The 286,704-nt window shown below is 38.2% G+C and overlaps 8 protein-coding genes and 2 long non-coding RNA genes across 16 annotated transcripts in view; 5 read left to right on the top strand and 5 right to left on the bottom strand.

Annotated features, from left to right (window-relative positions):
- Window positions 1–26,997, top strand: part of mef2ca (myocyte enhancer factor 2ca) — a 45,674-nt gene extending 18,677 nt beyond the window's left edge. For 4 of the 5 annotated variants that reach the window (XM_077243601.1, XM_077243603.1, XM_077243604.1 and 1 more), the window contains 9 exons: window positions 3,791–3,986; window positions 8,543–8,746; window positions 17,726–17,866; window positions 17,960–18,143; window positions 20,233–20,280; window positions 22,927–23,099; window positions 23,692–23,821; window positions 24,326–24,449; window positions 25,756–26,997. In XM_077243601.1, coding sequence (XP_077099716.1) covers window positions 3,933–3,986; window positions 8,543–8,746; window positions 17,726–17,866; window positions 17,960–18,143; window positions 20,233–20,280; window positions 22,927–23,099; window positions 23,692–23,821; window positions 24,326–24,449; window positions 25,756–26,110 — 1,413 coding nt within the window. In that variant the 5' untranslated portion in view covers window positions 3,791–3,932 and the 3' untranslated portion in view covers window positions 26,111–26,997. Of the gene's footprint in view, window positions 1–3,790; window positions 3,987–8,542; window positions 8,747–17,725; window positions 17,867–17,959; window positions 18,144–20,232; window positions 20,281–22,926; window positions 23,100–23,691; window positions 23,822–24,325; window positions 24,454–25,755 lie in introns of those variants that run through there. The other variant, XM_077243605.1, reaches the window with a different exon arrangement.
- A 3,894-nt stretch (window positions 26,998–30,891) lies between these two features.
- On the top strand, window positions 30,892–48,189 carry LOC143749602 (uncharacterized). Its single transcript, XR_013207046.1, has 3 exons — window positions 30,892–31,111; window positions 38,066–38,123; window positions 47,993–48,189. It is a non-coding gene; the product is annotated as an uncharacterized LOC143749602 (long non-coding RNA).
- Window positions 48,190–72,162: 23,973 nt separating this feature from the next.
- On the bottom strand, window positions 72,163–85,985 carry rasa1b (RAS p21 protein activator (GTPase activating protein) 1b). The gene is made up of 26 exons (XM_077243588.1): window positions 85,855–85,985; window positions 84,783–85,448; window positions 84,518–84,670; window positions 84,197–84,332; window positions 84,029–84,099; window positions 83,256–83,373; window positions 83,119–83,150; window positions 82,962–83,014; window positions 82,730–82,880; window positions 82,556–82,634; window positions 82,349–82,472; window positions 82,108–82,264; window positions 81,939–82,026; window positions 79,530–79,610; window positions 79,286–79,443; window positions 79,133–79,209; window positions 78,874–79,046; window positions 76,824–76,983; window positions 76,606–76,748; window positions 74,737–74,852; window positions 74,543–74,629; window positions 74,286–74,353; window positions 74,060–74,148; window positions 73,886–73,963; window positions 72,909–73,043; window positions 72,163–72,839 (listed from the first exon to the last, which is right to left on the bottom strand). Exons 2-26 carry the CDS (start codon window positions 85,265–85,267, stop codon window positions 72,756–72,758), a joined length of 3,096 nt encoding a protein of 1,031 aa, XP_077099703.1. The 5' UTR covers window positions 85,268–85,448; window positions 85,855–85,985; the 3' UTR covers window positions 72,163–72,755.
- A 1,029-nt stretch (window positions 85,986–87,014) lies between these two features.
- On the top strand, window positions 87,015–126,235 carry edil3b (EGF-like repeats and discoidin I-like domains 3b). The gene is made up of 11 exons (XM_077243600.1): window positions 87,015–87,240; window positions 89,618–89,692; window positions 92,135–92,164; window positions 92,587–92,715; window positions 111,508–111,621; window positions 113,784–113,965; window positions 117,784–117,939; window positions 118,988–119,132; window positions 119,217–119,401; window positions 123,669–123,824; window positions 125,479–126,235. The coding sequence occupies exons 1-11, from the start codon at window positions 87,174–87,176 to the stop codon at window positions 125,626–125,628; spliced, it is 1,389 nt and encodes a 462-aa protein (XP_077099715.1). The 5' UTR covers window positions 87,015–87,173; the 3' UTR covers window positions 125,629–126,235.
- LOC143750516 (uncharacterized) lies at window positions 113,845–124,149 on the bottom strand. Its single transcript, XR_013207171.1, has 3 exons — window positions 124,059–124,149; window positions 123,045–123,150; window positions 113,845–113,971 (listed from the first exon to the last, which is right to left on the bottom strand). It is a non-coding gene; the product is annotated as an uncharacterized LOC143750516 (long non-coding RNA).
- A 13,050-nt stretch (window positions 126,236–139,285) lies between the features above and the next one.
- Window positions 139,286–155,545, top strand: hapln1b (hyaluronan and proteoglycan link protein 1b). Of its 2 annotated transcripts, none has more exons than XM_077243555.1 (5): window positions 139,286–139,888; window positions 149,200–149,342; window positions 151,696–152,058; window positions 152,936–153,238; window positions 153,425–155,545. In XM_077243555.1, exons 2-5 carry the CDS (start codon window positions 149,237–149,239, stop codon window positions 153,712–153,714), a joined length of 1,062 nt encoding a protein of 353 aa, XP_077099670.1. In that variant the 5' UTR covers window positions 139,286–139,888; window positions 149,200–149,236; the 3' UTR covers window positions 153,715–155,545. The 2 variants fall into 2 exon arrangements, with proteins under 2 accessions (XP_077099670.1, XP_077099669.1); XM_077243554.1 differs by lacking the exon at window positions 139,286–139,888 and adding an exon at window positions 147,784–148,670.
- An 803-nt stretch (window positions 155,546–156,348) lies between these two features.
- On the bottom strand, window positions 156,349–188,292 carry vcanb (versican b). 2 transcript variants are annotated; one of them, XM_077243553.1, is made up of 16 exons: window positions 187,989–188,169; window positions 187,038–187,108; window positions 185,241–185,651; window positions 180,184–180,358; window positions 179,966–180,093; window positions 178,025–178,318; window positions 173,715–174,506; window positions 170,873–172,054; window positions 169,862–170,725; window positions 169,548–169,667; window positions 169,334–169,447; window positions 162,755–162,913; window positions 161,143–161,225; window positions 159,180–159,324; window positions 158,919–159,101; window positions 156,349–157,402 (listed from the first exon to the last, which is right to left on the bottom strand). In XM_077243553.1, exons 2-16 carry the CDS (start codon window positions 187,099–187,101, stop codon window positions 157,269–157,271), a joined length of 4,848 nt encoding a protein of 1,615 aa, XP_077099668.1. In that variant the 5' UTR covers window positions 187,102–187,108; window positions 187,989–188,169; the 3' UTR covers window positions 156,349–157,268. The 2 variants fall into 2 exon arrangements, with proteins under 2 accessions (XP_077099668.1, XP_077099667.1); XM_077243552.1 differs by having other exon boundaries at window positions 169,862–172,054; window positions 187,989–188,292.
- Window positions 188,293–190,438: 2,146 nt separating this feature from the next.
- Window positions 190,439–235,102, bottom strand: xrcc4 (X-ray repair complementing defective repair in Chinese hamster cells 4). Its single transcript, XM_077243549.1, has 8 exons — window positions 234,932–235,102; window positions 228,550–228,692; window positions 228,256–228,449; window positions 208,164–208,330; window positions 205,530–205,679; window positions 204,518–204,663; window positions 200,239–200,359; window positions 190,439–191,330 (listed from the first exon to the last, which is right to left on the bottom strand). Exons 1-8 carry the CDS (start codon window positions 234,934–234,936, stop codon window positions 191,216–191,218), a joined length of 1,041 nt encoding a protein of 346 aa, XP_077099664.1. The 5' UTR covers window positions 234,937–235,102; the 3' UTR covers window positions 190,439–191,215.
- tmem167a (transmembrane protein 167A) lies at window positions 235,057–245,687 on the top strand. The gene is made up of 4 exons (XM_077243551.1): window positions 235,057–235,139; window positions 236,301–236,410; window positions 243,339–243,373; window positions 243,470–245,687. Exons 1-4 carry the CDS (start codon window positions 235,137–235,139, stop codon window positions 243,538–243,540), a joined length of 219 nt encoding a protein of 72 aa, XP_077099666.1. The 5' UTR covers window positions 235,057–235,136; the 3' UTR covers window positions 243,541–245,687.
- A 16,747-nt stretch (window positions 245,688–262,434) lies between these two features.
- atg10 (ATG10 autophagy related 10 homolog (S. cerevisiae)) lies at window positions 262,435–283,229 on the bottom strand. The gene is made up of 7 exons (XM_077243550.1): window positions 283,142–283,229; window positions 280,045–280,167; window positions 278,574–278,696; window positions 272,324–272,456; window positions 271,832–271,929; window positions 266,436–266,533; window positions 262,435–263,254 (listed from the first exon to the last, which is right to left on the bottom strand). The coding sequence occupies exons 1-7, from the start codon at window positions 283,142–283,144 to the stop codon at window positions 263,155–263,157; spliced, it is 678 nt and encodes a 225-aa protein (XP_077099665.1). The 5' UTR covers window positions 283,145–283,229; the 3' UTR covers window positions 262,435–263,154.
- Window positions 283,230–286,704: the final 3,475 nt, after the last annotated feature.

The following is a 286,704-nucleotide window of genomic DNA, read 5'->3' as shown; positions in this document are numbered from 1 at the left end:
TCATACATGGTTGTTTAAGAAATGAAAAGCTACACACTCCATCAATTAGGGTTAGAAGAAATGTTGCCAAACATATAACATGATGGAAACATTAATCACTGAAATAATGATCCAATCATTGACTCTTAAGCATTTGCCTATTGAAATTCAAACAGCGACTTTGTTGTTGTTTTTTTGGCCGGGCGGGCAGTGTATCATGCTTTTGAAATGTGATATATAAGAGGTGGTGGCTTGCTATCAAACCCTGATAATGATAGTATAACTTGCATTTTATCACAGGAAGCCTACTCAGCCACTTCAGAACGTTGATCTTTGTTGGTACTTCCCATTTTCAATGCATTGTGAAGCGGTTTATGGGAAGAGGCATATTTTAATGTTTCTACTAAATGATGTCATTTCCTTACAAGGCCATCATGTCCATTTGCACGAGCTGCTGGGGGTTGTTTGCGAAGAGCCTCTTCCTTCTTCGAGTCAGAGTCAGCTGTCTGACACCTCTGGTCTGCCAAGAGCTCGGAGGATGTGCTTCGACGTGCTCCAACAAGTTCCTCTGCTGCCTGGCACATCTTCAGGCTTTCAGATGCCCTGAAAGATGGTGATAATGAAGTTGTACTGGCACCAATCTCAATCGTATTAACTGACATTAGCCAAGATACGCCAGAGGCTGCGTTATAAATGCTAGTTTGAGGAATTTCTTTTGTTTATTTCTACCTTTTTAATGTCTTTATTAGTGGTGCTTGCTAAGGCAAGCTTCACTATTATGATTGCTCATACTTTTGAGATCCCCTAACAACTTTAAGTACAATACTTAAAGCTCATTTCACATTGCTGCACCTCAAATCATGCAACTTCATTAGAAAAGGTGTGCAATTGTTTTTCGAATGAAAACTCATATGAGCTGTATTTAAGGCCTGTTCACACCAAGAACGATATCTATAAAGATAACTATACATCCACACCACCAAACAATATTGTTCTGTTTATTAGAAGCACACACTGCTTTGTCGTCTGCTGCTTTAAATGCTCAAGCTCTTTAAATCAAGATGGATTCTGATTGGCTGTCAATGTTTTTAGCATTCATCAGCTGGAAAAAAAACATCATGATTCCAATGATTGTTCCTCTCTGTCGTTCTCATTATAGTTGAGGATTTCCCTATTCTCATTCATTGTAGTTATTGTTTAAGTTTTTGGTGTGAACAAGCCTATAGGGATCAGAATATCACAGAAACTTTTTAAAACTACCAAAGAGAGTAAAGTATGATCTAGAACACTTTAATAACCACTTAGCAACATGCTAAAAAGTAAAAACACATTAGCATTGTGAAAGTGAGTTGTGAGTTATGAATGTGCAAGCACCACTCACTTTTTCTTTAGAAAATGTAAAAATCTTGTTGATTGGTGTTATAGTGATGGAATTAATGTAAAATGTGATTTAAATCTGCGAGGTTTGCAATGTATTGTGGTGAGCACGTGCGCTAACCGCTAATCTGCTTCTCTGAAAACACATTTTCATTGACTGTACAGTTACATACAGGATTTGTACTCAGGTTACCCTTTTACCCCAGCTAATTTGCAAAGGGTTTGCTAGGAGGCCTTTCTGCCCTTCTCTGGATGTTGTCCTGGGTCTAATGGCCCCTCAGGAGACTGTCTCAGTCATATCTAGGTGTTATCTCAGCGCTGTTTTATTTCGGTGGCACCATGCCGCTCTTCACAGGGCGAGGAGATATCTGTCCTCTCCTGCTACCCTCGGGAGAAGCAGAGAGCAGATTAACAAAGTGACTTAATGTTGCACATTACTCTCTGGAGATCCCTGCTCCTGGTTTCGTGGCACTGGGCCGCCCTCCCTCCTACTCAAGTAACACAGCAGCTCCTCCTACGCCTGTCTCTCTCTCCGTCTTTATCTTTCTGTCACATGGGTAAACACACTAGCATCTCTGACCTGTAAGCCATTTTGCCTCGACATGTCCTGTTCCTGTGGGGTTTTTTCCCAGTGCGTGTTCACAATTGTTTACCTGGCAATTACCTCTTTAAAAAATCTAGGGTTTCATCCAATATTGGAATCAGAATTTTATTTTATTTTATTTTACATTTTCTTAATTTTATTTTTTATTTTTCAATAATGATATCCATCTGATTAATTATTGCCATTGGTCTGATATTGGAAGCAGATTATGGTTTTAATTGAATTTTGTATATTATATAGAAGCAGTTTATATATATAAGCAATTTATATATTATACATAAGCAGACTGATCAGTTAGAGATGAGTGAGCTGGACATCATCGGCCCAGTGGCTAAAGGGAAATCTTTGAGTCTGGGTTTAATGGATTACATGTCCTGAACAGCTTAGTTACGTAAGGTGTTGCTCACTGAGTGACCCTCCATCATGCTGTAAGCTAAATTGGATAAGGTAGATGTAGATCTTGAGTACAGTGGTGTTTTTGCACAAATAACGGGATCCATAAAAGTCCAAATGAAATAGTGTTTTATTGGACTTTGAATGCAGTTTTTACCTCTGCCAAAAGACACTTAGTATTTGATCTCGCTGTCTTGAATTTACTGTAAATTTCCATTTTTGTTGGCGTACTCTCTTGTCTGAGCGGAGCTTGCCGAGACTTTTATAGTTTGGTATGCTTTTCAAATTCAAATGAAAAGCTGTCACAACATTCCTGTAACTTCCTCTTCTGATGTATCATCTGATTTTTCCATCTCTCCTCCACAAATCCTTCACATCTCTCTGGCTTTTATCAGTCGACTTGAAACATAATCAAAAGGTCACATCTTGAAGCATGCATTGCCAAGTTGTTGACCATGTTTAAGTCACGATTTTCAGTTTCTAAGCCAGCCACGTGTTTTTCCGTCCCTCTTTGTTGTGAGTGTGAACATTTCACCTCTCCCTCCCCAAAGCTCACTGCTTTATCTCATTTGCATTGTGGGTTGCCCTTGAGTTTTATTTCCTCTTGTACAACTTGCTCTGGTCTTCAACCAGGTACTTGTGCTCTTTGAGGTCAGAGGACATTGTAGGGCTCATGCCGAAAACCTATGCCATTTATAAGTAATAGTGCTTCCTAAACTACTTACTATTGCACGTACACTTTTCTAAGAGACCATAATACTTTTATCAAGTAAACCACCTAGAGACAACCCAAAACACCCCAGAAACCACATGGCAAAACCATGGCAACTACCTACTTTCTCTGTCATGATGGCAGTGAGTTTGCACATTCTAACGTCACTTAATTATTTTATTTTTTTCAGTAAAGATGTAGTTACTCTAAAAAAATAAACTAAATGTGAAAATTCTCAACAAATTATGTTTCATCAATATTTATCATTTTTTTAGATTCATATTTTACTATATAAATATGGCAGCAAGATTTGGACATACACATTTGCTCAATTTTGCTCAGACCATATAAGATAAGCTATTTATTATTATTTAATTTACATGAAAGCAAAACATCATTACATTTTTCCTTGTGTACAATATGCCAATAGTGTAAGAATCCTAATTACAGATATATTCTCTGGAAAAAAAAAAGTACATTTATTTATACAGTCAAAAGTTTGTAAACATTACTATTTTTAAATGTTTTTGAAAGAAGTCTCGTATGCTCATATAGATATAATATATTAAAGCACAGTTTTTTGCCGTGTGAAACATTTATAAATCAGTCCTGATTTTGTACGCTGTTAGCCAAAAATGCTTCTTTTCTTCCCCAATGCGAGCACTGAATGATATCAACGTCTGTCTGATCAAATCTGTATCTCTTTCTCTGTCTTGTCTGTTCAGGAACGGATGCCGGAGTCTTTGAAATAAGAGGAACAAGCGAAGAGGAAAGACTGCGTTGAGGATCGGACAGAGACAGCGAGAGAGGAAGGAAGACAAGTGTGTACAGTACTTTTGGAATAGGAAGGAATACCAGGCCGAAATAATGGGGAGAAAAAAGATTCAGATTGCACGGATAATGGATGAACGCAACAGACAGGTAAAAGAGATGTTATCTGGAAGGAAAGAATGGAGATGTGACGGTCATTTCACAGAAATGCAATAAATCTTTAGTGCATACTCTCTTTCTCTCTCTCACACACGCGCACACACACACACACACACACACACACACACACACACACACACACACACACACACACACACACACACACACACACACACACACACACACACACACACACACACACACACACACACACACACACACACACACACACAAACACACACACACACACACTTAAGGAAGTGCAAGCAGCTTCTGACGACAGCGTCACAAGACACTCACAAGCTGGATTCTCACTTCGGACTGCATGGCTGCTGTAGTTTTGCCCATGTGTGTTGCGTGTTTGTGTGTGAATATAGAATATAATTGTCCTAAATCATCATAATTGCCGTTTTTAATACTTCTGTAATTGGCGTATTAAATGCATTGCTCTTGCATTAGATGATAAGATGTGTAGAGTGTGAATAATTGAGGTTTGTAATGGAGTGGAGGAAACCGTGCCTCCACCAGCGGGTGAATCGTTCACCACAACGAGAGTTTCCAGCTTATTACTCACCCGGGCAATTAGAAAGGCAGGATCTGTAGCCACATCTGACAACACTTATGAAGCACACCAACCTCTTACCTTCCTGATTCAACCAGAATTTCTGTGTCCTGATGGAATAGGGGTTTTAACTTTCTGTTCACATGTTTTATTTCATTCAATAATGAAATTATTCTTCGTACATAAGGTTTAGTAGTACTTTTTTTTTGTATTTATCCTAACCGCATAAAAGCATATAAAGCTGGGCATGTGTTGTGGATGAACTCTAGCGCAGGGCCAAACGTGTGATCATGATTTGGAGCGGGAACTATTCAACGCTGATAGCTGCAGGTCATACCAGCAGAACGCTAGCTCTAAATGAGATAATAACCGTCACATATCCCTCAGAAATGAAGTGTGAACTCATTTAAACTCAAGTCAGAATGTGAATGGGAATGGCAGGAAAATTCAATACAGAAATTCAATACAGGTTCAAGTTCTTGAATCTTTCTAAACTGTTTATCCTCACAAACAAGGCTTTGTCTAGCCAGCATTCAGAGTTTGTCTTGAAGATTTGCTTTTTTGAGTTAAAAATATACATTTTCTGCATCGTGTTTGCTACCTCAATTCAGACTTCTCAATTTAATACAGAATAGCTATATTAGGTAAAAGCTTTGAACTTATCAACTCAGATCTACACTCACTACTGTTCAAAAGCTTGGGGTTGGTAACATTAAAAAAAAGATTTTTGAAAGTATTTTATGCTCACCAAAGCTGCGTTTATTTGATAAAAAATAATGTTATAGTGATGCAAAAGATTTCTATATCAAATAAATGCTGTTCTTTTGAAAGTTTTATTCATAAAAAAAATCCTGGAAAAAATAGATCACAGTTTCCTCAAAAATATTGAGCAGCACAACTGTTTTCAACTTTGAGAAATGTTTCTTGATCAGCAAATCAGCATATTATAATGATTTAAAACCGTTGTGCTGCTCAATTTTTTTAGGAAACTCTAATGACATTCTAAAAAAAAAAAAAGCTCATCTGAAGGGCCTATAATGTAACGTCAAAACCTTTAACCAACTCAGGAACTCTATATAGCAAAAAAATATATATATATACATATATATATATATATATTTAAGAACATCCATTCAAGAACCGTTATTTTTAAGTGTCCAGCCTGTTGCTTTACTTGTTGTCCTTTGCTTCTGAACAATGCTTTAGTGTTCAAGTGGACAACAGCTCAGGGCTCAGGATAAATGGCAGGCTGTCATCTAATTCCCCCCCTCCCCCCCCCCCCCCCCCCTCCCCTCCCACCTGTCTCCACCCCCTTCAGTGACCAGCATAAGGCCGGAAACCGAGGCAAAGCCATTGTGCAGGGGAAGCCATTGGACCCTTCCTGTTATGACAGGAAATGCACTCAAATGTGCTTCCTGACCCCAGTGCAGTGGCACGATTAGCCCCCCTCCACGCCCACCCTTTCCCGTGTGGTAGAGCTCTGAGGGGATGTTCTGTGTGACACGTCTTACCCCGCAGCACATTCTACGAAAGAAACGTGAATGATTCTCCACCGGGGCAGCATGTTCATATAAGTTTAGCTGATGCCTCAAAATACACTTTACAATCAGAAAGCTTGTAGGAAAATGTAAAAAAAAACAAGTCTTTGTGACTCAGACATCTAAGGTAAATCAAGACAGGCTGAACATGGCGCTGAACGCATGCAGCACGTGAAAGGCGAGCGTATGTGTGTGTGGGGGCGTCTCAGTGAGCATGTGTAAGACATCTGTCGCTCCCGGTGCATGTGCATGTGTGTGTGAGAGAGCGTAATCTAAATCATGTGGAGGTGAGAGCATCAGCGTGCTGAGCTGTAGGAGTGAGAAGATCACCCTGCTGGAGTTTGTTTGTGACAGGGCGCATGACGTCCGAACTCACGCACAGGGATCAGGAACACACAAACACCACCATCACCATGTGGATTAGGGCCTTCTCTCTTTGACAGAAATTAGATTAAATGGAAAACAAATAGTCTCCTGCTACTCAGATTTGTTAGAAAAAGACCCCAGAAATCTCTCATATGTCTCCTCTAGAGTTTAGGCAAATGACCTGAGCTATTTAATCATTTTGGATTTTTTTTATATCTATACTTTGTGTCTATTTGGTATTTTTATTTCTCTTGAGGAATTTTAAAAGAAACATTTTAGACAAATAGCTCTGGCTCAACCTGTAACGCATGGTGCTAGCAACACTAAAGGTTTGATTGTTGGGGAATGCATGAACTGATAAAGCTTATGCCTATGCTTATGTGTAAGTCGTAATTTGGATAAAAGTCATATGCCAAAAAATGCATCTAAATGAGACGTAATTGCATAATTGGGAATTCCAATGAGCCATTTGAGTTATGAAAGAGAAACTTCTGAGAAATGCATTTATGTGTGTCCTATTATATTTTTAAGAGAAGAAAATTGATACTTCCTTAAGACATAATTGAGAACCTCTTGAGATATTAAAAAGAGCGTCTCTGAGCAGTACACTATTACTAGTATTTCAGCAATTGTCTAATTTGGTTCTTCATTCATTCTTCCTCAGAAGGTTCCTAAGCTTTCAGAGAGCCAACTCTTAGCAATAACATTTCCTTTCTATCTTGTTTTGATGCCAGAATTTAATAATCCAGAGTTTGAATATTTCAGTCAGATGCCAAGAGAGTTCTTTGAGTTTTGTGCGGCTGTTTCTCGCTGAATTTCATTCTCATCACAGATGGAGAGTTTGTTCTGTGAGGGTTTAAATGGTGTCTTTGGGAAATTGTCCTTTCCAAATGGAATGTGTGCAACGCTGCCGGCGTGCCTAGGTGATGCTGGGTCATCATTAGCCAAAGCAATCCTATGAACCCTGCCACCCAGGGGCTGTCAATTTGTGAAGCGTGCTGGGCAGAATTTCACCTTGAACTCCCCAGTCTAAATTTAGCATGGCACGTAGAGCTCTGATAGCTCACTAACAGAGTACCCTGTCAAACAGTTTGGTTTTGGATGGATGGGACCCTTGTACACTCAAGCAATAAGTTTCATTTTGATGGGGCCTTTTACGCAAGTCATGCAAATGTCAATGAAATGAATTGCAAATGCATTTGAAGTACAAGTCAATGAAGTTCATATTTTATTCAGGACTGTCAATTTAACTCATTCATTTAATTAATTAGTCAAGGGGGAAATAACGTGTTAAAATTATTAACGCATTTGATATATCCTCCCCTCTCCAGACATATGTAGTTCATCTTACATTTTATACAGTTTTTTGGTGACGAGTTGAAGCAGGGCAACAACTCACTGCGTGATGGAGCCTATAGAATAAATGCCCCTAAAAAAGATATCAGGGCAAAAATGCCCCTGTACTAGTTTTTGTCTCATATGTATCATGATATATTTAAGCAATATCACAAAAGTGCTGTTTTTGTCCCGAATAGAAAATATTACCTATGTCTCCGAGCAACACACAAAGGTGTTTGATTTCGGAATGAATCTGCGTTTTGAGCAAATCAGTCGGTTGAACTAATGATTCAATGGCCCATTCATAAAGAGAGCCATTTACTTTGTTCCTGAAATAATCAAATGACTCAATGACTTACTCATTTAGAAATTTACCACCACCTACTGGCAGTTTTAGTTTCTTATTTAAAGTATATTTTCATTTGAAAATTTTAAACGCTTGACAGCCCTAATTTTATTGTGTCAGTTTACAAGTTGTGGGAAGTTTGTGTTTGAAAGTTATAAGCATTGCTTGGACAGAAATGCTAATTTCTTTGCTGCTTAAAAGATCTGCTGTCTGGTGAATCTGATGAGGAAATCTTGTGGGATAAGCTAGTTAAGAAGTCTACTGAGGACTATCAAGGATGTAAACTATTATGCTATCATTGCTAAACAAGGAGACGAATACGTTTTGTCTATGTCATCGAACGAGAGGTATCAAATCTATCCCAGTGTAACCCTCTCCTTGTTCTTTTGTCTATCAGGTTACGTTTACTAAGAGGAAGTTTGGACTAATGAAGAAGGCCTATGAGCTGAGCGTTCTGTGCGACTGTGAGATCGCTCTCATCATCTTCAACAGCACTAATAAACTGTTCCAGTACGCCAGCACCGACATGGACAAAGTTCTGCTTAAATACACTGAGTACAATGAGCCCCATGAGAGTCGGACGAATTCGGACATCGTGGAGGTGAGTTCGCATTGGCAGCATGCACAATTTAGACATTCCAATCCAATTGTTTGCCAAATAAATTCAGTATTATTCAAGCATTATTTGAATCATCAAGCATCAAGAAAGTTTGCTCTGTTTTCGACCAGCATTTATTTTCTGAAGAGTGAGCAAGTGATAGGATTTGACACCTAGCCCGTGTTTTGCTGGTGATTTGTTAGGAAACATGTTGTAATAGTCCTTGCAATATATGTTTGGCACATGCCGTTACAGTCTGTAAGAACAGATCAGGCTGAGCTAAAGGACAGGGACGAGGACTTTACTGTATCTCGTCAGGACCGCGTTACGCAACAGGTTTAGGAGGACACGGCAGGTGCCACTGTCCTGGCCAGGTGCTCTGCGCAGAGACTTAAGATCTTGCTTCCTCATCGCCACCACCTTTTGTGACACGCAAGCTCCTGAAAAGGTCACGGAGCACACGTGGCGTTACTTTAGGTGAGGGTTTCCTTGTCCACCAATATAAGACTTCAGCGTCTTCTGCTGAAATCATGACTGAAAGACCAAAGAGCAACTGTGAAACTGCTCTCAGCTCTTCCAAACCACCTGTCAAGCCTGAGTTTGGGAAGAGAGAACTTGAAGGTTCCCACCCCACATGCATGAAAGGCCATGGCGCTCCCAGTGGGAGCAGTGGGAAAAATATTTCCCCTGGAAAAGTCCCTTTCCCAGTAAAAACACCCGATTGATTTGCGTAGAGCCCTAGTGGTGCCACACAAACAAACTCTTCTCTTACTAAGTACGGGATGAAGAAAAACCCGCTGTAAGGATGAGGAATAACAGTATAGATGCTGAAAGGGGCGTTTATAAGAGCTCAATTGCGGTGAAGGATCTCTTTATCTCTGTGTGTTCGAGCATGAGCCGGTTATTGTTTCACAACTCACTTCACTTGCACATAACAAGCTGCAAATTCAAACTCTATTATTATACTTTGACTGTTCAGTCTAGTGTAACACCGTTCGACAGGCCATTTGCAACGTTGACACATGCATTACAAGCAAGGCCCTGGAGTCAGACTTAGCTAGGATTCTGCTGGTTTTTTATGAGGCTGAGAGGAAAAACAGCATGGCTTGCCTCATGAGAGGAGAAACATCACGTCTCCACGAGGCAAATCTCATGGACACCCTGCCAAGCCAGTAAGGAGCCAAGATAATCCCATTTCCTCGATTAGTGTAATCTGAAAATGCTCCTTTTAATCCTAAAAACTGACAGCGTGCACTATAACCCCATGTCGTCCCCCGCGAAACGCATGTTTTCCAGACCCCACACCTTAGAGTTCGCGCTCTGCTGAGAATTGTCAATGAGACCATTGGCGCAAGGAAGGAAAATGTTAATTATTTCCAAAGGTCGTGTTGTTAATGACTACATGGCCGGCTAATGAGATTGAGCAAAGCTCTGTGCGTATGGTAGTTGACCTCTTGTGTTTGGTCTTGTGCTAGAAGGCATTGGAGGTGACAACCTTCCCCTCCTCCAATTTCACCCACACAAACCTCTGAAAAAACATGCCTCCAGCGCTTGGCACATCAATATGACTTTAAATGTAACGAAGAAAACATAGTCAACCTACTTTTATAAACTGGCTCCATTTCAGGCACATTTGCCTCAAACATTTTTCTACTCTCCTAATTTAGATAATTTGTCTTCATGTAGTTGCATGCCAATGCATTCTTAAGCACTACTTTTTTGCATGCTCGGTTCACTCACTGTTCTCCATGTGAAAAGGATTGTCTAAAGTCATTGCTGCACAATCTAGTGTGCAATCTTTGATCAAATGATGATTAGAAGTTTTTTGATGTGATTGTTTGCTGGTTCTCTGGTGTATTTAGAGTTGTTGGGTGCATGCACGCATGATGGCTCTTGATCTTCGGTTGAACCTTGATGACGATTGACAGATTTAATCCGTGAATCAGATTTGAAAGGCTTATACTACTCTGTATTAACACTGTCACATTGCTGTCACAACATCAAGGGGATGCCTGGAACTCGAGCTTACTGCCATTACAGACCATTTCTGATCAACAATTTGATTAAATATGCATGTGTATATATTTAATTATTATGAATATGAATAGTATTAAAAATAAAAGTAATGATAAAGTTATGTAAATATATATATATATATTTTTCCCCCAAAAGAAATTTGTGCCACACTCTATCCCTTTAGGAATTTTACCAAAAGAGAGACATCTTTGTTTTGCATTCCTTCACCCCTCCTTTTTCACAAACGGTTTAACATGAGTATACTGCTTCACTTAGTAACAGCGTGTTGTATTTTGCGCTTTTGGCCTGAGACTCGTAGTTATTTATAAGATGGAGGACTTTCACATTCTTTACCCCGCTGCCCCCTTTCCGTCCTCTGTCCTGGGCAGAAAGAGGCTAAAGTTCTCATAGCGTTGGAAATAGGGAGCAGACGCCCAACTAGTGTGCCAGACCTCCTCCCCATTCCAACCCTTTGTGTTTTTACATGGTCCTTCCCCATTAAATGCCTGAAAACCGGTAGTTTCCTAAAAATAGAAAGCAGCACAGCTAAAAATAGCTCCGGCCCGGCAGTCGTGCCAAGGAAAATGGAGAAGAATAGGATTGGAGTGCCGGAGAGAGAGAGGACAACCACGCTTGTTTTTCCCCCACTCTATTTTCTCTCTGAGAAAAACTGACCACAGACAGCTGCGTACTTCACTAAAGCTTACATCAAACTTGTTAGGGTGGTATTTTCACACTTTTAAGAGAGGAAACGAAGAGTTCATTTGATTACTTGACTTCTCGTGGCATGCTCCTCTACACTTCCCAGGCGATTTCTGTCGGCTCATATCTACCATCTGTTCAGCTATGTAAACTTGAAAACACGGTGTGAAATTCGAGCGTGCAGTGAACTCAGCCCACATTTGGGTCATTGTTCTGATCCGCTCATGCTTAGAGTTAGAAACGCAGTATTTACTGCCCTGTTTTCTTCATCCTCGATTGAACGACATCAGAGGGCGGTTTTACATTCCACGATTAATCTGAACCTTGTTGCATGAGTCAGGTTTTCCAAGACCCAACGGCGAGCCAGCGCAGCACAAAACAGTTCGCTTTTACCAGGACTCTATTCTTTCTGAGAGTGCTAATTGTTAGCCGGCAACAATAATGTTTTTGAAGCCTATTTCCAGATTTGCTGCCCTTGATAAGGAGTTTAAAAAGACAAAAGCTGTTAATTGATGGTGAGAGAGGAATGCTTTATTTCTTTCTGGTGTTGCAACTGATTGTAGATGCCGTGGCAAGTTGAGTCGGGCCGTTATCGTGGCATGCCACATGTCAAATACAGTTCAGTCTGGTGACTGTGAATGATTGGGGCCCACAAGAGCCCATTATTGGGCTACAGTAAAGGGCTTTGTGTTCCAAATGGCTTGATCAGTCATAATTTAACATGAATAACCATACTGTCCTCCATAGATGCGGCAATGGAAAAAGCTTGCTTGGTCACATGACAAGGAATGTAAAGTGATGACATGCTTGTGTGTGATAATGTGTGATTATTTACAGAGAGGCCAAAGAGGGAATTCTTTAAAATTCATAAATGTGGGCCTGCTTTGGCCCGGTTATCCCAGGAATGATCCTGGTGAGGAATTCTTGCCTCGCGTCAGCTGCGAAGCATGAGAAGTCTGGAGGTGTCGTTTCCGAAGCCACCCAAGAACACCAGGGAGCATAGGACGTTCCCTTTTTTCCGGGCCCAACTCGGTTTCGGGACACTCTTCCACTTCCTTGCGGTTGGATTGGATATCCATTGGGCCGGTCACTGTCGTAATTATGCTCTCGAGTGCGTTTAATACCAAACACACGGCGCTAAACTCATGGCAGTAAAAGAGAGGGCCTTTGATTCGTTATTATAGGGTACTGAGAGCATCAAAGGAGGTAAATTACCCAGAAGTCCCCAGTGTGGCATTTTCCAAACGTTGCCCAGCTGCTGTGGTCAGAGCAGCTGGTGGAAAGAGCTCTGGAGGAGGGCCAGACAGTGCCACGCATTGGCCATGCGACCTGCCGCAGGAACGGGGGCGTCCCTACTGGCTCACCCGTACGCCGCTAATAGGATTTCGCCTCTTTACAGTCGGAATCAGTACGGCTTTCGTTTTTTCCACACAGATCCATCTGCTTTTAATAAACCGAGCTTGATTTACCAGTGTTTCGGCAACACAAATCCAGTCTTATTTGGATACTTTCTGTGCCTGTCAAACTGACAATTTGCCATTTCCTTTCGCTTCAACATGCTTTTGTGTTACCATAACTGCTGCTGCACTTGTCTGTGCGAAGTGTTGTGCTGCCAGTTTGTGAGTCACTGCGTAAATCAACAACTTTCCACACAGGCAAACATGACACACACACACACATGCACATCTGAAGAGGTGGAATAAGTTCTTAGTCGAATATCCCTACTGACACGAGACAATAAGACGACATTTCCTTGAACCGAGCTGCCTTTTTGTGGTCACATGCTCTCAGTTTGATTGCTTTTTTCTGGGCGTCTTGGATGTGGTCTGTGTTTATGTAGACGGGCAAAATGCAGTGCCACCTTGGTGTGCGTGTTCCTTAAAGGGAAGACAAGTCACACATGAGTTCTCTTCAATGTTTCGATTGTTTCTCCGAGACAGCAACGTGGCTAGAGATTTTCCTACTTCTCATGTCGTTCAGCTCTATACTCTTACTTTTTTTTAACAAATCTCATTTGTTTAAAATTTTATTACTCCTAAAGAAACATCTGATACTTAAATGAGACCTGACAGCTGAGAACAAGTCTCGTGTGCTATGAAAAAAAACTTATGAGCAATACACTCTTTGTCAAGAATTCTCTTATTTGTCTCTACACAGTAAAAAAATATATATGATCAATAAATTGACAACATATATTTTTTTATTGCTTTAACTCATCAAATTAGTTAAGTAATTTTCAACCTTTTTTATAAGTTATACATTTTTAAAGGTCCGTTTAATGTAATTTCATTTTAAATGTTTTAAACATCCAAGTTGATTTTACGCAAAAATGTAAGACTTTGTTTTACAGTGTAAAATGATTTTTATTTCTCCTTAGGCATTTTAGGAGAAATATCTGATTCTTAAATGAGACATAAGAACTCCTGAACTAAGTAACAATAACCTACAGTATGAGTGATACACTCTGACTTGGCCAGAATCATTTCATTTGTAAAACATATATACAGTTTTTATATTTTATATACTTTTATAGTTTTATATATATATTATATACATTAAATTTGTACATTCATATTTGTACAAATATACATTACATTTGAATATATCCAATAAAATTGAAACATCTGAGACAATGTTAATAAAAAAGTACACGTATATTAAACTGGGAAGGGTCAAAGCACTTGCATATTGTTGTCCTATTGTTAGTTTAACAGCTTCTACGGTTCTCATTTGTAAGTCGCTTTGGATAAAAGCATCTGCTAAATGAATAAATGTAAATGTAAATTTGTTTTTTGTTTTATTTATCATTAGGCATTTGAGGAGATACATCTGAGATGAAGTTGATGCTTAAATGAAACATAATTGAGAAATCTATTGTCTCCTGAGTTATGAAGGAGCAACCTCTGAACAAAACACGTTTATTTGTTTATATTTGAATATATCCTATAAAATTTTATAAGAAACATCTGAGACCATGATAATAACTTAATTAAGACTCTTGAGCTATAAAAGAGCAACCGATGAGAAATATAATCGTCAACAATATAATGTCAACAATTGTCTCATTCGTGTATATTTTTATTTCTCGTGCATTTGAGGAGAAACATAAACATCAAAGCTGAGAGGAAATGTGAATGAGAACTCCATCAAGTCTCCCGAGCAATGATTGAGCGATGAGTAATATAATTGTCCTCTGGGATAGTGTGTGGCCGTTTGACTCCCGTTTCTCAGATTTTGCCCTTGTTTAACGAGTCTCCTGACACAGTGGATTGTAATGAGCCTGGTTTGAGGTGAGGGGAGACCACCCATGTGGACCTCAGAAGAGGGTACAAGGTGACGTGACACACTCAGTCAGTCGGTTCGTCAGCTGCTGGCCAACAAACAGCATCGGTCAGCTGTCTCCACGCGTTACCACCTGCTAGTGCACGTACAACATCATTTCTCCGCTGAAGGTTACCGGATCGCACGCTATATAGGACGCCGTGTCTACGTACGGACGGACTGGGGCTGTGGATGCCGTGTGGGAGAGGGATGCAGTGCTGGTTTAATTAGGAGCAAGTCTCCATAGAGTTGAGAGGACTAGGAGCAGAAGGAGGCGCTGATGGCTGTGTCTCTCCTTTCTTCTCCTCTCTGCCCTCATGACAACACACTTCAACTTTAGTCATAGCTGAATTCTTTTTTTCTTTACTTGAAGCAAATGAATCGACAAACATTTATAAAGGACATCAATCTGGCTGTTTGCTTTCATAGCTCAGGAGGTTTTTCAGAAGTTTTATTTACATTGCATTGAAATGCAACAAAATGCCAGCATTTACATTCACATACAGACTTATTTCGGGTTTAAGAATCAATCAACTCTCAGATGTTTTTCCTTATAAGTCCTTTGGAAAAATTTTAATGGATATAAACTAGACTTTTTTTATGGCAATGGAATGCTGCTCTAATTCTGTTATGAATCTCACTTGGGGCATTTTGTAACAGCAAAATGTACAAGTATATGGGTTTAGATGCTCACTTAAGCCATGTTTTGGGTAACTTTGTCTCAGAGGTTTCTATTAAAGTTATTTTTACAAGTTAAATTATGCATAAATGAGTGAAGAGTTGGCATACACTAAAAATATAAAGATATAAAATTAATCTGGATGGTATAGGCCAGGTAATACAGATTTATAAAATAAATTTATGAGTTCATATTGAGACTCATTTTGACAAAGCACCATTTGAGTCGTTGCAGAGATCTTTTTGAAGAAACAGATCTGGTATTTTTCTAAGGGGCAAAATCTGACTTAAAGGCATAGTTCACCCAAAAATGATCAATTCTGTCATCGTTTACTCTGCCTCATGTCGTTCCAAACTTGACTGACTTGCTTCTGCAGAACACAAAATAAGATATTTTAAAAAACGCCTCAGTGTTTTTTTTCCATACCAGCTTATTATCATTAAAGTCCCCCTGTAGACAATCATTTTATCACTTAAAACTCATCTTCGATCACCAAAATTACATATTTAAATGTTTTTTCCTTGAAAAAAATCTTCATGCCTTAAAATAGCTTGAATGTAACTCTACACCCTTGCCTCATTTAGTATATGTGGTTCTATGAATATGCAAATTAGCCCCACCTCCACTCACTCCAGCTCACACGTTGACGTGATTGGTTACAAAGTAGTTTGTGGCGTCAGAAACACCAGTGATTTCAAACCGCATTTTTGAGACTGTCTGATTGACTGCAGTTTTAGGGAGAAAATACTCAGTAATGGTGTTGATTTATGAATTTACACATGGTTTGTCTTAAAGCATATTAAAAACACCACATATAGACATAAACAACATTAAAAGCTTGATTTTCACCACAGGGGGATAAGTTTGTTTATCCACTAAAATTACTTACTGAATTACTAAATAAAAACTAAAACTTACACTGAAAAATAAATTCAACTTAATAGTAATATTTAAAATAAAAAAAGTAATAAATTCAAGTAACCTGTTTGGTTTTCAGTGTTCTTCAAAATATCTTTTGTGACATAAAATGTGTGTACATTTTCTTTTTTATTATTTTAAGCAAGCATCTTCACTTGTTCTCCATTTAATCTATAAAAAATCGAGACATTAAAGTTCCGTCCCGCTCTCGTCGTTGTCCTGTCTTTGGTGTGTAATGAACTAAACAGGAATGCTCGGCTGAACACGACCCTCCCCCTGTTGGTCTGGAGCGGTTCGTGCCAGTCTGAATGTTTAGTCTGCTGATGTCAGGCTTTGGGATCCAGCCGTGCTGCTAAAAGCACTGAGCTGGGTCGGACTGTGAGCTGGAGGTGTCAGCGACCCACAGACGGCTGGTGTAGGGTTTCTGGGATGCTGCTGCTGGGTGGTACTGGGGCAAAAAATAGCCTTCTACGGCCATCCCCGGGGTTTGAGGTCGTGATTGGCTGCAGCCCCGGACCCTCCCCCTCCCCCTCCCCTTGAGCTGAGGAGATTTGTTGGACAGGTGCAAAGGCCCTGACAGGTGGAGATGTCTTGAATGAGTGGAATTGTTGTGGTCCAGCGATGTGGCCGCTTGCCACTGAGACCCGGCAGAAAGATAAGCCAAGCCACTCTATTTCACTTTAGATCAGTTTTTACCCTGAATTTAACTCACAAAAACACAGACGAAACACTCTGGAGGCGTCTTATTCTGACATGGGAAACATTTAAACCTAAAATCAAACATTCAGCATCTGGCATGAGTAATAATAATTGAGTTGTTTAGCGTAACAAGCACCGCTAATCACAGCAAAGTGATTACTGTAAAGTTTCTTTTCATTTTAAGTCAAAGTTTGATCAAACTAGACTCTTCAGATGAAAGGATCCGGCTCTTCAGAGGAATCACAGGCTCGTGTTTCACAAGCAGGAAAAGCTTGATTTGTTTTCAAATGTAGCCCTCGTGTGGTCAAACAGGAAAATGCTCTATATAAGTGATATTCGGGATTGAATGTTATATATAGCAGTTTAATGTAGTACTGACAATAAAACACTGAAACCAGAATTTTCTTCTCACACCGTAATTTTTATTTTGGGTGAAATACACAATACATATTGTCACTATCCACGATGCATATTATTGCATTTTTGTATTGCGATATATTGTGACACAATATATTGTTACACTCCTAATATATATATATATATATATATATATATATAATAATTTTCTGTGCTAGTGGACAGTATGCTAAATATATATCTTCACACGTTGACTGTAGCGTTTAAGTATTTTTGTGTATTTGTTTCAGACTCTGAGGAAGAAGGGTCTAAACGGCTGTGACAGTCCTGATATTGATGCCGAAGATTCAGGCCACAGTCCAGAATCTGAGGACAAATATCGCAAAATCAACGAGGACATTGACCTGATGATCAGCAGGCAGAGACTGTGTGTAAGTGCTGAAATGTTTCAGATGTCCTATTTGGAATGTCAAAACAGCCAAACATTGGCAGATTAATCAACCTTGCTGATAATTGGTTTACAGGCTATCCCCCAGTCTAATTACGACATGTCCGTCTCAATCCCGGTGAGCAACCACAACAGCCTGATGTACAGCCACCCAGGAGCGTCCCTGAACCCCAACCTGCTGCCGCTGGCCCACCCCTCCCTCCAGAGGAACAGCATGTCCCCTGGAGTGACCCACCGGCCCCCGAGTGCAGGCAACACAGGTACTGACCCCGCAACCGGGCTCTCCACTTTGCCAGAGACTCCGGACCGGAGTAATGTTCATTTACACATCATTAGAAAGCAGCTCTGCTAAAGGACCACCAACAGCTCCACTGAGGCTATGAAAACACACCTCGCATGTATTCAAACACCGCATACAGATCATTACATACACTCAAATATTTCTTTCAGCCATACTCAGCTGTGCCGGGCTGGGCCGATAATATAAACACTGTGTACTCAGCAGAACTCCTGAGGTTGTCCCAGAGCCCCAAAAAAAGTGTATGTCTCTATGGGAGTTTTGGCTGCTTATATAAAGGATCTCCCGGTTTTCAAGGGGCAAATAAAGATGACCATATTTTCCTTTTAACTCCCGGTCTGCCTTTTGAACAGTTTGCGTATGTGGCCTAGGTTTCATCAAGAGGAAGCTTGGTCAGTTTAGGATTTATCAAAACACATTATCCATACTCGGAGCACATGTGTTTCTTCAAATGTCGCAGAGATTGATTATTAAAAAAACATCCAGGTTTTAGATCTGGGATCAATTTAGATCTTTACATAAAAGAAAATGATTTGTTTTACCAGACCTAGACTATTAATCTGAAAATGTGAAAATCCATACTTTTTTTTATTCAATTAAAATATAATGAAAAATGTTTGAAATGAGAAAAATATATTTTATTGGTTATATTTATATATATTTGTATACATATTAGTCTTGTAAAATGTACTAATCACCACAGGGGATTTATTAATTTTTATTAATTGCTACATATATACTGTGTGTGTGTGTGTGTGTGTGTGTGTGTGTGTGTGTGTGTGTGTGTGTGTGTGTGTGTGTGTGTGTGTGTGTGTGTGTGTGTGTGTGTGTGTGTGTGTGTGTGTGTGTGTGTATATACACACACACACATATATATATGCATGTGATTAAAATAGATGCGATTAATCAATGTGACAGCACTAATATATATGCATATACCGGTATTTGTATATTTATGTAGTTTTAAATATATTTTCAAATCATATATTTAATTTTTAACTTGAAAATTAGTGAACTATAAAACTATTAAAATGTAATTAAAAATATAATTTATTAAGTTAGTAAATTTATTTGAAACTTCTATGAAGTATAAACTTCTACTTGAAATGTCTATTATAAACAAAAAGTATAATAAAATCAAAAATCAAAAAGATTTAGAAGTGATTTTAAATATTGAAATAAAAAATATATGGATAGCCTATAATTTAATGCTGCAATGAAACAGAAGTATAACTATAATATGCTTTAGATTAAATAAAAAAATTATATTTAATATATAATTAAATATAATATAATTAGATTTAGTTTTATTCCAAAAATGTTTAATTTCTACCACTGTCATTTCCACCACGGACAGATTTAATATGTGGTGAATATGACATTTGCTTCAGTCACAAAAAATTTGTAATTCTCCTGTGATGCACATGTATGTGCCATTGGATATTGTAAGTAGAAAAGTGCGACAGTGTGAAAAGTCTTAAAGGAGTTTCATTTCTAAAGGTCCACAGCGCCAAAAGTAACATCCAGATATGTGCGTTTAGAATGTATATAGAAAGACGGAGAAGAAGCAATGGGAAGAAAAATGAACAGAGTGGTAGAAAAAGACAGTCTGTGGTGGCATACGTGTGGGAAGTGTAATCCTTCTGTGGGCTTGTTATTATTGTCTAAAAGATCTATTTTGTGCTCTGGTCAGAGTCCTTCTGACCGCTGCGTCTGTCCTGTCATTATCCTTGGCTCTACTGGAACAATTTGCTTCGTATTACAGGAGCAAAACCAAATATGAGTCTTGGCATGGACCGCGACGTCTGAAACCGCGCAGACTTTTCAAAGGTTTTTCTTGGACGGTGACATCTTCTCCATAGGGCCGAACAGGGGTTTGTGGGTTCGGATAGACTTACAGACGGGAGTTCAAAAAAAAAAAAAATTATGCTGGCTTTCATGCATGTATCTTAATGAACGCTTGAATGTGTAACGGTCCGTCTGGAGGAGGCGGCAGTCAGGCGTGTTTGGTGTGTCAGTCTTGTTTAATGTCTTCTCTGTCCTATCCTCAGGTGGCCTTATGGGTCCAGACCTCAGCAGCGGAGTGGGCACCAGTTCTGGTAAGAGCGATGTACAGTATATTTACCATACGTGTATGTTTGCTGTCTCAATAGACAGACGGAGCCACTCGGTTTGATTCAAAGCTTCCTTGTGCTTGGCTAGTTCCTCCCCGGATATTTACCCAGCGCACCGCTGTAGGATGTTGCGGCGAAGCGCCTTAAATAGTATATTTAAAGAACCGTTTCATAAAAAAAAAAACATCAACACCTCCGTTTGGAAACATAACGTGTTATATTCATAGAATGTCAAGATTTGAGGATGTGATTCCACCACAAAAGGTCTAAAAAAGCTTAAATTATGTACCGTTTGTAGTTTCAGAGTCTGTGAACGCAGTTCATTCATGAAAAAGATTAAAAGCCACTAACGTTTGAGCCAATGCATGCATGAAAGAGTGTTAGTGAAGCCCCGAAGAAAATGGACTTTGCACATTGTCACGGCAGCGGGTTTAAACTCACTGGCTGTCAACACCATCACTGCTTTGGTGAGAAGACTCAAACGGGAGAATAATAAAATGCAAATGTTGAAAGTGTGTATGACAGGAGGACAACATGATGAGTAAAAGTCTAAATTGACTTTTGAAGGTGGTTAACACCTTACAAATGTAGATCTTTAGGAGAAAATAACAAAACATCTAAGATGTGATTATAAAACATCGGAGAAAATGTCAAAAAAGTAAACTTTTGGAAAGATGGTTACTGCTCTGCGTTTGACGTTTGCAATTTTCTTCTTCCATATATTCCATTTTTCCAATAGTTCTGTGGCGTTACTGTGACAGATGGCAACAATTTAGTGACAGCATCTTCAAAAAGACCACAGAACTAATATTGTAGCTGCCTTCTTAGAGAGCATGTGGAAACATAAAATATCCATGAAAATACGTTTTTTAAAATTTAGACAGATTTATCAAAAACTGTGACAGCCGTCAGATTCACCAATTTATTTTAAGGTTCAGCTGCCAATTTCTTTCTGACCTCCTCAAACAAGTAGCTCATACGTTTTTTCAGACTATTTTTAAAGATTTTTTTGACTTTTTTTCCAAGTAGGGAAAAGTGACTTGGATATAGAAAGGATAATCCACAGCTAGCTGTGCATTAAACTCATTCGATGCATGACGTGGAGGCAAAGAAGCACCCGACGAGAAGCGTTAAAGCTGTCACCGATGTTTGCAGCGCTAAATTTGATTGGAAGTGTTAAAATGATGTTAGTTCTAGCATTCTGCCCACTTCGAATCAGACTCAGAGATAAAGTAGTGCAGTAAGAGTACATTTGATTGAATTATAACAGTTGAATGAATAAGCCTATCGAGAGAGAGATTGTGTGTGTGTGTGTGTGTGTGTGTGTGTGTGTGTGTGTGTGTGTGTGTGTGTGTGTGGGTGGGTGTGTGTGTGTGTGTGTGTGTGTGTGTGTGTGTGTGTGTGTGTGTGTGTGTGTGTGTGTGTGTGTGTGTGTGTGTGTGTGTGTGTGTGTGTGTGTGTGTGAGAGAACATCTGTGTGTGTGTGTGTCTCTCTGTCTCTCTACTAGCAGTGAAGCTGTGAGTTGAATTACTAAAAAACAGCAGCGTTTCAGTTGCGAAGCGAGTTTATTATTAAAAGTCGTGAGCCAGCGTTGACAACAACTCTCTCCTGAATGTGTGTGCAGTGCAATCTCTGATCTCTTTGTACGTGTGTGTGAGTGTGTGCTTGAATGAAAGCAGCACATTAATATAGAACATTGATTAAACTGACTTGGAACTACCTGTGCTAAAAACGGTTTTGATGCACTCCTTCCAACCAATCAGAATCGAGTATTCAGAGAGACCATTGTACAGACCATCTTGTAAATGCAGGCAAATGGCCATGCTCAAAGTAATATAAACAAATATCAGTATAAAAGAAACAATAGGTAATTTTTTGACATTTATTTTATTAGATTTAAAGATATTGTTTCACCATGGAATCAAAAAATGTAAAAGATAATTGCGACTTTTTTTTTATGACAATTGAGTGCCATAAAGTCGCAATTGTGAGTTATATCACAATTCTGACTTCTTTTCTCAATTGGATATCATAAGTCGCAATTACCTTTTTTATGTTTTAATAAAGCTTCCATAAACATCACAAAAATGGCACCTTAAAAAATTAAATTATAATAAAAATGTTTTACATTTATATTGTATAATTATTTTTGTATTATTATTATTATTTATAAAATAATCCAGAAAAATAATGCAGAAAAAGGTAGTAACTGTTATAATAATAATTATTCTTACTATTAGTATTGTTGATGCTATTATAAATGAAATTGATTATAAATTATTTAGACAAAAGTGCTTTGAAATGTACATTTATGTGATTAAATGATAAATTATGCAAATGTGTGGACACATTTCATAATTTCTTGACATTTAAAGCTTTTATTTATTAAATTAGTTTTTCTATATAATTGATATATAATTGATATAATTGGTATAATTGATGAAAAAGAAATCCAGGGGATCTCCATCAATCTCCATCAGTGTTGTGATACGTCTATATTGTATTTGTGACGTGAAATTGCACTAGCATGTTTTTGCAGTTGCTGTGGACAGACACTCTATTACAGTATTGTGAAAGGGTTGTATGGTCATTGGTGTCAGACTGACTCGTCCTCTTTCACTGTCCCATAGGAAACGGGTATGGAAACCACCGCAACTCCCCTGGTCTGCTGGTCTCTCCGGGGAACATGAGTAAGAACATGCAGGCCAAGTCACCTCCGTCCATGAGCATGAACATGAGCAACCGCAAGCCGGACCTGCGTGTCCTGATCCCGCCCGGATCCAAGAACACCATGCCCTCCATCGTAAGTTCACATCACCATTGCCACACGCCAAAATATGATCACTGGCCGTCAAGTTCAGTCGCAATGAGGATTTAATGCTAAACATACCAGCATTGCCCATATAGAACCAGTTCAGACCATCAAATATATGCCATTAAGATGTTTCTTCAGTTTTACTAGAACTAATTAGAACTGTATTCTTTTAACTGCTCACCAGTCGGAGGATGTTGACATGTTGCTGGTAAGCATCATTGCACACTTTCAGTGAAACACGATTAACCGTCAAACAGATGCACAGACCAACAAACGAAAAAAAAACAAAAAGTTTTGTCAAATGCACACTGAAACAAAACAGTCTCATTCCTCTGTTGCCAAGGGGACTGCTTTAGTGGTTCCCATGGCAACAGTGAAGCTCCGGCAGTGATGGCTGGGTGTGAGATGATTGCAGGGTGATTACCTGTTATTGGTCACATGTATCTATAAATATCAATATATCATATATCTATTAAGCAGTTAGACAGAGCAGATATGATGCCACCTACACATTTACTGTTTGCCCAGCGCCATTTAATTATGTTGCTGTTGTTTAAAATATCATATTTCTTTCCCACAGAACCAGAGAATAAACAACTCTCAGTCCGCCCAGTCCCTGAGCACACCAGTGGTGTCTGTAGCCACACCCACTCTACCAGGACAGGGAATGGGCGGTTACCCATCAGCCCTCTCTACCTCATACGGTACAGGTGAGTGCTTCTCAAATAATAAAATATAATATAATAAATATAAACAACATAATATTATTATATTATATTATTGTTTGTATTAAAAAATATTCTGAAAGAAGTCTCTTCTGATCACCAAATCTGTTTATTTAATTTTAATAAAATAATATTGTGAAATATTATTACAATTTATAATAATTTTTGTAAGCATTTATTTGAAATCTTTTGTAACACTATAAATTTCTTTAATGTCACTTTTGATCAATGTAATTCATCCTTGCTGAATAAAATTAATTTCTTTAAAAAAATCTTACCGACCCCATATTTTTAAAAGATAGTGTATGTTCAAATTCTTTTAAATGTGCACACTATTGAATCTGAAAAGTTTGAAGAGTCTTAATTACACCACCAGGTGGCGTCATTGACTCAATATTCTTTCAGCATCTTCCTGTTGCAGTAACCAGGAGATCCAGTACAGTCTATATGAAGTGTGTGTTGAATAGAGATCTTTCTCTTCCCTTCTAGAATATTCTCTCAGCAGTGCAGACTTGTCCTCTCTGACCGGTTTTAACAGCTCGGCTTCTCTTCATCTGGGTTCCATGACCGGCTGGCAGCAAAACATGCAGCATTCTGGTCTAGGACATCTAGGGTGAGCATCTTCACCCCTGACCTGTGCACCCAAAACACACTGAAGATCAGCTGTGATACTCACTATAACGACAGACAAATCACTGTGGGCATGGGCAGCGCGTTATATCATAATGTAAGGGTTAGAAATATAGTGGGATCCAAAACGTTTTGATTTTCTTTTTAATTAAAATTCAACATTTTAAATTACAAATGTTAATATATTATAATATAATGTAATATAATATAATATTAATACATTGTTGAATTCATTGTATTTTATTATTTGAACTTTTCATTTAAATTGTTTTGCTGGTGATCTGCGATTTTAAATGTAATTAAAAATGTCAAACTAATAATATAATATAATATAATATAATATAATATAATAGTAAAATAATATAGTTTTTACTTAAATTGTTTTCCTAGGAATCGGAATTTTATTTTTATTGGAATTCAAATTTTTAAATTAAAATATAAAAATGCATTATAATATAATATAATACATTTTGAAATTCATGTTTTTTTTTTGTTCAGCTCAATTTTTTACCTAAATATTTTTGGTGGGAATCTGTATTTTTATATTTAATATAATATTCATATTTAATATTATATTTTATTAATATAATATTTAATATAATATACTTTTTTTTTTTTACTTTTTCAATTTAAAATTTTACTTAACTTTTTTCCTAGGAATCTGTATTTTATTTCTATTGGAATTCAAAATTTTAAATCAAAATATCAAAATGCATTATAAAATAATACATTTTTGATATTCATGTTTTTTTTGTTCGGTTCAATTTTTCACTTAAATTTAGCTGAGAATCTGGGATTTTATATTTAATATAATATTCATATTTAATATAATAAATATATTTAATATAATATTTAAAATTAATATAATATTTAAATTTAATATAATACATATATTCATATAATTTAATCAAATATAATATACATTCTAAAATTGAACAAATTTGAGAATGTATATTATATTTTATTATATTATATTAAGAAGTGCTATATATAACTCATTTTAACTTAAATTGTTTTGCTGATATTATAATGTCATAAAAATGTAACCAGCTATCTCAGATTTTTGGACTCTACAATTTTAAAAGCGCCGAAGATGCATTAAAACCTCAGTCTTAGAAAAGCGATAGTCTGCGTTAATCTCTCCGAAATTTTGGGAAATTCCTAATTTTTACCATTTATATCCTCAAACGGTCAAAACCGGAACCGTGACTATTTACCAGCACTGTAACATCAGTGAGTTGTAACGTTTGTCCTCGGCCTATAACCGCGTCTCCTCTCTCTCCCCACAGGAACTGCGGCAACACACAGTTATGTCAGAGCTCCACCCTCTCGCTGCCGTCCAATCAGAGCCTGCACATCAAGTCGGAACCCGTGTCTCCTCCCCGGGACCGTGCGGGAGGCACCCCGGGGGGCTACGCTCAGCCCCTGCCCCCTCCCCTGGCCCAGCAGGGTCACCTGCGTCAGGACTCGGGACGCTCCCCGGTGGACAGCCTGAGCAGCTGCGGCAGCTCGTACGACGGCAGCGACCGCGAGGAACACCGCTCCGACTTCCACTCGCCCCTGGGACTGCTGAGACCCTCTCAGGACGAGCGGCACAGCCCCTCCGTCAAGCGCATGCGTCTGTCCGAGGGCTGGGCCTCGTGATCCCGCTTCTCCATCTGGAGATTTCACTTTAGTATTATTATATTTGTTTCTGCGGAGTGTGAGTGCTACATCAAGTATTAAAATTGATATATGTATAAGATAAACAGGGGAGGGAGGGCGTTGTTTGTGATTTGGGGTTTGGGGCAAGGGACTTGCATCGCTTGTGCCACGTGTGGGGAAAACGACAAAAAAACAAATATATACATGTAATTTTACATACGTGTGTATGTATGTATACAAGCATACAGGATTAAAAAGAGAAGTCTGGTACTCTTGTTTGGTAAAGCTACTTTTTAGTTTCAGTAATATATTATGCATAATTAAACTATTAAAGGAGGCATTGACGTGTCTCAGGGCTTGTACAAGTAATATTCGGGGCCTTTACGCTCACGTCAATGCGCACTAACTTGCAAATGTATGTTATCACAGACGTTGTTGTGTTGCAGGTTCAACGTATTTATGTAAATAGAGAACGATGAGGCTTTTGGGTAAACTGACCTGCCAGGATTTGCAGGTTTATTTGCGATTAACGGAGTGATAGAGAAAGCCATCACGCACCATTTTAAGACTACACGGGCCCAGGGCTGAGGAATGGACGCGATTTACAATTATAAACGGAATCGGGAAGTGTTCCAAATACACAAATTCTCTTGTAAATGTTGTTGATATTTCAGAGCCGTGTTAACAACGTTAAAGTTCTCTGGGCCACGTATTGCCTGTCCCCGGTGGAAGAGATGTACAATACATTTTGCTTATATTTTCATAAAAATGCAGAGCATTTGTTGCTACCTGTTGACCACATGAGTCAGAATGTGATTTCAAGCTTTGCCGATGTTGAACAGAGAGGTAAAGCTGTGTGAGCTCCAAAAATAAAGCCATATAAACAATTTCACTTTTTTTTTTTTGGCTTGCTTGTTTCTTTAATTCATCAGGTCATTGCATTGATTTTGATCAGCATGAACAGACCATTTGTGTATTTTTTCTTCAGAGAAGGATGGTTTGCATATTATGAGTTTTGGTGAAAGACATCACCCAGATTTTTTTTTTTTTTTTTTTTTTTTTTTTGCTAGGCAGAGTATTTAAAATTCTTAAAAACTCTGAAGCATTACTCATCAAAACACTGCTGTATGACATTTTAGAGACTCACTGTAAAAAAAAGTTGTTGCCTTAAATTAAGTGCCTTAAATTAAGTACAATCAGCTAGGATATTTAAGTAATTTCAACAACTAAAAAAAATGTAATAGCTAAATTTATTTTTGATGAGTTAAAGCAATGTAAAAACATGTCATAATTTTTTTTTTTTTTACAGAGAACACAAAAATTATTGTTGGTTATTGAAGTCACCTGGTTGCCTTAAAAATTGAGTTCATTGAAATAAAATATTTGAGTTAATACAAAGAAGGAGATTGTTTAATCAACAGAAACTCAACATATTGTGCTATCTGAAGTTGATTTGACAAAAGAATTTTTTTTTGATAAATCATGAAATCTTCTGCCACAACTTAAAGGCATAAACTATGATTTAAACCATCATGGCTCAGATAAATGATTGTTAGTAAAATTCTCATTTCACAGCCTAAATTGGGATCTTCAACTTCATATTTAAAACATAAGTCTACAGTAAACTTATGAAATATTTACAGAAAACACACTTAGGAAAATAAAGGCTCATGATTGAAATTAGAAAATTCTGGTAAGCTGCATATGATTCTCATTGTTTGTCTTTTACGGATTGTTTGATGGAGCAATTCATGCCTTTATTTATAGCAACATATACTTTCAAATCATTTTGTAAGGTCATTGTCCGTAGTATGCTCACGTTTTACTAGACTGGACTGATAATCATCTTTATAGTTGTAAGGCTGGAAATGACATCCAACACCTTTAATGATGTAATGTGTCGTGATAAGCAATTCATCATAAGAGCAGAAAATACGAAAAGAGCAGGGCAGAATTTCTGCTTAAATCTATTAGTATTCTTTCAAGAATGTTTGATTCTATTATAAATATACCAGTTGTCACATGAAGAAATGTTTGTTGCATTTGAAGCAGTAAAATATTGCGTTTGTTTGAATTATAATAATAGTTGCTGAATCCTACTCTTTCCTTGTTACAAATTTCAGTCGCGTTTAGAAATATCGACATCTCAGTTCATAAGAGCAGAATACACCAAGACAAATCTTCCGTGAAATTAAAGTCGACGAAATTAGTTATCACACATCCTCTACGTGTGAGCTGAAATATTGAAAACCATATCGACAGGGCGAGGATATCATTTTTATTAGGCTATTATTAATTAAGCGGTAACACGTTCGTGCCTTTGAATATATATAGATCATTGTTTATTCCATTACAATTTTCATCAAAAACAACAAACCAAACTATAATTCCTTAAATGCGCAGTAAAAACATATTTCTGATCATTCGCAAATTTACAGTCAGCAATTGCTTCTATAATCTTTATTTTGAGGATATCAGATGAAGTACAGTATAAAACAATAAATTAGATTTAAAGCGTTAAAGATAGATAGATAGATAGATAGATAGATAGATAGATAGATAGATAGATAGATAGATAGATAGATAGATAGATAGATAGATAGATAGATAGATAATTTGTTTTTCAGCTGGTGCAAAATCTTTAGTTTATTAATGTCTAAAGAACTGAAGCGTAAAATATATTCAGGTGCTCTTTAATTTTTGGTGAAAATTAAGCTTTTACCTGTTCGAAAACTATGCTAAATGAAAGAACTGCATCATTGTATAACAACGATCATATGGAATTAATCTTCCAGGTTCATGATTATGAAATCCGCTGATGGAAGGCTGTCGCCAGGTGTCGCTGTAGTGCAATAACAGACGCGTTCATGCTTCCTGACAGAATGGACAACTGTCGAAATATAAAAAAGCTCAAGTCTGGGATAATGTATAATAATAATAACCTATTGTAAAACGCAAGAACTATTAATATATACATTTAAAAATATAGGCTACTATATTTTAAATAAATAAAGGCTAGCTAATAAGCACACTGAGCTTTCACATCCCCAATTATTCCATTATGATCAATGAGATTTCTTCGAGTTTATAAATTACTACAAAGATATTTATCACTGGAAATAGAAGATATAATCACAATCTACGTTTTAAAGTGGACATTTGCTCTGTAATTGCTGGTTTTAATATGAACAAAGCCATTGTGAGTGTGTGTAAGTTGAGTGTGAGTGTATGTGTGTGTGTGTGTGTGTGTGTGTGAGAGAGAGAGAGAGTAAGAGAGTGTTTTCTGCTATTTCCTTCCCTTTTATGTCCATGAACGTACAAAAAAAAAAGGATCCAATCTAAATGGTCTTATCTTTTTTAGATAGATATGCTTTAGGCTACACGTTATAGGCTGAATATTTATATGTTATATGTTTTATTTTAAATGCATTCTTAAAAACAGTATTTGCTTTGAGACAATAAAAACAACTTTTGATCAATATTGACCATATTGCAGTGTTTGTTTGTTTTAGGAAAATATAGGTTACATACAAGATGTTTGCGATTTTCTCTCGTCTTCTCTCGAGACATGCGTGTGAGAACTGAACATCTCTAACAGTCAGCAGAACTCAAGACTGAAACACACACATCTGACGCCTGGAGCTGCTGGGATCATGGACATTCGACGCAATAGCTTTTAAAATAAAATGTAAGTTTGGGATTTTTGTTAGTTAGTTAGTTACCTTGTGCGTTTAAACCGTTTTGATTCCTTTAGTCTTAATTCATAAATCTACAAACAAATGATTTGGTTGCAATGAACGTCAGCATCTAATATGCACAAAACTCGGCTGTTCTCTTAAAAAATAAACTATACAATCCAGACAAAAAATCTCTTTAATTTCAATTGACATGAAAACAATAATAATGGATGTTTAATATAGTAGCCTATTAAACAGCTAATTAAAAAAAAAACTCACCTGCTGAAGAAAGAAAAAACAACAACTTTGAAGGTGCTTTGAAATTCTCAAAGAATAAGAGCTTCTGTCGAGCAAATGCTGTTCTGCGTGACAAACACAAAGACACATCGAGCAGCTGATTATTATTACAGGCGATAATTTCTCACGTGCTCCCATTTCCTTCCTCCAACGACATTAACATCCACAATATCTGCTTGCTTAAGAAAAAACTCGTAGATCAAGCTCCCACCTAGAATATTACGATTTTATTTTAGCACGATACATTGTTTCGCCTCTATGGTGTATAGTCATAATGGCTTGATTTGCATATTGAGCATCACTAATTTCCTCGGTGTATCCAAATATGGCTGCGCGTAACAAACAAGACGACGTCATTGAACGTGACCCCCTCCAGTCCTGCATCAAATTACTGACAAAATAATACAAATATTAAAGACTAATAATAATAGAATTAAATAATAATAACAATTAGAAGAAAATGCCACTCTTAAAGAAAGGAAAATTATCCAAAATGTAGAAAATATCAATGGGTACGCATTAAAGACAACATTTGAGGATGAAGACATGTTGGAAAACGAAATACCGTCCTTTCCACTCATGAGGATTCAGGTAAGTCACACCTGGTCACGTCACTTAGACATTTTCTACCTCGTGCAACATAAACCCATACAGCACAAATTTTTGCAATTGAATAAAAATATTAATTTCCTCGCACGTATAATGCAGAGGTAGAAGGGGTGGGTCATAAATTGCCCCCCACCCCTCTCAAGCCCACCCAAAGTTGCAGGGCTCGCGCTGCACTTTCCATTCGCTCTCGCGCGCAGGAAACCATGTGATGAAGTTCTGCTCGTCCCTCACACCTTCTCATCCAGAGGATGGAATAAGATCGTGTCAGACGACGGCGCCTCGCGCTTCTCTAGCAAACTGGTCGTAGAAGGATTTCGAGGATGTGATTTCTAATCGAGGATGTTCGTTTATCCGCATTTCACATCCAGATGACCGCTTTTTGTTTTGTTTTTGGTGCCATGGGGAGTTCAAGGAGAATGTAAGTATATAGGCTACTTTATGCTTTAAAACAGGCCACGTGAAATCTGTAGCTTTAATAGCTATTGTGTAGAATTATTGCATTATTCATAAAAGGAAAAAAGTAATAGGCCTATTTCTGAACTTATGGGCCAGTGTTTTCTTAATTGTCCTTGTAAGAAAAAGTAAAATTGTTGATAAATTGAAAAATGCTAAATGTTCGATTATTTTCTAATGTAATGAAATATTGTTTGGCAACTATTTGCTTATGAATTATATATATATGTATATATATATATATATATATATATATATATATATATATATATATATATATATGTGTGTGTGTGTGTGTGTGTGTGTGTGTATGCAATTAGGTCTCATTTGTTAACATTAAAGTACAACTAAAACGAACTAACGAGTTATGAGCAATACATTTGTTAGTATCTATTTATCTTTGTTAATGTCAGTAAAACTGTTCATTGTTTGTTCAAGTTAGTTCACAGTGTATTAACCAATGTTAACAAATGCGACTTTTGATTTGAATAATGTATTAGTAAATGTTGAAATTAACACGAACTAAGATTAATAAATGCTGCAGAAGTAATGTTCATTCTTAGTTCATGTTAACTAAATAAGTTAACTAACTAAAGAAACCTTATTGTAAAGTGTTGTAAAGTCTAAACACACACTTTGACGTGCACATCGCTGTCTTTTGAGCACATGATAACAGATAAATAATTGTCCTCGCAGTGTGACGTCACGCTGGACACTCGATGTGGTTAATTGCTTCAGGGTGGTTAAATTAAGAGCTACTGTTAAAGATCACATAAAATGGCATTTTGCTTAAAAATATATTTGCTAAATATTTCATTAGTTTTAAGAATATACCATCTGATTGATTTTAGTAATTGTGAAGCCTTTAAATTCAAGCAAACCTTTGTTCTACTGAGAGAGAATAGAGGCTTTCACGTTCTTCATTCAGCTGCTTTATTTTCTCTCATTTAGACGTTTGAGGTAATCTTTACAAATGCATCTGTGCTTTCTATTAGGTTCGCAGGGGGAAAACGTGTTTGTATGTGCTCCCAATAAAATGACTAAATAAATATGTACCGATTAAAATGTATTTCGAAATATTTACATGGATCGCTTCAGTTAGTGGTGGAATAACGGTTAGATAATTTTGTGCATCCTTCCAGTGATAATATTTTAGGGTTATTTGTCATGTTAGCCTATATATTATATTTACTATGGGGTCATTTTAGTCTCCTGCTGCTGCAGAAACTGTTCATGATAATATTTGTATCATGTTGATCTGTTTACAGGCATGTTTACACATCTAAAGCAGATCTAAAATGTAAAAGACACTTCCACTCACAATTATTAATTAGAATTCATAATTGCAGTGCATGCCTTAAAAAATAACGCGCGAGCAGTTTCTGGGGCAAACTGACTTGGAGTTTCACTCTTGTAACTAAAACTAAACCACTGACATCTTGAAAAATGGAAAAGATGAGGGTCTACAGTACCAGAAATTAAGACTAGGGTGATTTTCATAGGCATTTTTACTTTTATGCATGCAAATATTTATTTACTAATAAAATAATATATTAGAATGTCCTAGAAATATATCAAATGTTAGAAACGCTGAGGAATTAGCCACTTAGGGGATTTTTTCCCCCTAAGCCCGGGTTAATTTCTGACCCTGGTCTATATTAGGCTAATTGCACACTGCAGAAATGGTGCAAACTGGTGCGCGTCGCCGCGTGCGTCTCCAACTGGACATTAAATTCGCCGTGACCTCGAGACCTCTGACCTTACGAGGTTTGTGCGCATTTTGGGCTCTAGAGATGAGTGCGTCAGTCCTGTCATCCCTGAGCACGTCATCCGTGTGCCATAAGCACGTCATGATGTTACCCTAAGCAAGAGGAGCGCAAATGCCTCCGGATCAAACCTGCGCGCATTTTACGCATGTTACGAGAGTGATATTTGAAGCCCAAACCCAAGTACGCATGTATTTTACCCACTTCTCGCTCTGTGCCCGATGCTGTCTTTATGCCTTGCGTTTTTTGCTGCGTGCCCGTTTATTCTCTTGCATGGATACGCAGGATTTCATGCGTACCGCACTGTAAATCCAGCCAAGCCGAGCTCCGCTTGGAATAAAAGCATCCTCGCTGCTATGGATGGACGTAGCAGGCTCGCGTCTTGTAGATTTATCTTCATCGTTCGAGTCAAGAATTAAGAAGTTCTACAATTACGCGTGGGAGCCAAGATTGGATCGACCTCATTTGGAAGGACAGCAGGCAGGCTGCGAGGAACTTTCTCCGGATTTTTTTTTTTTTTTTTTTTGCATGAAACTAATCACTCGCATCTGGTGTGTGAGTAATTGGGGCAAATGTGCTTTTTGCACTTGTTGTGGTGCGACGCATCATATGTTGGAGGCGTGTTGTTATCTTTGGTTATCTAGCTGTATGAGTGTGCTGGTCGTCATAAAGCTAGATAACCGAAAGTAAGGACCGCTTCTATCAGCATCTCAGCGTGGAGCATTAAATATATATATATCGGTTACTTTAGCTGTGTGCAATGAAGAAAATATAGGCGTTCGGCGTGTTTTTGCTCGTGCAGACGCTTCAGGGGGATTTGTTGATCATGCACATCATATAGGAATATTTATAAAGCTTTTGGATAAAAGAATGAATGCAAAGCACATAAGAGACAAGCAAGACAAAGGCGTAAGTTTGTTGTGGTTGTCAGCTCAATGGAACCCACGTGCGTCCCAGTATCGTTGACTCTGGACTTATTCAAGCTCCTCAAATGAAATAATTGGGACATAATGGGATAGAGGAAGGAATGGGGATGGATTGGCATAGAAACTCATCCTTAATTGATGCGGTCGAGCGCACGTGGGGGAGATGATGTGAACGCTCGTGGACCCCCATTCCCACGCTCGAGGGCAAGTGGGCAATGTCTTGTCTGGGGCAGAATATGACAGACAGCCCTGTGAGGGAGGGGGAGGGGGAAGGGGGGTCCAAGTGCACCCTGCTCATCTGCATCACTGTGGAGGGTGGAACAGCAGAGCTGGGGTGAATGGAGGATGCTGGAGAGCCTGTGTGTGACGGGAATGTGTAACGGGATGCTGTACTTAGACATACACACACCAATCAACTCGTAAACTATCCACGACTAGGCCACATAGAGGCCCAGAGCTGACAACAGATTTAGAGTCAGACATACACACACGCACGCACACACACACACCACATCAAGCAGCTGGCAACACATTAGGAGTATTTTGTACAAAAAAAACTATTACCATGTTTTTCTTCACTTTAGATTGACTTCTGTTTTTATGAGCGAAATATATTTTCTGTATTCAAAACCTAAACTTAACCTTAAACAAACACTGAATATTTATTCAATATCTTTACTATCATTTATTATTTTTATTGGTGTATGTATACTGTAAAAATGGTTAGTAATTTTGATCTAAAAATGAATATATATATATATATATATATATATATATATATATATATATATATATATATATATATATAATATATATATATATATATAGTTAACTCAAATAAAACAAAATATGCTTTTATTTATTTAACAAAGCAATACATCAATTGTTTTGTACAATTACTAAAGTAGCATTTACAGAATTTCCTGTGCAAACACATTTGTTTGAATTTTATTTAAAAAGGTACTTTTTCACATTTTAATATTTAATGTTTTTGTTTACTGCATAATAAAATTATTAAGGGAACAATATTAATTAAAAACGTTATTTTATTAGACAAATTCATTATGTGCCAGTGTCACCCTTCTCTCTGCTATAACATATAGCCCTTAGTGTTTGCAGGTGCAAGTGTCAAATATGTCACTGTATTGTGTATTTTGGCATATGGAATCAGTTTTGATGGTCAGAATGAACTTGAATTTGACCCAAAAGCACATGCTGAACCTTGAACTCTGAAACTTAGGGACATAGGGCATGAGAGGTCAGACAGGTCAGCACTGGGGTCAGACTAAATGCTGGAGCTCAGAATATACATTTTTACAATTATTCAAATGTATTTTACACCCATATTTTAAAACATATGCCTGAACAAAATATACATTATTAAAGAGATCATTTAAAAAAAAAAATGCATTTTGAAAGTAAATTAAATTGATCATATATTTAAGTAATTATTATTATTTATAATTTTGGGGTGGGGAGGATATAAAATGACATTTGTTACATAATATCCAAATGAATTAATATAAAATAATCACCGAAAATTTGATAGTGAGAGAGAAAAAAATCTGCTAATCAACCTGCAGTTATGATGTGCCCGCCCAATTTTGGCAGATCTGTCATGTGTGATGAGCTCTTGAGCTGATTGGGGTTTCCATGGAGATGATGAGGCGTGAGCTGGAGGTGCCAGTGTGTCTATAGCTGTTATAACTGTAATGAGAATCACCTTGTGTTGCTGTGCTTTAGTCACAGAAAACCGGTGTTCATTACACTGACATTTCTATCTTAGATCTTTCGAGAGCAATTTAAAATAAGAATACAATCTGTCATCAAGACTAAAGGATATTAATACTGAACCATATCAGTTATTAATAAACATAAGCTGCATAGGTGATCAGGCTAAAACAAGCTGATTATGTAGAATAAATGAATGGGCTACACAAATATACTAGAACTAAATTTCCAATACCGGTATCCTAATTGTGTTTCCATCCCCTAATATTTTCGACAACAGCTGCAAATGACTATGTACTTCATAAATGCTGAGCCGGCTCATTAATAGAACACGAATGCTAATTTGCTGAGACTTTAATGGAGAGGCATGAGGAGCCGCACGCATGCATTGATAGCAAGACAAAGTAAAACAGAATCGACTAGTGAATTGTCGCTAGTTTTTGACTGCAAATGGACTGTCCTTTAAAAAAAAAAAGACAATATTTCTGTATTCTGACAAAACCAATGTTCAAATGGGGAATCAAATATAATTGCTCCTGCTTTGAAAAGCACTGATTTACATGACGTTGAATGAAATCTGAGAAAATATATGACATACAACCCTTCTGATTAACCGCCAGCGGTTCATGGGCATCTCCAAACGTCACTGTCCACCGTGAAATTGATGCCTCCTGTTTGCCACCATCTTATGACTTTGGCAGTGGAGACTCGGAGGGCAATCCCAAAATGTCTGCTGACACACACACACACACACACACACACACACAAACGTCATGTGCTTTGCATATGTCACATAACAATAGCTGCCCGTTACCATGAATACCAATTTTCTAATTAGCACCATTTTCATTGGTTTAGCACCCTGAGCTCCAGCGTATGATTGGTGGTAATCACACCGCATGAAGATCCTCAGGAGAATCGCTTTTGATCAACGCTTGGCATCTTGTGTTTTGATTTGACGTTGCATGTATAAACTACTTAAAAAGACCATATGGATGAAGACGTGCAGGGATAAAAAATATGAATTCTTTAGCTTTGTATTTCTAGCTAAATGCATTTTAAGTGCATACAAATCATAATTAATTCTCCGTGCACACATTTCAATGTTCAATGTTTCATAGTAAAAATATACCAAAGAGAGGAATTTTGATCACTTTTAGGGAGTCATATCAGTGGCATGCATGCAATATAAGCAGAAGAAGAATAGATAGATGGCAGGCATGAGGAACACTGTTAATTATTCATTCACATTTAAGATATTGATGCAACATAGGTGCCGCTGATACTCATGCACTTGTGGATTGCGTGAACACATTTTGCTAATGGCCTTTATGCCTTTCTTTTTAACTTCAACCAAACACTGTCCATTAAAAGTTAATGCATAAAATAAAACGTTTTCTGCTTTACTCTTAAAAATAAAGGTTCTTTTTTCTTTTTTCTTTTTTAAGAGCGTATGTTGTAAATGTAGCTCTTAAAAAATAAATAAAGAATTCCGCTGCGAACAGTTTAAATAACCATCATGGACCAACCATGGAACCATCAATGCCAATAAAGAACCTTTATTTTTAAGAGTAAAGCAGAAAACATTGTAAATGTAGCTCAAACAATAGAATGAGGCACTAACAAAGTGGAGGTTATGGGTTCGATTCCCAGGGAATGCATGAACTAAATGTCTGGGAAATGTAGATTTTTCTTTAAATGTTCGGATTGTCACACTACACTTTCCATTCTATTGACTTCCATTCATACACTTGCGAATGCTGGAGAACAGAAACGCAAAGAAGTTTTTAATTTCGGCGCATTCTAAAGTTCAAGTTTAGTCTTACCCGCAAATTCCAACGCTCTCTCACGACCAATTCGTCCGAATTCGTACGAGTGAGTAAAATGTGACTGATTCGTACGAATTCCCACGACGTCTCTCGTACCAATTCGTACGATTTGTCTAAAGCTTTTTCAGAAAAAGCTAAACGATTTCATCCAACCTCTTGGCTGGATGAACTCGCATAACAAAAGAATGCAGTAAAGTGGAGTAGATTGTGTCTTTTTACTTTTTTGATTTATTATTATGTATTATATGTTGAATTTATGTTTATAAAAAAGATGCCATTACAAAAAGAGTGTGCCATAATATCACGACTGTTGTCGTTTCACACGCTCAAAGTCTAGTGACCAAAATGGTTCTTTTAATAACTGATCACTGAAAGGTTCTTTGGAGAACCAAAAACGGTGCACAAAAAACCCTGTTGAATGCTGTAAATGTAGCTCAAACATTAGAACGTGACACTAACAAAGTGAAGGTTATGGGTTCGATTCCCAGGGAATGCGTGAACTAATAAAATGTGTATCTTGAATAAATGTAGGTTGCTTTGGATAGAAATTATCTCCGTTATCTGTACCTCTAAATACGAGACATTCCGCTCACCCTTATATAGTAAAGCTAGACACAATGATGTGTCTTTATGTAACGTGAAATCTGTGTTTTTCTGTGTGTGTTAGAGGCAGCTGGAGCTCGGGGTCGCCTGCAGGAGGAAGTGTGAGGCTGATGCAACATGAGGTGAGTGAGAGCCAGAGGCCAGAAGAAGGGATGTAACATCCTCTGCTAACCCTTCAGAGACACATGCACATGTGCGGGTTTGCTCAACATGCTTGTAGCACGTTTGAGATTTGTTTTCCCATTGCATACAAATCCAAAAGAACAAAGATATGCATGCAAATGACCAAGACGGACTAGCTACAAGAGAAAGACGGGCGAAAAAAATGATATTGGTGGAGAGCATTAAAGGTGGGAGACACAACCTTACTGGCTGTAAATATTATTTTAAAGATATGTTGCAGTGTTAATCGGGAAATCATGACTTTGTTGCATTATACAAGAATTACCCAGTTAACAGGGAACGTTTTGGCAAAGTTATGAACAAACCTTGTTCCAGTGTCGTTTATGGAATGTTTGTTCAAAGTTATCTGTTATTCAATGATGTTCTCGAAATGTTAACACAAACACGTTATTTAGTTTTTTTTTTCTGAAACTTTATTTTAGTTCGGACGTTTGTCTAACATTTTTTAAATTGTTACGACTTGTTCCAGAACCTTCAGAGAACATTCAAAAGCAACGTTCCCATAATGTTGGCGAAATGATGAAATAGAATGTTCCCTTAAAGGGATAGTTCACCCAAAAATTTAAATTCTGTCATCATTTACTCATCTTCAAGTTGTTCCAAACCTGTATGAATTTCCTTCTTCTGCTGAACACAAACAAAGATATTTTGAAGAATGTAATCTTTTGGACTCCATTGACTTCCATTGTATGGGAAAACAATACTATGAATGCAATGGGGTCCATCAAATGTTTGGTTCATGACATTCTACTAAACATCTTCATTTGTGTTCAGCAGAAGAAACTCATACAGGTTTGGAACAACTTTAGGATAAGTAAATCATGATAGAATTTTAATTTTTGAGTGAACTATCCCTTCAACCAACGTTAGCAAAACATTCTTAGACTGTATTTTTGATAGCTGAGTATTTTGGTCAGAAGATGTTTATCGAGCCAGAAGACTTAATCACGGTGTGTGTGTGTGTGTGTGTCTGAATCAGGGTGGTTTAGAAAACCAGGCCGAAGGCAACATTAAACCCCTGACCTATTTCTTCAAATCAGGTCGGTCGTATTGGACCGTTACATTGGACTCCTATTGAAGTTCTCTGTGATAGCAGACGCTAATGATGTGATATTTCGATTGTAATTATGAAACGGCGAGTCTGTGTGAAGCTGAAAGCGTTTTGTGTGCGTGTCTGCACAGAAATAAGGCTAATAGAATTAAACAGCAAGCAAATATCAATAAGCAACAACAAAACAGTTCCATATTAAATATATTCATATTTTCTTCTGCGGTTAATTTGTTGATTGTTGCTAAACAAGCACCGCTATGCAAATATGAACAGCTCAGCTTTCATCAAAATCTTCGTGTTGTCCAAATGTAAATGTGTATTTTTGTGTGCGAGATGGATTTGCACGGGCTCCATCTCTCTCCTTTTTTTTTTTCTTGGTTCCCACCCAGGGAACAAAAGGCATGTGCATAATAAAATCATGCAAATGCATGCAAATTTCAAAGCCAAAATAGGGGTACGGACTTGGTGCTTTCCTTTGTGATGCAATCATCCCCCTCACTGTGTGCTTAAAGTGCTGGGTTAAGCAGGAGACAAAATGCTTTGAATGGAGCAGAAAAGAGAACAAAAAACGAAAAACAGGTGTCTTTTCCTGTGCGCTAATGTTTTTATGTACAATATACACAAAAAAGCATAGCTAATTATTGCTATTTTAAAAAAAAATTCATGCACACACACGCTGTACAAGAAAATGTATATATATATATATATTTATACACCCTTAAAAATAAAGTTTCCGAAAGGAGTTTTTACAGTGATGCCATTGAAGAACAAATTTTTCATTGAACAGTTCTTGAAAGAATTCTTCCAAGAATTTCTTAGTGTGAAGAAAATTTTAAGATCCTTTTGTGTGTTGGAAAGGTTCTATGAATGTTAAAGGTCCAATGATACCAATAAAGGACATTTATAAGAGCGTATTTATATTCATATTAATATTAATAAGTCACATTTAAAAAAAAAAATCTTACATTCTCAGATCAAATTTATGTTTGACTTTTAGTAGTAGGGATAAAAAAAGCACAAAATGCTTTCATATTTAGGCCACATGCTCTAAACATTTATCTGCCCATTCAGCTGCGTACAAACACAAAGTGGGTCTTCTTTCTTCAGACGAGAGGGGCTTCCCTCTCAGACACAATATGGCGAGATGTGCACAGGCCCAGCGTGCAGACAGACGCCTCACAAGCTTCTTATAATGCGTGTCGACATTAACATTCTTGCATGTCTAATGCCGGGCTCGCAGCAGACACACAGTGTCCTGAGAGCGTGTGAATTGGGCCGTTATAGACAGCGCGGTCTTAATGATTTATTAATCTGCGCGGGCCTCATCTGAATATCGGAGCCTGGATGCTGAGCATCTCTGCTGGGCAGATGGGCCGACTGCAGACGTTCAGTGCAGTGTGTGTGTGTGTGTGTGTGTGTGTGTGTGTGTGTGTGCATGTCGCAGTGCTGACGGCCATCCATGACCACAGAAACACACACACCGCAGAGCTGCATGCTATTTCAAAAGGCAAAGTGCCTTCACACAGACTGAAATTCAATTCATGTAATGGGTGTTTCCAGTGTTGTTTGCTAATCAATTGACACATTCATGCACTTGTAGTGTAATTTTGAGTAAATTAATAAACTGATATTATTAGAATATAGAGCGATGTGCATTAGAAATTAAATTTACAGGGTAAAGATGGGATGCAAAATTCTTTATTGACTGCATTTTAGAAGATGCATTGAGTTTTAGCCCAGGTTTTCTTTCCCTCTGTGTTAAAATGTTCCAATGTATTCCAGTGTGTGAAACTGGACCTAAATTGCCATGCTCTGTAATACCAGGATAACTTTAAACCCATTTTACCCAGGGATTTCATTTGAAATGTGTTAATAAAACATGGCTGCATGAATTATATGAACCAGTGTTAGTGAACGGAAACCATTTTGTGTATGTTCTGGTACAGTATAGCTACATGCAGCCCTTAGATTTGAATGATACATAAATTTCCATTGCTATAATGTATGCTGTGGGATACAGTATTCAAATATACTCTACAGCTCAAAAGTTAGGTCAGTAAAAAAAAAAAAGAAATTGATACTGAAGGACACATTAAAATTATCGAGTGAAAGAAAATTGTAATATTTTTCACAATATTTTTACTGTATTTTTGATCATAGCCTTGGTGAGCATAAAAGCCTTTTTTTCCCCGATAACATTAAAAAATCTTACGGACACCAAACTTTTAAATTGTATGCATTTGAATGATTTATATAGCAGTGCAACATATCTTTTGCCTTGGCAAATGGCAGTTCTACAAAATGAGCGGTGAAAGGGCCTGAACATTGTGAATTATAAACTATATTTAATGCATGAGGACGTAGTCAAACCTTTGTTAAATTGATGGATACTGTACTTCCTTTTACTCTGCTCATATTAGCAAGAATTTTGATGACAATTGAGCATGCTAATGCATATTTATCATTGTGTTGGTATGTGTAAAAATTGACAAAAAAGTAATTTGGCGTGCAAACACACACACAAATCCAAATGTGACAAGAAAAGCCATTTTCAGCTTTTAAACACTCTGCTAAACTTATATTAGATTACTAAAAAGCATTTTCACTTGATATTTCTCAGAAAACCTTTTACACTCGACAAATAAAATATGTACAGAGGATGTTTCAAACCAACGTTTTGAAGCACAAATTATTTTAGTCGTAATTTTAATGCTTAAATCATATTTTGGGATGCTTTTTTACAATACTAAAGTTGGAGTCCCTACGAGTCTTTTTCCAGACTTCTGTTAACGTCTCTCTGTTGAAGTGAGTGGCGATTAAGCAGCGATATTTCAGCCCTATGAGAGACGCTGCTCTCTCTCGGGTCCCATGATGGAGTTCTGTGTTAAGAGTGGCGATGGAGAAAAAAAGTGAAGGAGGGGAGGACAAATTGGAGGGGGCTTACGGTGGCCCAGTCAAAGGGTCCATTGTGCTGGGGCGAGGAGCAGAGTTAATCAGGAGACCCAACAGTAATCAACGGTAGAGTTTGGTTCGGACAACTGCTTGGGTAAACATCCATTGTTCTTGGGCTGAGGTACCAAACAATGCCAGCATTGTCCCCGGGTCTCTCATTAGGGTGTGCTGGGGGTTACAAGCTCTCGGCTCGGGCTGTTAAGAGCTTCGGAAGCGGATGGGAACCAGAGGGGTAAAGCCGAGTGGAGGGGGAGAGGAACAGGCCTCTCACAGTCCCTTCGCCACAAAACCTTTTGGCCATGGGCCGCACAAGCCGCAGGAAAAAGAGAAAGGCCAAGCTTGTCATGACATCTTCACGTCAAAATCTCACGGAAGGCTCTCGTTTGGGGGGGTTCACAACAGGAGAGGATGACATGAAAATCAATTAGAGAAAGGAAGTTATGGCCATCTATAACCAATATTAATAAAATACAGAGAGTCTTCGCTTAATATATCCCATTTTCAATGGGAATTTACCGGGAATTTGCATATTCATCCGTTCGTCATTTACGTCCATCTTGTCATGTAAATAAAGAAAAAAGATCCGGTTATAGCACATGTATGGTACGGTGGTGTAAAAGGTGGAGGATTTTTTGATGTCGCACACATACAGTAATTACCTAAACAATGTTCCTCCTCAAGTAACTTGCAGTATGGTTCAAACACTAGAGGAGTGTTACAGGGAACGTTGCACGAATTAACAATGTTCCTCCGGAAAGTAACTTGCAGTTGTACAGTATGGTTCAACCACTAGAGAAGTGTTACAGGTAATCTTACATAAATTTGCATTAACATAGAATGTTGTGTCGGCACCTACATATAGCGGTTGTTTTACATCGACTTTGAACATAGTTTTTAAATTTATTCGATTTATTTAACATGATAGTTTAACAAAGGTGGTGCAAAAGTAAAACTGAAAATCCAGGGGGGAAATCATGTTCAGTGAAATCAAGGTAAAGCTGTGATTTCTTATTAGAGTTTTCTCCATTTACTTTTCGTTTTCAACGTAACTGTCAAAACACACTCTTTTTACTTGCAGCATTTTGAGAGCACGTTTTTCATAACTCGAGACACTTCATATTTGTAATGAAGGTCCATTGAAGGGCTATAGAATGATGACTAACAAAACCATTAATGCTTAAATTGTGTGGAAACGTCCCAGATAGCATGAATTCGGCTGTAGGAATATTCACCATCCAAACCTTGTGACAGCATCCTATTATTTAATTATCTTCATTTTTTTTTTTACTTGCACATGAGGTTTTTAAATAGTGTTTCCTGTGTGTGTGTCTGTGTTTCACCACCTGATTTATGGACATTCTGAATTATGGATTCATCCTTTTGGATGGACGAATCCGGGTGCCAGCTGCACACTTTTGGCACACATTTACAGTAGATCCAATTCTGAGAGAGAGAGAGTAAGAGAGAGAGAGAGAGGGAGAGAGAGAGAGAGAGAGAGGGAGAGAGAGAGAGAGAGAGAGAGAGAGAGAGAGAGAGAGAGAGAGAGTAAGAGAGAGAGAGAGAGAGAGAGGGATAGAGAGAGAGAGAGAGAGAGGAGGAGGGGAGGGGGGAGTTCATGTAACACTGTTCCATGAAGAAAGCATGTTACTATAATTAGACATTGGGCGAGTTTGGCGCAAGGATAATTTTGCAAACCCCCCCCCCCCCAACCCAACCCTTTCATCTTCTAGTTCTCTCACCTACCTAATTTTACATAATAGTAAGACATGGTAGGCATAAAATCTCTCCTTAAGTCGTGACATGGCCTCTATATGTGTGCTTAATGAGTATGTGCCGAAAATGGGGGCCTTTTGTTCGTTTTAGAATCTGGGAAATTTCTGAGCACTGCGAACCATTTATCTACTATTTTGTGTGTGAGAAAATGGACGCACTTTCGTTCCATTGCTTCAGCCGGTGGTATCTCTGTTATCTCAGAAAGCACATTGGGTCGAAAACTCATCGTTCTTGTGGGGATAAAATTCGACTAGTGTGTGAAATGGGAAAAAGGAACTATCGTCCGAGCCATTAAACCAGCATTAAACTCAGAGAAAGGGAACGCGATGCTCTGGTTTGTGATTAGCTGTTTTTTTGGGAGACATTTTGAGGTTCGTTGGTCTCAGATAATATTCCCTAATGAGTTCACATGAGCTAAGCTGAACCTTGTGTACAGCGAGAGGTTATAGAGGTCTCACCAAATCCTGCATAATAGGTTACATTTTAAATGACTACATAAGGCCCAGTAAGTGTCATCATAACGAAGACATTCTTGCTAATTTCAAAGCTGTCGTATTTGATTGGACTGTGAAAAGTTCTTGTGATATTACACTTTTTTTGAATTCTCGAATTAACAATAAGTTCAGATCACTGAACAATTAGCTTCTTGTTCACATCAGATTTGAATTTCTTATTGATTTAAGCATGCGTTTAGGCACGTGTGTGCAAAAGAAATGGTATTTAGTCGTCTACAATTTGCATAATAACTAAATGCATATGGTTTGATGATCAAAACGGATGGGTTGATTCTCAGTGAAATTGTCAAGCTTTTCTAAACATTCTTTAATCGTGTGCCATCACATGCAAAATGATCCAGTTATCCAAATCGGTCAGACATGCATGTATATTCCATAAACATCTTAAATGCAATGTTTGTTATATCAGCTAAACTGGCGAATGGCCTGCTATTGTAATGAAATAGGAATCACAATCTTATCAATCAACCAATCAAGTTTGGAAGCATATGGAGTTTGCCCATCAGCACAATCACTATTTTTGAACATGGAGGAACGTCACAACCTTAAACATCAGCCGCTACAGCAGTAGTACGTTTTTATTTTTAGAAATGGGTTGCATAAACTGATAATTCACAGGAAGAGCTATAGGAAGATACAGTATGAAAGAATGAGAGAGTGTAAAAATAAACAAGCAACTGTGAATTTTCAGTTTACATGTTACACATTTCTACACAAATAAATGTACTGTATAAATAAAAATGTTCATTTTCTTTTTGTGTATACTACAGTATTGACTTTTCCTATAAATGTTTACCTAATGTTGAAGTCTGTATTTAAAAATCTCAGTGTGATACACATGAGCATTCAGACAGAGAACAGTTTAGAGAATGTTAAGACTGTTTTGAAAAATGTGGTAGAGCCTGGTCTATATAATGTGGCTTGTGCAATGAAAAAATCTGTCTGTGTGATGAATAAATGTATCACGCATGCGATGCGCATGCGCTACAAAACTTTCAACCTCTGTAGAACCAGTGCTATGTGCAAAAAAAGTGAACGTACAGCCCTGGCCAAAGCGATTGAGGAAAACTGTATTGATTCATTTGATTTTGTCCGCCTTGGTTAAATCAGCAGGAAAGGTGTCATAGGCACAACAAATATGAAAAATGATGAAATCTTGAATAATATGCACTGATGAATCACTTAGTTTTAAAATCAGTATGTTTAGTCTTCTTTGTTTTCATAAACTAAAAATACTGATTTTAAAACTAAGTGATTTGTCATTATGCGCTTTTGAAAAATCACTATTCTTTCCGTCTTTTGAGTAATTAACTGATTAAGATATTCAAAATAACTGTGAATAAAATCTAAATTTAAAAATTATAAATTACAAAGAATAATCAAATGAAATTCATTCTAAAATGCATGCACTTCATAATAATTATTTAGATAATCTTATGTCAATAAAATAATGTAACATTACCTAAATACCTATTATTTTTACATTATATTATGTTTTCATACAATATTACAAACCTCTAATTTCAAGACGTTAGAAGCCATTAAATATTACAACTTGTTTATATAAAAAAAGATACAATGTATATATATATATATATATATATATATATATATATATATGTTGGGCATGAGCGGAGAGATAAACATTAATTATGACATCACTTTCTCAAGCTGGCTCTGTTTTGACTGCTCTATGTAGTATTCAGACTTGAGAAAATGACATAAGCTAGCAAAGCACAATGAAAAGAAAGGTGTGTGTGTGTGTGTGTGTGTGTGTGTGTGTGTGGTGGTGTTACACTACACCAGTGTTGTATGCGTTATGCTGGATTAGAGTGGACAAAAGTATGCAAATATTGTTGCTCAGTTCTTCCAGGCTTTGTGAGACAGTCTGACAGAGAGTAAAAGGGGACGAGATGCATGTGAGCTTTTGTTGCCATCTGTGACGCTAACCTTGGGAAACTGTACCCTAATTAGCATAAGAATAATTGATACATTAAATCTTACAATGTCAAGGTTGTGTAAGGGTGGTGTACGGATGCAAACAAAGGGAAATAAAAAGAAAGTAAAACATTCAATGTGAACTACGATCAATTACATACATAAATCACAAAGGCTTTTAATTTTAAAACAATACGAGAATAAAAGAACCTGTGAAACCAACTAAAAACAAACTAAAACTTTTTGATTTAAAAAAGAGAAAACACTAAGGCTTGGTTTCACAGACAGGGCTTAGATTAAAGCCAGGAATAGGCTTTAGTTCAGTTAGATAGAATTGAATATTGTATAACATAAATGCCACTTTTTCTTTGTACAGTTATGCATCAGACAAATATGTGATGATCTGAGAATAATCAAGAGACCATTAGCACTTTATATTCACAATGTTTGAGATATTTGTGACTCAACTGCATCAAGACACACACACACACACACACACCAGTGAAAGGATGGCGGTGGTTAGGTGTGAAATCATGATGTGTTAACAAGACTGACTCCTTCTGTGAGCAGCACACACATTCTCAGATTCATAACCCTTAAAATAGCATTTGTACCTGTAAAAGCGTCTCATGTTGGCTTCAGCTAAGCAATATATTTCTCTGTCGCAATCCAGAGGCATTTCATTCATCTGACACAACACAGGGTCTGTTGAAATGAAAAAGCATGCAACATAATGAAAGTGAAACTTAAAAGTGATCGATTTGCCTCGTCATGATCAATGAAGGTCTATTTCATTTAGAGATGAATATTTCCGCATCTCATTCCCACGTCTAATGTAATGGCTTAACATGGCAAGTTCACCATAGCCAAAGGCCAAATGGACACAATTTTTCAGCATAGAAATAATTTTAAAGAAGGCAAACGTCAAGGGATAGTACTAGAAAATGAGTTTCTGCTGATCTGTCAAGCCCATATTTGTCTTCTGTGGAAGTGGATAGCAGTACATCAGGAATTCAGTTTCCTCTTCTAAACTTCCTCCTGAGTTAATTACAGTGTGTTCATCAATTATATGGAGCTGGATTTGAACATAATACAGTCTTTAACTAGAGCCACCACATGATGTTTCAGAGAAGACAGTGAGCGGGATCCAATTGCAAAAGTTTAAGAAAATAACAAAAGATAAATCCAGGTGAAGGGAGACGTAGGCAAAAAGTACAGGAAAAGCAGACAACAAAATATACACTGAATCCACAATGGGCTCACCAGACACTGAAACACTAGGGAGCAAATACACTGGATAATGAGAGGCTAAGAGGAAGAGGTGAGGGTAATCAATCACTATGGCAACAAACAAGGGTAACTGTAGAAACAAAGTAAAATAAAACGGAACTAAACAGGACGTGAACAATGGGAAAATAGTAACTGAAAATACACTTCAAAATTAAAGACCAAACAGCAAAAAACAAGAAACAAAAATGTCAAATGAAAAAAAATCAGGTTGCATGCATATACTTTGTCTCTGAAACAGTTTATGTTGCATTTATAACACATTATTATTTAATTTTTTTTGTCTTTCTAGGGTTGGAAGATAAATGAAGGATGGGAATCATGGGAAGGATCTGATCTGGATACTTTCGTATCACTTCAGTGATGGTGCAAGTAACATCAGTCAGAGCTCACAGATCATCTAATGAAGATGCTTCAATCACAAGGGGTAAAATATATAATATAAATAAAAATTATACATATAATGTATATTTTATATGTATGTCTGTAAAAATATTAGCAATTTTTTTTAATAAAAGTGATATTTTATCAAAATGTGTTCCTGTTTCCTTCTTTATGCCATTCTTCGGGGGGGGGGGGGGGGGGGGGGGTGGGAGATATCACAGATCATAAGAGCATGTCAGTTTTCATGAATGAATGATATGAATGTAGCCTTCATACTTCAGTACAAATTATATGTTACATAATGGAATGAAACTGAATGAATCCAAAGCTTTTAGTTTGCATTATAAGCAAGGAAAAATGTGTACTTTTTATTGCTCATCATAGGCAGGTGCTTTAGGGGGAGGGGCATTCTCATACTAGAGAGTGGTTGATTGGTCAAAAATTTGCATATGCCCCTGTGAAGTCATTAATATCAATATAAGATTATTATTAATAAGAGAAAATTTTGATATGCATATACCCGCTAAATGTTTTTGGGGCTCTTTAAGCTTTAAAAAATATATTTCAAATTGTGTGTGTGTGTGTGTGTGTGTGTGTGTGTGTGTGTGTGTGTGTGTGTGTGTGTGTGTGTGTGTGTGTGTGTGTGTGTGTGTGTGTGTGTGTGTGTGTGTGTGTGTGTGTGTGTGTGTGTGTGTGTGTGTGTGTGACTGAAATATGTTGGAAAACCATTAAAAGCTATTCAAATTGCTGACATTAAAACGAAAAGATAAAAATAGGCCCTACATAATTAACATAAGATTATGAATTATTAAGTAATCCCAGCATCATTGAGTTGAGAGGGGTGGTCACGCTCTAGTATCTGGTCAGTGAGTGGACACATGTCCTCATGAGCCTCCTCTCATCCTCTCAGGAGACTCTTGTTAGACGAGGTGCCACTGAAATTAATTAGCGTGATTCACAATCTACAGCCTGGAGGTGAGGAGGACTGCCATGTCTCTTTGTAAAGACTGTGCCTGTCCGTTTTTCTCATTAAACAATAAAACAAGCACAGTAGTGTTTAAATAACCAGCAGATGTTAACCATGCACTTCCAGTAATTAGTTTACAACTTTTAAAACTGGAGAAGCCAGCAGTGAGCAGCACATTAGCTGTCTCAGGACAATTCTGTGCATGTCTTGTCTTTCTGCACTATTGCAATAATTATGTTTTTGAACAGGTTTATCTGGTTAAAGTGCCCCTATTGTGCTTTTTCGGATATTACCTTTCATGCGGTGTGTAGCCTAATATAGCTGTTTGTGAATGTAAAATGTCTGCAAAGTTTTAAAGATGAAAGTGTATGAGAAATGACTATTTTCTCTCAAAAGAAACAGATTATGAACAGCCTGAAACGAGTCGTCAGTTCCACTCTTACTTCCTGCACAAACCTATGTAGATTTCACGTTCTCTGCATGAAATCTGTCTCTGACATGGTTTCTTCTTTTCACTAAATTCTGCATAAAAAGAAAACAAAAACCCATTAATTTGGCCTACTGTATCTAAATTACACAGAGTTGCATGTAGCTATAGTGTTAGTTAACGTTCTCGCGTTTTAATATTTACCATGCCATGGCTTTTTTGGAAAAAGATTATTGTGCCTTTAGTCTTTAAAACAAGAGATAAAGTAATTTTATCTATTTTATATTTATGCGGTGTGCGCTGCCGTTGAATAACACTAACATATCTATTCAGTCTGCTGAAGTTATGTAAACTAATCTAAAGTTACTGGCGACATACAATAGCTTGATCAGTCACACATGAAAGTAATCAGACAAACATACGGTGCGATATTTCAAAATATATAGGCTACTGTAATTGATTGTGTATACCATAAACAGTGACGGTCGAGGTGTCTCTCTCCCGTTTGAAAAACGCGGACCTGTGATTACACTTTGCGATTCTTAAGTCAAGCAGTGATTGACAGCGCTCTGATCCAATGGCGTTGGGCATTGTCAGGTTGACAGTAAATCTAGCCCAATGATGTCGGGGGGGCCAATCATATTCCAAGGGGGGGGCCGGTGCCAACCCGGTGCCACCCTGTGACACCCCCCCCCCCACCCCTAGACACGCCCCTGGCATGGGATATTCATTAGCTGCCCACAAACAATGTCTAATTTCATATTATGTGTGTGCTATAGTTGAAGCCGAGACTGGAGGAGTTTGGTTTGTGTTGTAGACATGTTGAGAAGACGCTGTTATCTTTGCTGGGAAACTAAATCCACTACATGTAATTCCAGAGGATGAGGACTCGCTCGAACTGATACAGTAAAGCCGACGCCATTGTTACTGTTTGTATCACTGTGCATCAATCAGAGCTGAGTAGACCAATCACAACAGACTGAGCCATCTGACCAATCAGAGCAGAGTAAACCAATGACAACAGACTGAGCCATCTGACCAATCAGAGCAGAGAAGACCAATGACAACAGACTGAGCCATCTGACCAATCAAAGCATAGTAGACCAAGCACAACTGACTGGGCCATCGGACCAATCAGAGCAGAGCAGGCTCTGTGAAAGGCGGGGTTTAGAGAGACCAAATTCTTCATCAAACCGTTTCAGACACTGTCAGAATAGAGCTGATGCTGCAGTGTATATTAAGAGAAAAGGATTTTTGGCCTTGGATGCATGTAAACCTACTGTGGGAGACTCCAAAACAAAATCAGGAACCTTTAAAATAGCATAATAGGGGCACATGAAAAGTTCTAAAAGTTTTTGTGTGAGCGAGGCAAAGTCCAAGCATTCTGCTTATTTATATTGGCTTGGTGTAAAATCTGACATGAACTGTCCAAATGTTACCGGTTGAGGGCTGTGTCCATCTTCTCCACACATGACCCTTATATGTATTCGTAAAGGGTCATGAAACCCTTCTATGTTGACACTGAACATTTACACTTCCAGTTTAAAAAATGTTGAAGAAATGTTATTGTCACAGGACAAAATACACTGATGATTTTTATACTGAAAGCCTGCCCATCACCCAGCATGCAAAGTATGTGAAACAAGTTTGGGGGAGAGTATATTTATAAGTGTCCTGGGAAGTTGGTGTTATCCTGGATGTTTGAACTTGGACTTATCCTGGACTTTCCATAGACATAAGGATTTTTATACTGCACAAACTGTATATTCAATCCCCTTACACTAACCCCACCCCTAAACCTACCTATCACAAAACTTCCTGCATTTGTACATTTTCAAAAAACATCACATAGTATGATTTATAAACTGTTTTCCACGTGGGGACCAAAAAATGTCCCAACAAGGAAAAGGGGGGATATACAATATACATAGTTTCACTTTTAGAATTTATTTTTGGAATATAAAATATTTTATAACATGATACAGATATATGTATTAAGATATATAAAGGCACCAAAACTAGGGTGATTGCAACAGATTTAAACAAACATTCACTATTTAAAATAAACAAAAAAGAGATTTTTGTGTGTATTATTTATAATAGGAATAAAAATGCACATGATAAGTTAAATTGGCAAGTGTATATAATTTATCTAAGCAAAAACTACAGAACCTGTCATATTTTCCCATGAGCTACGAGGAAGCTAAGCTATGGCTTAACATATCCAGAGAACATTAAAGTTAGACATCTCAATGGACCGAGGGTGGGACGGGCTGTCTGGTTGTGTGCAGGGGCTCCGTCGCGGTCTCAAAACCCCACTAGAGTCTCTCCCCGTTCTCAGAGTCAGACAAGGCTAAGAGGTTTCCACATTCACATCCACCTCATCTCGCTCCCCACTTCACCGCAGTAATGCATGATACCGGCTCACTTCAGCCCGGGGAGGAGGCCAGACTGCAGCTGCCCGTCTGGGGCCGCATGAAAGAACGGGCTGTTTTTCGGTTGGGGCGGAGAGGGAAGCTGTGAATGCCCTCCCAAAGAGAGATGAGGCATATTGAAAACTATATTAAATTACCCTGATTAACAATTTAGCCACGAATAGGAGAGGCAGGGAGGGATTCCATTGGCAGAGCCAAAGCCTATTCACCGGCAGAGCTGCGGGGTTGAAAGGTCCCCCAAGTTCACAGGCTCTGCGGCTTTGTTATGCTAACACACAATCTCAAATCAGCAGCCAAGTGGAGTGTGAAATAGAAATGATTCCTTGAGAACTTTCAGCGAGTTTGTCGTCCACACCAGCACCCCCTCCCCCAGTGCCAGAGGTCCGTCTGCTCCGACGCCTGTTAAAGACTTCTACGTCCATCCATGCAGAAAACAACTGCAAAATGTCAGAAGTAGCAATTTGATGATTAGTTTATTAAATAGCTTTTTGTCTCAAATTATATTTGCATGCTGTATTCATGACGAACAATTGTAAAAGGGTGTTTAACTTCAGAAACTAACTGATTTCATTGTTTTCTATTTGAAATATTATGGTCACATTAAAACTGTCTTGGAAACTTTTTTACCATGCCTTCATCAGTTCACTTCCTACTTTTAAAGTGATTTTTTATTGTTTTACTCTTGTTCCCAAACACATACTGTCAATCAGCATGTTTTTTTTTAACATATCATTTAATTTTTAATCATCTAAACAAAAGGTTCACTCATCATAAACCATTTCAATATTTTGGTGTCTGTCTGAAAATTGAAACACAAATTATGACTGTATCTCAGTTGTGACATAATTCCAATCACTGTTAGCAATTGTACTGCTAATAAAGTTTTTTCAAGCGTTCAAAAGCGGTTATCAAGTAAACGGTGTCAGTGAAGAGCAGGCTTGAGAAATGATTCAAGGTAAATATCGCTAATATTTGAATCAAGCTGCAGTTTTGACAAATTCTGACAAAGTCAATGTTTATTTTTGTTTTATTTTGGATACATAAAATGCTAGCCACAAAATTAGCTTCAACAAGAAAAAGGTGTCAGTTATTTTATCTAAAAAATGTTTAGACTTTCATTTCCACCACAAAATGTTGGGTGTATTTAAAATGTGGGAAATGTTCATGACAAAAATGATATATATATATATATATATATATATATATATATATATACACACACACACACACACACACACACAAACACAAACACACGGATATTGTTAGGAGACAAAATACATAAACTAAAAGTGTGTTTAAAAGGAGTTTCTTTTACACCGTTTATTTTTCCATGCATGTAGTTGAAGAGATACCCACAAATTATGGTTATATATTTATAAATTATAATCATTTTTAAGAGCGGATGTCAAGCAGATGAAATTTTAATGCTAAATGTTCAAGGATTCTCTGTCCCCTGGGAATCGTTTTGCGTCCTTGGGGAATCATAGAGCTGCTCCACACTACAAGTAAACGATGGGTCAACCATTGTTTAAATCCAGGTCAACATGGCTCGCCCTCATAGGTGATAATCAATGACCCTCTATGATCTTTAGTGGATTATGTCTCTCTTGGGTCTCATTGTAAGGCATTAATTGATAGCAGAAGGTGGATGTCAGTGTCAGCTATGGATCAAGGAGATGGATATCCACTGGCAACAATCCAGTATTGGATTTTAGTCATATTTAGAACAGTACTGCTGTATATCCAGTTCGCAAATTAATCTTTTGGATTAGCATTTTTCTGTGATTATTTTTCAGCCTTTTTTTTTAGTTTTGAGAGGTTTTTTGGGGATTAGCATTTGAGTGCTTGGGTTAGTATTGTTATTAGTACATTTTTGCGTTCTGATACTGTACACGTGTCTTAATGTTTGTTCACACCATGAACAATGCCTATAACGATAAAGATATAGTGTGGACTTTGCTATTCTTTTATATTTAGAATGATTTTTAGAACTATATAAAGTATAAAGATAATGGCACAGAGGAACAATATCGTTGGAATCACTTTCAGAAAAAAATTTTCACAGCTGATGAATGATAAAAACGTCTCTGGTTACTGGGGTATCTTATGTTCTCTGAATAGGGAACGAGACGCTGCGTAGCTTAGACGCAGTGGGAACGAAATACCAAACTCCCCAAGCTAAGTGCTGCCCTAACTAGTACAACGACTAGATAAAATACATGACTGGTTCAAGCAGACAAAACATTTTTTAGAGGGCCCCTCTAAAAAGTTCTTGAGAGGAAGCCACACTTCTGGTGGAATGTGCCCTGATGCTAAGAGGTGAAGGCAGACCGCGCACCTCATATGCCAGTGAAATAGTCTCTGTAACCCAGTGGGAAATTCTCTGCTTCGATGCGGCAAGCCCGCGGCGGCCAGCACCGAAACATACCAAGAGCTGACTAGATTTTCTCCAACTGCTAGAGCGATCTACATAGAACTTCAATGCTTGGACAGGGCAGAGTAAATGAAGTTTCCCGTCTTCCTCAGAAACAAAAGAAGGAGGATGGAAAGAGTGAAGGTTGACAACCTGAGAGCGAAACGATGTGGACAATACTTTGGGCACATATCCTGGCCTTGGTCTTAAAGTCACCTTGACCAGACCAGGAGCGAAGTCCATACATGTCTCGCTCACAGAAAAAGCCTGCAAATCCCCAACCCGCTTCAAAGAAGTCAAAGCTAATAAAAGAGTAACCTTGAGAGTCAGAATCCGCTCCGGAGCTGACTCCAAGGGCTCTAAGGGAGCCTCTGTTAAGCCCTCCAGGACGACTGAAAGGTCCCAAGAGGGAACTCCAGGGGTGCGTGCAGCGGCCGCTCCAGAAGCAAACTTCTCCTGTAGGAACTCCAGCACTGAACCCACCGGGCAGCTGACTGGATCCATAGCGTGTGTTGAACACCTTGACTCAAAAACCCTCCACTTCGAGGAATACAGCCTTCTCGTGGAAAGGGCTCTCGCATTCGCAATGGTCTCCTGGACGTCAGCGGGAAGGATGCCATATATCGCCCTGAAGCTGGGATAGTAGATCCTCCCTGACCGGAATCTCCCAGGGAGAGGATTCCAGAAGAGAAACCAGCTCCGAGAACCAAGGCTGGGAAGGCCAGAATGGGGCTACGAGTAGGAGACGGGTTCCTCTCTCCCTTACCCTGGACAGATCCGACCTGAGCTTCTGTCTCGACCGAAAATCCGCTGCGAGGTTCAAGATCCCGGGGACATGGACAGCCCTCAGTAAAAGGAACTTGTCCTGAGCCCACAGGAGGAGGTGGCGCGCATGCCTGTCTAGGGTCCGCGACCGTGAGCCCCCCTGCCGGTTTACATGGGACACTACCGCCATATTGTCTGTTCTGACAATGACATGGTGCCCTTCCAGAAAAGGGAGAAAGTGTAGAAGGGCCAGGGAAACAGCTCTCAACTCCAAGCTGTTTATGTGCCAAGAGAGAGTCTCCCCAGTCCAGACCCCGCATGCTGGCCTGCGGTCGAAAACCGCCCCCCAGCCTGTCAAGGAGGCATCCGTCGTAATCATTTGTCAACGGAAAACACTGCCCATGCTGACCCCCTTCTGAAGAAAGAGAGGGTCCCGACAGACTGAAAGGGCGCGGGAGCAACTGCGCGACACCTTCAACAGGCGAAGAGCTGGTCCTGTCGACCGGGCCCCTGAGAGCCTCATCCACCACAGAAAAGGTCTCATGTGGAGCAACCCTAGGGGTAGCACATGGGAGGCTGCGGCCATGAGACCCAGAAACCTGTGGCAAGTGCCCACAGAAACGCGATGGCCAAGCCTGAAGCGGGCCAAACATGTCACGAGACTGGAAATCCGGGCAGGAGCCAAACGGGCCTGCATCAGAACGGAATCCAGGCGCACCCCTAAGAAAACTGTGCGTTGAGCTGGGGTGAGAAAACTCTTCTCGGTTTTTAACCTCAAGCCGAGAGACTGAATGTGACGAAGGAAGTCCCTGTGATGGGTCACCAATTCCCTGGAGCTGGCTAAAAGGAGCCAATCGTCCAGGTAGTTGAGTATACGAATGCCCTGGAGCCGCAACGGGGCCAGAGCAGCATCCATACACTTTGTGAACCTTCTGGGCGCTAAAGCAAGACCAAAGGGAAGGACCCTGTACTGGTAAGCCTTTCCTCCAAAGGCGAATCTGAGGAACTACCTGAATATGGAAATATGCATCCTTCAGGTCTACTGTCACGAACCTGTCCCCCGCACGAATTTGAGATATGATAGCTTTTAGCATCACATCTTGAATTTCCCTTTGTAAAGGGAGAAATTCAACCGGCGGAGGCCTATTATAGGTCGCAGACCGCCGCCCTTCTTCGGAACCAGGAAGTAATGGCTGAAGAAGCCTTGCTTGACTTCTTTTGAGGGAACTTCTTCTATTGCTCCCTTGAGGAGAAGGGATGAAATCTCCTGCTGTAGTACAGAAGCCTCCGGGGCGCTGTCGACCACAGTTCAAAAAACCCAGTTGAAGCAAGGGGTTTGCGACAGAACTGAAGCGTGTAACCGAGCTGAACTGTGCGGAGGATCCAAGGCAATACCCCTGGCAGACGCCTCCATTCTTTAAAGAATTGAGATAGAGGAAGCGGAATGTTGCAATGCAGAGGACATACCTGAGTTAGGGTGTCGGGCTGAATCTTGTGGGGCTGCGTGGTCCACCGTGAAGGATAGCACCTGGCGTCCTGATACGGAGTGGGAGGCACCACAGCCTGGATCGGTACCGCAGGGTCAGCCTGCTCCTGAAGAAAACTGTCTCCGAGGATGCGAGTGGTAGGTATCAAACACATCAGGGGCGAGGGGAGAAAGTTTAACGCGTCTCCTTCCACCTGCACCGGAAGGTTTGAACAAGATTAAACAGAAACTGCACTTCGAAATGCGCTGGGCGGCGAAAGTGGCGGAAAAGGAGAGCAAGTGAGAGGTGGGCATAAACGCTTGCGTGGTCTGTCCCAACCCCGAAAGTCGAGGAAAGGTCTCCTTTTTCTGACCTGTGGATCAGGAGCGATTTGAGGGAGCTGGAGCGGACGTCCATGAGGAAAACCTTCTCCTTGTCACGGATCTCTGTGAGATTGAGCCACAGTTGACGCTCTGCAGCAACCTCACCCACCATAGACCGACCTATAGCACGCGGGGTGTGTTTGGTGGCTCTTAAGGCCAGATTTGTGGACTTAAGAAGCTCCTTGACAGCTTCTGGTGTTAGGCCAGTGCCCTCGTCCATCTCCTTTAGAACATCCGCTTGGTAGGCTTGGAGGATGGCCATAGTGTGAAGGGCCATGCCTGCCTGACCAGCTGCCATGTAGGACTTTCCAATAAGGGCGGAAGTAGTCCTGCATGGTTTAGAGGGAAGGAGGGGGCGAGATTTCCACGATGGAGCCAACCACAGAGAAAGGTTATAGCCAGCGTGTTCTCGACCGCTGGGATGGCAGAATACAGAACTGCTCCACAGAACCAACAAGGTTGGTGAAGTCAGCGGCTGCCGCATTAGTCAAACGGGCGAAAAAAGGCTGCTTGCAGAATCTGGAGATCTCATGATGCAGATCACTGAAGAAGGGCAGCTTTCTCCGCTCCGGCCTAGAATTAGGGCCACTTAAAAACCTTTCGTTGAGTTTAGACGACTGTAACTCATGGGGCTCGTCGGGCCAGTCAATAGCGAGCTTCACTGTAGCACAGAGAATTAAGCTCAATTAAGCATCATTAAGCTCTGTGTAGGACGCAGTAGGACGCGCTTCCTGGCCGCTAGGCGGGAGAACGCCATCAACTAAAGCAGGCCCGAAATCCTCAGAGTCGGACGCTGCAGTGTAAATCACATCCTCCAGCCCGAAAGAAACCGTCTCGTGCGCTTCCGGGCTAGGGCATGAATAATCTTGAGTAAACATGGCAGGTAAGACGCTGCACGCGCGCTCGGGAGAGAAAAGGCGAGGTCCTTCTGCTGATAGCTGATACTCCGAAACCCTCAAGCTCTACATCAGAACCCCAGCTTGCGGATCGCCACGAGGCCTCGGCGGTCTCGTAGGGAGCGCGACGAGCAGAGGTAGATGACTCTTTCTCAAATACCGCGAGCCGAGAGCGGAGGGTCTTGAGAAGTAAATTGTCACAAAATTTACATTTTGACAAACCTATAAAAGCCTCGAGCGCATGCGAAAAACCCAAACACTTAATACACTTACTGTGAGGGTCTTCACTCGCAATAAAGCGAGTGCATGGCGGCAGGCAACGACGAAATTCCATGGCACTTCACCGCAAGGAGAACTGAGTTACACTATTCACAGTCGCTGAAGTGCAGATGAAAAATGCTGATGCTAGAATCCGAATATTCGGGCCAGAAAAAACGAGTACGAAGGGCTACAATGGCCGCTTCATTAATATGACGACGTAAGAAAGTCGAGGCTGCACCTGCGCCATCAGCCAATGAATTGGCGTGATTCTATATGTGCTTCAGACAATCGGCACACCCAGAGGGCGTTCCTACTGCGTCTTAGCTATGCAGCGGTGAGTGAACCTATAAAAGAGAACATTGACAGCCAATCAGAATCCATCCTGCTTTAAAGAGCTCGAGAATTTAAAGTGACAGACAACATAAACTGCAGCCAGTGTGCGCTTATAATAAACAAAACAATATTGCTAGCTGGTATGAACACTAATATAGTTATCGTTATAGTTATTTATAATAATACTATTCTGATGTGAACGGGCCTTAAAGGATTAGTTCACTCCAGAATTAAAATATCGAAATAATTCACTCACCCCCATGTCATCCAATAGCCTATGTTCACGTCTTTCTTTCTTCAGTCGAAAATAAATTAAGGGTTTTGAGGAAAACATTCCAGGATTTTTCTCCATATAGTGGACTTCAACGGAGACCAATGGGTTGAAGGTCCAAATTGCAGTTTCAATACAGCTTCAGAGGGCTCTACACGATACCAGCCGAGAAATAAGGGTCTTATCTAGTGCAACCATCGGCCATTTTCTAATACATATATATATATATATATAAAATTATATATATATATATATATATATACTTTTTAACCACAAATGCTTGTCTTGCACTAGCTCTGCGATGCTTGTCCACGACTTCACGCATTACGTCACGTTGGAAAGGTCAGAGAAATATTATTTAAATCAGTAGGTCATTTTTTATGAATTGCAAAAAGTCATTTAATAATTAAAATAAAATTGCTTAGAATGGGAGAGCCCTAGTAGGCCTATTGATTTGCGTTGCTCGTTTACAGTGTAGACAGGGTGTTAGTTACCCCCCTTTTCCTTCTTACTTTCTCCTCTCTCTCTTTTTTGTGATAATTGCCAGAGAAAATTGCGCAGCAATTTCAGATTTATGTAGCACTTTGAATACATCCTCCCCCTCTCAAGTCTGATTGGTATCCAACCGCCTGTTACCATGGTAATGACAAGATCATTTTCCTGTAGCTCTTTGTGAGGTGGCCTTTCTCAGATGACAGGTTAAGCAGACATGCTTGACCTGTGGGGGCAGATCTATTGCCACCCTTACATTATTTTATCTTGCCAAGGAGACGAAATAAAGAGAACAAAATTACATCAAAAGTTCAAGTATTTACTCGTGATTCAGATTAAATTAAATATGCAGAGACAGTTCCTCTTAGATGTAGGCCTACAATAGAAATACCATGGTACCGGCTAGCAATACTGTGGTGTATCTTATATATACACACTGCTATTGTAGCTACTCCAAGTTCAAAGAATACCATGATACATGCCTAAAAATATGGTACTACCATTTTTGTTACTGTTGTGTGCAGTGTTATTTAAATATTATTTATATAGACCTACTGTTATAGCAATTATTAATATTTACATTTTTACAATTTCAGTTACAATTTCAGATACAGTTACATAATCAGATTACTTTTGTAACTTGTAAAGTGATGCATTACTTTTAAATTTACAACAAAATACTTACAAATAGTTACTTATTCAAATAAGTAACGCAAGTTGTCATTACCATGGTAACAGGCAGTTGGATACCAATCAGACTTGAGAGGGGGAGGATGTATTCAAAGTGCTACACAAATAAGTAACGCAAGTTTGTAGGCATTTATTGACTGACAGCTCTCCTGTCCCCATGTTGAGAGAAATCGAGAGTAAGTGTAGAGGTGTTGTGTGCGCTGTGTGAAAACATGATGGTTATTGTCTGACTACATGTGAGCATTTATTCATCTCACTTGCAAAAACAAAAAAACAAAAAAAAGATTCAGTATTCCTCAAAATTAATATAAACAGTGAAATGCAAATTCAGAATATTACGCAAACCTGCAATAATTAAATATGTTAAATAACACAAATATGCTTTATGTATTTAATCTCACTTTATTAACCAATGTCTTTGCTGCTGACCTTTGATGATTCAACTACTAAGCAAAAATGTCTTTAGATAAACATAACATTTGTGTTTCATTTTGTTGTTTTTTTTGCTTATTGCTTTATTGTGTCCGAAATTGTGTCCATACACTTAATTGGGGCACTATTTGAGGGGACAGCTATTTTTAATGGTGTCCTAAACCATAGTGGACGTTATCAGTGCACTCTTTCAATCCCATAATGCACCGCAAAAAAACGATTGTACAACCAATGTACACTCAACAGCTAAAGAATACCCATAATGCACTGTGAAGGTCGACCTGAATGAATTCCTGCATCTCGCCTGAAGATGCCACCGCAACTGCTTAATTGCGTAATTGCTTTTTGATTGATTATTAAATTGTTTAATCAAGGTTTATACATGCTAGTTTCCATGACAGAGTTCAAGATAAATGTTTTCATTACTACTGGAGCTGCCAGTTTGCTAAGTTTCAAATGATTATTAAACCGCAAGCACAAACTATGCGGAAGCATCAGCCCTTCCGGAGACTCAGTGTCTGAATCACTCACTCGTTTTTATTCACTCCTTCAAGTGGACTATAATGGACTAATGTAGGGAATAGTGAATGAGGGCCTTTACATTAGCCAAAAATAGCACTTTTGTTTCTTTTTTTGTTATTAAAAAACAAACAAGCAAGCCCGGCCCATGTGAGAAAAAGTAATGCAAAAGTTGCGTAACATTATTTTCCATAAAAAGTAACTAATTAATGCAATTAGTTACTTTTTGGGAGTAACACAATATTGTAATGCATTACTTTTAAAAGTAACTTTCTCCAACATTCATGTTGCTGGCTATATGTTACTCAATCTTTTGTTTATTTATATAATGGCAGGATGCACCATTTCTCCACTGGCTTTTACCATGGCAATGGAAGTAATCATTAGGGCATCAAAATGGGTAGTAGGAGGAGAGTGCTTGGCTTCTGGGATGCGACTACTACTAGTACAAATCAGCATGAAGTTTTAATATCTACTCTCATGTAATGGAAATCATATAAATGTAAAATATGTGTTTTTTTTCATGTTATATAATACAGCAGGTAACCATGGTTACTATGGTCAAACAAAACATTTAAATAGCACATTACCATGAGTAAACAACATCATAAAAAGGTTGATCTTGTTTTAATAAGACGTGGTGGGTTTAGCCATGCATGAGGAAAGTCACGGCTAGTCACCGTACGTGGTTTACAATCTCCGTAGCAACAACTGGATCTCTTACTGTTTAAAAGGGGCCCTTGGGCCCCCGCTGACTTAAACCCAAGCCTGGGGCCAATATAATGAGCCTGTGTTCGGCTCGTCAAACAAGAGCTCCATGCCCCATGAGCTCAAGAACACTGCAGTGAATCTACAGCCACTACACAATTAGAGCATATGTTTTACCAGTGGTTTAGCTGAAGCCAAACCAGTTGGTGACACATTAAAGAAAGAAAATGCAGCCTATTTGTACTTGTGTTCGATGTGATTTCTGAGAAGAATAACCCTCATGGATGTTCGTTGTATTCCAGCCAACCGGAATGGTTTGGAACAAAGCAATCGCTAACTGTGAGCAGTGTCACATGAGCACTAATATCCGCACTCCTGGGATGTCTCTGGCCTGTCAAAGACATGATATGTTGTCACAGGCCCTGTCGCGCAGGTCAGACGAGCGAATGAGCGCTTGAAGAGGTGAGAGGTGACGCGTCAAAGAAATTTTCAGCCTTCAATTAGCTGTGAGTAGAGTCAAGTCGCTTAACTCCCCTAATGTATCGAGATGTTGGCAACACCTCGGGGATCTAGATCGCAACTAAAGGACACTCGAGCGTCTGAGGGTGCTTGACGCCTGGCGGAAGTGACATGCGAGATGACGGGCTATTTTTGGTGTTAGGAGAATTTGAAGACAAGAACAGAGGTTGTGATGGTGTAATCTGAAGGTTTTAAAGGGTTTTGCTCATTGATGTTGCAAAACCTGTTCAAAGGAATAATTTTATCAAAAACACATTTAAGATTCTAATGCAGTATGCGACTTATACAATGTTTTTCTGAGGGGTCGACTTTTTTAAAGGAATTTTGGTAGGTAATTTTCAGTGAGCAATCTGTTGAGATTTCCCTCGAGCCTCCCTTGGTGCTCCCAGCACAGTTAGCTAACTTAAAGCTAATAGCTTTCCCTGATTTTTGGTAAATCTATAAAATGTAATTTAATAAAATGGTAAACGATGACATTAAGTTTCCGTGGTCATCCATTGATGACCCTAACAAAAAAATGCTTGAAGACTTACTGTATTTCAGACGAAAGAGAACATTGTGAATTTGTGGTTACTGAAATATTTGAATTATGTCAATATACACTCACCTAAAGGATTATTAGGAACACCATACTAATACTGTGTTTGACCCCCTTTCGCCTTCAGAACTGCCTTAATTCTACGTGGCATTGATTCAACAAGGTGCTGAAAGAATTCTTTAGAAATGTTGGCCCATATTGATAGGATAGCATCTTGCAGTTGATGGAGATTTGTTGGCTGCACATCCAGGGCACAAAGCTCCGGTTCCACCACATCCCAAAGATGCTCTATACGCTTATTTCACGCAGCCGTTATTTTGAAATCGAAAGCGAGGCTCCGGTGGGAAGAAAACCAGAAGTGTCGCCTTTAATCATAGGAGAGTTGCGAATGCGATGGCGTATTGTTGTGTTTAATGTAGAAATTAGTTATTCTAAAAATGTACATACATTTCTTTCATACTTTAGACTATATACAGTGAAATTCATTTATATATATATTTTTTTTCAGAAAGTAACATAAGAAGCAGGAACGAACTAAATCTACATATCCTATATTGGATATTAACATCCAATAGTGTAAATCGCGGCAGCAGCTTCAGGTTGGTAGTCCAAGGCATTGTTGTTTATCTTTACTTCCGGGGTTTCTTCCCACCGGAGCCTCGCTTTTGATTTCAAAATAACGGCTACTTTTAATAAGCGTATTGGGTTGAGATCTGGTGACTGTGGGGGCCATTTTAGTACAGTGAAATCATTATCATGTTCAAGAAACCAATTTGAAACGATTCAAGCTTTGTGACGGTGCATTATCCTGCTGGAAGTAGCTATCAGAGGATGGGTACATGGTGGCCATAAAGGGATGGACATGGTCAGAAACAATGCTCAGGTAGGCCGTGGCATTTAAACGATGCCCAATTGGCACTAAGGGGCCTAAAGTGTGCCAAGAAAACATCCCCCACACCATTACACCACCACCACCAGCCTGCACAGTGGTAACAAGGCATGATGGATCCATGTTCTCATTCGGTTTACGCCAAATTCTGACTCTACCATCTGAATGTCTCAACAGAAATCGAGACTCATCAGACCAGGCAACATTTTTCCAGTCTTCAACTGTCCAATTTTGGTGAGCTCTTGCAAATTGTAGCCTCTTTTTCCTATTTGTAGTGGAGATGAGTGATACCCGGTGGGGTCTTCTGCTGTTGTAGACCATCCGCCTCAAGGTTGTGCGTGTTGTGGCTTCACAAATGCTTTGCTGCATACCTCGGTTGTAATGAGTGGTTATTTCAGTCAAAGTTGCTCTTCTACCAGCTTGAATCAGTCGGCCCATTCTCCTCTGACTTCTAGCATCAACAAGGCATTTTCGGCCACAGGACTGCCGCATACTGGATGTTTTCCCTTTTCACACCATTCTTTGTAAACCCTAGAAATGGTTGTGCGTGAAAATCCCATCGGGCACCAACAACCATGCCACGCTAAAAAATTGCTTAAATCACCTTTCTTTCCCATTCTGACATTCAGTTTGGAGTTCAGGAGATTGTCTTGACCAGGACCACACCCCTAAATGCATTGAAGCAACTGCCATGTGATTGGTTGATTACATAATTTCATCAATGAGAAATTGAACAGGTGTTCCTAATAATCCTTTAGGTGAGTGTAAGCCTGGTTTCACAGACAGGGCTTAGATTAAGGATTAGGCCTTAGGCCAGGATTAGGCCTTAGTTCAATTAGGTAGCTTTTATAAATGTGCCTTAGAAAAAAACATTACGGGTGTGCTTCTTGAGACAAAACAATGGCACTGATATATTTTAATATATATCAGTGCAAGTTGCTTTCAGTTAAAGCAGCTCAAACATGCATTTTAGTCTGGGATTGTCTTAAGCCTCGTCTATGAAACCAGGGGCTAATGTTTTTATAAAATGTTTTTGCTCTGAAGTCAAATGATAGATTTGTGTGAGGAAGAGTAGTCTCGCATAGCCAGACCTTCAGACTAAAGGATTTCATTGCTCAAGGACCTCCCAAGAGAACGTCTGGCTGACATGTAAAGCAACCAATCACATGTTCTGCGTCATGTTTAGAGGCGTGAAAAGTCGATGTCCCAAGATAACAGGCCGGTGTGTGTCTAATAAAGTATTAATTTAAGAACGTTGTGTGCTGCAAACTTCACATGCTTTTGAAAATCCGGCGTTTAGTTGATCCTGATAAGCGCTCATTGTCACAGTTGTATAAAGACGGCTTTCTTCCATGAGGGGGTTTGGCGCCACTTTCAAAATAAACAAGAATCGGCACACTGCCACTTCTGCTCCAAAGGATTTATTCAAATGAACAACGTTTCGACCCAAAGGGTCTTCGTCAGGTTTGGCGTCACTATAATAGATACACATAATTTAGCGACCGTCCGGCATATTGGAATGGTAGAAGCCGGTCCGTGAACATTCGAACATGCAAGTATATTGCCACAAATGTGGCATCTACGTATACATATCTAGGTCATGGCGGATTTGCTGCCAGGCAGACCATTTAAGAATGCGACAAACACGTCTCCCAGAAATACTGTAGAATTCAACCTATCAAGTGACGACTTCGAAACTCCTGAAGTGTTTCCCATTTGTGTGCCATATACATCAGATGTTCAGCCAACGGTCCATGGGCGGCTCTACTGCAGCGCTCAAATCTCATTCACATATTCAAATGTGGTCTGTCTCGAACCATTTAACAAATTTTAGTTGCAATGAAGGGGATTTTTTTGTGTGTGTGTGCAAATAATGACTTGGCTAATACTAGTAATGTGTGATGAAAAGACTTCAAAGTCATTAAAAGTGTTATATGAAAATCCAACAGGCTTTAAACAACAATGATTTTAAGCATTGCTAAATAGTGCTAAACAATTCTGTATTTGACCAATGGACAAACGCATCTATGCACTGTTTAAGAGATTCAGATTTCAGGTTGAGAATCCACAAATCTGTGTGCCACCGGTGTTACTGATCTCCCAACGGGGGGTAACAGCCCTAGATCTGGAGGCCGGTTTCTGACAGCTTGTGCACATTCACTCAAAGTGCTGCTTCACAAAAGCTTCACCTCGGCGGCAGCTCTACAAACCTTATTGTTAAGAGCAGCCAGTCCTGAGAGCCGAGCCCAGTAATTATCACGGTCCAGTCTTTCTGCAGCAAAATCAGCACTGCTTCTCAGCTCCTTTGGTTTTTCGGACATCAAGTGGAGACACAACACGGCACTGAAATGTTTTTGTCGTACAAAACTGAACAAATGTTATTCAAGTCAAACATTGGTATTTATTAATATTACTTTGAACTCTTTAGACCCAAGTATGCAAAATTACTGAATTTTTAGTTTCTAAATGTCTCTTGATTAATTGCTTCATGCTCTCAGCCGCCGATTAATTCACTGCACAAAACACAATGTGGTCGGAAAGTTAACCTGCGTTTAACTCTGTGTCATATTCTGTTTTATTCATTGACTGCTGCAAAATATTGTAGCGTTTAATGAACACAGAATCTTTGTTCTCTTCTTCCTTTTAAAAGTTAATAAGTATAGTTATATTTCCATCCTAACCATGCTTGCCTTGATTATATGGTTAGTTTGGACTTTTTATGATTTCGTTTTTTCCCTGCTGACCGTGACCAACCAGTTGAGAACCACTTATCAATTTACCATTAAAATTCAAAAGTTTTTGGGTCAGTAAAAATATTTTTAAAAGAAGGCTCTTATGCTCACCAAGACTGCATTTATTTGATCAAAAATACAAGATTTTTTTATATATTGTGGAATATTATTACCATTTAAAATAACTGCTTTCCATTTCAATATATTTTAAAATGTAATTTATTTCTGGGATGCAAAGCTGATATTTCAGCATCATTACTCCAGTCTTCAGTGTCACATGATCCTTCAGAAATCATTTTGATTTGCTGCTCAAGAAACATTTCGTATTATCAATGTTGAACTTAGATGTGCTGCTTAATATTTCTGTGGGAAATAACCTATACATTTTTACAGGATTCTTTGATAAATAGAAGTTCAAAATAACAGCATTAATTTGAAACCGAAATTTTGTGTAACAAATTCTTTACTGTCACTTTTGATCAATTTAATGAATTCTTGCTGAATCATTTTTTTTTAGAACAATTAGTGTAACATGCATATGCACAGATGAAAAATAAAAAATATCAGTATAAATCTATAGGATTACCACCAGATCTTGCTGGATTAAAAGACAGAAAGAAGAGGCCCTTGACGGTGCCCCTTTACTCACGTCCCTCCAGCTGAACCTTAAGTTTTTTTTTTTTGTACATCAGAGACGGCTAAATACTAGCCTACAGCCCGGGTGTTTTCGTCGAACACAATGCATGATTGTAAATTGTGACATCAGCAGCCATTCCGCTACATGGTGCGACTGTCATAATATATAACAAAACGATCTGACGGCAAAGACTGATGAAAACTAGGCTGGAACTTTGCTAGAAACGCCTGTCAGATTTATTTCAAACATAAAGGGCTCGATTATTTCATTTCACCCAGCCCAGGCCTCATTCATCAGAGGCGCGTCTGAGCTCCAGGGAAAGGGGAGTGTGTAGCCGTTGACCCGCTGTCTCCGGGGACAGTTGCCAGGGTACGAGGGCCAAAACTATCTTTGCCGTCTGGCATCCCACCGCGTGACTCCTGGCATGATCTAGACAAGGTATGGCTGGAGGTATAAAGGCTGTCATTGGAAATGAATGCACTGGCCTCTCGTCTCGCCGGCGAGGACAAAGAGCAGGAAAAAGATCACGCAGTATAACTGTACTAATGTGTGTACAAGAGAGCGCGCCACGCAGACTTCTAATGCATTAGCGTAATGCAAAGAGGCTTTAAAAAGGCTGAGGCCTCGTCCATTAGACATTCACATCACACACGGTGAATCACGGCCCTCCGCCCCAACGTGCACGCTAATTAGCGCTTGGCTAATAAGCTAGCCGCATCCAGCACCCGAGCCTGAGGGTGATTAGCATTATGAGGTTCAGAGTTGTTTTTTTTTGTTTGTTTTTTCCATCTGACTGATTAAAATAAGTGTTTCCTGTCAGAGAGACTCCACTTCCGTCATTATATTCTGCTGTGCCTCGGAAAAGCTAACAGGGGACACTTGGAGAGCTTTCTCTCTCTTGGCCACGTCTTGTTCAGATGTGTGAAACGTTGCAGGCAAATACAGACCAAAAGAAAAGGGGTGTGAATTATGCAAGTATATTGAAAATTGGTCTTAGTTTGCATCTTGATAAATGGCTATGGGCATATTGTGCACATTATGATATGCATTATGGCTAAAAATCATGGTAACAGTAGGCTATAAATAATATATTTCTTTTGCTGGGAAAATTGTTCAAATTCATTTAATCTCATTCATGTTGTTTATCTCTCTTATCGCAAAAATCTAAAAATAAGATTATTCATAGCAAATGCAAAAAAAAAAATATCCATCCATTCATCCATCCACCGTTTTATGTCTATTGATTGATGGATCAATTGCTCGTTTGTTTGTTCATCCGATCCATCCGTCTATCTATCTATTGTTTGATCTGTCTATTGATTGATCAATCAATCGTTCGTTCCATCCATCCATCTATTGTATGATCTATCGATTGATCGATCAATCGTTTCATCCATCCATCCATTGATTGAACCATCTATAGTTCGTTTGTTCGTTCCATTCATCATCCATCCATTGTTTGATCTATCGATTGATCGATCAATCGTTCGTTCCATCCATCCATCTATTGTTTTATCTATCGTTCATTCCATCCATCCATATCCATCCATCCATCGAGCGATCAGTCGTTCGTTTGTTCCATCCATCCATCCATCCATCCATCCATCCATCCATCCATCGTTTGATTTATCTATCGAGCGATCAATCGTTCTATCTATCTATCTTTTTTACAAACTCTCGCTCCGATCTCCGCATGTCGTTCCCTCTCACACAAACACTCCATTGAAAACTCCTCGGCTCCAGTCGTGTGTTCCAGAAAAACCCCTTACAGACTCAGCAGGCCGGAAAATTGGCCCACGCTGTCACAGTTAGCTTAGCTGATCCTTATTATCCACGTTTCCAATGGAGCTATTGGTGGGTTTTTATCTAACGTACCAGGGAGACGCACCGCGACCCAGTGGCCGACTGCAGCAGCCCAAAAGGGAAGGTTCAAACATTAATGGCAGCTCTCGGCATGAGACAAAGAGCTTTACAGCGCGTGGGAAAAAGTGGTCCATCAGCTTCCTGGTACTGGGAGAGTTTGCACTGACCCAAAAGGTCAGCCAGCGACAATGCTTCATCCCAACAGGGCCGTCTGAGACAAAGCCTTTCTTTTACAACTATATTCATCACTCAGCGGCCGTTTCTGTTGCTGTCTGGCACACAGTCGCTAACACAAGAACATACACACACACAAACTATGGACATTTTTTTTTGATGATCGTGTTTAAAAATGTCTTTGAGTCACTGTTCGGTGTTCAAATCCAAGTATATTCACTTCTGCCTTTCAGATTTCAACCAATCATTTAATGCGAGGCAACAAGGGCCTATAAATGTGTGTTATCCATTTCCCCTCTGGCCCCAGGGACGCCTGGACAACACGCTTTTTGGCATGTCCATATGGAGAGACAATGAAACAGGTTAAGTGAGTGCTGGTGAGTGTCTTTATTTTGTTCCACAAAGTGAAGCGACCACTGCTCAAAGATGGTCATTGAAATCCACTTGGTCAACTATTAGTTTGACCTGCTGACCGGCCAGCCTTGTTCATGACCGTATGACAGACGTCGCACTACTGGTGCATAACTCTGTCTGTTAACCTCAATTACTAAAAACAAATGACAACAAGCATAAAATAATACAATGGCATTATACATATTTTAAATTGATTAGTCTATCAGAGATATATTTTGTGATCAAATGAAAGTTTAAACCATTGCAAATGTGAAAAAAAGATTTGTAAAATATTTGAAATATGTGCACTTTGATGAAAAAGTAAACAAAGATTTTTTTTTAAAGCATTAAAAGATTAAAATGTTACATCTTAAAGTACTGTATTTGTTTAATGTAAAATTAAGTGCTAAGTTAACAACATTTAAACAAATCAATTTACCCAATAGTATTAAAATTTGTTAAATTAAAAAATGTGCACATTTATTTTTTGTTTTTTTACCCAAATTTTTTTTTACTTTTTTATCAAAGCATTAAAAGAGTAATAAAATGAATCTGTTCAATTGAAAAGTTTTTTTTTCATGCAAAATAAAATGCATGTGCAGTCCAGCTAAGGTAACAAAATTTAAACAAATCATTTACCAAATAGTAAAATTTGTTAAATTAAAAGCGGTGCAATTTTTTTTATTATAATATGCTTTTGTTTTACAAAAAAATAAATAGACTAAACATTTAAAATATTTCTTTCATGCTCAATTAAATGCATGATTAATTAATCGTAAAGGTTAGTTGAGGTAGAATTTAAATTTAAAATGAAATAAAAATAAAAAATATTTGGCCAAATAGCTTTTTTTCCCTCTTTTTTTCCTTTTTGTTTATGTCAGCTAGAATTACAGACAATAAATGTGACTGAGACACAAGTGTCCCCCATGGCTGTCTCCCTAAAATGCAAATTTAAACATATTGTTAAAACCATCTGTGAGCAATAATTATGCACTGAGTGGCAATTGAATGGCTGACGTCAATGTCGCCATTATGTTCCCAGAGTCCTAAAATCCTTCTTGTTCTAAGGTACTTCCAGCTCTTGTGGGAAGTGTGCTCAAAAAATTAACCACAACCACAACCACACTTTACCCAGAGTACTACTTTATTTTGCCCACCATTTAAAATTGTTAAATTGCCAACAAAAAAGTTACCTAAAAATAGTTTGTATGTATATTTAACAATTTAAAGTGTCAATATACTGAGATAATATAACATATTATTTGAAGGTGCTTTTTTCCCCCCTTTTTTTTGCATGATAGAACAAATAGCCTGTAATTAAGTCAGTTCTGTCCTCCTTTGTGAAACATGCAGGAACAGACAGAGGGGTGTTGTAAACTCAGAACTCAATAACTAGTCCCCTGAAGTGGAGGGCAGGTCTGTTGGTTTTGACTTTAATGGATTAAGCAGGTTGTTAGTGCGTGGACTGAGAGGGCAGCTGCTCGCGGGACTCCGGTCATTCAGAGCGTATGGATTACAAGGTGGTAGTAGCGCTCGGCCCAGCGGTAGGCAGTCCAGCTGCCCTAAGGGAGGTCAGGGGTTAAATGGTTTGTGTTAGAGGGGCCGAAACCCATAATTGAAAATAGACCTTGCCCTCCTTTAGTTCACAAAACCAGTAGAGTGGTTAAGGGCATGAGGTCTGCTCATGGGGTGACATATGAAGTCCACAGGGCACGAGGTCATGGGCTAAAGATATTTATAGACGTTGCATTTCCACATTCCATCAATCATGATAGTTATTAATGCCACTTGTTTGTAGGCTATTTTTGTGCATATGATATTCCACAATCCTCTACGTGTAAACCTGCAGGTCCATTTCTGTCTGCTTAAGTTTTCATACTCAAACTGATAACACACAGGGGTGTAAATGCATCTACAACATATACCTTCCTGTCCAATGGAAATTAGTCTCCACTTTAAAATGATCCATGGATAATGTGTCCCGCTCATTTGTAACTTACACTGTCAGAACAGTATGTTGAAAACAACTCTATCTATGCTCTTTTCGTTTGATCTCGTGTTGATTTTGGTTGGTTGACATTGATTTAATCATTGCTGGGAAAAGATAAAACGTTAATCTTTTGTTCACTGGGTGAAAAGTAAGTAGGAAGACGTTCTTTCAGGTCTCTTTACTCAAACCTGCTGGGCTCTATTTTGGCCCTTTGAAAGAGGCAAATAATAAGAAAACTGAGGCAGGAATAGGGGGAATAGAGTCCCTTCTGCTGGCCAACTGTCCTGTCGGTGGGTGCTTGTAATCTCTATTGTGCCTCGTCACAGGACAATTAAATCACTCCACCAGAGTCCGGCAGCTTCAACGCAGGGCCTGTGGGTTTGGACGAGATGTCGGGATAGAGTTATTACAAAATGAAAAATAAGGTCATAGGCGTGTGTGTATGTGTGTGTGAATATATGCGTATATTATCTAGGTCTACTACACCTAACAATGGTTTCAAAACGTAATGTTCAGCCACGCTAAAACACCTAGACGACAAAAACTCACGGCGCAGCTCTCTCATATATGTTTACTATTAACCTTAACAAACCGGGTCTATACCTATCTTCTAACGGAAGGATTGTATAATTTGCTTTCGATTACATTTCAATAATGTTCTTATATTTTATAGTAAACATTTTACGACAGCAGAATTTACAACATAGTAGCCTACAGCTTTGAATTCCTTGTAAGGCACAGAGGACTCAATTTCGACAGATCATTCATCCTGAGAATGAAATGCTGCCATCTAGAGGTAAAATTGTTTTTTCTTACTGAAAAAAAAGAGAAAACTATAAATACAGAAATGGCAGGAAATTCATAGAAATAAAACTGACAAACAAATGACAAATCCTATGATTTATTTGCATATATATTAGAAAACAATTATTGTATTTTTACAAGAATGTATTAAATGAGTGCATGCATACCTGATAGTGTAATGTCACCCACATCTTTATGCATATTGTCATGAAATCATTTTAGAACAATTCAAAAGCAAAATGCATTTTTTTTTCAATTCCATGATTCCAAGTATGAAAATAGTTTTGATACAAAATAGCTTTTTTTGCACTTCTTGGTAGTTCCTATAGATATTTAAAATCAGATATAAAGAATGTTTTCTCTTGATGGTCTGCTTAAGCACAACACGTAAAAGGACAACAAACCAGTTCATAAAGCATATTTGGTCTTTCCAAGCATTTTTTTCTTATTTATCCACTTGTCAAGCATCAGACCTCTCAGTTAAATTTGATTTTTAGCTTGTTTTCGGAGCAAAAACTCTATAGTGTTTAACATCACTCTCCTAAGTGTTTAACATAAAAAACTCTCCTTTTTTATGACAGCTGTGGAAAGTTTCTCTTGCTTCATATATTTGAATCTCTTCATATGTCACAGAACAGACATGTAAAGGCTTTTAGAGTGTGTAGGACTGTAGTTTATCGGCTGCTGTTGGTCACTGCATACTGAGTTTGGGTCTGCTGCAGAAGTTCAGTGACTGCCAAGAGTTTTTTCAAGATGTGCTGTGAGAGAAACAACATGAGACACAAGTACAGGCTATCAGCATGAAATATGTCAAGTTCTAATGTTACCTGCTGCGTGCCCCTCTCATTACTGAGTATCCTCAGCTCATTTAAGTGTGTGACACAGAGCTGGTGTAGGGCGGCGAGGTCACGGGCCAGGTCCGTGTTAAAGTGCTCTGTAGGTTCAGGCAGCTCAGGGACGTTCTGAAAAGAGCAAACGTATGCAAATACTAAAGACACACTGGACATACTGCACAGGCCACGTGAATATGACTGTCGTTGTGCTTATCCACCTACTTTTATGCAATATTGAGATATTGAGATGAAAGCACCATGATGCACATTAATTCTAAAAATCTGCATAAAACAACGTGCTCAATTGAGGCAGATAATACTTTTATCCGATAAGACGAAATGCGCATAAACTTTGATGGAAATACATATACTGAATAAACATGACGGTGTTTATTGCGTTTTTCGTCTGTGCACTCTGAGACGCAAGTCATTTAAGATGTAGAAAAAAAAGAGCCACAATGGCTTCCTCGATTGCAGAAACTTCCATATTACAGATATTTTGCACCACTTTCCCAGGACATGGCGATTTTGTTCTCTTGAACACATAGGATAGAAACGGTGCTTTATTCGCAAATGTTTTATGATATATCCCAATTCTGTGCACAAGTTGAATGGAAACCGTTGTTGTGTATTTCCATGTTGATGAATGTGGATCATGGAGGATTTGCGCCCCCTGGAGGAAGTTACTTTGTTTCTTGAAAGAAGCGTTAAACAGCAACAAACAAAAAAAAATAGTTGTACATATAACAAATATTATTTTAGTACGTTTGACAAGAATTTTTTTTTTTAAGGCTTTCTACTTAATGTCATGTTTAATTCAATGTGCTACTTGCCGCTTCTCTGTAATTATTTGTGAAATTTACTAGCAATTTCTGAGTGACAATAATTTCAAAGTAAATCCTACACCATTTTTTTTCAATGTACTAGCAACATTTGCAGCAAATTAAGCAGATTTAGAGATGCTGACAAACCCCAAGCTTGTCCAAAAACATGATCATTCTGTGTTTGTTGCTCTTGATGAATGGATTCACTCCTTCCATGTATGGCTCCTAAGAGGGGGGGGGGATATTTGAAGAAAGCAACAATTATTGAGCCTGGAAAGTCTACAAAAACGATTGAAATCCACTTAAAGTTCTTGTGTTTACTTTGGCACCAAATTCCACCAGGTTGGCCAGATTCTGGACAGCTTTAGCCACTAAAGTGAGTGTCCGGGATGCGATAGGGGAAGGAGGGTCTGCAGAAATAAACATGCAATTTCTTTTTTACATTTAAAAGATTAAAAGACATCTCTTTAAAGCCTGCCAAAAATGTTGTTGATGCCTGTTTAATAAAAACAATTTAAACTATTTGAATTGGTCATTCACAGCTCACCAGCAATGATGTTAAAAATTCTTGGGTTGACAATAGCTGGACAGATCAATCTGAGGAAGACAAACCCACTGAAAGAAACAGAAAACTTTTTAAATGTATAGATTAAATTATATTATACAGTTGTTGATATATGTATACCAATTCATAAAATGATCTTAGTATAATTGTGTTTAACTCATTTATTAAATGTTTTGTTATTAAATTTAAATACATTTAAAAATGCAAGAAGTCCTTCAACAAAAAAGAAAATTCCATACCTTACAACTCTAGTTTTCATGTTTGTGTTTCTGGGCCACTTTTGCTGTACAGTTTTCTGTAAACATCCATAAATAAACCTGAGGGTTCTGCAAAAAAAAAAAGGCAACAATGTGCGTAAAACTCCATTCTCTCACATTATATCCTGATTGAAGAGTTTATTGGCTGAATTCCTTTAAAGTTATAACAGACTCACGGAGGCAGGATTTCAGCAGCCATGAATATTTTCTCCACCAGCTCAGACACGATGCTCAGGAGATTAGCGAGATTCACGTTCACATCCTCATGCTTCTCCAGTTTAGAGGGATTGAGCTAATTTATAGTGGAAACAAGGTTACGGAACATTTCTAATGACATTCACAAATGAACAAACTAGGGCACATCAGCTGCAAAAACAATTCATTCATTCAAGGATATTAGTAGTGTCATTTGACAGTCATAAAACATAATAGGTTATTTAAATATTTAAGTATAAAAAGATCCTGGGGTGAACTGGTCATTTAAAATAAATTGCAAATAATAAAACTAAAATTCAATATAGTTATAACTAATAAGTAAATTATTGTTTTTAATGCATCTTAACATCGGAGGGGAAAAAAAGAAGTGCTACAAGAGGAGGACATGGGGCCTTTCATAATGATTATCTATATGCTAGGAATGTCAAATAAAAATTCGGATTTCAAAAATTAATTGAATTAAAAATAATAATCCACATTCGAATGCTAAAAAAGGTACATTTCAATTTTAGGTGTAACGCAACCTTAAATGACGCCCGAGATGCAATGATGATGTAAGAGTTGTTGCGTGTTCATTTTTTTGTTAGAATGATGTGGCGCTGCTGCGTTGTTCATTCAAAACTTTGCAGAAATAGACAAGCTCAATGCGGAGAAGATCTTGGTTATGTCAAAACCGCAACCAAGCAATTCACACAGAACGCATTTTCTGCACTGCTTTTCCTTTGTGTTCTATGTCAACAAGTGCTAGACAGAGATCTTTGACCATTGCACTTGCGTCTCGCACAAGATATACCTGTTTAGAAAGCCATGTAAAGTTAAAAGAAGTTCAACTTTTAAAAAACAAAATGCAGTGCATCAATATTTAGCTCATTACCTCCTCTTGCGGCCTCAGGAGACAAACCAAAAGCTTCTCTCCATAACTGAAATTATGCCTTTTAAATTAAAATATTATTCCTATTTAAAGGGATAGTTCAACCAAAAATGAAAATTTGCCCATGATTTACTCACCCTGAAGTCATCCTAGGTGTATATGTCATTCTTTCAGACGAATACAATCAGAGTTATATAAAAAAAATGTCCAGGCTCTTCCAAGCTTTATAATGGGAGTCAATGGGTAAATTTTTTTGGAAGTCCATCAAATCGCATCAATCCATGACAAAAGTGCTCAAAGCGGCTCTGGCGGGTTAATAAAGGCCTTCTGAAGCGAAGCCATGCGTTCGTGTAAGAAAAATATCCATAATTAAAACTTTATCGACTAAAAGAACTAGCTTCCGGCAAACGGCCGTACGTATCGATTTGCGGCGAAAGAGTAACACTTGAACTTCATGCACAACGTAATGACGAACGCAGTTGCCCAGCCCTGTTTGTTTGAATTGCGAGAGCTTACGCTACTTCTACGTCATACATCGCCAAGTGTTACTCTTTTGGCGTAAGTCGATTTGTGTACGGCCGTCTGCCGAAAGCTAGTTATTTTAATCGATAAAGTTTTAAATATGTATATTTTTCTTACACGAACGCATCGCTTCGCTTCAGAAGGCCTTTATTAACCCGCCAGAGCCGTGTCGAGCACTTTTATCATGGATTGATGCGCTTTGATGGACTTCCAAAAATATATACCCATTGACTCCCATTATAAAGCTTGGAAGAGCCAGAACATTTTTTTTATATAACTCTGATTGTATTCGTCTGAAAGAAGAATGTCATATACACCTAGGATGACTTCAGTGTAAGTAAATCATGGGCAAATTTTCATTTTTGAGTGAACTATTCCTTTAAGTATAAAATTGTGACCTACTATATGCCACTTTAATTAACATAAAAACCAATACCTCACAGGACTGTCTAGACTCCATGATCTTCAGGATGGTGTCTTTAAGAGCGTGGTGAACGAATGGAGTGGCCGTGGCCTTCATGTACTGCTCCATTAGGGTACTGGCCAGAGTGGTGGCACGAAAAAGAGTTGTAGCTTCATCTGGAAAAACAAGCAACTGTTGTTAAATAATACTGAGAACCCAGCCATGCAACATATCAATAATAAAAGAAGCACCTTCAGCGCTGATCTCACGATCATTGAGCTCTCTTAACAGCTGGGCCTCCAGGTTCTCATGTCTGAATATCCTGAGCAGAACGCTGGCCAGGAGAGTGCGGTTCTGTCCGCACACGTGGGCCAAAGCGTTGATCACGTGCAACTCCTTCAGCAGAACCAGCTGTAAAGGATCAAATATCATATAAACCAGGGTATATTTGTTGTTAACTAAAACTAATTCAAACATTTCTGTTAATTGAAATATACACTGTCGGTTAAATGTTTGGAATAATAAAGACTTTTTAATCTTTTTGAAAGAAGCGTATTCTGCTCACCAAGGTTGCACTTATTTGATCAAAAATACAGTAAAAACAGTCATATTGTGAAATATTATTACATAACTGTTTTATATTTAATTTAAAAAAAAAATGCAATTTATTCCTGTGATGCAAAGCTACATTTTCACCATTATTACTCCAGTCTTCAGTGTCACATGATCCTTCAGAAATCATTCTAATATGCTGATTTGCTGCTCAAGAAACAGTTCTTATGATTATCAATGTTGAAAACAGTTGTGTTGCTTCATATTTTGTGGAAAACAAGATACACTACCATTTTAGTAAGATCTTTATAAAAATAGAAATTATTAATTTTATTCAACAAGGATGCATTAAGTTGATTCAAAGTAAATACATTTATAATGTTAAAAAAGATTTCTACCGGAGTAGTATTACTCCGCCGCCGGAAACGGAAATGGGGTTGTTTGTGTTATTTCTGTAGTCTTATGCAGTCGCGGTATTGTAGGCTACGCTATTCAAGCTTTAGGAAAAATAGGTCCACAGTTTTACAACGAATGGTAAAATACCTGTTGGAAAGCATCTTTTGCAGCAATTTTTGTGTGAGCTTATCAGTGAACACCCCAGACCACTCGGTGAGTTTCACGTCTTTGTAAACTTAAGTTTTTTAGGAATGATTGTTCCAGTGCACCTATGAAACTATTGTGGAGGTGGGGGGGGTGCTACCACAGAAACCGAAAATTCTCGGGCCAGCAGCATGTGTCCAAATTTCAATCTTAACCATTCCATTTCATCAGAAATGATCTTAAAACAGGGCTTTAAGTATAAAATACCAAACTTGTCCTTTAATAAGAACCATTATTAATAGACCACCAATAATAACTAATAATAATTGAGCAATAAATCAGCATATTAATATTATTTATGAAATAAAAACTAGAACTGAACTACAATTACAACTTAATTAAAAAATAACCTAAATAGTAATAACAAAAAAGCACATACAATTACAAAAAAAATTTAATAAAATTAAAATACAAAAATAAAAGCCAATTCAAAACATTAATAAAAACTAATAATAGTATATATATACTAAAAAAAAAAACACCATCGAATTCCATGAATATTTCTCTATTACTCTGTATTTTCTAACATTTCATTAACAAAGGATGCCACTTTCATCTGCAATGGTCAGACTAATGTTCTAACTTTGTGATTTAAATATGTTATTTGATAATAATATGTTTAATATTGCATGTTTAAATGCCATTTCCAAATGGCCAGTAACTGATTTTATCTATAAGGCCATGCTTGGTTTGTTGCCATCCTAAATCAGTAGTTTAATCACATGGAGAAGTGTTGGTTCTTATTCATTGCGATCAAATGATCACTTGATGCTCTTTGTTCCATTTGCCCGTACAGAACTGGAAAAAAGGGCTTTTGTTTACTCCGCTCCTTCTGCATGGAATTTTTTGCAAAAAGACTTGAAATTATCGAAACTTATTTCCTTAAATGCTTTTAAGTCCAGATTGAGAGAACCTGAAATGACCCGTTTAAATTGTAAATGTTTTTAATTATTAGTGTTGTAGAAACCTTTATAAATGTAATTGATTGTGTGTTTGCTGCCTCTTGGCCAGGACTCCCTTGAAAAGGTTTTTAACCTCAATGGGACTTTCCTGGTTAAAGAAAGGTTAAATAAAATAAAATAAAATATGTGGACCCTGTGTATATATATATATATATATATATATATATCAACAAATGTATGTTGTCACCTCTTTTAACTCATTGTACACCTCCACAGGCATGATCTTCTCCACAGAGTAGCGCACTCTCAGGCGGAGTGAGCTGGGCACCACGTTCTTCAGGGGCACGTGAGAGCTCAGGGGAAACCACTCGTCAATCATCTGACCCCTCTGAAGCCGACACAGTGGGCAGCACATGAACACTGCGGGAGAGTGCAAGAAGAGTACATTATTCCTTATACAGAACAGTATTGAAAGTCTGAGCATGAAGTAATAAGGAGGAACATACAAATATCATTCTCTTTGCTTTTTTTCGTCTTGTTGCTCAGGCTGATCTCAAACCTGTTGATTTCACTGGACAGGTCACTGGAGGAATATTGAGAAACACGTTAATAAAGATATTCAGTTTTATACAATTAATATCAACATCTGAGGTGCTTACTCAAAAATGAATTCCTCTGTCCACACAGGGTTCTGGCCCTCCCGCGGATGGGTCTTTGCTACCTGAATGCTGTTCAGGTAAATGTTGCAGCAAGCATTTGTGAAATGTTTACTGGGCAGTTTGTGAGCCTCCTCAACATTCAGAAATAAACTGCTGACCTGTAAAGATACATGTGAGTAACACACGAGGGGTAGCACTGTGAAATTCATCAACATTAGACGTCAAGAAGCAACTGAGAGTTTACCTGACGCAGGCGTTTGTTTGAGCATGGCTGGCTGGGTTTCTTCAAATTACTGCAAAAGGTTTGCAGACATTTCATCCAGTCCTACACAGTTTAGAAAGAATATATGAAGGGTGTAAGAAGAGAGCAAGAATACCTTTGACAATCATATTCACAGTTTTCTACAGAGCGACATAAGTCATTTAGATGATGCGAGATGACAATTTAAACAGCCAAACATCAAATACAGGGGTTGGACAATGAAACAAACACCTGGTTTTAGACCACAGTAGTGTGGGGTGTAGGACCTCCTTTTGGGGCCAAAACAACATCAGTTCGTCTTGGGAATGATAGCTACAAGTCCTGCACAGTATAGCCAGCGGGATTTGGAGCCATTCCTCTTGCAGAACTGTGGCCAGGTCAATATGTGATGCTGATGGAGGAAAGCGTTTCCAGGCTTGCTCCACCAAAACACCCCAAAGTGGCTCGATAATATTCAGATCTGGTGACTATGCAAGCCATGAGAGATGTTCAAGTTCAACTTCATTTTCACATTGATTAAACCACTCTGTCTTGCTGTGTGTATTGTTGCATTATCATGCTAAAACTCTTCATCCTCTTCAGGGTTCAATTTTTGAAGCATTAGGTGCACATGGTCTCCAGATTGGTTCGTTAGTCCTTGGCAGTGACGTTCCCATCAAGCACAGTCACAATGCCATGATATTGTAGCCCAAACCATCACTGATCCATCCGTGTTTCACTCTGGGCAGCAACAGGGTGTTAAAGGAGAACTCCGGTCAATTTTTTTTTGTAAATTTGGAGTGCTGTCAGTACAGAGAACAACGACAAAAATCAGTGTTGCCTACACCGTGTTATCCTCTTTTTAAAATTTGCACCCTGTTGACTTAAATGGGGCAAGTTCCTTGATGTGTCATTACAAGTGCACAGCCATGTGAGTGATTTTATTCAGAGTGAAAACGGTGAATCTGACTGCAGTAGATGTGAAAGATATGAATAAAAGTGATGTTAATTCAGCCAGCTCACATACCTGTATTTAGTCCACAGTAGTCAATTGTCGAGTGTGCGCGCGCGATCATTGGTGTTCAACATCTGATTCGGATGAACTATCCATTTGAGCTGATATCTCAGAACACCACACAGCACCGTCATCGGCTGACAGGTGACAGTCTGAGTCTCCACTGTTGCTTAGTTACCAATGATCGCGCTCGCGCACTCGACAATTGACTACTGTGGACTTCGACCGAAAACAGGAAGTAAATACAGGTATGTGAGCTGGCTGAATTAACATCACTTATTCATATCTTTCCCATCTACTGCAGTCAGATTCACCGTGTTCACTCTGAATAAAATCACTCACATGGCTGTGCACTTGTAATGACACATCAAGGATGTTAAGAGGCTAAAAGCAGGTTTAAAACTTGCCCCATTTAAGTCAACAGGGTGCAAATTTGAAAAAGAGGATAACACGGTGTAGGCAACACCGGATTTTTCGTTGTTCTCTGTACTGACAGCACTCCAAATTTACAAAAAAATGAGTTCAATGTTTAAATTGACCGGAGTTCTCCTTTAAGGCTCTTTGGGGCTTCTCTACACCGTAACTCTCTCGTATGGGGGAAAGACGGTGAAGATGGACTCATCAGAGAACAATACATGCTTCACATTGTCCACAGCCCAAGATTTGCACTGTTGGCACCAATGAAACCGACATCAGGCAGTGGCACGAGTGACCGAAGGTTTGGCTATAGCAGCCCGACTGTGAATATTAACCATGTGGAGCTCCCAAATTGTTTTGATGGAAACATGAGAGTTGAGGTGCGCGTGTAATTCTGCAGTAAGTTGGGCAGCTGTGGTTTTATGTTTTTTTTATACAATCCGGGTTAGTAGCTGGACATCTCTTTCAGACAGCTTTCTCTCGCATCCGCAGTTACTCCAGTTGGATGCGGTTTGTCCTATGTGGTGGAATGCCGACATTAACCAGAATATCATAGCTTTCGATACGCCACAAAGACTTACTGTCCTGCGCACCAACAATTTTTTTAACTGATATGTCTCCCATTATGCTGTGTGGAGTTCAATATTTTATGTCCAGCTGTGTTATTGCTCTGCTAATTCAACCTTCACACTCTGCTCTTACAGATGGAATGTGAAATCAGTGAAGGCCACGCATATATGGGCATTAATTCTCCAACACTATATTGGCCAGTGTTTCAGTGGTGTATGTGGAGATGGGTTTTGGACAAATGAAATTTCACTGTGAGACTGAAACCGACTGACTTACTAATGCATTATTTCTCATCCTAAACTCAAGACAAAAACTCTGATTAACATGGAAGATGTGTGATTTAACACTTGGAAACAATATTACTCTAATGAAAGTTTATTAGCCAGCTTTGCTAAAGAAAGAATCGTTACCTGAGCTTGTTCTGGTGTCTCGCCTGCAAAGTAAAAAATACACTGCTCCTCGCTAAAGTGCTGCACAACTATCTGGAAACAGTTTGGCCTGCAAAAAAAATACTTATTTGTAGTTCAAGTGAATTTCAAGTTGAACCACTATAAGCACATAATACAGTGAGAAACAAACCTGCCAAACATGCTGTCATGGACCTCATACACAGAACACACACTCAAATCAATTAAACCCTTTGGTTTAGTTGCTCGTTTCTCACTCTCGAAGTAGATCAGCTGGGAATCATTACCCTCAAGGATGAAATATAGATTTTTCCATCTTTTTCCTTTTCCTATAAAAGGCATAAGACAGTGTCTTAGTAAAATAATTTTGATAATGCCTTCAACGTAAATCTACTCTGAAGTGGTGGTGATACCTTTATTGAACAGGACATAACCTTTCTTCACAATGTTTTTATAGAAAGCATCCTTGGTCTTTCGACGGATGGTGTTGTAGATTTCTGTGCCTTCGACGGTGTCTGTCAGCACCTGCTCCTGGAGCTGATGAAATCACACATTTTAAAACACAATAACATCAAATGTTATTTATTTTTTTTCGTTTTCCAAATGGCTGTTGCACGTACTTGGACAGATAGAGCATCTTTAAGGTTGTGGCCCTCAACTATCTGTTCCTTCCTGTAGTGTGCAACGATGTCATCAATGCTGTTCAAACATAGACAAGAAAACACAAGCAATGTGTATCATGAAACTCAATTTATACGTTCCAAAAGCCTTGAAACACTTGCAAATTGCATTACCTGTTGTAGTAACGGCCTCCCATCATGAACTGGTTGCTGGGTGTGGGGCTGATTTTGAAGCGCTGAATGGTCTCGGTGGTGCGGAAGTACAACGAATAGTCCCCAGGTGTGCTGTCGGACGGCCGCACTAAAAAACTGCCCACTTGCCCAACTAGGGAGAGCGATTACAGAAGTTAAGCAGGAGCTATTTATTTCTTTTAAATGTTTTTTTCTTTTCTTTTTTCAGACAGACCTGTCATCAGTAGATTATAAGCCTCTTGCTTGTTGATCTTGCCATGAAACCAGCTAAAACAGACAGAAGTTTTAAATATTCCTATTAATTTTATGTTGTATATTGTTTGCAATGCATTACTACTTCTCAACTAGAAATCAAAACAAATTAAACTCACGCTTTCCCCTCATGTGGGTCTTCCTCACGTCCCTATGAAAGTGTCAATACAAGGACAACCTCTGTCAATATACTGTATCTTTTGATATTCTTCCAATAACTGACACATGATTTAAAATCGAAAGTGTTTCCACTCACCACTTCCTTCACTAGGTCCTCAACTATGAGTCCCTGCTCATCTGTTCGAACATTTGTCACCCACAACCAGCCATCCTCCAGTTCATTATGAACTATAAATGTGTCACCTTTGAAGAAACTGTGAGCAAAAGAAGTCAATTTAAGTAAACTTTAATCACAATGACATTTTTATTATTATTATTATACATATACATACATATTTTATTATTTAAAAAATAATAAAATTACTGACTAGAAATTAAAAACAAAAAACAAAAATTGAAATAAAACTAAAATAAAAATCAATGAACATAAATAGTAATAATAAAACACAATATAAACAAAATTACTAACAATTGTACTAAAATTAAAACTTAAAATATAAACATAATGCCTAAAAAAATAAAATATTAATACATTCTATAATAGTAAATAAAATCTGTCAGTAAGGAATTTTACTGGATATAGGATATATATATATGAGTGTTTGTATGTGTGTGTATATAAATATATATATTTTTTATTTATATTTTATTTATAAGTTTGGGGTTGGAAATATTTTTTGATACTTTTTTTTTTTTACATTACATTGATACTTTGTCTTTGATGAATAGAATGTTAAAAAAAGCAGTTGTAATAATATAAATGTCTCTACTGTCACTTTTGACCAAAATAAAGTCTCCTTGCTAAATATATGTTATTTTCTATAAAAAAAAATTCTTACTGACTCCAAACTTTTGAACGCTAGTGTATACACAGTATTTGAAAGAATATATTTAATAAAATCAAATGACCTGATCTCATCAGTTTCGGGCACTTTGGTGTATGGGAGAATTGCTCGGACCCTCCTGCGGTCTTCAACAGGCTTAGAAAACAAAACGGATAGTTTTTTATACATTATGGAAATGACAGTCAATTTTTCTGTTAATAAATAATACAAAACGTTAACATCACGTGTCTACCTCTGGAGGGGCAACTGGTGATATCAACGTCTCTCCTTTCAGCAGACAGGACACGTAACTGTAATAACCAATCAGATCTGACAGAGAGGAGAAACGACGGCCTCCAATGTAGTAATCGCCACACATGGCGATGATCCTGCAAACATTCATTACTCCGGTCACCACAGACACCATCTCATTATCAAGGCATAAAATCTTTTACATTAAAATGAAAGAAAAACAACAAAATTTGTCATGATCATTAGGGATGGCTCAATATAAAGATGTGGTTTGATTCGAATGATGCTGTGGAGAAAGATAAAGGGAATAAAAAATAAACACCTGAAATGGCTGACTGTGTTGGTCATGCTAAGGAAAGATAACACAAATGAGCCTGGTCTGCGGTCACTCTCCCTGATGAGGTAGCTACCCGTCACCCGGGACTGAAGCAAACGTTCCTCTGCAATCATCCGGTCCAGCTTCCCATGATACCACCTGTCGAGTTACAAACTCCATTATGTACTTGTCTAATGATCTTTTACTATTTTCATCACAGTTCAGAGTTATACACTCATAGGATGCAAAATGTCATATTACAGCGACTTACTGATTAGGAGGCGGTGCAGTGAGAGTTAAAACAACTTCCTCATCCTCTCCAATTTCTTGCACATCCAGAGCATCACCTTCTTCAACTGTACCCAGCGAGTGAAACGAAGGGGATGCCAGGCACACCTCGGGACTCAGGGATGTGGATGGTATTTGACCGACAGCACCTTCCTGTGTAGGATCTGACATCCCTCTCCCAACTCCTGAAAAAGACCCCAATATAACATGTCCAGCACTGATACCACCTCCCTTTGAGGCAAACATGACTGTTCCAGGTCTCGGATCCTTCCCAAAGACGGAATATGTGACCCCAGGAGGCTGTTTAGGTGGTAAAACCGCAGACAAAGTTGAGCTCAGGTCTGAGATCTGTATCCCCTGGCTGCAACAGGCTGGTAAATGGGTGGTACCGTCTCCTCCTGCCCCAGCCATCCGGGTCACCACCGAAAAGGGATCAGGCTCATCGCCACCACCATGGGTTGCCATCATTGTCACCCTGGGAAGTTGACAATGAAAGCTGACAAAGTTCAGGAGGGTTTCCCCTCCTGAAACCCACAACTACACCTGTATTCCCTTTTAGGAGACAGTTTCCCCTCTAATTCAATGTGTTAGTTTTGGTCTAACACAAGACAGATAGCTTCAAGTCTTCAATGTTTGATTTTCTCCTTATCTGAAAATAGGAAAGACATAGTAATTCAAAATACTGGAATACGACTTAAAAATAAAAAAGTTTAAACATGATGCTAGCACATTTTGCCTTTGTAATCACAAGATATAATTTATCTGGGAGTAAACATTAAAACTATTATGAGGAACTGTAAAACTGTATTTCAGCAAGAATAAGCATAAAGAGAAACAGAATAAAATCAAATGTGCATACAAATGACGGCTATGTGCGTTAGCTCGTTAGCTTAACGTTAGTTTGGTTCTGGCCAAGATTGACACCACAAAAGTCCAGCGTTTGAGGTTAGTTAAGCGCTTAGGCTTATTAACAGTCAGGCAGGAGTGTTAAAGATTGGGGAAGAAATGTTAAAAACGACGAAAAGGAAGGTTTTCGTTACTTTTGTATCACTCACTTTGGCTAGTTTCATGTTGAGAGCTGTGTTGTGATGTCTCGCGACTCGCGCAGCCCTCGCGCCCCTCAAACACTCCCACCACGCGTGAGCCCGCCCGCCGCGCTCATGACGCGTGCCCGTGCCTTACCAGCCTTCACAAAAAACAGCATGGTAACAATGGTTTCTGCCATACATAGTCACATAAAATGAAAGTTAATACTGTAAATCACAATAATAAATTATGAATATAGTTGTTGTTGTTTTTTACATTTTTATTAGCTAATTTATTTTTAAAGGCAGTGGTGGCAAGTAAACCCAGACAGCAACATAGTCTCGGCCCACATCTGGACCGTGTGGAATCCATGTGTACCAGATGTGGGCCGGATCTGGGCCGACACTATGTTGCTACCTGGGAAGTCATGTAGACTCATGTTTCTTTTGTTTTATAGAAACTATTTTCTCAGTTTTATTGCAACTTTATACGGTTTTAATAATTAAAGATGAGTATGATTATGGATAATCAGAATCGTTATTTTACTTAAAATTAGAGGCAGTTTATGCAAAATATGCATAACGTACTTAATCGGGTTAACATTATACATTAATTCGAAGATTCTTGAACAATAGGCCTACTATTTCGAATGCTGTTACTTACTCTTGTTGACCTACAGAGGGCGGCAAACACCCACAAAGACACACACACACACACACACACACACACACGAACACAACTTTGAGGTTACCATAAAGCTATAGGCTACTGTAAATGTATGAATGTGCAATGAAGAACATCAATACATGTGCAATAAATAAACAAACATGTTTGTAATCATAATGAGAACACACCATAAAACATGATTATCTTCGATGTAAGATGTTTTTATTTTTTTGTAAAACAGCCAATAAAGTATAGGCTTATGAGACATTATGACATTTTACATTTGCACGTGGGAATTTTAAGTTGCACATCAGGGAAAGCCTGGAGAGTCAAATCAAGTACGTGCCCTTATTTTTCTCTTTCATTTATTTCTTTGTTTTGTATTTGTTTTTATAGCCTATAGGCTAGCTACATTTAAATTCCCTGTATGCCATAGGTAAAAGTTTATTATTTGATGAACGGATGAATGGATCAGTGGGTGCGTCTTTACTGATGCTGTGAATGCTGCCAGTGTCGAGTCTCCATCATCATCTTCATCACTGCAGTAAGAAGATCAGCAGCAGCATCACTGCTCGGAGTCACAGCATCTCTCTGACATTATATCTGCACCATCACAGCTGAAACACGGGAAAGATCGAGGCTTTAACCGGAGAACCAGCGGACAAACACAAGTTTCCTCGCGATGCTTCCTTTATTTTTGTTCCTGGTCGCCCGCATTGCCGCGTCCATCCCACATCCGACATCCACGGGTGAGTTCACTGAACACAACTCTCCGTGTTTAACATACGCATTTGCACAAAACAAACCTAGATTAAGTTTATCACACACGTCAGAACTTCCAGACAACGTTTAATGCGTTTATTCACAGGTCGGATACCAGCAGCATCACTTCGGTGTTTTATTTAAACGTCCTCAGACATAATTCATGAGGGTGATGATAATGAGATGTCGGGTTATTTCGGGCGTATGATCACTTGATCAGCGCCCTCTAACAGACGTTCAGTTAAATCTATACATGCAGCTGCAGCTTGACACATAAAGATGGTAATGAATAGTCTGCAAACGCCTGCTTGTGCATGTTTCATTGCTCATAACGCTGTTATGATCTGTGATATTTGTTTGATATTACTTTGAGGTGATCCAAAGGTCATGTGCACAATAAATAGGCATAAAAAGACTATCTTCTGCAACCCTGAAACGTCACCTTGGTGTTTTTAATGGCTGAACTCAGTGTGATTGTTGTTAAATGTCATGTGCATCTCTTGCTGACCTTTACGAATGACTCAGTAATGGACTGTCACTGAGATGTCATTAGAAATCAACTGTAGTGTTGTTGTGATAGAGTTTCTGCGTAATATAACTTATTAGAGCTGGTTTTAGCTTTCTATTGTTTCTTCATACCTATAATTTATTAAAATGAATATTATCATTGTAACACTTACAACATATGTACAATGTGCATAGTTTCAACCAAAATACCATATTTACTACAATTTTTAGTTTACTTCAAACAGTATATTCCTTCAAAAAACATCATATATTGAAGCCTGTTGTGTTTTTTATTATTATTATTAATTATTATCTCAGATGCTTACAAAAATGTACTTATGAGCCATAGTTTCCACCAAAATACCATGTTTTTTACAGTAAAATATACAACCATATCATTTACCATGTAATAGGTTACAGTAAAAACTGTAATATTGTGAAATATTATTGCAATTATAAAATATCAGTTTTCTATTTCAAAGCCTATTTGAAAATAATAAATATGTAATTCATTCCTGTAATTCCAAGTAGAATTTTCAGCATCATTACTCCAGTCTTCAGTGTCACATGATCCTTCAGAAATCATTCTAATATGCTGATTTGCTGCTCAAGAATTTTTTTTTATTATTATTAATATTGGCATCAGTTGTGCTGCTTAATTTTTTTCTGGAAACCAAGATGCACTACCATAATCTTTTTAAAAATAGAAATTATTAATTTTATTCAACAAAGACGCATTAAGTATTAACAAAAGATTTCTATTTTATTTACATGTTGCTCATTGAAATTTCTATTCATCAGAGAATCCTGAAAAAAATCGATTACAGTTTCCATTTTTGTGGAAACTGTAATGTGTTTTTTTTCCCCAGGATTCTTTGATGAATAGAATATATTCATCAAAATAAATATCTTTTGTAACATTATACATGTCTTTACTGTCACTTCTGATCAATTTAATGCATCCTTAATTATTCATTTATATATATATATATATATATATATATATATATATATATATATATATATATATATATATATATAAAAATCATTTTTACTGACCCCAAAACTTTTGGTAGTGCTCTTCAAAACACATGTACAAAAACATGATATTGGCATGGTATCTGTCCCAACAACTACAGTATAACCATGATACCATTTTTTTTTGTGTGTGTGTGAAGTTACAGTACCACAGTTTTATCCCAGTGGCAATAACTAGGCTTACTTTTTGGTGGAAACTGTACTTACCTTGGTACATTTCGGTAGGGGGTTTATTAAAATAGAACTGTAAGCTTGGAAGAATCGTTCATTTCCTTTCCGATTTACTGTTATCCATAATCAAATTGCAGCAAATTTTCAGTGCCAGTGTTTTTGTATCAATGCACATAACATAACAAATGTTCCTGGCAGTGTGAAATTCATTGTACCGTGTGGATCGTGCTACTATAATCCACTCTGAGCTTTATGCCCTCAGGTTGTGTCGGGTCATTGTGAATCTAGACAGCTCCATCAGCCGTGTTTCTTTTTAAACACAAATGATTTTCTCCTATTTTAACCTTACACATATGTGAAGCACTGACATTTTGTCATCACCAAACATCTGCGCTCCATCTTTAAGAGTCAGCAAGTGTATTCCAAAGTTTAGCCGACACAGACACCTGTGTAAACACTCAACGCTCCACTCCAGATTCCTGTGGCTGAATAATTCAGGTGGAAATGACAGCGTGGCTAAGGATAGCATCACAAACTCATCAGTCTCCAACACACATTTCCAAGTTATAGAGTTGACTTGTCTTTGTAAAAGAAGATGTATTCATTTCCTGTTTATACAGTATGGTTACATGTTTACACGTTTTGTAGGTGAAGTATGTGAACCGGTTCCGTGTGAGAACGGTGCTGACTGTCCCAGTACACCAGCTGAAGAAAATGTTTCCTGTGAGTTTTTAAGCCACTTTTAATGTGTCCTTTTGGATTCGAGAAGCCTAAAGGCCCATGAGATATCATTTCTTGAAATTTTTCTCTGTAAGACAACATTTATGGAGTGATATGTCCCTCTGAGTTTACTATTTATCATCATCCGACAAACGTATCATGAGTTTGCAAGCTTTAAAGGCCTGTTCGCACAAAGAACGATAACTATAACGATAATGATAAGAATTTTAGTGTCCACACCATAGACTGTAAAAAATATGGACGTAGTATCCATGACGTCACCCGTAGGTTTCTGAAGAGCGTTTTTGAAGCCTAAAGTGGGCGGAGTCACTCGTCGCCATCTTGGAAGCGCGTCACAGTGCGTCACTCCCGGATAAGCGAAAATGGGCAAAAAGGCGGGACGTGGGTGGTGTTGAGGTGCCTGGATGCTGAAACTACGCCCGCCTAGCTCGACGTGATCGAGTTTGCTCAGGCTAAGCTAATGTGCTACTGGCCTCGCGCTAAAGTGACAGCTGACTTGAAGTAGACCTAAAGCCAATAGTTAAAGTTTATGTTTTTGCCCTTGGAAATACTATAATAGTTAAAAGACATAACTAACCATGAGACTAACGTGTATTGTGATGCATTATTATTCTCATGCAGTAACTTACAATATTTGCTCTGAGTGTGTGTGTGTGTGTGTGTGTGTGTGTGACAGTGATAAATGCGCATACATGTCAGTCAGCGCGGCAATGCACGTCAAGTTCGTAGAGAGCTTTATTCAGTCCATTTTAAATTCTGATAGATATTACCTAAGAAGTTCAAGTAATGCACTAGAAATCCGCGCTCATTTAAGGGACGAAAAGAAAGCACTGACACCTGCAGGATTTAATCTGACGGTAACGTTACTTTTTATTGAACACTAAAAGCATATTATAACATAGTCTATCTGCTCCGTAAGATCAACGGTAAGTTACAGCAGAACGAGTGTGGCCTCTATACCTTAGACGTTTTTAAATCTGAACTCCAAAAAGCAACGATATTGTCAGACATCCATGAGTGCATGTTCACAGAGGAAAACAACTGAAGAACAGCGCTGGTTGTTCTCTCGATACTCGACAACGACGGAATCCAACGGCGTGGGCGAAGGTATAAGGGCGGCGTGTAATAAACTGTATGAAATAATCCCGAAAAGAGTACAAACACGGCAGAGATGACAAGTTCAGCAGCTGGAATCAGCTGAGGTGACATGATGGCTAACAGAGAGCAGACAAACGGCTAGTAATAACAGCAGCGGCAATCCACCTGTCACTCAAGTGGCCACGCCCTTGATTATGCAGGAATTTAATGCTTAATATAATTTAAACGGATGAGTTATAAAAAAATTCACCCCCCTCACAGTTGTCATGAAGGGCAAAATTAGCTGTATAGACCAAAACAACTTAAGGCACCAGGCTGTAAACATAATTTTTTCGGCTGTAAAGTTGGGCATTTTAACATGGGGGAGATACAGATTTGGCTCACTTTTGCAGTCAGCCTCAAGCGGCCAGTCGATGAATTGCAGTTTAATTCACTTCCGTGTTGGTTTCAAGAGGGAGACGGGGAGGTTGCCGCTTGGTCCACACCAACACACAACATCGTTCTGTTTATTCTAAGCACACAATGAAATTTTATCGTCTGGCCCTTTAAATGCTAGAGCTCTTTAAAGCATTATGGATTCTGATTGGCTGTCAGTGTTTTTATCGTTTATCAGCTGAGGAAAAATCGTTCTGAAAGTGATTCCAACCATATCGTTTCTCTGTGCCTTTTTACCGTTAAAGTTGTAGTGTGGACTCTGCTATTCTTTTAAATTTAGAATGATTTTTACAACTATATCTTTATCATTATCTTTATAGTTATCGTTCTTGGTGTGAACGGGCCTAAAGTGATGTTTTATTTCTCCAAACTCATACAAACAAAGCTTCTCCAAAGATTCTTAGATTCAGCAAAGAACTCTTCTTATAAAGAATCAGTTTTGACTGTTCTTGTAGTTGCTATATGGTTCTACAGATCAGAATTTTGGCTTAAAAATTTAGAAAATATACTAAATTATTGTACATTACTCTTACAAATAAAAAGAAACAAAATTAGTTATACAAAATATAATCATATGTGGTGTCAGGCAGAGACTTATGGGAATGTCCTTTCAGTGTTTTTCACTGTAAATTATTGATACAAAATGTCATAGTTTTTATTTGACGGTATTTTACAATACAATAACATATAATAAACATGTACAGTGTGGTAAGTTAACCAAATAACAGGTTTTTACTGTAGCATTTTTACATTCTTTTCCTGTAAATGAATGAAAAGTTTGTAGTGGAACTTTAGAAAGATCTACTGTTTCATCTAATTGGAATCTTTATTTTTAATAGTGACAATAGAATATCAGAATTTCACAAACTGTAAATTCTGCTCTCTCAACAGCATCAGGCTGGGAAGAGCAATCTGAAATCGGTGAGTTGGTTTATTTGTAATCTCCTTTAATGGTCTGTTCTTGTTCAAAAGAGCTTCCTCATTGAGACTCCAGATATGAATGCCATATTAAGCAGATGGCTCATGTTCTGCTTATGAGCCGTGAACATAAATGATGTCAGCCTCGATTTCCATTCACTTGTTAATTCACATTTAAACATCTGCTTAGCGTTCATTAGGAAGTCACACTGTCTGGAATCGTCTTTTACAGCCAATGCAGTATTTAAAGTCTGATGTTCAGACTGAGCTGAAATGCATGAAATAATAATCACCTTGTGGGAATAGTGCGTGTGATCAAGCACACTGAACATCAAGTTCACTCATACATGAACCTTCGAGTATGACTTTAAATACCACTTCAAATGAATCCTGCAGATTTCAGATACTGTGTTTTTCTGATACAGGGCTCTGCCGCCCGAACCCGTGTCACAACGGAGGGGTGTGTGAACTCAATGAGACCTACCGCGGTGACACTTTTGTCGGATATTTGTGCAGATGTCCACTTGGCTTCGATGGTGTCCACTGCCAACACAGTAAGAAACATTGTCTTTTTTAGGCACATTAATATAGTCTCAGTAATAATATGGGAACTTATCAATATGAGTGTACCTTATTAGCAGATATGTTTCTGCATATATATATATATATGCAGAAACATATCTGCTAATAAGGTACACTCATATTGATAAGTTCCGCATATATATATATATATATATATATATATATATATATATATATATATAGTGTTGGGGTAAGTTACTTTTAAAAGTAATGTGTTACAAAGTAACTAATTATGTTACTTTCTGGAAAGTAATGCATTATGTTACTTTTCTCATCTAGCTGAGGCTCGCTTTCTTCCAGGCCATGCAGGTGTTTAAAGGGATAGAACACCCAAAAATTACAATTCTGTCAATATTTACTCATGTTGTTCCAACCCCGTAAGGAACACGAATTAAGATATTTTTGATTAAATCTGAGAGCTGGATCAGTCCTCCATAGACTTCTTAAGGGATTGACACTTGCCAGCCCCGAAAAGTTATTAAAGACATCGTTAAAATAGTCCAAGTGACTACAGTGGCTCAATCTTAAGTTTTTCAAGCGACGAGAATACTTTTTGTGCGCAAAAACAAACAAAAATAATGACTTTATTTCAACTATTCATTTCCTTCTCTGTGGACCTCTAGTCTGTTAACGTGTGATTAAGTAGAGCTACGTCACACGTAGGCTCACTATTGGCCGACGCTGGTCATGTGTGTGATGCGTGTGGCGTACAACAACAGAAGCTTACGCTATTACACTAGTGAACTGACTAGAGGCCCACGGAGAAGGAAATGAATAGTTGAAATAAAGTCGTTATTTTTGGGGTTTTTTGCGCACAAAAAGTATTCTCCTCGCTTGATAAACTTAAGATTGAGCCACTGTAGTCACTTGGACTATTTTAACAATGTCTTTAATAACTTTTCGGGGTTGGCAAGTTTCAATCCCTTAAGAAGCCTATGGAGGAGTGATCAAGCTCTCAGATTTAAACAAAAATATCTTAATTCGTTTTCCGAAGATGAACGAAGGTCTTACGGGGTTGGAACAACATGAGGGTGAGTAATTACTGACAGAATTTTCATTTTTGGGTGAACTATCCATTTAAGTGTTCTTTTTTTTTTTGCATGTGTATAAAGTCCTCCTGTGGGGAAATTCAGCCTTTAATGTTGTTTATATGTCTATGTGGTGTTTTTGATATGCTTTAAGACATATAAAATATCCAACTACGGCCCATTATAAGATTTCTAGCACAGACTGTCAGGTTTAGATTTTTTATCTGTTGGTATTTGATCGAATCCATGATGCCACGTATCTGAACAAGATCTCCAGGTCCTCTGGCAGAAAATTAGGCCTACGGCATTAAAGATACAGCAGAGTATTTCATTTTACACATGGGGTACTTTTTTATCCCTGTATGAACCAAACCCATATTAAGTGTTTGCTGCCAAAAAGCTCTTTTTTTGTTTCATCTGCCCACTTGTGTAGAAACACAATCTGTAATAAAGTGATTATCCATGTTTTTCTGCTTCATTTTATTAATAATTTTTTTGTCTGTTTGCTGTAAGAGCTTGCTATTATTATTATTTTGTCCCCATTCTCTTGTTTCTGTGGTTACCTCACACCTCCTGCATTTTTCATGGATTAGGAGAAGGAATATTGTGCTCTGGTCTACACTGCCTGCACAGCCGAATACGCATCGCACATGTGCATCAATGACCTTAATTTGCACTGTCTCCTGAATTGACTTTAAAGCCTAGTCTATAATTAATGCCAGAGTGAAAGTACAGCTGAGAAAGATAAGACACTGAAGCTTGGTTAGCGGCTGGAGGCTGGGCGAAAACAGACTGAGTAACGACTCTTTTTGGAGAATGACTTTTAGACTCATTATCTGCCCCAGTCCCCATGACCTGCTCAGTTTTTTCATTATAATTAGAATTCACAGCATTGGCCTCATGTATGATGTTTAGCTGAGTGTGACATGTACAAAACCATGGATGTCACTACACATAAATGACATCTGGTGCTTAAACCTTTAGCCCATTATAACGCAAAGCTTGCCCTATAGTGGAAAAAAACCTATACCAAAATGTATATTTATTTCACATTAAGTATACTACAAATCGTCTCGGTTACGTATGTAACCCTCGTTCCCTGAGTAGGGAACGGAGACGTTACGTCGGATGACGACGAATGGGGTTTCGCTTAGAAAGCCTATCAACTTCGAGTATTACAAAACGAGCCAATGGCAAAGAAATGCCATGGGTCTGCGGAATTTGCATGACGTAACTCCGCCCCACCTCGTGGGTATAAAAGGAGGACGCCAGCAACAGGCAGATATGTTTCTTCGCTGAGGAGCCAAGACTGAGCTCAGGCGATCCCCGCGGTACAGCGGAAAGTGGCAGGCAGACGTAACGTCTCCGTTCCCTACTCAGGGAACGAGGGTTACATACGTAACCGAGACGTTCCCTTTCGTTGTCACTCCGAGTTACGTCGGATGACGACGAATGGGGTTACCAGTCTAATCACGCCACCTTCTCAGCTGTCTTCCAGTGCCCTGCGTAAATCTGAGATCCCTGTCGTGAGACTGGCACGGACGAAGGACTCCTATTTAGCACAGGAATACCAAGGTACACTGGGGAGCATATCCCAAAGTTCAGGGGAAATATGCAATTACTGCCAACCCAGAGGGGGGGGGGACTTAGAGAATACACATATGACCCGAAGGAGACATATGGAGAACACTGGGGTGTCCAGCCGCAGGTGGAATATTTCAACCCCAGGGGTGGCAAGGTGGCTTGCCAAGGGAAAGACACACGCTCAGAGAGGCTTACAGTGGAAATACACATGTGGGGGTCGCTCAGAGGAGGGACCATGCACACGGGAGGCACCTAGCCGACGCACAGGCAATAGACACTGGCGCCAACGTCAGGAGTGCTGGAGGAACTCAGGGCTTTTTGGGGGGGCTCACCTGAGGAGAATATCGCACGTATCCAGTCCGTGGAGTGGAATGGCGAGCAAGCGAAGACACCTGAGCGGGTCCAGTACTAGCTGGTTGAAGCGAGTACATGAGAGGACACTGGCTCCACTCGGAGATTGTAGAATCTGGCGAATGTGTTAGGTGTCGCCCAGCCTGCAGCTCTGCAGATGTCTGTTAGCGAGGCGCCATGCGCTAGAGCCCAAGAGGATGCCACACTCCGGGTGGAGTGGGCGGTCACACCAAGGGGGCACGGTCGACCTTGCTGCTGGTATGCCAAGGCAATGGCGTCCACTATCCAGTGAGACAACCTTTGCTTGGAGAGAGCCTTTCCCTTCAGCTTCCCACCATAACAGACAAAGAGCTGGTCTGAGGTCCTGAAACACTGCGTCCTGTCTACATAGGCGCGGAGGGCGCGTACTGGACAGAGCAGTGCCAAGGCTGGGTCTGCCTCCTCCGGGGGCAGCGCTTGCAGGTTCACCACCTGGTCCCGGAAGGGAGTGGTAGGAACCTTGGGCACATATCCAGGCCGGGGTCTCAGGATCACGTGAGAGTAAGCCGGCCCAAATTCCAGGCACGCTTCGTCAACGGAGAATGCATGCAAGTCCCCCACCCTCTTGATGGAGGCCAATGCAACCAGGAGCGCTGTCTTCATAGACAGGAACTTAAGCTCCACTGATTGCAAGGCTCAAAGGGAGCACTCCGCAGGGCAGTTAGAACCACTGAGAGGTCCCAAGAGGGAACGAGAGGAGGACGAGGAGGATTCAGTCTCCTCGCTCCTCTCAGGAACCTGATGATCAGGTCGTGCCTTCCAACAGACTTACCTTCGACTGGGTCATGGTGTGCGGCAATGGCGGCAACATAGACTTTCAGGGTGGAGGGAGACAGCCTTCGCTCCAGCCTATCTTGAAGGAAGGAAAGCACGACACTAATCGAACATCTCCGGGGGTCTTCTAGAAGAGAAGAGCACCAGTTGACGAAGAGGTTCCACTTCAACGCGTAGACGTGTCTCGTGGACGACGCTCTAGCGGAAGTGATGGTAGCCGCCACCGTAGGTGGAAGGGTACTCAAACCTGCTTCGTCCCGTCCAGGAGCCACACGTGGAGGTTCCAAAGATCGGGACGAGGGTGCCATAGGGTGCCCCGTCCCTGAGAAAGGAGGTCCTTCCTCAGGGGAATCGGCCAGGGAGGTGCTGTCGCGAGGAGTACTAGTTCGGAGAACCAGGTCCGGGCGGGCCAGTATGGCGCGACCAGAATGACCTGCTCCTCGTCCTCCCTGACCTTGCGCAGGGTCTGCGCAAGAAGGCTCACTGGGGGAAACGCATATTTGCGGCCCCGCGGCCAGCTGTGCGCCAGTGCATCCGTGCCGAGCGTGCCCTCGGTCAGGGAATAGTACAGGGCGCAATGGGTCGAGTCGTGAGAGGCAAACAGATCTATCTGTGCGTCCCCGAACTGGTCCCAAATCAGCTGAACCGACTGGGGATGGAGTCGCCAATCTCCCGGGAGGGGCTGAAGCCGTGAGAGCTCGTCGGCTGCACAGTTCAGGGCTCCGGGGATGTAAATGGCATGAAGCGACCTCAGATGCTTCTGACTCCATATGAGGAGGTGGCGGGCGAGTTGCGACATACGGCGGGAGCGTAGACCACCTTGATGGTTGATGTACGCTACAGTGGCGGTATTGTCTGAACGGACTAGTACGTGTTGGTTCTTGAGCACGGCCCGGAAGCGGCGCAGAGCAAGACGTACGGCCAGCAACTCGAGGCAATTGATGTGCCAGAGGCGGCGGGGTCCTGTCCAGGAGCCCGCGGCGGCACGTCCATTGCACATGGCACCCCAGCCCGTGGAGGAGGCATCTGTCGTTACAACAACATGCCGCGAAGCTCGTTCCAGGGGCACTCCGGCCCGTAGAAAACTGAGGTCCGACCACGGGGTGAAGGTCTGACGGCAGGACGGAGTAACAGTTACTCGGAAGGTGCCGTGTTGCCATGCCCACCTCGGGACTCGGTCGCGAAGCCAAAGCTGAAGCGGTCTCATATGAAGCAATCCGAGCGGTGTTGCCACGGCTGCAGATGCCATATGCCCCAGGAGCCTCTGAAAGAGTTTCAGTGGAACCGCACTCTTGCCCTTGAACTGTCTCAGGCAAGTCAGCAGTGACTGCGCGCGCTCGCTCGTAAGCTGCGCGGACATGGCGACCGAGTCGATGTCCATACCGAGAAAAGAGATCCTCTGCACGGGGCAAAGTTTGCTCTTTTCCCAGTTGACCCGAAGGCCCAGACGAGCTAGGTGCCGGAGCACTAGGTCCCTGTGTTCGCATACCTGGTCTCGAGAGTGAGCTAGGATCAGCCAGTCGTCGATGTAGTTCAGGATACGAACCCCGTGTTCCCGAAGGGGAACAAGGGCAGCCTCGACGACCTTCGTGAAGACGCGAGGAGACAGGGCTAGCCCGAAAGGGAGAACCGCGTACTGGTATGCCTGCCCCTCGAAGGCAAACCGAAGGAACGGTCTGTGTCGAGGGAGAATGGAGACATGAAAGTAGGCGTCCTTCAGGTCGATTGCTGCAAACCAATCCTGGGGCCGCACACATCCGAGAATGTGTTTGGCAGTGAGCATCTTGAACGGCAGCCTGTGAAGGGAACGGTTCAGCACACGCAGGTCCAGGATTGGTCGTAACCCACCGGTTTTCTTGGGGACAATGAAGTACGGGCTGTAGAAGCCGGTCCTCATCTCGGCCGGAGGGACGGTCTCGATCGCACCCTTCGCCAGCAGGGTGGCGATCTCGGCTCTCATGATAGGGGCGTTGCCACCGACCAAAGTGGAGCGGACTCCCCTGAAGCGGGGAGGAGACCGCGCGAACTGAATCGCGTAGCCGAGCCTGATCGTCCGTGCGACCCAGCGGGACAGGAGGGGGAGCTCTAGCCAGGCTCCCAAAAACTGTACCAGCGGGGTCATACGGACCACAGACTTCCCACCGATGGTGCAGCAGGGCGGAATGACTGGCCCGGACGTGGACGGCATAGCGGCCCGGTGTGGGGGCACAGTCATTAACCGCGCCCTGACAGAGGAGACCAGGGAAGGAAGAACGTTCCACGGGGGTCTGCTCTGCCAGGGGGCTGGCGACAGAGGCGGAAGGGAGCGGCACGGTCCGGGGACGGCGCGCACTGCCAGCCGGCTCTGGGACAGAGGGGGACGAGGGGTGCACGGCTCGGAGGCGGCGCACCGTGTCGTCCGAGAACTCTGTGTGCTCAGGGATGGAAATGTTACTTCTTTCTTTAACCACATTAGGGTGCTGCCCACCCGTGGGTGAGCAGCGGGGAGTGGAGAACAAAAGATTCTCCCCCGGCCCTCCACCGGGGGAAGGAGTGGTCCTGCTACCATCTCCTGAGAAGTAATTTTCAACATCCCTGAGCAGCCCGTCTCAGGAGCGCCGCTTGGCCCGGCGTTTAGCGGGGGGCGGGGCTGGAGAGGGCTGGGGCGCCTTCTTACGGCTTCCTCCGCGACCGGGCCTGGATGGAGGCTGCTGCTTTGGCCGGGCGGGAGGGGCGGGAGCCGCAGGAGGGCGCCCTCGGCGGCGAACAGACTGAGGGATCTGCCCGGTCGGCTGGGTGGAGGCAGCAGCGGGCCGTCGGGGCAGAATGTGCCTAATGGCCTCAGTCTGTTTCTGGGCGGTGGAGAACTGTTGGGCGAAATCCTCCACCGCACCGCCGAATAGGCCGGCCTGGGACATGGGGGAGTCGAGCAGGCGAGAGCGCTCAGCGTCCCGCATGTCAGCCAGGTTCAGCCACAAGTGTCTCTCCTGGACCACAGCTGTGGACATCACCAGACCCAGGGAGCGTGCGGTCACCTTCGTCGCCCGGAGGGCGAGGTCGGTGGCGGCGCGCAGCTCATCGAAGAGCCCTGGGTCCGTCCTACCCTCGTGCATGTCCCTTAGCATCTGCGCCTGATAGACCTGCAGAGTGGCCATGGCATGCAAAGAGGCAGCCGCCTGTCCCGCCGCTCTGTAGGACTTCGCCACTAGGGTAGACGAGAACCTACAGGCCTTGGATGGGTGCTTAGGCTCGCCGCGAGAAGAGGCACTCTGAGGACACAACTGCATCGCAACAGAACGCTCAACCGGGGGGAGCCCAGTGTACCCACGGGCAGCTGCCCCATCGAGGGGAGGAAAGGCGGATGAAATCAACGAGCGGTCGCGGGAAGACATGGGAGTCTTCCAGGACTTCGAGATTTCATCATGCACGTCCGGGAAGAAAGGTATTGGGGCAGGCTGAGGACGGGAAGCCGCAGCTGCACCCAAAAACCAATCGTCCAGCCGCGAGCGCTCAGGACAGGGTGGAGGGTTCCACTCCAAACCGATGCTCGCGGCCGCCCGGGAAAGCATGGCCGTCATCTCTGGATCAGACTGAGCCACAGCCGTATTCACACCCGAGGGTGGCAGCTGTGACGAGTCGTCACTTCCAGACGAATCAGACCCGCCTAGTGATGCTGCGATCGACATCGCATCTTCCTCTGGAGCGCCAAAGGACACTCGCGGGACCTCAAAGGACGGTCCCGCGATGATCCCCTGAACACTCGCGGGTTGCAACACTGGAGAAGGTGCTGCGGGGCACGGACACATAGTCGGCGCTTTGTTCCACACAGTCACCCTCAGATCACCCTGGCCACCAGCCGAAGTAGAGCCTCTCGAGGAGGCGCTAGATCGGGGTGTGGATGAGGGGACTCTCACTCTTGCGAGATCCTTGAGTCTCGATCTAAGTGTTGCGATGGTCATGTTCCCACAGAAAGAACATGACTCATCCACGAGCGCTGCTTTAGCGTGATCAAAGCCCAAACACACCAAGCAGCGCTCGTGCCCATCAGAGTCAGACACCAGTCGACCGCAACCAGAAGTGCACGGGCGAGGCATCTTTAAAAAGACGTGCCGCGTGCAAGCTCTTTTTGTGAGAGAAACTCAGTGCTGAAGCGCCCGCGGAGAACACACTCGCTGGCAAACCACGCTCAGATAAGCAGGAAGTGTGCACTCGCCGGGAGATCGCCGTCACACCAACACTGGAGAGTTGCTCGTCTCGTAAGAAGCTGACAATCAGAGATAGCTTAAGGAGTGAAGAATTACACTTGGCTCCGAAGCGAAAACATATCTGCCTGTTGCTGGCGTCCTCCTTTTATACCCACGAGGTGGGGCGGAGTTACGTCATGCAAATTCCGCAGACCCATGGCATTTCTTTGCCATTGGCTCGTTTTGTAATACTCGAAGTTGATAGGCTTTCTAAGCGAAACCCCATTCGTCGTCATCCGACGTAACTCGGAGTGACAACGAAAGGGAACCATTATCATCATTATCCATTATCACCATTATCATTATCATATTTACTGACATATCGCTTGAGACTTACTAAATATTATAATTCAGCTTTATTTGGAGTACTTTATTGCACAATGCACATTTCTTAATTTTAAGCCTAAAATGTGTTTTAATATCACTATTAGTAAGGATATTATGATCACTGTATAATATCAGTCATTAAATGTAAGATATTTAAAGTGTACCTGAAGTATACTTGCAATAGTTCCATTTTAGCACAATTAAATATATTTATGTATATCTTTAGTTGGACCTCAGCACTATTTCTGGATAACTAAAGTGCATTAAGTACAAAATTAGTTGTTCCAATTTAGCAGACTTTAGGAATATTAGTTTAGTATACCAAAAGTACAATTTGCAGGGAATTAAGTACGTAGATGTATTTGTAGTATACTTAGCATGAAATAAATGTATTTCAGTGTATTTCTTTTTCAGTAGGGTGTGCAAAACGTGTAAAGAGTTCAATTAAGATTTGTTAGAAAAGATAAGAAAATTAAATTTGTGATGAATGAATAACAAAAAACTTAAAAGACACTCACTGGCTACTTTATTAATGTATAGCGCAGGGGGAATGTTACCTGCCAGATCATAATTTATTTTCAATAAGAGGTTCACAGGAGAATTGGTGCAATCCTTTGAAACTGTTGTAGAGGAGCCATAACGAAGTGAAGTACATGCGGGGAGTGCTGCCATCCTCATCTGTATCAGCTATCCCAGGATCTGACGCTGATTCTGACTTAGTGTTTATACTGTGTGAAGCACCACTGACTTCATTAACCTAGTTGCCTTGGCACAACTGAGCACAATGAATTTGCATTTCTTAAGAAATGGAATGCTGAATGTTCAACAATGGCACGAGTTCTGATCAGGAGAAGAGGCAACCAAAAGGAACTTGGGGATCTCAAAATGACATTTATTAGGTCAGAGGCTCTGTGTTTTACCAGGAAGTAGCGTACAGTACCACAAATCCAGCGTGACAGCTGACAAACCCCCCTCTGATCCTCACACCAATTTACTTGCTTGACTGCCTGGACGTTGGCCCCGCCACAGAGGGAATCCCTCCAATCAGGAAGAGTTTGTTCTATCGCAACTGACAGCGGTGCTTGGATGCACATGACTTGTATGAAGGCTGAATGCCAATGGTCATTCCCCACAATGAATGTGCCAAATGAGAAAAAAAAACAATGCTTTTGGTTGGGGGTCATATATTGTAAAGAGATTTCTTTTTCTTGAAATAAGAATTCAATAAATTACTACAAAGACTTACTGTTTCAAGAGTGTTTCAAAACATTTTCTCTTATTCATTTTCAGTCACTTATGCAACCAAGGCTGCATTTATTTGATCAAAAATACAGTGAAACAGTAATATTGTAAAATATAAAACTGTTTTGTATTTTAATATGTTAAAATTGTATTTATTCCTGTGATGGCAAATGCATTACTCCAGTCTTCAGTGTAACATGATTGTTCAGAAATCATTCTGATATGCTGATTTACTGCTCAAGAAACATTTTTTATTATTATCAATGTTGAAAATATTTAATGCTTGATATTTTTGTGGAAGCCCTGAAAGTTAAAAGATACACCTTTTATTTGAAATTTACATATTTTCTAACATTTTATAGGCCTAATGTCTTATGGCTTTTGATCAATTTAATGCATACCCGCTGAATTCAAGTATTACTCATTTCTTTCTTGCTACACTAAACTTTTAAACGGTTGTGTGTATGTGACATATTCTAATGTTCACAATGCAAAAATAAATTCTAAGGGCCAGATTTACTTTAACAGTTTTCGCCAACGCAAACCCTCTTTTGAAATTAAAAACAACTGTCAGGATAGTTGGATGACAGAATTTTCAGTACCAAACTGAACTACATCTGTGGGGTGATTGTGTCACCATTACTACTACTATTGCTCTACTTTCTGATAAAATTAGCAAAAAAAATCCTGTAGACTTACACTGAGAGGGGAATTGAGGCATATCTAGACCAGAATATCAGACTGATTTAGGCTAGTATAGCAACCGCATAGCAACATACTACTCTGAAAACATTTGCAGCAAAGTGCTGGAAACCTTCCAAAACACTTTAGCATCGTGACAAAGAGCAAGAGTATGTAAGGAACTGTTATCCCAAATTGAGATATGCATAGACCCCCTGCAATTTGCCTATCGGGCCAATAGGAGCACTGTGGATGCCTCTCTCACTCTTTTAAATAAGGTTCAAAATCATCTAGACAACTAAAATTCCTATGTTCGAATACTCTTTATGGATTTCTCATCCGCTTTTAATACTGTCCAACCTTATCTTCTCTTAAAGCGCCTTTATGAGTTAGGTGCTAGTAGTTGGATGATTTTATGGATTAAGGAGTTTTTAAAAGGTCGCCCTCAGCGAGTCTGTGTTAATAATAATGCTATGTTGGATTGCTTGGTTTTAGATACTGGGGTACCGTACCACAGGGATGTGTACTGTCTCCAATACTTTTTTCCGTATACATAAATGAACTGAAGTGCAATGACGATAACCTTACCCTTATAAAATATGCCGATGATATGGCATTGGTCTCATGTCAGAAAGAAATGAACTGCACCTCATATTTTAAGTACATTGACAGTATTATCTGTTGGTTTGAGAGCAGTTCTTTACATCTTAATATTGAAAAGACAAAAGGGTTATGTTTGAGAAATCAACCAAGAAGAGTAGATACCGCATTTGAATATAAATCAGTTGTCATAAAGGAAAAAACTGTAGAGCAGGTCTCGAATTTTAAATATTTGGGTACAATCATTGACGAGAAACTTAATTTTTAAAGTAATGTGGAGTACATTCATAAAAAATCACGACAACGCCTGGGTCTGCTTAGGAAATTAAGAAGCTTCAATATTAGTCAGCAGACCCTAACTATGTTATATCGATCAAAGATTGAGAGTATTCTCACATACAATATTGTTTCATGGTACAGCAATCTATCATTAAAACAAAAGAACAAACTCTCACAAATAATTAATCAAGCTAATAAGATTACTGGACAAAAACAAAAGCCACTTCAGAGCTTGTTCAATTATTCTATGGGAAAAATGGCAATTGCGATTTTTAAAGATAACACACACCCTCTTCACTCTGCTTTTGAATTGCTCCCATCTGGACGTAGACTAAAAAATTCCCTTGGCTAGAAAACATTTCTATAAAAGATCTTTTCTTCCAATGGCAGTGATTATCTTAAATCGTACTGTTACGATGTAGGCAGGAATGAAGCAGAGAGTGAATCCAAATGCAAGCACTAACAGGTAATCCAATGGAACTCAGGACAGGGACAGGAACAAGGAACTGGGAATAACACCATCAAACAACGACCGACAAACACCAACTGAAGAACAAGGGTATAAATACACAGGCAAACAAGCTAAACAAGATAACAAGGGGGCGTGGCTAATCAGAAACACACGGGGAGACTAATCAACAGAACGGGGAAAAGCTGAACATGTAAAGACAGGGAAACACATGACAGACAAGAACAAGGAACAAAACACAACGCCCACACCGTGACCCCCCCCCCCATGGCCGGCTCCCGACGCCCCTCGAAACAAAACACTAAAGTTCAGGAGGGTGGTGGAATGGAGGCGGTCTTGGGGGAGGGACGGAGGGCCAGGTTCGTGGAGTGAGGACGGACCTGGACCGTGGATGGAGCAGGCTGAGCAGGCGACCCCTCGGGCGGCCAGGGCGGTGAAGACCCCTCGGGCGGCCAGGGCGGTGAAGACCCCTCGGGCGGCCAGGGCGGTGAAGACCCCTCGGGCGGTGAAGACCCCTCGGGCGGCCAGGGCGGTGACGACCCCTCGGGCGGCCAGGGCGGTGCAGACACCGGCTCAGGAACAGCAGACACCGGCTCAGGAACAGCAGACAACACACACACTGGCTTGGGAACAGCAGACAACACACACACTGGCTCGGGAACAGCAGACAACACACAAACTAGCTCGGGAACAGCAGACAACACACACACTGGCTCGGGAACAGACATCACACACACTGGCTCGGGAACAGACATCACACACACTGGCTCGGGAACAGACATCACACACACTGGCTCGGGAACAGACATCACACACACTGGCTGGGGAACAGACATCACACACACTGGCTCGAGAACAGACATCACACACACTGGCTCGGGAACCGACAACACAAACACTGGCTCGGAGGCGGCCATCTTGTCCGTAGACACTGGCTCGGAGGAAGTGACATGAACAGTCTCTGGATCGGCAGACGTGACGTGAACAGTCTCTGGATCGGCAGACGTGACGTGAACAGTCTCTGGATCGGCAGACGTGACGTGAACAGTCTCTGGATCGGCAGACGTGACTTGAACAGTCTCTGGATCGGCAGACGTGACTTGAACAGTCTCTGGATCGGCAGACGTGACTTGAACAGTCTCTGGATCGGCAGACGTGACTTGAACAGTCTCTGGATCTGCAGACGTGACTTGAACAGTCTCTGGATCGGCAGACGTGACTTGAACAGTCGCTGGATCGGCAGACGTGACTTGAACAGTCTCTGGATCGGCAGACGTGACTTGAACAGTCTCTGGATCAGCAGACGTGACTTGAACAGTCGCTGGATCGGCAGACGTGACTTCAACAGTCGCTGGATCGGCAGACGTGACTTGAACAGTCGCTGGATCGGCAGACGTGACTTGAACAGTCTCTGGATCGGCAGGGACCAGCGGCGAGGACTCTGGGCTGACAGGAAGTACAGGAAGGACTTCCAGGCATTGCGGGACGCGGGAAGTCTTCTTCCTCCTCCGTCTCCGAGAGCGAGAGGGCGCTGGGCTGGACGGGACCAGCGGTGAGGGCGCTGGGTTGAACGGGACCAGCGGTGAAGGCTCTGTGCTGGACGGGACCAGTGTTGAAGGCTCTGGCTGGACGTGGCTGACGTGAAGCTCTGGCTGGACGTGGCTGACGTGAAGCTCTGGCTGTATGTGGCTGACGTGAAGCTCTGGCTGGACGTGAAAATCCAGCTGGGCGTGGAGGTCAGATGATGACCTGGCGTACCGTGGGAGGAAGCTCTCCAGACATCGGGAGAGTGCCTCTCTCCAGTCCAGACCAGAGATATTGGGAGAATTTAATTGCCTTGTCTCCGAGGGAGCACGAAGAAGCAAGAGGAATAAATCCCCACGTGAACTGAAATAAATCAGGGCTATCCAGGGCCAAGGCTGCGATCTGACCCGCGAATTCCCGGCTCATGATGGGGAGATAAGACGAGGTCCGTGCTGCTGGATTCATTTTGGTCGGTCGTTCTGTTACGATGTAGGCAGGAATGAAGCAGAGAGTGAATCCAAATGCAAGCACTTTAATCAAACTAACAGTTAATCCAATGGAACTCAGGACAGGGACAGGAACAAGGAACTGGGAATAACACACCATCAAACAATGACCGACAAATACCAACTGAAGAACAAGGGTATAAATACACAGGCAAACAAGCTAAACAAGATAACTAGGGGGCGTGGCTAATCAGAAACACATGGGGAGACTAATCAACAGAACGGGGAACAGCTGAACATGTAAAGACAGGGAAACACATGACAGACAAGAACAAGGAACAAAACACAACGCCTACACCGTGACACGTACAGTGTTTTAATTGAAACAATATAACGACTGTTAATATTTTTAAAATTTTCTTGTCTTTCTTACAGTATTTAAAGCTGCAGTAGGGAGTTTTGAGAAAATGTTGACTTAGCCTGAAAATTTGAACAAGCACAACTTACAGGTCCAACCCCCTTGCTCTCTGCTACACTACAGCCCTCCCTCCACAGCTCCTCCCCCACAGCGGAGCCTGCCGTGAACGCGCAGGCTAGTAAGCAGGGCCACCGATGATTATAAACGGATTATAAACAGTTATGGAACATTCACTAATAGGGACGAAACATCAACAATATGCTTTACATTGACTATGGCTTGCCCATACTTTGACTACAAACTTGGTCCTCAAATCATTATGTATTTTGGAATACATGTAACTTTATAAGGTTGCACTCTTTCTATAAGTTATAGCTACTAAGACAACGTTAAAGGATTAGTTCACTTTAAAAAAAAACTTTTGCTGATAATTTACTCACCCCCATGTCATCCAAGATGTTCATGTCTTTCTTTCTTCAGTCGAAAAGAAATTAAGTTTTTTGATGAAAACATTCCAGGCTTTTTCTCCATATAATGGACTTCAATAGGACACAAACGTTTTGAGGACCAAATGACAGTTTCAGCGCAGCTTCAAAGGGTTTTAAACGATACCAGACGATGACTAAGGGTCTTATCTAGTGAAACGATCGGTCATTTCAAAAATAAATAAAAAACTTTAAGTTTTATAAGCACAAATGCTCGCCTTGCTCTGTTCTGTGATGCATGTTCGTGATCCTGTTCGTACTCGTTCATCCAAATGAACAAATCTTTTTTCGAGTCATTCGTTCGTTGAATGAACGAAACGACTCCGAAAAAGACTCGTTCAAAATGAACATCTTTTTTCGAGTCATTTCGTTCGTTGAATGAACGAAATGACTCGAAATAAGATTCGTTCATTTGGATGAACGAGTTTGAACAGGAGAGTCACGAACGACGGTATGCGCTCGTGCTGTGCAAGAAAGCGGTGATCAGCGCGTACACGAGTGTGATTGAAACTGCTAAGACATTCCTCCTGGCTCTGATTGGTTGTTTCTGACCGGGAGCGGTGTATTTGCAGTAGGCAGTAGGACCACAGAGAGGAGCCAGAGGAGCTTGATTTTTTTCACAGATTATCTGTCTCATATTCTACTTTCAGGACATAATGAGACTTTTAACAAATATTTGTTTACAAAAGCTACCTACTGGAGCTTTAACTATTTTTTTATTTTTTATTATTTTTTTTTTTTATTTGTGCTGTTGATGTGTTACAGTGTCAAAGAAAAATTTCCGGACTGGACAATAAAGTTCAATCAAGACCCAGTCACACTTTCTTCTAAAAATGTAAACGTCGAGTTTTGAAATTTCAATGAGATTTTAAACGTCCTATTCTTTTAGCTTTTCTTTTTACTCTGACACCACCCCATCGGTGCAGTCTACCATCAGATCCTTAAATCCCATGTTTGTTCTTGAGGTTGTTGAGGTGACGCTGTTTAAGCTGTGGATTTGGTTGTTGCCCTCCAGTGTTCTTCTGCTGTGGAAACCCCAAAGGTGTGCTTTATCTCTGCCAGATACCTAACACAATTGAGCCTTGCTCTACCTTGCAGATCCCTGAATTTCTGCTCGGATGACCCCGCGTCATGCTGTCTGTAACGAGTCTCTTGAGTTCCTTTCGTTCTGCTTAAGAATCAAAGCCGAGATCAGTGCAGCATAAGTCTAAGATAGGACAACATGAGCTTTTCTGCCAGGAGTCTGTCACAAAGCCTGCTTGTGAAATTAACATCATGCCAACTTTCGTGGCAATTCGTAACTATTTTACGTTTTAGCAAATTGGTGGCAAATACAATCTTATGTGTACATTTCCCTAAAATCTGCTTAAGCTTGACATGAGACAAAGTAGATACTTCAATATCAAAATCTCCTATGGACAACATTTAAGCAATAATATTTCCCTCTCTGTATTTTGTTTATCTTAGCCAGTTTCGATGTCAATAATGATGAGAGATTTTTGATACTGTGGCAAATCAGCACAATATGAGAAACAATTAGGGGTGTAACAATACCCTCATGGCACAATTCGATACATATCACAATACTGAACTCACAATACGATATTATTGCAATACTCCAAGACATATTAAAAAGTTAACAAAAAATGTACTGTTGATTAAATTTGGAATTACATTGTGGGTGTAAATGAATAGGCTTGGACTTGGTGCTGGTAACCCAATTTACAGGACAATGGTGACACCAGAATAAAAATATTCAAGTATGCTTGCACTCTGTCACTATATACAGTATATATTAAAATAATGTAGGCCACTTTTTACTGGTAACATAAGACATTTGGCATTATCAAATGTATTCATCTATTGCATTATTATATCCTACATTATATTCAACATTATATACGGTATAGTAGTTTAATCGGCCGACTGATTCAAGCTGATAGAAGAGCAACTTTGACTGAAATAACCACTCGTTACAACCGAGGTATGCAGGAAAGCATTTGTGAAGCCACAACACGCACAACCTTGAGGCCGATGGGCTACAACAGCAGAAGACCCCACCGGGTACCACTCATCTCCACTACAAATAGGAAAAAGAGGCTACAATTTGCAAGAGCTCACCAAAATTGGACAGTTGAAGACTGGAAAAATGTTGCCTGGTCTGATGAGTCTCGATTGTTGTTGAGACATTCAGATGGTAGAGTCAGAATTTGGCGTAAACAGAATGAGAACATGGATCCATCATGCCTTGTTACCACTGTGCAGGCTGGTGGTGGTGGTGTAATGGTGTGGGCAGAGTCGGCGCCACAGCAGATCTACTGGAGGGGCATTGGGTCATCGGCGGGTGGGCACCGCCATTTGACGCAGTGGCGACATCATAGTCCAACACAGCAGAAATGCTATAAAAACATTTAATCATAGGCGTAATTTGAGGGTGGGTCATGTCCCCACCATTTTTTGCCATGGGTCGATATTGTCCCAGCCAGGGGCTTAGCCAGAATTTTATTTTTGGGGGGTCCTGTCTTTGAATGAGGGGGCTATATATATATACATATATATATAGTCAGAATTTTATATATATAGCCTATTCTGTTGTGTGCGGTGGCGACTCGTGTTTGTAAGGGTGGCGCTGCCAATAAAGCACCTAAAAGCTGTCACAAAGAACCGGCAAAAGTAATGTTATGAATATGTAAAATATAGCAAGGAGATATTTTAATTGTTTATTAATAAACAAGTGTTTTCTTTGCCAGTGTCGGCTAAGATGAAGTTGACGATGCTGACTCGCGATCTTCAGTAGGCTAGTGAACGCGCCAGAGAGAAATGCACATTTCATACGGATTACAAAAGCAGAGAGCAGTCTGTAGTCTGTTTTCTTTCGTTTTGAATTGTTCTGTTTATAAGTAGACATGTCTGTAAGGCAAGTAGGCTGGCTACCTTATACGCTGAGTTTCGGTTCATTTAGGCTGTGAGACGAGCTCCAGTTCACGCGCTGACGCCTCCGTTTCTTATCTATCGTCTGCTATATTTACTTCTTATTTATTAAATCCAGGTAATTGGTTGATGAAACATTGATTAAAATTAAGATACAAATAAAAACAAAACGAAATTCAGGTTAAAGAAAGGTTTTGTGCTTTCTGTTTGATGTCTCTGTGAAAGTTTTAAAGCATCTTTTAGTGGCGCTTTCAGAGCGCTCACGTCCCTAACGGAGAACACGTCTGTAACATTGTTTTTTCCTCATAAATGCGAACACGAAAAATAAAATAAAATGAATATTTTATGTACTGTGGAGACTGAGAGCCAACCCTTCTTACTTTGGTTTGCGCAGTGTAATTCACATAATCACTAAAAAATTATTTTGCCCCCTAAGTTATTATTATTTTATTTTTTAAGAAATCAGAAATCTGAGCTAGCCTACTTTTGAAACATCTTTCGCCACGGATGTAACAAATACTAATAAACAAATAATAGAAATAAATAAGACATCTCCAGTTAACTAGCAGAGCATTCATTTCGTCCGTTTGTTAAATAAGAGGCGATCTAGCACGCTGAAATGTGTTGTTTTTGAAATCAAGTGATCAAAGTGCTCGTTGCGCTGCAATTGGTCTGGATACAGACAGTGTTCTCTTGTGGCTTGTGCGGAGACTCTCTATTCGTTCCGGTGATATCACAAAGTAAAATGCACACAAACCTTGTTTGATATACAACCACTGATAAACATAATCGGTTTTAATAAGGAAAAAAAAAACTATTCGAGTGGGGATTAGAACCCAGAACCTCTGACAGTCTTGGCAAAAGTGCTACCACTGGACCATTGAAATACAAACAAAATGTAGTCGGATCGGATCTATTTATTTAAAAATGGCCCCCACAGTCACCAGATCTCAACCCAATAGAGCATCTTTGGGATGTGGTGGAACGGGAGCTTCGTGCCCTGGATGTGCATCCCACAAATCTCCATCAACTGCAAGACGCTATCCTATCAATATGGGCCAACATTTCTAAAGAATGCTTTAAGCACCTTGTTGAATCAATGCCATTTAGAATTAAGGCAGTTCTGAAGGCGAAAGGGGGACAAACACAGGATTAGTATGGTGTTCCTAATAATCCTTTAGGTGAGTGTATATTGTTGTCACTATCCAAGATACATATTGTTGCATTTTTGTATTGCAATATATTGTGACACGATATATTGTTACACCCCTATAAACAATATTTTACATTTTTGGATCCTTTTTCAAGTTGTCGCTTTTGATCATTTCCTGAGGTGTCCATGGATGTCTGCTTGTCTTTTCAGATGTTAACGAGTGCGAGAAAAATCCTTGCAAAAATGGAGGCAGCTGCACAGACCTGCGAGCGAACTACACCTGCCAATGTCCTGGCGAATACATGGGACGGAACTGTCAGTACAGTAAGTGAGAATCGACTTCATCACCTCATTTAATTAAACCCATGTACATAAATATTCAATATCATCTCTTGAGTAGAAAACTAAAACTAGATTGTGTGTCAACTTGGGGATGAGAGCCATCTGCTTTCCACAGCGTTTTAAGGAGAATCTGAGTGAATGAGGCCAATATGACATTGACAGAGTAGGGTACACTGCTCATGAAATCATTCTGTCATTTCAATGGATCCCGGTGGGGAACTGATTCTGTTTTGCTTATTTTTGTCCATGCAACATTTCCTAGACGTGTGTGTGCCTGAGCATGCTAGAAACGCCTCATAACTCACCGTACGCTCTAGGACTCTAGAAAATACCAACACTTACATAACCATGACTTATTTGTTGGTATTTTTTGTGCTGACTCAAAACAAGATATTCCCATCTGTAGCTTAACACATCTATGAATGCATAAAAGAATTAGCTGAAGATTACAGTCATGCACTCTTACTTAGCTAAACGGCTCTCACGGGAGTGTAGCCTATATAAAGTTACATCCCTCGATGAGTTTTGGTTTGCGATCATGCTGTCCAAACACAGCAGGCAAAGCTCCCTACGGACAAGTCTGAACAGCCTCCGGCTCCTTTTCGAATCTCCCCAGTCGGCGCGATCATTAAGTGGAGATGGTTCAAGTAGTCCGTTAATGTCCCAGCGAGCGAGCGCCATCTCCGCAGGTGGACGAACCGATGACAGCAATGACCCTAGGGAGGAAATCTTAGGCTTCGAGAGTGAAGACAGCATCTCTGTGTGTGAGAGCAAGGACACAACATCCATCGATGAATCCAAGGACGTTGCCTCCAAAAGTTCAGAGCTGACAGATGTTTTTGAGGACAAAACGGAGAAAGATGGCATTTCAGGGGCCGATACGGAGCCTGTGGCGGGAACCTACAAGAATGATATTATCATATTAGCGTTTGAGACCAAAGAACTCTGCGTTTGTGGTATTCCTTTGAAATGCTTAATCTTCCCTTATTATATTTATTCTTAAAGAAGAAAAAAACATTTTGTATTAATAGTTCAGGAGACGTTTCCAAATAAGATTATTTTGATAATAATTAGATTAAAATCAATTCTCACGTAAGTTAAGTTTTCAGACTTTTTAAATATATTTTTAAATAGAGTCAGGTGACATAAATGCAAATCTAATTATTGGTCTTAGCCAGGGTTAATTATAGTTAACTAAAATCATAAAAATACATTTTCGTTACTTCAAATAAAATTAACTTTAACTGAAATAAAAAAAATTGAAAAAAAATTCTCAGCTATTTTTTCTCGATTTAATCTCAGCTAGTTGCCAAGGAAATATTTCTCATTTTCATGGTTTAACTTGAATAATAAAACTAAAACTGAAATAAGTAAAAAAAAAAAACTTAAAAAAAACTATAAATACATATGAATAAAAATAAACCAAAAAACAAACTATACTAATTTGGCGCTGTATGCATTTGATTCAGTAAGAAGACGAGTCATTCGTTCAGTTTTCGAGCATAGACCTGAAAATAAAATTTCCACTTTAAACTGTCATAAATATTGAATGCATTGGAGCACATACTTCATTTTTTTCTTTTTAAAGAGATTATGGCTGAAGTGAAAAAAGTTTTAAAAAGTAAACTTGAAAAAAGTTTTTCAACAATTTTACATATATTGTTATGAAAAAATGCACAAAAATACAAATTTAAATTTTTATATGAAATATATATTTTCCAAAACACGTTTTACTCTAAAACTGTGAGAAACAAGCTGTGTTCCAAATTTGAGGTTGATATCTAAAAAAATGAGCTTTCAGTAAGACTTTGTTTGGGCGTAGTACCAAACTTTTCCAATAGATGAAATTCCTCTCCCATTCATTTCCAATAACAATACAAGTGTGACGTTTTTGTTCGGGACCATTTAACCATGTCTGTGATTTTTGTGTGTGTGTGTGTTCACACAGCAAGTGCCAAAACCTTTCCCAAGTTTGGTACCATTCCGATGAAGTAAAAAAAAAAACGAATATGACTGAACAGCTCCAGAGGGTTAAGCAAATTCCAGTTAAATGTCTATGAGAAGGAAACAACTGAATATTTTAAGATGAGAATATGTTATATGTGATTTTTTTTACCATCTCTTTTCTCAATCTATTTTCTCAGAATGTTCTGGGCCTTTAGGAATGGAGGGGGGGATAATTTCCAACCAGCAGGTAACAGCTTCCTCCACACATCGAGCTCTGTTCGGCCTGCAGAAGTGGTTCCCGTACTTCGCCCGACTCAACAAGAAGGGCCTGGTCAATGCCTGGAGCGCAGCCGAGGGCGATCGATATCCGTGGATTCAGGTAATCCTGGCACATTGACTGCATTAAAATCTGCTAATCTAACGTCACCATAAAGACTATTCATTTCTTAATACAGTACACATTCAAGTTTCATCTCATACTTTTTTTTAAAACTGAATATCAATTCATGAGCAAAAATTGAGCAACAGTAATAGTGGTGCTAGCCTTAGCAAAACCACTAGCTAACAACTATCTTAACATAACTTCAAAGCTATATACCAACCATCCAGCACAGTAACTGCTTTCAAAGAAAAGTATAAACACCCTACAGTAATTAGTTTATACTTGGAGGCAAATTACATCAGAGATTTTAGGACTTCTAAAGGCACAATTTCATTAGGAGACACAGAAAGCACATTGTGGGCGTTCACAGCCACAGTAATGACTTAAGTGGTAACCACACACTGCCACCAGCTATGCCCTCACAACACCAGCGTCCCTGGCCTTGTTCTGTTCGGCGTCCTGCGTCAGCCTGACTCAATTTTTGTGCTCTCAAGATTAAAGAAGGCTTTGATGCCAATATGCTTTTAAATAAGACCTCAATTTGTTGCAGGAAAACCGCATTACCTGTTTGTCTAGTAGTCCTAAGATGTTCTCATTGCTGCATCAGAGTTGGTTTTTGAAACCTTAAAAAAAGTGGCATCACTTTTTTTAAGGTCTCATTTGTTAATGTATTAACTAACATGAACTAACCATGAGCAAAACATTTGTTACTGCATTTGATACTCTTTGTTAACGTTAGTTAATAAAAATCCAGCTGTTCATTGTTTGTTCATGTTAGTTCACAGTGCATTAACTAATGTTAACAAATACAATTTTTGATTTTAAAAATGTAGTAAATTTTGAAAATAATATTAACAAAATGAATAAATGCTGTAGAAGTGCAGTTCATTATTAGTTCATTATATAACTAATGTAGTTAACTAATGTTAACTAAAGAAACCTTATAGTAAACTGTTACCAGTTTTAGTAATTAACAGCCACTATCGGAGTTTATTAGTTCCCGCAGTGGGAAGTTTCAGTGGTTGGTTCCGGAAGCATTTTTTCCATTTAGTCGGACTTAACGACTTTCCTGTTGGAAAGAACTACAATCCTATGTGGCATTGAAAATTACATAATTGAATTAAAAACTATGGTGAAAAAAACTATTCACTTAAAGTTGATGATAATATCTATAGAAACAATATATTTTAAATTTGTTGCAAAATATGCCGACTGGATTACGCCAGTCGTGGGCGGCGCTTCATTGGGACTGGGCAGTTCTTTTGGGGTGATTTGCTTGCCACTACTCTCTGATTAATGGAATTTTCTGTACAGCATCATGGGTAATGTAGTTTAGTAATTAATAATTAACAACCTCGCAACTCCCAACAGGTCTGTCTTGTAAGGTTTAAAAGCAGGGCCTAAAAATATCTTCTTTCCACACCTGCCAATGGCCAATATTTACCAGCCATAAATATTTTTTACCGACCATGAAAGTGTTTTTGCAAAAACAGGCAGTAATGACACCAGTGAAAATTCACAAATTTTCAGGTTCAGAAATTTAATAAAGTTAACAAATATAAAATAACATGGCTATTGTAAAAATGTCAAATGGCGGCATAATCTTCACTGTATAAATTAAACATAGACTAATCCTTATTAAAGTTAAAAAAGTTATTCAGACAAGAGCAGTAAGTGATTTTCTCTTTGTCTTTTGTTGTTGATTTCCATTAATGACACTGACAGGACTATTAGGCTGATGTCACTTAGACCTGTACGGATCCAATTTACTGATACTGTACACACATGCGTTTTCTTTCTCAACTATTTACGTTCACTTAAGACCTAACAACTATGTTTACTAGGATACTTCATGTGAGTTTGTCCTTTCAAATGCAAGAAGACACGAAAGAGAGCTCAATTCAGTATTCTGTCTGAAACGCGGCTTTCTGGGAGCGTGCTTCGAATTTTTGTACACAGAAAACTGCTGACAGTGAGTGAGTAATTAATTGAGTTCCCTATATCGCCTTTCCTGCGCTTGAATATTTAAATTGGCAAGGCTTAAACTTTCGTGACGATGCAGCACTGCCCCGTCAACTGTCCCGAGCATCGTTCACGTTTGTTCACGATTGTTCACGTTATTTTCTCACAACATTGCATTGTTACAATTCATAAACATGTTACCCGGCAACTGGTGATTGACACAGTTTCATATACTCACCAACGCTGATTTCTACTTGCATTTGGCGCTTGGCAAGTGTTGATTTTAGGCCCTGTTAAAGGGGCCGTATGTAAGATTGTGGCCAAAACTGGTACTGCAATCACTTTCAAATTACTGTAGAGCGGTGTATCCCCTTCCCCTCCTCATTGACTCGAGGCTGCTACAAGAAGCTTCCAATGGCAAGTGACGAGCCCTACACAGTAAGGTTTTTTTTTCTGTTAATTATGTTTATGCTTCAAATGAGAGATGTTTTGCAAAGTAATTATATATCGCAAAAGTTTACTAATGGTGATTAGCCAAATATAATCATAAAGATGTACGCTCGTATTTGACAGTACACTGTTAGAACAGTAGCTGTTAGTCTAACTTGTAACGGTAGGTATCTGTCATTAACGCAAGTACAAGCACAAGCCTCTGTCACTGTGTGTAACCGATATCAAAGATACAGCTATTCATACAGGTCAACTTGCAGCAAGTGTAGTCCACAATATACGCGAAGAATGAATGAGGAATCATTTTTACAGAGGTAACGTTAGGCTACTGTCTCAATTACGTTTCACATTGCCATAATGGGTGTGCTAATGTTGTTTTCCTCAGCGTCTCAGCATAATGACAGAGAAACTGGCTCTGATAATGCATTGCTAATGTTAGCAATGACGACTCGCCGTTTTTATTACCCAAACAATTCCTTACCTTTTCAAGTCGATGACCCACCTCCTCCATATGAGCTAACGTAACGTTACTTTGCACGAACATGCATAACTTTGTTCGACTGTCATGAATATTTGAAATGTCCATTTACCATCCATCAAGTACAAGTTAGCCAAACATAGATGAATCTCACCTGTCCAGGAGAAAATTAGCAACGTTGGCGTCTGTCTTCAAATTCTTCTCCCTTTTCAGCCGTCTCCATCTTTCAAAGGCATCTCCTATACAGATCCTTGTTTTATTTTGGACTTTGTCACGAAGTATTTCGGATTCATAACGAGTTTTTTTTGGTTTCGCAACATTACACATTTTTTTAATCCGATTCCGACACGTTTGTAGCTGCAGCTGTGGTAACTAGCAGAGCTGGCAACCCGGATGCCGCAACACTACTCACTTCGTGATTGGTAGATAGGTGGAGGGTGGCGCATCAGACCAAAACACAACATGACAACATCAACATCAGTTGAGGGCTGCAACTTCACTTTTTAAATGACAATATCCTGGCCGGACTACTGTTGTCAGTGATATAAGTATTTGAAATGAACATGATTTCTTAATGTCTAGTGACATATCAGGGCCATTTTATGATTAATTGAAATCAATTTCGTACATACAGCTCCTTTAATATGTATAAAAAAACATTTCCCTTTGGAAAAAAATAAATGCCGTTTTTTACTTCCAGAACCAGACTGTTGAACTCTATTTACAATTTAAATCAGATTTATTTGCTTTTTACAGTGCAAACTTTCATAGCAAACTTCCACACAGCCCCTCTCCAGATACACAGCCATTATTTTCTCTACCACAGCAATTTCTGATAGGGACAAATTATTACTCCACAGCCCACGAGGCTTCACTCGTTCATCTTGTAAGCCGAGGCCATCGATTTTGTGCTGTCCCCTCACAGATAAATCTACAGCGCAGGATGAGGGTGACCGGACTGATAACACAGGGTGCCAAGCGAATCGGAAGCCCCGAGTATGTGAAATCATATAAAGTGGCGTATAGCGAAGACGGGAAGGCCTGGAGCATGTTTAAAGTCAAGGACACAGATGAGGACATGGTAAGACGGGGCACGCCGTTCGTTCCAGATGAGATGAGAGAGCCCGAGGGGAATTTTTTTAAATTAAGAAACTGTCCGCTTAAGAACTTCTCCTGCCAACTCGCCCCTCTTTCCAGTTTTTATTTTTATCAGTCTGACTGAATTTTATATATCTGCAACAAATCTGCCTGAAAACTATTTTATCCCTTCAGTGTAGCATTTATCATCATTTAGGCCAGCTATATATGAATTATTGCTTTTATGATAATAATAAATAAATAAAAGTATATATTGATTTGACTTTAAATTATATAATTAAAATTATAATATCGTATTAAATAATTAAAATACACTATTGTTTAACATTTTGGGGTCAGTAAGATTTAAAAGAGCTGAAAAGTTTAATAAAAGAAGTATCTTATGCTCACCAAGGCTATTTATATATTAAATAATATTATATTAATAATATTTTTGAAATAAGTCATATTTTGAAATATTATTACAATTTAAAGTAACTGTTTTCTATTTAAATGCATTTTAAATGTAATTTACTTCTTCGGTGCAAAGCTGAATTTTCAGCATCATTACTCCACTCTTCAGTGTCACATGATCCTTTAGAAATCATTCTAATATGCTTAATTTGCTGCTCAAAAAATATTCCTTATTATCAATGTTGAAAACAGTTGTGCTGCTTAATATTTTAGTTGGAAACCGCGGCTCATTTGTTTAAGGATTTTTTGATTAATAGAAATTTCAAAAGAACAGCATTTATTTGGTATTTAAATGGAAATCTTTTGTAATATTATAAATGTTTTTACTGTCACTATTGATCAATTTATTACATCCTTGCAGAATATAAGTATTAATTTCTATTATTATTATTATCTTTAATCTTACTGACCTTTGAACAGTAGTGTATGTGGGTAAACTATTGATTTGATGGGTAAACTAACAGTGCAGTGTGATATGAGACACATGAAACTAACTTATTATATGATTTAGCATTATTGTACACGAATATTTGACCATGATTATTTTTGCTATTAATAGTTTTGTTATTTTAATGCAGATGTTTACAGGAAATACCGATAACAACGCCCCCTCTGCCAACTCCTTCAGCCCGCCGATTGAAGCGCAGTATATCCGCATTTACCCACAAGTCTGCAGGAAACACTGCACACTGCGAATGGAGCTCCTGGGCTGTGAGCTCACAGGTCTGTGTTTTGACACTATCGGCGCAGTGTTCGACACAGTCATGAGTCATGAAAATTATGTTCACTCTTGCAATTGTTTTTCAGGATGCTCAGAGCCCATGGGAATGAAAACCGGACACATCCAGGACTATCAAATAACCTCCTCCAGTGTGTTTCAGACCCTAAACATGGACATGTTCTCCTGGGAACCCTCTAAGGCCAGACTAGACAAACAGGGCAAGGTCAACGCATGGACATCAGCCCATAACGACCAATCACAGTGGCTGCAGGTCAGACTTTAGACTTTCATACTGTATTACACTATTACTGTATATACTGTACCAGCCACTTTATTAGGTACACCTTGCTAGTACCTGGTTGGACCCCCTTTTCCCTTAAAAACTGCCCTAATTCCTCGTGGCAAAGATTCAACAAGGTGCTGCTAACTTTCCTCAGAGATTTTGGTCCATATTGACATGAGAGCATCATGCAGAGGCTGCAGATCCATGATGCGAATCTCCCGTTCCAGCACATCCCAAACCTGCTCTATTGGATTGAGATCTGGTGACTAGAGGCCATTTAAGTTCAGTGAACTCACTGTCATGTTCAAGAAACCAGTTTGAGGTGATTTGAGCTTTGTGACATGGAGTGTTATACTACTGAAATTATCCATCAGAAGATGGTACACTATCTGTGGTCATAAAGAGATGGACATGGTCAGCAACAATACTCAGGCCGGCTGTGGCGTTTAAATGATACTAAGAGGTCCAAAGTGTGCCAAGAAAATATCCATTGCACCATTACAGCACCAGCAGCCTGAACCACTGTTACAAGGCAGGATGATCCATGCTTTCATGTAGTTTACGCCAAATTCTGACCCGATCATCTGAGTCTGTGTGAATTGTAGCCTCAATCTCCAGTTCTCAGCTGACAGGAGTGTCACCGGTGTGTGTGTTCTGCTGCTGGAGATCCTCTGCTTCAAGCTTTGAGGTGTTGTGTGTTCAGAGATGCTCTTCTGCACCTCGATTGTAACGAGAGCTTATTTGAGTTAATGTTGTCTTTCTATCAGCTCGTCTGGTCGCTCTCCGCTGACCTTTGGCATCAACAAGGCATTTTCTCCCACAGAACTGGCGCTCACTGGATATTTTCTCTTTTTCGGTCCATTCTCTGTAAAGCCTAGAGATGGTTGTGCGTGAATATCCCAGTAGATCAGCAGTTTCGGAAATACTCAGACCAGCCGTCTGACACCAACAAACATTTCCCGTTCAAAGTCTCTTAAATCCCTTTTCTTCCTCATTCTGATGCTCAGTTTGAACTTCAGCAGAACATCTTGATCATGTCTACATGCCTAAATGCATTGAGTTGCTGCCATGTGATTGGCTGATTAGATATTTGCGCCAAAGAACAGTACTTTTATTCAGGAAGGACACATTAAATTGATCAAAAGTGAAAAAAATATAGATTTTGCTCATTACGTAAAACGAAATAGATCAGCAAGCTATACAATATAAAGCTTTTCTCTTCTTGCTGTTTTTTTCATAATTTTTAAACTCATAGTTAAAAGCACTATATATTCTGGTTTATGAAGCCCTCTCTGGAATTGTGGTGCCAGAGCCGCTCAAATTTTATGCTGAGTTATTTAGCAACAGACAACCAATCATGAACTAAACAGTGTTTACTTCATTAAATATCCATGACTTTGTACAGGGAGTTAAAATGTCACACAGTGACAAGCACAAACTGGAGTGATAAATAGCTGGTATTATTTTTAAGACAACCAGAGAATATTTATGTGGTGATTTCAGCATTTCTAAGGAGGCACCAAATAGGATACCATATCACGAAAGTTATTTCAGCCAATGGGATCATTTAGAAATCCAAATGGGCTGAATTTTACACAGGGTGGTAAGATGTGGCATCAATCTATTTATACGATTTTAGCCAAAATTTTCCATGCCATATAAACATATTCATCCTCATGCAATCAATATTCTGCAGGATAATCTTTCAGTTCGTTCATAATCTTCCATGTACACTCAGGTCAGTTCGAGGTCAGCTACTGTACAACCAACATCACTAATCTAGCTAAACCGGTAGACTGTTCTCGTTATCAGTGTTTGCCCTGCCATTATGATGAACCGTAAATCTGCGCTCGGTCTCAGAACGGAGGGCCGTGATGTTTTTAAATGGCTGAGTCTGTATCCATTGAACTGAGATTGGGAAATTGGATCCGAGAGAACAGCCTAATGTATATATGATATGACACCGGCACGCTTGCAGAGCCGCTCAAAGCCTCCTCTGAGATTGCAGAGCTGCTATGAATGCCACTCACGTCAGGCCAGGTCAGGAAGCAGAACCTCAGTCCTCATGAAAAAATAATACAGAGGCAGGAGGAGAGAGAGAGAGAGAGAGAGAGAGAGAGAGAGAGAGAGAGAGAGAGAGAGAGAGAGAGAGAGAGAGAGAGAGAGAGTGAGATTGAGTGAGTGAGTGAGTGAGAGAGAGAGAGAGAGAGAGAGAGAGAGAGAGAGAGAGAGAGAGAGAGAGATTGAGTGAGTGAGTGAGTGAGAGAGAGAGAGAGAGAGAGAGAGATAGTGAGATTGAGTGAGTGAGTGAGTGAGAGAGAGAGAGAGAGAGAGAGAGAGAGAGAGAGAGAGAGATAGTGAGATTGAGTGAGTGAGTGAGTGAGAGAGAGAGAGAGAGAGAGAGAGAGAGAGAGAGAGTGAGATTGAGTGAGTGAGTGAGTGAGAGAGAGAGAGAGAGAGAGAGAGAGAGAGAGAGAGAGAGAGAGAGAGAGAGAGAGAGAGAGAGAGAGAGAGAGAGAGAGAGAGAAACTGACTGCACAGTTGTATCCCGTTCAGGATGTAGGAAACGGAATAGCTTATTCATATGACAGAAATATAACAGAAATATTAAATTAAATTTATAATTATTAAAATAGCAAGTTCAATATTTATTTAAAAATGTATATATTTAATATGACTGGGTAGACATTTCTCTAAACTAATTTTTAATACTGTAAAAACAATTAAGAATAGTTTTTTTTAAATATTTTAAAATAAATCAAATGAAATATAGAAAAGTGTGGTCTGGGATGTGAATTTATTAAATATAATGAAATAAGTACAAATGTGCTCATTGTTATAAGTACATTTGAACTTATTTCGTTTAATTACATTTTCATTTATAATTTAGTTTAATATGTTTTTTTCTCATCTGAATAGAGATATTTCTCTAAAATAATTTTTACTGTAAAAAGAATACTAAGAATAAAGGTATTATTTTAAAATAAAAAGAATAGAATATAAATGATGTGAATTTATTCAGTATAATGAAACAAGTACAAATGTCGTAACTTATTTTATTATATTTAATACATTTTCATTTCCTCAACATACCAATTATACTGAATCATGAGAATTGTTATGTCATTATTTTATAGAGCTATATAGAAAGAATATGGTGCTTTTATTTAAATTCTGCTTTGATGGTTGTATTAATTATTTTCACAATGAATGATTAAGTTCTTCAGCTGAGAAAAAGACATTAGTCTGCAAAATTTAGAGACCAAAATAATTACAATTATTATTAATCGTATTATAAAGTTATTTGACCTACACGATCCGGTATAAATGGTCTAAATTAGGTCATTTTTGTACGTTTGAAATACATGTGTATTTACATAAACACGCCCTGTGGGTGTGGCCAATTCAATTCAAACCTAACCATCCAGAAATGCATTTGATGTATTTCGAGAGAAGCACACTGTAGTTTCAGGCCTTTGGGCATCATGTCATCTTCACCTTCATGAGGCACGGCTTATTTTAATAAAAGCCAATTAAGTTCATTAATCAGGTCATGCTGTTTTAGCGAAAACAAGAAGCTTCATTACAGCAGCCCTGCAATCCTGTAATACCTCTAAAGTAATAGACTTACAAAAATCCAGCGGCCTGAAGATGTTCCTGCGGTGTCAGTGATTTACTCCGGTCCTCCGAAGGGAAACTCTGACGTCAATCATCCCGTGAAGGACACTCAATTCCAGCTGTTTTAAACAGATAACAGGTTGAGAGAGAATCATACCAAAGCAGGTGCGATTTGTTTGAACTTCAGACACCTTTCTAGTCATTTGCAGAGGTATAACCTACTTTACAAGACGTGTCTACATTGCAAGAGCGGACGCACCTTCGGTTGGATGCCTCGTTTCTATTTTTGCGCAGCTACTCCTGCTATTTTACTTTCCCCTTTTCATCATTTTATTGTCGCTGAAATCTACCTTTGAGCTCACAACACCATTTTCTCCATTGACTGGCATTCAAAATTAGCTGTGTATGCTGATGAAATAAAATACAATTTTCTACAACCAACATACAAATCGTACATATTTCATTGTATTATATGGTTTAGAAGTTTGTTTGTTTTTTACTGTAAAATGTGCTTCTTAAGTGATATACTGTATGTTGAAACTCAACACTCTCAGTTGAATCACTGCTCTCTCTCTCTCTCTCTCTCTCTCTCTCTCTCTCTCTCTCTCTCTCTCTCTCTCTCTCTCATTATCACCAGATGGATTTGCTGATTACAACCAAAATCACAGGGATTATCACCCAAGGAGCCAAAGATTTTGGGCATGTGCAGTTTGTTGGTTCCTTTAAATTGGCGTTCAGTAATGATGGAGAGAGATGGCTCATATATCAGGATGAGAAACAACAGAAGGATAAGGTAGGACGCTTGCTGTGTTCAACAGAGTATGTGAACGAACCCCCTACGTTTCATTTTGGGTATTTGATGCTATTCGAAATACATTTGATGCGAATCGAATGTCTTTTCTAAAAATCCCTCAGCTGATTGTAAGGAATAGATGGAGCCTCTCACACAAACTCAGTGAAGGACATGACTTTGGCATTAGCATTGAGAAATTTTGAAGCTCTCAGCATTTTTATGACAATCTCTCACCTCCAACTGAAGAATCACCTCCATGCTTCCCGTCCGGAGCGGCTGCAGCTGACAAGACTTTTTTCCAGGCTTTTCAAGCTTTTGTCAGACAATCAGTCAAGTTACATCAGTCAAGTTATATTTGTCTAATGAACGTTCATTAGACAAATATAACTTGACTGATGCCAGTGTTGCTATGTGATTGCTAAGGTGTTCGGAGTTCCTTGATTGATTGTTTATTTCTGTATTATTTTTAAACTAAATATTAATTATTAAATATTAAAATTGAATATTAATTAAATATGTTTAGATTTTTAGCTAGATTTAATATATAACTATATTATTTTCTAACAGCCACTGTAGCCAGGTAGATTGTTTAAAATAAGAACTAAAATGCAGTGAAAGTCTAGAAATAATCATGGCATGTTTTCCAGCGTTTTTAATTAAATAAACACAAAAAGACTTTTATACATACTATAATACTATATAAGCACACTACCATTCAAAAGTATGAGGTCATTAAGATAAAAAAAAATCTTTTTTCAGCAAGGACGCATTAAATTAATCTAATGTGACAGTAAGGATATTTATAATTTTACAAAATATTTAAGTTTAAAATAAAGGCTGTTCTTTGGAACATTTTGGAAACATGACTGTTTCCACTAAATATTAAGCAGCACAACTGTTTTCAAAAAAATAATTCGCATAATTAAATAGCAACCAGGTCTTTTAAATTAATAAATATTTCACAATATTTCAGTTTTTCCTGTATTTTTGATCAAATAAATGCAGCATGGTGAGCATACTGTAAGAGACTTCTATTGAAAAATCTTGCCGACTCTAAACTTTTGAATGGCCAATAATGTTATTTATTACTAAATAAATTTAATAAATGACTACCGAATGATGATGCAAATGAATCAGCACATTTTTCAAATTTGTATTGAGTCATACAGGTTTATTCATGAGGGTGAGTAATACTGACAGAATTTTTATTTTTAAGTGAACAACACATTTTTTCACATGATGTGATGTGTGATCTTTTCTCATCATAACCCTCTTCCTTCCCTCTGAATACACAGAGACAGAGTTTTTGCCCTCTGAATACACACACACACACACACACACACACACACACTGTAAGGTCATGAGTGTCATGGTTGGGGGTTGTTAGTGGTGGTGGCTGGGTAATCTATTCTGACAGCGCTGATAAGAGACGGTCTACTGGAATAGATTCTCTCTGAGGACTAATCTGTGAACGACGTCCTTTAGCGAGTGCTATTAAAAGAGCGCAGGTTAAGGGTGTATGAAAGCCAAACGTTTGCTTTATATATGGCCCATTTTACCACCTCATTATTGTGCACTTTTTAATGACATCCGAACTTGCTTTCAACTGATTCAGCATTTTTAATAATTCTTCGTCCTTCTGTGTCATTGGCAGATCTTCCAAGGAAACTTTGACAATGAAACACACAGAAAGAATGTGATAGACCCGCCGATCTACGCCCGATTCATCCGGATTCTTCCGTGGTCGTGGTACGGACGCATCACTATGAGGGCGGAGCTTCTGGGGTGTCCAGAGGAACAGTGAAAGTTCACCGCATTTATGACGGACTGTGTAAAAATAACTTTAAACATTTCTAATGGTGATCTTTCAAGGATGCTAATGAGACTTAACTGGTCTGATTTGAAAATGAAAGATCTTTTGATTACTGTCGATGATGATTGTGATGACTATGAATGGATTTTTTTTCTCTAAAAAAAAAAAATCACAACGCTTTTTAAATGTTACTGTCGCCGTACAACTGACTACTTTTATTTCAGAGTATAAACAGCTGAAATAGGTCAATTGAATCCACTCAGGTCAAAGGTCACCTGCTAGAATAGCACTTCGAGTTTATGATTTATGAAAATTAGAAGGAGGCTCTGAGAACTGTTGTTAACGTTCTTATGAATTTATGTATATTACCTATTGAATGGCGTCATTAATATTCAGTAAAAGCAAAATCAAAGAATGATAAGTAGGGAGAGTGGGGTAAACTGTGCCGCTTATTAAGATTTATTTGACACAAACACAAGACTAAAGGTGTTGTCACATTTACCATTGTATGGTGAATTTTTGCGGGTGAAATCTATGGAAGCTTATTTTCTACCAGGGAATTAAAAGATTAAAAAGGTACATGTGACTATCTCACAAATTTGGACTTTTTTTCCCCTCACAACTGCAATTCTGACTTTATAACTCACAATTACGAGTTTATATCTCACAATTCTGTTTATATGCCAAATTTAACTAATGTGACTGTACGTTAATATTTATCATCATACTGTATTTCAGGATGTCGACTGAAATGAGTGTCTATAATAGCCACAGTGGTTCAGTGACACAACTTGCCCCGTGTTTTAGGGGTAACCTGTGATCATGGGGTACATTGAATAATTGGGAAAATGTAAATATATATACTAATGCATAATCCCTTTCTAAAGTCTATATGTTGCTGCACGTAATTTTCATAACCCAGCCCAAAAGAAGGCTTAAATATTAAAATTAAAATATAAAATTAAAATAAAATTAAAATTTTACTGCTTAACACTTTTCTACAAAAATGACGCAGAGTTTGCTAGAATAAAGGGGTGACACATCTTACCCCACACTTTCTGCATACAGCTACAGGCAGAATTATTTCAACACAATATAGCGTTCAGTATTATATATATATATATATATATATATATATATATATATATATATATATATATATATATTCAAAGTAAAGTATCCATGAAATCAAAATTGAATTAGTTCCTTGGTGGGGGAAAAAATTATTTGTGTACCGTCGAATATCATGTTTCACAATATAGAAGTGAAATGGGTTGCAGGCTGCGTTTCATGTCGACTTGTAGCAAGCATACAATTTTTCATTTATTTATTTATTTTGTAGTGTTTTTAAAAATGTGTAAATATGATACAGTGTACCGCAAAAGCAGTTTGTTATAAGTATATCTATACTAGCTTTCTATTTCTTCATTGCAGTATTCACTGGACAGTTAGTGTACTGACCTAATTATAATGTAATACAGTATTACCGAACTGGTACTGTTCATTTTAAAAATAAAAATCTAACTATGAGACCGTTCCTGTACAGCTACATTTTTTCATCCACTGAGTCTGAATATGTATAAGGATGTTTAGTCGCTGGTCTATTACGTTTTCGCTGATGTTCTCACTTTGCATACTTCAATAAACACACACAGCCTGACCTTGAACACACAATCACTTTTATAAAATACAGTATGCTCAGGAAAGCTATTTGGTGAGGATTGGAGTATATTCTGTAACACACTTTAGATTTTTCAAAGACTTTGTATGTATCAGCTTAAGATGACCAAACCTGACAGGGGGTTTATTGCTGGTCCAAAGTGGTCTACCAGTTTGAAATCAGGTCCACCTGCTTCTAGTCCACATGACTTGCCATATAAACCAGCTTGGACCAATTAGAAGCCGTAAACCAGATACCACCTGTTTTAGCTGGATTTTCCTAGAAATAAGAATATTTGGATTACAAAAATGTAGGGTTTCATTGTTTTATGGGGACTTTCCATAGACATACTGATTTTTATACTGTACAAACTGTATATTATATCCCTTAAGTCTAAACCTACCCATCACAGAAAACTTTCTGCATTTTTACATTTTCAAAAAACATCATTTAGTTTGATTTATAGGCTGTTTTCAAAAAATGTCCCCACAAGTATAAGGATTTCAGATATTTCCGTCTTTGTGGGGACATTTTGACATTAATGTAGGGTTTACCAGGACACACACACACACACACACACACCTCAGTCTTCTGATAATCAAAGTGCAAATGTGCAAAGATGCAAATCGACTTCAAGCATGTTAAAAAGCTGAAAAGGAAGAAAAGTGTCAGACGTTAACACTTGAAGATGACAGGTTCATTCACCTGAACTGGCAGATGTGATAAACACATCTTTGACGTCATCTACATGAGCGATGCAACAGTGCAAAATTAAAACACACAAATGAGCAATGTGATCATAGAGAACGTGAGATTTCAGATTCCGGTGCTCAGCTGTATGGACGACATGAATTCAGAGGTTTTTGTAGCAATTAAACACGCTGTTATCTCACAGGCTCTTCCTCCGAGCTGAAACACATGAAAAATGCATGAGCCAATCTTCTTCTGCATCTCCTGATAATGTCAACACTAAGAAAACCCACCGCGGATCTCTGAGATACACTCAGAAAGATCACAAACATCTGATGCTTTGCTAAAACGGAGACTCAAAGACTTTAAAAACACTGAGATTATTTTCAACTCGGGTACTTCATTTTTTTTCAACCTATTTTTTTTTATTACCTTATAGATCACATATTGTGATAGTTTATTGCATAAATGGCTGTATAATGCTGCAGTAGCAGTGAGAATGTATTTATTCCTGGCTGTGGACAGTATTTTCTGATTTATGGAGTGATAAAAAAAGAGATCTCCAAAATCCCCTCTGTATAAAGCTTTGACCATAAGTAAACACACCCATGCTAAAGTTGACTAAAAAGAGGAATAAAAAAATCAAATCATCTAATGCCTTAATTTAAAAAAATGAGGAAAAATCCAACCTTTAAGGACACCAATTTTCTTTGTGAACGAATAATGTATCGTACATAAATAAATGTTATTCCTTAAAATACAGGAAAGTACACCCCTATGTTGAATTCCCACAGAGGCAGCAGATTTTTATTTTTAAAGGCCAGTTGTTTCATGGATCCAGGATACTATGCATCCTGATAAAGTTCCCTTGGCCTTTGTAAAATAAAATAGCCCACATCATCACATTCCCTTCACCATACCTAGAGATTGACATGGTTTTATTTCAGTTAGCCTAATAGCTGGTATGATTTGCATTGAGAGATGATCTTATGGAAAGTACCCCATGACAATCTCTAGGTATGATTAAGGGTATGTGATGATGTGGGGATATTTTAATGTAATAAATCAACTGGGGAAGTATGGTGATATGATATCTATAGTTTAAAGCTATACCGTGTCTTGCCTTAAAGCTCCAGTAGGTAGCTTTTGTAAACAAATTTTTGTTAAAACTGTCATTATGTCCTGAAAGTAGAATATGAGACAGATAATCTGTGAAAAAATCAAGCTCCTCTGGCTCCTGCCTGTGGTCCTACTGCCATTTGCAGTAATACACCGCTCCCGGTCAGAAACAACCAATCAGAGCCAGGAGGAATGTCTTAGCAGTGTCAATCACGCTCGTGTACGCGCTGATCACCCCTCTCTTGCACAGCGCGAGCGCGTACCGTCGTTCGTGACTCTCCTGTTCAAACTCGTTCATCCAAATGAACGAATCTTTTTTCAAGTCATTTCGTTCATTCAACGAATGAAATGACTCGAAAAAAGATTTGTTCATTTTGAACGAGTCTTTTTCGGAGTCATTTCGTTCATTCAACGAACGAAATGACTCGAAAAAAGATTTGTTCATTTGGATGAACGAGTTCGAACAGGAAGCACGAACGTGCATCACAGAACAGAGCAAGGCGAGCACTTGTGCTTATAAAACTTAAAGTTTTTTATTTATTTTTGAAATGACCGATCGTTTCACTAGATAAGACCCTTATTCATCGTCTGGTATCGTTTAAAACCCTTTGAAGCTGCGCTGAAACTGTCATTTGGTCCTCGAAACGTTTGTGTCCTATCGAAGTCCATTATATGGAGAAAAAGCCTGGAATGTTTTCATCAAAAACCTTCATTTCTTTTCAACTGAAGAAAGAAAGACATGGACATCTTAGATAACATAGGGGTGAGTAAATTATCAGCAAAAGTTTTTTTTAAAAAGTGAACTAATCCTTTAACGTTATCTTAGCAGCTATTTATAATTATAGAAAGAGTGCAACCTTATAAAGTTACATGTATTGCAAAATACATAATGATTTGAGGACCAAGTTTGTAGTCAAAGTATGGGCAAGCCATAGTCAATGTAAAGCATATTGTTGATGTTTCGTCCCTATTAGTGAATGTTCCATAACTGATATAATCCGCCGTCATCGGTGGTCCTGCTTACTAGTCTGCGCGTTCACGGCAGGCTCCGCTGTGGGGGAGGAGCTGTGGAGGGAGGGCTGTAGCGCAGCAGAGAGCAAGGGGGTTGGACCTGTAAGTTGTGCTTGTTCAAATTTTCAGGCTAAGTCAACATTTTCTCAAAACTCCCTACTGCAGCTTTAATATGAACATTTCTCATCAAATTCTTCCAAGACCAAATGATCTGAGCTGCTATTACAATCTGTTTGATAAAAAATGACCCCAGTGTCTGAGAAAAAAATCATGTGCAAATCCTGCCTGCATTGGTGGAGGACCGAGTACAAATTTTAGCCCGTAAATCCTGTGGAAAGAGGGCAGTTCCTCAGAGACGAGTCCTCTCTAACATCTCCATCACTGTCTGAGCCACATACACTGATCCACAGCAGCTCTAGAAATAATTCAGCAAAGCAAATGAAGTTTGTTAATGTACAGTAAATCATGAAGTTAAAGTAAGTCAAAAGTTAATAATGCTCTGATACAGTTTTAAAAAATGTTCCAAAATGGGTTTTCAAAGTGATGTCACACAGAACAACCAATTTCGGATCCCCAAACAATCTTTCATTGATCAGTTCTTAAAAGAACCGGGTTTTTTTCTTAGTTTGATGAACAGTGAAACAATCTAATGAACCTTCTTATACGATAAGAACCTTTTTTGCGATGGAAAGGTTCCATGGAGGTTAAAGGTGGAACCATTGATGCCAATAAAGAACCTTTAATTGTAAGTGTATAAAACCTACAGTATGCCTGTTTTGAAAGGGCGTTTAGGCCATACAACTGATATTTCAAAGACCATTTAATCATTAATACTTTCAATCTAACTATACAATCAACATTGTATAAACAGCAGTGATTGCAAGTAAAAAAAAAAAAATTAGGTTTTGTCTTTTCATACGAAGTTATTATGAATTAAGCTCAATTAAAACAATACTCATATAACAAAAAGCACAAAAAGTGCTGATATAGCTTTTAAAATGAGTATGCAATTGTAAGCCAAGGAGCAAGGAGTTTTACTTTTGATGTTAACTATTTATTGTAATTTTGAACAACTTTGGCATTTTGATTTATTAAAGCAAATAGTCACTTGCACTACTAGAATAATGACAAGCAGGATAGAAAAAAAAGTGCATTAATGTCGCCCTCTAGTGGCAATAGATGTCAATGGCAACAAAGAACACAACTGCCATCTAGTGGTAGTTTCAGGACAGTTTCATTACAGTGCATTAGTAGTGGTTACAGCAGCTCTATTATGACCTATTCTTTATATTAAAAAACAAAATAGCATGTTACATAAAAATATCAAAACCGTGGCCAAATGTAGTGTTTGAACACATTAACTCAAATTTCCTCACGTCTGCACACAGTCAGTCATAGACACGCAGGAAACAGTCATCTCTCTGTTAGCACAGATAGCCTTGGCTTCATTCATTCAGCTGTCAATCAGACAACAAACACCAGGCACCAACACTGGAGACAGGATGTGATGGACATTCATCTTGTGTCAACAGGAAGTACAGACAGAGGCTTCTGTGAAAACAAAGAGCCCCTTTGGTCTCTCCACCCATTGCAAGTCAAGAAAAGGACCCACTTCAAATGGCCCGCCTGACAATATCTGCACACAATAGATTCAGTGTGACATGTATTAGTTTAAAGATAAAGAACTGATAAAGAACAGACCAAACGCGATAAAAAAGAGGAAATCCGTGATCCTGGAATTTCTAAAGAATGAAACGTTTCAATTGCAAACTAACTTATCTAAAGTTATCATAAGCATTAATGTTTGAAGCAGACGTCATAACAAATGTCAGTAATCTGGGAAGATTTTAACGCTGCCTTCACGTGCTATCGGAATTATTGTAAATACGAGTTTCCTAGGTCAATATTGGATATAAAAGCCAGCACAAGTCGTATTTAATCCAATTTACCACTGGAAAGCTTGGGGATAATGTTGATACCCAAGTTCCAGAGATGGGCGTGACACACGAGAATGATCCTCATTGGTTCTCGCATACGAACATGCTTGAGCTTGTTTCCCACAACTGATGTGTGAGTTGATGAATGTTAATATGTGAATAAAAGCCTAAATTCAATCTGTTCATCATATAAACCGAAATTTTGAATAAACCACTCATTTCATATGGATACATTTTTATGATCTCCTCTTTATGAACTTTTTGAAGCATCAAAATGGTAGTTGTGTATAGCTCAGATTGCTTTAAAAGATCTTCATTTGTGTTCTAAAGATGAACGAAAGTCTTGCGGGTTTGGAGCGACATGAGGGTGAATAATTAATGTCAGACATTAAAAAAACTGTTAAAAATGACAAGAACAGAACAAAATTACTAAAAAAATTAAAATGAAAACAGAAAATATAATTTTTTTTAATAAAATTAATATGATTATCAAAATAATAAAAACTACAACAGTATCTTAATGATAATTCTATAATTACCCTGCAGCAAGCATCACTCATTTGTGATTCACACTGACTTTAAGATAATTTCCCTGTATACTAGCTTAGCTTGTTTCCTGAGGCGTAAAGTCTCCTAGCCGTGGATGTTTGCTGTGTGTCTCTTGTGGTTCTCGAACCCCCATGGAATTTTTCCTAACATGCGTTTGGCCAACTTTAGCGCAACACAGAAATCAGAACAAATAGGCTGTTCATGGCATCCAGCAGCAGAGTGTTGATTTTGGGGGCGTGTGTTAGCTTAGCCGTTTGACTGGGCTAGTTTTTGTGTAGTCTGTATTACTATGTGTGTCTGCTGGAAAACTGCTGACTACCGAAACCAATTAACTTGAACATCTGGAAAAATCAGCAGATGTGACGAAGTTCTGTGTAGTTCTACTTCCACTTCCAACAGTCAAAGAACAACAACGTCATCGCCAGGAGCTTGGTTGGAGCAGTTTACAACAATTCTGTTCTCTCTTTCACTAGTGTAAATGGATAAAAAACTAATAATGTTCTTTTTATTCGTACCTTTTTGTGACTCGGTGTCCAAATAAGCTCAAATATTCACTAAACAAAATGATTACGACACCAGCAGAAATCTCTACAGCTGGACAAGGGTGACAGATTGTCTGCTGTCTATCTCTATGGATGTGTGTTCACTGATAGACTCAAGAAAGAGCCTCTTCCTGGTTCATCCAAAGAACACACTATTTGACTGGGTGTTTCAGTGATTTTACCATGTTTAAGTGATGTAGTAACAACTTTGTATTAATAAAAGAAATCTTGAAAAATAATGTATCAGTTTCCACAAAAATATAAGAAGCACAACTGTTTTCAGCATTGATAATAATAATAAGAAATGTTTCTTGAGCAGCAAATCAGCTTATTAGGATCATTTCGAAGGATCATGTGACACTGAAGACTGGAGTAATGATAAGTGTATTTGAAAATACACAACCCGGCCAAAAAAAGTCGCTGTTTCGATTTAAATAGGCAAATGCTTAATAGTCAATGACTGGATCATTATTGCAGTGATTATTATGTGTAGCAACAGTTCTTCTAACCCTCATTGATGGAGTAGCTTTTCATTTCTTAAACAACCATGTAGAAACACACATCATGGCCATATTTCAGGATGACAATGTCCAGATTCATCAGGATCAGATTGTGAAAGAATGGTTGTGAGGAGCATGAAGAATCATTTTCACACATGAATCGTCTCCTCCGAGTCCAGAGCGCCTTAAATTCATTGAAAGTCTTTGGGATGTGCTGGAGGAGACCTTTGTTTTTGGCTGGGCAGTGTGTATTCAAATAGAAAATGCTTTGTTTCTTTTGTTTCAAAGTCTGATCATTCAGGAATTAAAACATCTCTTCAACAAGCCACACAATTTGATGAATCATGTTTGTAATACAAACGGACCAGAATGAGTGCAAGTAAAATATTGCATTAGTAGGCTACACTGATTGCTAATACTGACATAAGCCATTGTCGTTTGCTGTCTAATAGAATAAAAAGACAAAATGTGCTGGTGAAGACATGGGTCAGGGATCAACAGACACGAGTGACAGTAAATGCATAAAACAGTGTTTCATTCTCTCTTACTTTATGTCACTTCCTCTATGCCTTTAAGCCTTTAAACCTGACTGCTGTCATGGGACTGTCCTTGTGCTCCGTACTCATGCTAGTCACTGATTGAGAACTTTCTACAAGCCAACTAACTAACTTCCCACATGAGGGTTTGTCTTGTCGATCTCTAGATCTTGGCCAAGAAAGCCCTGAAGTCGACCAAGCTTTATGCAAGATTAGGTGATGTTATTTTTTTACCTCAATGTTTCGTCCTGAGTTTGTTGTTCACAGATTTCTGCCACTACCATAATAGAGATATTTAGAAAATGATCATATCATCTCAAACCACGAGCCTACAAAGGCCTCTGAGAGCTTCTTAAACTCCTTGTGCTCTGCCCCCCAGCAATTTCAGCAGGCGAAGAATAAAGTTAACCGCCGACCTCAGGGAGCTACGCTGTGAAATTCCTAGCAGCTCGGTTTTCTAAAATGAATCAAACCTTGTAGCCAACATACAGTACCTGCTTTCTAGGAGCAAATCTGCCTCTGAGAAACACAGAAAAAAGTGTTCAACGGGACGGAATGTGTTTCTTTCTGTGGGGTATGTATACTGCAGAAAGGTGTCTTTGTGTGTGCTGATTGTAAACAGCAGTAGTTCTCATTTGTGCATCCAGAAAACAGCACATGTGCAGTTCAGGTGTACATGGATATGAAATGTTTTTCTTTCTGCCCAACACTTTATGGAAGCAGAGTTGATGAACCCCATTGGATCTGCTTTGAATTATTCAGATGTGTTGTGATGTTTTGCTGAGGACAGCTCAGCCAAAAATAAAATAAAATCTGTCATCATTTACTCACCCTCATGTTGTTCCAAAGCTGTATGAGTTTCTTTCTTCTGTTGAACACAAAAGAAGATATTTTAAAGAATGTTGGTAACCAGATAGATGATGGTAGCCATTGACTTCTATAGTTTTTTTTTAACACGAGAATGAACCTCATTGGTTCTTGCTGAAGCTCAAACGTACTGCGTAACACGAGAATGAACCTCATTGGTTCTTGCTGAAACTCAAACGTGGTGCGTAACCTGAGAATGAACCTCATTGGTTCTTGCTGAAGCTCAAACGTGCTGCGTAACACGAGAATGAACCTCATTGGTTCTTGCTGAAACTCAAACGTGCTGCGTAACATGAGAATGAACCTCATTGGTTCTTGCAGAAGCTCAAATGTGCTGCGTAACACTAGAATGAACCTCATTGGTTCTTGCTGAAACTCAAACGAGCTGCGTAACACTAGAATGAACCTCTTGGTTCTTGCTGAAGCACAAACGTGCTGCGTAACACTAGAATGAACCTCATTGGTTCTTGCTGAAACTCAAACGTGCTGCGTAACACTAGAATGAACCTCATTGGTTCTTGCTGAAACTCAAACGTGCTGTGTAACACAAGAATGACCCTCATTGGTTCTTGCTGAAGCTCAAACGTGCTGCGTAACACGAGAATGAACCTCATTGGTTCTTGCAGAAGCTCAAATGTGCTGTGTAACACTAGAATGAACCTCATTGGTTCTTGCTGAAACTCAAACGTGCTGCGTAACACGAGAATGAACCTCATTGGTTCTTGCTGAAGCTCAAACGTTCTGCGTAACACGAGAATGAACCTCATTGGTCTTGCTGAAGCTCAAACGTGCTGCGTAACACAAGAATGAACCTCATTGGTTCTTGCTGAAGCTCAAACGTGCTGCGTAACACTAGAATGAACCTCATTGGTTCTTGCTGAAGCTCAAACGTGCTGCGTAACACAAGAATGAACCTCATTGGTTCTTGCTGAAACTCAAACGTGCTGCGTAACACAAGAACGAACCTCATTGGTTCTTGCTGAAACTCAAACGTGCTTCGTAACACAAGAATGAACCTCATTGGTTCTTGCTGAAACTCAAACGTGCTGCGTAACACAAGAATGAACCTCATTGGTTCTTGCTGAAACTCAAACGTGCTTCGTAACACAAGAATGAACCTCATTGGTTCTTGCTGAAGCTCAAACGTGCTGCGTAACACTAGAATGAACCTCATTGGTTCTTGCTGAAACTCAAACGTGCTGCGTAACACGAGAATGAACCTCATTGGTTCTTGCTGAAACTCAAACGTGCTGCGTAACACAAGAATGAACCTCATTGGTTCTTGCTGAAACTCAAACGTGCTGCGTAACACAAGAATGAACCTCATTGGTTCTTGCTGAAACTCAAACGTGCTGCGTAACACGAGAATGAACCTCATTGGTTCTTGCTGAAGCTCAAACGTTCTGCGTAACACGAGAATTAACCTCATTGGTTCTTGCTGAAGCTCAAATGTGCTGCGTAACACGAGAATTAACCTCATTGGTTCTTGCTGAAGCTCAAATGTGCTGCGTAACACAAGAATGAACCTCATTGGTTCTTGCTGAAACTCAAAAGTGCTGCGTAACACTAGAATGAACCTCATTGGTTCTTGCTGAAGCTCAAAAGTGCTGCGTAACACAAGAATGAACCTCATTGGTTCTTGCTGAAGCTCAAACGTGCTGCGTAACACTAGAATGAACCTCATTGGTTCTTGCTGAAGCTCAAACGTGCTGCGTAACACAAGAATGAACCTCATTGGTTCTTGCTGAAACTCAAACGTGCTTCGTAACACGAGAATGAACCTCATTGGTTCTTGCTGAAGCTCAAACGTGCTGCGTAACACTAGAATGAACCTCATTGGTTCTTGCTGAAACTCAAACGTGCTGTGTAACACGAGAATGAACCTAATTGGTTCTTGCAGAAGCTCAAACGTGCTGCGTAACACTAGAATGAACCTCATTGGTTCTTGCTGAAACTCAAACGTGCTGCTTAACACTAGAATGAACCTCATTGGTTCTTGCTGAAACTTAAACGTGCTGCGTAACATGAGAATGAACCTCATTGGTTCTTGCTGAAGCTCAAACGTGCTGCGTAACACTAGAATGAACCTCATTGGTTCTTGCTGAAGCTCAAACGTGCTGCGTAACACAAGAATGAACCTCATTGGTTCTTGCTGAAACTCAAACGTGCTTCGTAACATGAGAATGAACCTCATTGGTTCTTGCTGAAGCTCAAACGTGCTGCGTAACACAAGAATGAACCTCATTGGTTCTTGCTGAAGCTCAAACGTGCTGCGTAACACGAGAATGAACCTCATTGGTTCTTGCTGAAGCTCAAACGTTCTGCGTAACACGAGAATGAACCTCATTGGTTCTTGCTGAAGCTCAAACGTGCTGTGTAACACTAGAATGAACATCATTGGTTCTCACGCATCAAGCAAGCATTTACCAGAATTGACTGCTGAAAACACTGTTCGTTGATGAATAAAAGCCTAAATTAAATCTGTTAATTATATAATGTGCTCATTGTCTCTTCAGAAAACTTGAATTTAACCACTCGATTCATATGAATTTATGTTACGATCAATTTATGAACGTTTTGAAGTTTTGGTTACTTCAATGGAGGGACAGAAATATCTCAGATTTCATTAAAATATCTTCCTTTGTGTTGAACCGAAGTCTAATGGATTTGGAATGACAGAATAATTTTTTTGGTGAACTAACCTTTAAAATCTTTGGGTCTTTATACAAATGTAAAATTATAAAGATAGACAGATCTTGTAAGTACTCAACAAATCTATCAAGATTACCTCATTCCCAATGTGTCTGTAAACGATCTTAAAACTATGCAGATATAATAGGAAACAACTAGAGTTGCATGCTCATGCAAAAGTCACCTCCTCAAAGCAAAGCTGTTCTATTGGTTTGCGGTTGATTTGGGTGGTTGCAGTCAATAACTCAAGTTCTAAGTATATATATTAAGTCAAGCTCCGCTATTACAAATAACGATAATCTAAGCTGCCTAATACAGCCAATAAATATAACATTCCCCTACAAAAACTTAATGGAATGTCTTTGGATACAACATACAGTGGATTGAGGTATAAAGTAATTGGTTGCATGCCAGAATCAATAAACCCCACAGAGAAGTGGTTAGTTCATCTCTGTGAATTGAACTTTTACAGGCTCAGCGTTTGCATTCTCTCGTTTATACTGCCTTCCTCCTATGCCAACTTTTGGCTGTGCATGAGCACAGAAGAAAAGCTTTAAAATGAGCACAACATAACTTCAACTAAAACAACAATTCCCCTATAATTTTGCCTACAAAATAAGACATCTTGTATTTTGTACACAGAAGTGACGCAAGTGCCAAAACATCTAAGGAATGTCATATTCTACCCTTTGGTCAGAGATTCAGCTGTCTTGATGACATGTGTGGGATCTAGTCTCGCAGAGCCAGACTTTTGGCATCAAGCGTGGTCCACAGTGAATTCTGGCCAAAAACCGCCCACTTCTAGTTAACAATTTCATCATAGCTATATTAAATATACACTTTTCCTTATGCATTTATGTACATTTAAATATATTTGAATACAATCATAATACTGAAAAACAATTCATGCTTTGTATGCCATTTTGAAGAGTCTGAGAGTCTGAAAATGCCTTGTAAAACACAACAGTTGTATAGAAAGAACAGAAGATATATGTGGTATATGCACATAGACTTCATAAAAAGAATGTCTGTCTGTCCAAAAGTAATACATATTAAAATTTCAAGAATTTTACAGCTGTAAAGCTAAGACTGTTGGATCAAATACACAGATATGTGATCACTGTTAGACCTGTTACATTAGATCTGTCTTATATGTTCAGAGCGGAATTATTCTTCATTCATTATTGAGTGATGATTATGTTTTGTTTTGTAGTTACCTCAAACATTTACTGAAAGAAGGTTTCGTCATGTGGAAACTGGCTGGGCGAAAGTTTCCTTTTAAAGCTAAAAATGTCTTAAGGTGGAAAAGCGAATGAACTAATGCTTTCAGAAAAATCTAAGAAATCACCAAAAATGGATTTGTGACCCTATCTTTACACAATGAAGATATTCAAGACTGCTTTCTCTACATGAAACATGGGCATATTACAAATGATGTTTTAAGGGTTTTACCAAATAAGGCTGGAATTATAGTTGCATGCTTTCTAAATCCTATCTAAAGGAAAAGTTTTTCATTTATTCATTTTGACCATATCTGGTAACATGCAGAGAGGATAGGCTATGTATGTGGCTTCAGATGATTAAATGCTGAGCAAGGTGTTTATGAAAGATATTTAGAAAATAAATTATATAATATACTCACCATCATGTCCTTACAAACATATACACTTCTTTCTTCTGTGGAGAATAAAATAAGATATTTTAAGCCATTTAAAAACTTTGATGCAATATTGACTGACAACAAATCTGAATAATAAAGGAGATGACATGGTCTCTTCAAAAGTCCTACTGACAAGAAATATGTAATATTCAAATATAGTGCCGTTTGACACTATTAAAAATGGAAAAGTAAAGCAGGCTTTAAGATAGGCTAGGCTACGATATTTTATAATCGCCTACATTTTAGATAATGTAGGCTAAGTGTACACAAATATATGTATATATCCCTGTGGGATATATTAACCTTTGTTACGGGTTAGTGTAACTTTATAATATTCTTGATGACACACTACAGCGTCTCTACCGTGAGCGCGCGTGTTTTCCCGCGGGTTCTGCCTTGTTCTGTGACGTGTGTGAAAATCTGCGAGCAGTTCTGACGCCGGAGCCCATCAGAGATCATTCAGCAGGACCCACAGCTCTGCTTCACAAGGTAAGAGCCTATCACTTCACGTCCCTTCTTCATTTTACACCGAATGTTCAGTCACTTTACGAGTTGATTTGTGATTATAAATTCATGTACAGGCATTTTGTTTTTTGGTAAGACGCATCAGTTCCGTCGATACGAATAAAACACCTGTAGAACAGAAGATGTTAATGTTAGTGACCGTCTGCATAGTATTTACATGCATAAACGTCTTTAAACGGTTACATGGTTTTAACCTATTATGTGTTATTTTGGAAATACACTGAAACTTGTAGGCAAATCGTAAGAGCTCGTAAATATGTTTGTTGTCTCGGTAATGATGAGGCTGTCTGCTGAACGTGCTAAAGAAAAAAAAACTCTTTCATATAAAAAAAAAATATATATTTTTGTATAAATAGCCTACTTTAGAATTAGCCTTTATTATTGTTACTTAAAAACAGAAAAGCTTTTGTGTTTTAAATTTTAAAATATGAATTAAAAAAACAAGTCAGTGTCATGCATTAAGCCATTTTGCTGTCATGCGATAATCAAGTAAGCCTATTCCAAGGAAAATATTTAGTGCTCTTTGCTTGAAGATTAAACCAAAATTTTTTGAAGTAAATCTTTTTTTTTCTTTAACCAGCCAATGTAAACTTGTTTTTCGATATTGTGTACAGATTAACAATATTGTTTTTCAGTATTATGATTTGGCAATCTTTTGAGGTTTAATCAGAGCTGTAATTGCATTGTTGACATGCAAGATGCATTCATAATGGATAAATCCCTGTCTCAATCTCTCCCTCAAGTCAATTTGTTTTATCCTCATGGCTTCCTAAAGCTGTTTAGTGGTTTACCAGCAGTTGAGGCAATTCATGAATACTCCTATTAACATTAACACAAACAACTTCCCCTTGTTATTTCTCAATGAATATTGAGACAGCCTGGCTCCAAAGAGACCAACAAGAGTAGCCCACATTCTGCAGAGTAAAAAGCCTGCTTGTTGAGTCCATGCATTGACAGAATGTTCTTACGGGGCAAAATAGGCACATACAGAGGGTCCACTTCAATACAGGCAAAAGTCCTAAGAAGGAACAGCTGGTTAAACAAATATTAGGGGCCAAGAGTGTGTAAATGTATAGATTATTAATGCATGGCTTTATTTGACACATGAATGAAGCACTCTGTATTGCATGGAGGGCAGATTTTGCCATCTATCGGTTTGGAGCAACCTTTAATCTTGAGCTTCAGTAAGCCACTATAGGGACATTTTACCTAATTTTCTTACCCCAGTTATATATAGACAGACCTGGAGCTGTAGCTGAAACAACTACTCATGAAAAGAAGCTATATACAAATGCACTCTCATATATTCATACCATGCAACTGCATAGTTTCTTTTCAGTCTGTCTGGTCTTTAAGGTGGTAACACCATTGTTTCAGCAGACATAGGGTTCTTTAACTAAAGCTGGTCAATGCAATGGTTAGCAGTGGTTAATCAGATCTGTCTGGAGGCTGTTCAGCTGTATCTCAAGGTCAAGTCGCCAGCTTTCTTAAAGATACGCCTATTAGGGGTTTGTGATGAACATGGTTGAACTCTGACCTTTTCCTTCCATGGTTGCCAGAGCACATTAAACCAGCCGATTTTCCAAATGACCTTTCGTCCTTATTCTCATCAGTGTTGTGATGTATATGAGGGTGGCCTGGGGTGATGCAATTCATTTCACCCCTGGTCTCCTGCAGGTTAATGTCTTGCATAGCTTCACAGTCTGTTTTATCTCATTAAACATGGCTCATTTCATGCTTAGATCGGTGTTGTTAATAAGTTTTGAATGGAGATCTACTCAGAAGATCAAATTGTTCTTCATTGGTTATTTGCTGCACTTTAGGTTTAGCTAAGAACATCTTGTTATGAAGAACCATTTTCATTGTATTTCGGGATCTTGAGTTGGTGTGCTCTTTTATTATAAATTATTATACATTATTATAAAAGCTCCTGATGTAACTTCATGAATGAAAAAATTCTCCTATTACATCAAGCTATAAAACTCTTTTAGTTTTAATTGTGACCTTCTAGGGAATGTGTTGCCTTTCAAAAGATCAAAAGGCACTTTGTAGCCCAGCCCTGTTTACACCAGGTATTAAGATGTGTTTTGGTCGATCCAATCACAATTGGACGACACTAAATACCGGTGTAAACAGGGTCTAAAATGTTTTGAGCCAGGTCTGATTTGAAGACGAAAAACATACCAAACACAATGTTCTCTCCCCATTCCTGATTTCTAACACACTCACATTGTTCGGCTGGTCTTGCGGCTGTCAGAACAGAAAGTAAAGCTGCTGCTTTTCATATTGTTTTTCCGCCGTCACCGGTCGTGTTTATATGTAAATTGAGTGAGCTTATTTCGTCCATTCGAAAGATCTGAAAAGGTCTACATTTACACTCTCCTCAAAGAAATCAGAACAGAAGTGGTCGAAAGCAGACAAAAGAGACAGATTAAAACACAAGGTTTAAATGTGTCCTCACTGACTTGTGATTTAATCGAGCAAAACACATCTTAATAAAATATGTAAACAGGGCCTGGACTACAATACAACAGTATTGGTAGACTGTCTGCTTAATATCTGCTAACACTTTATTTCGATGGTCCCCCAACAGACATTTTACTGACTAACTTTGCAAGTACATGCCAACGTATTCTACTAACCTACAGTGACAGTCTGCTAATAATCTAATAAGAGATGTAGTTGCAAATTAATAAGGGTTCATTGACATGTAGTTGCAAAGTTACTTATAGTCAGTAGAATGTCTAATGTGGACCATCAAAATAAAGTGTAACCCAACACTGAGATTGAAAAATGCCATTTGGACTGAGAAAATTAGCTGACCTTTGTTGGGGACACTTACAACTGCATATTTGAGTTTTAATGAATGTTTCAAAATGCTTCATTCCCTGTAAAGGGAACAAACACCGCCTATTGTTTATAGTAACTAGATAGTATTTTCTCTTTTTGTTTTCTATTCATAAACTTTCATTTATGGTGTAAATCTGGAGATGCAGATAGCAGGTCTAACTCTAGGGTGTGGGAGAGTATCCGGGGTTGTCGAAGCAATGTGTGGATTGGGTGAAGATGCGGTAGAGAGATGGTTTTAGTTTATGCATCAGCACTGAGGACTCTTTGTGTGTACTAAGGTGGTGCAAGGGTGACGTCAAAACCCACAGAACTCTAATGAGATGCCGGGGCGGCTGGATTGGCATGAACTCGCCCCATGTAGCACTAGGAGAAAATATTCTTTTTTTTAACTAACAGTTTATTTGTGGTACGGAATATTTAGCTTTCAAATAAATAGACTCAGTAACAGGCTCTGTTTTTTGCCTTCTAAGTAATTAGCTGTTGATTTCAAGAATGCTACCTGCTTCTGCTGCCCGCTCAAGAAGTCCATCTGCTGTCCACCAGTGACGCCTCAAGATTCCATTTTTGGAGTCAGTATGAGCACCCCTGTTAACACGCCCAGGTTGTGCCGCCAAGTCAAAGGCTCTTTATACACTGAGCACAGAGACCTTCCTCAAGCTGGAGTCTATGAATAGGAGGTACATTGTCTTAAACGAACATGGAACATACTATAAAAACAGTGTGGAGCAGGTACAAGCTGAATGAAAGGCTATATTTACACAACTGACCCCCCCCCCCCCCCCCCCCCCCCTTTTTTAAGCTTTTCCACTTAAAGCATTTTATCTAATACTTGACAAAAAATGTTTAGAAATGTAGCTGCAATCAGAAAATACTTAATTCATATCCAAATTAATTCACAGTACAGCAGATTTACTAATTTTAGGATAGTCATCCCATTTTGTGTACTTTTTTTTCATCAATTCTATTTCCAAAGTTTACAATATGAAAAAAATGACTGCATCAGGAGTGACACAAATTAGGGTAAGAAATCAATCAATGTTGTACAACAGGTTTGAAAAACTGAAAACAAATGTAATTATTAAAATTATAGAAATTGATAAAATACTAGTTACACACCAGTTTTATTAGTGTATGTGGATCTTAGACAGCCTCTTTGTATTATCCCGAACAGAGTCTCTTTATTGTTCATAATGAATGGATGAACTGTTTTCTGACCTGTGCATATTGTTTCTTAAATAATGTGAAATATTAGAATATTTTAATATAAGAAGGAATCCCATTTAAGTAATCTATAATTCAGTCCAATTCCAATTCCAATCATACAGGTTTGGAACAACATGAGGATGATTAAATGATAAATGAATTTTTATTTGTTTGGGTCAATTAGCCTATTTATTTAATTCACAGAATGCAAAAAAAAAAAGAGGCTACAAACCATGTCCTTATGTAGTAATAAACTTTTAATGACAAAAATGCTGCGTATGACACCTGTAACAAATGGATTTGACTTAAGAACAGAGTCCATGAAATGAACTCACTTTAAAGTGCTTGCAGAGAGTGGAGGTCAAACAAACGCATGACCTCTAGAGAAAACACATGGAAAAATTTTAAATGTTGTGACATGTCTTCTAAGTTTTGGAAGTGTGGTGCTTTGGATACCGAAGTATGCGTAATGACCCGTCAATGGGGCCAGTCTTATCCATGTTGGTGTGCTAAATCTCCAGAAGTCTCAGTGGGTCTTTCCATACTGTTTAGACTAGAATTGAAATGCACAAGGTGAAGCAGAAAATTCAATCAATGTTGCCTGAAAGCAACAGATCTACACAGTATTTAATTACAATTTAAAATTGTTTAGAGGGTAAAGAATTTCAAACAGAGTGAATCATGTCTCCAAAACAATTTTTGGCAGAGCAAACAAACAGAGCCCAACTTAATGTGGCTCTAATGCCAGGTTCAGATTACACAATATCACCCCGATTTTAACACGATCCCTTTGACGTAGGGTGTTGTGTTTAATTGCATACGGCAATGTGCGTCGGGCACAAGAACCAATGTTTTATAGTGTGTCATAGTAGACGACAACTGATGCAGCGTGTGCAACGTTTCACTACGTCCCGACAGAAAAACTAGCATGTTTAATTTTTTCCCGGTCCTCTAAGACGAGTTCCATCACATCTGTGGCATTGACCAATAGGAGCATAGAAGCTCTTCCATATACAGCTTTCAAACATGGTGAAACGAAAGAGACAACGGTATTGGTGCTGCTATAGGTGGAATTATGCAATGGATGAGAGGTTCATGGAGCTATAGCAACAATACTCCTGTTTTTATGGCTACGATCAAACTGTTAGTCCAAATCCGATTTTTGTGCATATCCCATTGAAGTACGATCAGATATAGCAGGTGTGAACGGCCACAGACTTTTTTTCGTTTCAGAAACAAGGTTATGTTATTGCAAAGTGCAGAACGAGCAGAATATGAAAATATAACGGAGACATGTTTTGAAACCGGCGGAGACAACGGCACAGAATAAAGCCGCTCATACCAGCCTCCTACGTTTCTGCCACTGCCTCAGAAGACGCAGTAGTCCAGCGCGGCAGCTACACATTGTCATGTTGTAAATATGACAACATCTATATTGCAAACCCCTCCATTTTGTTTTTGTTGTTGTTGATGTTTTTTGGCATTCATTTCTATAAAAACCAATACAGATATTCCGGAAAACTAAAAAGCGGCATGACACAAAAATGAGTAACCCACTTCTAGCCAAAATAACCTTGAATTTGGTTACACTGTATGTAATTTTTGCCAAATGTATGATATTCCATCATGTAAGCAAAGTCAACAGCGATTACAAGGTGTTTGGTTTCATTTCTGTGACATGTTCTATGCGTAGCATCTGCGTCTATTCTTGGGCTATGGTTAGACATCTGTTAAATTATGGATGGCTTTTAGACGTCTTTAAAACGCAAAATTCCTTGCTGGGTTGTTCAGACAAAAATATTGTGTAGTCTGAACCCGAAATAAGACAGACATTTTACTATAACTAAATGTAACTTAATAGTAGGACATGTTGAGTAAATTAAACAAGATGTTTCTGAGAAAAATCTGAGTGAGTGACATACATTGAAAATAAGCCTGATTTCGATGTAAATGAGAGATTTAAGGATTCCATTCATACACTGTCATCGGTCTAATGTCTGGTGCAGAGAGATTGTGTGGCCTTCAAAGACAGCGAGTCGTTTGAAGGGCGAAAACAGTCCTCTTATTGATGTTATGGAGATTAAGGGTTAAGATGCACTTTGTAGAATCAAACGTAAGCTTTAAGCATGAGTCATTGAAATCACAGGTTTACACTGCATCTATTTGTGTTGACCTGTTTCTGTATTCACCTGAAAATCCCCACTGCCATCTGCACAGGTCTACTGTGGACTCAGCAGGTTTACTGCCTTAAGCCGTTCAATTATGTCTGCCTTTCCCCGCAAGAATAATGAACTCATTTAACAAACACATTACAATCAAAATCTTAATCTAACATGCGCATATATTCATCTCACGTTGAAATTAGAGCATACTCTCTATTTCTGCTATCAGGTGTTATTAGGATTGCTAAAGGACATCTCTGTGCTGTAAATTTTTAAAATTAAATTCTTAATTAAAATGGCCAAATGTTGACTGATTAATCAGTATGGATTATATATAATGGTCCATTACTAGTAAAAATGTATTACATGTCTTTCACAAACTGCAATTATACTTTGCAATGCTTTCTGAAAGAACACATTGCTTGAAATCAGGTTGACTAACATAATGCAGGATCACTGAAAGTTACATTTTCTATATTTGTCTGGCACTCAATAAATTAAAGTGAAAAAAACTCAACCACTATCACTTCTCGAGATTTACTGCCAAATGAAGAAAGGAATAGCCCTCATAGTATTGTAAAGTGATCAGCGACGACTACTCAAATCAACCACTTAAGGGATTATGTTTTGGCATATTAGGGAATGGGGTCAAAGGGGAATGATAAATAATCCATAATCACCCTGAGTTTTACAGCTGCTCAGAAACCAGTAGGATTTGTTGGGGAGTGACATAATGAAATGCCCCCCCCCAAGTTGTCTCAATGGCCACTGTGTAGTCAAACTTTGTATACAGTCAAGTCGTGCATTTAGTCTCCAAACCTTGACTTGTCTAGCAGAATATTTTCTTGCACTAACAAAATACTTTTTTAACAAAAGTTCTAAGTAAAGACTGTAAATATTTAGTTCTATTCAGAAACACAAATCTTTTCTTATCTTTGAAATCAGGTTTATTATAAGTCATACCCAATGCATTAAAAAGTACTATTTACATGAGAATACATGGGAAAGTTAATTTCAGAGCCATTGCTATCAAACATCACTTTAAACTGACACTAATAGGCATGTGCTTAAAAGCCCAGTTAACTAAACACTTTACATCATTCCCTTAACAAGTATAACAAAAGAAAGGTTTGGGTCTTGCAAAAGAGATTTCCAAATGAGGATTGGAAAGTTCTACAGAAACCATCTGGGACAATCTGTGCTAGAGTTAAACAAGCATGTTTAATCAGGACCGATCCCAGACCTCAGATTGTTGACAAGTTATTTATTTTCTTCACAGATGATACCATGGTTTTCTGCTTATTCCACTGCAGCAAGAGTTTGCAAGTGACCTGGTCAAAGACCTTGAGCATGATTCATGAAAAATTGGCATTGTGGTTAAACAATAAATTAAGCTGGCAATGCTTTTTCAAAGATCAGGATTTAACAGCAACCTGGCTTAAACTTACAAAAACAAGAGGAGTTCAAGGTAAAGTATCAGAGTATTGAGTCACTTTTTAAACCGGGCTGTCTTACAACAAATTCACCAATCAGATTTGTTTTCTGGCAGCAAGTGATTTCAACAAGAGACTTTTCCCCCCAATTGGAGAATCTGTGCCTCTTCCCAGAAGATAAGTTCTCAAGTTGTGCAAGACTAAGATTCTTGTGATGCTTATGTGAATTAGCTGGTGGTCTGGCACTGTTTCTCCTGTTTCTAAACCATTGCTGTTTTCTGATCAACTGCAGTTTAGGACGTTTACCCACATTTAAAAACTCAAGGCATGGACTGTTTTCCCTATGCTTGACCTCACTGTATACAATGGAGTGTCACAAAGGAATGTGGTTGGTAACAGTGTTCTCTGTCAACAGCACAGTTAGTGTGGATAAGTTAAAGGTCCGTGTTTGGTTAACCGTCAGCATGCAAAACAGAGCATGTTTGACAGTCGTTACACTAAAAAGGTCTTAGGGTCATTTGGGCGAGAACAAATTCTTTTAACAGTAATAGTTGTGCCGTAAAATGGCCTCGTAGGGTAATTCAGCACAGCAGACCCATGTGGCGTCCTCCAAGCCCCTACCCAATGCAGGGTATTACTTGTTTTTTAAACAATGCCTAGAGCTCCTTTACATTGTTTTTGTCTCTTTTTTTTTTGCAACAGAGGACTTTGTATCCTTCTCCTACAATGAACCCAAATGATTTTACCTTGTCACAGTTGAGCATACTCTCTGTACCGAGGTAACTTATCTGTCACAGGAGAGGGCACTGCATCTGTGAGTCCTCACTGTTATCAGATGTGGCTTCCTGGTATGCGTAATGACTGTTTGCAGGCTGGGTTTGGGGGGGTTGGCTATTCTGCAGAGCAGTTCTGCTGACTGCAGTAGAGAGGAACTACCTCAGTGCGTCAGCACTCTGAAATGAATGAAGAAAAAAACGAATCAATCAGAGTGACTGCAGAGAGAGAGAGAGAGAAGAGTCTACACACTTTCTAAACCTGATCTTTTGTGTAACCGTCCTTAAATGCGCTAGTGGCTGGGAGCACGCGCTCCGTAAGATGGTAAGTCCTTTCTGAGCTTGGTGTCTGTAGGGAAACGAAGTGTTGTAGAAGTGTGCCTGCAAAGTTTTGTGCTAGTTTGTGCCGTAGTGAGCATCTTGACTGCACTTTTCTCACACTTCAGTGCCTTTTAAGGTGAAGGGTACAGGAGGCAGTCCTGCAGCACTGTCGGATTGCACTGTTATTAATTGTGATTTATGCATGCGTGAAAAGTTTAACAGTCATGGTCATTTATTTCTGTAGCTGTCCTTTTTGTGTCAGTGTCTTTCTGAGCGATGTGGTGAAAAGGACACTGTGTGCGCTTGTGTCTGTGTGACAGCACTGCACTGGGGAGCTACTGCAGATGGAAATGTGCATGCAATCTGGTGCAAGTCACAAAATACTGAACTCTCTCACAAACTCCATAAAGACTAAAAATATAACTGTAAAGAATGTCTCCTTCATATGGGAACTAGTTGGGATATACAGTAGATAAATGGTTTTGTAAAATGCACACTGTCTGACAGCCGTTTTTCTTGTGTTCTCTATGTAGTGAAGTACCCCCCAACCCCCCGGTGCTATAAATCAAGATGGCCTTCCTGATTCTCTTTCTCTTGGTCCTCTCCGAGAGCCGAGCTGACAACTTTGATGAGGCATACAGTGACCTGGAACACTACAGGACAATATACATATCAGGTAAGAGATGGGAAAAGGTGTGTTTGTGTGTGAAAGTAAATTGTAGAAAGAGAGTGTAGAGAGATAGAGAGGGGGTTGTACTGCCCATCCCCTAAATGGTGCTCCCCCTCCAGCATTTCTTAACAGGGGCACTCACCGTAATTATCTCATTGAGTGTTGGCTTAGCCTTAGGTGATTCAAAGCCCTCTGGCTCCCATCACAGGACGCAAAGTGGCTGGAATTACTTACTACAAGTGTTAAATAATTGATACGCTCCATATTTACTCATGCTGAGATATTATAGTAGTATCAGCCTCCCCTTCCTGACCGCATATGCAAAATAACCAAGGATAACCTTAGTTAAATAACCTTAGTTTGTGAGAACAACAATATATTAAGTATAAGTATAAAAAACATAATGTGTCGGCAAGAAAAGATGCAACGACAAGTGATTACAACTATCTCTGTAAAATATTGACCCAAACAACCACATCAAATGCCCAACAAGTCTTGGTAGCTTGGGTTCAATTTCTTTTTTGAATCATGCAAAGTAGCCACCAGTGAAATCTAGAGGTGTGCAAAAAAATCGATTCACATTTGTATCACGATTCAAGCTTTACCTATTCAAAATCGATTCATAGAATTCCAAAAATCGATTCATATATTTTTTTTTTCATTTTGTAATGGCATGTATACTATTGTCCTGAAATCAGTTTAGCTCGCCATTCCCATAGATGGCGCTGCGTCGAATTCACACTGACGCCTGCACACTCTTGTCATAACGAAAAGAAGAAGTGCAGCAGAATTCGGCGCAAACAATGGGAAACCTCACTGAAAGAATTATTCAACCTGCTCCATCCTCATCGAATGCGAGAGTTTGGGCACATTCCGGCTTTTAAAACCTCGAGGGAAAGACGAAACTTGATAGGAATCATGCTATATGCAGGCTTTGCAAAGCGAAATTTAAGTATTTTGGAAACACCACAAACGTGAGAAATCACATGGTACGCCATCACCAAGAGATTAACATTAAAGATGTGGATGGACAACAACCTAAAGTAACTAACTTGCCAGTCAACCAACGCACTCTCTTTCAATGCTCTAAACTCCCACCGAACTCTGAACGGGCAAAGAAAATAACTCTATCCATAGCCTATTGCATTTCAAAAGATTTGCGCCCCTACAGCATGGTAGACAATAAAGGTTTTCGATACGTTCACATTTCAACAGTCAACCTGGTAGCTGAAGTACTCCTTAAACCACATTTAGCAGTATTGTTTGTTTGATCTGACTACAGCACTTTAAAGCTAAATGTAAAAAAAATTTTATTTAAGTTTTATTTTAAACTTGAATTAAATGTATTTGAAAAATGGGCAAAGCTTGGCACTTTGCACTTTTTCGTTTTTATTTTTGTATGAAGACATATAAAGTAATATCAAACTACATTTAATTTGTTGCGTTTCTTTTCTTTTAAATTGTATGTCTAGTGCAGTCAATCACTACATTTACATACTGTGAATCGTTTTTTGAATCGAGAATCGTTTTTGAATCGAAAATCGATTTTGAATCAAATCTTGAGCCTAAAAATCGATATCGAATCGTGACATTTTCCGAATCGTGCACCCCTAGTGAAATCCCATTTGTTCAAAAAACGGAAATCATGTGGCACTTACCTTCCAACATTTTCAAAGACGAAAACTTGTTGCATCGCACCTAGTTAGGACACTGTGTCAGTGCCTGTATTTTAAAGCATGGTTGACGTTTTGACAGAGAAGCATTCCCTTAGCAGAAGCTGAATTCATCTGCAGTTTAGCTGCAGTGTGTCCTTGCTGACCGGATAACTTGCAGGTTTTCATCAGATCCAACAGGGTGTTGCTGAGAACTTTTTTGTGACAGTCTAACTCAGAACCTTATCTGACACCCTGTCCATGGGGAAGAGTATGGGAGAGTTTTATTTTGATATACAAATCCTCTAACAGTTATTTACAAATGAAAACTGTCAGGCATTTCTATAGTTATATGTGCACTAAAATGGTTGCAAGAGTAGCAACACCTACTGGAGTGTCTTCATTGGAAGAACATGCACAGTTTCTGTCATAAACATGTAGGGGAGTTTTATTCTTAAAAAATGTAGCAAACATGATGATTCATGTATTTGCATAACCACAACAGCATGTAGCAATAAGACAAAGATTGAGTCACAATATCATCTTTGTGAAACGCCTTATTGTTTTTGGACACCAACCAATGCAACAGGGACAAAAAGAATTAGAGCCATGGCTATTAAATCAGTTGCAATCTGCATTAATATTGTATCTATTTCTTTACTTACTACTTGAATGAATATCTGAATATCACTTTCTTTGATTTTTAGAAAATGGCCCCCGACTCTCAGTTGACACAGCACAACCCAAAGTAATCTCACAACGTGGAGGCAACGCAACATTGCCATGCAAGTTCAACCGGGATCCCTCATCTGCCCCAAATCCCAAACTGAGGATTAAATGGACTAAACTGACTTCAGACTATCTTAAGGAAATCGATGTTTTCGTAGCTTTGGGCTTTCACAAAAAGAGCTACGGTCAATTCCATGGCCGTGTGCACCTTCAGGCTGCCAGCGAGAATGATGCCTCACTGGTTATCACTGAGATCATGCTGGAGGATTATGGGAAATACAAGTGTGAAGTCATCGATGGCTTGGAGGATGATACAGCAGTTGTATCCCTTGACCTGCAAGGTAAAGCATAGAATCATGTTATCTTGATGGCTTTTCCAACACAGTCTCAAGGAAATGTTCCTCTGGCAACATTTAGCCTAGTCACACAACACCAGGTCTTTAATATACTGTAGTTTTAGTTTTGTTTAAGAAGATTTTGTTAAGTCTCACCTTGGTAAAAAGGCGATGCTTGAAGTTTTGCTGGTGAACAACATGGCTAGCAGGTCTACCATGTTGGCCAGCACCAAACAATAATCCTTCCTAAAAATATGTATTTTTAAAAAATCTTTGAAAGTTGTCATTCGGTTGTGTTAATGCAAGTATTATTGTGTTAATACATTATCATTAACCAAATTATTTTCTATCTATAAACTGTACATCTTCTGCATCTTTTCAAACATGGTAACCTCTGAAGTGGGCACATTTTGTTGGTGCATGTAAACATGTTGCTACAGCAACATTACCATTGTGACACTGGGCTGGATTTTTTTGAATATTACACAATACTACACACAGTTTATGCAACATCCTTGGCTGTTCCTCAAGCCAATTAGATATGAGATAGCATTGTGCTGACTCTCTTCACACTGTGTGCAAGGTAAACGCTATTTAATAGTCTTATAATGCAGACTAGAACAACTTTTAAATCTGGACCATCAGCAAGATCCTGACACAAGAGCTATCAGGGCCAAATAATGGGACATTTATTTGGTCCTTGCTGTCTGCATTCTTGGCATTACTTTAGCTGCATGCAATAGATAAAAATTTAGATGGTCCATTGGGAAAAAAACTGATTTAGCAATCAGGAATTTGATTATTGCCAGATTACACAAATAGAAGGACTTCTATTATGAAATTATGCAATTTCATACCTTTTCTGGTCTTCGGATTTCTACAGGCATTGTGTTTCCATATTTTCCTCGACTGGGTCGTTACAACCTGAACTTCCCTGATGCTGAGAAAGCTTGCAGAGACCAGGATGCCATTGTGGCATCTTTCGACCAGCTGTACGATGCCTGGAGAGACGGGTTGGATTGGTGTAATGCAGGGTGGCTCAGTGACGGATCGGTGCAATACCCCATCACCAAGCCCAGAGAGCCATGTGGAGGCAAAAACACCATTCCCGGTGTGAGGAATTATGGGATGCGTGACAAGCAAAAAGAAAGATATGATGTCTTCTGTTTCACCTCTAACTACAAAGGTTGGTCCTTTCCAACTGTTTGATAAAAGACATTTAAAATAGGCTAGCAACTCCAAAAAATGTAAAGCAACTGATCTGATACTTAATGTATGTCAATAAAAAACTAATTGAGTTCAGCCATGCAAAGAATCTCTAATGACAATTATTGTCTTTGTGAATAAACACTTTCCCTTTTCTTTTTTCCAGGACGTTTCTATTATTTGATACACCCTTCCAAGCTTACATATAATGAAGCAGTGCAGGCATGTCAAAAGGATGGTGCTCAGATTGCCAAAGTCGGGCAGATGTACGCAGCATGGAAGCTGCTGGGCTACGACCGCTGCGACGCAGGCTGGCTGGCAGATGGTAGTGTACGGTACCCGATCTCAAGACCACGCAGACGGTGCAGTCCCACAGAGGCCGCCGTACGCTTCTCTGGATTCCCAGACAAGAAGCACAAACTCTACGGTGTCTACTGTTACAAGAGTGACAACTGAGCATACAAACCATACAACTCACGAACTAAATGTAATAATGTAAGGCGTTAGTTCGAGTGCATTAAAACTGTGACAAAGTCTCTAGATACTGTAATACAGAAGGATTTGAGGATAAAGTAACTGGTGTTTGTTTGAAGGAAAGATTCTGTAGGATTAGGCACCTTAGGCACCCTCTTCCCTCAAAATCAGGAATTCACTACAAGATGGCAACAGGACAGGAATAGTATTCATAGGATGCCACAGAAATTATAGCTTTGTGTTTCAGGTCTGAACTATCATATACAGAAGTGCTGAAGGAAGAGATATTTGACAAGATTGCAGTAGAAATTCACACTGTACTCTTCCATTTAGCATGCAGTAGCTTGAAGGATGTTCTAGAACCGAATGACAAAAAAGCTTAATAACTTCCAACTGATACCTTTGGGCAATTAGTTTGTCATTCAAGAACATCATATCCCATATAAACAGCATGATGGAAAATATATTTTCTGTTGATAGGAAAACAAATTCAACAAAAGTGCTAAATACCATACAGAACAGTTATGGCACAATGAACACGATTTTTCCTTTTGCCATCCTTACAGGGTGCTAAATTGTATTATTTCTTATAAACATACCTTTTTTAATTTAGTTCAAGAACAGTTTATGTGTGGACCAAACCATGTTGAGTCATATGTCGCATTAAGAAACAAAACATTGTTCTGTGATTTTTTTAACTATTGAAATATACAAGTAGAGTGTTTATAAATGTATGTTAATTATCTTTTTCTTGAAACAATGTGTTTATAAGATGTTTCGCCTACGTCACAATGTAAGAACTTCAGAGCTCCACTGTATCGACCTCGTCACTGTCAAACTTTTTTTTTTGTCTCCAGGATGATGAAGAAATTTGTTGTTCATACCACAGACATCATTACAAAAACAACGTGTTTCAAAAGTAAATCAATTGTTTTAAGTATTTCTGTTCTGTTCTATTTCAGACCTGAAATTTATCAATTCACAAAACCATAGAAAACCTATCCTCAAACATAGCCCATAGCGATGGTGCCAAAAGTTAATACAAATTAGTTTGCTAGGGGAAGTCGTGCAAAAGAGAGCACACGGCTCAGTTTCTAGCCCATCTGATGAGTAGTTTTAGTCTTTGCATGTTACCGTTTACAAATAGCAAGACTGAGGTGGTCAAAAAGATGACAGTGCTAATGACCATGTTGTGTTACTTAGTAAAAGAAAAACAGCACAATGAAATGTATCTTCTATTGTAGAAAAAAATAGACCTTGCAGGTAAAGGTTTACTCAAAGACGAAGCAAAAAAATAATGTCACAACAGAAAAGTGCATAGTTAGCATGTTGCATTCAGTCTTGTCTATGAAGCAGAAGACCTTGAGAAAAACATGTCAAGCCAAGGCATTTGGAAACAAATAATTAAAACAGACTGCCATGCTAAGACAAAAACACTTAATATTGTTTTATTCTTGTTATCATTACTATTAGAGTCAACACAGCCAGTTTAGAACTGATGGTCATGAGTTTTAGCCGCTACACTAAATTACCAGTTCCACAAAATATTTCTAAATCTTAAAGGTTTCAAAATAATTGCATATGTATTCACATTCATTTCATTTTGTTTTGACTCTGGCAACTGTTCATGTGCCTTGTTTACAAGACTTCAGAATACATTTTAGAACTGGATGCTTAGATATGTCTTTATAGGCAGCGTTAACATTTTTCACCATTGTTTTGTGTACATAAAGTATAATTAAACAGATGATTTGACTGTATCAATGTAAAAAAAAAACATTGACCCAAAAAAATAAACAATCAGTCAAATACATATTTGGTGTGGTTGTTTTCTCATTGCCAAAAGACAAAAGAAATGAAAAAAAAAAGGCAAGGAAGAGAAATTGCAAATATTTCATTATATTTGTTTTGCCGGTTCTTTCACATTTTTGTCTCAGCTGATTGGCTCAATAAAGAAAGAAATTAAATAAATAGCCTACAAATCAAAACCCCCAAAACATTTGGCAGGGAGGAGGCTGATATATCTCAAAACTGTACATGTTAGGCCTATATTTTAATCATATTATTCGAACCTGCAAAATTTAACAACAATGGATTCATCAACATTGCCAATATAGCACATATAGTAGGCTAAGATGGCTTAATGCCATGAAGCTATTTGTTATGGGTCTTTAACTAAAGATGGTTGTGGTAACTGTGTATTTTCACTTTAGTTTTTTTTTTAAGGTCAGGTGTCAATTAAACTGAAACCATAATTCTGGTCTCAATACCCTGATGACATATTTAGGTCCCGAGTACCGATGGTGTGAGGTCAGAGAGAGGACCCTCTTGGAATTCTCCATTTATTATCAGATGTAATCTCAAAAGAACATTGAGCAGAGTTCATGTTTAACGGCCATCCACATCCTTACCTTGTCAACGTTACCATGTCGGAAGGCGCTGAGAAGAAAGTCGTCAAAACAGAGGCTGTTCATTCCCGTCACGCGTCAACTTCAAGATTGCGCGGGAAAATCTCCATTACTGTTACATCGCCCTCTTTTGGTCAACATCAGCCATAACAACTTTCTATCACAATTAACGTGGGATTTTTATGCAATTACGCAGTCAAACACAGGGTTTAAACGTGTTCATAATATACTAATAGCGCTTTATTATTTAAAATCTCACAGTTCATTCATTGTTATAGGCCTACGTATCTTCAGCAATAAATTAAACTTCTATGGCTTCGTGTAACATTTGTAATAATATTTGACAAAACTGCTAGTTCATTCAACCACACATACAGTATTCATTTTTCATATTTTACCACGACATTCATTTAAAAAAGTAAAAATGATTACAAACCCACATATTAAAAAAAAACTAAAATATAGCCTATATTTTCGATGCCATATGAGAAAATTATTATGAGAGTGTACAATAGTTTGGTGTAATCGGAGTAATCCTCACTACTAGAGAGGATACTGCCGAGGAAGATGACGATGAAGATTTGTTTTCCAGTCATGAGTTGCAGTCCTTTCAGCATTGTTTGTCCTCCAGCCCCGTGACATCCCTTTTTAACCCCCCTTACCACAATGTGAAACAATATAATGCCTATTGTTCTTTTACTCCTCGTACGTGTGTACTGTAATTGTTTTGTTTATACTCTGCTCGTACCATAGTGCTTTTTTATTGAGCCAGAGAAAAAAGGAAATCCCATTCTTCGTAAGAAAATGTTACGGATGACTTTTCTAACAAATTACAGTCACCATTCACAGCTGTTTTTACTTGTTCATTATCTCTACTATATACATTTCACCCAGAAACCCCCTCCCCATGTCAAAACATTAAGACATTATTACAATATGCGATGTACACTATTGCATAGTCAAAGATTAAGTACACTCTCAGTGGGTGTGTGATGGAGTTTTTTTTTGCAGTCCCTCAGGGTATTCACTTCGGCTCTAAAACATTCATCAGGCACATAGTTTGGCTTCGCCCCTTTCGACTGAAGACCTTCTCTGTGGATGTAAAGCATCTGTAGGTCTGGATGGAGATCAGTGTAAGGAGTCCTCAGCTGTTTTTAACCAGCGATGATGGTACTGAACCGACTCACTGTTGCGTCTCTTACTGTTGTTGTAATAGTTATTGTTTTGATATTTGTGTGCATACGTCTTCTGGTAGGTAGATGCTGCAGATTAAAAGGCAAAGATATGTTAACTTTTACCCAAAAATCAATTTTTACAAAAAAATAAATATTTTAGAAAGTTGTTATTTTTTGAGTATTTACTTAAAGGGTTAGTTCACCCAAAAATGAAAATTCTGTAAGTACTTACTCACCCTCATGTTGTTCCAACCCCGTAAGACCTTCGTTCATCTTCGGAACACTAGTTAAGATATTTTTAATGAAATCTGAGAGCTGGATCACTCCTCCATACTCCTCCATAGGCTTCAAAAGGAATGAAACTTGCTGGCCTCGAAAAGTTATTAAAGACATCGTTAAAATAGTCCAAGTGACTACAGTGGCTCAATCTTAAGTTTATCAAACGACGAGAATACTTTTTGTGTGCAAAAAAACAAAAATAACGTCTTCATTTCAACTATTCATGTCCTTCTCTGTGGGCCTCTAGTCAGTTCACTAGTGTAAAAGCGTAGAGTTCTTGTTGTTGTACGTCACACGCATCACCCACATGACCAGCTTGGGCCAATAGTGAGCCTATGTGTGACGTAGCACTGCGCTATTACACTAAGTTTACTGACTAGAGGCCCACAGAGAAGGAAATGTATAGTTGAAATAAAGTCGTTATTTTTTTGTTTTTTTGCGCACAAAAAGTATTCTCATCGCTTGATAAACTTAAGATTGAGCCACTGTAGTTACTTGGACTATTTTAACGATGTCTTTAATAACTTTTCGAGGCTGGCCAGTTTCAATCCTTAAGAAGCCTATGGAGGAGTGATCCAGCTCTCAGATTTAATCAAAAATATCTTAATTCGTGTTCCGAAGATGAACGAAGGTCTTATACGGGGCTGGAACAACATGAGGGTGAGTAAATACTGACAGAATTTTCATTTTTGGGTGACCTATCCCTTTAAATAGCAAATATGTTTTTGTGTGACTGGTTTCAGTTAATAATATTTTTTTAATAAAAAGCTTAAACTTGAAAACCTAAAAATGTACTTATAAATTGTAGTCGGTCACTGATTCCAAGTTACAAGACAAAAATTTTAGTAAGTAACATAATCCATTACATTACACATTTAAGTTAATTTGATCTGACTACTTTTTGATTACTTTTGACCTGAATCAATGACCAATGAATTATGAATAATTTACTACCATTGTGAGAACAACATGTAATCATGTAATCAAAATGTATTTTAAAACATAATATAATGTAATTACAAGTACTTATTTTTTGGAATCTGATTACGTAATCCATATTACATGTAATCGTTTACTACCCACATATATATATATATATATATATATATATATATATATATATATATATATATATGGTGCTTGGTAGTAACTGATTACATGTAATCTAATGTAATATATGTATTAAGTTTAAAAACATGACCAAAAAATTACTAAAACTAAAAATTTAATGAAAATGACAACTGAAAATATAAAAATAAAAACAAATTCAAAACTTTAATAATATATAAATAATAATAAAACAGCACTATAATCAGAGACTTACGATTCAAGCATGTGATCTTGGGCTTGTCCCAGTGGCCATCTTCTCGGCATCTGATTGTTGGAACGTGTCTTTGGATGAAGCCGTCCTTGCAGTGGTACCTGACCAGAGAGTTGATTTCATAACGTGGCTTCATGCTGCCATAGATATGGGCGTCTTTTATGACAGGAGGCTGACCACAGGACACTGGGACAGAGGAAAAAGAAGGTCAAAGACAATGAACTCACAGTAAGTAACACTGCAGACTAGCTGAGGAGGTCTCACCAGTGCCCTTCTTGCAGGTGAAGGTCAGGTGGTAATTGCACGGCACATCATTCCACTGGCCGTTCACATGCCAGATCATCACCACGCAGTCCTCACCCGTGGAGAAGAAGCTGTCCGGCTGTCCCTGTCTCCAGTTCTCAAATTGCTAGTGCACAGGAAAACAAGTAGAGTGTGTTATTCTATTCGTGCAACACTGCATGTGCCCACACGAGGGTGCAAATATCACATGTAAGAATTAAAATAGAATGAATTTTATACACATCTGGAAGGGCTACATGGGACTTTCCTTGATAGAAATGGGAAAAGGGATGATGCGTTATCCAAACAAAATGTACTGCTGCATTCAATTTGCATGGGATGAATACAAACACACAAGCCCCATTTCATGCGTAAAAGAAAAAAGGCAGAAAAAAACATAAAATAAATAACAAAACAAAACAAAAAAACAGAATGACGCAAGGTCATTACAAAATTTATATTTATAATATATATATATATCATTTTAATATATGCATATAAATACATACATACACACAAACAAACAAACACATTTTCATGTTTCATGGGGACTTTCCATAGACATAAGGATTTTTATACTGTATAAACTGTATAATATATTCTATCCTCAAACCCTAAAACTTGCATTTTCAAACAACATCACTTAATATGATTTATATGTTGTTTTCCTCATGGGGGACCAAACATTTTAACCGCACGGACAAGGATTTTGGATATTGCGATCTTTGTCAGGACATTTTGTCCCCATGGTTTACCAGCTTTTATGTTGTAATGACTTTCAGACAGTCACAATAACATACTACTTAATATAAAATAAAAAAGCTACAACTATTTTTGCAGTATGTTGTAGCTATGTGTCCACCTTATTTTTAATGTAAGAGCAGGTGCAGCAATTATTATTGTAATCATAAACAAAAAGTTTTACTGTTTACTGAACTTTTGATATTCTTCCAGTTATTTACCCATTGTCATTAATAAATCAGAAGTTTCACACATTTACAGGAAATAGCTACTTCTGTGTTGCAAAATAAGATGTATACACTGTAGACAGTATGCAAATTTTCAGTATGCATGGAATACCCAGATAACATAGAAATTAGCCAAAATATGCATTATACAACCAAAGCACACTACTGTATGTAGAATACTGTATCCCACAATGCAATGCACTCTTCCTATTTTCTGCATGAGAAATTAACTACAAACAACATCAACATTTTTAAAACCTACAGCAATAATTTAATGAATTGTCAAAAGTCAAAACATTCTTAAAACTCAAAACACCCATATTTTTAAGATGATAACTGGACTTCACTTGCTGAATTTAACATGGAACATTCAACTTTTGCAAAATGTGCAGTTTTGCATTCGGATTAGTATGTTTTTTTGGTTACACTTTATTTTAAGGTGTCATTGTTACAGTGTAATTATATATTTAAGTACTGAGTAATTTTAAGCAACTACATGTAATTACTGTAGGGTTAGGGTAGGATTAGGATTTGGATGAGGGCTAGTTGCAAGTAATTATGCATAATTTACTCCTATTACTATGGTAAGTACGTGTAACATATGTAACAAGGACACTGTAAAATAAAGTAATACCGGTATTTTAAAATTGATTAATTATTGTTGAGTGTGGTTCTCATCTTTTTTACCGCTTCTGTTACAGGATTATAGAAATGCTAAAGCAAGAACTTTCCCATTAGCATTAGCATCATCTCATGGTTTATTGTAGAGAAACAGTGAGGCTACACTTGGGTGGCACAATTTTATACTTGGTTTTTAATTCTAATTTCAGGATTAAACAACATCATTTAATCACTTTCAAAAAAAAAGAAGAAAAAAGAAGAATGACTCATATCTCTGCAATCCTGGACACATGGAACACAGAAGTGCATCTAATAAACAGACATTTTTAGGATCAAAATAATGAATCCCATCTTACCATAGGGTGTCCATCAGTCCAGCGGAAATCATTGTTAAACATTTTATCATTCAGCCCGATCCACTGATAGTCATGGCCCAAACCTACAAGACAATTACACATCTCTGTCAAGTACATGCAAACAATCATATAACTTTAGAAGACTTAAGATTTAGTGCACAAGTTGTATAGATTTCTGTTTTATGCTACTGGTTGTCTGTTTCATTCTGCTGCTTTTGGTGGGAAAAATGGATAGTTCCCGCTTCAAACTGCTGTGTCAGACTGGTCGGGGAACTCAAATAAACAGAGCAATGTTTTGATAGCACCACATGCTTATACTTTTGGGGATAATAAGCCCAGTTATAGTTGTCTCTGCATATTAAACTAGGAAATGAGAACATATTTTAACATAGAAAAAACATCTTTAAGCTACTAATCTTTTTGTGTGAGGACCTTTGCAAAATTCTTTGACATCTTTAATAGACTACCTGGCTGAAGTGAAAATAGCAGGAAATCAGTTATAACAAACCACTCATCAAATGACAAATAAATGGAGCAAATGGAGCAGCCAAGATGAAGTTTGTTTAGTTTGGAGTCAACAGCGTGGTCAAGCACTTTTAATATGACATATGCTTTGTTTAATCATTGGAGGGTCATTTGGTCCTGAATATCTGCCCCCTATTTAAAACTTACAGAAATAAAACTAGATTTTATACATTTGATGAAAATGTAGACTATCTGTCAAAACTTGCCACCACAATGTTAGGCTGCTGTGGGTGTTTGCCAAAACTATTGCTATACAGTTGCTGAAATGTTCTTTTGGTTTTTACAGCAATTCTTTAGATTGATGCAGATGATGTATTTTTGTAGGGCAAAACACGGAAACGAGTTAGTATATATGCACTTTCAGTCCCACAGTCCTAAAGTCAAAGGTTTTTTTTGGTTAAATGCCTGACACTCAAGATATTTTCACATTTTATTCTAATCAAATGATTACATATTAAATACATCAATAATACCCCCTTTGGATTTTTTAAAGCTCTTTCTTGACGTGAAAAAGCTGGTTGCTAACAAGTGCCTAAATTGGACTACTGAGGTTGCCTGGGACATTACTCACTAGTCCACTTTCACAGCCTCATTGTGTTTATAATCGCACTCTTGCAATCTATTTTACCTCAAACTTTCAGGGAAAATGTTTTTACATAAAGACATAAGATTTGGGGGAAGCGTAAAGGTGGTGACGACTGTGGTGAAGTTCTTTTATCGCCTACGTTTAGCTTTTGACTACTGACGATTGTATTTAGGCATCAAAAAGTTGTGGTCATTTGTGAAGGTTGATTAACAAAACGTGTAAGAATCATAAACTTTTGTTGGTTCCAGAACTTATTTTCTGCAATAATCCAAAAGCCAATTGAAAAATTCTATTGGGTTTTTGTGGAGGGAACCAGTGTGATTTGAATTTTTGGGTTGGCCTGCAAAAATACGTCATCATCATTGCAGCTCTCTATATACAATACTAAAAGAGTTAAGGGTTTGTTCAAGCCCTATGCAACTATCAATGCAATACGGATGTCTGCTTTGGCAAATACCATTCGTAAATTCAATAGTACACAGTTCATGAAAAAGAACTTACGATTTACAAAGAGCTGCTCCTCGTGGGACAGGACGCTGGTGAGGTGACCGCCCTGCAGACGACACTCTCTTTCCGCTGCTTCCCATGTCCGTCGGTGTGTGAAGTATTTATAGCAGTGGCTCTGAAACTTGTGCCAGCCAAAGTCACAAACCTCTATATCTGAAAGTTTGAATAACAGACTTTTAATCATGAGAAACAGAGGAAGAGTAAAACAGACAATGCATATTGGATAGCTTCCATAATATCATCCATATCAATGCACCCCTATTCAAATTGCAAATGCTTTTGTAATTCATTATGCAGCTACAGCAAGCATCATAGTGCCCATAGTTTATCAAAGAAAAGACGTCTCATGATGGGCATTTTCTTTAGCGTTAGCCATGAACAAGTCTGTCTTTCAGATCATGTATGGTTATGGTCCAGAATGGACACAGAACTGCATCTGTTTTGACGAGTACTGCCATCAACTGGGTTAACCTAGTGCAAAGCACTTTTTATTCTATGCCATACAATGGAGATCATCAACATTTTACTTGGACTGAAACCCCCTAATGACCACAGCGCTCAGTGTGAAAGCTAAATGCAAACAATGACATCTAATGAGGCTGGAAAGAAAACTAGTATATGAGGCCAAGTAAATCATCTCAGACCCAAGGCCCATAGTGCTGTTTTCTTTAACTGATTACACACCATTACAAGCTCACTTCGTCCTTTGCCTTGAATGTCCAAACTGCTGTCATAGCATAGTGCATGTACTATATATTAGAAAATCTATTATAATTGCTACAATAATATACAAATCTCAAATTTACTTGAGAATATATATTGTTCCCTCCAGTGTCAGTTGTGGATTTTAAATTGCCTACTTTTTTCGGGAGACCTACAGTAGAACTAATACAGACAATGGATCAAATCAGTACAAATACTGTAACCACCAGTCAGTAACTAGAAACTGGCTGTTGCATGCAACTTTAGCTCTTTAGGGGCTTTCACACTGGAGGAACCTTTTCATAGTTCCTAGAACTATTGGCAGAAGTAACCGGATTTTGGCGTGTTCGCACTGCAGGAACTAGGAACGATTTCAGTATAGGAACTCCTTTTGGAGAAACTAATTTAGATCTTACTTCTTAGTAGGGTCTAAACCAGCACTATAGGAACTACCAGTGACGTTAGTGCACGCTGATTGGCCGAACGCACGCGAAACACCAGGACCCGCCATTTTAAAAAAAAGATGTGTAAACACATATTTTACTCCAGAAACTAACTCTACAAACATGGAAAACAGTGATAGATGGGCCTCTTAACCTTTATGCTGAGGAGAAAATCCAACGCAACTTTGAGGGGACCAAGCCAAAACCGATTATGTATTTCTGCTCAGTAACACTGGACATCAACCACATGGCATATGCTAATACCTTTGCAAATACTGTCTACTTTCTATGTATAACAGTTCTATCTAATAACTTATTAGACAGATCGTAAACTAATGAAGGTCTGCTACACCATCAAAATAAAAGTCACAACAACAAGCGTGGCTTACGTCACTTCAGAGTTCCTACTGGTGGTGCGAACACAACCAGGAAAATGTTCCTAAGGGAACCATTAGTTCTCGGGGAACCACCCTGGTGCCTAGTTCCTCGAACTACCCGGTACAAAAGCCCCGTTTGTCAGAACAAAATGGAGAGCTTTTGTACTTTTTCTTGGCAAGGCATCTTGGTCACGACAAGGACTCTTTTTTACCCAAAGTTCTGTCAAATGCTATTTCAAATTTTGGCTAAAATATTGCATTTATCGCAATATCACAAAGTTTAACGCAGCAGCTATGAATTAATTGTTTTCAACTGTCAACAAAGGTCCAAATTCAGCTTCACTGATTAAAAAGAACTGTATTTAAAAAAAGTGTCTTTTTTTATTTCTCATGGAACGCAAGAGTTCGGCTTTTTACTTTCTCCCCTGATCTTTAGCTAAAAAGCCTGAGAAAACAGATGTCCTCAGAGGTGATGTGTTTGCATGGAGAAGATTAGCTCTGCTGACTAATGGCAGCAATATTTTGTATGAAGCTGGAACCAATCCATTGGGGGACCAACGCCCAACACGACCGCCAAGCCTGTGCAAGTGAGTGAAATGTCAAGTCCTGAGAAGGTTAATAGCTCTCTTCAAAGTTAAGACATTCTCTCATTCATAAGTCGACTGATTATTTTCATAGTGTAAAACTAAAGGGATAGCCCTAGACAAGACTTAGGGAGGTGTTTGAGGGTTTCTATACTGTGGCTTGTCCCCAACATAACTCAAAGGGGTCTCCATGAGCCTCTTGGACAAACAACGATTCATTAACTGATTCCAGCTGCTTTTGCAGTACAGACCCATATGCCAATTGCAATCGCCTTGCCAGAATCCTAAGGGGTCTCACCTTTAAAGTGAGGGAACAGAAAAGAAGGGCCAAGAAACCCTTGTCCCAACCCTGCTTCATGTCATTGGAGGAGAATGGCTTGATTTCATCATCCTCAAACATTAAACACTGTCCACAGCCACGTTGAAAAGAGATTCAATATTTTTTTTTCTATGAGTTGTTTGTCATAGTGAAAACCACAACAGACACCCCAAAAGGGATGTTCTCATATTAAGTGCATCACTGAACATTTCGATGGTAATGGGAGCTAACTGTAAAAAAGGCTCTCACTGCACACCAACAAGACACTCTTTGTATGCCAAAGTGATTTGTACCAATTTTATCTTCATTTCATGCATATCAAAGCCTGACCCCTTATCAGAACAATGCCAAACCAATGGCCAGACTAAGTTATCAGCGTGCCAGCAGATTTAGCACCTACAGATAAAATGCTTTGTTACCCGTTCAAGCCTCATGTGATGGTTTAGAGACAACATGTCACGAAGACCTGGTATCACACACAATAAGTTTATATTATACTAACATTAGTTAAATCAATGACACAAAAGAAGAATAAACAATGAAAAATACTTTTAAAGCATCTTTTAAACTTGGTTATAGTTAATTTCTACATACAGTATAATGCTATTCTCACTTCACTGACAAATGCTGATGAACGCGGGCAATCACACGATTACAATGTCAATTAGACATTATACAACTTTACAAACACAGATTCAACAATCTGAGTAAACAAGCATCGACCAATGCCAACAGAAGCCGACACTGATCCGACAATACCAGATGAACTTGTCCGTTGCAGTTGGTCAGCGTCTGTCAGTCCCATGTGAAATGGCGTTAAAATATTTAGATCTAAGTCAGTCTTTTGACTTAGATCTGCTATTGCCATAGCAAACACTACTAATAATATTGGTAAAGAAATGAAATAATTAAAGGATTAAAAGCGATTTAAGGGAATAAAGAAGAAATAAGAACGGTAAAATAAGTTCTAGGTCTAATTATAGCCAATATAGTTGTGAAGTAATTCATTTAAACTATTTGCAAATAACATTTTATTTAAAAATATGCACTTGTTTGTCTAATATGTCAAAAAAACAACAAAAAAAGTTTTGTTTCGTTACACTACACATGAAGGACACTAAATATTTTTTTAATATTTAAAATATACACAAAATACACAAAATATATTTTTAGGTCATGTTCCAAGAATATTCAAGCTGGCAGTAATAAAACCTCTTATTAAGAAACCACAATTAGATCCAAATAACCTAGCAAATTACAGACCCATTTCAAATCTTCCATTTATGTCTAAAATACTAGAAAACGTTGTGTCCGCTCAATTGCGCTCTTTCTTGCAAGAAAATGATATCTATGAAAAATTACAGTCAGGATTTAGACCTCATCATAGCACAGAAGCTGCGCTAGTTAAAATTACAAATGATTATTTTTAGCTTCTCACCAAGGCTGTATCTCAATACTAGTTCAACTCGATCTTAGCGCTGCGTTCGACACTATAGATCATAAAATACTCTTGGATCGACTACAAAACTACACTGGTGTTAAGGGACAGGCTTTAAGCTGGTTTAGATTGTACTTATCAGACCGTTACCATTTTGTCTGTTTAAATGGGGAAAAATCTAAGATAACGTCAGTAGACTATGGAGTGCCGCAAGGATCGGTGTTCCCTCGTTCCATCTATAGGCCCTCTGCTATTGGTAATATTCAGGTTTGTGCAGGTTGCTGAAGACGAGGACACGGGAACTTCAATGTAATTAATTTATTTACAAACTAAGCTTCCAGAAACATACAGGAACAAAGGAAAGAACTCCAGGAATTCAGTACACACAACCATACATGGACGACGACCAACAAACACTGAGGGAAAACACAGGGCTTAAATGTACTGGGGCTAACGGGATAATTAACAAGACACAGGTGATGGGAATTTCTAATTAAACAGACAGGGAAAAACTAACAGGACTAAACCAAAAATTACAAAGACAGGGGGAAACAAGATCACAGAACTGAACTGAACACATCAAAACCGTGACAGTAATATTATAAGAAAACATGGAATTAATTTCCACTGTTATGCTGATGACACTCAATTATATATTTCATCAAGACCAGATGAAAACACTAACTCATCTAAATTGACAGAGTGTCTTAAAGATATAAAATGCTGGATGTCATGTAATTTCCTGCTATTAAATTCAGATACAACGGAGGTATTACTTATTGGTCCAAAAAATCTACCCACAAAACCTCGTACAATACAACTTTAATTTAGAAGGATGTCCTGTTACTTTATCCACTACAGTAAAAGACCTGGGTTTTATACTCGACAACAACTTTTTCCACCTAAGAAACAAAAGCTACGGAACATGCTATCTGTTTCTGATGCAGAAAAGTTAGTTCATGCATTCATGACCTCGAGACTAGATTACTGTAATGCTTTATTAGCTGGCTGTCCTGCATCCTCAATAAACAAGCTACAGTTAGTGCAAAATGCAGCTGCTAGAGTTCTTACTAGGTCAAGAAAATATGATCATATAACACCAATTTTATCATCTCTACACTGGTTACCTATTAAGTTAAGTATCATTTACAAAGTATTACTACTGACCTATAAAGCCCTAAATGGGCTAGCTCCTGTGTATTTAATGGACCTTCTATCGCCCTACAATCCATCGCGTTCTTTAAGATCACAAATTCAAGGCTTCTGGTCATTCCTAGGATATCTAAGTCCACTAAAGGAGGGAGGACATACTCACATTTAGCCTCTAAACTCTGGGATAGCCTTCCTGATATTGTTCGAGGCTCAGACTCGCTGTCCCAGTTTAAAACTAGATTAAAGACGCATCTCTTTAGCCAAGCATTCACATAATGCTTTATACTACTGTTGAATCAGATCGAATGCATTAATATTACGGACAGCAGCTATGCTAATTATTTCCCATCTGCTTTTCTGCCGTTATCTCGGGACGCTAGTTCCGAGGTAAATATCGTTCGTCAGCTCCAGCTTGTATCCAGCCTCTCACGGAGACTTCAGATGCCCCAACACCTGCGATGAGATGACTAAACGCCTGTGAAGAGACGACTCGACGCCGGCGATATGTTATGCCCTAAATTAATACATGATTAACTAACTGTATTTTTCAATGTACATTTCTGAAATGCACTTTCTGTAAAACTGTAGTTTGCATCACTATATGTTTCTGTTGGTCAGCCTAAAAATTAAAAAAATTAATCTATCTGCCATCTTAACAATAAACAGAGCAGTGCGTAATGGAGAGAAATGGGGGGGGGGGGGGGGGGCTTCCCCTCAGTGCATATGGTGGTTACACCTTGCGCTGAAAGGCGAAAGGCCACATTATAAAGTTCAGTGCGTTGCAAACGTCATTTCATGCAGGCTTTAATTAGTTTCCGAAGCCTTCTAAGAGTCACAGCCTATGCTTGGGACCTACCAAGTCATGCTTTTGTGGTGGACAAGTATGACGAGGCGACCAAAGGAAAATACACTCATCATTTACGTAGCCACTCTAATGTGCCAGGGACCATGCCAAGTAAGGCAGTTGGCTCAGAAAAAGCTCAGCGGATTGCTAATTTGTGAGAAGTGTGGTGGGTTTAAAGGACAAGGCTGTACTGTCGCTGACTGGCTGACCTATTCTCTGAGCCCTATTGTTGGCACAAATCTGTTTACATCCCTCTGGACACCATACCGCAGACCTTCTGGAGGATCAGGCCTGCCAGATGTGATGAACTGTGTGGTTTGGTTTGTCCATTGCTAAAAGTTTGGACTGACCACCATATTCAATTCGCTTCAGTGGAATTATTAAACAGACACTATTCACTATTTAGAAAATAGCCCCATAAAATCATAACATATTCCATTCACCAGCTCCTTCAAATATAAAACGAGTTATAGAAAATTTTCACTTATCGGAAACTTAGCTGGCACTCATCATGTTTAATCATCTTGTTTCAGGAAAAAACTACAACATTTATACATTAGGCATTGCGTGTAAAATGATGTTATAGAATCGCATAGCAACTTAGCATGCCACAGATACAGTCCACATTTAGTTGCAAAAACACAAAAAAATAACCTTTAAGAATTTATTTTAGTAGCTTAATTAAAACAATTGTATAGCATCATGTTTTTATACCTTGCTCACAGTGGGCTCCTGAATAGCTGGGCAGACAGACACAACTGAAAGAGTTCAACCCATCAATGCATGTAGCTCCATTGCGACAAGGGTTCGACTGGCATTCATCAATGTCTACAAGAATTAGGATATGAAAATATATTACTAATCTTACAGAAACTCTAAAAAAGTTAATTAAAAGTGAATAAAACTGAAAGAATTAAAGGGTTCAAACCATTTTCACAATGTTCCCCACCGAATCCAGGCATGCAGACACAAATATTTCCTTTTCCATTAGAATAGCATGTTCCACCATTTTCACACAAATTGACATTGACCGAGCAAAGTGTGAGACCTGAAATAACAAGTACACATCTATTAGTGGATGGACATATCCGCTATGGACAAATGAACTACGAAGCAAATAAAGTAATTACATTAGTTGTAAACCTCAAGATAGAAATTTTGGAAATTATCTATTCACAACTATACAAGATAAGCAAGATAATTTATGAGATACAAAATAATATATATTATGTGAAACTGTACCTTGCAAATCCAGCATATCATGGCTCTCAACAGTGTAGCTGGATTCCGTCCAGACCTCTGGTTTTCTTGTGGTGAACTCTTCCCTGGATGGTGGTTGTCCTTCAACAATTGAAGGACCTGCCAGATCTTCATAATCTGAGGCATTTGCTTCAAATGCCACAGTACTTGTAGCTTCGGTTGTGGTGAGAATGTCTTCTGTAGCAGAAGTAGTGCCTCTATCCGAGACCTGAACTAGCTCTTGCTCATTTAATTCTGTAGCAACACTGGTGGAGGGATGACTGGAAACTGGAGTAGATGAAGTGAGAGGCTTCTCCGTTGAGAATCCAGGTGGAGAATGTGATATTTCTTGTGTTGTCTCCTCTAAAGTCTCAGGTGTCTGCACTGAGGTGCTTGTGTCTTCTGAAGATGCTTTTTGGATTAAAACTTGATTTCCAAGATTTTCTTGGGAGGAAGACATCACTGCTCTAAGACCATCAGTGGGCAGAATGGTGGTCTCTGAACTTTGGATTGTGGATTTTGTTTGAGTTTGGACACTGGTAAAACTCCACGGTGTTGTGTCTTCTGCAGAACCTTGATTTCCCAGATTTTCTTGGGAGGAGGACATTACTGCTCTAAGACCATCAGTAGGCAGAATGGTGGTCTCTGAACTTTGGATTGTGGATTTTGTTTGAGTTTGGACACTGGTAAAACTCCACGGTGTTGTGTCTTCTGCAGAACCTTGATTTCCCAGATTTTCTTGGGAGGAGGACATTACTGCTGTAAGACCATCAGTGGGCAGAATGGTGGTTTCTGAACTTTGGGTTGTGGATTTTGTTTGAGTTTGGACACTGGTAAAACTCGACGGTGTTGTGTCTTCTGCAGAACCTTGATTTCCCAGATTTTCTTGGGAGGAAGACATTACTGCTCTAAGACCATCAGTGGGCAGAATGGTGGTTTCTGAACTTTGGATTTTGACTTTTGTTTGAGTTTGGACACTGGTAAAACTCAATGGTGTTGTGTCTTCTGCAGAACCTTCAAATACTTTAGTATTTGAAATGCTCATTTCTTCAGTTTGTTGAATGAAAAGGGATGGAACAATAGTTGTAGTGAAAAGTTGATTTGAGAATGGTTCAGTTGGCTGATCACCAGAGCTGATGTCCTCAGAGATGGGGAAGACTGTGTCAACACCTTGTTCAATCTCAGGGACCAACAAGGGACTCTCAGTTGTACTTCTGTTTTGGTTTTTCTCATAATGTTTAATATAAGCAGTGCTTTCCCCTGAGATTGCCCCTGTTTGAAAAGTTGAGACCACCTGAATCATAGGCTCTGTACTGGACAAAGACAAACTAGCAGGCTGCCTTGGCTCTTTGGGATGAGTACTTGTTAAGGAACTTATAGAGATGTGAGAAGAAACAGTGAAAGATGGAGATAAAGTTGAATGTTTTGGTTCTTCTCCTGAATATATATCTTGTCCCGAGCCTTCTTCTTCAGCGGAGGTGGAGCCCTCAAAATCTTCTGTTTCTGGCTTCATTTCTTCTTCTACAGTTCTGGATTCTGGAGTTGTAACAAATGGTCCTTTGGAGGAGCAATCCAGCCCAAATGTCTGTGCAGTCTTCTCTGTTTCAGCTATTTCAGTCTCATCAGTAACTACCATATCCGGGTCATTAGATGCCGTTGTTGGCAGCGTGTCATCTGCAGAACCTTCCATTGGTGTCAATTCCTCTTCATCATCTGTTGGGCGCATCCCAGAACCTTCTTCGAACTTCGGTGTGCGAAATGATATGGCTTGTGAGGCCATCTCCTGGCTTGGAGACTTAGTTGCAAACTTGGGAAACTCGGTCGTGGTTATACTTCCCGAGGTCTTTGTTGTGAAATGGGGCTGAATTGGGGTTTCCGTCGTTGAGCCAGATTCATTTGTCTCAGGGGAAGAAGTGATGCCTTCAGCCTCCACCATCAGTATTTTTCTCTCATCATCAGGGGTGGTTTCTTCTGTTGGTGGGATAGCAGTATCAAACTGGTCTCCTCTGGCTTCCAGAGTTTGTTCAGTGTCTGGTTTCAGAGTCAACTCGTGTTTTCCGTTAATGAAACTTAGTTCTGGGGTGATGGTAACAGGAGTCGAGGGATATATATCAGGGTATCCACTGCCCAAAGGTGGCTCAGTTTCACCAATTAGGGTTTGAGTGTTGTGCCCAAGGAATTTCAGAACAGCATCAACTACAAACAAAACGGAAAAGACATTACACAAGTTTGTTGTAAGCGAGTTAGTTTATAGTTGATACTGATTTAACCAACATCTTTTTTCAGCTTTGAAGTGAAGTGACGTGAAGGCCAAAGTATGGCAACTCATACTCAGAATTTGTCCGCTGCATCCAAGTAAGTGCACACACATTAGGAGCATTGAGTAGTGAACAGACACACACACACACACACACACACACACACACACACACACGCACACAGAGCAGTGGGCAGCCATTCATTGCGGCGGCGCCTGGGGAGCAATTGGAGGTTAGATGCCTTGCTCAAGGGCACCTCATTTTCTCGTTTCCTGTCGATATTTAGTCCGACACTCTAACCATTATGCCGCAACCGCCCCCCTAGACCATCTATGATGATCATCTATGATGATCTACTGTAAAGCCTGCTTCCATATTCAGTTTCAACTTTATGTTTCCAAGTTACTTTACAGACATCTTAGAAACTGGCACTGCATGTATATTTCACTTAAAGGCTAGAGTCTCACTTGAGGCGAATAAAATGCTCAAGCCAATTATGATTTTGGCTGTCAAGATATGACTTATTATTGTTCCTACATAAGAAGCTCTACTTAAATACAGTAGAATGAATTGCTTATTATACATTTCATACAGAAATATGTCCCGGTGAGACCCTAAAGTCACTATATTGGAAATCACAGGGCCCACTTCTTGTTCAAAATTAAACAAAGTGATTCCAGCTACTGTTACATTACAAATTAAACTGGGTGAAATATAGCCAGAAATTTGACTCCATCCTGAAAGGCCTCAATAACATACATATCCCTTTCCCTTGATGGTCATACCAGCAGCCATACACGGTAACCTGATCTGTAGACTGGACGAAGTAAGGGAAAGTAATTAGCTTGCGGTGATTACTTTGCTGATTGATGTTTTAAGAGGCTTTGCCATTTAACCCAAGAGACATTTGTCTGTGGCTTTAAGAGCTACTCTTTCTCACACTCAACACCTCTGTCTCTCTCTGATGTTTTACTAGAGTAGATGCCCCTTTAACAATCTCAAATGGTATAAATGGGTCGACTGATTAATGTCGACCCACAGGACCTACAAGACAGGAACACTGGCTACAGTTCATTTACAGATGTTTATCAACCTCATCACTCTTTCCAGCAACACTGGAAGTCAATTAAGGTCATGGGAAGGCATGGAAGAACTTTTTCCTTTTCCACTATTTACGCATGTAGGCAGCACCACTGTTTTAGCTTTACTTTTGGATGAGTTAAAGATTTAACACAAAACCAACTACTAAAGCAACTGCATAAAGTTCCATAAGTCCAGATGTTGTTTGCGAGACAGCAGTAGGCATCACGACAGAGCCAAATGTGTCCTCTCTCTAGCCAAGATCTACATTCATTTTGCATCTCAATGTTTCCTAACCCAGTCACTCATTTACAACATGCTGCTTTGGACTAGCAACAATCACAGAAAAACAATGCTGCACCAATAAATGAAAGGATAAGCAAAATTGGTTCATGTGAACAAGAAGTCAATGTATTGAATGATCATTCTTTCTCTGGAAAATCAGATTCAATATGATTGTTTTTTATGCATGGACGAAATTTTATAAAGAGTCATCTAAAAACTTCTATCTGACCTACCTGACTGATTTTGGCCTGCAACGTTGACTATAAGCATATTGACGCCAAGTGGAAAGTCACCGTCCTTCATGGATTCAATCTGCTGGCTGTGCACAACCTCTTCACTTAAAAGCGGGGTTAACATGGTGGACTCACCAACGGCTGAACCTTCTTCGGTCATGTTTGCAGTGGTTTGGTTCTCTTTGTATACAATTTTTGGCTTGTCTGAGTCTCCTTGGAGTGTCGTAACCAAAACATGCGAAGTAGGAATAACATTCTCGCGAGTATCCGTGACACCACTGATGCTACCATCATTATCACTGTATTCTTCATGTGAAATATCCAACACAGGGTGGCTGCTCCCTGCGATGGGCTGACCGGGTAGCTGGATAGAGAAAAAAGAATCTAAATAATAGGGCATTTCAGTTGGGGTGGGGACTGAGAATAGCTGAGGAGAGTATGTATTTGCAACAGGGGGTTCCACTTGCACCAAGGATTTGTCCTCGTCTTCATAGTCATTAAATGTGTTTGTGGTTGCCATATCTGAAATTGTCTCGGCTTCAGTTGGTACAACAACTGTGGCTTTAGCAGAAGAATATGCTTCAGGAGTGGCTCTGCCGCGTGGAGCCATGCTCGCAGAAAACATGGATGGTGGTTCTTCTGTGGTGCCATGAGCTGGTGTAGAAGACATTGCTTTAAGGGAAGAGACTTGAAGGCTGTCTGAGAGAATTGGAGATGTTGCAGGTCCAGCTGTGGGTACAGTCATGGGTACAGTCGTGGGTACAGTCGTGGGTACAGTCGTGGGATCCCATCCTGAGAACAGAACAGAGGGAAGAGGAAGTAATTTTGACAAAGCATTTGAAAATACCTTTAAAGGTGAAATGTGTAATTTTGGTGCATCCTATAATGGCACCAAATTAAATTTCAAAATGAATGGCTTGTTTCAAAACCAATTTTCCAAACACTTGCCCATCTTCCATTGTTTAGCTAGTCCGCCCATATTCACACCATTTATTGACAACAGCTGACCACTAAGACTGCCCAAAAAAACGTTCAAACAAAAGAAATGTTGAAAGTGCCATAGTGCCAACCTACGAAATGGATTTTTTACAATATATTTGTCTATACATATTAAATTTACTTATTAACACTGACCAAGTATGCACAATCACTGTCAAGATGTTTTTTAAGCATTTCTAAAAACAGCAACAACAGCAGAATCATCTAAGCATGAAAGGATTTTTTGGCTGGTAAAGAGTTATTTTGGGAAAATGACTTGCTATGACAGGGTAGAATTTGACAGTTTATATTTATTTTGAAATTCTAGCTTCCTTTCCAAAATGTTTTTGGCTAGGTTGCATATTGCCTAACCACTTATTTTGACTCAGACCAGTAGGTAAATAGTCTTGAATAACTGCAGTTGGAATGCTTTATAATATAAGTGCCAGAGTGGTTTCATTTCTCACAACAGATTCATCAAACCGTACTGCTCTCTACGTGCATGTTAACTCTGACACACTTTCACAGATGTGAAATGTGGCCAAGTTAACTACACTATAATGTTCACTCTTGTCTGTTCATACACATATAACTGTGCTCATGACATGATGGCAGGCCTCCAAAAGTTTTTTTTTACGCAGACTGTAAAAATGTTCATGCTTAGCAAGAGGTTTAAACAGAGAGGCAAACCCATTCATGACAACATGTGTTGCAGTCGCCCATCTGGCTGTATACAGTCTGAAAAAGTCTGAAAGTACAAGTGAAAATGCCTCTATTTTCCTAAATTTAAAAATATACATATATTTCAGAATGTCTTAGTAAGTAGTGTGTCTCCTTTTGCTTTAATCACAGCAGCATATGAGCATGAACAAAACCCAACAACCCATGTTATCCAGCGTGATTTGAGAAAGTGAGATCGTGTGACATTGAAGACATTGAGGAAAAAGTCACAGGAATAAATTACATTTGAATATTAAAATAGAAAACAGTTATTTGACATTGTAATAATTTCACAATATTACTGTTTTTACTGTATTGTGATCAAATAAAGCATTGGTGAACATAAGTAACTTATTTCAAAACATAAAAAAATCTTCAATATGTTGAACTCTACAAAATTAGACATTTAGTTGTGACTTAGGACTTTAAGACAGTACAACTTATTGAACAAACATCTATCCTATATTTGCAAATGTATATGACGCCTACACTGATTTATATTTATTGCATGAGGGATTTCACTAACAATATGTTCTGACTTATGAGACAAAACACTTGATTTCAATAGTAACCACCAATTGTTCTTCTTTCAGCATTTACTGCGTTTGATAATTTATGTTGTTTTGAGTCTGCATAACTTCAGCATTATGCTGGTGATATAAAATCATTGCTGTGTGTGGACAAAGGCCCACACCCATCTCTCCTACTTCAGTCCCTTCATCTGTCAGTCTTCATCTTAAGCCTACACACACGTCACAACCAGGCCAGACAGAATATAAAATACCTGAATACTGATGAAAAACATCATGTTAATCAGGATTCAAAAACATAAGAAGATAACAACATGAGGGGGAGTAAATGATAGAATGATGGCAAAAATTCATTTTTGGGTGAAGCCACCTACTTTTGCTCATGACAAGGCTACGACAGTACAACATCTCACTGCTTCTTTGTCTCAGTCTCAGAGTGTGGACACACAGCCAGCTGTTAGACGTTAGGGACGTGTCCTCTTTTCTGTGCATTCCCTCTGATGTAAAACATCAGGCATCTTTTTCCTTTATAAAACAGCAGTGATCTTGAAACAGCACAGGAGGAAGCCACATCCCCCACTAGCGCTTGTTTATATATTATAGTGGGGCGCTCTTGCCCTCCACGCTCTTTCCCGGCCTACCCAGAGTTCTTATGTTTGTTTTGCGGTACTCTGCGGTAGAAGCCCATTTAAGAGAAGTGCTTCAAGACCGGTTACATGAAACAAACCACAGCTAAAAGGAAAGCCACAAAATCCCTGGAGGTAGGGGGTGAAAAGTAGATACCCGATGTAAAATTGGATTAAATGCATGTTAAGCTCTGATTTTGTGTGGCCTGTTTCCATTTTCCCTCTGAAGTGACGACTGAGGTTGTACAGACAGAGTTTAAACAACCCCCCAGCAGGACAGTTGCAGGGTTCAAAGGTCAGAGTCATTCTGGGCAGCGGAACTGACCTGAAAACAGGTCAGTTAGTTTGCCGTTTTAAGGCACATATTTAAGCTAGGGTTAGGACAGACGTTTAACAGATGAAATGTGAGGCCGACCCTGGAGAGAACAAATTATTCTGCTTCCATCCAGCTAGCAGAGAGAGAGAGAGAGAGAGAGAGAGAGAGAGAGGAAAGGTCGGCTCGGAGTCACAGCTGTTATGATATCACAGCAAAACAGACGCCTCCCTATCAAAACAATAGTTGTGTCAAGTGTGTATATGTATATATACTGTATATGTATATGCCGGAGTAGACTTTACAGAGTGCTCGACTGTTGCATTGCCAATAAAAGATTTTGACCAAAAATTGATGTACCTCTTGATGGAAATAACATCACAACATTTATTTCCATGAAGAGGTGCATACATTTTTGGTCAAGATCTTGTATTCATGTGTGAAAATGATTCTTCATGCTCCTCACAACCATTCTTTCACAGTTTGAGCCTGATGAATCTTGACATTGTCATCCTGGAATATGGCCATGATGTGTGTCATACATGGTTGTTTTAAGAAATGTAAAGCTACACACTCCATCAATTAGGGTTAGAAGAAATGTTGCCAAACATATAACACGCTAGAAACATAATAATCACTGATTTAATGATGTATAACTTATTTTTGGACCAAGGAGTGTATTTGTTGCATAATAATAATAATTTGTGACATTTATATAGCGCTTTTCTGGGTACTCAAAGCGCTTCACATATGGAAGGGGGAATAGTCCTAAAAAGAGGCTTATTTTTATTTATGAAAACATCATTTAAATACATTACACTCACACACATAATGTGTGTGTGAATATAAATTTGATATATAATGCCCTTTTTTCTATATTTTATATTATTGGAATTTATTATTATATAAAATAAATATAATAATAATAAATGTTGTTGATATTTTGTTACCATGTAAAGCATTTTGGTCAACGTGTTGTTGTTGTTTTTTTTTTAAATGTGCAATATTAAACATAGGCAAATTTGTTATTTACATTATTTCTTGTTTTGTTTTGTTTTATTTCAGGATGGCATGTTTCCGTGAAATTCACCCAATACATTTTAACGTTCGTTTTTCCCCCCTGAGCCTTTCATGAAGACCTACCTTTGAAACAGAACGCTCCTAGCTTCTCGCTCGGTAAAGGAAATCCCGTCTGGTTGCGGTAGCGGTACATAGTCCTCACACCCAGCTGTCCTTTGCCGCACTGAGTTCTGGGTACAGAGATGGGGTAGCGGGCGCTGCCGTCAGACAGCCAGCCGAAGTCGCAGCGGTCCAAGCCGTCTCTCCAGGCTGCGTGCAGGTGACCTGGAGATGCTAAAACCGTGTCCTGTCTTTCACACACCGCCCTGGCCTCATCCAGAGTCATCTTAGCATCCGCAGGAGAGAACAACACCTCACCTGAGGTCAGACACACACAATAACACATTCACTTTATACATATTACACAGTCTGTTTCAAAGCCTAGTAAGCTGCCTATCTAGACAGCATTAGGCATCATAGACATACAGCCGACACAAATGCTAACCCAAATACAGCAAAATTAAGATCAATTTGGCCAAAATCTAAGGCACCACTGGATTTACTTAAAGCAATAGTTCACCCATAAATTTAAATTCTACCATAATTCGTAGGTGTATATGACTTTCTTCTTTCAGCCGAACACAATCAGAGTTATATTAAAAATATCCTGGCTCTTCCCAGCTTTTCAATGGCATTTAATAGCACCCGAGTTTTTTAAGCTCCAAAATGCACATCCATCCATCATAAAAGTAATCCATCCGACTCCAGTGGGTTAATAAATGCCTTCTGAAGTGAAGCGATGGGTAAAGATTTTATAAACTATAAATACCTGCTTCCAGCAACGTATGCGTGTTTGCAAGAAAGTCGAGATCCGGCAGAAGGGTGACCTCTGACCCAACGTATGAAAGAGAAGCTCCTCTTCTCTTATATCGAAATCCTCTACATTTTTTTTAAAACTTCAAATTTTTGCTCTATCCTCTGTTCTTCCGTGTTCGTCAATTCTCACCTAAGCTTACGCTACGCCTACGTCATACGTCGGGTCAGAGGTCACTCTTCCACCGGAACTCGACTCTCTCGTGAACTGGAAGCCAGTGATTATAGTTTATGAAGTTGTATGAAAAATGTATGTTTTTCTTACAAAAACACATCACTTCGCTTCAGAAGGCATTTATTAACCCAGTCGTATAGAATACTTTTATGATGGATGGATGCTTCAAAAACTCGGACACTATGCAATGCCATTGAAAAGCTGGGAAGAGCCAGGATATTATTTAATATAACTCCAATTGTGTAACACCTACAAATTATGGGATAATTTAAATTTTTTGGGTGAAGTGTTCCTTTAACAAATAAGGCAACTCTAAAATGCACTGCTACGGAAAAGGATATTTGGACCATTAAGAATGTTTCCCTTCAAATTGAGACATTTGCTCTCTAAGTTTTAATAATATGAAATTCGAATTATATTCAATGAAAATAAAATAAAAACATTTCCTTTTTTATTTAAAGAAAAAAAGATGAAATAATGAATTTGTACATGGTAATATGTGTTGTATTTTTATTTCAGAAATTTTTGGGATAACACGTTTCTGTAAAGTTCACCAAGTAAGTTTTAGGGGCTTTTTTTTTCTTAATATTTTTCTTTTACAAGAGAATATTGAAGTAAATTGAAGATGTGATTAAATGTTTTGCTGTCATTACCATTAAAGCCGCACATGGATATTGTATTTGTATATCTATTTCTATTGATTGAAAAAAATTTTTTTTTAAAAACTAAAATGTAATATTTGTGGATATTAGGATTTTTACAAAATGACATTTTTCATCCATCAGACATTTTACCTTCAAATTCTCATTACTGCAATAAGGAAAAAAAAACGTTTTGGTGTTTTTTGCCATAGAAACAGGAAATTTCTGAGTTTGAGCATGTGAACAGCTCTGAGCAGAATCTCCATACTCTCATCTCATAATTATAGTAATTCCGACAAGACGTGAACGCAGCATGAGTCTGATTTCTAAACTTACCCTGAAGTTTTCCAACGTAGCAGTACACATCATACATTTCGGAGGAATTTCTGAATCCGTATGTTCTGACTCCTGGCTTCAGTATCATATCGCCATGGCAACCTTCCCGTGGCTTTGTTATCGGGTATCTGTGGAGAACAACCCCAGATGTGGTTGTGGTATCAGCAATATTCAAATGTAGATAACATGATTTCATAGTGTGGAGCTAAAGAAATCACCTGACGGTTTGGTCTGCCAGCCATCCGGCGTCGCACTGGTCGAATCCGTCCTCGTAGGCTGAATAAAGCTGCTCAGCGGTGGCGATGGTTGCATCCACATCAATGCAGACCTGTTTGGCGTGTTCGAAATCTAAACTGTAGCGACTGCTGTTGGCGCGGTAATGAAACACAACACCTATGAAAAAACATAAAGCAAGGTCATGTGCCAAAAGCAAGAACAAAACGTATTTGATCAAATTTTATGTATAGCAATATTGTTTGTTTTTTGTGATACACTAATATATTTGTGTATCCTTGACAAGAACACCATCTAAACTAGTAGAGTGGCATGATTCGGCATAAATTGAGAAACACAATTTCTTTTGTTTCAAATAAAGATTGTGATTCTACCACGATTCTGAACGGACAACGAAACAAAGTAACATTTAACTTACTAGAGGTTCTAATGAAATGTTAATTGTTGCAGCTTATTTAAAAGTGTTTAATTAATTTGAATGAATTATTTGTAAAAAATCGTGTTGAATGAATGATTCAATGACAAATACATTTTTTAACAGTCACTTGTCGCCACCTACTGGCGTAACAATGTAATTGATGCAATCGTTATTTGTAGCGGCAAGTTTATTTGTTTTGATCACTTCCTAAGACATCAGTGTTTATTTTTTGTAATTTTTTGTTATTTAGGAATAAGATTGTGTGGGTGTTTGAATCGAGATCACAATCTTTTAGCGATTAATCGTGCAGCTCTATACACTGCTATTCAAAAGTTTGAGGTCAATACGTTTTTCGTTCAAATTTTGAACAGTAGTGTATATCTTCAACAAAAAAAGATTCTTTCCAGTCACATGGTCATATGGTCAGTGTAATGCATATTTGACTTCATTTAACAACAAAAGTGATCAAATAGGCTGCTTTTCTGAGAAATTGCTAGATTCGAAGAGGGCCGCCTTTGTACTGAACCCTGGAGGTTTCAGCCACAACGACAAGCAGTTGTCTGGCAAAAATCAAGAATCCTTTTGTTGTTCAGCTATTTAGGAACCTGCCGTGTCAAATACTGAACATGATCTGAATAGTAATCACAGCATTACACAGCATCAAAGCATCAAAACCATCCATATCACCATTACCCACTATTTTTGCTGTACAGTATCCCTATGTTACTCTGAATAGTGCATGATGCAACACAATGACTAAAGACGTAAATTAATGTGTATAAATAAAATTGTCCAACAGCTAAAACTTGCAAATAAAATAAAATAAAATAAAATAAATAAAATAAAAAAAACACTTAAGGGCCGTTCACACCAAGAACAATAACTATAAAGATAACTATAATGATAACAATTAGCATCCATGCCAAGATGGGATATCTTTCTATTTGTTATAAGCATGCGCTGCAGTTTTGTCGTCTGCCAGTCAAGCTCTTTAAAGCAGGATGGATTCTGATTGGCTGTCAATGTTTTTATCGTTATCAGCAGGAAAAGTCATTTGAAAGTGATTACAACCATATTGTTTCTCGTTATAGTTGGGGTGTGGAATCTGCTATTCTTTCATATTTAGAAAGATATTTTTTTTTAGAACTTTTCATCCTTGGTGCAAACGTGCCATTATTGTTCCTAAATCACTTAGACGTTTCCTTTTTTTTTTCCAAGAGGGTTCCAACCTGTCAAACAGCTAAAAATATATAAATTAAAAATAAAGTAAAACAGCAAAAAGCAAGAAAATAAAATAAAATAAAACATATATATAAAGACTTCTTATTCTTAACCACAGGGATTTGTTAACCATTTTTCACTTAGACTTAGAAAGTGAATGAATTTATGGATGCAACTTTTCCAAAAGAGGGGTTTACTGTCCAAAATGTCTAACAGCTATGGTATGTAAATTAATAAATACATAAATAAATAAAAGAAGACTTTTGGTTCCTAAATCACTGGGATATGTTCCCTAGACAAACCACACAATTTGAGTTTAGCACAAACATGCTTGAGTTTCATGTTTAATACTTCAGCACATAAGCAAAAACTACTGATATTGCTTTAGCAAACACTACTAATCAGGCTCTCGGAACAGGCCATGCAGTCAGACTCTGTAATTTGTCCTTATATGGGCTTTTCTAGTCTTTTTTGGGTGCATTAGCAAAACTGCTGGCTGACCAGGCCAGGTTCTGAATGCGCTTTCCTCAGAAGGATGGCAGTGTTGGCTTTTTTTGGGCAAGCGCTACCTTTGAGTGGCAATCAGCGCTGCGCGGGCCTCAACGGAGGGCATTGAGTGTATTTGGCAGGAAGACACACAGCTCTCTACGGGCCTACAAACACTCCAATACCACCGTCTCACCTGAGCCAGATGTGCTCATGTTTTACTGCACACAACTGGGCATCGTAATGCGGTAAACAAATAAAGTGTTGTTTGTCACCTAAGAAAATCTTTAGCATGGTTTCTTTCACGTCTTCTATTAAAGGAATGTTCCAGGTTCAGTACAATGCATGTATAATGTTTAAAGGGATAGTTCACCCAAAAATGCAAATTCTGTCATTAATTACTCAACCTCATGTCATTCCAAAGACTTTCGTTCATCTTCGGAACACAAATTAAATGTTCATTTTTGGGTGAACTATCCCTTTAAGTGTACAGTGTATATTTTCATACACTTTACAAGAGTAGAGCATGGCTCTAGCAATGCCAAGGTCATGTGTTTGATTCCCAGGTAATGAATGAACTGATTTGAGAGAAAAAAAAAAGCATCCGTTACAGATTCTGTCGATTTGTCTTGAATTGAAACCAGCATTCATTTAAAGGTCCAGTAAGTGATTTCTGAGAAATGTTGTTGACAATTTAAATCAACACCTAAACAAACAATTTTGTGAATTTTGATAGATGTTTGATATGTGTGCCGAAAAAGAAAAACATTGTGTTTGTTCACAGTCCTGGCAAGTGTAAATAGGAGAAAAAAACAAGTGGATCGGATCAATCCACGGAGCACCATAGAGCCAATCAGCAATAAGGGGCGGAGAGAGAGTGAGCAAGCGGGATATTTGTAGAAAGACTGTAGAAAGAGAGATAGCTGATATAAAGAGGGAAAAAAGCAGAAGGAATACAATCAGGCAAGAGCTTTAGAACCCACGTTAATATTAGAAAAGCTTTCCAAAGCTGGAGAGACCTAAGTGGGAAGGCCTGAAAACGGACGCAGAGAAGGCTTTGTTTCTGCTCGATACGCGAGTAACATTGGTTTTGCAATGTTTCACAGATCGAAGATATGCTGTTGTATGCTATTGTCATTGTTGAATCGCAGGTGATTCACCCACACTTGCACTAGCTGTATGATGCACCAGCAGTTGCATGTGTTGCATAGCATGTTCCTTATTTTGGGGGCGGAGAAATGAAGGGAGGGGTGTGGTTGTTTTGGGTGTCGATTTCAAATATCAACAGTGTTTCTCAGAAATCGCTTACTGCACCTTTAATATCTGACTCCATCTGCAAAGTAAAGTGATACAGATTGACATAATCTTAACCAAGGTCTCATTTTACAACAGTTAGGAATCTTTTTAGCTTTAACTATTTCCTAGATGATTTTTCAGACATTTGTTCATAATGCAGTCATTCAGCAAACCCAAAAAAAAAAGAATAAACAACATTATCTTGCGTTGGTTAAAACACAAATCGTTCACCCATCATTTATATTATTTAGAAACACAATAGGGCCTTGTCAAGATTCAAGGTAAAACCAGACTCTGAAAGTGATTTTTCCAGACTCTAAAGCAAAATAATATTTCCGCCCTTGTCTCCTGACAGGAACGCTGTTCCATTTTGGCTTTCGATGACTAATTACATCATCACATGTGCTTACAAGAGTAAAAAAGTGCAGCACATCTGAGAGCCATTGCTGAACGGGTTTGCCAATGGAAACCGTGCAAGATGGAGGAAGCTAAAGAAACACCATTTTACTGAAAGTGATTTTTAACGAAATAGTTCCTCTGTGTCGTTATCGTTATCGTTGTGGTGTGGACTCAGATGGCGGAAGTCTAATTTGCCGTTTGGTTCCTTCGAGAATTTTCTATGGGGTTTTAGAATGGAGTTTTTCAATTTATGTGTAAAATTAAGTCTGTGGTAAACATAACTTGACGATAGTTTGATGTTTTGTTCTTCAACGTAAATTACACACACCCATAGCGAATACACGATTTTTAAAGCAGTTGTGTTTTTTTTTTAAATGTAAGTTTTTAAATCTTTCCCCGCCATTGAAGGAATTTTCCGGTTTCCGTGTTTTCACGGTTATGTGGGATATGGCGCTATAAAACATTTTATGAAAGAGTAAACACAGGCGAAAAAGAAGCCGAAACAAGTGATATCATATGTAATCAGAATCAATCGATGTCATCGTTGAATCCCATCCAGATGTACTCTTTGACAAAAACGTGATTTTCTCAGCTTTTTGCTTGAACTGAAACTTAAGCACATTCAAGTGTTGATAAAAATAAAAAGAATGCATTCCAAAGCTAGAATAAAACGTTTCTCTGTTGTTGTTTAAAATCAGAGGCTCTGTTCTTTCTTTTGATATATTGCATGTTCATATACTCCAACAACAAAATATTCTGGGGCCCATGAAACTTTTGTGAAGATAATCAAAAATGCAGGCGCGGGCTTTGGCAACTTTAAAAAAAGAAAAAGAAAAAAAACGCTGGCATGGAAAGAGTTAATAAGTAACTAAGACAGTTTGGGGTGTGAGTGTGTGCAGTGTACGTTGTAGAACAAAACATCAAAGTATCGTCAACTCAAGTTGTGTTTACCACAGGCTTTATTTCCCACAAATCGAAGAAAATTTAATTCTCGAAGGAACCCGCGGCGAATTAGACTTCCGGGTTCTGACGTCATTCCAGCACCACTCAATTTAGAACGATTTCTAGACCTATATCTTTATCATTATCGTCCTTGGTGTGAACTGGCCTTAAGATGTCTTGGTGACGTCAAACGAAAAAAGGAAGTCATTAGCAATTATACGATTGAAATTTGACCAGGAACATGCGTTACTTTCAAAATTAGCATAAGGAATCACTGACCACTGACGTCCAGGGAGACTGTATCTTGAGTGTCTTCAATGCCGTGCATAACCTCGCAGCGGTAGACGCCCGCATCACTGGCCCTGAGCCTCATGACGGTCAGAGACGCGTCGCCCTGGTTCTCGGGGAGGCTGGGCACATACACCCTGTCTTTAAACCCCTGGCCGATCTTGATGAAGCCGTTCTGTGCCACCATCACTATGCTTTCCTCATCGCCCTCCAGTTTAGTCCACTTGATGCGCAGATGGTCCGGGTTGGCGCTGGAGACCGGGGCAGCAGCAGCAGCAGCGGTGGGTGTGCTGGTGCCAGTCGGCGGGGGAAGGATGGAGAAATGGCAGGGCAAGACCACCTGCTCCGCCAGAGACCCTCGGACCGGAGGACTCCTCTGCACCTTCATCCTACGGGCCGAGTCTGGAAACAATAGGCAGATGGAGGAGAGGAACTCAGGACCAGACGCATCATATCATCTTCTAGAAGTTTCTACTAACACACACTCTGACTACAAACTCAAACACTCTGTTTCCAGAGAGACTCAGTATTTTCACCTTAATTAAGGGATTTAAAGAAACATTCATTAATCTATGTTTTAAACATGTAATAGTTTCATAAACCAAAAACGCTGCAGTTCATCCTTCATGCATCATACAGCAGAGCAGGTTATTAACGTTAATAAAATTGACCTCAAATAAAAATATAAAAACATTCCAACATTTTTCAATTTTGTTTAGTTTAAGTTGAAATAATAAAGTAAATAAAACTAAATAAACTAAAACTTCATGAAAACTATATAGACATAGCCTATACTATAATAAAGATGTAATAAAAATAAAATCTATTTCAAAATATTAACAAAAACAATAACAGAGTACCCAATAGTGTAGTCATTTAACACACAGGGAGTGTTGAGAAATTTAAGATTGCATTACAATGATTACTAGGGATGCATGATACATCATCATAACTGTCAATGGGCGATATTTCAGATTTTGTAATATATCGGATTGGTTCATTTCTCCTCATTTTAATTGTAGTTTCCTTTATTGTCATCTATTACTCACTTAACATAAATCTTTAAAAACGATAATATTTTAATAGCACTAACTAAGTTTAATCTTTAAAAAATCTCTAAATTCATATTTTATACAAGTGAATATTGGATTAAAATATGTATTATTAGAATATGAAAAATATTCATATTATTTATTAAATATATATGAGAAGTAAAAATATGATTATATATTATAATTAAATATGTATATACATTTTTATAATTAGGTATAAATATAATTATTATAATAAATAAAATGATTATTTTGTTGAAAATATTTTTAATTTAATAATTGAATAAACTGGTTTAAAAAATAAACAAAACAAGCTAATTTAGGTATAACAACATAATGTACAATATGAAAAATAGTCACACTGTTTAATAAAATATAAATGTAATTATTAAAATAAATATGTAATAAATAATATTTACAATATATATTTATATGTAATTGTATCATTTATTTTTTTTTACTTTAAAGATTAAAAATGTATATACATAAAAGTATTTTATTTTTAATTTATTTATACAAACTAGTATAAAATGTTTATATTTGCCATTTATTGATATCAGCCATTAAATTAAAATGATTATTGGCTAATAGTATTGGCACACATTTTAATATCAGTGCATCCTTTATCTATATTAAAGCTTTGGAGAGTCAAAGTGAATGTAAAAAGGAAACGTTTATAATAATGTGGAAAAAGTAAAAATGCCACACACACACACACACACACTCATAAACTCACCATCTTGGGTTACAGCGCTGCAGGCACAGACCAACCAGAGGATGTGCTTAACGTCCAATAACATCTCAAATCTGGAAATAAAGAAAGCTTTTCATTTCGTAAAAGTCGTTTTGCATTTGCAGCTACAGATTAGCTAGGTCTAATGGTTGATTGTCAAACTGTTTCTGTTTCATGTCTGTCTATGTCTTTGTTCCAGTTCCAATAGGTCTTTAAAAACCCACTCTCTGTTTGCTTTCTTGTCTCACTTTATCAATTTAATATAGGTTTAGCAGTCAAACAGAGAACGAGTTTATGAAAGCTTCATTCATAGTTAGCGGTAAAAAAAAGGCTGTAGCACATGTGAATTCTTAATAGTCCTACTCAGAAATATACGGATCATCATCCTGTGACAGCTGTGGTGTCCAAAACCCAGGACAGTCAAAATGTATCACACACGCCCTATATTACATCAGACACTAGAGAGCGACATATAAAGCATCTTTACGCATCGCCCTCTAACAATTAACATCGCCGTGGAAATCTGAGCGCGCGCTAAAGCCAGTCTATAATGAAGACAGACAGATCAATCAAAATCAGACGAAATCAAATCCAAAAGCTTATCTGAAAGCAATCCAAAGCTTATCTGAACCCCAGCACCACTGATATCACACACACTCTCAGCTGTCCGCATTAAAGCAGAACTGGCATTAAAATGATAAGATAATGTAAAGTGGACCTCCATTGAGATGATGCCAAGCGCGAACAAAGCTTCGGGGTGACAGACAATCAAATGAGAAACAAAGAGATGCACTGAGGCCAATATGCTCTAATATAAAAACAAAGGTGAGCAGAGGAGAGCATGGTAAAAATTAAAATGCGATTGAACTAAAGCAATTAGGCTACTTGTTAATGTGCAGTAATATTAATCAAGTAGTTATCAACATTGTAAATAATAATAACAATAATACTTACTTATTTTTCCCAGTAGACAATATTGACTAGCTATTCCTGATTCTCCAAATGCAGTCCAAATGTATCTGATGCTCCAACACCGAGCCGCTGAAGTCAGTGCTCTTTCTTCCCCTGATGCCCACGAAAAGACTGGAGACATGAGCCGGTAGCAAGTTCAAATTCTATGTCCACCCATGATTTCGTCAGTTTCCAGAGGAGGGGCAGAGAGTGCCCACCCAAAACGAATCTGATCCATCCTGGTGACTGAAGAGGAACAGAGATGTTCTGCGCTCTTAATCTTGCTGCAAGCTCGATTTTGAATCACCGATTAATCTAGTCTGAACATATAACTTGGCACATAAATAAGATTGCATTGCATTGATGCATTGCGCACAATCTTGGAGCTGCCGAGAAAACTTCCGCGCAAAGTCCAAAGCATGTCCATCTGCTCGTAAAGTGCCTGAAACAGCTAAAATAGTGACAGTCTTCGCAAATTAAATCAACATTCATTCTGTAGATTATATGCACAGAACACTCGCACTCCTAACCGTTAAGCAGCTCTCAGTATTACGCGGTGTCGCGCGTAAAAGCGCATCTGCAGGTCTAACAGGGTAGCCCTAATGGTAATCAGACATGCTGAAGGTGCTGATGGGGTAACTGGGTTATTAAGGGGTGTGAAAGAGACCAAATTGCTCTTGTGAGCTGATGTGAACTGCTCTACTCCGCTTTTAGAAGCTCTTAGGAGCTTGCCTGAGCTTTCCACACGGGGGAGAGAAGATACCGTTACCTATGCTAGAAATAACCAGCACCATTCATTAGATTTAGCGATTGCAAGATTATTAGTAAAAGTCCAAATAGCAGTCAAATGTTTGGAGTCGGTAGGACTTGCTCACCAAGGCTGCATTAATTTGATCAAAAATAGTAAAAACATTAATATTGTGATATATATATATATATATATTTATAAGTATTCCTGTTGCCGAATTTTCAGCATCATTACTCCAGTCTTCAGTATCACAGGATCCTTCAGAAAGCATTCTAATATGCTGATTTGCTGCACAAAACATTTCTTATTAACGAATGTTGAAAATGGTTGTGCCGCTTAATAATTTTGTGGAAACCATGAAACCATTTATTTTCAGGATACAAAGTTAAAATAAACAGAAAATTATTTGAAATAGAATTAATTTGTAAAACAAAAGTCAGTATTGACATTTGATCAATTTAATGCTGGATAAAAAAATATTTATTTAAAAAAAAAATCTAACTGGCCTTTAAACAGAAGTGTATGTGAGGAGTTATTGTACACAATTCATACACGATATGCACCATTCCATTTTATTATAAGGGAAACTGTATGTTCATATGTTTTATCCATTGTTAATCAAATTTGAGCTTCACTACACAAACTACAAAATAGACATGTAATAATAAAAGACTGTCAAATTTTCTAAAGAACATGATTGGTGCTTACCTGTCTTGATAATAGGGTGTTGTCAGTGGTTTCCAATCTGAATCATAGGTATAATATACTGTACATAGATGCCTCATTAGCGGCTGTTCTATGGGGCGGTCCGTGAACAATCGAGAGCAAGTTGACTGAGTGTCTGCAACCGTAGTTAGACTTATGATTATCTATATAGACTTCAGCAGATGATTTTGCTAAACTAACACAACAAGACAACATTAAAAATGTACCCAAAACATGAAATATTGAGTTAATACTATAGATACAAAAACATTCTCACCAGTGACAGGTTATCCCATTTCTTCTGGAATTTAAATCTTGGCGGTTTCACAACCAGAATGCTGGGCTTCATTGATTCTTATTGTGAGTGAAGACACACTGAACATTGCAAGATGGCAGGAGGGCCAACGTACTTGAGCGCTCGAATGTGGTATCTACGTATACATATCTATGTTTGAGTAGTTTCAGCATGTTGCTATGCAGTTGCTAAGATGTTCTCATCGATTGGGGGTTGCTTAGTTGTCTAAAGTGTTCACTCACACCAGTCTATAACATTCTGATGTCTATGGGTTGGGATCTTTCTTCAATGCAACTTTTTGTTTTGGATTTTCTCTCACTTTATCTCTCACAGGGTGAAAATCATCAGCTTGTTTAGAAAAGTAACAGTATACCATCTATTCAACAAGCTGCATGCATCATTCGTCCCAGCTGGAAAAAACAGGCATACGGGTAAACCAGTCAAAGCTGGTTTGCTGGTCTTAGCTGGTTTAACGAAGCTCTATCCAGCTGATCCAATTAAAAAAAGTGCCCAAAACCTCTTTAAAACCAGCTAACAGTCCTGTCTGAAGACCAAAAGATCAGCTTAGGCTGGTTTAAGATGTCTTTTTTTTAAGCAGAGATGTCCATAACACCAATAGTGCAGCATAACTAATGCAACAATTTATGCAAGTTGAGAATGTAGGGTTGGGGTTAAATGCATTACAAAAGGAAGATCACTAGGGAATGAGGAAAAACAAATCTTTATTCACATTTATTATATTTATCACATCTTAGTTAAAAATTGATTAATTACTTATTATTAAAAAATCATATTTATTTTTTTAAACTTTCATTGTTTAATATTGTAGCATTGAAGCTGGTTTCCGCCTCATATCCAATTTAAACTCTTATTCTGAAATTTTTTTCCAGAATAGTGAGACATAAAATTGGGATTGCGAGAAAAAAAGTCCGAATTTTGAGATATAAACTCACAATAATAATAATAAACAGGTAATTGTGGCTTGTATCTAACAATTCTAACTTTTTTCTCACGATTGCTGTTCATATCTCATGATTCAGACTTTTTTCCCCCCAGAATCGAAATAAAAAATTGGAAATGCGAGAAAAAAGTCAGAATTGTGAACGAAACAAAAAGGTAATAGCACCTTTTATCAAGTGATTCTGTTTTTTTTTTCAGAATTTTGAAATAATTGGAATTGCTAGAAAAAAAGTCAGAATTGTGAGATGTAAACTCAATTTAAAAAAGTAATTGCGGCTTTTTATCTCGTGATTCTGACTTTTTTTCTCACAATTGAGACTTTCCCCCTCCGAACTGATATAAACTCACAACAGCAAGAAGAAAAAAATTATTCCATGGAGGAAACAAGCTTCTAAATTGTAGAGCCAATTCACTGTAAAAAAAAAAAAACCTTTAAAAATGCATACTTTTATTGCGCATATAGTTTAAAAACAGTACAAAAGTCATGCTTGAAAAGTGGTGCTCATTAGACCCCAAAGAGGGTCATAAATCATCGAACAGGTCGTCTGGATCAAGGTTCGCAGCAGCGGTTGCTGGTTTTACTTGGACTTTTGACGTTTTGCTCGTTTCGGCTTTGGCATCTTCCGTCGGCTTCTCTCTAAAATTACAAAGTGAAGGAACAACCGTCAGCAGAAGGTGGAGGTAAAATGCATAGCAGAAGCTGGTATAAGTCATGAAACTGGAGTAAAGCCTTACTGCCACAGGGTCAAGTCTAAACGCTGTACAGTTCATCCTGTATAATCAGGCACATACCATGTGTTTTTAGTGTCACTGGATGCTAATAAAAGTTTGAAAGTCACTGATCATGTACTCCGTCACTCAAAGTGGATCTGACACTGATGTACAAGGTGACATTTATGTCTCAAAGTCACTGCAGAACTAACTTTTGTTAACGGTAACTTGCTTTCATTACTACATTGTGACAAAATTAGCATGTAAAAATGCTCCTTCAGCATTAAAACAAGAAATAAAGGTTAAGCTGCAGAATATCCCAAAGGATTCTGTCTATAAGGACGACGGAGAGCTTTTCAAAGCGCTAGAAGAAATCAGGTCACAGGGAGGCAAAATAAATGAGATTTATAGTCCCGTAAGCCTGTTAATTTCAGGATGTGCCGGGGATCATGTAGCCTTTTAAGCAAAGCTTGTCCTGTGGTGTACCAGAAGACACATGGACAACACAACTGGAAGTTTAAACATACACAAATGAGAGAAAGTTAGTCGGATTACATCACATTTAGCAAAAAAGTTACATGGACAAAATGAATGTAAACTATAAAGGTTCTTCAATGGTTCAGCAAAGAACCATTTTTGCAGTTTGTAGCATTCTTGAGTTGAGCAAAATGGGTCCTTGGAGATCTTTTGCTTCTTCAAGTTACATTACAGGTTCTTCAGATCAATCCAATAAATATTTTTATACATACACAGTATTTTTTCAATCATGACAATCTCAGAATATTTTTTGTTATTGAATATGGCAATGTAAATGTATTTGTTTTAGACGGACTAGATGTGCAACGCTGCTGCTGCATAAATAGACATATATAAATCCAGGTGGAGCTGGGGGAGGTGGAGGGTCAAAGAGGAACTATATATATATATATATGAATACCTGGTGATCCTGATGCAGTAATATAAATAAGTAAATCATTTTAATTCATATAGATAATAATTAAATCTAAGAGCCATTTTGAATGCATTAAGAATACAATGCATTAAATATACAATGCACCAGGAATCACATTCAGAATGAATTCTGTTTTGTCTCATGCATATAATATTTGTGAGCTTTAATAAGCCTCAACGTGGGGGAAATGGGGTTCATTAAAAGTTTACAGCTTCCACGTAAAGCATTCACAAACTCTTAAAGAGCCTGTCCCTGGAAACGAACTCTTCCTTATTAGAAACAGGTTTGCATCCAGCAGTGTCTCGTCATAATGCAGCTGCAGGAATCAGGTGAATTAGACGCCATTTTAACGGATCATGCTGAGGAGCTTCCAGAAACTTTTTAGTATCCTGCTGAAATAGTAAGAGCTGCTCCATAAAATACCACCATAATAACAATCAGGAAAAATACAAATGAAATATTCAACTGCAATGAAGCTTATTTCCTCAACGAGCAATTTTGAAATGTTCAAGGGTAAAAATGAACATAAAACAGTGAAAGAATATTAAAAGAAGTTGAGAGGAATAATAAGAACGCTGTCGTCTAAAATTGATGACAATGTAAAGGTTCACCACAATGTAGTCGTGTTACTGCCACATACAGTTGGGTCAAAAATTCTGCAACCACATGGAATATATGCTTATCACATAAATATAAAAAAGACATGAATATTAAATGAAGAAATATATCATATTCTGATCTATTTCGAGGTTGCATGCTAATTGTAAATGCAACAAAGATGCATTTTCACAAGTGGAATCAGACTTTAGGCCCCCGATGTACAAGCAACAGGGCCTTAAATTATAAAACAGATTGTGTTTCCAGGTTCATGATCCCTGTAAAATCAGATTTAAGGTCTCATCTTGCCACAAGTGCAGTTCACAACTCAAATACTTGCTTCTGAGACATGCAATTAAAGAGCTGTCTAGCAAAAAGGAAGCAAGTGTTAGGCGAGGTCCACAGGGATTGACGCAATAGAACGCAGTGGAAGTCTTTAAAAACGCTTCAAAAACAGATGCCACATTCTGTTGCTTCAAATACATCTATTTATTAGTAATATTTTGAGTGTCTATGAAATAGCATGCTTCATCGATAAATAGTCTTGCAGGCCATTTGGTTGATATGAAAGATAAAAAACCCTGAAAGTCACCATGATTTTAAAATTCTTTTAAAGAGTTTAAACTCTTATTTTTTATGGAACATTGCAGTATTTATTATAAATGATTTATGCGTTCACATCATTTTTTTTTAAAATTCAAGTGCTCTCATAATCTTTCATCAAAATAACTTTCTCTCTGATGATTTGTTTACAGGCGTGAGGGCGGGGCGACCTGTCACTCACATGAGATCCACCAATAGCAAACCACATCCATCCAATCAATTCCTGATGGACATAATCAAGTCCCGCCCTACATTTTTTTCACGTTCAAGAAGCCGTTTCACTCAATATGGGGAAGAAAAAACAATCGAAACTTCGGTTTAATGCAGACTTTAAAGTAAAAAACGTCTCCTGCTTGCATATATTTGTCATCAAAAATACAATGAAACAAATGAGAAAAGTCTGTAATTGTTCTTTTCTTGACCAAAGAGCTTTTATATGGTGCGTTGGTAGTGGTACCAAACAAACACGGAGAGGCTCAAAGATTTTGATCTTTTCTAACATGTAAACACTAAAATGGAATCAGCTGATTAGTTCATTCTCATTTGACTCAAAAACCACATTTTATTGAACTTAGTAAATCAAGCATCAGAAATGCATCTTTAAAAAGCAAACCCCCAACGTTCATCTGTGAAACGATGCTTAGTCAGCGCAATCTCGGACAATCTGAGTGTAAACAGTGCATTTGCATTTCTGCACATGTAAATATGGTGGTTTGATCAAGGGGTTCCCCTGTGCGGCTCGCATCTGGAAGCCATTTTCACGCAACTAAACTCTCCTGTAAGGGTAGCTTTGATGATGAACAGAAAGAGTTGCTTTCCTACTGCCTTGTGGGAGGAAATCCGTAGGTACGGGCATTGATAACGGGAGAGCACATACGTAGATCACGTATATATTTGCTGTCATGATTCACTGGGAACAAGCTGGGAATTTTCTGCAGGTTGGGGAAAAAGGTCTTATGTTTCTTTTAAAATATTATTACGAGAAGCACTGGATCTGGTTAAGAGAATGTAACGGAGCCCAGAAAGGGGGAGAGATGTTACGGTATGATTTCTAATAGAGACCACAGACATATGAGACATAAGAGTAAATAATGTAAATGGGTAAATCTATATCCACATATCATGAAGTAAACCCATGGATGATTTAATTAGAATGATGAAAAACAGGTTTTTTTAACACACTGAACTCAAGTAAAATAAAGAACCAGCAATGAAAAGTCTTACAGGTTGTCTGAAACGCCACCACTGGTCTTTTTTAGAAGTTATTACATCAAGTGTAAATAATTCTTAACAGAGGCAACACAAGGGTGAATCTTGTGAAGGGTGAGGAAACTTACTTGGGCAAGTACGAGGGCTATAATTATATTACTAAATGCATTAGTACACACACTCATATATATATATATATATATATATATATATATATATATATGTTGTATATAATATAGTTATATATAACTATATTGTATACGGTGTATATATATATTGTATACAGTATAGTTATATACTTAATTATCATTATTAAATTATTATTTAATTTTATATATATATATATATATATATATATATATATATATATATATATATATATATATATATATATATATATATATATATATATATATATATATAAAATTAAATAATAATTTAATAATGATAATTAAGTATATAATCCAATCCATATATATATAGTCATATATATATATATATGTTTCCTTTTGATTATGGAGTAAAACATGACCTGGACATTTCTTTGGGAGACCCACAAACTAAGCAAACTGCAGCAAACACACATGCTGAGCGCTGTATTAATGCGGTGTAACTGGGCTGATTGTTGTCTGTTGTCATGCTCAGATTCATCTCTAGGCAGGTGCTGGGAGACTGTAGAACCGCACTGTTTCAGCCAGAGCCCAAATCAATCCACGTCTGTCTGCGTTCTCTCGCTCTCTCCTCTTCCTCTTCTTCATCTTCTAATAAAATGACTATTTAAGTTCTGATGCACCTCTGAATCCTCTAACACAGTTTCGACTTCCTTCTCTTCGACCTGGGAAGGAGATACTTTACAGTTAACTTTACTGTCTCAATGACTTATGTCTTTTTTGCTTGTCTGGGCAATCTTTCATCAAAACATTCTAACTTTGCTTTTCACAATCCAATCAATTTACGATAGATAGTATTAAGTCCCGCCCTGCATTACAAAAAGATTTTCACTGCATATACATTTAAATATAAAGCACCCCAAATGAAGCTGGCCTGATCTGAACATGCGGTTCTGTAGCTGAATAAACAAATCATGTCTGCTGGGTGATTCTTTTCATCCTTTGGAGGAGAAATGCTTTTAAACATGGTCTTTATTAGAGCAGATGCCATGGCACAGAGTCTCGCCATCTGTGGACAGCACCGATTGTGCGGTTTGTTTGTGGGGAAAAAAACCTGTGGGACTGATTCTTGTCTCTATCCAATGACTTGTATTTTGCCTGCTGGGAAGCTGCTACTGGCGAATGTCTTGATGCCCATACAAGGCTTTTAAACCTACAATAACAGGCCATTTGCTTTTCGATTCCTCTAGAGATGTTGGCAGAGTGATAAAAGACACTGGCATGGAACAGTACTGTGTTCAAAATCTTCACTCATTGGTGAACTTACTTTGATATCTGCTTTATTTACACTAACATTAAAAAGTTTCAGGTCAATAACTTTTATTTTTTGTTATTAACTAGAAATTAATACTATAAATAATCTATTAAGTAAGGAGACATTACATTGATCAAGTATGACAGCAAGTCATTTATAATGTAATAAAAGATTTCAAATCAATTGTGTTCTTTTGAACTTTATAGTCATCAAAGAATCCTGGAAAAACATTTTAAAATGTAATAGTATTTTTCAATATGACAGTTAGAGACGGTCTCAACAACAGTACTGCCTTTTTGATCAAATAAATGCAACCTTTGCAATAAAAGAAAACCATTAATTTTTTCTGTGAACACAAAAATTGAGTTTTCTGTTATTCATACAATAAAAGTAGGCAAAAATCAGGGCCTGTCAAGCTCCAAAAACAACAAAAATATAACAACATATTCCATAAAATCACATAAAGTAGTCTTGTGTTGCATTTCATCTTCTGAAGCAATATGAAAAACATATTTGCGTAAAAAAACCCCAGCATAAACACCACCTTATATATTCAATAAATGTAATTATTTGACATTTTTGGTGCTTGACAGACTCAGTCCCCATTATCTTCACTGTATGGAAAACAACATGAATATTCTTCAAAACATCTGCTTTTGTGTGGAGAGAGAAAGTCATACAGGTTTGAAACAAGATGAGGGTGAGTAAATGATGACAGAATATTTGGGTGATCTATCCCTTTAAAGCTGCCTGCCACATAAAACGCACATTCATTTATGATACACCACCACTAATTTGTGTCACGTTCTAGAAAAGCGTTCCAGCTCTCAAATTGTGCGTAATTAGCCGAGGCATTCAAAGCCACACGTCTGTTTAAAAACCTCACTCCAGGAACAGTATGAGAGACTCCAGCTGGATTTCTCCACTGGTGAGATATTCTCTAAAGATGTTAGAGCCAGATCTCCATGCCATGGAACTCTATTAATGTTTGGAAAGTCTTACACTTACACACAGTGGCAGAACCCGCTTCGTAATGGCGGGATGCAGAAGGAGAAAGAAAGTCCAATACAAATTCTCAGTGTTCCTCAACACCTGACATGCGAACACACGCACTAAACATCTGGCGCTGAGGCATCATTCTGTCATGGACCACCGCGGCCACGGTCCGCCAGGGCCTGCGAACGTCACCGCTTTAAGTGTTTGCTGACAGGGGGAGCAGTCGGCGACACTGGGAGACTAGAAACACTTTTAAACATTTACTCTGCCTGCAGAGCCACACAAACACTCTTGTTTTTACCAAGTTTTAAAAGACCCTCAATAAACATTAATCTCTCCATATCCCAGCATAACGTCAATACAATATGAAGCCAAAGCGTCTTTCGTATATGTCTGCCAATTTGAGAAACTATCTTTCTGTACATGTCTGCCAACTCAAAAAAACACGGGCTCTGTTCCAAATGCTAGTTAGCTGCCTTTCTACCTACTGTCGACTTTAGCAGCTCCCGTTTAAGGTGGCATCCAAACTAAACTGATTGGAAATGTGTAACGACTCAGTTAACAAATCAATCACGCCACACACACACGCTCCTCACGTAAAGTGCGTAAGACATTAATCTAGTGTTCGTAGTTGACCACATTAGCCTAGATTTTGGCATGTTGCTAAGCTAACAAGCCTGAATGGATGGACATTTGAAATACTTTAGAAAGATGGACAGACAGACATAACGATGGATATTTAGACAGACAGATTTTTGAAATACGATGGATGGATGGATGGTTTTTTTTAAGAGATGATGGATGGATGAATGCATGTTTGAAATATGATGGATTTTTGAAATACGATGGATGGATAGGAGATAGATAGATAGATAGTGTAAGGCCGTCTTATTTGATCCAATGACGGTATTCAAATTAGCGGTGAAGGTCTCACGCACGCGTGTTCCGTCTTTTCTCATGGCAAAGGGATTTTTGGTTGAATGCAATACATTTTCTCATATGTATTTTCTCATTATTTCATCTGACTCCATAAATGAAAAGGGTTTTAATGATATCTGTGCATCATTAAATGTGAGCGAATGTTTTACTATTCTTTTAAACTCTTGCATGAAAATAATGTCAAAGCCAATTAGAATAATCAAATATCACAATTTAATATGTCAGGTAAATGTATCCTTATAATTTCATAGTCAATGCAAAACATCAAATGCTCTAGATCAAAGAGGAAAAATGTTTACCCGACAAAGACATACATGAATGCTGAGTCTCGGCGTCTCTCAGCATTCACGGGCTGATCTGAGATAGAGAAAGAGTCCCGAGCTCTCGCTGCGTTTCATTATATACCCAGACCTCATTTCAAATCTAAACATCATTCACAGTGGAAGTTTACCTGTAAGTCACCATTTGCTAGCAGTGGAAAATTAGCATTCAGTCAAATGGTCAGAAGGTGTTGACTCAAAGACACACCCTCCAGTGTGGAAGATATTTCTAAACTTCCTAAGAACTTTATTACCTTTTGGTTTACTTCTTTGGGAATGAGACATTTGTACCAGTCGCACCGAGACATTTCAAATAATACCAAACATGTATAAAACTCGATGATAATCATTCACATTAAACAATTTCGATTCTTGTGTGAGTTTGGGAGATCTCTGCCAGGATGAAGAATGGGGGAGAGAAATGTAGATTAGGATGAGGGAGGTGAGACCTTCGTCTCAATAGTGCATGAGGGGGAGTTCAAATGTTAATTTCCTTTGTTTTCTCAGAGAGTGGCCCTCTCCTAAAGTCCTTCCAGTTTTTCCAGTCTTACAATAGAAAGATAGATAGATAGATAGATAGATGAATAGATGGATAGATCTTTTTACGAGATGATGGATGGATGTATATGCATGTTTGAAATATGATGGATTTTTGAAATAAGATGATGGATGGATGGATGGATGGATGGATGGATGGATGGATGGATGGATGGATGGATGGATGGATGGATGGATGGATGGATGGATGGATGGATGGATGGATGGATGGATGGATGGATGGATAGTTAGATAGATAGATAGATAGATAGTTAGATAGATAGATAGATAGATAGATTGACGGATAGATAGATCTTTTTAAGAGATGATGGATGGATGGATGGATGGATGGATGGATGGATGGATGGATGGATGGATGGATAGTTAGATAGATAGATAGATAGATAGATAGATAGATAGATAGATAGATAGATAGATAGATAGTTAGATAGATAGATAGATTGACGGATAGATAGATCTTTTTAAGAGATGATGGATGGATGGATGGATGGATGGATGGATGGATGGATGGATGGATGGACATTTGAAATACTATAGAAAGATGGATGGAAAGACAGACAGATAAACAGATTTTTTAAAATACTATAGAAAGGTGGATGGATAGCTATATGGATAGAATCACCTAGGAATAATACTAGAATAATAACTCAGAAATAATAATTAATGCCAAATAATCTCCAAAACAATGTGACTATTTTAGGATAAACGCAATGCGTTTTCTCAGGATCGGCGTCCCTCAGGTGCCATCAAGTCTGAAGAAGTTGCTCAATGCAAATCTAAACCATTCATGGGATTTTTATTGTACAATTATGGAAGCCACTGAGGTACTGGCAAAGGAGAAGATGGAATTATACACATTTTCCTATTAATAAGTAAAAAGGGCTGGAGAGAGAAGCACCCAGGGGGGCCTGCACTGAGAAAAATACAAGTTGCTGGCAAAAGACCAATGTTTTCCACCCGTACGGCGGAAGAGTGTTCTGGGAAAGCCGCTTCTGTCTGCTCGACTGGCTGCAGGCGCGGAGAGAAAGGTTGAATGAAGTGGACACCAGAGAGTAAGACAACCGGAATTATCACTGACGTTTTTATGGCCGCAGTCGCATGGGTTTATGGGTATCATATGCAACATATGATGACAGGCCTCCAGGAGTCTGGGTGCGTTACGAGCCGATCGACCACAATAAAACGAGTAGTTAGATGGAGGTTATGTGTAAATCTGAGGATGTGAGTGATGCTACCTGGATCTCCGTTTGGGATGAGTCTCCGGCGGCTGAAGATGACGGTGGCGACGCTTGCGGCAGGGGGCCACATCTGTGATGTCGTTTAGGCTGTCGTCCATCGGGCTGCTTTCCGGCATCTCTGTTAGATAAAACAAGTGTTAAAGTTCATTCACTGTTCATTTTTACCATTTTTTTCAGTTGTAGTCTTTGTCTTTTGATGACAATGTACTTCATATTTGGACAATATTTCATTATGCCATATTCATGAATTGTACTTAATGAAATGGTATACATAACTAATTGTAAATGCTATGACTAAGTATTTCAGCAGAAAATATTTTTTAAAATGTATCATTTCAATATATAAAAATTGTACATTTTAACATTATAATGTGTAGAAGTAACTGTGCATCGATCAGACCAAATAATAAACAAGTTTGGGAAAATAACTATATTTTAATTTACATTGACTCACACCCACATCGGATCAATCCCAAACATACTATGACTGAATATTATTTATATATTATTAAAAACCTTAGAGTTGAGGCTTGATATATTGAAGGTACAGGTAAATATGACGTTTATTATAATGGGTTTATGTGAAGATTGTTTTAAGTTCACTTAAATTAAAAGTTGCTATATATATATATATATATATATATATATATATATATATATATATAATGGCTAAAATTTAGGGGAAAAACAATTTCATAGAGACATCAGTATTGGTATCAGTAATGCCTTCATTCATAAAAAGATGCCATTAAACAAATATTTAAAATTTACGGTCTTTCTGTGGTTTCAACATTAATTTGGAGTTTAAATGTGAAATTATTACAATATAAAAATAAATTGAGAACTTATCCTAACAAACCATACATCAATGGAAAGCTTATTTATTCAGCTTTTATATGATGTATAAATCTCAATTTTAAAAGAATTACCCATAAGACTTCTATTCTCTTCTATTCTAATTGTTGGTGCACTGTTAATGTCTTAAATTGTTTATTTTATTAACAGCATGTAATAAAAAATGTGTTTGTCTTCGTTATAATTGATTAAAAACAAACAAACAGACAAACAAACTATTAAAACAATTAACTAAATGATTTGACAAACATTTAATTTCATTTTCAAACACATTTCATTTAAAGCTGAAATATTCAGCCAACCTGATCGATTATTACCATTTCTAAATATGAGAGCTACACAGCCATCTGCTGCCAATTTAATAATTTCAATTATTTTAAAAAAGGACAAGATGAGTCATTATTTGTGAATGTTTGCATCTATAATAGCTCTGAACAGGATTAATAGAGGTTCTCACAGCAAGTATTCAGGCAGCCGGCCAAGATGTGACTCCGGTAACACAATCAACATCATAAACGCATTAAAAGCATGCTGAACATCAACATCAACATTAAAGCACTGTACATGCAGCTTGACTGCAATAAACACAGCAGGAGAACATCTGTCTCATGTGATATGACAGTGTAGCACAGTGGGAGATTGTTCAAGACGGCGAAGAATCAAATAGCACCTATTCTATAAGCCATTCTCATGTGTCATTGACTTTTTGCATTGCCAGACATATTTCCATGCTTGTTTCTGGCAGTTGTTTACATCTACATGAGTTTAATTTACACTGGTGGACAGATATTACTATGAAACTGGGAGGGTTTGACTTGCGTTATTTGGTGCAACAAACATCCTAACCACATTAAAGACTCTTTCAATTATGCTTCATGTACTGCACCCTGATAAACTTTATAGTGAAGAAAAAAGACTGAAGCTACAACTCCTACTCTTTAAGTACAAAAACATTACCAAGCACACACTCTGAAACATAAACCATTGCATCATGCTTGATGAGAAAGGGAAAGGACAATAATTGAAGCCCAAAGAGCTCCGTCTGAGGAACCAAGCCACAGAAACTCAAACCTAGCAACCATACATTACAATTCAGCTTGTTTACAGGGTCACATGACCTTAAGAAGGGGGTTTCTAGCTTTTCACTTTTACTCCGCAGAGCTTACACAGGGGGAAAAACAGAGAAATTGAGCAACTCGCAGACTAAATCATGTGTGACTCCACCTCATTTCCCTTCTCGTGCCTCAAAACTCTGACTCAACGGCCTGAAGCCCCCAAATACGGTCTTTGAGTAGCCCGATGTCGAAATCCCCCAAAAGCAGACAGTGTTGCCAAGGAACAACTATTCTACAAGATGATGTCATAGCTTGGTAAGTATTGACTGACAAATGCAAAGGAGGGTTAAGGGAACGAACAACCTGTATGCGATCTTAGTTCTGGCTCAAAGGTTTAATATGCTGCTTCAGCCCACCTTTACATTACACTGTAATATTTCTATACTGGTAGAAATACTGCAATAAGTAGTGTTGTTACTAACTGTGGCTACAGTATGTCCGAAATCACCAACTATACCCTCATCGACTATTCCCTACATTATGAATCGGACACTGAGTGCGCCGGAAGGGCTGCCGCTTTTGCATAGTTTGTGCTTGCGGTCTAATAATCATTGGAAACTTAGCAAATCGGCAGCTCCAGTAGTAAGATGAAAATAAACTATGTATAAACCGAGATTAAACAAATTAATTATTAAAAAGGAATTTATACCTGTATGATATTACGCTGTACCCACATTGGACCAGCGGTTTGTAAAATGGATGGATGGTTCAGCTGCGGCGCCATCTTCTGGTCAGACGGGGGAATTCAATCGGCACGCGACTCTAGCAGTGCATTATGGGTTTTCTCTAGCCATTGAGCATAAATCGGTTGTGCACTCGTTATTGCAGTGCATTATGGGATTGAATCGAGTGCACTCGATAACGTCCACTATGGTTTCGGACACCACTACAAATAGCTGTTCCCACAAATAGCCCTATTTAAGGGTATAGGGGATGATTTCGGACAGTCTGTATCTGTAATAGAGCTAATTTTTTAACAAAAAGGGGTTAATTAACCATGCAGTGATGCCTATATAGGATAATCCGGTGAATTTAGTTCTTAACAAATGAAAAATACACCATTTTATTTGATTATTTTCTCAACCTGATGGATGCAACCCAAAGATAAGATTATTTATAAGTGAACAAGACTGATATCAGTTTAAGAACAGCTCCTTCACATCGTATAACACAAACAGAAAAGACCTACAAGAGTAATAATAACAACACCTTAAAAAGCCAATATACAAATCGTAAATTGTACAACATTTGATATACACAACCCTGAATCGCTCACAAGTTGAACTCCACATTAATGCACCAATTTGAGATTTTGCTTGGCTAGTTCTGTCTCGATGACATTGCTGAATTCTTTCATGTTGTTTTTTTTTGTCGATTTCTACCATTGCATGGTATTGTCATTCTGTCCAGCTCTACGTCAAGATGTTGATGCTAAGCTTTCATGTGCTTGCCAGAGTCACTATAGATCAAATCAGTATCATGTTGTCATTCGTCAACCTGAACTTTCTTGGACGAAATTCCACTAAATTCTCTACACGTTGCTAAACTATATTAAAATATGAGTTTCAGTTGATGTTCTGGGCATACATTCAGTTGTAGGCTCATCTAGTTTGACTTCAAACTTTGTTAACTTTGCAAACATGCCCAATGAACACAATATTGCAGAGCCTTGAGAACAAATCAACTCAGAATGAGTCAACTAAGCTGAAGAATGAGAATTTCCACAAATCCACACAAACTAATCACAGACTTTGTTAAAAGCAGACAGAGAAAATCTCAGCAGTAATTTGCATTTAAACAAACACTGTTTGAGGCACATGCATCTGAAATTGTGGCTGTCTGAAAACTTTAAAGGAGTAGATCACTGAAGAACATCAACCTGAAAATGACAACCTAACCTATATGCTTTTGTTTTGTTTGTTTGTTTGTTTGTTTGTTTTAGTGAAAGAATAGAAAAAAAGGTTTGGAAGGACAATGATTTTTTTATTCTTATAAGTTAAGGGACCCACACCCTACAAGATAATCAGGCCGAATTTGCGCCCAATTCTCCCCTTTGGGCAATCCTAAGTAAAGTCAAGCAAATTTTCTGTAAAAAGCAGTCCGAACAATTTTATTGCCATTTCTTCTCTACATTTTTGTCGAGAGATTTTGCAAGATTTCCTGTGTTCACAGTAGTGACTTTGGTTGTTTGTGAATGGGTGTGTGTCTTGCGCAGCACTCCACACACTGGAGGAACAAAACCATTAAATCTATGATTTTTGTGGTCTCTCACATTTGAAATGTGTGCCAGCCTTTAGAAGAATCACCTTGTGTAAGAGGCTTTGGGTCAGGGCGTCTGGGTTCTGCCTCCTGTTCGTCTTCTGTACTCCCTCCGTAATCGGTCTCTTCTCCAGGACTCTTATCTGCCACAGTCTCGATCGCCTCGTGGTCTTCACTCTCTGCATTTTTCTTTCTAAGAGTAAACAGTAGGTACAACATGTTAACAAGACATGTGCATTGAATAAGGCAAGAACTAATGAAATTTTGCTATGTTCTGCACTAGGTTGGAAGTTTCCGTGATTTGTTTTAATATTCAAAATCATTCAAAAGTTTGGTGTCAGTAAGTTATGCTTAAATGTTGCTCTTTTGAAGTTTCTATTCATCCTGAAAAAAATGTATCACGGTTTCCACAAAAATATTATGTAGCAAAAAAGACTAGCAGAGTTCACACCACAACTGTGGCTATAGCCTAATGGCACAGAGAAACCATATATTTGAAATCACTTTCAGAACGATTTTATCCAGCTGATGAACGATAAAAACATTGACAGCCAATCAGAATCCATCCTGCTTTAAAGAGCTCAAGCATTTAAAGTGACAGACAAGCACGAGCTTAGAATAAACAGAACGTTATCGTCCGCTGGGCCGGACACTAATATAGTCTTTATAGTTATCGTTCTTGGTGTAAACGGGCCTTCAGGCTCTACTCCTTTAATTATTATTTAAGAGTCTTAATCAAGAGCGCAGTGCTGATGGACTGAACCTTCTTGGGTTTGTACCTAAACGGTTTAAGGTTTCTATTACGCTAAAGGACAGAGCTCGTTGCTGTCATTTTAAGTTTTGTTTTACACCAAAACATTCTAATTATAAGCGCAGCAAGGAAATGTGCTCGACACAAAACTGGAAGTGATTTTCATCAATGTAATATCATAACGGGATTACCTAATGAAACAGGGATTTCATAAAAAGGGAAGGAAAAAGTTAAAACTGAAAAAATGCTTGATCAAACGTTGCTTAATGTGAGGTCGTATCATAATGAAATGTGGCACACATCTTTACCTCAGTCGATTCTCTTCTATAGATTCTTCTAGCTCTCTGACTCTCTCCTGCAGGGCTCGGAGTTTGGCTTTCTTCTCATTTAGGACCAGCACAAAGCGACTGTACAGGTCTCTCTCCAACGTCTCCTTTCCCTGGACGTATCTTTCCATCCTGTGGAGAGGGTAAAGACCAATGAGACACACCCAAACAGTCTCCCCCTGGTCACACAGACATCCGATCGCGTGGAAATGTTTCATTATGAGAGTGTTTTTATTACTCACTATTTTTTTGTGTGTGGTATAAACACTCTATTACTTAATATGGAAAACTTTAAGAGCGTCTTTGAACTCAGTCACCTGCGGCAATTGTTTGCAAAGTACACACACACGCCAATGAAGTGCCGTCAGTGTTGGGAAGCAATACTAATTCCCTATAATTCTGGTTTCGGGAGATTTTAGAAAGTGTGGCAGCACAGTCTAGTCAGTGATGTCACTGCTGTTGTTTCTCAGAGAGGAAAGACTGAAGCACATGGGGAACAAGAGAAACATGGATATCACAGCAAAACCAAAATAAAACCATCTTGTGTATTTTGGACTTCCTTAGTAACGTTTAAAAAATGCAAACAAGATGCTCTTTCATTCTGAATCATGGGAGATCATGAGGAGGGGAAAGGGTAATACATGAGGAAGATGTAATCATGAACAGGTGAAGGGATTGTATAATCACACTAATGTGTTTGAAATTAGTTTTGGACCTAAACAAAAAAAGGTTGTGGATGTTCCCAGAAATGAAGAAACAAACCGAGAGCATATTCCTCATGTTTTGTAGTCCACTTACAAGATAGTCGAGGTTTCAAGCGACAGAACATAATTATTTAGTTTTAAATAACAGTTTTAAAACCTAAAAATCATTAGAATATATATGTTAATCCTGATTAATTACAGAAAAAAATGTAGCTAATTAGTTATTTTTTTTAATTGATGCGTAAGAAATTAGTCCTACAGCGTTTAAATGACAAAAACTTGACAAATGTCTTGAAATACATCATCTGAACAATGTTTCGAGGTGTGGTAAGTTATAGTATAAACGGAATAATTGACTTTGGGCCATTGAATTATTAGAAAAATAATGCACACCCGAGGTGTCACTCCTGTTCTCGTCGTGACCGCATTACCATCTCGGGTGTGCATTATTTTTCTAATAATTCAATGGCCTGTCATAAATTATTCCTTACATATAAATGTGCTGTCAATCAATTAATCACACATTTTTCTGTAATTAATCATGATTAACCACACTTAACATTAAAGGTTTTAATATATTTATATTGTAAAAATGTCACATTTAATCTCCAAATTAACATAGAAACAACAAAGACAGGAGTAGCCTATATTTTAAATTCTTTTTTAATGGCATCTTTTTATGCTTTTTATCATCTTAAACGATACAAATACTGCTACTGATGTCTCAATGAATCCCAACCCCCCCCCCCCCCCTCAATTTTAGCCATTAATTATAGCCGTTCAGCATTAGTGTAAAAGAAAGCTATGCATTTTAACATTTATTAGGCTTTAAAGGGGTCATCGAATGCCCATTTTCCATAAGTTGGTATGATTCTTTAGGGTCTTCGTGTAAAGTTTGTAATATACTTTGGTTAAAATTTCTCAATGGTTGTGTAAAACAACACCCTTTTTACCTCCTCAAAAACAGCTCTGTTCACAGTGACCCGTTTCGGTGCATGTCTCTTTAAATGATAATGACCAACTGCTCACCCCACCCCTCTCTTCCATGGGGCGTGTAAAGTGCTGCCATGGCAACCTGCTGGCCGAAAGTATACTAATGGCTGAGGGCGGAAATATGCTAATACGGGACAGTCCGTCATCGGTCGTGGGCGGAGCATGAGCAATATGACATCATATTGCTCAGAAAATCCAAACGGCTTGATTATTGAGTGTGTTTAGGCTTTTTGAGGATAAAAAAAGGAGTGAAGGGATTTTTTTCATTGTATGGTGGTTGTGTCCACACACTGCACAGACACATTTATATGCAAACACCATTTAAAATTGAATTTTGCAAATTATATATAGATAAATCCCTATCTACAAAAGTTATTCAGTCAAGAACAGTGAGTAATTTTCTCTTTTTCTTTTGTTCTTTGATTATCCTTAATGACAAACAGCAGTGGGTTTAATTGGCTGCTGTCACTTTAAGACCTGTCGCACATGATGTGGATCTGAAACGCATCCCATTTTCATTTAAGACTTAATTTAACTCATTCAAGACTGTGCTTGCGTGGATGAACAAAACGGGCATTTTGGCATAATTTTGTTTGTTTTTGTCCGTGCAAGCACTGTCTGAAGTGGCGTTCTGTGCTTACGAATCATGTGTGTGTCACACAGACAGGAGATTCACAGATGAACACCAGTTCTCTTTTGTGTCTTGTCGCACTGGTTTAAAAGCATTTGCATGAATAACATTAATTTGGCTTTGCCTCACAAGAATAAATTATTCTTTAAAATAAATAGAAACAGTTATTTTAAATTGTAATAATGAACAGCTCCATTTTACATATACGTTTATTTATTCCAAACATCAGTTTGCACAGTATTGTGAGAGTTAAATGAGTTTGGAAGTATTGTTATGGTTTAGACCTACTCTTTGGTGATGTGTTCCTGTTCTCTCCTCAGCTTCTGGTTCTCCTCAAGCAGCTGCTGGTTTTTGGCCCGTAGACGTGCGCTCTGCTCCAGGCCGTGACTAATGAGCTCCCTTATGACTTCAGTGGACTCAGGCACGGCCTGGAGCTCCACCACTCCAAGCCTGAACTGAGAAATAAAGAGAGAGCAAGATTAATAACAGAACACCTTGTGCAAACTGGCACCTGGAGGAGACACCTGCCCATCAGCTATTAGCATTAGCATCCTGGCTGTAGACACAAGGGAGATTGACTACGAGAGAACTGTGCCCACAGACAGCGAGATTGTTTTGTTGAGTTGGAAGTTAATAATTAAATTAATAAACAGTAGAGTAAATTAATAATTAGAAAAAAATGATATAAAAATAAGTATATAAAATAAAGTTAGAATAAATACAATTATTAATTAAATGAAAAGTAAGATAAAAAATATACATTTTTAATTAAGTATAAGACATAAAAAATATAAAAGGTATATTAAATATTATAAATATAATTCTTTAATAATTACTCATAATAATACATAGAATGGGTATATTCACTGCAAAAAAAAAAAAAAAGACAAATTACTGCAAGTAATTATGTATGGCACAGTGCTATTTCAGCACAGACAGCACCTTAAAGTAAAATGTGGGTGGATAGTGAATATAATGCTTTTGAATTATACAATTGAAGAACTCAATTCACGCTATAGGAATTTACTGCCCAACTCTGTCAACCACCTGGACAAACACAGAGACTTCCAGCCAGGACTCTTGTACCAATAAGACAAGCCAACTGCTGTGGTGAGAGCCAATGAGCGACAGCGAGTCTCTGATCCTCAAATAGATGAACTCTGACAGCATACATGAGGGACGGGCGCTCGCCTCTAAGTGTGTGCCAGTCTGTGAACGATAAGGGTGACTGCTTCAAGACAAGAGCGCTGAAGATAACAGACCTCACAGACACCTGAGAACACAATGAAGTTTCTGCCGTAAACCTACTGAGACTGACTGTTAATCAAACGCTTTTGTACTATAAATGATTCTTGATCTTGACAGCTCTAAGCAAAAGACAGTGGGAACTATCAAGCACATCTTTATGACCTTGTTGTGCACGACTCTAGTACTGTATGTAGTCATTAAGCACACACTTTATCTAAATTGACTTATAAAGCACTTGCAGGAGCAATCATCTTGGAGAAATGGGAAGTTAAGAGTCTTGACTAAAGGCACAATAGGTCATTGATTGTTCCTTGAGAACATTTCAGGTACGATTTCACACCCAAAAATGAACATTCGTCACTCCATAATTTACTCACCCTCATTCAAAACCTGTAATACTTTCTTTCTTCCATTGAACATTAAAGGAGAAGTTTAGAAGGATTTCCTGGAAGCTCACGTACAATGAAAGCGGATGGGGATGGATGCTGTCAGGCTCAAAAAAGGGGAAAGAAATGCTACGTGTGAGGAACAGATTAAAAGTTACACCTTATCAAATCTCCTTAATTTATTTTTTTACTACCAAATTGCTCCAGGAAACTTTTAGATTCCAACACACAAGTCATTTGGACTCCTTTTATGGTGTTTTTGTACATTTTTCCACTGAAGAAAGTGAAATGGATTTGGAAAGACATGCATTGGGTGAATAAATGACGAAACGTTTTTAATATCGGAAGAGAGGAATAAGAGCAAACACCAGATGTGATGCAACTGTCACATTTACCAAGCAGAAAACCAGATATTCAACATGGAACCTTTTCCAGCCAGAATCTGACGTACCAGCGACCAACACGCACGGAGGCCTTTAAATGATGAGCTAAGAACTTCCATGTCTCAGAGAGCTTGTTTGGACAGTTCTGTGTACCGAACCTGGAGAGAACTGATTCATCTGATCTCACATTGAGAAGCCAAATTCTGGAGACACAGATATAAGTTGTATTGCTATTAAAACTCTTATGACAAAGAAGTGGTATATATAAATATATATCCATATATTTTTTATATATATATATATATATAAAAGCAATTTGTCTAGTTGAATGATGTTTTATTTATATCACACAATACATGAGAAGGCATCCAAACTTTAGAGCTGAAGTCAAGAGTAATACTTTTTGGTTTAATATTATTAATTAGGGCTGTGCGATATTGAAGAAAAATGCGATATGCGGTAACTCATTAAATAATGCGATATTTGATATGCGATACGATAATGCTTAAAGTGTGTCAAATAAACTTAAAGTATCTATTATATAACCTACATGCGTGTTTCACATTCTTTTTGTGACAAGAAAACATCCCTATAACTTCTGAACGTGAACAGCAGTGTTTTAATGTAGCATAAGAAGTAAGTAGTAAGTATTTTTACATCAGTGTAAACCACTTGGTTTAGGGTTTCAGGTAGGCCTACATTAGGTTTATTTAACAACAGAAACTGAATAATCAAATGTAAAAATAAAACACGGCTTATTTTTTACTCTATGAATTAAATATATATATATATTGATTCTTATTAAAACTACAAAAGTTATTCAGCCAAGAGCAGTGAGTGATTTTCTCTTTGTCTTTTGTTCATGACCCCAATTATTGCAAGCGATATGCATATCGCGATATATACAATTGTGATATTTCGATAATTTCGATATATTGTGCCGCCCTATTATTAATACAAATAGATAGATATTAATATTATCTATTAATACTCTACTAGAATAGGTTTTCATGCTTGAATGTTCAAAAAACGCATTCTTTTTTACATATTTGACATTGTTGCAGCTCCTCTCTTTCCAGTCTGTCAGTAACGCTTTGTTTAGTTCCTGTCTTTATGAAGCCCCTCCTTCTGAAAAGAGCAGTGTACTCTGATTGGTTGGCTTTTTTTTTTTGTCGTTTGCCTTGGGCTGGAATTATTTTAATGCGTAATATTGTGACACGTTTGTTCCTGGAGAAAACTCAAGACTACAATCTAGGTGTTTCAGGGAATTAAAAAAGGCTGAAAAAGAAGCAGAGTAGAACACACCCCCTTTAAATGAGGAATACTGGTGGGTTTGATGACGGACGTGAGGTAAACATGACCATAATCCAGCGGAGTTAAGGAAACGAAATGTTCCCCCAAAAGAGTGACTAAGAGTGACCTCTCAACAGAGCCAGCATTGTTTCTGAACATGGCTGGAGGGTCTGGAAAGTATTAGACAGTTTCATCTCTGCAATCAGTCAAGTGGCCGGCAGAACCCAGAGCAGATGCCATCATATCCCCACGAGGACGCTGGGAACCGATCTCCGTTTGTCCCTGTGGGAACACTCGTTTTCTAGGTGCCACAAACACACTACCACACACAGAGTGCTGCGGACCTCCCAAAGTTTCACATACAAAATGTGCATCACTCAACTTCCAGTGAAACTATGAGCAAAGACGGCTTTGCAGGACACTTTTGGTTCAGCAGTAGATAAAATAGAGATTTCATATTTCATTTTTAACGGCATATATTAAATTGCACATTAATATATCAGGGGTGTTTCCTCAGGGGAGGTGAGGATGGCAGTGTCTCCTCAAAGAATTGGATGAGAAAATAATCCATATTACAAAAATACAAAAAAGCTCAAATGTTACAAAATTTGACGTTAAAAAGTGTACGAATCATTTTTCTAAAGTAACACTGTCCAACAGCGACACCTGCAGGTAAAGTTAGGGTCGGATCACACACTTTTCTTGTTCCACAACACAAACAGCAAAAAAGCGTGACGCAGGTCAGTGGAACAAAAAAAGCGCCAGGTCTAGAAAACTCGTTTTTTTATTTTAAAGTTTAACTCATTTTAACTATAGCATTTAAGAATGCAGTGTCATGCGCTAAGGCTGCAAAAGATGCGAGCGCAACTGTTAAAGATGTCTGTCTAGTGTGCGTTTATTGAAAAACAAAGGAAAAGTAGGGCAGAAAAACGCGTTCTGTGTGAATGGCTAAAGAGTGCGGTGGGTTTAGTGGGGGGTAATTGAGAATGAATGGGGGAAAGTCACGTGAGAGGAGGCTATGCCTCCATTTCGCTCTTGTTTTCGTGTGTGATCGAGAATGAACAAAATGATGAGGTTGATGGGAAAACTAATTTAAAAGTATGTAAACATCTCAGCTACTTAGATATCACCGCCTTATGTCATGCCAAAATCAAACTTGAAATGGCCTGAAAACATGATAACTGTGGGGGTTTTATGATCAATCAGCTCGGTGAAGTTAAACGTACATCTCCGTGTCTGTGACCAGTGTTTACCGAGATTGATGACTGATGATCCGAAAATAAATTGACCTTAAAAAGGACAGCTGAACATCAGTTCACAAATAAAATATCTTGTTTAAATTGTTTCTGCCTTTAGGTATTATTTTGGAATAAATGTCAAAATGCCTAAAAAAACTACTTGATTAGATTTGTACTTGGTTTTAATAAATAGAAAATTAATTAAATTGTTAAAAGTAAAATTGTATTTGGTTTCTTTTATTTATTTTTTGATGTAATGTAAAGTAATGTATATTTAACCAGGAAAAGGTGACAACATTAAGTGTAGGTATAACTGGGACATGAATGTACATGATTTATACACACACACACACACACACACACACACACACACAAAGAGGAATTTGCCTACTCATTTCAGAACACCACTGCATGCATATATACATATAAATACAGTATGTATAGTGAAATTTAATTATTTTAAATACAGGTACATTAGAAAATTATACATACTATTATCAAGAAATGGACTAATAAACACTTTTTTTTATAAGCAATTCTCAACGGTGTCACTCTGAAGAGAACAGTTTACTTGATGACGGCTCAGTTTAAACATCCACATGTGTGGGATGAGAGTTTGTGCAGCCCAGCTCAGGGATGCAGAGCATCAGTGTCAAGCTAGTTTACAGCTGTGATCTTCCACGAGCAGCCAGGAGCGCTTCCACATGTGCCACAAAAAGACTCGCTTCAGCGTCAACACATGAGAAGTGCTAAACAATTAACAGCGAAGGGAACAAGAGCAAAAAAAGCAGGGGTTTTTTCTCTCAAGATCCCCCTTAACATGGGTCTGATAGCAATTACAGCATTTACAAAGATGTGGAGGCATTGAGACCCAACCCATGGCAACGATTTAAAATCCCTCATGTTTGCTGTTTACTTGCTGGATTATTTGAGTAAACCGGATCATATCATTTTTAATTTGGCACTAGTATCCGTCTGAGAAACCACGAGAAACTCCAAACATCAAATACTTCGGAGTACAGATGTAAGCATGTAAGAACAGGGTTGTTCAATTTAAACCAATCAGATCCTTATTTCCTCACCAACCTCACCTCATGCCACCTCGGAGCGGCCGTGTGCCCTATCACGGCACAATAAGAGCTACAGGACGTTAGGAAAATGTGCTCCTGGCAGTGGCCATGGGAACTGGTGTCCTTTCATCAAAGCGTTTACATCACTGCACATCTGTTTTTAGCCGAAAAAGGCAATGTTTTGTAATAAATTTCTATAACACTAATAAACCGATTTTTTTAAAATAAATTATAAAAAAGCAGAATATAAATATATTATATAAGCGAATTATGTTGTATATTAGTAATTATATAACTGTGTTGTTGTTATACATCTCATTAGAATGATTTCTGAAAGATCATGTGACTGGAGACTGGAGTATTGATGCTGAAAATTCAGCTTTGCATCACAAGAATAAATAATTTTTTTAAATAAATTGAAACAGTAAACAGTTATTTTAAATTGTAATAATATTTCACAATATAACTGTTTTTACTGTATTTTTGATCAAATAAATGCAGCCCTGGTGAGCATAAGAGACTTCTTGATTATTTCATCTTGATTATTCCAAACTTTTGAACGTCAGTTTGTGTGTGTAGTAACTTTCTTTAACACTAATAAACATTATTTTTATAAATTATATATGGTTAAATATATATTTTTATATTTAAAATAGTTATATATTTTATTAAAATATTTATATTTGTAAATTAATATTTTATGTAATATATATATATATATATATATATATATATATATATATATATATATATATATATATATAAAATATTACAAACACTTTTATAAAATTAAAAATATTAATTAAAATTATCAAATTATAATTAAACAAAATCAAATTTTACGGTTACCATTTTTAATCATCTGTATAGTTATATATGTCTTATAGTAATGAGCTCATGATTTTGATTACAATGATTTTTGTTCCATATTTCAGCTTATTTTTCAGAGTGTAGATTTGGTTGTTATTGTTAAAGTCTAGTATATTCTATATTATGTATAGTATATTGAACTATTTAAAAAGAGCGATAAAAACAGTTTACCATGATATGGCCCTTTAATGATTTATTAGACATTTAGCATATTTTTTTCTCCCAAATCTGGCCAACCATTACTAGTGAAATGTGTAATATCCTTTTGACATTGTAGGAATACCACTATGTCATCATGACGTGCAACCTCGGCTGTTCAAGAAAATGCCTGTTTTCAGCCCACCTGTAAGGAATATCGGTGAAGGAGTAATATATGCTTTAGGAAACAGAAGTCAGGCTGTCCGTAAGTCTTTAGAGGGTTACTGACTGTAATGAAAGTGCCGTCTTCAAACGCTTGTGTCAGAGCTGTCCTGGCAGGCCAAACACCTGCTTTTCCAAACCTCAACCCGACCATTTGCACGGGACTCTTTAAGGGTTTTCTGTCAGCTGTTGCACTGAAGAACACTACAGCTGTGTCTTACCACCACACTGCAAGCTTGAAGAAAACCACAAACAAATAACAGTCTGTCCTTACTTAGAAAGTAACTTCCCTTCAGGAGCAACAAGCTGCAAGATTTGACGAATCATTCATGTCTGTAGTACAAAAAAGTTTAATACTTATATTAGGGGTTTGCTCGCCTTAGAAAGTACGGCTAAAAATAAAAACTTGGTTGATGACTTTTAAAAGCACCGCCATGATAAAAGCAGTTCGATATGGTCATATTTAATATCAAACAGAACGCTTGTGTCTCAGCAGTCCATTAATTACCTCAAATATTTACTAAATCCTAACACTGGCACAATAACACTTACATAAGAGCGCTGGTTCGGATTTTTAAGGCGTATTTGGAGCCAAGGAAGCAGGCGGAGAACCTTCAAATGTCCAAAACAGCTTTACTCAAGAGCATAATAATGGATAAACTAAAGCGTGGGAGCTCAGACATGCTTGTGGGAAGCTACAGAAGCCCTAAACACACTCAAAAGTCAAGAAGAGGACAGCTGGAGCTTTCTGTTAATTCATAACCACAGTTCAGTGCATTAAACATAATACACTACAGTTCAAAAGTTTGGGGTCGGTAAGAGTGTTTAATGTTAATGTTTTTAACGAACTTTTGATCTATTTGATCAGTAAAAATATTATTACAATTGAAAATAACTGTTGTAGATTTTAATATATTTCAAAACGTAATTTATTCCTGTGATTCAAAGCTCCAGTCTTCAGTGTCACATGATCCTTCAGAAATCATTTTAATATGCTGATAATATGAACAGTTTTTTTGTGGACACCACAATACAGTTCAGGATTCGCAGATGAATAGAAGGTTCGAAAGAACAGAATTTATTTGATATAGTTTTTTTGTGTCACTTTTGTAACAATAATACTGCTATCATTACTGCAGGTTGTTATAATATTAAGCAATATTCAATGTTACAGAAGTCCACACAAATGTCAGCAAGCAACCTAATGACGACTCTTTCATACTAAATTACGCATGTGGCCAAACTTCCCTCTCCTGCCGAGGGTCAGTTTCCCTTTTTCCAAAACAGACACATGCCATTTTCATTTAGTCACCTCTGCTGTGACAGCAAAAACGAAAAAGAAAAGAGAAATAACTTAATGTTGAAAATGACAAGATTACGTCTGTCGAGTTGAGCAATAAGGTGTTAGTGAAATGTAAGAAAATAACAGATAATTTAACAATTTTACCAGATTTTCAAGCCTACAAAACAACTTACACTACATAGTGCAGCAGATTAATGGCATATTTCAAGAGAATCGTTCAAATTGGTATAGAAGCATGAAATTTGGCACAGATACTCTCCAAGGGTCATTTTTTGGGAAAAAGGCGTGGCCACCCAAAAATTCAATATGGCGGCCATTTTTTCAAGATGGCCGCTATTTCTGTCAAATGCTCATCGTCAATTGTTCTAACAGTGGTATCATGTAGGCATAACATTTTGTGAAAATACTCTCTTCAGAATGTTGTTTTGGAAAACAGTGCTTGTCCCTCAAAAATTCAAGATGGCAACCATTTTTCGAGATGGCCGCCATTTTTCTTGAATACTTACATATTTTTTTTCAAATGGTGATGCTATCATGAAATTTGGAACAAATATTCTTCAAGGAACATTATCATGGAAAAAGGCGTGTGCCACTCAAAAATTCAAGATGGCGACCATTTTCAAGATGGCCATAGAATGTACATTTCCAGAAGAAAATGTGAGTGGGTGCTTGCAGTGGCAAAATTCGCCACTCGGTTGCTAGGGTGTGGTACATGATTGCATACGAGCCAACAAACATGTCTGTACGATGTTCTGGTGCCGAGATATGGCTTATTCATGTGTTCAGGTGGTTGCTAGGTGGTTGCTAGAGTGTTCTGGGTCGTTGCTATGGTATTGGTAGGCGGTTGCTAGGGTATTCTGGGTGGTTGCTATGGTGTTGGTAGGTGGTTAGTAGTTGTCACAGATGGTCACTATTGGAGTTCTTAGCATTTTCTTGGCATGATCTAGCACTTACTTAATCGCTATTAGCATGTAGCTGTTCACAGCTAGCATGTGTAGCATGTTGGAACTCCTGTTTGCTAGCATGAGTCAAAAGAGCCAACCCCCATCTCCATACGATGTTCTGATGCAGAGATATGCTGCCGTGCAAACGCAAAAGACCGTAACTTCGTTTTTGGTTGAAAATGAGTTATTGATATTTTTTGCACATTTTTGGCCTGTGTACTTACAGCTGCCATCAGTCCCTGTAACTTCTGATGTCCTCAGAGCCTTGTCCTGCACTAATGCGGTCAGATAGTATGCTCTTAACCCGCTCCATCGACAAACGTGTGATATCGATCGCGAAGGATATATGCAGAGTTGACAGAAAAGTGTTACACATGCCATAGCAGGTGAATACAACAAAGAACTAAAGCCCCGCCTCACCCAGTTCGGTTACCGGATCTGGTTGAAACATTAATGCATCTAGCTGGCAGAGAGCCAAAACTTCGCCGGCACTTTCAGCACCGCCCTGAACACGGTCGAGCCGACGCAGGACAAATACATCACAGGGAGTGATAATAATGAAGCAACAAGGGTATATTGGTGCATACAACATAATGAAGCAAGTGCTGGTGCATACAACATCAGACCAGCTCAGCTGTTACAAGCAGGTTATACAATCACAGCGTCCGGAATGAATCCGCGGGACGAGCGAAGTCCACAAGCACAATAATAGGGCAGACAGGCAGCTGAAACCACCGCATACTGAAAAGACGCAGAACACAGAAGGTTGTGCTATAAATGCATTAGTTGTCTAGGTAGTCCAGAACGCGCTCCCTACTGAGTCTCAAGGGGGAAAGCACTGCATAGGCTACTTTTCGTGAACGGATGAGGAGCGTGACAACTTGAACACGAATCTCGGTAAGCGTCTGTGAAAGTATGCGTCTTTCAGATCCATCGCTATAATCCAGTCTCCGGGTTGAATGTGCGCGAGGATCTGTTTTATCGTGATCATTTTGAACGCGTGTTTAGAAAGTCTTATGCCATTCAGTACCACTTGAAGATAGCCTATACTCTTTACCGCTACGGAAGTATTTTGTCATGTCTAATGAATTAATAGGGCCACCAGAATGCAACCAAAGCACAATAAGTAGATGGCTATAAGTAATTGTAAATCATTCAAAATAAATGCCATGATCACTAGATTTTAAACAAGTGTTACTATAATGATTTTGTTAATGGTGATCACTAACCAAATATTGATAATGTGGAAGTCACTGTCTTTTGCCTTGGCATGACTTCTCACTTTTTGCTGACAATACAAAGGCAGAGTACAGTAACTTTAAAATAGTGGTCAAAAGTCAAGTTTGAGCTCAAGATTTTTTTATGTAGATAATGTTTATTACTTAAACATCTAATTGCCAAATTTCCAGTGTCCTACCTATAATTAATTTGGCGGGACAACTACAAATCTTTGAAGTCATTTTTCTTAGTTCCACACTCTAGCGAGTTAAGGTCTTTTGCCTTTGTAGGGCAGTATATGTCTTGCAAAATGTTAGCTAGGGTACTCTCTTTGGTTGCTAGGGTGTGGCTTGGCAGCTGCCAATCATGAAACGTTAAAGGCTGCGTGTCACTATGAATGATATAAACCAACTCCTATGTCTCTATGACATTCAGAATAGAAGATATACCTCTTTGGATTTTGGTTGCTAAGGTGCTCAACAATGGTTGCTAGGGACCGGCTAGAAGTGTTCAGGTAATTCATGATTGAATGTTTGCTGCCCCGGGTAAAACGAGACCACACTCATGTTTCTATGATACTTCTATCCCTTTTATCTCTTTCAGTGGAATGGAACTTGTTGCTAAGGTGCTGTAAATGGTTGCTAGGGCGTGGCTTAATAGCTTCACAATGATCCTGAGAGACTGATTGGTCGTCTGATTAAAATGAGCCCGTCCCCTTGTCTCTATGACACTGTGATCCAGAGCTATGTTCAATACAAAATCCCTATGCAATGTGTATGACTACCCATTTCTGTCAGGGTTCTGTCACTTCTGTCTGGTCTTATCTTAGTTGGTGACAGAGGTCTGACATTCCTGGTTTGTCATGTTCTTGTGTTCTAGTTCTGTTTATTGTGAGCACATGGCTTGTCATGTGTTTCCTTTGTGCCATGTGCTCTCCTGTCTTTTGTCAGCCCCTCCCATCTCGTTACCTGTTAATTGTATTATCTCCCTCACCTGTCTTGCTTGTTACCGCTCTCATCACGTCTGCCGATCCAGGGACCGCTCGCGTCACGTCTGCCAATCCAGGGACCGCTCGCGTCACGTCTGCCGATCCAGTGCCTCCGGAAAAGATGGCCGCCACCGAGCCTGTGTCTGTTCCTGTGCCTGTGCCGGTGTCTGTTCCTGAGCCGATGTCTGTTCCTGTGCCTGAGCTTGTGTCTGTTCCTGAGCCTGAGCCAGGGTCTGTTCCTGTTCCTCCGCCATGGCCGCCCGATGGACTGTCGTCTCCGCCCTGGCCGCCCGATGGACTGTCGTCTCCGCCCTGGCTGCCCGATGGGTCATCTGCTTCGCCCTGGCCGCCCGATGGGTAGTCTGCTTTGCCCTGGCCACCCAATGGACTATCTGCTTCGCTATGGCTTCTGTCATTTGTTCCCTATTTAGTCTCCTTGTGTTTGCAGTCCTGTGTTGGTTCGTTATTATCTGTTTCCCTTGTGTTTCCTGTGTCTCAGTTTTGGTTTTCAGTTTTCATGTTGTTTTGTAGTCATTTAATTAAACTTACCTTCCTGCACTTGAATCCTCATCTTCCTTATTTTCTTCATCACGTGACAATTTCATGGGCCGTCCTACAGCATATTAAGTCAATGGGGCAACTTTGGGCAGCTCCTGCCCCCCAGGGGTGCAACTTTTACCCCGTTGTGAGGTATGTTCTTACAGAGCCTGCCAGCCTCTTCAAATGTGGTAAACCACACGTTTCTGCGAAATCCTCGCTCGGAGCTATGAATCGTCAAAGTTTGTCGCAATGTTAAGTCTATGGGATTTTTTTCGGCCGCTTTTTCGCCCCTAGTGCGAACATCGTACCCCCGATCACTTATAAAAGTCATAGCACACCATTTCCGAATAATCCGAACGATTTGATGCCTCATTCGTGGGTCTGTGACAAAAGCTGCGGGAGGAGATGCGGGTTGGGGACAAAAGTTGGGGCTTTGCCTTTGGCAATGGCGGCCATCTTGAAAATTGGCCGCCACATTGAATTTTTGAGTGGCCAACGCCTTTTTCCAAAATAGTGGCCCTTAGAGAGTATCTGTGCCAAATTTCATGCTTCTATACCAAAGTGAACGATTTTTTTTACTAATCTGCTGCACTAACAACACTTTTGCTCTCTTTATATATCAGTTCTTAACTGGAGGGTCACGAACCAAAAATGGGCCACAACTCTGTTCTGTGAGGGACAGGACAGAAATACCTTTTTGCATAGTAATAATGTTTAACCCTAACCTATGTTTCACAAAATCACTGTTTTTACTGTATTTTTACCAAATAAATGCAGACTTTGTGAACATGAGAGGCTTCTTTGAAAAAATGTACCAACCCCAAAAGTTTGAACAGTTGCGTATAAGAAATGTAAGGAAATGGCATGTAGATGCTATAGATAAGGATAAAGTGCAAATGATTATGTATTTACTGGCAAATGAATGTGAATAGCCAGGGTGTTAGGGTTTCTTTCTGTACTTCAGCACAAGTCACAGGAGCTTCCCATGTGTCTATGATATTTCTCTATCAGGGCTCCAGACTAATATTTGAGAGCAGTAGCACTACAGATGGTGGCGCCAGCACCTGATTCGGTGGCGCTGGGGGGGATTTTTAATCATAAAGGTAATTTAACAAGAAAATGACTATTATTTTGCATTAATAAGAGCAGTAACTTTTAATATTACATGTTTATTAGAACATCTGACAATAAAGCACTGAGCTTGAGTTGAGATGCAGATATAAATGAACGGTAACATGTAAAAATCTTTTAAATAAATTTTTAAAAAAAATTTTTTTTTTGGTCATTACGTTAAAAATAGCATTCAAAATAACATTTTTTGCTTGAATTTCACCCTCAAAAGGTTGCATGAACCCTGAAATGAATAATGTAAAAGCATTTGACTATTTCTTCCACAATACCATGACTACAATTAGCGTTGCAACGCTAAATCCATGGTGAATGATGGTGATTTGTCGATTGAAAAGCCTTCTATAACCCGTTTACTCATAGCACACAGTGTTTCTCCTGTTTTTCATGTCAGCGCCGTATGATATGATATATCATCTATGGTTTATTAACGAAGAATTTTGCACCGAATTTGAATGCTTCTCACTAGTTCTCGCAGCAATATTATTATTAATGCTGCGAATTTAAATGCTTCTGGATCCACCGCACTGGATCTCTCAGCGCTGTGTAGTAACGGTGTCGCATGATCAAGATTGGCCCGGGAGTAAACCTGTTCTGAGTTTGCGTAGGTCTGACTCTGTGCTAATAAATGGTCTGCGCAGCTTAAACGAGAAGCGCGGTTTCGTTCCACTTTCATTTCGTTTTGTGTTTTTCATATGCAACAGAAATGGCAAAACTTATCAGTAGGTCACCGTGTTGGTGGCACGAGTGTGACCTCTAACAAAATGTTGTCACACCGGCAAGAAAAAAGTTCACAGTCTATAGCACTGTCTATCCATTTATATATGTATATATATATAGAGAGCATCTGTCCATCTCCAATACTTGAAAACATCTCATGTTAAAGAGACTCCCCCACTTAATCCATTAATAATGAGCATGCAAAATTGGCTTCAATTTAAGACAGGTCTGAATTCGAAACGAGGCGTTCAGAGTGAAGGAATTCTCTCCTGAGACACGTTTCAGACAAAGCAAACCTTATGTCAGATTCATCTTTCTCCAGGCTTCAATAATTACACTCTTGCACTACAAACAGACCGTTTCTGCTACATTCACACTACACAGATGGAAATGATGGATGAATTTAACATTAACAAATGCAGCAGTGTAAAAAAAACATACTTGGATCCGGTTCGTGATCTATGTATTGACGTTAGAGAGAGTTTAGCGAAGACTTCCCAGACACTGGAGTTCCTCGGCACCCTTGAGCTTGGCAAGAGATCAAACGAGGGGAACCTCCTTTAAAGCTCGACATAAAGAGGAGTAGTTCTCTGGCAATGGTTAAGTGTTGAGAGTGATTTTGGCCAATCACGAGTGCAGTAGAGCCTCAAGCAAGCTGAGACCGTGCAGTCCTTCTCTCATCCATAAAACAGATGTGTTCCCATAGAGGAACGAGACAGATGGAGGAGAGGGATGTAGGAATGAATGAACGAACAAGAGCATGAACAAGCAAAAGAATGGAAAATTGATTGACAGAATCAGAACAGACAGAATCAACAGATGTGCTCATGAAGATGACGACAGAACAAACAAGCAAAAAAAAAAAAAAAAAAAGTTCTCAAACAATTTGTACATCTTATGTGTATAAAAAATATCTATCTATCATCCATCCATCCATGTAGGGCTGGGCGATATGGCCATAAAATCATATCTCGGTATTTTTTGGTTTAATGGCGATATACGATATATATTTCAGTACTTTTTTCTACGTTTTTCTATTTGGATAAAGAAAATGTATTTATTTTAAAAAAAAAAATTATTTAACATCCTGCTCAATGATATCCAAACAATGATATTGACGGATATGGAAACAAATAGGGAATGTAATGTAGGCTATGCAATATATTATGTGCAAAAAGGTGGTTAAAATCACATTACATTCTAACTGTGTAACATTACAAACTAAAAACAAAAATAATGCTTTTGTTTTTAAAAATGACTAAAGGCTAAACTAAAAATGAAAATAAAAACAAAAGCACAAACTAATTATATTAGCCTGCATTTGATTACCCCATTATAATGGTCACTTTCATAAAAATATACTTGTAGGTTTAAAATACCACATATGGCACATTTATTGTCTCCAACAACAAATATTTTAGTAATATGTATTTTAGTCAGAATTATTGCGCTACTCTTCTATTGTGCTCGTCTGTTTGGTGCGCATGCGCGCGGCGGCGCTCATTCACGGAAGCTTGAATTTTAGCGGAGATTCATTTGCAGAAGCTCGTCCTCTCCTGACAGTGAAATGGACATATTTGTTTGAACATTTACAGATGGAGAATACACCTGTGAAATGTAAGTTAAGCACTGAGGAAAGCACCACGTCTCCAACGCATTAAACAGCGCCAGTATTTATCTTTCAGTCACTAACAGTAGGCTATCTGTCCGAGCATCTGACAGGGCAAGCTGCTTTAAACTTGTTAACTATCTTACCAGTTATTTTGAAGCGCTTAATAAGCTTGTGTCATGTTTAGGACAAATTGTACTGTTCTTTCACTGCAGGAGCTCACACTGCGTACTCCACTATTTTTCAGATGTGCTCGTATCAAACTACTGTATCGATATAAACGATATTGCCTCATTCCATATCGTGGGGAAAAAAATATCGATATATTGTACAAACTCGATATACCGCCCAGCCCTACATCCATGTATCTATCTATCTATCTGTCTGTCTATTCCCATCTGTCTTTTTATCCATCCATCTAAAATTATAAATAAATACATTTAAAAAATACATATAAATGTTATACATAAATAAATGTATACATATAAATACATATAAATGTTTTTAATAGATAGATATATACATACACTCACCTAAAGGATTATTAGGAACACCATACTAATACTGTGTTTGACCCCCTTTCGCCTTCAGAACTGCCTTAATTCTACGTGGCATTGATTCAACAAGGTGCTGAAAGCATTCTTTAGAAATGTTGGCCCATATTGATAGGATAGCATCTTGCAGTTGATGGAGATTTGTGGGATGCACATCCAGGGCACGAAGCTCCCGTTCCACCACATCCCAAAAATGCTCTATTGGGTTGAGATCTGGTGACTGTGGGGAACTCACTGTCATGTTCAAGAAACCAATTTGAAATGATTCGAGCTTTGTGACATGGTGCATTATCCTGCTGGAAGTAGCCATCAGAGGATGGGTACATGGTGGCCATAAATACCCCTTTTCCACCAACAAGAACCGGGTGCTGGTTCAGAGCCAGAGCCAAAGCTGGTTCAGAGTGGGTTCGACTGACGAGCTTAATAAGAACCGATTTGCCTTTCCACTGGCTAGAGAGCCACAACAGAGCCAGATCTTACGTCACTGTATACGTCTCATGTTGCCCAGCAACGCTAGTGCGGTAGCGCCAAACAGTACGCCAGGTTTGTTCGAGAGGCATCGGCTTCTCGCAGATCGATCTCCGCATGACATCAAAGCACTGCGATAGCGATCTAAAAGCACAAGGAGTCGTATGTTCTCCAAACACTCCCGCAGCTCCGATCGGTCCGCGCCGCTCCGATGCATCTCGAACAAGCCATCAACAATAACGGACGTTGCAATACTATGGATGCTCATGGGTTTACAAAAAAATCGGAGTCCAACGCGTTTGTGCAGCTCGCCGTAACTTACATAGACGGATATTTATAATCGAGCTGCTATTAGCTCGACTAGCTGCTATTTAAAAATGGCGGTCACAAGTTTCTATTCGTCTTGTTGGTCACGGTAACCCCGCCCCCAGCCCCTGACGCAAGTGGTTCTTACTTGGCTCTGTTCTAGACCAGCAATGATTTGGTGCTACTTAAGAACCACTTTTCCTGGTTCGGAGCTGGTGCTTTGCGTGTGGAAAACCAAAGAACCGAATTGAAACTAGGCTCTGGCTCCGAACCAGCACCAGCTCTGCCTTGGTGGAAAAGGGGTAAAAGAGATGGACATGGTCAGAAACAATGCTCAGGTAGGCTGTGGCATTTAAACGATGCCCAATTGGCACTAAGGGGCCTAAAGTGTGCCAAGAAAACATACCCCACACATTACACCACGACCACCAGCCTGCACAGTGGTAACAAGGCATGATGGATCCATGTTCTCATTCTGTTTACGCCAGTGGTCTCAAACTCAATTCCTGGAGGGCCAGAGCTCTGCACAGTTTTGCTCCAACCTTAATCAAACCCACCTGATCCAGCTAATCAAGGTCTTCAGGATTGCTAGAAACTTCCTTGCAGGTGTGAGTTTGAGCTGGTTGGAGCTAAACTGTGGAGAGCTGTGGCCGTCCAGGAATTGAGTTTGAGGCCACTGGTTTACGCCAAATTCTGACTCTACCATCTGACGTCTCAACAGAAATCGAGACTCATCAGACCAGGCAACATTTTACAAGTCTTCAACTGTCCAATTTTGGTGAGCTCTTGCAAATTGTAGCCTCTTTTTCCTATTTGTAGTGGAGATGAGTGGTACCCGGTGGGGTCTTCTGCTGTTGTAGCCATAGGCGTAGCCACGGGTGTGCCAGGGTGTGCCGGTGCCACCCACAGTGGCAGCTGGCACACCTAAAAATAGATGCAGAATTATTTTTTAAAGTCTTAATAAAAATGTTTTTCTAAACTTGGACTATTGATGTTTACTTACAATATTTGTACATTTAAAATGTATTTTAATTTTTGAAATTATCATCGTTAAAAAAATATCTGCCGACATTCGGACTGCCAAATCCGCAAACAGCCCCTGACTGACGGTAACAAGATTGTGCTGTTGAGGCTCGCGCAGAAGAGGAGAAATGGAAACAAATGAGCGCAGTTCACACAAAGAAACTTAATGAACATACAGCGGTTAAAAAATTAATGTGGAGTTTTTATATTTATAACATATGATATGATACAGTTAAGCAACATCACATGACCACGAGTGCTGAATACCATCACAACTGAAAATATGACAATTTCATATGACAGTTCAATAAACAAGGTAATTAATATCAAGTCACTTACATTTTAGACACAATATTGACTGTTTTTGTTCTATTTGAGCAGCGAAAATAGTTCAAAACAAAGATCACAGCAGAACCACAGAATCTCACCGGAAAAAATAACCGCATTACTGAATGATTCAGCGCTTTGGATGAATCGGTTGAGTCAAAGATTCAATGACCCATTAAACAACTGCCTCATTCCTGAACGATTCAGCCGTTTGAACAAATCATTTGAATAAATGACTCAATAACTCACTCATTAACATGGTCACCTGACGCCCCCTACTGGTGGTTTAGTTTCGTGTTTAAAAGTAGGCTATCATTCTATTTGAATATTCAAAAAATATTTAAAACAATCTCATAACATTATTTAATGCAGTTGGAAAAATTTCAGTGTAAATTAATTAATTTGATTGGCAACAGCCGTATAGTTTCTTATTATTTCAATTGAATTTATTGATCAAATTTAAGCATTTAAAATGAAAGATGAAGCATATATTTAAACCGATAAGGGAAAAATGCTCTTCATAAAGGTTAAAATATGATAAATATGCAGATTTAAATATGTAAAAGCTGACTGAACACTGATGAGAATATTGCTTCAGAATAATTTGTATTTACAACACACAAAAAATCCAAATTCTTTCTGAACAAGCAATTTTTTTTACTTGGACAAGTGAATGACCAATTTACTTGTTCGAACGACAAGCATATGAAAAGCCTTAATGTTGAGCCCGGAGTTATATTTTATATAGGTCTAGTATTATGTTTACAGTGCCTAGCATAAGTTAACACACCCATGCTAAAGTTGATTAAAAAGAAGAATAAAAAAAATCTTTTGGAAATATATCTTAATGCCTTAATTTAAAAAATGAGGAAAAATCCAACCTTTAAGGACACCAATTTTCTTTGTGAATGAATAATGTATCGTAAATAAATAAATGTTCTTCCTTAAAATACAGGTTGCATAAGTCAGGACACCCCTATGTTAAATTCCCATAGAGACAGCAGATTTTTATTCTTAAAGGCCAGTTGTTTCATGGATCCAGGATAATATGCATCCTGATAAAGTTCCCTTGGCCTTTGGAATTAAAATATCCCACATCATCACATTCCCTTCACCATACCTAGAGATTGACATGGTTTTATTTCAGTTAGCCTAATAGCTGGTATGATTTGCATTGAGAGATGATCTTATGGAAAGTAGCCCCATGCCAATCTCTAGGTATGGTGAAGAGTGTGTGATGATGTGGGATAGTTTAATTTCAAAGGCCAAGGGAACTTTATCCATGAAATAACTGGCCTTTAAAAATAAAAATCTGCTGTCTCTAAGGCATTAAGATCAATTTCCAAAAGATGATTTTTTATTCCTCTTTTTAGTCAACTTTAGCATGGGTGTGTTCACTTAAGCTGGGCACTGTATGTGGCGAGCCAGTGTATAGTTTCACAAATCAGCCCAGTCTATTTTATAAAGTTAGTGATACGCCGGGTCAAGGTTTTTTTGCACATGTATCTGACAATAAATGTGGCACAACCAGTTTTTCTTATGCACACCCAGAGACGCTTTTCTGGCTACGCTAGTGGTTGTAGACCATCCGCCTCAAGGTTGTGCGTGTTGTGGCTTCACAAATGCTTTGCTGTATACCTCGGTTGTAATGAGTGGTTATTTCAGTCAAAGTTGCTCTTCTATCAGCTTGAATCAGTCGGCCCATTCTCCTCTGACCTCTTGCATCAACAAGGCATTTTCACCCACAGGACTGCCGCATACTGGATGTTTTTCCCTTTTCACACCATTCTTTGTCAACCCTAGAAATGGTTGTGCGTGAAAATCCCAGTAACTGATCAGATTGTGAAATACTCAGACCGGCCCGCCTGGCACCAACAACCATGCCACGCTCAAAATTGCATAAATCACCTTTCTTTCCCTTTCTGACATTCAGTTTGGAGTTCAGGAGATTGTCTTGACCAGGACCACACCCCTAAATGCATTGAAGCAACTGCCATGTGATTGGTTGATTAGATAATTGCATTAATGAGAAATTGAACAGATAATCCTTTAGGTGAGTGTACATAGATGAATAGATGGATGGACACAGGCAGACAGACATTGACAAAAAGTTACCTCACATAAAAAGCTCTTACCAGCCAATAAGTAAGTACCGGTAAGTATTTTACTTTATTTACTTTAATTTTATCTCTATTGTAATGGAATTATTTCACTTTTGTGACATTGTGTCACATACTGGATTTCGCATTTATTATATTGGGGAATATTTTACTCAAAAGTCCGGCCAACTTTTTGCCTTTGTTGCGCGCTCTGCGAGTGCTCATTTGGAACCCTGTCTGCGTACTAGGCAAGCGTGTGTCAATCAGTGAGACTATTACATCACTCTGTCCTGCGTGCCACTCACCGAGATGTCGTTCTGCACCTTCTCATAAGACAGCTGCAGCAGGGGACTTCTGGGTATCTCAGGTGTCAGCTGGAAGTTGTACTCCCCCTCCGCTGCCGGGGCCTCTCCGGTCAGAGCCAGGTGCAGGTCACCAACATACCGCTCTCGCTCCATCTCTATCTCCTGAGCTTCACGGGACACGTCCTCCTCCGAAACTAATCAGCCCAAGCAAAGGGTGGTTTGAAACCAAAAGCATGTTCATGGCAGTTTTGAAGGATGTCGATGTCATTTAAATGTGATCATTTGACTTCCTACCTTCACCACTCCACGCAGAGACGCCATCGGACAGAAGGATTATGAAGCCACATCCGAGATCCTCAGCCCACTCAAGCTTGAGAAAGAAAACGCGATGAGGCTCAGAGGAAATGGAGATCTGACGCACGCTAGTGCTACGACACCTGCAGAAAACATGACCATAATAACATCACACAGAGCTGAAACACAAAGAAAATGATCACAGTACATAACATTAATTACATCTGTGAAAATGAACAGCATAATTCAACAACTTCAAAATTATCTGCATTGATAGTTACAAATAAGTCAAATATATGGTTAATTCCAGCAATTTTGTACACCTCATATATATAATTATATAATAATCATAATAATATATGATAATTAAATAATTTAAATATATAGAATTAATAATTATAAAAGTAAAATTGTCTTATAATTATTATAGAATTAAATATTTGTACAATATTAAAATAATATATATATATATATATATAAAATAATTAAAATTATGTAATTAAAATTATGCAATTGACAATGACAATAAGTTAAAATGTATATATATATAAAATTTAAATATCATTATAGTCGCAGACTGAATCTGCAATACTGAATTCTTGTGCAAAACCTATGTAATTCTGTGAAATTGATTTAAATAAGGTAAAATGTGTGACAGAATAGGAGAGTACCATACTCTTGATAGCTAAAAACTTTAATAAATTAGTCAAAAAATGACCATGCAAAGGTCAGAAAACTTGTAGAACCCTCTGCAAAATCCATTAAATGCCTAATCGCCTATCGGCAAACCTGCTTTCTGGATACTGGTCACCATTAACAGATGATGCAGACCTTCCAACAGTCAGCAATATCCAGAGAGTGATGTGTGAGAAACATCTGACCTCTCAGGTCAGAGCTGACAGTGTGCAGCGGCGAGGGGAAAGGTGAAGGACAACATGCAGTATATCTGTGTTGACTGACTTTAGCCTGCTTGTCAAACTGATAATCAATGTGTCCAAAAGCCTGAGTGAACAGTATACATCTGTTTCCCTCCCGTCACACATCACTAACCAAATTGTTGCTATTTTTGACGTGACTTTTGGCCAATGTAATGGAACAGCGGGGGTCGTTGACTCGCCGTATCTGAAGAACCAAGGGAACAGGACAGCCATTCATTAGCTACAGTAACATCTGCACAGAGGTGATTTTTCGTCCTCAGTAATGACAGATGCAGAAGAATATGAGAAGGCAGCTTTGACAAATAAGACAAAGACTTCTCTTAAGATGTGGCTGAGAAGTCAGGGTGGAAAGTTCACACGTGGCTCAGTTCTCAAGAAGTTCAATCTAAGTACCCAAACATTTATCCACAGCCCTGTCTCATCCAAACAAAACAAGTTATATGTGCCATATTTCCATCCAGAACATGCGCCTATGGCTGCGTGACTCGGCCGCTATCTTTCCAGCTGCGTCTGGCTGGCCTGGGTGATGGTGGATGAGAGAAAGCCGTTCTTCTAGAAGGTGGTGAAGCAGATCTCAAGTCACTTTCCATACATAGGATTTGGGAATGAGAGGAGATAAGGAATTAGTTGGGGGCCATCGTGATAACAGAAGAAGAGAACGCAAAACAATGCATGCCACAAGCTACGTTTCCATCCAAAGTTGCGAATTTAACTTTGAAATATCACATAAAATGCCGTTTCCATCCCATGTGTTCGAGGGAACAAAATTGTCACTTCCTGGGAAATTGGTGCAAAAATGTTTCTGCAATTGAGGAAGCCACTGTGGCTCTTTTAACCTCATCACAAATTATTTGCGCCTCAGAGACTCAAAAAATGCTGTCATGTTATCTTTTTGTGTCAAGAGGCGATGCCTGCTGTTCGGGAAGACAATCGTGTGAGATGGTTCTGGGAGGAATTATTCCCAACCATTTTGATGACTAACGTTGTCTCAGGCATTTCAGAATGATCAAATCCACATTTGAGATGCTGTGCAATGAAATTGTCCGCTGGTTAATCCAATTATGCTGTCCCACTTTTCTGATCACATGATCTGTTGAGGCAATCACATGACTTTTTGTTGCGCATCAAGGGATTATTCGGTAAACATGTGTCCATCGTAGTTTATGCAAATGTCTTTTTTTCAGATAAAAAAATTATCTGTTTTTTATGCACATTTTAAGAATTTATGCACATCTTGGCATTTCTATCCAGCGTTTATTTATGTACTATCCCAAAAATTGCATAAAAATATATTATATTAATAATATTAATAATAAAATTAATATTGCATGAAAACATAGCCCAGCTGTTAGAGTATATTCTTGGGTTGCTGCTGGCTTTGTGAGAGAATAATTGTGGTAATACACTACACTACACTCTAAAAAATGCTGGGTTACTTCAACCCAAAGTAAATTTTTAAACCCATAGTTGGGTTTGTCCATGTTTGACCCAAACATGGGTTGAAACAACCCAGCATTTTTTAGAGTGTACCGTTCAAAAGTTTGAGGTTAGTTAGATTTTTTAACATGTTAACATGCTCACCAAGGATGCACTTATTTCACCAAAAACACAGTAAAACAAGTAATATTGTGGAAATATTATTACAATATTAAAGCTGCAGTAGGGAGTTTTGAGAAAATGTTGACTTAGCCTGAAAATTTGAACAAGCACAACTTACAGGTCCAACCCCCTTGCTCTCTGCTGCGCTACAGCCCTCCCTCCACAGCTCCTCCCCCACAGCGGAGCCTGCCGTGAACGCGCAGACTAGTAAGCAGGACCACCGATGATTATAAACGGATTATAAACAGTTATGGAACATTCACTAATAGGGACGAAACATCAACAATATGCTGTTGACTATGAATACTATGTATTTGAACATTGACTATGGCCTGCCCATACTTTGACTACAAACTTGGTCCTCAAATCATTATGTATTTTGCAATACATGTAACTTTATAAGGTTGCACTCTTTCTATAATTATAAATAGCTACTAAGATAACGTTAAAGGATTAGTTCACTTTTTAAAAAAAACTTTTGCTGATAATTTACTCACCCCCATGTTATCTAAGATGTCCATGTCTTTCTTTCTTCGGTCGAAAAGAAATGAAGGTTTTTGATGAAAACATTCCAGGCTTTTTCTCCATATAATGGACTTCGATAGGACACAAACGTTTCAAGGACCGAATGACAGTATCAGCACAGCTTCAAAGGGCTTTAAACGATACCAGACGATGAATAAGGGTCTTATCTAGCGAAACGATCGGTCATTTCAAAAATAAATAAAAAACGTAAAGTTTTATAAGCACAAGTGCTCGCCTTGCTTTGTTCTGTGATGCATGTTTGTGATCCTGTTCGAACTCGTTCATCCAAATGAACGAATCTTTTTTCGAGTCATTTCGTTCGTTGAATGAACGAAATGACTTGAAAAAAGATTTGTTCATTTGGATGAACGAGTTTGAACAGGAGAGTCACGAACGACGGTACGCGCTCGCGCTGTGCAAGAAAGCGGTGATCAGCGCGTACACGAGTGTGATTGACACTGCTAAGACATTCCTCCTGGCTCTGATTGGTTGTTTCTGACCGGGAGCGGTGTATTTCTGCAAATGGCAGTAGGACCACAGGGAGGAGCCAGAGGAGCTAGATTTTTTCACAGATTATCTGTCTCATATTCTACTTTCAGTACATAATGACAGTTTTAACAAATATTTGTTTACAAAAGCTACCTACTGGAGCTTTAAATAACTGTTTTGTATTTGAACATATTTTAAAATGTATTCCAGCGATGCAAAGCTGAATTTTCAGAATCATTACTCATTCTAATATGCTGATTTGGTGCTCAAGAAACATTTATTGTAGTAAATGTCGAAAACAGTTGTGCTGCTTAATAATTTTGTACAAACCTATTCTATTATTTCAAAAATTCTGTGATGAATAGAAAGTTCATAAGAACAGCATTTGTTTGAAATGCCTGTAATATTTTAAAATGGATAAAAAACCTAACAGTCAAAAAAAACCTAACCTAAGGTCTGGGTCAAACTCTACCAGTCATAAGAGATTATTGGTTTCTTAATAATATATGTGAGAGCTTCCGAGGTGTAATTAAGAAACATTCCACTCTAAAGCGCTCCATCACAGATGGTCACGAGTAACTCAACAAAACCCTCTTGTCTAAACAAGACTGACATTCTACACTGACAATCTCTTCTTATGAAATATGCACAAAAAAATGTTTTACAGTCTCTTCTGTCCTGCACAGCTGTGGAAGCTAAAGGAAGTAGCCTATCTCAAGAGTGAAAATCATGAAGAAATATCTGGGTTTCACCCAAAAATCTAAAAACATAATAATATTAATAATCAAGCATAAATATATAATCTTCTTTGGGAAATTATTTTAACAGCAGTTTAATTAAACACAGTTTGCCTTTAAATTATAACAAGTGTAATATGGGGGGAAAAGCCCCCCCCCCCCCCCCCCGCATTACATAAATGTTTCCTTTAAATCATTGTAAATTAAATTCATCAAATACTACCATGATGTATAAATGCTTTAAATTTAAATCAAATATATTATATTTGCATTACAGTAAAAAAAAAAAAATTTAATTACAGTACTGAGAATTTGGGGTGAACATGTTTAGCTGTCATGAAAATAATGTCACAAAAATATATTTTGAATTTCTTTTGATTTTAACGAGAAATATGAGCCAAACCCTGACTTTAAAGGTTTCTTGAGACCAACATTTTTTTTTTTGGCATATTTCTGATTTTCTTTTTCTGCATCTGAGCAACATGTATCCACCCATGAATAGAGATATTCATAGGCCACCAAAAGCTAAGGATTTATGGCTTGCTGAATTGACAACTATCTCCTGATCCCGAAAGTCATCAGAGGTCAGATGCAAAACACAATGAATCAGTTCTCCAAGTCTTTTTTAAAAAGGGAAAAGTCCCACAATTTCTAGTTTTTAAAGCGAAAAAATGCTAATCCTCAATGAAAAAAAGAGATTGTTGAAACCAATGGCTTGTGTTTTTTACATCCATACAGACACTTTTAGACCGACAGAATCCTCAGAAAGCATCTTTGGAAAAGGAAATAGTCAATTCTGTAACAAAAGCCTCAGTGTGATAATAGTATGACGTCACAGACCACAAAAACCTCAGCTACTTAAACACTGATACATTTCTGAAAATGTCTTTGCACAAAAGATAAAAAAGATTAATGTGCTTGTCAAAAGGATAAAAAGTTTATACTACATCCCAATTTGTGTTTATGGATCATTCCATGTCAAATCGATCACCGTTGGCATAAAATGCAACAAAGATTGCTAAAATAAACAGATTTTACTAATAGACCTACCAATCTCTGTGTAAAATAATGATGATGTCATCTTTTTAAAGTCATTTTTACCCCCATGTAATTTGGCTCCAAATCTCAGGTGAAAATTGTAATTTTGACCCCCTCTACAAAATAGTGGATTCAGTAAATATACATCCATGCCATGTAATATTTTGGCTTTCTTCTTCATTTATGTAGGCCTATTTCTTTCACCAGAAAAAAAAGAAGATCAAAACCAAAAATGTTAGCCTGGCTGGGACCCTTTGACACAGAATGACCCTTATGTGAAAATGGGAACAAAACAAAAACAAAGTTCCAGTGCCACATGGAAAAGACATCACTAAAGTTTTTGTGCTGGAAACACTATAATAATTCATATATATATATATATATATATATATATATATATATATATATATATATATATATATATATATATATATAGAATGTCCTAAATCTATTAATTTCTTATGCTATATAGGTTGCTGTATTGTCAGTACCTATGGCATTTTCATGGGAACTGTGGTTATCATATATATATATCACTGTGTTATATATATATATACCAATGGCTATATAATAAATTATTATTACTATAATAATAAATACATAAAGTTCACACACACACACACACATATATATATATAAGATGTACTTTATGTATTTATTATGGAATGTCCTATTAATAAAAACATACATTTGTATTAAACTTTTATTTATTGAATATTATTATTTTACAGCAATAATACTAACTACGGGGATCAAAGGAATAAAAAAAAACAAGATTTCAAGGTCAAATAAATGGTGATAACACAACCCTCTTCAATGCTGCTCTTATATTTCTGTTAAATGAGACAAAAAACGTTTCTCATATTCTCATAACTATGTTTCTTGCTGGTCTATATCTTTTAATTGCATAATTTTATGGCTGATTCAGAAATATGAGCTTGTGTTTTGCTTATGTAAGGAAACGAATAAACATTTCAACAGAGAACACAAACACCATCATAAACAGGCGCATTTCCCTCCAAACAGTCATATCGCGATCACATTGCAAAGTCTCACCTCATTCCGAGAGGAAATGGATGTTGTGTGTTAAATAAGTTGTAATTCAAAGTAACTAACACACTCCTGCAGCAGCATTTGCTTTCATTCTTCTCTGGCCGTCCTGCTTTTGTTTTCGACACTTCGCGCTTCCAGGCTACCGTACCGGTGACGCAATTTCCATCTTACACCGGAAGTGTGAGTTGGCTGGCCGGGAGATATCAAGATGGTGAGTATAAAACTGGTGTTTTAAAATAGTTTTTAAAACGCGAAGTAGAAACGAGCTGTCAGGTTGATTTATTAACTGGCATGTCGTCGCATGCTGTCTAATGTAATGATATCTCTGTCAACGGTGCAGTGAAAATGAAGACGATGGTAGCAGAAGTTAAATGTGATGCAGGAATCTAAACAACAGAAAGAAGCTGTTCGTGTTGATGAATGCAGTGAATCTATGATCTGTGTTTGTAGTGTCGCTCTGAACTGCCACGGTTGAGTTCTGTTGAACACACCATTTGATAATATGTATTACTGAGCTGCGAGTGTGATGTGGCAGTGAGAACATGGGCCTTGAACTCAAGTAAACTTATGTCATTAAAATGCACCAAGAAGAGTAATTTCTTATTTATGAAATCTGCAAAGAAAACAGTAACGTAAATGCAATCACGAAATTTTTGAATTTTTCAGCTTTACCATCACAGGAATAATTGACATTTTAAACTATATTAAAATGTATATGAGTGAATTAACTTAATAATATTGTGATTTGTAATATTGAGGTATATATATATATATATATATATATATATATACACACACACACACAGTGAGTAAATTAATATGTTAATGCAATCACTAAATTAAGATGAAAGTTGTCACAAATGAACTTTATTTTATTTTTGGAAGTGATTTTCAGGGGATTTTTATGTGAAATCCCTCAATGAAATTTAATCTCAATTTGGACAATTATGGTTGTTACCTATAAAATACAGTAAAGTAACTGTAAATCATGTGAAAGATTGTAAATGCTCTGCTAGAATACATGACTGTAGATTTCATTGCAATCACTGTTGTGCTTTCTTTGCATGTTATTTTTTAATCAAAACTAATTCATTTTTTGCCATGTACTCTACACTTGCCTCAGAGTGAATGCATACTAGGCTCTTATACCAAAAATAATGGTTTGGTATAATGTCGTGGTTTTGCCAAGACACACATCACTGTTTTTATAGTCGGTTTATCAAAGAATATTGATAAGCTGAAACATTTATATAAACAAATAAAGCTTTCTAAATGTGAATTAAATATTCTTATACTTTTTACAGTTCTTCACAAGTTTAGTTGTTCATTAATAAGTGCGTAATTCTTAATTTCCGCTATGTTTCTCTTGCAGTCTGCCATATTTAATTTCCAGAGTCTGTTGACAGTGATCTTGCTGCTCATCTGTACCTGTGCGTATATTCGAGCTCTCACTCCCAGCCTGCTGGATAAGAACAAAACGGGGTATGTTTACTGCCATCTGCATATTTATATAGCACACATTCTGACCTTTTTTAAATAAATATGCCACGGATGTAAGAAAGTCTTTTCGCTTTAAGCACCTAAAGAAAGGTGAAAAGTTAAAAGATGCTGTCCAAACAGGTGTTCTTTTGTTTTAAAATTTTTATACAAAAAAATCACTTTTTCACAACTAAAGTGCCCGTATTGTGCTTTTTGGGATATTATCTTTTATGCGGTGTGTAATATAATATAGCTGTTTGTGAAAGTAAAAAGTCTACAAAGTTTCAAATATGAAAGTGGATGAAATTTGGAGTTATTGAATCCTAAAAGAATAAAACAGTTTTGAACAGCCTGAAACGAGTCGTCGGTAAATCCACTCTTATTTTCTGCACAAACTTACGTATGTTTGTAACAAATTTGCATAATACCAGCCTATGTTTTTCATTGGCTGTCTGTTCTTTGCCCCGCCTTCAAACACTGTAGTTGTAACTGAGGCTAGAAGTTTGGATCATGTTGTCGCTTCCAATTATTTCCAATTATACTCAACAGAAGTCACTAAACTACATCATCATTTCAGGTTGAACATTGAAAATTTCCACATATGGGCTGTTAGTCAGAAAGTGAAAGTGAAAGTGACACGTGATGGCCAAGTATGGTAACCCATACTTGGAATTTGACCTCTGCATTTAACCCATCCAAGTAAGTGCACACACATTAGGAGCAGAGTAATGAGTAGTGAACACACACACACTGCAAACGTGGATACACACACCCGGAGCAGCGGGCAGCCTTGAGTGGCGCCCGGGGAGCGATTGGGGGTTAGGTGCCTTGCTCAAGGACACCTCAGTCATATTCCTGCCGGTACTGGAATTGAACCAGCAACCTTTGGGTCACCAGTCCAACTCTGCTACCATTAGGCCATGACTCTGCCCCAGAAGCATATCTCCATTGATTATCTGGATGACACACAAGGATCCCAGCTTAGCCACAAATGGCGCTTTTCCATTACCAGTACCAGCTTGACTCGACTCGACTCGCCTTGGCTCGCCTCGACTCGGCTCGCTTTTCGTTCCGTTTTCCATTGCAGAAAGTATCGCCACAAATAGTACCCGGTCGTCATAGCGACGCCTTTCGTTCCTCGTTGCCCCATCAAGCTCTCGCTGGATCCTCTCTAGTTCGGCAACCAAACAAAGGAATGTCTGCACCTCCTCGTTTGACCACGGCGTATTCTTCCGAGTTGCCATAATAATAGTAGTAAGTTTAGTAACTATCTCTGGCTAAACTATTTAAAAAAGGCGGGGTTATTCTGGATACTCCATCTGGCGCGTGCAATGATGACGCATTGAATAGTGACGATTCTCTCTGACCAATCAGCAGTCGGCATTGTTTTCACGTCACATTTTAGTATCGCCTTAGCTCGCCTCAGCTCGCTTAGAACCTCGCCGGAGGTGGTACGAAAAAAAGTACCCGAAAGCAGGTACAGGTACAACTTTTACACAGTGGAAAACCAAACAAAGGCGAGTCGAGTCGAGTCGAGCCGAGCCAAGGCGAGCTGGTACTGTGTAGTGGAAAAGCGCCAAAAGTGACCCTTTGAGGTCACAAACCTGAGTTCCTAGACTCCAGTTTGTCTGTCAAATGGTCTTTTCATCTCCCCTGCTTGCCAGTTGCTCATCTCACGAAGATCTGGTCCTGTAACAAAGGATACTGACACACACACACACACACACACACAAACACAAACACACACACACACACACACACACAAACACAAACACACACACACACACACACACACACAAAGACAGATACACAGCTTCTTCAAGGTTGGAGGTGGTCGAGCTCTAGCTCTGATCGGGAAACTTTCCCAAAACATACAGATAAGATGTACTTTCAGTTAGAGGTTCAGACAATATTTGTCATTATTCTCTGGTGATTGAAGATGAGAAGTAAAGTAAATTCTTTAACTATGAGTTGGTCACGTAGGAGGCAGGCCTCAGTGACCCCAGTGACCAAGGCTGTCAGGGTCAGCTAGATGAGTAAATATATGTTTTAACATGTGTTGGGTGCTTCTCTCACAAACAAAGAGAGCACACGTTCCAATGAACAGACATGTAATTCTATAACTTCTTAAATCTCGTAAGCTCTAAGAAGGCGTTCAAATCATTTCATATTTAGAAGGATAAATATTGATTAATAACTGGATAACAAATCACTCAAAATGATATTCACTGAAGATGCAGTGGATTCAAGAATCCCCTTCACTTTACTGAGAAAAGGAGGTCAGGGAAAAATCTGTTGATGGAAAATCTCCATATAAGTGCCTTTTGTGCATTTGCAAGTGTGTTTTTGTTTTTTGTATTTATACTTGTTATTTTGCACTTTTTGTTAGCAAAGGCTTATTTATTCAATGTTATTATTATTTTTTGACACTTCAATTCCAGTATCTAAATATTCTTAATTATTATTTTTATTAAGTTCATTGTCATTTGAAAGTGTGTAGGCCTCCTTGCATTATTATGCTGTTGTGTTATGATTATATATACAGTGGCATAAAAAGGTCTTAAAATATTAATAATATCACAATTATTTCTGGGAGAATTTATCACTCAACAAAAAGTTGTTATCGTGACAGAGTATCAGAGCAGAGTAGACCAATCACAACAGACTGGGTCATCTGACCAATCAGAGCAGAGTAGACCAATCACAACAGACTGGGTCATCTGACCAATCAGAGCAGAGTAGACCAATCACAACAGACTGGGTCATCTGACCAATCAGAGCAGAGTAGACCAATCAGAGCAGAGTAGACCAATCACAACAGTCTGGGTCATCTGACCAGTCAGAGCAGAGTAGACCAATCACAACAGGCTGGGTCATCTGACCAATCAGAGCAGAGCAGACCAATCACAACAGACTGGATCATCTGACCAATCAGAACAGAGTAGACCAATCACAACAGACTGGGTATATGACCAATCACAACAGCCTGGGTCATCTGACCAATCAGAACAGAGTAGACCAATCACAACAGACTGGGTAATCTGACCAATCAGAGCAGAGCAGACCAATCACAACAGACTGGGTATATGACCAATCATAACAGTCTGGGTCATCTGACCAATCAGAGCAGAGTAGACCAATCACAACAGTCTGGGCCATCTGACCAATCAGAGCAGAGCAGTCCAATCACAACAGTCTGGGCAATCTGACCAATCAAAGCAGAGTAGACCAATCACAACAGACTGGGTATATGACCAATCACAACAGTCTGGGTCATCTGACGAATCAGAGCAGAGTAAACCAATCACAACAGACTGTATTTTTGACCAATCAAAACAGTCTGGGCCATCTGACCAATCAGAGCAGAGTGACTAATTACAATAGACTGGGCTATCTGACCAATCAGAGTAGAGCTCTGGAGATGAGGGGTTTAGAGAGAGACCGTTCCAGACACTGTAAGAAAAGAGGTGTGGTTGCAATGTATATTATGCAAAAATTTAAGTTTTTTTTTTTACCTTATTGTGGAATACCTTTAAAACAAAATTAGGACTTTTAAAATAGCATAAAAGAGGGTTTAATTTCCAGAAACAATCAGAAAATTTCAGGGAATTTATTCTTATGGCCAAAAAGTAAACAGACATCTACTCTCTATTTTACAATAAAACATCCTTTATTTACATTCCTAATTTATTTCATCTAAGTTTAATGTCAATGGTCAGTGTTGGTTTTGGTGAGATCTGTGAGTGTGAGGTGCGACCTTCTAAAATCAAACTCGAGCAACAAGATGTTCACCACATGTTTGGAGTTCAAATGACAGGACCAGGAAATGAAGGAGATAATTTACATCCAGCGATCTGATCTCAACAAACACATGCGCTATCCAAGACAAATTAGCTGGAGTTGCTTCATTAAAGTAATGGTTTTCACACCCCCCTCAAACTGCGTACAACGTAACCTTGTTTGTTACCAGTAACTGTGTTTGTTTTCACTGTGAAACACTTCCCAACATGTGCATTTTGCCTTTTATAATGAATTACTGCAAAGCACTCATGGGCAGAAACTGGCAGCTCACAAAGTAAATGAGCGGATCAAAGGACATAAAATATTAAATCATGTTTATATGATTGTTAGGTATGAAACCTAAAGAGCGTTTGCTGGAGAAGTGTGTTAAGGCTTGGTTTAATTTAGGGAAACAGAGGCAGGGTTTTGTTCTGCGCAGACTGTTGACAGTGGATGTTCTCACTGACCCGTTTGTTGTTTCTGTTCATGCCAGATGCCCGGCGTCTGCTCGTAGATCTCTGTTCTGTCAGGCATCTGTTATGACATTTCAGCCCCGGTGAATCTTGTCAGTCATCTAGTTCTGCCCCCTGTAATCTTCTGCTTCACGCTTCCTAGACAAGCGGACTGAAGCTGCCGCAAGACTGCTTTTTCTTTTACTCGTCAATGGGTATTTTAAGCCATGAAATCCAGCACAGGGCCCGGTTGCAAAAAGCTTATAAGTTAGACATCACATTATTTTCTTTTAGACTGTTGTGTTTTTAACTTTTTTTTTAATCAGCTACATAAAAATGTAGATTGGCCTAATTTGAGACTGATTGCCCCTTGACTAACTTCTAGTGGGTCATACTAGATATTAAAGGGATCATCATTTACTGTCATCATTTACTCACCCTAAAGTTATTCCAAAACTGTATGAGTTTCTTTCTTCTGTTGAACTCAAAAGAAGATATTTTAAAGAATGTCGGTAACCAAACAGTTGGCGGTAGCCGTTGACTTCCATAGTGTTTGATTTATTATTGTTATTTAAAGCGGCACTATGCAGGATTTCTGTTTTTTTCAAACAGCGATCCCTAGAGTCGCTGTAGAGTACTTGTATTTAACGTTACTGTCGTAAACACAACTCACGCAGAGCGTATCTGCACTCACAGCCTCTGCACTTCATAATAATAAAGTAGCCTACCGCGTTAGGCTTACCTGAGCCTAAGTGCCAGATGACACCAATAAAATGTATCATGTACGTCGCATTATTTCATAACAATGTCCGTTATGATGTTGCTCATTTACAAATAATCATTTAAGTTATTTACAACGTGTAGGCTTATTTATGTCCTGATAATTATGTGAGATATTGACAACTGTTCTCATGATAATCGCAGGAATCAACTTTAACAATGAAAGCCTGACTGAGTGGGACTCTTGTCAGGTTCCTCGCGCTGTCAGATTCTCGTTACCTTTTTCTAGACTCTTCCGACCGCGCGCGCTTCGTTTTTTTTCGCCATTCTGAAAACGCAGGTCCGATGTTTACTCGTGTCTGACTCCTCGCTCGGTCAGTCTGCCGTTTCCTCTTTCTCTGTTCCTGGGATAATGCTTTTCTAGCTTTCTGCTTCTTATATGCCAGCTTTGCCATGATGATAGTTGTTCTCATAGCTATAGTCGGATCCTGGATGGGGGCATGTATGCGTGTAATGTGTGCAGGGCCATAAAGCAATTTGTTACATCGCGAGAGCTGAAATCACGCGATACTTCCTGACGGCGGTCCGCCGGCCCAAAGTTGCAAGTGCGGTTTTTCCACTCACAGGCACCAGGGGGGGGCGAGACGACCACCATTCAACCCGAAAAGAGTCATATAACCATTCCAGTAACTCCGAAGCTGTTCAGTTAAAGGTACAATATGCAAGAGTTGTTTGCCGCTAGAGGGCGCTACATTCCAACAACAACAACGGCATAGCTTGATGACAATGTGAAGGAGCGTGGAATGATGGGAACTGTCGTTTTAAATCCACCGTGGATGTAAATCAGTCAGACGGGAATTGAAAAATCATATTCATGGATGAGGTTAATTTTTTTTATAATGAAATGCTTTTTGTGGCGAGGGTGGCGTGGTTCAGCGCGGTCTGTAATGGGAGAGAGAAGAGACGAGCAGGAAGTAGGTCAAGTGCAAATGACGAACACCTGTGTCTTATTGCAGTGATCGGCGTGGAGAGACCGCTTATAAGCCGCGGGCTGGAACGAGAGAGAGACTGGAGAGAAAATTTGACGCAGAGAAAGAAAACCGGTGGATCCGAGCTCTCATTTTTGAACTGTTTTGTGCCGTCGCGGTTGCCACGGTGAATGCGCGTTGTGTGCGACTTTTGTTGGTTTTGTTTTATTTTAATAAAGTACGAGTCGCAGTCACGCAGACCCCTGTCTTCTTCCTTCATGACTCTTGAACCTCATCACACTTTTATTTCATTAAAATGAATTAACCGCAAGAAAAGTAAGGTTTAATACTAAATTGGTTATCATAGATGTTACTGTATGTCGAATTCATTATTGTGATAACGCTGTGCAGTTTTACGTGTTTTAAACAATTGTTGTAAAAGTACATTCGAACATACCCACATCATTTGCCAAAATACTGATTAATCTTTATGTATAACACATGCTATATTTATTTACATGGCCATAAACATCAGACGTGATAAACAATGTCAAATGCACGAAACAAGCTAACGTTTGTAGCTTGATAGACGCTACAACTACAACTTCCGCATTTGTCAAGGACTCCACGCATTACGAGCGGAAACCGAGGGTAACTCGGATATGACGCAATTTACTGGCGACTCCCAGCTCCCCCCTGCTGTAACGCCCCGTTTCCTTGGTTAAAATCGCAATTTTCTCATGATTTAAAAATAGTTGGATACATTTGGGATATTGTAAGTTATCAACTTAACAAAATATATAACACTGGCTTTGAGATTATGGGATATTGTAATGCAAAATTCTTACATATTGTAGCTTTAAGCTAAAAAAACTGCATAATGCTGCTTTAAATGAGTAAAGTCAGTGGACAGTTCCCAGAGCTGCTGCTGTTGTTAATATGGTTTCAGTTTTAATTTTTACATTATATCTGTTCAAGCATTAACCTTAAACCCTTTCCTTTTGCCTTCAGATTTCTCGGAATATTCTGGAAATGTGCAAGAATAGGTAAGTAACGTCATAAAAGAGACCGTGTCATGTATGGTTTGTTATTTAGTCGGATGTGTTATTTTGGTGGTAATGATCTTTTAAATTTCCTTTCAGGTGAGCGCAAAAGCCCTTACGTGGCGTGTTGCTGTATCATCATGGCCTTCTCAATTTTATTTTCGGAGTAGCAGCGGAAGCATTTGAGGATTTAGACCAGGCTGAGATGATTTCCAAGAACAGCTATAGGATTTTACAGTGTGATCGGGCAACATTTCGACTCTCTCGGGCAGAACTGGGCTTCTGTTAATGCATGTGGAGGCAACTCTCAGCCTCCCGGACCTATTTTTGTAAATACAAATTGTTATTGGTCTCCATGGTAATGATCCAGTTGTCATTCACTCGTGCACCCAAAGCTGTTCTGATGTACCGTTTGTTGTTGGAGCCAAAATGCTTGTCACTTACAGTTTTATTATGGGACATTGAGGATAAATCTGATGCGCACAGATGTGCTTGATATCATGCTTGTTAAATTGTTCAATTTAATCTGTTAACTTTTTGTTTTACATGGAGATGTGGCAAAGTTTGCATTAAAAATGAATTTATTGCAGAAATCTGATTTAAATGTTGATTATGGTGACATGTCTGTATAGTAGAATAATATTAGTGATCCAGATAGCTGATATGATGATTGATATTATAAATCAATACAGCAGAATAAGTAAAATCAGCCATTAAAATTATTTAATGTACATACAATATTTTCATAATCTGGCATAGTAAAAGTTTGACAGAAAAGGTTGGAAGTTGAATTGAAAGAAAATATGCTTGATTTCTACTTTCAATATAATAATAATCAAATCAGCTGTGATACAGAAAATTCTAATATTGGCTAAAATCTGCATATTGTGAATCTCTAAATAATATTATAAGGCTTTTTTTGTAAAGATGTATAGACAAATTTTTAGGTGATTCAAGTGTAAGTGCAGTGTCAAAAATGAATGCATTTATTTGTCAAAATATAGTTTTCAACAATTTGTTTAGCTGAAAACACTAGACCTTGAGCGCCAGAGAAACAAGGACGCAGCCATCTTCAGTTTGAACTTCCATTTTTTTGCGGTAACGTTAGCTCTGTAGGCTATTGTAGAGTTATCCAAAGTTATCACCAGCAATGTAATGTTTGAAGCGGATGACATAACAAATGTCAAAAAAAGGGAAGATTTTAAAATGAGCGGTTCATTCATAAATCCGTAAGATCATCTTCATTCTGCAGAAATACTGTATCATATTCTGTATCCAGGCTCCTTTATTTAAACTGGCAAGTCAGTTTAGTTTTATCACAGTCAGCAAATGGTACATTCTCTCATAAAACGCTAAACTTACAATGCCGAGTCATTAAAAATGTGACAGAATATAACAAATCATAAGACATTATGGTTTTTGGGGGGTCGTTTGCATTTGATCACAAATCTGTCAGTTTACACAGGAGTTATGAAGATGTTATTGGGAAAATTGTTTTCTCTGGCAGTGTTTTAGGTCCTAAATCTGCAAACTTCAACCATGCTTGACAGCGATCAAAGTAAAAGCTGTATAGTAAATCACTCATCAAAGAATGAGGATTTTGTCTATTAGCCATTGTAAAAACGTTTACTTCAAGACAGACAACAGAGAACAAACAACTCTGTTCTCCTTCATCACCCTTAAGATCTTAGTTCCTCTGTTGTCTTAGGATCACTATTCTTTTGGGGGGTTTTAGTGAGTAGATATGTTAATGCTATTGTGAGAATCCTTTCTTCAAATAATATTTTGTTAGACGTAAAACTCTCGTCAAATTCACTCTATAACAGTAGATGGCGCTTATGGAAGAGCAGAAATATAGCAGTTACCCCAGTTCAGGGTTGCCAGGTTTGCTTGACAAAACCAGCCCATAGACAGTAAAAGAAATGGACACAGCGACCCCCTTAATGGAGAAAACGAGATATATCCAGCTGCAGATCCGCAGCACCACCAGTTTCAGAACCCCAGCGCCAGAACCGGAAGTGAGGGAGGGGCGGAATTATTATTATGCATTGTAGTTATTTTTGCAAGAATGTAAGGACAAAATGGGCCTGAGAGTGAGTTCTTCATTTGATACATTGTAAGTTAAATTTATACAGGATTGTTGTGATAAAATGGGCCTAGGGGTGAATTGGTCATTTGTTGTATACATTTTTATTGTTTCTTTTAAAACAATGCCGAATTTTCTCTCTCTTTTTTAGATTTTTGACATTATTATTTTACATAAAGAAAAATGCATGCTGCACATGTTCTTGTGAAATAAAGTATATTTTATATAAAATGCCCATATGTTTTTTTTTTTATTAAACAATCAAAACCAGGCATTGCAAATTCATATTAACAATACATACCTTCAATATCACAACAATTTAAAATTTTTGTAAACACAATAAATAAATAAATAAATAGAAAATAAAATATCACAGAGGTCTAATCAGTTATCAAATTGTATATAATTTTGAAAACCTCCAAGGCTTGTCTTGTTTTTATATCTTTAAAAGCTTTCTTATACAGAGTTAACTCCTTCATAAAAACCAAAAACAATGGTCTTACCTTCATAAATCTACACTTATGTATAAACTGCTTAGCTAAAACAATTAAACTGTTATACATTAAAATGCCCATAAGTTTCAAGCATTATTTTTCACCATCATGATCAGGAAGTAGGCCTAACTCTCATAATACAATGAAACGGATAACTATATACAATTATATTACACAAAATCAATGTTTTAAAATGCTTATTGTACTGTTCCTTAATGTATGATTATAACATATGTATAAAGCTTGACGTTTCGTGTGTAATAAAAGTATGCTGTTTCGTGTATAAGCAAATTACGCTCCAAAACGTTAGGTGGCGTTACTCGGTTTAGAACGTAAGCTCCGCCCCTCCCTTCCGGTCCTGGCGCTGGTGTTAGAACGTAAGCTCCGCCCCTTACTTCCGGTTCTGGTGCTGGGGTTCTGAAACTGGTGGTAATGCGGGTCTGCAGCTGGATACTATAGGAGTAAACTCAAGCCCGATTAAAGCACTCACTTCCTGATGGCTGAGCGTACTGCGCAGGCTCAAACTGAGCGTGACGACAGTCTGACAGTTGTAAATCTTCTAGTAGCTGTGCCAAGACAAATCTGAATCACCTAATTCCTCAAAAACGTTGAAATATTTTGTCCTGTTGCTTTTATGGACTCTCAATGGGCTTCTCCCTTGACTTTATGCCTCTGTCCCCCCGATTGCCTCATAGACAGTGAAAGATTGCCTGCAAGCTTCTCCTCCTGTCTATACGGTAATGTCTCTATTGTGCGACAGAAAGTCGCGTGGTTATGACGCAATCGTTAGCCTATTTTTACGAAAACGGCTTCTACGGGGCCATAACGTAAGATACAAAGTAATGGAGCCTTTTAAACATTGTCGTGTTTCTTTGGAAATAAATAATGGACAAATGAAGTCTTTGGACGCCTCAGATGTAAAGTTATTTGCTGTCAAAGTGACACCAAAATGAATGGGAGTCAATGGAATGCTAACAGCAGGTGAAGTTCAGCTACAATGGCGGCCCCCGCGAGGCTTCAGTTTCCGGCTGATGGATTACCCCCTTGAACCAGGCCAATTGCTATTCAAAACCCAGCCAAAATTAGCTAATCACGTTACGGGGGCGTTGCTTCAACCCGCGGACTAAAAAACCACCCGTGGCAATTGTGTAAAAGTGGTCCAATTCAATGTGAAAACGTGGACTTGGCAAGACTGCCCCAGTTACCTCAGTAAACTAAGAAAAACTACTTTAAAAAGAGGTAATATGAAAAGAAAATGCCATCAAAACTTTTCTGAAGACAAAACAGTCGGTTCCCTTCATGTAACATTCACGTAACCCTGAAAGCACGAGCCTGTAGAACGCATGCAGCATTGTGTTTTTACTTTCAAATGTACAGCTATGTGTATATAATTCAATTATTGCCTTTTGAAATTTAATAATCAATCACATTATGCCGTATCACGATTTCTATTGTTTCACCCCCAAATTTAAGACCCCTTGAAATTTTAATTAAGACCTTTTATATAATTTATGATAGGCTATTTTTAGAGCTGCACAATTCTGGATAAATCGAGAATCATGCTTTATTTTATTTCAAATGGAGATCAAGATTCTGAATAGACAACTGGTCCTAATTAAAATAACATGTAAATGTACATAACATGTACATAACATTTACATAACATGTAAATTACTAGGGGTTCTGACAAAATTTTTATTGCAACAGTCTATTCAAAAATATTTAATTTAAAATAGAAGGGTTGTTTGAATGATTCAATGAGTCACTCATCTCATTACTTGATGAATAAGTGTTTTTGAACAAATCTCTTGAATTAATGATTCAAAGCCTGCAGCAGAAATTTCATACTTCCCATGCCTACTTCACTTACTTAACAAATAGTTGGTGAAAAAGAGTATGTGACAAAAGAAGTATGTCCAAATTCACAGTACTCAAAAAAGTATAGACAAAAAGGATGACTTTAATTATTCCGACGAGATTCTGAAGTGTGTTTAGGATGGACACTTTACTATCCCATGAGGCCACGGGAGAGGATATATGAATGGCAGTGAAGCAGTAAGTCACATAATAATGACAACATGGCGAATGTAGTACGTCCAGATTACATTAATACTATATAGAAAGTACTTTTTTAGTACTATTCAAAATAAGTACCTACTCGAAAGAGTATGCAATTTCGGATGCAGCCATTGACTCACTCATGCTTGTTTCATTACCGGAGGAATCAGCGTTTTTGAACAAATATCGAATTAATGATTCCACGACAAACATGTTTAACAGTCACTTTCCGCTACCTAGTGGCATAACAATGTAATCGATAATCGAATGCTCCGGCATGATTTTGTTAAAGGTTTAATAGACACAGGTGATTTGTTGTCATTCAGGAATAAGATCACGTCGGTGTGACGGTAATCTTTTAAAGATTAATCGTGCAGCTCTAGCTATTTCCACCTTTTTATGGCCATAAATTTAATAAAAAACTAAATTTAAGACTGTTTAAGGATCCTGTCCAGTACAGAAAATGTCGACACTATCAGTGCCATCTGTTAAAAGACTATAAATATGTGTTGGTCTCTGACTCATCTCGGAGCTCGACCTTTGGTGTCCTCCTCGCACTGAGCAGGAAAGACTTTTATCTGCTCTTAACAAGCACTAAACATTTATATATCCAGTCAAATGACTTCAAGGGCCTGCCCTGAGGAGCTTAACCCATATTCCTACAGCGTGCGTCGGTGCAGAAGACCCTCTCGACGGGGTTCAGAAGCACAGCGCACCAGCGGGGAAGATACTTTTACTCTGCTCCTGTTTAAAACCAGACTTCAGAGCTACAGGTCGCTTTCTTCTAAGGCCAAATAAGTACAATAGACGTCACTTGATGTTAAAAGCGATCACTGGGGGTTGTTAAAGCAGCAGGGAAGCGTTTTAGATCTTTAACAGTAGCAGCTCCTCTTCAGAAGCTTGATAGAAAAAAATCTTACAAACTAATAGAGATTGCTTCGGTGATGCAGGATTGTCGATAGCAAGCAATGTGAAACGCGTTGACGCGCGTCAATTTAATTCATCCAGAACAAAACAAAACAGAAAATAGGCCTACCATGCAACACCTAAACAACACTGGTTATGGTCAGAAGGGAATATAACGTTAGCTAACTTTACTGAATATTGTGCAGTAGCCTATATAGACTGTATACTGCCTACTATAAGTATTTATCCATGCAAAATGTTTTATGCTATGTGACTTCATCCAATTTCTTATTTAAAGCTCCAGTAGGTAGCTTTTGTAAACAAATATTTGTTAAAACTCTCATTATGTCCTGAAAGTAGAATATGAGACAGATAATCTGTGAAAAAAATCAAGCTCCTCTGGCTCCTGCCTGTGGTCCTATTGCCATTTGCAGAAATACACCGCTCCCGGTCAGAAACAACCAATCAGAGCCAGGAGGAATGTCTTAGCAGTGTCAATCACGCTCGTGTACGCGCTGATCACCCCTCTCTTGCACAGCGCGAGCGTGTACCGTCGTTCGTGACTCTCCTGTTCAAACTCGTTCATCCAAATGAACGAATCTTTTTTCGAGTCATTTCGTTCATTCAACGAACGAATGACTTGAAAAAAGATTTGTTCATTTGGATGAACGAGTTCGAACAGGATCACGAACGTGCATCACAGAACAGAGCAAGGCGAGCATTTGTGCTTATAAAACTTAAAGTTTTTTATTTATTTTTTAAATGACCGATCGTTTCACTAGATAAGACCCTTATTCATCGTCTGGTATCGTTTAAAGCCCTTTGAAGCTGCGCTGAAACTGTCATTTGGTCCTCGAAACGTTTGTGTCCTATCGAAGTCCATTATATGGAGAAAAAGTCTGGAATGTTTTCATCAAAAAACTTAATTTCTTTTCGACTGAAGAAAGAAAGACATGGACATCTTGGATGACATGGGGGTGAGTAAATTATCAGCAAAAGTTTTTTTTTAAAGTGAACTAATCCTTTAACGTTATCTTAGTAGCTATAACTTATAGAAAGAGTGCAACCTTATAAAGTTACATGTATTGCAAAATACATAATGATTTGAGGACCAAGTTTGTAGTCAAAGTATGGGCAGGCCATAGTCAATGTAAAGCATATTGTTGATGTTTCGTCCCTATTAGTGAATGTTCCATAACTGATATAATCCGCCGTCATCGGTGGTCCTGCTTACTAGTCTGCGCGTTCACAGCAGGCTCCGCTGTGGGGGAGGAGCTGTGGGGGAGGAGCTGTGGAGGGAGGAGCTGTGGGGGAGGAGCTGTGGGGGAGGAGCTGTGGGGGAGGAGCTGTGGAGGGAGGGCTGTAGCGCAGCAGAGAGCAAGGGGGTTGGACCTGTAAGTTGTGCTTGTTCAAATTTTCAGGCTAAGTCAACATTTTCTCAAAACTCCCTACTGCAGCTTTAATTCAGCGAGAGGTTGCTTTAGATGTTTAATTTAGTTTTTAATAAACATGTCTTGACATTTGGCAATCTGATGGAATAATGAGTGTAGAGAGAAATAGAAAAGGTCAAGTTGAGTGTGTTACATTGTGGGTTTTATCAAAGTCCCTTTAGGCAAGTCATTTCAGTCAGAGGCCATCTTTGAAACGCCTTCGTACAGCTGTAGTCATGCAAGTGCGGCTACTATCTCTTTTAATGGGGAAACATCAAATATGTCAAAGCTGTTCAGTAAGCTTAAATTTCATATTTGAAATCACCAATGAAATCTGATAACTGTCTCATAAATATTGATTCTTAAAGCTCAAATCAAGCTTCTAACGGCAGCTGCAGTGACGCAATGACTAACAATTGGCTCTATTATTTAAAAGGTGGGACTTATTCCACCATATTGTGCATTGCACTCCCATTCATAGTTATATGAGTGCATATTATACATAGTCAAAATGTATGTTAAAAGATATATTTAATGAAAATCAGAGGATACAAAATATCATTCCTCATTTATGTTGCTGCTGACATCCTTAGAATTAAAGCAACTTGGCTAGTAGAGCTTATAAATTCACAGCTTATTGATGATGTGCCATAAACATCAGATCAAAAAGTAGTTAAAAAAATACATTTTCTCCACATATATTATTATAATCAGGTCTTTCTTATATTACCCACCTTGACTCTGCTGAGGTTCCCAGGACTTACCTACAGCGATCATGGACTCAGATCAGATGAACTAGAATGGCTGCATTCGTTGTTCCTGCCACCCATTGCACTGGATTTTTACTGAAAACAGGATGAAACCTGATTCCCTGTAAAGAGCAATGGAAGAGGCCAAATGATTTGTCTAAAGGTCAATTACCACAATACATTACATTTTGTTCTCATTGACTAATATAGGTCTTGAAATGGACATGTGTTTCAGAAAGTGTAATACAAAAATTTAAGGGTTTTAAAGGGATAATTAAATAAAAAAATGTTATATCCAACCTTCATGTCATTCCAAACCTCTATGACTTTCATTCTTCTGTAGGACAGAGATGATTTTTGAAAGTCAAACAATATTGGACCACATTGGCTTTATTGTATTAACACCTTACAGCAAGACATTTAAATATATATATATATATATATATATATATATATATATATCTTCTTCTGTGTTCCACAAAAGTGTTCTGGAAAGACACGAGGGAGAGAAAAATGATGATAGAATATACATTTTTGAGTGAACTGTCCCTATATGGTCAGCACACCGACATCGTATGGTATAATCAGCCTACAATCTTAAAAATAAAGGAGAATCATTTTGGGTTCCCAAAAGAACATTTTAGTGATTTTTTTTTTTTAATTCTTAGTGCAAAGAACATTTTAATAATCTAAAGAACCTTTTTCCACTATAAAGAACCTTTTGTGCAATGAAAAGGTTCCATTGCTGTGTTAAATGTTCTTCACGGAACCTTAATGCCAATAAAGAACCTTTATATTTTAAGAGTGTATCTGCAAGTGCACACTAGTTTTGCCACATTGGGTCTCTCGTTTTCAGTATAGATGGAGTCTAAACCATTCTTGTAAGAGATTTCAGAAAAGAAACAATACATTTAGGCTAGTAAAGGAGGGTTGTTAACCTCCTTGTTGTGTTAAATTGGAAACAGGAGCTTTTACAGAGTGAATTCCCATGAATAGATTCTCTGTGTATTGTTATATTACTCAACCCCCTACAGATGAAATGGTTATAATTGTTTAATACACACCACATGAGCAGATCTGTGCTGGAAACGTCAGCTGGGCCTCTGGGGCTGCACTCTCTCTCTTCATGTGAAGCCGCGCTGGGCACATTTCATCATCAGTACAGTGCCCCATGGTGCCCGCGGGCACACCTTTGGTGAGCGGAGCATTTGGCCCATCAGTGGTCTTGTCGTTTGAAGACTGTGGGGTGCACGTTAAATGATCCTGGAAAACAATTTCAAGCTGCTGTACGTGACCCTTGGCCCCCCACTTACAGAGAACCCAATCAACCCTTGCTCTTTTTGTTTATGGACTTATGTCAAAGGATAAAGGAACAAGAATCTCTTATTCTGCAAAGTAGACTGCATAGGGAATATGCAAACATTAAATCACAGTGCGAACCCAGGGTAATTACAATGTGGTGAAAATAAAGACTCTTAAGTGGTTCTTTAGTAGCAAATTTTATATAAATTTGGTCCAATATGATTCCTTGGAGATTAATAAAGTTTCTGATGTGGCATTATTGGTTCTTTAGTGCAGTGCATAGGTTTAAAGTATCCTCAGGGTTTACAGATGGCTTTTCATAGAACTATGAAACTATAAAAGATTGACTTCAGGCTATAAAACTGGATGGATGGATGGACGGACGGACGGACGGATGATGGAACAAACGGATAGATGGATGAATGGATGGATGCCAATCACATAGCAACACACCACCTTCTTAGTGAGCTAGATACAGCAACAGGCTAAAAACAACCACCCAAAATACCCTAGCAACTGCACAGCAACACATTGAAAAATCCTGAACACTTTAGAAATAACAGCTGGCATGATCATAGAACACTCTAGCAACATGATAAAACCCACTCAGAACACCTTAGCAATAAGAACTTCCTGCAGCCACTCAAAAAAAAACCCCAGCAAAATACACTCTCAAAAATAGTGACAAATGTTACTTTAAGGGGTACATCAGCTTGCCACTGGAGCAGTACCATTAAAGTGACAACTTTATACCTTTTTAACCCTAAAAGGTTAATAGTAATATTTTAAGGATACATATTACTACTCTAAGGTACTAATGACATGCACCTTTTATGGGTAGATAAGGTAACTTGTCCTTGTAAGGGTAATAAACAGTGACAATCTGTTGGACCCCTAAGTATAATTTTTTTGAGGATTTTTTTTTGTGTGACAGTGCAAGCATGATTAAGATAAATCAGAACACCTTAGTAATAGTAGCTCCCTCACAAACTCATAACCAGAATACCAGAGCACTACATTTTGCCACTTACAATTTCTTCAGAGAATGTCTAAGGCATCATCTGGAATCCCATCCTTCCCTACTACATAGTAGGTGAAAAACAGTACGTGACAAAAGAAGTATGTCCGAACTCACAGCATAAAAGAGTAGGCAAAAAGTACCCGGATGACCTAATTCTTCCGGCAAATTTCTAAAGTGTGCTTACGATGGACACTTTACTATCCCATGAGGCCACAGGAGAGGATTTACGAATGACAGGCAGTGAAACAACGTAACTGACACTGGTAGGTCACATGATAAGGGCAACATGGCAGATGTACATCCATTGTGCATTCATACTACACAGATCATACTATATAGAACATACTTTTTAGCAGTCGTGAAGTAATTACTTATTCAAAATAAGTACCAACTCAAAAGAGAACTATGCAAGTTCGGACACTGCAACAGCTTTATCAGTAAGCGGTGTGCCACAGATTTGAGTCCCTAGAAGAGTGTCTTGTGTCAACATCCCCTACAAGAACTGCCAGCCATGTCACAGAATCACACAACTGTTTCTGTGTTGCCTAATACTTGAATGGAGCTCTAAAACAAATAATGACCAGACAGTATATCTTTATTAACTGTTCGACAGAGCATTACTTAACCAACACAGCGTTGTTAGAATTGGCCAGATCCTTCAGATAAATCTCCCCCTGACAGTGGATGTGCCCACAGCCTAAAACTACTTTTCCAGCATGTTATCATTGGACACGTTTCAATTGTTGTATATCCTCTTGCACAACGAGCGTTTTAAAAGGCAACAGCTGTGGCAGAGCGTCGGAGGGGACATTTTAATTCTCCCTGTGGTGTAACTGCAACAGAGGAAAAAACATCAAATTCAGTAGGGTCTCTGCAGGCGTGTCCTAGTTACATTTCATTTACGTTAGTCAACTAGAAGAGTCTTGGTCAACCAAAATTTTATTAGTCGGTTAGTCGCAGCAGAAAACCTCCACAGGAAGTGGCGAAATCACGCAGTCCGTGAGGGACAAATAGTTAACGGCAGGAAATCCAAACATTCACCTATCATTCATCAACATCAAATATGCCGTATCACTGGAAACATGTAGCTATTAAGTAGTAGCAACTTTAAAAGTATGCTCGCTCTAATGTTAACCTAGATAAATGTGTGCTATGAACCGAAACTCAGTGTATACTTGCCTCACAGACATGAGAAATATATCTATAGAAGGCTTGAAATGTCTATTGTGAAATGAACCATTTCAAATGGAATATAAATATTCTCAGATTATCCGTATGAAACGTGCAAATAGGCCACTACTATGACTAGTCAGCCTTGTCGAATTAATCTCTGAAGCCAAATACACAGAACTTATTACCAATAAATTTAAACGTTTTGACAGTCACCCATTCATAATCATTACATTTGCCGGTGAGCTGTGGCAAGCTTTATGTGTGCGTTTGAGTGCTGATTAGGCTATATATTATATAGGCAAGTCACAATTAGTCGACTATTCGCTTAAATGAACGACTACTAGTCGACTAGAAAAATATTTAGTCGAGGGAAGCCGTACTAGTTAACGTGATAAATTTGCCTACAAATTCATTTGCATGTGAAAATATGAGTTTGCTGCAATTTCACGACAACGTTTGCAATATTTGCCAGAATATTATGTTTTCATAAAGGAAGGCAAACTACACAAGCCAGTTCAGGTGAGGTATGAGTGTGTAATAGGTGATGTATAGTATAGGTGATTTCAAAAAGTCAAACAAGATAGCAAACGTTGGAGAAATTCATCCAGGAAAGTTGTAAACTAAGATTGCTGTTACATGCTAAGCGTAGCGGGACGCACACATGACCATATCCACATGTTTGTTTTTAAATGACTCATCTCTGAGCATCAGGGGTTTTTGTGGGCCGGGATTCTTTGAAACTGCCTGTAAACTTTTACTACTAGCATCTTACGTTTCACAGAAATCATTGCAACATCCAGCCACCCAATAAGAAGCAGCTGAACGTGAGAGTAATTTAGATGACTTCACACAAATGAAAAACAAACTGAAAAGCCACACCGGTCTAATCCTGCTTTTGTGTGGATATTTCAAGACAAGCGATGAATAAATGTGCGATTTTAACAGATCAACTTTAAATACCACTGTACATATAAATGACACCAATGTTCAGTTATATAACTATAATAGAATAAGCCATTTCAGCTAAGACGTTTTAGCGAATATAGTGCATTTTCAGTTATGTCGGAAAGATCGTTTAATGCATGACTGGCACCGAATTACATGTATATTCTAATGGACTCTAATGAACTCTAATTTCTTTGGGAGTTGGCGGCATGTCAGAAAGAAAACATGGCGGACGAAATGGATGCAGCGTCTATATTCACAGTAAATTTGTATTGTATGATTTTAAAACAAAAAAGTTTTTGAAAATCGGACAAAAAGACAAAGAAGATTGGTTGTTTAACGGCTAAAGATTATTAACGGCTATTTGAGATTATTATTGATTTTCTGATTGGTGTAATTTTCTGTACAGCATCATGGGTAATGTAGTTTTTCACCCGTAATTCCAATGTTAAACATGTATTTTAAAATAAGATGAAATAATGTGGGGTGACGGCTTCAGCAGAAATAAATACCATGGATTACCAATCTCGTTGTTCACAGTAAAACTGTCTTTTGGGGTTTGTAAGTTATTTTTCAAAATCAATTTCCTTATGGAGAAAATGAATGGAGTTTTTATTTCCCAAACCTGACTGTTGCACTCATGTGTATAACATGTGCGGTCACAGGTTACAATGGCTTCATCCAATCATAATTTAGAATCTGTTTTATCAGTTGGATTTAATCAGAGTAAACAATCCACCATGTAAAATGATTCATTAGCATACTGTGTGTTGCATCTTCACAACATACTGTAGTAACTTGACAATTAATACAGAATGAGCAATTGCGTGTTTGGGTTTAACAACATTTACAATAACACTGAATGTGAGTCATCCAATTAGAATTTAATCTAGAGTCTTTTATAATTTACTATTTACTTTTAACATTAAATATTCAATTTAATAATCACCCATGAATCATCATGGTAAAAGATCATATCCATATGATGTGCACGTAACCTTTCCTCCAGTGGCACCATAAAACCAAGAGCGGCCGTCTCTTTTCTCTGCAGGTGTGTGTCATCCACCGGAGTTCCTTCCTGTGCATTTTCCAAAGTTCTTGACTTTAATCCTGTTGTATGTTAGATCTGCTAGTGTCTGGTTCCCTCCACATGTGACTACTTCCCTGAGCTGTGATCCAAACCTGAGGGGAGCATTTTAACAGAACAAGCATAGGCTACAATGCTGTGATTCTGAAATCTTTTGCCATGTTAACTTTCTTGATTGAACAAATTTTCCTGTTGTTAGCCCGATCTAGCAATTATACAGTAGATGTTTTACCAACCTTTTCTGAGGGCTTTCTACAGCATGTATAGACTTATAGTCTTACATATTTCACATTATTTTAGGGCTACATGCGTTAGCTGAGGAACTGCCGTTGAGGTGAATGGCAATGCTAACAGTTAGCTTCTTCCAGGTATTACAGACCTCTTTGGTTCTTACAGCCGATACCTTACTTTCTCTCTCTCAGGTTTCCGCTCTGGATGTAACATCCTTCAGCAGGTATATTAAAAAACCCTAAGCTGTGCTCTGAGAGTTCAGACGCTAATGAGAAACACATGTATGGAGCGAAAAGTGAGATCAGAACCAGAGGAGCATGGGAAAAAACAAAGCAACACTGGCATAGAAAGGTGCACTCTCAGACGTGCATCATAGATGACGTTAAACGCTTTTCTAATTTTCCTGTGGGATGCACCCCCAGTCAAAATGTTTTGGTGTGGATTATGATGATTTCACACAGTTATCAATGGGTCACATTAATAGTGTCTCTTGGGCTGCGTTTCTCTCAAAAGCATTGTAAGCATAAGTTGATCATAGAGAGAACTGGTGGCAATGGTTCTAAGATCAACTTAGTTTTACGATACTTTTGGGGAATGAGCCCAGGACACGCATAGCAACTGCGTAACAATAGGCTAAAATCACTCAGAACCCCTAAGAAACTGTATAACAACATGTGAAAACCACTCAGGACACTCTAGCAACAGCATAACAACATGTTAAAACCACTAACCCTAGAAAGAAACTGTATAACAACATGCTAAAACAACACTAGCAGCCGTATGACAAAATGCTAAAACCACTCAAAACAGACTAGCCTAGCAACAGCATAACACTCAGAGTGGTGTTAGCCTGTTGTTATATTGTTAGGATGTTCTGAGTGATTTTAGCCTAAAAGGTTGCTCTGCAGTTGCTAAAGAATTCCAAGTGGTTTAGCATGTTGTTAAGTTAGGGTATTCTGGGCGGTTTTAGTATGTTGTTGTGTTGTTATGTGGTCGCTAATATGTGATTAATTGTTTGAGCATGTTCTTTTACAGATGCTAATGCATTCTGAGTGGTGTAAGCAGGCTGTTTTGTGGTTGTCAGCTGGTTACTTAGAGGCCCAAATCAAAAGTGTTCACTAAGTCTTGATTATGATATTCGGGTCTCTAAACATGTCTCGGCTCCCTCTTTCAAAGTAAATCTCTTTGTTTGCCAGGCAAAAATAGTAAGTTTGAAAATAATATACATAAATAAAACAATAAGTAATAGCACACCCTTCCTCAAATGGCCACACAATCTGAGGTATCAAATAGTACAGGACAAGTTACTTGCCAATAAAAAAAAAGTTTTACAAGTTGACAACTTTTAAGGTTCTGTTCAATATAACAGTGACACTTACCTTTATCGAGCACTACTTATGACATTATTTATATGAGTGGACTTACAAATATAAACCATAAGTACAGTCAAATTTACCTTGACGTTTGCTTGTGCTGTGGGATATGAGGCCATCTACTGGTCCTGGAGCGCACACATCTTTGGTTCTTTCCCAGAAAACACTATTTAACTTGGCAACAATGACACTGTCCAAAACTCTTCAGGCGGTCGACGAGAAAGAGCCAGAATGTGATTAAAGCCTCATACCGAAGGAAACAAAAGGCCCTTTTCTCAACAAATCCAGCACAGTGACGATTCCAACGTGAGTCAGAGTTTGTTAGATACTGAGAATGACCAACGAGAAACTGATTTCTTGTTGTTTTACTGATTTTGTATAAAAATCCTATAAAAATCACTGCAACATTTCATTTGATTAAAGGTCATTGAGCAAAAATGATCTGATGCAGTGACATTTTTTAGGTGTCACTTAAGTGTCCAAATGCTTTTTAGGGTTAGTATAGAGGTAAATCAAGCGTCTTTTTAAGCAAACGGTTATTTTATCCTCTCTCTCCAATTTCAGATGAGGTAAAATACGACTTAATATTATAATTGGTGCAATAAGCAACCATATGGTTTTGTTTATTCAACGTTGGCATCAGTGAAACCATGCAAACAATGATGTCTTTTAGGGGATGTAGTCAAAAAAGGTAGCTTTTCTCACAAAGGTTATGTATACTAAGGTCTCTGAGGAGTATGTGTGTGTGTGCAATAGAGAAAACAAACAAAAGCCGTATCAGTCGAAGCAGATTTTTGGACGTTTGGAGTGTGTCCAGTGTTTATGCAGCTAATTTTCTGATTTAAACATTTGCAACCTCAGCAGTGCCTTTACTTTATAATGCCTCATGCTGGCTTGTTATGATGTACTGTATATAGTTGTAAATACATCAGATATGTCATACATTTACATGTCTAGACTCATGCTCCAGGCATTGACTAAAGATTACAGCCTCAATAAAACCCCAATTAAAGGTTTATTTAATTATAAATAAACCTAGCTGCTCTACAGAGGCTTGGAAAACACAACCCTACGCATTTGGAAGGCAATGATTAATGCAGAAGCACACATTTTACTCTCACGTTAACATATTACAGATGAAATGACCTCGCTCTCATACCTGACAACATGGAGGAGAATGTAAGAGAAAACATGATGGTTTATTCTGCAAAGAAAATCTGAGCCATTTCCCTGCTGTCTGGTGTAGACATGCAAAAGATGTTCTGTTTGGTTTTATCATTATTGGGATCGCGCTGGAAGCCAGGATGATGTCTGGATTAATTGGATGGGAAAGGGGTCTTCCTTGTCTGGAAAATCACTGCCAGATAAAGTCTCAGGGAAATGAAAAAAATTGTGAACAAGTCCAAAGATACAGTAAAACCGGTCAGGAAAATAGATTTATAAGATTATTTTACTCACATCTGCCCTTACTAAAAGTACTGTGGCAGGTCATCAGATAATACCATTGTATTTAATATATATCAATATAAAGTATATTTATCATATTCATATGTAGCCTACTGCAAGGCAGTGTTGTTATTGTTACAACTATTCAAAATAATTTCCAGTCATTGAATTAAAGCTGAAATAAAATAAAATTAATCTACTTAATGGAAAAATGTAAAGCAGCATTTTTACAGCACACATGATAAATCTGACAAATACATCATTTAGCTGAGGTACATAATGATAGCATGTAAAAAATGGTCAAATAACCCTGGTATTAGATATCAAAATATCAATAGGCCTAAGTGTCAATTGGCCTAAATGTTTGTCTTAAATTTTTTTATTTAAAACAAGACAACTTTTGACAAAGTTGCTTGCAAAGTGAGCTAGTGCTATTTTACTCTATGATTAAATCTTACTTAGTATTACTGTCTATTTTTTTTTATCTTAATTTTTAAGCGTGGCTTCAGTGGCCGGGTAATCTTTTTGAGTCACTGTAGTTTTGAATCGCTTGCTCTTCGGTCAATGGCGGCTCCTAGTGGACAGGCGTGTAAACTACACCAGCACATGCTGGCCAACAGATGTCAGCAGCGGCTCGTTCACGCTCACGATGGCATTTTAGTTCACAATTTTAATTCCCCATATCCATTAGGAGTGATCCAACTCCATTAAGCAACACCTCCAGTGAAGCATGTAAAATAAATGGGTATTTGTTTCTAAGGCAATTCGAATGTCCTTTCTTTTAATGTAACAACTCCTCCAGATATACTAATAATATTGAGGTATGTCTAAAACTTAATATGCAACTTGCTTCAATTATACGTTCTGCACACAATTATAAATGTGACTGGAATAGTTCACCCACAAATGACAATTTTGTCATCAATTGCTCACTGTCCTGCTAGCTCTGTCTTGGAGCATGCTAGCTGGTCCAAGATAGTCATTAGCATTATATGGAGAATAAACAACGATGTTTTAAGGAATGTCTAAGCTGTTTTTTTCCCATAAAATGAAAGTGTTGATCTACAAAATGTCTGGAATTGAACGCAAACATGACATTTGATTTCTAATTGAATAATTACTTACATTTTGTACCACAACTTTAGAAGACTTGAAATAGGCCTACACCTTAGCCAAACATTCATTGCACTTATCATTCCTTTTTTCACATTTGGAGCTTGACAGTCACTAGATCATGTTAATTGTATAGCAAAAAGCAGCTTGGACATTCTGGGGTGAAAAAACAACATCTCAATGAAGGAAAATATAGGCTATGTTTTTTAAACAACAGAGGATGAAAAAAATGACAACATGTTTACTCCTTTTTAAACTATTCTGTTCAATTAATTAGATGTTATCATTCACTCACCCTCATGTCATTCCAAACTTTTTTCTTTCTTGTAATGCCATAAAAGAGAAATTTTAGAGATTCACACTCAAAACATACATTTACCAGGGCCTGTTTTTGCAAAAAGGGACAAAAACACCATTCCAGCTAACAGGGAATGTTCTCATAACTTTGGCTAACGTTGTGGCAAGGCTCTCTTTTAAGTTATTCACAAATGTTCTTCCAGTTCTTGCCAGAACGTTTGTTCAAAGTTGTCTGGTCTTTAATGTTCTCAAAACGTCATTAAAAAAACCTGTTTTTTTTTTCTGAAACTTTTAAACGTTACAAATTACTTCCATTCAGAGAACATACAAAAGTAAAATTCCTATGATAAACTGAACGTTCCCTTAATGTTTTGTCTAACATTGCATTACCAAAACATATTTTTTATTAAAAAACATTCAAAATAACTTAATGGTAACGTTAGCAAAATGTTCTTAGAAGATATTTTTGTTAGCTGGGATAAAAGCAGACAGCCCATAGACATATGATAGCTTTGTGTCAGGAACAACAAGACACATCTCCACTTAAAAGCATAAATGAAACCAAACACCATTGTTTCTTACATCTTGTAACCAAATGTGTAGTGCCAATTTAAAATATGCTTATTTGAACTGTAGCTTGACAGACATTGATTTTCATTATGGGGTGGCCTAAACCTTTAAAAATGGCCGTTTAAGAAGCAGGTAACAGATACTGTGATCCATCTATGCGTTTCTCTCTCTCCTGTCTGTCCATTAGAGCGAGATGCTCCGGGTAGGAGACTGACCTCCTTACCAACACTGATACAGTCCCCTGAGAGACGCGCGCCCCATTTAGACATGCTGACTGAGGACTTTCACCGTCTTCTCTCAAACTCTGGACTCTAAACTCAGCTCCTCTGTTTCAGACTTCACATCAGACAGGATTTCAGAGGGATTCGATTCCATTTAACTGTTAAACTGTGTTCTGAGATTGCACGCTACGTGGATGAGTAATGAAGAGAAATGTCAGACTGCAGGGAGACAAAACAAAAAATACTTCAGACTATTTACTTTGCATACAAGATGCAAGGTTATACAAATAATGTTGTATTCCAATTTCAGGCCTCAAAAATGTCAAAAATAGGCTAAATGCAGCCTGCTTCACAATACCCAACCAGTGCGGGAAAATACTGAGTCACACACACACACACACACACACACACACACACACACACACACACGCGCGCGCAGCTGGAGACAAAGACTCGGAGACATGTTTGAATAGCAATCCTCCATATGAGAGCACAAACAGCTACTTGTGCGCGATTGTTACAATGCCATCAAAATGCAAAAAGAAATACCAGCAGAGGAAAATATGGTTTGCCTTTTAATTTGATGATAGTCACATATATCATATCCTGCACAAATCCCAGAATTGAAAGGTTCTGTAAAAAAGGCTGCAGAATCCAGGTTGCTACATGCATCATCTGAGCAACTGCAATTAGGATAAATAGGAATGTTAACAGATCGGTGATATCTGTCATTTAATATGGACATTTTATGGTTGGTAATAAAAAAAAAAAAGATTTACAGCACCATTCATTTTGTATACAGTACTATTTAAAACTTCAGTAAGTCACTTAGGCTGCATTTATTTGATCCAAAACACAGTAAAACAACAATATTGTGAAATTGCATTAATTTAAATGAACTGTTTTTATATTTTATAATGTCATTTATTCCTGTGATCAAAGTTCAATTTTTTCAGCATTATTACTCCAGTCTTCCGTGTCACTTGATCCTTCAGAAATCATTCTCTAAGCAGATTTGCTGCTCAAGAAACATTATCATCAATGTTGAATGTTGTGCCTAATATTTCTGTGGAAATCATGATATATATTTTTGGGGATTATTTATGCTATTATTTCAAGCTAGCTCAAGAATGCTCTTAAAGACTTGGTGTCTTGAATGTTCAAGCATTGCTACAGGACCTCTGAACCCTCTTTGAGACCCTGAGCAGGGTCACAGGTGTCTTCTTCACATCCTCTGGGTCAGTGGAGTCTGAGATCAGAGCAGGTCACTAGCAACGGAGCTTCAGTCTGGAGCGGACACCTCGGTGCAGTAGCTCAATGGGACATCCAGTCCGACGACGGGGCCCACAACACTGAGCCAGGTCACGATATAGTTCAGCTTCCTGAGAACAGATGAGATCATCACATTGCAGTGCTGCAATTTGAAAAATGTTTATCTCTAATCACATATCGAATGGATATGGCTAAATCGATGGATATGCCAGATCTGATAACATTTAGAGCTAAATGAGGCAGATGTAACACTTTGAGAGATGATATAACACCATTTTAAAATGTTAAAAGAACATTTCTAGATTAAATAAAACTTTTGTTAAAAGCGTGCTCTTCATTACTACAGAAAATAATGTTGATTTGTCCCTCATTTTATCGAAGTCTATGGGGCAAGTATTCTGGAGGGTTTAAAAGCAGAAATATAAAGCTTGCATTTTTTATTAAAGCATGTACATAAATTATGGTTAAAATGTTAATTTGAGCTGTAAAAATCTAATCTAAATCATATTTTTTGTGGACGTTGAGGCTTACAGGATATTTATTCAATGAAAACCAAGTGGAATTAAGTCACAAAAATGTAAATAAAATTATTGTATTTGTTTAAGAGTGCTCACAAACTATTGTTATTAATTATTATTAGGTGTTCAAGCACGAAGTGCTGAAAACCTATTGTAATTGCTATTTGAAAAAAAAAAAATTCCCCTAAAACGCATCGTGCAGCACAAACCATAAGACCTAGAGACTTGAAACTCGGCCAGATGGTAGGCCACGCTTTTGGGGAGAACCTATCAGAGTATGACCCCGATTGGCCCGTAGGTGGCGCTACAGCAACCAAAAGTACTAAATTGTTCATAACTCAAAGACCGTTGGTCCTAGCCCCAAGCTTTTTACACCCAAAAGCCTATAAATCATAAATAAAAACTCACAACTTCACAAAAATTGATGAGCATATGTGTCAGAACATGGTGAAGAAGCATGCAAAGTTTCATGGAGATCGGACCATAGGTGGCGCTATAACTGTTAAAAAGCTTCAAAACCATGTATTTCCTATGGTAAATTGCCTGTATTGGCTGTAAATGGTTTTTTCCATCTATGATCATATAATGTTCATATCATAATGTTCAAAATCAGTGCAGTACAATACTCTGGACTCTCTAGATCAATAATTATCAGAAAAAGTTGAACGTCTGCATTTGGATGACTTTAAATAGGGTCACTTCAAAATGTGGCCTAGACCAAGTGTCCATGAAAGCCTATATCCCTTCAATGAATGCTCACATCTTCTTAAAAACAAGTCAGAACATGTAACTCTAAATAAGCATGACAATTTTCAGACGAATTGGAGCAAATATGCCTTTTAAACAGTTAAAAAGCTGAAAATGATATGAACATAATGGCATATTAAGCCAATAAGTGGTATTCTACTGCCCCCTGCTGTTTAAAATAGTTAATTTGTCATGCTACTAACTAATATGATTCTATAATTCTTATTTAGACTTTACAAAATCACTATTTTAACATTTACACTCACATTTAGTCAAAATTCATCTATTGAAGTATTGCTACTGACTATTGTGGCACATTGAAAAATGTGAATCCTGAAGGAGACTTGCAGTAAAAAAAAATTCCATCACATAGTTCAAATGTCTGTATCTACAACAGAATGTGTGTGTAGTCCTATATTTCTGAATAAATGCTGAATAATCGGGTTAATAGATTACAAAGACATTATGTGAAATGCTTATAGACCATTAAAGTATATTTTCATAATGACACATCCCAATAGCATTGACAAAATCAACAACAACATTTGTCTTTGTGTGTGTGTGTGTGTGTGTAAGCATATGTCTAAATAAGAGACCTGTGAAAACACTTTATTAATAAGTATAATGGCCAGCAGAGGGCAGTAGAAGACCACTTATTGGCTCAGTTTCATTTTGACAGAGTTGGTTTTCACCACTATTCTGCACTAAAGCAAACCTGTTTTTCCATGTTAACTATTATAAGACAATCATTTTTTTGTCAGATTATCACTTCATTGCTATTGACACTTCACATCAATGCTAGCAATGTGGTAAATCATGGTAAATCACGATAGAAACATGGTAAATCATAGTAAATAATAATATTACATGGTGTATCATGGCAAATCATGCTAGCAATGTGATGAATCATGGTAAATCATGCTACAATCCTGGTAAATCATTCTAGAATGTGGTAAATCATGGTAAATCATTCTATAAAATGGTAAATCATGGTAAACTATGATAAATCATGCTAGAATCATATTAAATCATACTAGAATGTGTTCAATTGTGGTAAACCATGCTAGAGCAGGGTAAATCATGGTGAATCATACTAGAACTTGGTATATCATGGTAATCTATGGTAAATCATGCTAGATTCATGGTAAATCATACTGGAACATGGTAAATCATGAAAAATCACACTAAAATTCGGTATATCATGGTAAATCATGCTAAACAAGGTCAATTCCATCTATGATGACAGTGGTTAAATGCTTGCTACATAAAACTTAATGTCTTTTGATGCTTTTGAGCTTAACTGCCTTAACTGCTTGAACACCGATAAATGCTGCTTGCAGCTTTAATTATTAATTAATATTATATTTAATTCATAATTTATAATTACCATTAAAACAATTAAATATTACACTTAACTATTATGAAATTTATATATAAAATAATATATAATTCAAATATTATATATTTATATAATAAAAATAATTTATTGGAATTTCCTAAAGTAATTCTCCAATGCTTTATGGATAGTTAAGTCATGCCTATTTGTGCAGATTTTAACCGGGTTGAATTTTTTAGTTGGTCAAGACAAGACAGAAATGGTTAGTAAGCGATTCCATCACATAGTTTCATGCTAATAGAAGTAGGGCCTAATGTTTAAGTCAAATGTTTAAATTTTCAAAGCCTATGCATAATTATTTTATATTTTAAACATTTATTCATTACGCTGTCTGAATGCCTACTAGGATTCAATTGGAAGTGTAATACTCAGTCAAAATATATTTTCCATGGTACCCAACAAGCTGTTGACTGAATTTCACACAGCGTTCCTATAGTGAAAACAGTAGAGAGCATGACACTAACAACACTAAGGTCATAGGTTTGATTACCAAGGAATGTGTGCGCAGATAAAATGTGTATCTTGAATGCTATGCAAGAAAAAAAGCATGTGATGAATGTAAAATGTAAACCCAGAATATTCATTTCACAGAATGCATGACTACTGAAGCTGCAGCAGAGAGAAACTCACTTGTTTTCAGCTTGTGCCAAATCCAGAGCAGGTTTCATAAACTCCTCAGTGCGACATGGATGAAGCATGAAAAATGCTTGGCCCAGTAAAGGATGTTCCTACACACACACACACACACACACACACACACACACACACACACACACACACACACACACACACACACACACACTGCGTTCAGTTATTTGTTAATATCTATTCTGACCTCATTTTTTACAAAAAAGGTTCTCACTGTCACAAGCTGTAACACAGACATTAAACCAGTGCCACAACATGTGTTTTTCCATCTTAACTCAATGTTAACTAGTCACACGATACTTTTCATTACCCAAATTCAATTACGCTCAAAGCTACGGATAAATTAAAAAGAAAATTACGAGGCAGACTTAAGCAAATCTGCCATGCAACACATGGTCTTCATTGGCACCCTGCTGAGCCGCTCTCGAGTGAGTCTCGCACACTGGAGGGCACTCATGCACAGCAGAGATGGAGGAATGTCCTATCCCATAATACTACGCCATCACGGACAGCTTCTTATGGAGCACTGGAAGAAGTCATACTTAAGAAAAGGTTTGGAACAAAAGCAGAGGAACAATCTGAAATGTGACGCAATATAAAATGTCTGTTGAATCGACAAGAAACGGCGTTCACAATCTTTTTGACTTCCGTAATGATGTAATCTGAAACAGAATATTCATATTTATTATCAATTCATAAAGAAAATAATAATAATGTACAATTAAATATAAATCCAGAAAATTATAGTCGTTTGTTTAAAAAAGTGCTAACAAATTCGCTCTTTTACTTAACATTAATTCATAATTATTCATTATAATATTATAATTGATAATTATAAATTATTATTTGTTGGTTGTAATATAAAAAGAATATATTATTTAAATATTATTTACATACTTAAATATGATATATTTCTATATATTTATTTAAAATTTTACAATTATTTAAATATATATATATATGAACACTTTCTCTTTTTTGGACCATTCTCGGTAAAAACCCTAGAGATGGTTGTATGTGAAAATCCCAGTCGATCAGCAGTTTCTGAAATACTCAGACCAGTCCGTCTGACACCAACAACTATGCCTCGTTCAAAGTCATTTAAAGGGGTGGTTGATTATGATTTCACGTTTCTGACTTTAGTTAGCGTGTAATGTTGCTGTTTGAAGCTCCGCCCACTGTACGGGAGCAGCAGCTCATTTGCATTTAAAGGGACACACACGAAACGACGCGTTTTTACTGACCCTCAAAAAGAGACATTTTTAACATGCTGTAAAAAATGATCTGTGGGGTGTTTTGAGCTAAAACACCCCACTTGCTTCACATACACAATCTGGGGACAACAGAGACTTATTTTACATATTGTAAAAAGGGGCATTATACCACCCCTTTAAATCACCTTTCTTATGCTCAGTTTGAACTTCAGCAGAATGTCTTGATCATGTCTAAATACATTGAGTTGCTGCCATGTGATTGGCTGATTAGATATTTGCATTAACAAGCAGTTGAACAGGTGTACCTAATGAGTGTGCGTGTAAATAATAATAATTACATATTTACATTACTTTGACTGTAAAATCAAAGCTAGTGCATAAAGACAGATATAAAAAACAATTATTTGAAAAATGCCCAATAATATTTCTTTTTTTTTAAAACAGTGTCATCCAAGTAACATATCCAATTGCATTGACTTGAGAACCAAGTGGCAATTAAACCACAAGCCAGTTTGAAGAAAGATTTGCAGATTTGAGCACCAACTCAACACCAGAACACAAATTTTTGGAGGAAAAGGTGTAAGTGTGCACTTTGAAGACAACTGTAAGGTCTGAGGGTGCCATTTGGGACAGAAACTTTTGTGTCAGTAAGCACCCGTTTAATCCAGTCATCCAAAAACCTTTTAAAAACTCTCCTCTCCGCAAATAAAAACAACCTCAGTGCACTGTCACCATCTGCATTAAAATTCACAACATCAACTGTCTAGATCTATTGCTCTGTTACCGTTCAAGCACCAAAGACATGCTGACTCTTCAAATTCCCTCGACGAGACCTCACTGTTAGCATCAGCAAGATAGAGTTGGACTTTTTCAGGTTATGTGTGAATAGCAATGCCATTGTGTTCCTATACTGCGGCACGATTCCAGCTCGGTCAGTCAATTATCATGACTTCATCTACAGGCCTCATGGGAGAACAGACTGAATCACTATGCATACCAAACTGTTGTGAACGTGGAAGCTAAACACTGCACTTTAGAGTCTTGTTCTGTTGAAATAGATACTTCTGTAAAATACATTTATACTGTACACACACACACACACACACACACACACACACACACACACACACACACACACACACACACACACACACACACACTCTCTTAAATATAAAGGTATACTAAAAGTTTTTTTGCAGTGATACCATACGACAGTGGTTCCCAATCTTGGTCCTGGAGTACTGCACATTTTAGATGTGTCCCAAAAAAAAAACACACACCTGATTCAACTCATCAGCTTCAAAACAGGGACAGTCTAATGGTTAGAGAGTCAGAGAGTCAGTCTGGTAACCCGAAGGTTGTGGGTTTGATTCTCAATACCGACAGGAAATGACTGAGGTGCCCTTGAGCAAGGCACCTAACCACCAATCGCTCCCCCGCCGCAACAGCAAAACTACTCCCTACTCTACTCGCTACTCCTAATGTGTGTGCAACTGTGCACTAACTTGGATGGTTTAAATGCAGAGGACAAATTCCGAGTGCGGGTAACCATACTTGGCCTTCACATGTCACTTTCAAGACCTGAAATATGTGTGTTAGATAAGAGAGACATCAAAAATGTGAAGTTTTGGGGGTATTTCATGACTAAGATTAAGAATCACTGCCATAGAAGAACCATTTTAGGTTCCCCAAAGAACCTTTTAGTGATCAGTTCTTAATAGAACCATTTTTTCTTAGTGTGAAGAACCTTTTAATAATCTAAAGATTTTTTTTTTTCAATTAAAAAGAACCTTGAACATGCATGGAACCTCAGGGAACCATAGATGCTAATAAAGAACATTCATTTTGGTTCATTTTCATGGCACGTTCACACTCTGTTCACTGACTGTAATTTATTGAGGCCATATTGGGTCCTCAAGAGAGAAGGGTTCTGCATTGTCCTAATCTACTTTGCTACCTCTATTATTGGTTATGCTAAGAATGCGATTTGGGTTTAAGAAAATTGGGGAAATAAAGAAGAGAACGAGAGATATAAGAGGGTAACAAACAGAGAGCGCAGAGATAAAAGCGAAAAGAGAGAGAGAGACAGAGAGAGAGAGAGTCCACTGGCGTCACTGCTCGCAAGGCCTTGATGTGAGTCACTCATGTTTACCTGCGTCAGATGCGTCAGTGTTCCATCTCCTGAGCACCTCAAGACCCCTCAACCCTTCCCGAGTCTCTCCCTCTGCTTTTACTGCGGTCTCTCTCCTCTAATATCCTCCACTGCCTCTAATCAGCCTTTTTCTGCATCTATCTCTCCATCCGTTCACCATCTCCCAGTAATCACGCCTACGGATCAGCATCCCTCACAGCCTAAGGCAGCCAGCCCTAAACAGCTGGAATCAGTTTTTCCATACGATCCAGGAGATCTACCAGGGAGGAATGCCAGCCATCAACGTAAAGTTTGATCCACATAAGACAGGAAAAGTTATCTGATTGTCATGTAAACCGACCAATCACAGTTTTAGGATGCATTTACACTAGGTTGATGCGCAACATTTTCCCATTAGCAACTGGAACTTTTTTTCTTCAAATATTTTATTGACTGGTATTTTAAAATAACACACACACACACGGGCTGACAAGCCATATTAATATGCGATTAATTAATCGGCACATCGTGTGATTAATTACATTAAAAAATGTAAACCACACATAAGATTTGGCTGAGAAACATTATTTAAAGTCATTATTGTTTTAAGCGAGAAAATAATCAAATATAAATTACAAAAAATAGCTTTAGAAACATATATTTTATTTGATTCCACATAGAATTTATTACACAAATTTGTAGGCTTTTTTTTCTTTATTTCTATTTTTTTTTCTTTATCCAAAAGGTGCATCTGAATTGGAATTTAGATAAATTTACAGACCAAAGGTTTAGTTAACAAGATTCTTCAAAAGATCTTGTTTAAAGTCCCCCTGTAGTCATTAATTGTATCCCTTGAAACTCATCTTTGATCACCAAAATGACATCTTTAAATGTTTTTTACTAGAAAAAAAATTCTTCATGCCTTAAAATAGCTTGAAGGTAACTCTACACCCATTCCTCATTTAGTATACACGGTTCTATGAATATGCAAACTAGCCCCGCCTTCACTCAATCACAGACCCACCTGTTGACGTAATTGGTTACAAGGTAGTTTTGTGATTTCAAACAGCATTTTTGAGACTGTTGTTGGTTCACTGAAAATACTCCGCACTGGTGTTGACTTGTGAATTTGCACATGGTTTGTCTTAAAGCATATAAAAAAACATCACATGGACATATAAACAACATTAAAAGCTTGATTTTCACCACAGGGGGACTTCAACTGAATTAAAAAATTTTGGCTATCCCCGAAATATGAAATTATATATTTTTTTAATGAAGTGATATTCTAAATAGGAAACTAAAACTGCCAGGAGGTAGCGATAAATGTCTAAATGAGTAAGTCAGTGAATCATTCATTCATTTGATTGGTTCAAACGGCAGATTCATTCAGGAAGTAACTGGCTCTCATTATGAATGAGCCATTGGTTCACCCGATTGATTCGCTCAAAACGCAGATTCATTCAGAACAGACTATATTGTGTTCAAAATATAACACAATATTAACTTCTTATTTAATGAACTTGTATAAAATCAATATCACATTCATACACATTCATGCTATTTGGGACAAAAACAGCACTTGTGTGATATTGCGCACGTTCCTCGTGTGATATTGCTTAACTATATCATATAATATGAATAAATAGAAGACAAAATAAAAACATACAAAGGGATTTTTGCCCTGATATCTTGAATTTTAGGAGCGTTCTAACTGCATTCTATAGGCTCCATCACGCAGAGAGTTGTTGCCCTGCATCATGTTCGTCACCAATGAACTTTATGAAATGTAAGATGAACTACTTAGGTCTGGGGCAGGTGCGTTAAATCATTTTATTCACGTTATATTTACCATAATCGACAGCCCTAATATATACTAAATATATATATATATACACGCACACACAACTGTTTATAATATATTACCTTGTAACCAGTTGAGTCTTTGAAACTGTGAAAAGCTGGCCAGATGATTTTGAGAAAGCAACTGCCAAACAACAAATTCAGTTTACTCATGATGTCACACACGTTACCTGTTGGGTCAGCGTGTCCCAGGGTCCCTGTTGTAGTCTTTGTCTATAGTTGGGATGAACATTGCTCCACACCTCCTCAAGAGAGAGGGGATTCCCATCTGTAATGAGAATAAGGTTGTCTAAGGTTTTCTGTCCAAGTGATCACTTTAAAATGGTTGATGCTTGCATGTGCATATTTGCTAACTTGCTCAATAACAGCTCCAAAAATGTTTACATGGCAGCTTTTAATTTATTTACAGCACAATGTCAAACTTTGTTGAGCACAGGCGTAAGTCACCGTTCTGCCTGCTTTCTCAAAACTCAAAACACTCCTGTTGAGATGGGATCTCAGTGTAAATGTTGAGTCTGTTTTTGCAGCGCACATAAAACCAGACTTTGAGAAAGCAGAACACAGAGGGTTCTGAAATACACACACTGATAAGGGAAGCAGACAGCATATAAACAAGACTTTGCAGTTTAATGATAGAAATGCAGTGAGAGAATGTCGTGTACCTAACGTAGAGGCTCTGAAATAGAGGACGGGGATATGATAGCTGCAAGAATACAGAACGTGGTATTCATAGCGCAGCACAGCATGAATTTCACATACTGCCTGAACTCCAGCCGTTTCATCCTCAACGTTTACCTTGAAAACAAGACAGAAGAAAAGATAGAAAGTGAGAGATTTATGCCATTCCATGAAATAAATGCAGCCATAAATGCAGGGAAAAAATGGATGCAGATTAATATATCAAGTCTCAAATTTTGAGACAACATTCTAAGTTCAAGGATTAGTTCACTCAAAAATTAATATTCTGTCATCATTTACTCAATCTTTATAAATTCTCAATCTTCTCGTATAAATTATTTCAGTCAATGAAACACAAAAGAAGTTTATTAGAATGTTAGCACTTCTCGTTGTCATACACAGAAGTTGTATTTATAAAAATGTTTTAATATATTTTAACCAGGCAAGGATACATTTTTATATGATGTTTATTATTATTATTGTATATATTTACATGATATTGCACACTTAAATAGCTTCAGTGTAGCTAGTATTAATGAATTTGACCTTGTATAATATTTTAACAATAATATTTATTATTTTAAACATTATAATTATTGTTAATAGTTATATAATCATTTATTAAATGGTGTATATTATATATCTTATATGATATTTATTATTGTTATTTAATAATAATAATATTATTAAAATATTAAAGATCAAATACATTAATAGTAGCTAGTTATGTTGGTACAACAAGGATGCATTAAACTGATCAAAAGCAATTGTTAAAGACATTTATAATGTCAGAAAAGATTTCCATTTAAAAAAAATGTTGTTCCTCTGAACTTTCGGTTTTCGGCAAAAATGCTAAGCAGCACAATTGTTTTCAAAATTGAGAATAATACGAAATGCCTCATGAGTTTGATATCAGCATGTTAAAATTATTTATGTTGTTTTTGACAGTTTTTGGAGCTCAACAACAGCATCCGTCCCTGTTCATTTTCGTTGTACAGACAAAAGTCGCCAAAACATTCTCCTAAACTCTCCTTCTGCGCTCCAAAAGACAGTCATTCAGGTTTGGAATACATTTTCTTTATTGGGTAAACTATTGTCATACAACTTCTTGCCACATAAATACTAATTCTGTTCAAACTGCTTTAACGATCTTCTACAAGAAAGGAACTGGCTTTCCACTTGCAAGAAGTCATGAATGGAGCCATATCGCATATCTGATCAATGGTACATGAGCAGACTTGTCATAAACCCTGATGCCAAACCCAAACGTACATCCACACCACCCAGCCATCGACATACGCAAGTGATTCATCGCCCAGCATGTGACTTCATTCTTCTTTCCATAACTTGACTGATGAACATGAAACCTCCTGAACAGTCAGTGTGGGCAACAACATGTGTTTACCTTTTTGTTTTCCACTTGCATCCTTCATATATAGGATGTTGTTGAGGGAGTTTATACATTCCACCCTTTATGTTGTGGAAGATGACTAATGGTATCATGCACAGGACCCTCGAGTAGGTCCATATGCACAAATGTTGTGCAGACTATTTACCAAGGTTACCTCTCTTTCATTGGGCGGTGCACACTGGATTTTCTTGCTCCTTCCCGACCTGCAACCCCTGGTGATTAATTGGCTGTCAGAATGTGGTTTAGTGCGCTGCAACTTGCACAAACACAGATAAACAGGAAGGGGTGCCGTCATCCTAGGGAGGAGTTAACAACCATCCCTACAGTGCTGGGAGTAACTACAACTAAAAGCAGCGACACAAATAACTTACTGTAACTACACTTTGTAGACATTACAGTCTACATCACACTAGGTTCTCCAGTAACAAGCAACTTTTACCAACAAGTAGCAATGTAACAACAAAAAGCTTGGACAGTCAGGTTTGTTGAAGTGAATTGGTTAATTTTGTACAGCTGTAAAGACAATGTAAATAAAACAATTTAAAACATGGTTTGTGCAGTATTTTGCAAGAAACTCTTAGTGTTTTACGCCATGCTATGATAAATACTGTATACATAATATAATCTGATTATAAATCATTTTAATTGTTATATTATTATTATTAAAAAAAGATATTGCTTTAGCCTCAGTGTAGCTACCATGAATTAGGCCTTAAATAATATTTTATTAATAAAATAATAATATATATACTCTTATTTTTTATTTGACATATTTAAAGATACTGCACCCTAATATAGCTTATATATATATCAGCCTAATATAACACACACACACAGACATACATACACATATATATATATAGTTTTTTTTAACTAAATAAAATATTCAAGGTCAAATTCATTAATAGTATACAACACTGATGTATATATACATGTATATAAAATTGTAAAAAATATCATCATCGTCAATAATAATAATATATTTCTTACATATTTATAAATATGCTCAATTTTATTATAAATAATAATCATAAATTTTATTAAAATATTCACGGTCAAATGTATTAATATTAGCTATATTAAAGCTATAAAAGAGTACTAATATATATATATATATATATATATATATATGCACATTTCAAAGATATTGCATATTGTTATTAGCTTGTAGCATATAATTGGATTGTAATATCATTTTATAATAAAAAGTTTTTGAGCACTCCTAAATGGCACCTGTGATGTGATTTCAGTCACATGGAAGCGGCTTTGAGACGCTATGACATCACTATGGCCTTTGCGGTCCACACTGATATGTGCAGGTTTAATAAGCGAAAGTGTCTGAGCGACAAGTTGGATCAGCAGAGGCGGCGGCTGTATCCCTGGCAAGTTCAATGCAGGCTCAAGGATTCTTCACGCATCCATGCCTTCACTGATAACATCTCCTCCCTCCCACACAAGCGCAGTCTTGAGAGACACAATACTACTGTTTCACATCCGACGTCTGTCAGGAATAAAACAGTTTGGAAAGAGGGAAGGCAGGTCAAATAAACAATGACGTCATGCTTTTTCCAAACAGTACCAGCATTGAAAGGTAAAATTTCTCACCTAGAGGGTTGAAAAATAATGTGCGAGATGGGGAGTTAAAAGAGCGCAAACACGCTAGCAGAAAAACGCATTAAGTTTCAGGCAGGAACTCGTTTAGCGAAACGAATATTCGCAGCTCTCATTCAACCTTTGCATAACTGACTCTTCGACTGCATTTGGGATTCAAATAAAGGACAAAAGTTCAGCTGCTGTGCGCGCGCCTGCAGAACACGCTTAAAATCTTCAAAAGGTCAAGTTTAAAAAGGCCGTTTATGAACTCTGAAACCGTTTGTTGTCATTCAAATGCTGCCTTGTTTACGTTCAAGCAGGTGTACAGACGTAACGGTGCAATCGCTAAACGACGACACCTGCGCAACTCCACAAGCAACAGAAGCTGTAAATAGCATCTTCGAAAGAGGATCTAACAAAGCAGTGAGCTCAGGTATACACTTTATATGCGCTCCGTTTTTCACTGTCAAAAGGAAGATCAATACTGGACGCGCAATAGCGGAGTAGAAGACGTTCCCCTTGCTTACTTGAATACCAGCATTTGGCTGGGTAATTTGAGAGGATGATGAAGGATGGGCTCTTTCATTAACCTAAATAAGCCCTAATTACAGGTTTAATTATCCTAGTAATTCCGTTTACATTCTTCGCACTTAAAAGATTAAAATACCTTTTGCTTCTGGGTTCATCTCTTGGGGAATAAATAAAGATTTCGTCCTTATATAGCAGCTACGAGAAACTCTAGTGTTAACCGAGACCCAAAAATTAGTCTGTTCTGAAAGGGAAAAAAATGCTAATCGAAAATAATAAGGTGCATCTATTCACAGTTAGAGGAGACAACACGTTCAATATCTTTTGTTGACATTAGTGCAGTGCATCTAACATAAAAGTTTTATGTCCCAAAACATAAAATGTGTGTGAATATATATTATTATATTTATATATACATTATGTTTCTGTGTGAGTGTGTATACACACACACACACACATACATATATATATACACACACAGACATATATACTGTTTATAAATATAATAATATATGTATATATATATATATATATATATATATATATATGCACACACATATATTATGCAAACAAAAACTTTTACGTTAGATGCAATTAATCGATTTGACAGCACTAATATATATATATATATATATATATATATATATATATATATATATATATATATATATAAACACACACACACACACACACACAGAAAGAGAGCATATTCTGCTGTCTACAAACATACTGAAGGACGGTTATTCGTGTTTACTGACCCCTTCATGTACAGGTGCTCATAGACAAAGAGTAACATTGAGCGCAGAGATCAGGTGTGTGGCACTGAAAAGGTTAACCCTGATAGATTTTTGTTGAGTGAGGCATTTATTCACTCCCTAAAAAGAATTCCACCACTCAAAACAGGATGCCACAAAAAAAGAAAAAAGCAGTCCTGGTTTCCCTAATCCTCCACAGATCTTTTTGATTTTTTTTTTCTTCCTTTCCTGAACAATGGAAAAAGGAGACCTTCTTGTAGCCTGCAAGCTACTGCTTGCTGCCGAACAGTTTTCACCAAGGTCAAGTTTTCTAAATGTTCTTTTATGCAGCCAGGGCATGTCAGGTGACGTGCGCTGTGGCACGACTGCACATAAGACTGTTGAGGAGTCAGAATGTTGAGGAGTGAACAAAGGAGATGCTGATGTTGAGTTGGTATCACTAGAGACAATGCTGTCTGCATTTGGTGTATCAGTAATGTATTGATGGATAAATCTTACAAAAATATGTTCAGCTCACATTTCACCTCAAAACCAAAGGAATGAGAAAAAAAGAGCATACACTCGTAAAAATAATGGTTCCAACGTTTTTGTTTTTTACAGCGATGTCATAGAAGCACTAATTATTAATTCCCTAAAGAACATTTTAGTTTGAACAGTTCTAAAAATAACCATTTTTTCTTAGGGTTAAGAACATTTTTAACCTGTTTGCACTATAAAGAACCTTTTGTAGAAATGGAAAGGTTCTGTGGATGTTTAAAGGTTCCACTGATGACAATAAAGAATCTTTATTTTTAGAGTGTAAAAATATATATAAAAACAAAGCATATTTTTAGGACTATCAAGATTTTTTGCTTGAGATTTAAGTTAATTTCCCTTAAAAATTCTTGTACTATATAAGACAGGTGATTTTTTTTTTTTTTTTTTGAATACTATCCTCACAGTTGTTTGAAAGATTAAGGCAATTTCCAAAGTTTGATAAAAATGTTGTTTCATTTTCCAATGAAAAATGATACATTTTTACATGATTTGTTATATTTAATTACCAGATTTTGACTCATGAATATTAAATATATTATAAACTTTGTGAATAATCACAGTGATTTTAAGGAGTTTGTCATTTCACCAGTTATGTTTCCTAAACTAAGCAATTTGGCTACCTTTGCAGATGATAGTTACTCTGATTAAAACAAGCTATTTCAGAGCAAACACTGAACATATATTAAGATACAGTAGTGAATATCATTGATTATTAGTGCGATTGATCAGCCTTAACCACAGAATATCGGATGGATTGCATTATAATCAGTTACTTAATAAAAACAAAAACTGCTTTCTCTAATGGCACTGAAATATGGTAAAATCTCCTTCATGAAAGGAGACGGTGTCGAGTCTTCCCTAGTGTGTGTGAGCTGAATGTAAATATGCAAGAAGTCGAGTCATTTGCAATCAGCCGGAAGGGCTTACTAATGAAATGGGCTGAGAGTGGAGGTAAAGAAAAATCAGCCACAAGGCACAACCCCCATTTTGGAGGAGATCATTAAGACCAGCATACCAATCAAACTATTTTGCTGATACTAATTTCAAAGATTGTTAAAAAAAAAAAAAAAAGATTACTCAAAAGATGTCACTCACAACCATTTTTCCCTTGAAAGGAAATGCATGTATTGTGCAGACAAAGCTAAACGATTGTGTGTGTTTGAAACACCCGCATGGACAAAAGAGCATAAACATATTAACAGTCACATAAAAGTGTATGCCAACATTTGCAAGTTTTTCCAAAACTAAACCACGGCACGGTTATAAAGCAAGGATTTATTTAAAGTGTTTCCTTTAGGTACTTGATTCAGTATGTGGGGAAACACTTAGGTCAGTGTTTCAGGGGTTGTTCAGATCACTAACAATAGTAATAATGATACTCAGCAATAGTAATAGTGATACTTGTCTTACCTGAATGTCATCTGTAAGAAGGTCCATGTTTTCAGCCTGCATGAAACACACGTGTTGTTTGTGCAACACGCTTGATTTTACAGGGATGAGAACAGTCTTCTTCATGAAGCCTTCATCAGTGCCCTGGAACAACCAACAGCAGATTAACATAAAACACTGGCATGTAAAAGAATCAAGAGTACCTAATGTCTCTCAGGAAACCTGTCAAGAACATATCTGGGACATATTTCAGCCAAAATTAAATTAATGAAATTATTTTATATTTTAAAAAATAAAATCTTTTTATGACAAATTTGCATTTTTCGTTTAAAAAAAACTTTTGAAAATGATTATGCATGCATATTTTATGAACTCATTAGTTGAGAGACAATGGAATATTCATGCTTTTATAAGTTAAAATTATTTTCACAATGCAGGACCATTTAAATACTATAAACAAAATGTCCATGGACATGCATTTTCACATTATGGCAGTATTTGTAGCACTATCCTTTAATGCATATCAATTTAAAAGAAGACAAAAAGTGTTTTTAAAGAGCCCATATTATGCCCTTTTACAAAGTCTTGATTTTGTTTTGGGGGTCTACGAGAATAGGCTTGAATGTTCAAAAAACACATTATTTTTCACATATTTTTGACATTGTTGCAGGCAGCACCTGTTTTCCTAGTCTGTCAGTAACACCCTTTTTAGTTCCGTTGCCACGCCTTCCAGAAAGCGCAATGTGCTCTGATTGGTCGGCTGAACCAGCGTGTTGTGATTGGTCGACAGCTTCCAGGCTGTTTTAGAAATGTCACGCCCCATACCATAACCACGAGTTTCAACACACTACTACCGGTAACTAACTCAACCAGGCCTCGCCCCATTTTTGTGCAAATGCCTTGGGTGGGAATGATTTAAATGAGGAATGAGTTTGTTCCTGGAGAAAAAAAAATCAACACTACAATCAAGGGGTTTCAGGGAGTCCAGTAATAGTGTGCACTGATATAAAGAATAACTCCCTTTGGAGGGACTTTGTGCTCTGTAACTTTGCAGACCTTTTTCATGCTCAAACAGCAACATTACACACTAAAGAAAGTTGAAAATGTACAAAAGCATTTATAAAAAATAAGTGATGAAATGTTTCTGTTGTTTTGGATAACAGTATCTGATAAGTGCATTTAGGTAATGTAATGTAAATGTACTGTACAAAAAAAAATGTATTACCGACATTTTTAACATACATTATTGTAAGTGACCTGACAATAGTTGAGAAATCATGAGAATATTGAGTGAGAAAGTGCTAAATTGTTGTTAAAAGTAATCTCAAAATGTCTAACTAAAAATAGACTTAATTGTCTTAATCTTTCAATTAAAAATATTTCTTGCCATGTTTTGTGAGATTCACCCTTAAAAGTTCTTTCTTTTATTCTAAACCTCTAAGGACTACAAGTAGGCCCAGACTTTGTGGAGTTACTCAAACATTCACTTCACCTTGATCTGCTCCCAGCTCCAGCCATCCTGGATGGTCTCAGAGTGTTGGAGAAAGAGCCGACAGCAAAGCCGGAAGATCCTTTCATCCAAGTAACATGATGCAGGGTTTTTCTCACCTGCCATCTGAGGGTAAGAAGAGTCACATTTAAATGTCTAACAACCAAAGATGACTTCAACTTCATTCTCCAAAACAAATATCATGTTGAGATTAACATTGTAAAGTCAACATGAAACGCCATTCATGACACATTTCACTTCTGGTTACAATAGGCTATGAGATAAGATAACATCCAATGGCCACATCTTGGTTAAATGCACAAATATGCTAATCGTGCACAACTACACCAGGAATCTGGATTAAGACCGTAAATTGAGACAATTCTATGCTGACTTTAAGTTCTCTCTACAGGTAGATGAGAAATTGCTGAAACACGAATTCCATCACAACTATAGGTTTCTGCATCATAACAGCAGTTCTGGCTTCAATTACTCTGAGGAAACGGTTGATTCCCTAAGTGGCCCTTTCCTGCTCGTGCCTCTTTCACCCTCTCTACGTGAACAAGCAGAAATGAGAAACCTCAAACAAACCCATTTATTCACATCTTTACTGATCAGCCGGTTTAGTGAGCATCTACAACTCCAACTAAACGGACACACATGGCTTGATAATTACAGTGTATGACGCAATAAACAAAATGTGCACACAATTGAGTGGACTAGCAGTGTCTGTGTGTCTAGTTATAGCCCGACTCTGACATGTGGGAAAGAACAATTCTAATATAGCTAACTGTAAGTACGTACTAGCGAATCTTAACTCAGATTGGATGAGCCACATTTGAAGCCATTCAAAGAATAGCAGAGTCCACACTACAACTATAACGATAACAGCAAAGAGAAAATATATTGTTGGAATCACTTTCAGAACGATTTTTTTTCCAGCTGATGAACAATAAAAACATTGACAGCCAATCAGAATCCATCCTGCTTTAAAGAGCTCGAGCATTTAAATCAGCCGACGACAGAACCGCAGCGCCATTCTATCACTTATAAACAAAGCGTTATCGTTCGTTGGTGTGGATGCTATATCTTTATAGTTATTGTTCTTAGTGTGAACAGGCCTTTAGAGTGTATGGTATTTAGTAAATATGTCAAAATGTAAAGCACAATTATTGTATGTCCAATTTTACAGTCCTGTGACTAAAGTAAAGCATAAAAAGTATTTTCATAGTTGTTTTTAGTATAGTCATAGGTAAACATCATAGATATATACACTAGATGTCGCCTTGGGGTTCTAAGCATGCGTCAAAACCGCCGCCATCTTGGAACAGGGGTCTTGTGGAGAGGAAGTCTTGTTCTTGTTGAGAGGAAGTAGCTAGGTAACGCTGCTATCTCCGCCTGCACTTCGAATTCATGGATGATGCCGGACTTTTGTGCTGCGTAAGGATGTTCACACGAACAAAATCTAAAAACCAGACAGCAAGGGATTACATTTCACAAGAATGTGAAATTTTGTAATTTTTTAAAAATTTCTCTGGACTCAATGATAAATAAAAGATCGCAAAAAAAAAAATCGCATTAATGATCATTTATGGTGATTTTATCTAGTGTATATATATATCTATGGGTCAACATGGCAAATATACAGTAGCATGTACGGGAGTGTATTTCTAGTACACACTCGCATACTAATTCAGTAATCAGAAAGTACGATTTCAGATAAGGCTAGAAGTGTTTTCACACAGGTTTTCACAAATACACAAACATTGGTCAGCCAAAAAGATCATACATTGCATATGATCGTACAGCCCGCCCCAAACTTGTACATTGGTCAATCAATGTTGTGCTACGTCTTGTAGTAATTACCGTAATTTTGAGATGACAACACGTGCCATTCTACTTGTAGCTGTTCACGACCTCAGACTGGGAATTATGCATTTCTATGGCAACACTATCAACGCATATTGGTACGTTGCGTTTACACGACAACGATGTATTCAAAACGGAAAAGTTTTTCCTTTGCATTTTTCAGGTACAGACATTGTCAAAGCCATCTCCGTTCAGACAGATCCACGAAAACGACTAAAAACGCTGTGTTATGTTGCCAGGCCAGAAGATGGCGATGCCACTTTGTAAAGAAACACTAGACGCCTATAGACTGAACACATAATATGCATGGCATGCACATAACATCACTGATTTCACATTTTTGTAGTCTACGCTGAGAAGATAACGGAATCGTTTTCAAAAACTTGCACTTTGAAACCCATTTTCAAAAGTTTGCATTTTCAGGCCCCCAAAACGCTGTTGTCCTGTAAATGAACACCCAAAATGCATGAAAAGTTTTCCATTTTTAGTTGAAAACGGTGTTGTGTAAATGGCCCCTAAATTAATCTGCAGTGGTCAGGTGGTACAGCAGTCACGATGTAGGCTACAAGTGGAAGCTCTAAGAACATTTCCAGTTTACAGGTTGTAATTATGAGCTCTACCGTAAACGCTTTTTACTCGTATTGTTTGTTTGACAACAATTATTACTTAATGCCACAGAGTAACAGAATTTCCACTATTTGATAATTTAACATATGACAATTTTACTACAACTATTCTTATTAACATGCATGTTTAATATGCATTTGTCCCTGTTCATTAAGTTTGGAAAAATTGCACAAATCAACATTTAAACTCTTGATTTTAAAATATATGAATATAACTCAACTATATGACGTCTGCCTCTTGAAACTTTGTAGCCTGAATCAGATCATGTTTTCAGAGGACACCCTTTACTGATACTTTAGTTACATAAAGCGTTATATGGCGTCTTGACTGAGCTGAGCTCGAATACTGCAGCGCAGATAAAGGTAAAAGACACAAAAACAGTTTGAGCATCAGCGCTCGTGTCACGTCAACCGTGCAGCACTCGAGAGCCACTGTTTATAAAATCAGCAGCAACGTTGCTGTGGTAACTGCAATGCAATTTCTTTGACTTTGTTATCATTCCTAAAACGCCAACTGCCTGACATGTTAAATTGTTGCTGTGTGACTCGGAACTGTCATAAAGAACATCCACAGCAGCGCAAACTGCTCTATCGGTCTGTCTTACCATGATCTCACTCGGCTACTTCCGGGATCCTGAGCGCAGAGGGGGTGAAATGGAACAGCCAATGTTATTCAGCACAGGCGGTTTCAAGCCGCCCACTTTGGGGGAAAAAGCACAGCGCAGACATTAGAGGACAGACAGCAGTTAAAACATTCGCCAAAATAATATACACAACCGAATAGAGAAAAGATCAACGTCCACAACAAGGGATTTTCTACCAAACTAAAGACTTGACGCATTTATTACTAGCTAATACATTTTTAATTCTCACATTTCAGGTCAAAACAGACTATTTGATTATGCATCCAACATTACGATCCATAGTGTATTTAAAAATAATTTAGTAGTAAGAAGGAAGGGAATAAAATAAGGGCCCTTAAGGTCATCTGTCTAAAGTTATAATAGTAGTTATTAGCAACAAAAAGTATCTAGGACTTAAGAGAGGTCTAATTATTTAACGTTATAATAATCTATCTACAAATTACAGGAACGTCTATCTGTCTGTGTGTGTGTTAATCGCATATCTCTCGAACCGTTAGTCCGATGGATTTCATACTTGACAGGTGTCTTGATTATGGGCACGAGTAAGTGCAGTGCCAAGTTTGACGTTGTTTGGATTAGAAATGCTAAATATATCGTTAAATATATTATTATATATATAGCTAGACTGTTTACTTCTGAATATTGTAGTCATTCAGAAGTAGTTAGTTGTCAGTAGTTAGTTATATATGTAGTTCAATTTTCCATATTTATTGTATGTCATTATGTCAGTATCAGTAGTTGCTTTCAACCATGCACACAGAGAAATGTCACTGAACTTTTGCTGTGTATTTGTAACAATGAGCACTCAAACACACCAAACCACCAATTACTAAAAAACACACAAAAACTGATTTTGCACATACATACTGTACAAATCGATTAATTGCGATTAAAAAAAATATACAGTAGGCCTACACAGACACACTATAAATTACAGAAATATCTGTTTGTGTGTCTGTTATTCGCATATTTCGGTAAAAGAAGCACACATTGAAGATGTTTAGATGATGTTTAGAAGGTTGTGGTTTAAAAATAAACATTCTGACATCAGAGGGTTGAGGTTTAAAAAAATCTGAATATTATATCTTATTCACGGCCATCATTTGTAGTAGCCTATTCACAAACTGTTTGCTCAAGCGTAGCGTTTTCTCTGAGTTCACTGTGTAAGCCTGCTCCCTGAATCGTCGCGCTTATTCATTTGTGGATGTTAACTGAATCTGTAAATCAGCTACACTGTTTAATTCTGAATATTATATTTTATTATGGTGCGCTTAACGTTATAGTTTTCTCTGAGTTTAGGCTTCTGTGTAATAGTAGCCTATTCAACAACTCAAACATACCAAACCAACAATTACTAAAAACACACAACAGATTTTGCACGGACATTGCACTAGTGTATATATATATATAACACCTACTTTTCGCCACCCAATCAAATTTTTTTTTATTGAACTCACATATATATATAGCATTCTAGATTGAAACATGTTATTAAAAAAAAAAACTAAATTAAGTTAAAAAAAATAGGGATTTGATTGGGTGGCGAAAAGAGTTACAAGGACTCAATGTTGTTTTCTAAAATATAGGCTGCTTCAGAAATCAAATACTTCCCTACTATTTAGTAGGTGAAAAACAGTACGTGACAAAATAAGTATGTCTGAATTCATAGCAAAAAGAGTAGGCAAAAAGTACCCGGATGACCTAATTCTTCCGGTGAGATTCTGAAGTGTGCATACGGTGGACACTTTACCATGAGGCCACGGGAGAGGATTTATGAATGGAAGTGAAGTGACCCAACTCACAGGTCACATGATAATGACAACATGGCGAATGTAATACGTCCAGATTACATTCATATATAGAAAGTACTTTTTTAGTGGTTGTGAAGTAATTACTCATTCAAAATAAGTACCTACTCAAGAGAGTTTGCGATTTCGAACGCAGTCAATGGCCGACCTGCATACTACACTTACAATTTCTTCCATATGTTAGTAATGCTAGTATACTATTCTAAAATCAGCCCATGGCTGAGTAGCTACGGCCAACCTGACACAGGTGGACAAGGGAAGCCATTTCAGAAAAAGTGTATTGTATTTTGATCAGTTTATATGAAAACATTCTCTTTTCTTTGGAAAATCATGCAATCAATGAATCATCCACAAAAAGATGAGAAATGTGCATTATGAAAGTAATAAGTAAGTAAAAAGTCCATTTTGATTTAATGTTGTCCCACATTGTCTGTGTTTACATGCGCAAGAATATTCTGATATGTTCCTATTATGTGCTTTGTGTAAACAACCAGATTGCCATAAGAAAATGAAGCCAATATTCCATGTTTCTAAACATCAGAATAAAACTTTTACTTCAAAATGTTGGAAACGTTAGGTCACATAAATCCCATATTTTAAATATCCCCCATACATCTAGGTGCTGGTCATATAATTAGAATATCATCAAAAAGTTGATTTATTTCAGTAATTCCATTCAGAAAGTGAAACTTGGATATTACATTCATTCATTACACACAGACTGATATATTTCAAATGTTTATTTCATTTAATTGTGATGATTAAAACTGACAACTAAGGGAAATACCAAATTCAGGGTCTCTGAAAATTAGAATATTACTTAAGACCAATAAAAAAAAAAAAGGATTTTTGGAAATGTTGGCCAACTGAAAAATATGAACATGAAAAGAATGAGCATGTACAGCACTCAATACTTAGTTGGGGCTCCTTTTGCCTGAATTACTGCAGCAATGCAGCGTGGCATGGAGTCGTGGTGTTATGAGAGCCCAGGTTGCTCTGGTAGTGGACTTCAGCTCTTCTGCATTGTTGGGTCTGGCATATCGCATCTTCCTCTTCACAATACCCCATAGATTTTCTATAGGGTTAAGGTTAGGCGAGTTTGCTGGCCAATTAAGAACAGGGATACCATGGTCCTTAAACCAGGTACTGGTAGCTTTGGCAATGTGTGCAGGTGCCAAGTCCTGTTGGAAAATGAAATCTGCATCTCCATAAAGTTGGTCAGCAGCAGGAAACATGAAGTGCGCTAAAACTTCCAGGTAGACAGCTGCGTTGACCTTGGACCTCAGAAAACACAGTGGACCAACACCAGCAGATGACATGGCACCCCAAACCATCACTGACTGTGAAAACTTTACACTGGACTTCAAGACTCTCTTCCTCCAGACTCTGGGACCTTGATTTCCAAAGGAAATACAAAATTTACTTTCATCAGAGAACATAACTTTGGACCACTCAGCAGTCCAGTCCTTTTTGTCTTTAACCCAGGCGAGATGCTTCTGACGCTGTGTCTTGTTCAAGAGTGGCTTGACACAAGGAATGCGACAACTGAAACCCATGCCATGCATACGTCTGTGCGCGGTGGCTCTTGAAGCACTGACTCCAGCTGCAGTCCACTCTTTGTGAATCTCCCCCACATTTTTGAATGGGTTTGTTTCATAATCCTCCTCAGGGTGCGGTTATCCCTATTGCTTGTACACTTTTTTTCTACCACATCTT

The sequence above is a fragment of the Siphateles boraxobius genome, unplaced genomic scaffold (genome assembly GCF_051911475.1).
Source record: "Siphateles boraxobius isolate OS27281-9 unplaced genomic scaffold, OSU_SipBor_1 25, whole genome shotgun sequence".
Taxonomy (NCBI): domain Eukaryota; kingdom Metazoa; phylum Chordata; class Actinopteri; order Cypriniformes; family Leuciscidae; genus Siphateles; species Siphateles boraxobius.
The sequence above is the reverse complement of the archived record's forward strand: the minus strand, read 5'-3'. Positions and strand labels throughout refer to the sequence as shown.

What these genes read in the sequence shown, in the direction of transcription:
- vcanb (XM_077243552.1), bottom strand. Translation starts at nt 187,101, where the DNA reads ATGTTATTGGACGTTAAGCACATCCTCTGGTTGGTCTGTGCCTGCAGC. An exon ending in AGTCTCCCTGGACGTCAGTG is followed by an intron (nt 180,359 to 185,240) that starts GTCAGTGATTCC and finishes GTTTTTTCATAG; the next exon opens with GTGTTGTGTTTCATTACCGC. An exon ending in CAAGATCACATGCTTGAATC is followed by an intron (nt 157,403 to 158,918) that starts GTAAGTCTCTGA and finishes TTTAATCTGCAG; the next exon opens with CATCTACCTACCAGAAGACG.
- xrcc4 (XM_077243549.1), bottom strand. An exon ending in CTCTGCGTGGAGTGGTGAAG is followed by an intron (nt 228,450 to 228,549) that starts GTAGGAAGTCAA and finishes TGGGCTGATTAG; the next exon opens with TTTCGGAGGAGGACGTGTCC. An exon ending in ATAGAAGAGAATCGACTGAG is followed by an intron (nt 204,664 to 205,529) that starts GTAAAGATGTGT and finishes GTTTACTCTTAG; the next exon opens with AAAGAAAAATGCAGAGAGTG.
- rasa1b (XM_077243588.1), bottom strand. Translation starts at nt 85,267, where the DNA reads ATGATGGCAACCCATGGTGGTGGCGATGAGCCTGATCCCTTTTCGGTG. An exon ending in TTATGTCCTGTTCAATAAAG is followed by an intron (nt 82,265 to 82,348) that starts GTATCACCACCA and finishes TGCCTTTTATAG; the next exon opens with GAAAAGGAAAAAGATGGAAA. An exon ending in AAGCAAAGAGAATGATATTT is followed by an intron (nt 79,047 to 79,132) that starts GTATGTTCCTCC and finishes ACTCTCCCGCAG; the next exon opens with TGTTCATGTGCTGCCCACTG.
- hapln1b (XM_077243555.1), top strand. Translation starts at nt 149,237, where the DNA reads ATGGCCTTCCTGATTCTCTTTCTCTTGGTCCTCTCCGAGAGCCGAGCT. An exon ending in CAGGACAATATACATATCAG is followed by an intron (nt 149,343 to 151,695) that starts GTAAGAGATGGG and finishes TTTGATTTTTAG; the next exon opens with AAAATGGCCCCCGACTCTCA. An exon ending in TGTATCCCTTGACCTGCAAG is followed by an intron (nt 152,059 to 152,935) that starts GTAAAGCATAGA and finishes GGATTTCTACAG; the next exon opens with GCATTGTGTTTCCATATTTT.
- tmem167a (XM_077243551.1), top strand. An exon ending in CTGGATAAGAACAAAACGGG is followed by an intron (nt 236,411 to 243,338) that starts GTATGTTTACTG and finishes TTTTGCCTTCAG; the next exon opens with ATTTCTCGGAATATTCTGGA. An exon ending in CTGGAAATGTGCAAGAATAG is followed by an intron (nt 243,374 to 243,469) that starts GTAAGTAACGTC and finishes ATTTCCTTTCAG; the next exon opens with GTGAGCGCAAAAGCCCTTAC.
- edil3b (XM_077243600.1), top strand. Translation starts at nt 87,174, where the DNA reads ATGCTTCCTTTATTTTTGTTCCTGGTCGCCCGCATTGCCGCGTCCATC. An exon ending in GGGACGGAACTGTCAGTACA is followed by an intron (nt 111,622 to 113,783) that starts GTAAGTGAGAAT and finishes CTATTTTCTCAG; the next exon opens with AATGTTCTGGGCCTTTAGGA. An exon ending in ACCAATCACAGTGGCTGCAG is followed by an intron (nt 119,402 to 123,668) that starts GTCAGACTTTAG and finishes CATTATCACCAG; the next exon opens with ATGGATTTGCTGATTACAAC.
- atg10 (XM_077243550.1), bottom strand. An exon ending in TTTCAGAGCCTCTACGTTAG is followed by an intron (nt 271,930 to 272,323) that starts GTACACGACATT and finishes TTCTCATTACAG; the next exon opens with ATGGGAATCCCCTCTCTCTT. An exon ending in GGGACACGCTGACCCAACAG is followed by an intron (nt 266,534 to 271,831) that starts GTAACGTGTGTG and finishes GTGTGTGTGTAG; the next exon opens with GAACATCCTTTACTGGGCCA.